Source organism: Heptranchias perlo, chromosome 1 (genome assembly GCF_035084215.1).
Source record: "Heptranchias perlo isolate sHepPer1 chromosome 1, sHepPer1.hap1, whole genome shotgun sequence".
Taxonomy (NCBI): domain Eukaryota; kingdom Metazoa; phylum Chordata; class Chondrichthyes; order Hexanchiformes; family Hexanchidae; genus Heptranchias; species Heptranchias perlo.
The window spans coordinates 194,606,139-194,869,061 of NC_090325.1; the positions used below are offsets into that span (position 1 = coordinate 194,606,139).

General features: G+C 46.2%; 7 protein-coding genes across 19 annotated transcripts; 3 read left to right on the forward strand and 4 right to left on the reverse strand.

Annotated features, from left to right (window-relative positions):
- Nucleotides 1–12,588: 12,588 nt before the first annotated feature.
- On the reverse strand, nt 12,589–20,934 carry LOC137330746 (deoxycytidine kinase 1-like). The gene is made up of 7 exons (XM_067994519.1): nt 20,546–20,934; nt 19,633–19,748; nt 17,072–17,265; nt 15,796–15,943; nt 14,569–14,684; nt 13,751–13,850; nt 12,589–12,905 (listed from the first exon to the last, which is right to left on the reverse strand). Exons 1-7 carry the CDS (start codon nt 20,625–20,627, stop codon nt 12,879–12,881), a joined length of 783 nt encoding a protein of 260 aa, XP_067850620.1. The 5' UTR covers nt 20,628–20,934; the 3' UTR covers nt 12,589–12,878.
- A 4,657-nt stretch (nt 20,935–25,591) lies between these two features.
- LOC137330762 (MOB kinase activator 1B) lies at nt 25,592–51,677 on the reverse strand. The gene is made up of 6 exons (XM_067994520.1): nt 51,487–51,677; nt 42,541–42,707; nt 40,412–40,505; nt 32,182–32,315; nt 31,219–31,382; nt 25,592–27,902 (listed from the first exon to the last, which is right to left on the reverse strand). Exons 1-6 carry the CDS (start codon nt 51,498–51,500, stop codon nt 27,825–27,827), a joined length of 651 nt encoding a protein of 216 aa, XP_067850621.1. The 5' UTR covers nt 51,501–51,677; the 3' UTR covers nt 25,592–27,824.
- A 2,557-nt stretch (nt 51,678–54,234) lies between these two features.
- On the reverse strand, nt 54,235–54,957 carry LOC137321867 (uncharacterized). The gene has a single exon (XM_067984714.1). The coding sequence runs from the start codon at nt 54,955–54,957 to the stop codon at nt 54,235–54,237; it is 723 nt and encodes a 240-aa protein (XP_067840815.1).
- A 704-nt stretch (nt 54,958–55,661) lies between these two features.
- On the forward strand, nt 55,662–83,443 carry LOC137330778 (G-rich sequence factor 1-like). 5 transcript variants are annotated; one of them, XM_067994523.1, is made up of 10 exons: nt 55,662–55,969; nt 58,639–58,792; nt 62,325–62,480; nt 67,757–67,900; nt 69,351–69,489; nt 74,700–74,878; nt 75,576–75,688; nt 79,238–79,421; nt 81,230–81,313; nt 82,717–83,443. In XM_067994523.1, the coding sequence occupies exons 1-10, from the start codon at nt 55,781–55,783 to the stop codon at nt 82,731–82,733; spliced, it is 1,359 nt and encodes a 452-aa protein (XP_067850624.1). In that variant the 5' UTR covers nt 55,662–55,780; the 3' UTR covers nt 82,734–83,443. The 5 variants fall into 5 exon arrangements, with proteins under 5 accessions (XP_067850624.1, XP_067850627.1, XP_067850623.1 ...); XM_067994522.1 differs by having other exon boundaries at nt 55,663–55,969; nt 75,573–75,688; XM_067994524.1 differs by having other exon boundaries at nt 55,664–55,969; nt 75,573–75,688; nt 79,238–79,373.
- A 4,781-nt stretch (nt 83,444–88,224) lies between these two features.
- Nucleotides 88,225–147,748, reverse strand: rufy3 (RUN and FYVE domain containing 3). 9 transcript variants are annotated; one of them, XM_067994530.1, is made up of 19 exons: nt 147,690–147,707; nt 136,259–136,415; nt 119,671–119,844; nt 118,436–118,553; nt 118,127–118,228; nt 115,901–116,024; nt 114,403–114,467; nt 113,562–113,627; nt 112,759–112,828; nt 111,163–111,264; nt 110,617–110,733; nt 106,640–106,807; nt 104,500–104,597; nt 96,748–96,867; nt 93,825–93,945; nt 91,856–91,941; nt 90,831–90,858; nt 90,646–90,729; nt 88,225–89,618 (listed from the first exon to the last, which is right to left on the reverse strand). In XM_067994530.1, exons 1-19 carry the CDS (start codon nt 147,690–147,692, stop codon nt 89,475–89,477), a joined length of 1,947 nt encoding a protein of 648 aa, XP_067850631.1. In that variant the 5' UTR covers nt 147,693–147,707; the 3' UTR covers nt 88,225–89,474. The 9 variants fall into 9 exon arrangements, with proteins under 9 accessions (XP_067850631.1, XP_067850629.1, XP_067850632.1 ...); XM_067994528.1 differs by lacking the exon at nt 147,690–147,707 and adding an exon at nt 143,530–143,604; XM_067994531.1 differs by lacking the exon at nt 136,259–136,415 and having other exon boundaries at nt 147,690–147,748.
- Nucleotides 147,749–162,315: 14,567 nt separating this feature from the next.
- LOC137321931 (bifunctional methylenetetrahydrofolate dehydrogenase/cyclohydrolase, mitochondrial-like) lies at nt 162,316–217,784 on the forward strand. Its single transcript, XM_067984851.1, has 9 exons — nt 162,316–162,428; nt 163,341–163,435; nt 165,294–165,500; nt 168,559–168,681; nt 172,127–172,279; nt 176,960–177,067; nt 185,639–185,731; nt 199,785–199,910; nt 217,669–217,784. Exons 1-9 carry the CDS (start codon nt 162,316–162,318, stop codon nt 217,782–217,784), a joined length of 1,134 nt encoding a protein of 377 aa, XP_067840952.1.
- A 19,478-nt stretch (nt 217,785–237,262) lies between these two features.
- On the forward strand, nt 237,263–253,734 carry LOC137305902 (epigen-like). Its single transcript, XM_067974878.1, has 5 exons — nt 237,263–237,378; nt 239,165–239,290; nt 241,556–241,685; nt 247,064–247,222; nt 251,245–253,734. Exons 1-5 carry the CDS (start codon nt 237,339–237,341, stop codon nt 251,297–251,299), a joined length of 510 nt encoding a protein of 169 aa, XP_067830979.1. The 5' UTR covers nt 237,263–237,338; the 3' UTR covers nt 251,300–253,734.
- Nucleotides 253,735–262,923: the final 9,189 nt, after the last annotated feature.

The window sequence follows — 262,923 nt, forward strand, 5'->3', positions numbered from 1 at the left end:
CGATTTGTGAACTTTTTTTTGGTATAATTTGTAAAAGGACTGAAGACAGATACAAAAAATCTTGTAAATCACTCATACATATGACTCACATTTTCCATTTTCTGTGTTTTCTGTCCACAACAAAGTTTTATTTCCTAGACAATTAATTAGAAATGTAATTTTAACAATATATCAGCAAAGTTCTGTACCTCCCTGTACTCCCAGGGCCCAGAAATAATTTCTCATTTATTCCCTGATTAACATGGTTATGCTGATAGGGTGAGATGAAGAGGGGAGGGAGGAGGCTCGTGTGGAGCATAAACACCAGCATAGACCAGTTGGGCCGAATGGCCTGTTTCTGTGCTGTAAATTTTGTGTAATTTTAAAAGTAAGTGAGTTACACCGAAAATCAACTTACGTTCGTATTTTCTGCCACCTTTTACACTGGTTTATGATTCAATTCGCCCGGATCAGGCCCCGTCCACAAAACTGGGCACGCCCGCCAGGTCAACGTTGCGAGATTCTGCTGGTTCGGGAAGCTCTTCAAGTTGAGCTCATTTTCCTGGGTGCGCGGGCACTAGTCGGCCCGTTTCAACAGTTTTTACATATCAAAAAAATATTTAATTTACTAAGAAACTGACTAGTGTACACCAATGAAACTATTAAATGGTCCAGTATAGGTTTTTAAAGTCATTTTCAGTGATTTTAAATCAGGTCACTCACAGGTGGAGGACTGGACACTTATTAAAAATGCTGATTTTTGCACTAAACCCATTTTCAGCTGTATTAATAAAACCACACCAGGTCACCGCTCTTAAATACATCAAGGAATACTTTTTAATGGAAAGAAAAAAAAAGGAACGATTCCGTTCTATTACACTGCCCGATTGTGTTGCTTCACGGAAGGCTTTACGTTTGTGATTATGCAAATACATTTTAGCGGAAACTTGAACTGTGACCCAACTGGTGCAATTTCAAGCGGATTTTGGGTGCAGTTCCTGATTGCGCCCAAAGTGGAAACTCTGCCCCTATATGAGGATTGCTGGACTGATTTATATATTTACACTGGTTTTTCTCTAATAGTTAGCTGAAGAGTGAAAGGGCAATGGTGTAATTAGTGAGAATGAAGAGGTCAGAGAGCAATCGTGTGCGCTTAACAGAGTGTGTATTAATAGAACAGGCTTCCTATAAAACCTATTAAAACCATTATACACATAACATGAGCTGACTTTTGAACATTCAGTACGAGAGTTTTCTACAGCAAATAATCAACAAGTTACATCCAAGGGTTTTCTTCAACTCGTTTAGAAATTAGAGCATTTTCCATTCTCAAATGTAATATGGCTTCCAAATGACAGTATTAAAGAAAGAACTTGCATTTATATAGTGCCTCTCACATCCTCTGGATGTCCCAAAATGCTTCACGCCCAATGAATTACTTTCAAAGCAGTCACTGTTGTTAGATAGGGAAACGCAGCAGCCAATTCGTGAACCAGCAAGCTCCCACAAACAATAAATGAGATGAATGACCAGATAATCTGTTTCTGGTAGTTTTGGTTGAGAAGGAGGAATGTTGGTCAAGATACTTCAAATAGTTACACAAAATTTACAGCACAGCAACAGGCCATTCGGCCCAACTGGTCCATGCCGGTGTTTATGCTCCACACGAGCCTCCTCCCTCCCTGCTACATCTCACCCTATCAGCATATCCTTCTATTCCTTTCTCCCTCATGTGTTTATCCAGCTTCCTCTTAAATGCATCTGTGCTATTCTCCTCAACTACGCCTTGTGGTAACGAGTTCCACATTCTCACCACTCTCTGAGTAAAGGAGTTTCTCCTGAATTCCTTATTGATGACGATCTTATATTTATGGCCTAGTTCTGGACTCCCTCACAAGTGGAAACATCTTCCCGACGTCTAAACAGTGTTACAGGATCCTTTGCGTTAACCTGAACAAGCAGACAGAGCCTGAGTTTAATGTCTCATCCGAAAGACGGCACCTCTGACAATGTGGCACTCCCTTCAGTATGCACCGAATGATCTTGGAATGAGGCTTAATCAGTCAGACTCTTGCTTATTTTGGATTCTGGCAGCCGTGAAAGCCTTGACTGCTAGAATTATTTGCTTTGGGACAGGCAAAAGCAGAATTATCTGGATCCACCTTCAGCGTGAGTCTGTCTAAATAGGACATAAGGTTCTCGAACTACTCTCCCACACAATATTTATATCAGAGACCACATCCTGAGAGGAATTCAGTCAGCATTTTCGCAATATCTCTCACCTCACACTAGCTATGATAAACTTGTATAGAACCTTGGGTTAGACCACAATTAGAGTACTGTGAACAGTTCTGGTCTCCATATTACAAAAAAAGGAGGCATTGGAGAAGGTGCAAAAAAAGATTTACTAGGATGATACCAGAACTGAGAGGTTCTAACTAGCAGGAAAGGCTGAACAGGCTGGGGCTCTTTTCTCTAGAAAAGAGAAGGCTGAGGGGTGACCTAACAGAGGTGTTTAAGATTATGAAAGGGTTTGATAGGTTAGTCGTAGAGAAGATGTTTCCACTTGTGGGGAAGTCCTAAACTAGGGGCCATAAATATAAGATAGTCACTATTATATCCATGGACCAGAGGGGCCAAATGGCCGGTCTCCGTGTTGTAAATTCTATGTGACTTCCATGCACGTGAAATTTTTAATCCTCTGTATCAGTCATTTGCCACTCTCTGTGTTAATATGTCCAGCCATCCCGTGCTAGGAAACACATCTGCAGCTTTGCTAAAATATTTCTTTTGAAAGAGAGAATAACAGATGTCTTGGAGTGATTTACGGAACTTAACACACTGAGGGGTTCAGACCACATCCTGAGATAGATGTTCCGGCCGTCTATGTACCTTGTTGACATCTCGAGTGAGCCACAATGGCCTGTAAACATATTTTTTGTTCAGATTCAGATGCAATCTGCTCTTTAGTTCTTTCAAAGAGCCGGCACAGGCACATAAGGCGAAATGGCCACCTCATGAGTTGTATCTACTATGAGTAGTGACTTTCAAAAGCAAGGAAGTTATGCTAAACCTTTACAAATCACTGGCTAGGCCTCAGCTAGACTATTGTGTCCAATTCTGGGCATCACACTTTATGAAGGATGCCAAGACCTTGGAGAGGGTGCAGAGGGGATTTATCAAAAAGATTCCTGGGGGAGGGACTTCAGTTTTTGTGGAGAGACTGGAGAAGCTGGAATTGTTCTCCTTAGAGCAGAGAAGGTTAAAGTGAGATTTAGTAGAGGCGTTCAAAATTATGAAGGGTTTTGAGAAATTAAATAAGGAGAAACTGTTTCCAGTGGCAGGAGGGTCGGTAACCAGAGGACACAGATTTAAGGTCATTGGCAAAAGAACCAGAGGGGAGATGAGGAGAAATTTTTTTACGTAGCGAGTTGTTATGATCTGGAATGCGCTGCCTGAAAGGGCGGTGGAAGCAGACCATAAGAGATAGGAGCAGGAGTAGGCCATTCGGCCCCTCGAGCCTGCTCCCACCATTCAATGAGATCATGGCTGATCTAATTTTTACCTCAAATCCACTTTCCCGCCCTTTCCCCATATCCCCTGCCTCCCTCGCTGATCAAAAATTTGTCTAACTCAGCCTTGAATGTATTCAATGACTCAGCCTCCACAGCTTTCTGGGGTAAAGAATTCCAAAGGTTCACGACCCTCTGGGAGAAGAAATTCCTCCTCATTGCCATCTTAAACAGGCGACCCCTTATTCTGAGATTATGCCCCCTAGTTTTAGATTCCCCCATGAGGGGTAACATACTCTCAGCATCTACCCTATCGAGTCCCCTCAGAATCTTGTATGTTTCAATAAGATTGTAACTTTCAAAAGGGAATTAGATAAATATTTGAAGGGGAAAAATTTACAGGGCTATGGGGAAAGAGCGGGGGGGGGGGGGGGGGGGCTAATTGGATAGCTCTTTCAAAGAGCCAGCCCGGTACGATGGGCCGATTGGCCTCCTCCTGCCCTATGATTCTATCTTGAAGTCTTCCATTATTTTCTTGAGCGAGGCAGTATCAGATTTCTATCTGTTGCCATCGGCAATTATCTTCCCCATTCGAGACACCGTGCTGTACATTGCAGCCTTACGTCATATGACAGGAAGAGGTTTTGGTTCCGACAACTTTGCGGTGCTGTAGCAGGGACTGCAGTAGCAACACACTGTCAACAAAAAAAGCAATACACGCTGATTTACAGGGTTGAACGTATTATAGGGGGACATTTTACGAATGCATGGCCTTGGCTCCGAGCCTCCTCTGTTAGTAGTGACCACTGGCAGTTCAGACGCAAAGCTGCATGTGAACCAGGGGCGGATAAAATGCACGGGCCTATGGGCCCCGTGGCCCGATATGGGGCTCACTGGTTAAACTCACCATTAATGCAGAAATACTGCCAACAACCTCTGGATCAGTTTCAGCTAGAAAGAAAGAAAGACTTGTATTTATATAGCACCCTTCACAACCTCAGGATGTCCCAAATTGCTTCACAGCCAATTAAGTACTTTTGAAGTGTAGTCACCATTGTAATGCAGGAAACACATTAGCTAATACATTGACCAGGACACCAGGGGGAACTCCCATAATCTTCTTTGAAATTATGCAATGGGATCTTTTACATCCACCTGAGAGGGCAGATAGGGCCTCAGTTTAATGTCTCATTTGAAAGACAGCACAGTACTCTCTCAGTACTGGCACAAAGAGGGTCAGCCTGGCATTTTGTACACAAATGGGACTTGAACCTACATCCTTCAGACTCAGAGGCAAGGGTGCTGTCTACTGAGCTATAGCTGGTCAAATGGCAGTGGAGTGCCCCGAGATTGGGAGGGAATTGTTCAGAGTGCTGGGGGAGGGTGAAAAGGACCGTTGCTAGGTGCTATTGAGATGGAGAAATAGAGAGCTGCACTCACCTTTGCTACTCTTGTCAGGTCATTGAAACATTTTCTGCATTGAACCAAGGTCCTGGGGGTGAAGCTCCTGGAAATGACTATCTCTGCCACCTCTCGCCAAGCCTGCTGTCTGTTGGTCTTGCCAGTCTTCTGCCCATTTCTGGCAGGCAGATGGACCCTCCTCGCCCTCACCACTTCCACTAAGATATCCTAGGAGGGGGTGGAGAGGGGGGTCATCTCTACTTTCCCGCAGTATCAACAGACCTAATCTGGCTGCAGTGGGAGCATCCTCCCTTTAAAATATGCATTCACGCTTTAATAATTCGCCTCTGGAGGCCCAAACCACCCTCTCAGTTACAATTCCTCCCCTCCTAGTGTGTGCGAACAATAGATTCTTAATCCGAATGCTTAGACTGTGGTGCCCTCTGGTGGTGTGGCTCACAAATAAGAAATGTTTTTCTTGGTTGCAATGGGTTGAAGTCTCGCCGTGTGATATCGGTGATTAATGCGTTTCTGTGCCTCTCAACAATGATTCATTTTAATCCTATTTATTTGAAAATAGCAAATGAGATTTCATACAGACGTTTTAATGCATTTGTTATTAACGTGAGATAGAGCCCAATTTCATCCAAAACACGCCTGTAACATGCGTGTCCATATTTTTAACCCCCTTATCTCCCTTCTAGTATGCTGATGACTGACAAGATTCTTGGTTCAGTGGTGACACTCTCCCCTCTACGGACATACAAAATTGACAGGCAGGGAAAGAACGGCTGGTCCATCAAGGGAGAAGATGCTGCCAAAGTCACAGTAAAAGAGGAGGCAGTTGAGACACTGTGAATGGGCTAAAAATTGATAGAGGAGGTACTAGAAAAGCTGCCTGTACTTCAAGTAGATAAGTCACCCAGTCCAGATGGGATGCATCCTAGGTTGCTGAGGGAAGTAAGGGTGGAAATTGCAGAGGAGCTGGTCATAATCTTCCAAACATCCGTAGATACGGGAGTGCTGCCAGAGGACTGGAGAATTGCAAATGTTACACCCCTGTTCAAAAAAGGGTGTAAGGATAAACCCAGCAACTACAGGCCAGTCAGTTTAACCTCAGTGGTGGGGAAACTTTTAGAAACGATAATCCGGGACAAAGTTAACAGTCACTTGGACAAGTGTGGATTAATTAAGGAAAGCCAGCATGGATTTGTTAAAGGCAAATCATGTTTAACTAACTTGATTGAGTTTTTTGATGAGCTAACAGAAGGGGTTGATGGGGGCAATGTGGTTGATGTTGTGTATATGGACTTTCAAAAGGTGGTTGATAAAGTGTCACATAATAGGCTTGTCAGCAAAATTGAAACCCATGGAATAAAAGTGGCAGTGGCAGCATGGATAAAAAATTAGCTAAACAGAGAGTAGTGGTGAACGGTTGTTTTTCGGACTGGAGGGAGGTGTACAGTGGTGTTCCCCAGGGGTCGGTGCTGGGACCACTGCTTTTCTTGATATATATTGATGACTTGGACTTGGGTATTAAGGGCACACTTTCAAAATTTGCAGATGACACAAAACTAGGAAATGTAGTGAACAGTGAGGAGGATAGTGATAGACTTCAAGAGGATATAGAAAGGTTGGTGGAATGGACGGACATGTGGCAGATGAAATTTAACGCGGAGAAGTGTGAAGTGATACATTTTGGCAGGTAGAATGAGAAGAGGCAATATAAACTAAATGGTACAATTCTAAAGGGGGTGCAGGAACAGAGAGACCTGGGGGTATGAGTGGACAAATCTTTGAAAGTGGCAGGACAGGTTAAGAAAGCAGTTAAAAAAGCGTATGGGATCTTGGGCTTTATAAATAGAGGCATAGAGTATAAAAGCAAGGAAATTATGTTGAACCGTCATAAAACTCTGGTTTGGCCACAACTGGAGTATTGTGTCCAATGCTGGGCACCGCACTTTATGAAGTATGTGAAGGCCTTAGAGAGGGTGCAGAAAAGATTTACTCAAATGGTACCAGGGATGAGGGACTTCAGTTACCTGGATAGACTGGAGAAGCTGGGGTTGTTCTCTTTAGAGCAGAGAAGGTTGAGAGGAGATTTGATAGAAGTGTTCAAAATTATGAAGGGTTTGAATAAATTAAATAAGGAGAAACTGTTCCCATTGGCGGAAGGGTCAAGAACCAGAGGACATAGATTTAAGGTGATTGGCAAAAGAGCCAAAGGCAACATGAGGAAAAACCTTTTTACGCTGCAAGTAGTTATGATCTGGAATGCGCTGCCTGAAAGGGTGATGGAAGCAGATTCAATCGTGGTTTTCAAAGAGGAACTGGATAATTACTTGAAGGGAAAATATTTGCAGGGCTACGGGGAACGAGCGGGGGAATGGGGCTACCGGCACGGGCTCGATGGGCTGACCGGCCTCCTTCTGAGCTGTAACCATTCTATGATTCTATGATCAAGTCTGCCCCACACAATGACAGCCGTACCAACATAACTGAATACTTCTTCCCCCCCTGTCTCCCCCCACCCCACCATGTAATCTTCTGGGGGAGGCAAAAAAACAGAAAAAACCCTGTCCCAATAAGAGAAAAAATATTCTGGAAAATTCCTCTCCGACCCTCTCTGGCGATCGAAACCAATCCAGGAGATCTCATGGACCAAGTGTTATCTATAAAGACACTTACATCAAGTCTACAGCACAGAAACAGGCCATTCGGCCCAACTGGTCTGTGCTGCCATTTATGCTCCATACAAGCCTCATCCCTCCCCTCTTCATCTCACCCTATCAGCATATCCTTCTATCCCTTTCTCCCTCATGTATTTATCCAGCTTCCCCTTAAATCCATCTATGTTATTTGCTTCAACCACTCCTTGTGGTAGCGAGTTCTAACCACTCTCTGGGTAAGGAAGTTTCTCCTGGATTCCCTATTGGATTTATTAGTGACTGTCTTGTATTTATCACTTTCTATACGATGTGATCTCTGCCCCAGTCAGGAACTGGTCCAGCTCCCTCTTGAAGGCCGAGAGTCAGCTCCCACCACACCAGCCAGATGATGTCACCCTCCATCAGCAAACCTCTGATTGAACCCGAGCTGTGATTTCCATGTAGCCTGGCCTCAGCTATCAGATGATCTATTGGAGTGTGTAAAGCAACAATTTGATATTGAACAACCACAAGCATTTATATAACGCCTTAAATTTAGCAAAACGTCCCCAGGTGCTTCACAGAAGCGTAATCAGGCAAAATTTGACACCGAGCTCCATAAGGAGATGGACAGGTGAGCACAAGCTAGGTCAAAGAGATAGGTTTTAAGGAGCATCTTAAAGGAAGAGAGATAGAGAAACAGACAGGTTTAGGAAGGGAATTCCAGAGCTTAGGGCCCAGGCAGCTGAAGGCACGGCCGCCAATGGTGGAGCGATGAAAATCGGGGGATGACCAAGAGGCCAGAATTGGAGGAGCGCAGAGATCTCGGAGGGTTGTAGGGCTGGAGGAGGTCACAGGGATAGGGAGGGGGCGAGGCCATGGAGGGATTTGAAAACAAGGATGAGAATTTTAAAATCAAGGTTGCTGGACTGGGAGCCAATGTAGGTCAGCGAGCACAGGGATGATAAGGAGAAATCAGGAAAATGACCGCACTGTGATACACCAAGGGCAGCAGACCTCAGGAATCAATCTCTTAATATTGTTTCTTTAACCTTAAAAAAAACCTGCGGCTTTGTCTGAAAACTTCCTTATGTAATGTTCATGAGATCATCCGGTGAGCTCATCCATGGCCACACTCAATGTATTGTTCATAGAATCGCACAACACAGAGGACGTGCCAGCTCTTTGAAGGAGCTGTCCAATTACTCCCACTCCCCTGCTCTTTCCCCATAGCCCCGTAAATTTTTCCTTTTCAAGTATTTATCCAATTCCTTTTTGAAAATTATTATTGAATCTGCTTCCACCGCCCTTTCAGGCAGCGCATTCCAGATCATAACGACTCGCTGCATAAAAATCTGTCTCCTCATTCCCCCTCTGGTTCTTTTGCCAATTACCTTAAATCTGTGTCCTCTGGTTACCGACCCTCCTGCCACTAGAAACAGTTTCTTCATATTTACTCTATCAAAACCCTTCATAATTTTGAACATCTCTATTAAATCTCTTCTTAACCTTCTCTGCTCCAATCCCAGCTTCTCCAGTCTCTCCACATAACTGAAGTCCCTCATCCCTGGTATCATTCTGGTAAATCACCTCTGTACCTTCTACAAGGCTTTGACATCCTTCCTAAAGTGTGGTGCCCAGAATAGGACACAGTGCTCCAGCTGAGGCCGAACCAGTGAGTTATAAAGGGTTTAGCGTAACTTTCTTGCTTTTGTTCACTATGCCTCTATTTATAAATTGTAAACAATTTTACAACACCAAGTTATAGTCCAGCAATTTTATTTTAAATTCACAAGCTTTCGGAGGCTTCCTCCTTCGTCAGGTGAACGATGTGAAAACTGTTCTATTTATAAAGCCAAGGATCCTGTATACTTTTTTAACAGCTTTATCAACTTGTCCTGCCACCTTCAAAGGTTTGTGTGTGTGAAATAGCTCTATTGTGTTATCGTGGTGACTCCTACCCCGCGCTCCAGCACACCTGGACCAGAGCTTTGCAAAATTTCCCAAGTGTATTACAACATAAAGCAAGATAATACTCAATGGGCTCAGTACTAAATTATGCAGAGTTTCAAATTACTTTGGCATCTGTGAGGGAACGGTGTTAAATGCTGTCTAATTTAATTCACAGCGTGAGTCTTAATTAGCAGATGGGAACAAACTGGCTGAGTTACAGTTGACTCCAGAGAAAGACTTACCTAATCTAAGAGTATTCTAGTCTATGGAAACAGCTCCAGTTCACTAAAAAACTGTTCCCAATCACTGCTGTATAATTTGTGATTAATGCATTCAAGTACAATGAATATAGATTTAGTTGAGGCATTTAGAAAAGCATTTATTGATTCAGCAAAGGAGAGGGGGTAAGAAAAGCTCGACCTCAAGGCAGGAGGGAAATTAAAATGATCATAATCTCAAACAAATCAAAAATGGGGAAAGAGCAGGGGAGAGGGACTAATGGGCTGAATGGCCTCCTTCTGCGCTGTATCATTCTATCCATGCAAGCCCTATACCCAAATGCCAATCGCACCACAAACATATCCTTTGACCAGAGGAGTTAACCAAGTCCCCAGGGTTTTATTCATAGCACTCAACTGAATAGATTCTTGAAGTGATTAACTTCCCTCATGGATTACCCATTAATCAAAAAGTCATTCAATAGACTTGAATCTATGTCTGCCCCGGCAATAAGAGTCTGGGGAACGAGAGATAGACTTCACGGTTTAAGTTTCATGAAAATGAAGATCGATTTCTGAATAAGAGCCACCTCATTGTGTCAGGAACACTCCCACCCCAGCTAAATGTGGTTGCATAGTTGAAGACACTGAAACTGATACACTGTACTAAACTACAAGAAAACACACGGGAGATACTGAAGAATTTTCAATGCATTCCACTATTCCTCAGCACAAATCTCGCTGTCCCTTCACAAGAAGAATTGAGACTTGATCCCATTTCCAGCATCTGCATCACTGATAGATGGCCCTATTACATCGTGTCAGCCTTGGCTCAGTGATAGCATGCTCTCCTCTTGAGTCATGAGTTCAAACCTCACTCCAGCAACTTGAGTATAGAAACTAGGTTGAATCTAGCTGAGAGGAATTTGATTCAAAACAAGCAATTTGTATGGTATCATTGCTGAATAAAACACACAGCTTTAAACAGGATTCCCTCAATTGCAAATTATTGTACCTATATAGGCATCAGGGGTCACCCTAGTAGAATCATACAATAACACAGCACAGAAAGAGCCCATTTGTCCCATCATGCCTGTGCTGGCTCTTTGAAAGAACTGTCCAATTAGCCCTGCTCTTTTCCCATAGCCCTGCAAAATTTTTCCCTTCAAGTATTTATCCAATTCCCTTTTGAAAGTTATTATTGAATCTGCTTCCACCGCCCTTTCAGGCAGCGCATTCCAGATCATAACAACTCACTGTGTAAAAAATTACTCCTCATCTCCCCCTCTGGTCCTTTTGCCAATTATCTTAAATCTGTGTCCTCTGGTTACCGACCCTCCTGCCAGTGGAAACAGTTTCTCGCTATTTACTCTTTCAAAACCCTTCATAATTTTGAACACCTCAATTAAATCTAGTGATCCCATGACTTTCATGAAGGGAAAGGATTTGCATTCAATTAAAGAAACACCAGACACATCCGTGGTCTTCATCTAGGAAGTTGCCTTAATATCTTCATTGTACAGCAGTCTGTATTATTTACATAGAATTACATCGAGTCTACTGCACAGAAACAGGCCATTCGGCCCAACTGGTCTATACCGGTCTTTATGCTCCACACGAGCCTCCTCCCACCCCTCTTCATCTCACCCTCTCAGCTAACTGTTGGTGATGATATCGTACAAGTTGCTTAATGTGGTCAAAATCAAATTCCTCTCTCCTAGATTCAAACTAGATTCTGCGCTCAGGGAGAAGAAGCATTGGATGGGTGGCTTTTAGGAGGTTGGTGCTATCTTCCGCGTCCATGTGTGCTGACTCCACGGAGAAACAGCAGAGAAACACCTCAGCCTGGACTCCTCAGCATCCGTTTGCTATTCTTTGGCTGCCACCCCCACCATCAAGAGAAGTGTGCCATACAGCTTTGGCACAATGTAAAGAGTATGTGCAAATAGGGCAATGGCTGTGCAGAATGCTTCAAATGGTATGTAGGAAGGTAGGAACACAGGAACAGAAGGAGGCCATTCAGACCCTCGAGCCTGTTCCGCCATTCAATCAGATCATGGCTGATCTGTATCCCAACTCCATTTACCCACCTTGGCTCCATATCCCTTAATACCCTTGACTAACAAAAATCTATCGATCTCAGATTTAAAATTATTAATTGAGCTAGCATCTACTGCTTTTTGTGGGAGAGAGTTCAACACTTCTACCACCCTTTGTGTGAAGAAGTGTTTCCTAACTTCTCTCCTGAATGGCCTGGCTCTGATTTTAAGGTTATTTCCCCGTGTCCTAGACTCCCCCACCAGCGGGAAACGTTTCTCTCTATCTACCCAATCAATTCCTTTCAAAATCCGAAACACCTCAATCAAATCACCCGTTAACCTTCTATATTCCAGGGAATACAAGCCCAGTTTATGTAATCTCTCCTCATAATCTAATCCTTGGAACCCTGGTAACTTTCTGGTGAGTCTGCGCTGCACTCCTTCCAAGACCAATATATCCTAAGGTGCGGTGCCCAGAACTGTACACAGTACTCCAGATGTGGTCTAACCAGGGCTTTTTATAACTGTAGCTAAACTTCCACCCTGAGGGCGTGACAGGTCCAACTTTGATTTGTCTCGTGCCTCACAGAGACGACTCTGGGACAGATAAATTGGGTCAGGACGAGGTCAAGTAGGTTACTGCTCAAGTTGGTTCCCTCACAGCTCAATGCATGCCCAGTCTGGCAGCTTCAGGATTCGGCCAGTGTGGTTCTACCAAGTCACTCTTGGTGGTGGCCACCAAAGATCCCACCCATCTAATTATCCCATGGTGCTCATCATCAGGCAAAACTTTACCTGGTGATACTGTTATACACAAAAATGTACAATTAATCACAAATTTAATCCACTGCGTGGAGACAGAACCCCTTGAAAGGAGGGTTATATTTATTCCGTTCCTTGTTTCTCCTCATTAAAAAATTAACAGAAAAAATAGCTATTTCCTAATATCTTTCACAGTTATCAAGATGTGATTCAGTTTGTAACTATAGAGAATACAAAACGCACACAGTTAAAAAAAAAACACAAGGTAAACAGAAATGTTAAAACGTTCTTATTTCAGCAGCTCTGTCATTCCCTCAGGTTTGTCCAACGGACGGCTGGTGTCTTGTTCCACAGAATTTACATACGTTATAAAGAGTGCAGAAATTCCTTGATCTGTAGAAGAAAAACATCAGCCTTTTTGAGAGCTTTTAAATGGGCATAGTATTCTACGGCTGATTCTGAGCCCCATTCATATATCTAGCAAGGCTCTGCGCTGGCAGTGACAGCTTACAACTTCTGCCCTACTTCATACATAGAAGTATCACGCTGCACCTTTGTAACATTGGTCGAGTTACATCGAAACTACAGCACAGAAACAGGCCACGTTTTTAAATACATCTTCCTGGTTTCATAAAGACAGCACTTGAATTTTCTTAGTCATCAGGGAAACTACTTTCTAAATGACACTGCGAACAATATAAATTTAACTGCACCCCCTCCAACTTTTGCAAAGGATATGAGGTTTTGGGACAGTTTATTTTGTAACTATTTCCAGATATAAATTAAAAGAGGGTATGTGAGGTTTATCCCTCAACCAACATCACTAAAACAGATTATCTGGTCATTATTTCATTGTTGTTTGTGGGAGCTTGCTGTGGGTAAATTGGCTGCCGTGTGTCATACATTACAACAGTGACTACACTTCAAAAGTATTTCATTGACTGTAAAAGTATTTTGGGATGTCCTGAGTTCGTGAAAGGCGCTATATAAATGCAAGTTCTTTCTTTCTAACCAGTGAACTAGAAAAGGGAGAGACTATTAAAGGGTAATGTACTCTTAAAAATAACTATAGGACAAATAAAAATGATTATCACACAATCTATTTAAAATTGACTTATTTCCTTCAATGTTATTGTGAATCTCCTTACGTTTTCTGAAGCATTCCAACATCCTCAACATGTAAACTTATCTTAAAAACAAATGGGTGAATTTTACGCTCATCAGCATGAAGCATGTACCTTTTCAATCAGATCTTCACACTTGGCTTCATTCCCCTTGAAGTCTTCATTAACATCTAATGTCAAAACCGGAACTTTATTCAGGTATTGAAAGTGAAGCCTGCAAGTTGTAAACCGTATTAAATTGAAAGTCAAACAAACCAATGCTTTCCCTTCCTAAATTGCCAATATCAATAAAGATATAAAACCAGCACCCCACAGAACCGTTGGTCTTCCAAGTGGGATTTTAACAGGAAGAACATCTGCACAACAGATGTCTGCCACAAACACTTCATAATGACTTCTGTGCGAGAATAACAAGTATTTTCTTTTTTAAATCAGAAATTCTTTAGCAAATAGTTAAAAGTTTTCTTCATCTTCACTGAAGTTTCTAAGTCATGTTTCACACCACAACTCTGTCCTATCTGACTCAATCTCCTCTACAACCTTACATAGGAACAAAGGAACAGGAGGAGGCCATTCAGCCCCTAGAGTCTGTTCCGCCATTCAATTAGATCATGGCTGATCTGTATCTTAACTCCATTTACCCACCTTGGTTCCGTAACCCTTAATAACCTTACCAAACAAAAATCTATCAATCTCAGTTTTGAAATTTTCAATTGACCCCCAGCCTCAACAGCATTTTGGGGGAGAGAGTTCCAGATTTCCACTACCCTTTGTGTGAAGAAGTGCTTCCTGACATCACCCCTGAACTTGTTAGGGCCTTGATTCTGTATTGAATGCAATTGTGATAGTGCTTTCAAATAATCGCTTCACGTTTGCACTTAGAAATTCGGACACTTAACAAAAATGAAAGAAATAAAGAAATGTTGTCTTACTGCATCGTCCTGTGTTGCAGCCAGCACTCATGTTTAGAGTGCAGCTTCTCCAGATACTCTATTGGAATTCCCTGCTCCTCCTGTCGTCCTCTCAGCGTCAGTCTTTTCATACAGGTCTGAAAAGCAAATATAAATAGATATCTAGCTTCTCTATTTCCAACAATCAATGTGCAAACTTTTTTTTTTAAGTTCTCCACTCCTCATTTTGAAAGTTTTCCTCTTCATAGTGTCAGCTGTGGCTCAGCGGGTAGTACACCTCCCCTCTGAGTCACGAAGGCTGTGGGTTCAAGTCCCACTCCAGAGACTTGAGCACCAAAGCAATGGGATCGCTGTGCGAGCATGTTCACACGTTTCAACGTTTTTCATTAGCTCAAATCAAACCTTCCACTCAAGGACCGAATCGTGCATCAGATTTGTGCCTTTAAACCTCTGAGAATTGGGTTAGATTTCAGACCAAACTAATGGGATTAAGCCATCTGTCTCTGTTGGCTGTAAGGTCTGATGTAGAATGGGTTTTGGCACTTTTAATCCAGTTCCCAGTAGATGGTTCCAAAAATGATTACAAAAGGGCATTCGGGAACCCTCCCCCACAAAATATGGCCCCCCCCAACCCAAGATGACAGCCGTAGCACACACTCGCCTCTGAGACAGAATGTTGTGGGTTCAAGAGAATTGAGCACAAAAATCTAGGCTGACACTCCCAGTGCGGTACTGAGGGAGTGCTGCACTGTCGGAGGTGCTGTCTTTCGGATGAGACATTAAACCGAGGCCCCGTATTTTTTCCCTTTTTAGCCCTGGGTTTTTTTTTTGCCTCTCCTTGGAAGTTACATAGCTGAGGCGGGGTTAGGAAGGGTCTAGTCAGGACGCTCCAGGCATGTTGAATGTGGGGCAGGCTTGATGGACCAGTTGGTCTTTTCCTGCCCGTCATTTTCATATGTTTGTATTTTGTGGGACTGGGGTTATGTGTGGACCGGGTAAGGACAGCAGGTTCCCTTCCCAGAAGGACATTAATGAACCAGTTGGGGTTTTCACAACAATCCAGGAACTTTGCATCGTCATTTTTCCAACGACAGCCCATAAATAACCAGATTTATTGACTTCAGTTTCGCCCCTTGCCATGTTGGGAGGGATTGAATTCATGACCACCTGGATGACCAGTCCAGTGCCATAACCGTTAGCCACCAGATTATCATCCGATCCCAATGGCGAAGATGCAGGTACTCTCACCTCAGGCGTCGCTCGAAGATAGATGATGCCATCGAGTTCAATCTTTTTACCAAAGCAGCTGTGTATCCAGCCATGCCAGTCTTGGTACAGGGTCCATTCAGTCTCACTGAAGCAATGGGATTCATGCAAGTTGGAGGCAAAGACGTATCTGTCATTTAAAAAAAAAATTCAGTGTAGTTTAGCATTAGTTTTCCCAATTGCTGTTATTGTTGATAGTGAATGGTTACATGCTTAAGTCAGAGATTGATACGACATCTATCACCTCACACAGCTGAAGGGAAAGCTTTGCTCATAGTCTATATCAATATACATTACATAGAATTACACAGAATGTTATAGCACAGAAAGAGGCCATTCGGCCCAACTGGTCTGTGCCGGTGTTTATGCTCCACACGAGTCTCCTCCCACCCCTTTTTATCTCACCCTATCAGCATATTCTTCTATTCCTTTCTTCCTTCATGTGTTTATCTAGTTTGCATTAAATGCATTAAATGCAGTAACTTGCCATTTTAGTCATTGAATTAAATCCTTTCTATTTTCCTGCTTCCAATTCTCTTCTTTCCTCTCCCTGAAGCTGCTCCCTAGCCCTCCCGCATCTCCCGCAGGTGGCCATTCCTCACACGTTACCCAGTATTGCACGGCCAATATTGGCTCGCACTGGTTTGAGCTCCCAAAGTGCACAGTACAAATTCAACCCTAAATTTGCTTAAGATACTGCCGTAAAGAAAGAAAGAACTTGCATTTATATAGCACCTTTCATGACCTCAGGACGTCCCAAAGGCTTCACAGCCAATGAAGTACTCCTGAAGTGTAGTCCCTGTTGTAATGTAGGAAACACGGCAGCCAATTTGCGGGCAGCAAGGTCCCGCAAACAGCAATGTGATAATGACCAGGTAATCTGTTTTAGTGATGTTGAGGGATAAATATTGGCCTGGACAGCAGGGAGAACTCTACTGCTCTTCTTCAAAATATTGCTGTGGGATCTTTTACATCCACCTGAGAGGGCAGACAAGGTCTACGGTTTAACATCTCATCTGAAAGACAGCACCTCCCAACAGTGCAGCAGTGGGTGTGTTAGCAGCATAGATTTTGTACTCAGGTCTCTAGGGTGGGACTTGAACCCATAAGCTTCTGACCCAGAGGTGAGAGTGCGACCCACTGAGCCAAGGCTGGCAGCTTATGTTACTTTACTAAGTCTGATGGGATACAGAGAAATTAGCCAACACTGGTAAACATTTCTCGAGTACACTTGTGAAATATTACAGGTGCCCCTTACCTGTCACTGTAAAGGGATCGCTCAAAGAACTGAACTGGGTGGGCAGCATCCTTCACCATGTCACCGAGAGCCTTCAGCTGCGACCTCACCCGGCTTAGACAGGCATAAGTCTGGAAGGTGTAAGACCAACGTTCCGGCTTGTTGTACATCATCTGCAGGAGGTTCCCGCCACTCTTCTGAGACGCCGTCAGCTCCTTCAATACACAAGCGCATGGACTTTGGTTTAAGCGAATCTTGCCATTAGTTGCAAAAAAAACACCAAATAAAGCAAAGCAAAGCGTTTCTGTAACATTCTTCAAAAAAGTATTCCACGCAGGTCCAGAACCAGCCGGTCCCCACTCAATCCCCATTAACAGATACCCACTTTTAAACAGGAATGGCTGGATCAAGAGATGGGAACTTTGGATAATTTTACTCCTCCTTAGCCCAATCGGAGGGGTCGTATTTCAGATGAGACGTTAAACCGAGGCCCCGTCTGCCCTCTCAGGTGGACGTAAAAGATCCCATAGCCACTATTTTGAAGAAGAGCAGGGGAGTTCTCCCCGGTGTCGTGGCCAATATTTATCCCTCAACCAACATTGTTAAAACAGGTTATCTGGTTATTCATTTCATTGCTATTTGTGGGATCTTGCTGTGCGTAAATTGGCTGCTGCGTTTCCTACATTACAAGAGCGACTACATCCAATTAAGTGCTTTTAAAGTGTGAAGCGCATTGGGACATCCTGAGATCACGAAAGGCGCTGCATAAATGCAAATCTTTCTTTCTTTCCCAGTGGGGAGCTACACTAGAAGGGCGGTCAGAACAGAGACAGGGCCGAGACACCGCAGCTCTGATTGCCCAAGTACGCTCCCTTCCCCTTCGAGGGAAGGAAGGGCAGAAGAGAGTACGATAGGATCGCAGAATTCACCCTTATATTGTGAAATGAATTACCGGTATGGAATGAAATTGCAAACTTCTCTGGTACGGGACCTAGTGACAAAGATTCAGCGCTATCGCACAGCCGCTAAGGCCAGACCACCTATTAAGCAGCCTTATAGATCCGACTTGACAAAGCACAGCTGCTGCTGATGTAAGACTAGCTGACAGATGGATTCCAACGTTCCAGGCAGTGGATTAGTCGCACTGTATATTAGCTGATGTCCCATGATATTACTCACGGGCAGTCTGGGACCCGGAGCATGGTTGTGCTGAATATAGCAATGAAACTGTCCTGTCCCTTCAAGGCCATTGCTTACATATTGCATAAACCCACGACCTCTACCACCTAGAAGGGCAAGGGCAGCAGGCACATGGGAACACCATCACCCGCACGTTCCCCTCCAAGTCACACACCATCCCGACTTGGAAATATATCGGCCGTTCCTTCATCGTCGCTGGGTCAAAATCCTGGAACTCCCTCCTTAACAGCACTGTGGGAGAACCGTCACCACACGGACTACAGCGGTTCAAGAAGGCGGCTCACCACCACCTTCTCAAGGGGCAATTAGGGATGGGCAATAAAATACTAGCCTTGCCAGTGATGCGCACATCTCGAAAAGGAATTTAATAAAATATATATATATATATTCCTGTTGGGGAATTAGTCTAACTAGGTCTTGAGGTCAGAGTTTAACTGCTGTTTGATAGAAGTTTTTGCAAATTTCCAGGTGCGTGTAAATTTCTGGCTACAGCTCAGGATACACCTGCCTGCCTTCCTTCCTTTTTTATTATATTTGATATTTTGAAGTGTGACATCTGAGTCTGTTGAATACTCTTAAAAATTTTTCTTTCCTGCTGAAAGTCTTGAGGCCAAAAGAGAATCCTCAGCCTCAACAGCGGACTTGTTGCTCCAGTCGGGCACAGGAGTCCTGCTGGAACATAGGAACAGGAAGAGGCCATTCAGCCCCTCGAGACTGTTCCGCCAGACAATTAGATCGTGGCTGATCTGTATCTTAACTCCATCTCCCTGCCTTGGTTCCGTAACCCTTAATACCCTTGCCCAATAAAAGTCTATCAATCTCAGTTTTAAAATTTTCAATTGACCCCCAGCCTCAACAGCTTTTTGGGGGAGAGAGTTCCAGATTTCCACTCCCCTTTGTGTGAAGAAGTGCTTCCTGACATCACTCCTGAATGGCCTAGCTCTAATTTTAAGGTTATGCCCCCTTGTTCTGGACTCTCCCACCAGAGGAAATAGTTTCTCTCTGTCTAGCAACTCCTTTTAACACCTCAATCAGATCACCCCTTAATCTTCTACACTCAAGGGAATACAAGCCTAGTCTATGCAACCTGTCCTCATAATTTAACACATCTAGCCCCATTTGAGGGATGTGATCATCACCTGCTGACGCTTATAGTTGCACAGCATCCAACGAAAGCCTATTTGAGTTCATTATTATTTGAAAGTGCTGTTTGGCTTTTGAAAAAGGATGCCAAGACTCTCTCCACAATACCACAATTGGCTAAAATGAACCCATTTTCACTGCGGTTCCCTGAATTATTCAACTGAAGGGAACATGCAGACTTTTGAACTGGAGAAAGCTTTTCAAGGTCAGTGGAAAGGTCACATGCAAAAACAACTCACCTCACAATCTTCTTTCTCCGTTTGTACATTACACCAACGGGCAATAGGCTCGGCTAAAACATCCCATTCCTCGTTGGCTTGTCCCAATATCTGAATCAATGTCGATTTGCCAGCAGCTGCAGTATATTTTAAAATAACAATCAATATAACAGCTCCTCATTTAAACAAACAATTGCAAGGTAAAATGTAATTCAATGGTGGAAGAGGCTCGAGGGGCTGAATGGCCTATTCCTATGTTGAAAAGGAGAAATTTGCAGGGCTATAGGGAAAGAGCAGGGGAGTGGGACTAATTGGACAGCTCTTTCAAAGTTCTGGAACAGGCATGATGGGCCGAATGGCCTCCTTCTGTGCTGCATGATTCAACGATCTCCCCAGAGACTTCAACCTTTTATTAAAAATTAATTTTAGAAAGTGCCAAGCTTAAGTAACTAGTGTGATCATAAAAAGAACAACTTGCATTTATATAGCGCCTTTAACGTAGTAAAATGTCCCAAGGTGTTTCACAGGAACGATTATCAAACAAAATTTGACACCGAGCCACATAAGGAGATATTAGGACAGGTGACCAAAAGCTTGGTCAAAGATATATATTTGAGGTTCTGCTCTTTTATTTAGTTTGGGTCACGAAAAATACCTTGTCCTTAATTTAGAAAAAACACAGGGGGTTTGTCCCTTTAAATGTGATGCAGATTAAACGTGCTGCTACCACGACTGATACGCGGCAAGATCGCAAACAAGAATTTCATGTTAACAACACCAGAGCTCTACGCAAACCAAACGCAAAGAGGAATTAGATGGGGCAAACGGCGGCTGGTGTCGACCGTGCTCCCCGGGGGCCGACTGCTGATCTGCGGCGTGTTGCAGGCAGTCCATTGCCTGGGCGGGGGGACGGGTAAACTATTCCATCACTCACCTATATTCCCCTCGATGGCAACCTTCTTGAGCGTGTTCTTGCAAGAGTGGGCACGGCTCCGTTTGCTCGGCGGGGCAGCCATGCTCCGGGTTCGGGGCTGGGGAGTAGAGTGTTGGAAGAGATGTTAAACCCCTTCTCTTCTCTCCTCGCTCTCCACTAAATCCAACCCAGCTGGGTGAGTGACAGTTAGTGACAGGATGCACTCTCCCTCGTTGATTCTGTACCAGCTGTGTGTGTGTGTGTGTGTGTGTGTGACTTCAGGAAATCATTTTTAACAGTTTTGCAAACACCACCTAATTTTCTCTTCTGAAATTACTGACAGCAGATGTCCCATTTCACGCTCGTTTCTGGAGAGTCCGCTGCACATGAGGTTTTTTTTTCTAAGACAAACCACATTGATAGCTGGGATTTTTTTTTTATTCGTTCATCGGATGTGGGCGTCGCTGGTAAGGCCGGCATTTATTGCCCATCCCTAATTGCCCTCGAGAAGGTGGTGGTGAGCCGCCTTCTTGAACCGCTGCAGTCCGTGTGGTGAAGGTTCTCCCACAGTGCTGTTAGGAAGGGAGTTCCAGGATTTTGACCCAGCGACGATGAAGGAACGGCCGATATATTTCCAAGTCAGGATGGTGTGTGACTTGGAGGGGAACGTGCAGGTTGTGGTGTTCCCATGTGCCTGTTGCCCTTGTCCTTCTAGGTGGTAGAGGTCGCGGGTTTGGGAGGTGCTGTCGAAGAAGCCTTGGCGAGTTGCTGCAGTGCATCCTGTGGATGGTACACACTGCAGCCACGGTGCGCCAGTGGTGAGGGGAGTGAACGTTTATGGTGGTGGATGGGGTACCAATCAAGCGGGCTGCTGTGTCCTGGATGGTGTCGAGCTTCTTGAGTGTTGTTGGAGCTGCACTCATTCAGGCAAGTGGAAAGTATTCCATCATGCTCCTGACTTGTGCCTTGTAGATGGTGGAAAGGCTTTGGGGAGTCAGGAGGTGAGTCACTCGCCGCAGAATATGCAGCCTCTGACTTGCTCTTGTAGCTACAGTTTTTATGTGGCTGGTCCAGTTAAGTTTCTGGTCAATGGTGACCCCAGGATGTTGATGGTGGGGGATTCAGCAATGGTAATGTCATTGAATGTCAAGGGGAGGTTGTTAGACTCTCTTGTTGGAGATGGTCATTGCCTGGCACTTGTCTGGCACAAATGTTACTTGCCACTTATCAGCCCAAGCCTGGATGCCTTGATAATACTTCAGCGTATTTACTCTGTAAACTTGAGCTCATCCAGAACTCTGCTGCTCTTATCCTAACTTGCACCAAGTCCTGTTCATCCAGCACTCCCGTGCTCGCTGTCCCACAGAGACTCCTGGTCCGGCATCGCCTCGATTTTAAAGTTCTCACCGTTGTTTTCAAATCGCTCCGTGGCCTCCCCCCTCCCTATCTCTGTAACCTCCTCCATCCCTACAACCCTCCGAGATCTCTGCGCTCCTCCATTTCTGGCATTTTGCACATCCCCGATTTTCATCACTCCACCATTGACGGCCGTGCCTTCAGCTGCCTGGGCCCTAAGCTCTGGAATTCGCTCCCTAAACCTCTCCGCCTCTCTCTCCTCCTTTAAGACACTCCTTAAAACCTACCTCTTTGACCCTCACCTGTCTTAATATCTCCTTATGTGGCTCGGTGTCAAATTTTGTTTGATAATCGCTCCCGTGAAGCGCCTTGGGACGTTTTACTATGTTAAAGGCGCTATATAAATGCAAGTCGTTAAGATTCCTGAACCTTCAGTGAGTGTATCCACATAGGGTGTGGTGAGACATTCAGTGGTGCAAAAAACTTAAGACAAAAAAGGTTCATTCTGATTAACTTTAATTTTCTTTATAAACGGCCTCACAACATAGATCCTTTAACTTTGAATATTTCAACAATTTTCAAACCCATCACATAACAACAAGCTGTACATGTTATTTACGTATCTGAAGAACACGTGAAATTAATGTTGGAAATAACTCTCGAAAAGGGCTATTGTTCGGATTGCAAAAAAAATTCCTCAAATCTGTGAAACAGGCAGTTTTCTTGGCACAAATAGAGTACATCACAAGTAGAGTACCCAATATCACTACACGGGAAAATTAATTTTCCAAAGGCAATATCCAGCTTTTGTAGCCTTTCCAAATCTTACTTCCACTTCTCTGGCCAACTCTCCTCCCAAGTTAACATTCATAAAATCATAGAATGATACATCACAGGAGGCCATTGTTCGGCCCATCATGCCTGCTCTTTGAAAGAGCTATCCAATTAGTCCCACTCCCCCTGCTCTTTCCCCATAGCCCTGCAAATTTTTCCCCTTCAAGTATTTTATTCAATTCCCTTTTGAAAGTTATTATTGAATCTGCTTCCACCGCCCTTTCAGGCAGCGCATTCCAGATCATAACAACTCGCTGCGTAAAAAAAAATTCTCCTCCTCTCCCCTCTGGTTCTTTTGCCAATTAACCTTAAATCTGTGTCCTCTGGTTACTGACCCTCCTGCCAGTGGAAACAGTTTCTCCTTATTTACTCTATCAAAACCATTCATGATTTTGAACACCTCCTATTAAATCTCCCCTTAACCTTCTCTGCTCGAAGGAGAACAACTTCCTTTCCCTTCCAGTGACCAGTAGGTTAAGAAAAGCATAAAATTCAAGATACTGCTTCAGCCGGTAACTTAGCCTGGAGTTTGCTTTCAGTTCTCTGCCCACTCTTGCTTCAAACGAGCTTACTTTGCTGCTCAGCTAATGACTAGGACTGTGCTCAAAGGCCTTGGATTTGAAAACCATTCTGCCTGGGAGATCTGGCTACAAATTATGAGTTGAGTAATTAGGTAAAATATTTTTTTTGTTTCAGGGGCCAGCTCAAAACTGAAGGCACATTGGTAGCTGCTTAGAGACTGGGTGTGAAAACGGAGTCCTGTAACACATCAGCGTCTCATTGTGTAAACTGCTGTTCTAGGCGGATGCTCCTCCCATTTGGACTGTGGCCAGGTGACAGACTAGAGGAGAGGTATTTAAAAATGCCAATGTTGCTCAATTAGTGGGACCGTGAAGAAGACGCACAGCATAACCACCATAAACTGAAAGACAAGAGGATGAATCATAACTGGTCTTTTAAGACTGTATCGTGAATTCATAGGAAGCACATTATTTAGAATTCACAGCACAGAAACAGGCCATTCGGCCCAACTGGTCTATGCCGGTGTTTATGCTCCACACGAGCCTCCTCCCACCCTACTTCATCTCACCCTATCAGCATATCCTTCTATTCCTTTCTCCCTCATGCGTTTATCTAGCTTCCCCTTAAATGCTAGTTGCCTCAACTACTCCTTGTGGGAGCGAGTTCCACATTCTCACCACTCTCTGGGTAAAGAAGTTTCTCCTGAATTCCCTATTGGATTTATTAGTGACTATCTTGTATTTATGGCCCCTCGTTCTGGTCTCCCCCACAAGTGGAAACATCTTCACTACGTTGACCCTATCAAACCCTTTCATAATCTTAAAGACCTCTATCAGGTCATCCCTCAGCCTTCTCTATTCTAGAGAAAAGAGCCCCAGCCTGTTCAGTCTTTCCCGATAGCATTTATATGGTCATAACTATCTGCCATGCAAGTCACATATTGCTTTTAATAGCAGTCAGAATACATTGGTCTACGCAGTTCTTTATAAATTTTTAGATCCCAAATGTCTTATCAGTGAGTCAAAATGTGAATTTCAATGAATACCGTTAACTGTACTACTGCTAAATTTCTCACTGTGCCGATCTTCTAAGTATTGCTGATTCTGCATAATTTGCATATTCCTAGGCAACAGTAGTTCCAAACTTCTCACTGTTTTCAGTTTATGGTCCAAATGACAATTCTTTTTCCTCTTCAAACTGAAAGTGACAATTGCATCTTTATTTTTTTGTTGAAATGCCACTCAAAGGAGTTCCATTTAAAATTTCAGAAACCTGCCCTCGGGAAAACAAAAAATCCATTCCTCACCGCAAAATAAATCATAACAGTAACGTGTAATATGATCGCCTCGGAAATGTTTTAAAATGTAACTCTTTGGAAACGAGAAGCCTTTTATCCAAGTCTCTTGTCCTTTCCCTCTGTTATTCTTGTTTTGTAGGAACTAAAAGGTAGTGAGGGAGCTTTCTACAAGCTGTGAAATAGACGGTATCCAAAGCATTTTGGCCGACTGATGGAATTTAACCATCAAACGCAACAAAACTCTTTTTTTTATAAAGTACGTTAGCCTTCTTGTAAATATCCCGTGAATTGGAACAACAGTAACCGGCCAACAATTCTGACATGGTTCATATTAAAAGTTATGCAGCATCAAACTCAATTTGTTTGCTTGAAAGTGGAGCTCAGTTTCAGAAGGTTAAATATTCAGGTATGGACATTGTTTACAGAGGAAAAAAAGAAATCTATTCAGGCCAATTAAGGGACCAAGGCTTAACAAATTGGGGGAACTCACACTTTAACATCCAGAGACTCGAGTACAAAATCCAGGCTATCACACCAGTGCAGTACTGAGGGAGCGCTGCACTGTCAGAGGTGCCGTCTTTCGGATGAAAGGTTAAACGGAGGCCCCATCTGCCCTCTCAGGTGGACGTAAAAGATCCCATGGCACTATTTCGAAGAAGAGCAGAGGAGTTCTCCCCGGTGTCCTGGTCAATATTTATCCCTCAACTAACATCACTAAAACAGATTATCTGGTCATTATCACGTTGCTGTTTGTGGGATCTTGCTGTGCAGAAGTTGGCTGCCCCGTTTCCTGCATTACAACAGTGACTACACTTCAAAAGTACTTCATTGGCCGTAAAGCGCTTTGGAATGTCCTGAGGTCGTGAACGGTGCTATATAAATGCAAGTCTTTCTTTTTATGAATATCTAGCACAATTTAAGAGGTGATTTGTTAGTTGTATAGTTAGCTACAGATTATCCGTGTTACAGATACAAGGAGGTTCATACACATTAAGGTTCGAGTTTGCTTAACTAATCACGACTTTGACTCGACTAAACACCGTCATTTTCATTCGCAATTCAGAAGCAAGTGTGTGTTTATTTATTTTACAAACCCTTTGGCAGTCTTACATATATTTGGCAGCAACACTTTCAGCATGGAGTTATCAGGCCCCAGAAAATCCATTACCCTGAAGAAAATCTTGTAAAGCAAGATTTGGGGAGGGGAAGAAAAAAAATACATTTCTTTACAGTGTGACAGAATTTTCCCTCCGATCTGCTGCTATGAATTTGAGGCCTGAGCTAATGGCTAGACAGCACGTTTCAACAGCCGAGTCTCGATATGAAACATGACGGGAGGAGCATGCTTGGAGGACCCGATGAAACCTATTCAGGAGCAGAGCTCACGTTCCCACTAGCTGGCAAACAGCCCATGAGGTTGGAAAATAAAAGTGCACTGGTGAAATTGCCAGTACTGAAAGTTAGCAACGTCCAGTCTGGGTCATCTTGTTTTCCATCCTCACTGGACGGTTAATACCGGCCCTTCCTATAAAATTTGGTCAGTGTCTTTATAGGTAACACATGGTCCATTTGATCTCCCGGACCGGTTTCACTCGTCGGAGGGGGGAGGTTGCAGAGAGATTTTCCAGAATATTTTTTCCCTGAATGGCCCTGGATTTTTTCTCGTTTCTTTTTTGTCTCTCCCAGGAGATTATATGACTGCTGTGGGGGAGTAAAGGAGGCAATGTTTAGTCACGCTGCTCCAGCCGTCATGGTGTGTGTGTGGGGCAGGCTTGATGGACTGGCTGGTCTTTTCCTGCCCGTCAATTTCGGATGTTCGTGTCTGTACTGTGGAAGTAGCGTACAAGTTTATTCTCTCCTGGCCAGAGTTTAGTTATCTTTTGCTCTGCCGATGATCTCTGCGTTGCCTATTATGGTAAAATAGGAAACTGCACCCTGGTACAGTGCCAGAATCATAGAATCATACAGCACAGAAGGAGGCCATTCGGCCCATCGTGCCTGCTCTTTGAAAGAGCGATCCAATTAGTCCCACTTCTCCTGCTCTTTCTCCATAACCCTGTGAATTATTTCCTTTTAAAGAATTTATCCAATTCCCTTTTGAAAGTTACTACTGAATCTGCTTCCACCGCCCTTTCAGGTCATAACAACTCGCTGCGTAAAAACATTTCTCCTCATCTCCCCTCTGGTTCTTTTACCAATTATCTTAAATCTGTGTCCTCTGGTTACCGACCCTTCTGTCAGTAGAAACAGTTCCTCCTTATTTACTCTATCAAAACCCTTCAAAATTTTGAACACCTCTATTAAATCTCCCTTAACCTTCTCTGCTCTAAGGAGATCAATCCTAGTCTCTCCACATAACTGAAGTCCCTCATCCCTGATACCATTCTGGTAAACCTCCTCTGCACCCTCTCCAAGGCATCGACATCCTTCCTAAAGTGTGGTGCCCAGAATTGAACACAATACTCCAGCTGAGACCTAACCAGTGATTTATAAAAGGTTTAGCATAACTTCCTTGCTTTTGTACTTTATGCCTCTATTTAAAAAGCCCAGAATCCCGTATAGTTTTTTTTTAAAAACAGCCTTATTGACTTGTTCTGCCACCTTCAATGATTTGTGTACGTGAATGCTAGCCATTATCACTAATGTGCACTGATGACGTATTCAGTCTCTAGATTCTTGTCGAAGAAATATAAAGCCTCACTTAACTACGCACAAAGTTACCAAAACACAAAACACCTTCAGTACCACAAAACTAATCAGCGTCTCAAAAGAACGTGCAAAGGCTGTGCTGTGTGAATCTCGAGAAACAACAGTGCTTTTCAGTGAAGATTTAAAAAACATATATAAAATAGAAAGAGTGTTTCTAACCAATGGCTTTCTTCCCTAGTTGAGCATCGGTTCGGAACATAATTTCACTTTGACAACATGTTAGAGAGAAGCAAAAATAAAAAGAGTACGCATTATGAACCAGTCCAGGCACTTGGATAAAAGTAACTTGTCTTCTAATGGGTGACAATAAATACCTCCCATGGATCACAGGAGGATCTTATGCTGTGAGTACAATAGCCACACTTCAACTGAAGCTGCCTGTGTATGTGGTGACCTGCTAAATAAACCTGGAAAGTGTATAATCATCCTGTTTGAAGCCTTCAAATCAGGGCTCAACATTTCATCAATGCTACCAAAGGGTGTTATCCTACAAAGCCCAGACCAGCAGTGTGCTAATTGTTGCGTTTTTTTCAAAAAAAAAGAAAAATGGATTGCGTTCATCTTCATCTGCTTATTTTTTTTTTATCTGTCTTTTGTGGTGAGTTTTTCAATCAGTTCCTGAAGTGGGGCCAATTCTCTCCTGTCCATGAGGTTAAACTCCTGAAAATGAAAGACATGTTGTATTATTGTATGGCTACCAAGTTTGTACATGATGTAGCTGCTCTTTGCAGGGGTACTATAGCAATGAATGGTTGACGTCACATGTAACATGATGAATACACATGACTTTGTATTTGCATTACAGTCCCCGCTGCTTATAGCGGTATAGAGTTTAACGTTTAATGTAGAACATTAGACGAACCTTCCCTATCTCTGTAACCTCCTCCAGCCCTACAACCCTCCGAGATCTCCGCACTCCTCCAACTCTGTTCCTCTTGCGCATCCCCCCCGATTTTCATCGCTCCACCATTGGCGGCCGTGCCTTCAGCTGTCCGGGCCCTAAGCTCTGGAATTCCCTCTCTAAACCTCTCAGTCTCTCTCTCCTCCTTTAAGACGCACCTTAAAACCTAACGCTCCTGTGACGCGCCTTGGGACATCTTGCCACGTTAAAGGCGCTATATAAATGCAAGTTGTTGTTGTTTTTGTACATTGCAAGGTGTACAATCGAGAAAAGAGAGAGAGCGAGAAATAAACTGAATCAAACCGCGGATCTGATACAATTTGTATCTCTCTCTCTCTCTCTCTCTCTCTCCCCCAGATATTACAGGAAACACTGAAAAAACTTCAGGTAATTATTTTCCAGTCACTGACAATGAACCTCACTCTGTTCCAATTCCTCATATTTCAGGGCTCACTCTATGTAAATACCAGGCCTGTGGCCCCAGGTCTTTGCAGTGTGTGTGTGTCTGTATCCCGGGATATAAACGGGCAATGGGAGGGGGGAGATTGGCACCGTTACAAAACCAGCAGATTTGAGCCTCTAAAACCCGTCTCTTTGTTTTGGGTGAATAGTTGAGAGACTTCTTTGCTGATACAATTTCCCAATTAGTATTACAGCTACAATGTGGGGATGGTAATATTATTTTAACATTCAGTGTGCCTTAACCGGGTCCGAACTGGTGAGTAAACACAGCCGTTTCTGCCCGAAATAAACTGAGCGTTTAAGACACTGTAACCGGCAACTTTGAAACTGATGTTAATGCAAATGGATAACGATTATCGCTTTTTGGCCAATATAAGCAACTGCCCATTTTAAGCACGAAGGTTTTTAGTGGTGGGGATAGTACTATATAAATGCATGTTTCTGGAGTATTAAAAAAAAAGGTCCAAACTCTGACATTAGCTTTCTGTGTAAAGAGCCCCCTCCCCAACAAGGAGGGCAGCGGATTCATGAGCAGAACTTTCTGCCAAGACCGCTGCACGATTTTCAGTTAGGCTGAGCAAATTTTATTCTTTCCCAAGCTCCCTATTTTTCCAGTCCTTCAGATAATTTTCAACTCCTCCTGTCCCCCCACTCCGCTCCCCCATACGAACCAGCGGAAAAGCAACTCCTTCCACAATGGGAAAAGGTTTGTGAATTCCCTCTCCCTTTCCTTGAAAAGATATTCTTAATGATCAAAATAAATCCAATTGTCATGTTTTGACTATTTGGTCTAGAAGGGATATTGGGTTAATTGATATTAAGACTTGCTATTAAATTAAATTCAGCACACAATGAGTTAAAGTCGCACGAGATACAAGCTCCTGGGAACGTGAGTTAGATTTTGACAAAGTGACTGTTCAGAATGGTGTTTGTCGCGTACCATGTCAGTTTGAGACAATGGGGTTTGACAATACATTTTAGTAACATTGATACATAATATTACTGGTACAGCTCTATTCATTCGAGCCCAGCTTGGGGGGGGGGGTGGGGGGAGTGGAGGAGAAGAGGAGGAGCCTGTTGGAGAGCCCACACCTAGGACGGCAGTAGTAGAATTGATTGATAGCTCAACTCGTCAATCTCAGACATGGAGAGCTGTGAAGCGATCAGAGGTCATGTTTTTGGTGTCCTGTCTAGCTGGAACTCGAGGTCCTTCTGCAGATCTGTCTTCCTAAGGTTGGAGCCGACTAGTTTCAGAGATTTGCTAGACTGTGAAAGTAAATTTAGCCCATTAACAGCGATGTGTTTTGTTAATTTCAATGTTACGAGGAGCGTTATGAAATAGATTAAAGTTCACTGATGACTATATTCTGCTCACGCTATTGTATGACGAGATAGTTGGCAGAAAAAGGCAAATTTTTATGGGCTAATTGATAATAAGACGTTGCTATTAAATTAAATTCAGCACACAATGAGTTAAAGCCCCATGAGATACAAGCTCCTGGGAATGTGAATTAAATTCTGACAAAGTGACTGTACAGAAAGGCGTTTATCGCGTACCATGTCAGTTTGAGACAATGGGGTTCGTCAATACATTTTAGTATCATTCGAATGAATGGAGCCAGTGCAGTGTATTGGGCCAGAATTTGCCGTCAATAAAACGGTGAGGTTAATGGCGCTTGCCGGTATTTATGTGTAAACATCAGGAGAGGGGCAGATGCGCGGTTAATTGCGGAAATCCAAAAGTCACCGTCCGAGATGCGTCGCTCCACCGTTAGCTTCGGGGAAATGGCATCGCGCCGTCTGCCTCACCGTTGACATGCGTTGAACGGCGTGAAGTTGCTGTATTTGCGCGGTAGATACGAACTAAACTCACCGCAGAAAGTTAAGTCATTTCAAGTGTAAGTGCCGTTTTGATGGCATGATGTGTGTTAATTACTGCCAATCAACATCAAGTGTGGATTCTCATTCCTTCAGCTTTTAATTGTTGTTGGAGATTTTAAAAATGTAAATTTAAAAAAAATTTAACTTTTCCTTTCTGTCTCATTTTTTCTCTCTCTCTCGCTCTCTCTCTCTCTCTCTCAATCCAGTCTTTCTTTCCCTCTCTATTTCTCTTTCTGTACCTGATTTGACATTGAATTCACCCACTCTAATTTACACTTCCTTCTCAATCCTTGTGCTGTTTATTTCCCAATCCTTCAGTCTGATTGATTAAGGAGATACCCGGTTACTTGCCCTGTTCACTCAGGTCCCAGATGCCCCGTTTCCCTCACTGAGACGTTACCAGCTCGCACTTTCAGCAACTTGACACGCAAAAAAATTTTAAAACCTAAACGTGCAGGGGCAATTCTAACTAACGGCAGAGGCTGTTAAGATGTCCTGCTACTGCAAAATTATGGCCCGTTATGTGTGAATGTTACACAAATGATTCTAAGGGTTGGGGGGGGTGGGGATTGGTCCCTTTATGGGAGGGACGGGTGACGCCAAACCCGAGATTATCGGGCGCAGACCCCAACTTTGTAACAACAGGACATACGATTCCTGTCAGAGTCTCTTACTGATTAATCCGCGTTTGAATTCTAGAACCTCTTGCAGGAATTTGTCAACTGGCCGTACCTGAACAAAGAAGATAAAGTGCTTGAAGGAAGTATTCAGATGGGCCTCCTCCTGCAGTTGGATCACGGAATCAAAGTGCTGATGGTAAATATGGGCGTACACTCGAAACAGGCGTTTCAGGATGGTTTTTGCCACAGACATGAAATTCCTTGGAAAAGGAACACCTAGTGAGAGAGAGTAGACTCGTTTTTCTACTGCACTGTGCTGGTGTTAACACTCATTAATCCAGAGCGACTCCTTGTCGAACAAGTAACGCTCCCCCCACCCCGTTCACTTCTCTTAATCATCATCCATGCAGTGCCTTTACTGCAGAAAACATCCTTAGGGCAACTTAGATTAGGAGGAAGAAGAAGAAGAAAAATAAGATAAATAGCTCTTTTAAAGAGCCGGCACAGGCATGATGGGCCGAACGGCCTCCTTCTGTGCTGTATCATTCTAACCAATAAGACCAAAAGAGAGATTAATTGTCAATTCACCTCACTGCCGCTTGTAGGATTGCACTGTGTGCAATATGATTGGTTGCTGCGTTTTCTTGCATAGCAACAGCCACAACACACTTAAAAATGAATGAATTATATGTGGAGTGCTCTGGGGCGTTTCAAAGAGGTGATCAGATGCAATAAATGTCTCTTTACAGAGATACCGAAAGGCAGGGAGGGGGACAAATTAAAACAATGTGATTGGAGTTGGCAAGGTTACGTGTACCACCACTTCAACGTGCGATATGTGAAGGGCATATTTACAAAGTCGTACAGTTTTTACAATGTTACAGGCATTGAAATATTGGATTATTGTCACAACAGCAACAAAAAACACCAAATATTGTGACTTTTATTAAATATGAATCCCTCAAAATTTACTACCTTTTTTTAAAAAAAAAATCTACAGAGGCATTGTGAAGTTTAAAAGAAAACACATCAGAGTGGTCAAAATCGAGCTTTTCCCCCTGGTTTAAACTTTTACCTATTTTGGACGGGAAGAGTGTCTCATCGTCCAGTTGCTCCTGTACCCAGGTCATCAGGTAATCAATGTATTTTGGTGCTGAACATTTAATCGGTTTCTTAATGTTTGTTCCATCAGCCCAGTGATACTCGTATCTGGAACGTGGCGAGGAAAGACAGACAGACAGACAGTCTCATTAATATACAAGATTATTACATAGAATTTACAGCACAGAGACAGGCCATTCGGCCCAACTGGTCTATGCTGGTGTTTATGCTCCACACGAGCCTCCTCCCTCCCTACTTCATCTCACTCTATCACCATAACCTTCTATTCCTTTCTCCCTCATGTGTTTATCCAGCTTCCCTTTAAATCCATCTATACTATTCATCTCAACTACTCCTTGTGGTAGCGAGTTCCACATTCTCACCACTCTCTGGGTAAAGAAGTTTCTCCTGAATTCCTCATTGGATTTATTGGTGACGATCTTATATTTATGGTCCCCAGTTTTGGTCTCCCCAACAAGTGGAATCATCTTCTCTGTGTCTACTCTATCGAACCCCTTCATAATTTTAAAGGCCTCTATTAGGTCACCCCTCAGCCTTCATTTTTTTGTAGAGGAGAGAGCCCCAGCCTGTTCAGTCTTTCCTGATATTTATAATCTCTCAGTTCTGGTATCATCCTTGTAAAGTATGTTTCTAAATCGTGCAATGTAACTTCTATATACCCAGAGGTATTATAACTGAATGGAAATATAACCACAAAAACATAAACTTCTTACTCACATTAGAAGGCAAAATCCAGCAATGGAAGAGATGAATTTCCAATACAGTGAAACTCATAAAATCATATATTATAATTCCATAAATCAAAATAACCCATTCAAAATCAGTGAATATCCGTGTGCACCCTGGGGAGTCATGTATTCTGGATTAGGACGACAATTAGCTTGCTGTGTTCTCAGATGCAATTGTACACTAATATCAGGGTTGTGCAACATCACTCAAGTACATCACAACAGCTCATACAATGGACGTAGCCTCTTGGGCATTGCAATACCACTGTCTTCTTGGGACAACTCTCAAGCAGGAGGTTGAAATATGTGATTGGGTTTCGTTGTGCTGCTCGCACTCTCGTCGAGTCACAGTCCAGTCTTTATCCCTCTTGTACCATCGGCTAAACTACAAAATAATCATCAGCTTAAAGCTAAGATGTAAAAACTATCTGCAGTCACTGAAACACTCGGACGCCACAAGGAGCCAAATCTCAGTCTACGAACCAAATCAATCAACTGCAACCATGACTCCATACGTCAATAGGAAGGATGGTCCGTTATTTCTTACAATGTTTTTATCTCGTAACTAAAGTCTTTACGTGACTAGAGTACTGCATGGGTCCTGATATGAAATCGTTAAAAACAACTCCACGGGCCCCACTGAACACAGCCCACTCCAAACCTTTGTGGCTTATGTGCTACGCAGTCAACGCATCAGTGAATGTGGTTCAGGAACTGGGACCATGATACCAATAGATCGCTGACCCTGGTATCTGCTATTCTCTGCACCGAGAGCGTCCAGGGTGTTTGCAGGCATGGGCCACGCGTGAAGTTTAAACGAGTGTCACAGTTATCGAGCTCGTGGATGCCAACAGCTCTTGGGGTTCTGATTTGGGATTTATGCACCAATGAGGCAACACCATGAAGAACAGTCTTTCCCAAATCTCAACAAAACTCAAACAGGACAAAACAGCGAATGAGAAATGTAAACCAGAAATAGGACGGAGTTGCCTGGTCATTACGGGTCAGAGTGAGGGGCCCATCTCACTGCAGTGCTAGTATACAACAAGTAAAATAGGATGACTGCAGTTTTAAAAGCACAAAAAGCCTATTAGCGACACAGTACTGTAAATGCCTCTTTTATGATTTGGGGTCCAATTTGCTTCAAACAAACAGTCATCACTGAAAGGTTTCAGTTTTGACAAAAAGCAGAACTAGTAAATTTTTTTTTGTTTTGTCACACGACTGCACACAGCAAGGTCAGCACAGTCATGCGGAGAATGGCACGCAACACCGTCAATCAGATCACTCCTTGAGAATTCAGAATTGTGCAAAATCCTGTTTCAGACACTGTTTCAAACCCTGGGCCCCAGTAAATAATTTCACTGCACTCTTTGCAAGTTATACAATTACTTTACAACAACTTGCATTCATACAGCACCTTTACTGTAGTAAAACGTCCCGAGGCGCTTCACAGGACCAATTATCAAACGAAATTTGACACCACGCCACGTAAAGAGATATTAGGACATGTGACCAAAAGCTTGGTCAAAGAGGTAGGTTTTAAGGAGTGTCTTCAAGGAGGAGAGAGAGGAGGAGGAGAGGCGGAGAGGGAATTTCAGAGCTTACGTCCAAGGCAGCTGAAGGCACAGCCGCCAATGGTGCAGCGATGAAAATCAGGGAGGAGCGCAGAGATCTCGGCAGGTTGTAGGGCTGGAGAAGGTTACAGAGATAGGGAGGGGTGAGGCCATGGACATAAGGATGAGAATTTTAAAATCGAGGCGTTCCCGGACCGGGAGCCAATGTAGGTCAGCGAGCACAGGGGGTGATGGGTGAACGGGACTTGATGTGAGTTAGGATACGGGGCAGCAGAGATTTGGATGAGCTGACGTTCACTAAACGTGGGTCATAAAGGAACTGAAGCCCAGAAATCACTGTTTGTACAAACATCTAACATGTTCCTATGACATTCCTCTCTCTCTGTGCGCTATGTTAACAGTGAGCCTAAACCCATTTTATTTTGAATAGGTTAATGCCTCTTTTAAAACAGCTGAGAGAGGAATGTCATAAGATGACGTCAAGCCATTGTACATTGATACTGCAAACAATAATTTCTCGGCTAAAATACACTGCAATTAAAAAGATAAATCTTTCAATGTTCAAACCCAAATTATTTCCTCCCAGGGCTACACATCATTCCAACAAAAAGGCAATTGAGGCATCAGTCGTGGGTATCACTCTCACCTCTGAGTCAGAAGGTGGTGAGTTCAAGTCCCACTCCAGAGACTTCAGCACATTGCGCAAGCTGACACTCCCAGTACAGTGCTGCGGGAGCGCTGCGCCGGCGGAGGGGCCGCGCCGCGGGAGCGCGGACTGGCGGAGGGGCCGTGCTGCGGGAGCGCGGACTGGCGGAGGGGCCGCGCTGCGGGAGCGCCGCGCCGGCGGAGGGGCCGCGCCGCGGGAGCGCTGACTGTCGGAGGCCCCGCGCCGGCGGAGGGGCTGCCTTTAGGATGAGGTGTTAAACCGAGGCCCCGTGATTACATTTCAAAAGTACGTCATTGACTGTAAAGTGCTTTGGGACGTCCTGAGATTGTGAAAGACGCTATCGAAATGGAAGTCCTTTTTCTCTATTGATATTTTACAAAAGGTACTTTAAATACCTCTTTATGGTTTTCTAATTTGCTTATGATAGTCATCATTTAAAGGTTTCAGTTTTAACAAATAAAGGGGAAAAAGCAGAACCAGTATTTTTTTGTTTGTTTGTCAGGTGACTGCACGGATCAGCAATAATCAGCAGATTTGTGCGGAGAAACACACGAGATACTGTCAATGAGATCATCGTTTGAGAATTCAGAATTGCGTAAAACCTTGTTTCCGATACTGTTTGACCCCTGAGCCGAAATAACTAGTTGGGCTGCATCCTTTGCAAGTATGCTATTAATTAACCTCATTAAATATAAGAACATAAGAACATAAGAAATAGGAGCAGGAGTAGGCCAATCGGCCCCTCGAGCCTGCTCCGCCATTCAATAAGATCATGGCTGATCTGGTCCTAACCTCAAATCTAAATTCATGTCCAATTTCCTGCCCGCTCCCCGTAACCCCTAATTCCCTTTACTTCTAGGAAACTGTCTATTTCTGTTTTAAATTTATTTAATGATGTAGCTTCCACAGCTTCCTGGGGCAGCAAATTCCACAGACCGACTACCCTCTGAGTGAAGAAGTTTCTCCTCATCTCAGTTTTGAAAGAGCAGCCCCTTATTCTAAGATTATGCCCCCTCGTTCTAGTTTCACCCATCCTTGGGAACATCCTTACCGCATCCACCCGATCAAGCCCCTTCACAATCTTATATGTTTCAATAAGATCGCCTCTCATTCTTCTGAACTCCAATGAGTAGAGTCCCAATCTACTCAACCTCTCCTCATATGTCCACCCCCTCATTCCTGGGATTAACCGAGTGGTTATACATGGAATGGTTATACATCTAGCAGGACCTCTTAAGAAAGGCACTGGCAGTGTCATGAGACCAAGAAAGAACTTGCATTTCTATAGCGCCTTTCACAACCTCAGGACGTCCTAAAGGGCTTTACAGCCAATGAATTACTTCTGAAGTGTGGACGCTTTTGTAATGTAGGAAACGCAGCAGCCAATTTGTGCACAGCAAGATCCCAAAAACAGCAATGTGATAATGAGCAGATAATCTGTTTTAGTGATGTCGGTTGTGGGTTAAATATTGGGCCCAGGACACTAGGGAGAACTCCCTTGCTCTTCTTCGAAATAGTGGCTGTGGGATCTTTTCCATCCACCTGAGGGGGCAGACGGGGCCTCGATTTAATGTTTCATCTGAAAGATGGCACCTCCGACAGTGCAGCACTCCCCTCAGTACTGCACTGGAGTGTCAGCTTCAATTTTGTGCTCAAGTCTCTGGAGTGGGGACTTGAACCCTCAAACTTCTGACTCAGAGGCGAGAGTGCTGCCCACTGAACCACAGCAGACACCTTATATGGTGTTGATCTCATACGAATTAAGGGCAGGAGTAGGCCATTCGGCCCCTCGAGCCTGCTCTGCCATTTGATAAGATATTGGCTGATCTGATTGTGACCTCAACCCTACTTTCCCGTCTACCTACAATAACCTTTGACTCCCTTGTTAATCAGGAATCGATCTAACTCAGCCTTAAAAATATTCAATGACCCTGCCTCCACCGCTCTCTGGGGAAGGGAGTTCCACAGACTCATGACCCTCAGAGAAAAAATTTCTCCTCATCTCCATCTTAAATGGGAGACCCCTTATTTTTAAACTGTGCCCCCTAGTTCTAGTCTCTCCCACAAGGAGAAACATCCTCTCAGCATCTACCCCTTCAAGTCCCCTCAGGATCTTATATGTTTCAATAAGATCACCTCTCATTCTTCTAAACTCCAGTGTACACAGGCCCAACTTGTCCAACCTTTCCTCATAAGATAACCCCCTCATCCCAGGAATCAGTCGAGTGAACCTTCTCTGAACCGCCTCTAAAGCGATTATGTCCTTTCTTAAATAAGGAGACCAAAACTGCACACAGTATTCTAGATGTGGTCTCACCAATGCCCTGTCCAACTGTAGCAAAACATCTCTACTTTTATATTCCATTCCCCTTGCAATAAATGGCAACATTCCATTTGCCTTCCTAATCACTTGCTGTACCTGCATACTAACTTTTTGTGATTCATGTACTAGGACACCCAGATCCCTCTGTACCTCAGAGTTCTACAATCTCTCTCCATTTAAATAATATACTGCTTTTCTATTCCTCCTGCTAAAGTGGACAAGTTCACATTTTCCCACATTATATTCCATCTGCCAAATTTTTGCCCACTCACTGAACCTATCTATATCCCTTTGCAGACTCCTTATGTCCTCTTCACAATTTACTTTCCTACCTACCTTTGTGTCATCAGCATCTTGTCCAAAGGACTCAAATCTTTTCAGGAGGTGAGATTTTAGTAGCTTAAAACCCCCAACATGTTTTTCTACCAAGTGCAGCGAAGCACAAGCTGCCAAGACGGAGAAATCCCCTTTTGGACTCTGGAAATTTCCACAGAATTTCAGATGATAAATTAAATTGACTGCTTTCTGAAGAGTGTTTCCATTTTCCTTCATAATTAACAAGAAATTGTAGCTTTTATAATATATTTCATTTGAAAGCCTGGGAGGAGGAAGGGGAAGGAAACGGTGGCAGGAGGGATGGGGAGGGGTGCTGGGTTGGGGGAACAGTGGCCAGGCGGGGGGCTCAGGAGGCCAGCACACACAGCACTGAAATCGTCGAGGCCAGAAGTAACAAGATTGTACCCAGAAGATATTGGGTGGGGAGGGCAGAAGCGTTGAGGTGGGTGCAAGTGATATTGGTGATGGATATGATTGGGGGGGGGCGAGGGAAAGGGAGGGCGAATCTAGAGCTCAGAATCAAACAGAACACCGACTTTGTGAACTGTCTGCCTCAACCGAGCGAGTAGCCACCGATTGGGAAAGGGATGGATTTTGTTGTGATCCAATGCCTATGGATAATTGTGACGACCAACATTTAGACAAGGAAAATAAAAGGACAAAGGATGGAACCTTTGTTGCCTCTAGACGCGTCTATTCCAACGCTCTCCTGGCCGGCCTCCCACCTTCCACCCTCCAGAAACTTGAGCTCATCCAAAACTCTGCTGCCCGTATCCTAACCTGCGCCAAGTCCCGTTCACCCGTCACCCCCCCTGTGCTCGCTGACCTACATTGGTTCCCGGTCTGGCAACACCTCAAATTTAAAATTCGCATCCTTGTGTTCAAATCCCTCCATGGCCTCGCCCCTCCCTATCTCTGTAACCTCCTCCAGCCCTACAACCCTCCGAGATCTTCTGCGCTCCTCCAATTCTGGCCTCTTGCGCATCCCCCATTTTCATTGCTCCACCATTGGCGGCCGTGCCTTCAACTGCCTGGGCCCTGAGCTCTGGAATTCCCTCCCTAAACCTCTCCACCTCTCTCACCTCCTTTCAGGCACTTCTTAAAACCTACCTCTTTGATCGTCACCTGTCCTAATATCTCCTTATGTGGCTCAGATTTTGTTTGATAATCGCTCCTGTGAAGCGCCTTGGGACATTTTACTACGTTAAAGGCGCTATATAAATGCAAGTTGTGGTTCTTGTTGTTGGGGTACAGAGACCCAGAGCTGAAAGGGAACTATTCGAACCCACTAGACCACCCAGTGAGCTCCCCATCACAAAAAATGTAAATTATATACTTTCAGAAAAATTACAAACCCAGTGGAAGTACACTGCAATTTCTAACCTTGCAGGAGATTGCACACCTGTTCACTGGTTTCCTGCCAAACACCCACACTCATCGAAAACTTGCAAATAAAATAGCTGCTACCAAAATAACATTGATTAGAACAGCTCCTGCAGTCCAAAGTCAGCACAGATGTGAACTGCACTTCAAAACGATTCACAGTGAAGCGAGTCGGGTCCTTTCTAAGAGACACGACCGGGCACTCTATGAATACAAAGTCTTCCTCATAGACAAAGCCGGCAGACGAGCAAGTACTGAAACGACATGTGACCAGAAGAGTCAGCGCGCATCTTAAACTAAACTGCTTTGGTTTCACAGCAGGTTAGAGCTGGTCAATTTGTTCAGTAATCTTGAAATGTTACATTGCAAACGATGCCAGGGTGTCCCTGGCTGTTGACGGTGCAATCCGGTGTACACTGTACCCGTCTACATTGAGGCGGCTGGAGCGGCAACCTGGTTTCTCCCATGGATTTTCTGCCAGCACATGGCACGCCCTTCACTGCTTCGTGAGTGCCCCGAGGAGGCTCAGCCCGCTCATACCACAACCCACCTAGTCCCGTTCACCCATCGCCCCCCTGTGCTCTCCGACCTACATTGGCTCCCGTTCCGGCAATGCCTCGGTTTTAAAATTCCCATCCTTGTTTTCAAATCCCTCCATGGCCTCGCCCCCCTCCCTATCTCTGTAACCTCCTCCAGCCCTGCAACCCTCCGAGATCTCTGCGCTCCTCCAATTCTGGCCTTTTACGCATCCTCTGATTTCCATCGCTCCACCATTGGCGGCCGTGCCTTCAGCTGCCTAGGCCCTAAACTCTGGAATTCCCTCCCTAAACCTCTCCGCCTCTCTCTCCTCCTTTAAGATGCTCCTTAAAACCTACCTCTTTGACCAAGCTTTTGGTCACCTGTCCTGATATCTCCTTATGTGGCTTGGTGTCAAATTTTGTCTGATAATCGCTCCTGTGAAGCGCCTTGGGACGTTTTCACATGTTAAAGGCGCTATATAAATGCAAGCTGTTGTTGGTGATAGTGTGTCATGCGCTGAGCTCACGATCTGCGCCTGAGGTAGGCGAGCAGGAAACAGCTGGCTAATAAAACGTCAGCAGTAACGACAGGATTAGCAAGGACCGCGGACAATACGTATCGGAGCACAAAGGGTTAAACCTGTGACGCACTTTGCTCCGGCAGACATGATGGCGCAGCTCTCCTCAGTGCAGAAGTCCGTTATTGTTCCGTACAGCATGTTGATCTGATTGAAGAAGTCCACAGCTTGCGGTGGGGTGGGTGGGGGTTTGGGAAAAAAGAACAATACAAGTTACAAAATTTACTACATTCACATTCAGTAAAACAAAAGCAAAATTCTGATGGAAAGTCATCGACCTGAAACATTAACCGTTTCTCTCTCTTCACCTGCCTGACCTGCTGAGTGTTTGTGAGCAATTTCTGTTTTCACATCCAGTACTTGTACTTAGAATCATACAGCACAGAAGGCGGCCATTCGGCCCATCGTGCCTGTGCCGTCTCTTTGAAAGAGCTGTCCAATTAGTCCCACTCCCTCCTGCTCTTTCCCCACAGCCCTGCAAAATTTTTCCTTTTCAAGTATTTATCCAATTCCCTTTTGAAAGTTACTATTGAATCTGCTTCCACCGCCCTTTCAGGCAGCGCGTTCCAGATCATAACAACTCGCTGCGTAAAAAAAATTCTCCTCCTCTCGCCTCTGGTTCTTTTGCCAGTCATCTAAAATCTGTGTCCTCTGGTTACCGACCCCTCCTGCCACTGGAAACAGTTTCTCCTTATTTACTCTATGGGAGAAGGCAGGAGGCGAGAAGTTCGGGATCTTCCAGTCTGACACACACACAAACTCATCACTGTGTTGAAGAATCTCCGAAACAAGTTGCTGAGAAATCCACTCGGGGGAGGGGTTCCCGTTTGCCCAATGTGAAGTGAACACTCTCTCTTGCTGGGGACACACTCCACTGACGCATGTCCAGAGAGCTTAGGCTCAGGTTGGCAAGGTCTAGATTCAGGGACAGCCAAATGCCCTGGAGTACCGCTGGAGTTTAACCAGCACAAAGCAGCAGTAATCTCCCCACTGCTTGTCCGACTAGGAATACCCGCCCTAGTAGGGCAGGCCAAGGCTGGCAGGACAACCTGGAATAGAATGGTGAGAAATCACCAGCGTCCATCGATACGCTCGTCCTGAAAAGGAGCAAATCGGCTGGTCAGTCATCGATGGGAATACCATGGACCTGCCTGGCCAAGTGGTCATTAGAAACTGAAAAGTGAAGGTTTCACTAGTCAGACAGCAGGTACCAAAAACTCCAGCTACTGCCTTCCGGGAGACGTCAAGTTTCAGTGTTTCCCCATCAGCGAAACGGCGCACATGTGCCACTCTGAGGTTCTAAATGTCCCAAGTTCAATGCTGCACAGCTTGCCCAGGTGTTAACCAAAGTTGCTTCATGTGCGTGGCCCTGACTGACGTCCGCCTCCGGTGCAGCTGATTATCCGTCCAGGGAGTTGAGTGGCGAGTGAGTTCGGGCCACCCTCCCTGAAACCGTTCCACAAAACCAGACTATTGCTTGGCCCTGCACCTTGGTCTAGAAGCTCTAAGAAGAGAATTCTGGATAGCTTTCCCCAGAAGACTGTGACGTGTTAGGTTTTGGTCACACAGGGTACCAGGCACGTGGCCAGTCTTCGTTTGCAAGTTTAGCGAGCATTAGCAAGCTACTCAACTATGGAGGAAAACACAACAACAACTTGCATTTATACAGCGCCTTTAATGTAGTAAAACATCCCAAGGCGCTTCACAGGAACGAAATAAGACAAAATTTGACACGGAGCCACATAAGGAGGTATTAGTACAGGTGACCAAAAGCTTGGTTAAAGAAGTAAGTTTTAAGGAGAGTCTTCAAAGGAGGAGAGAGAGGTAGAGAGGGGTGGAGAGGTTTAGGGAGGGAATTCCAGAGCTTAGGGCCTAGGCAGCTGAAGGCACGGCCAATGGGGGGATATCATGCTGAAACCCACAATCAACAGGTGCCTGTAGTCTCTATGTAGCACTGTACCCCGTACACCCTTTACTTTCACATTTTCCACAAGGGCACCCCCAATGGTCTTTCATGACCCCACACTGATCTAATGTAGCAATTATCAAATTGACCACTTTCAGCTAAACCACCCCTCCCCTCCCCCCCCACAAAAACAATTTTACGTTCTCTTCGATTCATTTTATTGAATGATAAATCAGAAGTCATAAGGAGAAGAATAAACTCATGAATGGGATTAAATGAGCAGTAGTTTCACTTACTATTGACTGCAATCCATTCATTCAAATCTTCACCGTCAGGCAACATGACAGCCATACGCAAATTACCACTGCCCAGAGTGGCCTCTGCATGTTTCAATAGCTCATATTGATGGGTCCCTTCTGGAATGTTCTTCTTTGGTTTAAAAGTCCTAGACGAACGGCTTCCACTGTAAAACAATGATTGGCCACGGTTAAAAGCACAACAATGTAAACTAGGAATAGACTTGACCTTTTAAGCCCTCTCTCTGTTTCCTCCTCCAGCCCTACAACCCTCCCAGATCTCTGCGCTCCTCCAATTGTGGCCTCTTGCGCATCCCCGATCTCCTTCGTCCCACCCAATGGTGGAAATGCCTTCAGCTGCCTAGGCCCCAAGCTCAGGAATTCCCTCCGCAAACCTCTCTCTCTCCTCCTTTAAGACGCTCCTTAAAACCTACCTCTTTGACCAAGCTTTTGGTCACCTGTCCTAATATCTCCTTATGGGGCTCGGTGTCAAACTTTGTTTGATAATCGCTCCTGTGAAGCACCTTGGGATGTTTTACTACGTTAAAGGCGCTGTATAAATGTAAGTAGTCGTTGAACAGATTATTCACTTGGAGTGACGTTCCTATTTTTTCTGAGGCATTGAAAACCGGAAAAAAAAACTACAAATAAAAATTGTTCAGATTTTCACACACCAACCTGAATGGCCAAAACGAATAACTAGGAACACTCGTCCAAAACCATCTTAAAAATTAATGGCCACAAATAAAAAGGATTTAAAATGACGATTGGTCTGTTGTCAGGAAACTTGCTGCTCTCCTTTTCCCCAGAGTGGAGTGAGCCTCTGGATTACGTTATCTCCAGTGCTGGTGTGGTGGGTGCCGACTCTCTGCACGTCAAGAGGGAGCTGGTCTACATGATCTCCTGGACTGATTTTCAATCGCCTGAGGGGATCGGAGAGGAATTTGCAGGACTATTTTTTCCCTTATTGGCCCTGGGTTTTTCCTCTGTTTTTTTCGTCTCTGCCAGGAGAAGGCTGCACACAGTGAGATCTCTATTCCAGGCCAGAATGGAGATGATCGGGGAGTTACCCAGTCAGTCACCCATGACTGGGATTGATTTTACGCACAGAATTTGTATTATGTAACTATCCTCCACTCGTTGCATTTTGCTGGAGAAATAATCCTGCTTTTATCGGGAGAAGTTGCTGTAGTTTTGGGTCATGAGTTTGGTTTGCTGTAGTTCATAGAGACTCTTTAAATAAACTCTATTTGATCTTTGCTGAGTAAATAGACTGTTTGCTGTGAGTCCTGCCGTAAGTCCCGCCCACCTCCAACTCATTGGCGTTAATAGACATGTGAGATTATATGGCTGTGTTGGGGGGGGCGGGAGGAAGTGTTTAGTCTCGATGCCCCGGCTGGTCTTTTCCTGCCCGTCAGTTTTGTACATTTCTAACATTAACACTGCTCAGCGACTATAATATCCCCTTTCTCAATTCCCTTTTATTAACAGAAAAAAAAACAAGTGTAACCAGCTAGATCATCAGGGCAACCTGCTGTGAACTGGAGAGGTACTTTCTCTTCCGTCTATTCATTATTGTAAACTGACAGAAATTTTCCACTCTTGCTTCTGTTCGATGTCCTTTCTCACCCATGACCCTCAGCAGAGGTAAAACACACTGAATAAACGCACTTATGGAGTTAGTAGTAAATAAATAAAGTGTGGGAGGGGGGGGACCACTGGACCCATCGGTCTGGCAAATGGTTATCAGTTAGACTACGGTGAACAGTTCTGGTCTCCATATTACAAAAAGGATATGGAGGCACTGGAGAAGGCGCAAAAAAGATTTACAAGGAGATACCAGAACTGAGGGATTATAACTATCAGGAAAGATTGAAAAGGCTGGGGCTCTTTTCTCTAGAAAACAGAAGACAGAGGGGCGACCTGACAGAGGTCTTTAAAATTATGAAGGGGTTTGATAGGGTAGACACAGAGAAGATTTTTCCACTTGTGGCCATAAATATAAGACAGTCATTAATAAATCCAATAGGGAATTCAGGAGAAACTTCTTTACCCAGAGAGTGGTGAGAATGTGGAACTTGCTACCATAGGAGAAGTTGAGGTGAATAGAATAGATGCATTTAAGGGGAAGCTGCATTAACACATGAGGGAGAAAGGAATAGAAGGATATGCTGATAGGGTGAGATGAAGAGGGGTGGGAGGAGGCTCGTGTGGAACATAAACACCGGCATAGACCAGTTGGGCCGAATGGCCTGTTTCTGTGCTGTAAATTCTATGCTGTTCTATGTTTGAGACACAGATGTTGACTTTGTGCAACTTGTGCTGTCTCTCTAATCATAAATAGTTAGCTTGATGTCTCATGTCCTACTCTGCGGAGAACCGAACTCCAAATATTTACCTGCATCAAGTACAACAATCCATCTCTCAACTGGGCAGATGAGGAGAACTTTTTCTAAACTCAGCGAGTTGTGATGATCTGGAATGCGCTGCCTGAAAAGGCGATGGAAGCAGATTCAATAATAATTTTCAAAAGGGAATTGGATGAATACTTGAAGGGAAAAAATTTGCAGGGCTCTGGGGTAAGAGCAGGGGAATGGGACTAATTGGATAGCTCTTTCAAAGAGCTGGCACAGGAACGATGGGCCGAATGGCCTCCTTCTGTGCTGTATGATTCTACGATTTATTTTTGAACAACAGTTGCTTTACTAACTCAGTTTCGTAACCAATGCTGAAATTGGCGTGTGCTCTCTACCCCAGCTAATGTGGTTTTTGTGCTGATTTGCAGTTTCCTTCTCCAAAAGATTGAGATTTGTTAACAAATTGTAGGGCTGCTGACAAGCAAGCTTCAGACACTCTTACAGGAACTAATTTACCGGCAAAATGCAAGTCAGCCTTTTGAGGCACTGCTTTACGCTCAGGGAGCATCTTAAAACGAGAGGGGAGATTTTCCTGGGTCTCTGCCCAAGGGCATCCGGGCGATGTAAATATCGGCCGATCAGGCACACTCGTGAAGGACGCCCTCTCCCCCTTAAATTAAGTGGAAGGAAAATCAGGTGCATTCCTTTACGGGGAGCTGTGTTTTAAGATAATCGGTAAAAGAACCAGAGGGGAGGAGACTTTTTTTTTAAAAAAACGCAGCGAGTTGTGATGATCTGGAATGCGCTGCCTGAAAGGGCGGTGGAAGCAGATTCAATAGTAACTTTCAAAAGGGGAATTGGATAAATACTTGAAGGGGAAAAAAAATTGCAGGGCTATGGGGAAAGAGCAGGGGAGTGGGTATAATTGGATAGCTCTTTCAAAGAGCCGGCATGACCAGGATGGACCGAATGGCCTCCTTCCGCGCTGTATGATTCTATGAGTGCGTTCCAACATGTCCAGTTTTCAAATTTTCACCGCACTCAAGCGATCCAATCAACTCGCGTGAAAACGTTTCCTTATTTGGTAGCACTGTGTCAGGCCCACGTCACTACCTTCAAATAAAAGTGTCAAATTCCACCCAGGTATTTCCGCTCACTGATTCTGGACACAAACGTTGCACGCAGGAAGACCTCGGATATCAACCATGCAGTTTAAAAAAAATGGCGACCTTCAGTCCTCAACCGGAGATTACAAATGGCTCTCTTATTGTACAGAGTTACCGCATGTATTAATACAGCGGCTTCTCGTCTCAAACCAACGGCCGCACAGCGTGCACGTCCGATCCCGTCCCCTCCAGCACCCACATACCCATTTCTTAAAAGGGATTCCTCAGCGCTGCCGTAGAAAGTGAAACCTGGAATCGCAGAGACACCCGCCAGAAATCATCAATCTCACAGTCGTTTGTCACAAATTAATAGGAACAGGAGGAGGCCGTTCAGCCCCTCGGGCCTGTTCCGCCATTCAATTAGATCGTGGCTGATCTATATCTTAACTCCATCTACCCGCCTTGGTTCCGTAACCCTTAATACCCTTACCCAACAAAAAATCTATCAATCTCAGTTTTGAAATTTTTCAATTGACCCCCAGCCTCAACAGCTTTTTGGGGGAGAGAGTTCCAGATTTCCACTCCCCTTTGTGTGAAGAAATGCTTCCTGACATCACCCCTGAACGGCCTAGCTCGACAACAACAACTTGCATTTATATAGCACTTTTAACGTAGCAAAATGTCCCAAGACGCTTCACAGGAGCGATTGCCAAACAAAATTTGACACCGAGCCGCATAAGCAGATATTAGGACAGGTGAACAAAAGCTTGGTCAAAGAGGTAGGTTTTAAGGAGCATCTTAAAGGAGGAGAGAGAGGCAGAGAGGATTAGGGAGGGAATTCCAGAGCTTAGGGTCCAGGCAGCTGAAGGCACGGCCACCAATGGAGCGATTAAAATCGGGGGATGCGCAAGAGGCCAGAATTGGAGGAGCGCAGAGATCTCGGAGGGTTGTAGGGCTGGAGGAGGTTACAGAGATAGGGAGGGGCGAGGCCATGGAGGGATTTGAACATAAGGAGGAGAATTTTAAATTCGATGCGTTGCCGGACCGGGAGCCAGTGTAGGTCAGCGAGTAAAGGAGTGATGGGTGAACGGGACTTGGTGCGAGTTTGGATACGGGCAGCAGAGTTTTGGATGAGTTCAAGTTTATGGAGCTCTAATTTTAAGGATACGACCCCTTGTTCTGGAATCCCCCCACACTCTCTCTTTCTCTCTACCCTTTCAAATCCTTTAAATCATCTTAAACACCTCAGTTGGATCATCCTTTAATCTTCTATATTCTTTACTGAACGACTAGTAAAGTGGTCAGCCTGCATTCTCTCACACCACAAAAACAACATGGTACATCTCCCATACAGCAACTGGCACTTCACGCTGAGTAACTCCAACCTTTGGGTTTATGCAAGTTTCCCACTGAATAACTGGTTTCAAACAAGTAGCGTGTGAATGAACGGTGGCTTCCACTCATAACCTTTGGTGCAGGTAGAATCGTACAGCACTGGAGGAGGCCATTCGGACCATCGTGCCTGTGCCGGCTCTTTGAAAGAGCTATCCAATTAATCCCACTCCCTCTGCTCTTTCCCCGTAGCCCGGCAAATGATACAGCTCAAACAATAATCAGCCCAGGGCAGTTGTAAGAATGAAATAATAAGTTGAGAGAAAGAAAAGGCCATTCGGCCCATCCCACTGTGCACCTGTACATTACTGTTCTGCCGAGCTATCCTAACATTTAATTTTCTTTATTTGCTTCTCCACATGGAAAGTGACAAATAAACCGAATTACTGTCACTCCCAGATCCTTTTCAAGTCTCTCTGTGCTTATTCGATTCCTTTTATTATTTGCATAAATAAATATATTTATATTTATTGCTCCTTTTCCTCCCAAAATGCAAAACTTCCCATTTTCCAGTATTAAATTAAATTTTCCATTTGTTTGCCCAATTGCAGAACAGATCAAAATCCTCTTGCAAAACATTAACTAAACACTAATATCCCCACTGAGCTCTCTTTTTAGTGCTGTTTATAAATTGTATTAGTTTTTAAATTAGCAAATTTAATATTTATCCCTCAACCCACATCACTGAAACAGATTATCTGGTCATTATCACATTGCTGTTTGTGGGATCTTGCTGTGCACAAATTGGCTGCCGCGTTTCCTACATTACAACAGTGACTGCACTTCAGAAAGTATTTAATTGGCTGTAAAGCGCTTTGGGACGTCCTGAGGTCGTGAAAGGCGCTATAGAAATGCAAGTTCTTTCCTTCAGTGACGAATGTATCGGACTTAGGCCACGCAGTGCTCGACCTGAGAAGTTACCCGAGAGACTAGAACAACAAACATAACAGGCACCGTCCAATGATGCAGAAAGAAATAAGGAGCAGGAGAAGGGGCTAATTACAAAACCTGATTGGACTAAGACAAAGTCTGCGAATCACAGAGACTGTAGTCAGAGGGGACTCTTTAAAATCAGGGAAATGGATAGACCATGTGTGTTGTAAAGATACATGGAGATGGGTTATCTCCCTGGTGGTAGAGCTGTAAATATGGAGGAGAAGATCAAAGGAAACCACGGCGATAGGAGGAGACCCAGGTCATTGGGCACATGGTGGTGGCAGGCGACACGGGGAGAAATAATGCAGCAGCCTTAAAAATCACTGAATCACCTCAAAACTCAAGCACAGGTGACGCAAAGTAGCGTCTGATGTTTCTGATGTTTAGTAAAGGAGAGCAGCTCACCGAGATACGTTGAGGGCCAGCTGGCCGAGATAACCGGGAAACAGTTTCAGAACAAAACGGACAGATAGAGGTGGGAGATGGGCTTCACCGAAACCGACCAGGAACAATGAGACTTGTGAGGCAGCAGCAATCGAGGAACCATTTAAATTCTATGGCCCAGAATTTGTCGTCAAAATAACAGGGGAGACTAATGGCGCTCAGCCGTTATTTCTGGGTAAACGGTACCGTGACTTCAGGCGAGGGGCAGATGCGCGATTAAACGCGGAAATCCAAAAGTCGCTGTCTGAGATGTGCCGCGAGCTTCGCGAAAACGGCATCTCGCCGTCTGCCTCACCAGTGAAAAGCGTTGAACGGTGTGAAGCTGCTGTATTTGTGCGTTAGTTACGAACTAAACTCGCCACAGAAAGTTACGTCTTGTCGATTTCAAGACTAAGTACCCTTTTATCAATGTGGTAAGTGTTAATTACTGCCAGTCAACCTCCCTGGCACTGAAAATTAACTATTACAAAAGAGTGGAGTCTCATTCCTTCAGGTTTTAATTGTTGCAGATTTCTAAAAAAAAATTTAAATACAATTTTTTTAAAAAACTTTTCCGTTCTGTCTTTTTTCTCTCCCTTAATCCAGTCTTTCTTTCCCTCTCTTTATTTCTCTTTCTGTACCTGATTTGACATTGAATTCACCCACTCTAATTTACACTTCCTTCTCAGTCCTTGTGCTGTTTATTTCCCAATCCTTCAGTCTGATTGATTAAGGAGATACCCGGTTACTTGCCCTGTTCACTCAGGTCCCGAATGCCCTGTTTCCCTCACTGTGACGTTACCAGCTCGCACTTTCAGCAACTTACCATGCAAACAATCATGGACAATCCCAGCTTCTCCAGTCTCTCCACATAACTGAAGTCCCTCATCCCTGGTACCATTCTAGTAAATCTCCTCTGCACCCTCTCCGAGGCCTTGACATCCTTCCTAAAGCGCGGTGCCCAGAATTGTGTCTGGAGAAGCTGGGATTGTTCTCCTCAGAGCAGAGAAGGTTAAGGGGAGATTTAACAGAGATGTTCAAAATTTAAGGGTTTTGATAAGAGTAAACAGAATCATAGAATGGTCACAGCACAGAAGGAGGCCATTCGGCCCGTCAAGCCCGTGCCGACTCTCTGCAAGAGCAAGCCAGCTAGTCTCGCTCCCCCGCCCTATCCCCGTAACCCTGCACATTTTTTCCCTTCAAGTACTTATCCAGTTCCCTTTTGAAGGCCATGATTGAATCTGCCTCCACCACCCCCTCGGGCAGTGCATTCCAGATCATAACCACTCGCTGTGTAAAAAAGTTTTTCCTCATGTCACCGTTGGTTCTTTTGCCAATCACCTTAAATCTATGACCTCTGGTTCTTGACCCTTCCGCCAATGGGAACAGTTTCTCTCTATCTACTCTGTCTAGACCCTTCATGATTTTGAATATCTCTATCAAATCTCCTCTCGACCTTCTCTGTTCCAAGGAGAACAACCCCAGCTTCTCCAGTCTATCCACGTAACTAAAGTCCCTCATCCCTGGAATCATTCTAGTAAATCTCTTCTGCACCCTCTCTAAGGCCTTCACATCTTTCCTAAAGTGCAGTGCCCAGAACTGGACACAATACTCCAGTTGTGGCCAAACCAGCGTTTTATAAAGGTTCAACATGACTTCCTTGCTTTTGTTCTCTATGCCTCTATTTATAAAGTCCAGGATCCCATATGCTTTTTTAACCTGCCCTGCCACGTTCAAAGATTTGTGTACATATACCCCCAGGTCTCTCTGTTCCTGTACCCCTTTTAGAGTTGTGCCCTATAGTTTATATTGCCTCTCCTCGTTCTTCCTACCGAAATGTATCACTTTACACTTTTCTACATTAAATTTCATCTGCCACGTGTCCGCCCATTCCACCAGCCTGTCTATATCCTCTTGAAGTCTATCACTATCCTCCTTCCTGTTCACTACCCTTCCAAGTTTTGAAATTGTGCCCTGTACACCCAAGTCCAAGTCATTAATATATATCAAGAAAAGCAGTGGTCCCAGCATTGACCCCCGGGAAACACCACTGTACACCTCCCCCCAGTCCGAAAAACAACCGTTCACCACTACTCTCTGTTTCCTGTTACTTAGCCAATTTTATATCCATGCTGCCACTGCCCCCTTTATTCCATGGGCTTCAATTTTGATGACAAGCCTATTATGTGGCACTTTATCAAACGCTTTTTGAATGTCTATATGCACCACATCAACTACACTGCCCTCATCGACGTTCTCTGTTACTTCATCAAAAAACTCAGTCAAGTTAGTTAAACATGATTTGTCTTTAACAAATAAAGAGAAACTATTTCCACTGGCAGAGGACACAGATTTAAGATAATTACCAGAGGGGGAGATGAGGAGAATTTTTTTTTAACGCAGTGAGTTGTTCTGATCTGGAATGCGCTGCCTGAAAGGGCGGTGGAAGCAGATTCAATAATAACTTTGAATTGGGCAGCTCGTTCAAAGAGCCGGCAGAGGCACGAATGGCCTCCTTCTGTGCTGCACCATTCTGTGTTTCTAAAGAGCAATCTGATACATCTGAGAATGTTTCCGAATGATACAAAGTGATGCAAATCTGATACATTGCAAATCTGATACATTGCAAATCTGATACATCAGTGACTGTATCAGGAGGGAGGGAGGGGAGCGCCTCCTCCTCCAACGGGGGGGGGGGGGGGGACATGCAGACAAGCAGCCGCCGCACTCACAATAAAAAGCTCATGGCCTCATCCGGGGGGACTTAGGACCCGGCGACAACCCGTGGAACGCGGCCCCGGGATGACGACACAATGGGGGGGGATTCTACCAGCCTGGAGCTCGTGCCGCTCCCGGTGCTCCCGGTCCCGGTCCTGGTGCCGCTCCTCTTCCTGCTCCTGCTCCTGGTGCTGCTGCTGCTGCTCCTCCTCCCGGTCCCGGTGCCGCTCCTCCTCCTCCCGGTTCTGGTGCCGTTCCTGCTCTTCCTGATGTGCGGATCCGCTCCACTCGCGAGATTGCCGCCGACCTTCCGCTCACCTCCAGTCAGGCAGCTCCTGCTGCAAAAAAAAACCCCTTCACCCGCACCACGCACTCAATTCAATGTTAATAACACAAAATGTACAGCGGGTCCCGGCACCTGGATCTGTACAGGAAGAAAACAGAGAGGGTCAATTACTGATCGAAATCTACCGCAAATCAAAATACAATGTGATGTAAGTTTCATTACATTCTGAATACAACTTTATTCAATCAGTTGATAAAACCATTTCTCAGTTTTGGGTGGACGCCCTTGTTCAGAACACGTTGTGTAATTTTATTATTCCCACTTTTACAGATGTAAACTGTTGGACTATAACCTGATGTAAGATTCCTTACATTGGTCCACCCCAGTCCATCACCGGCATCTCCACATCACCACTTTTACAGAGGTTGACTGACCTGCTGTGCAATTCCAGCATTTTGTGCGGTTATTTTCAGCTTTTTACATTTTTTTCTTTTATTATCCTGAATGAATGAAACCAGGGAACATGTAGTTCTTGCTATCGGACTAACATGATAATGTTTAATAAACAAAAGAGTTTGCATTTATAAAGCTTTTAAATCACGTCCTCGGGACATTCCAAAGCGGTTCATAACCCTTGGATTACTTTTGAGATACAATCACCGATGCCATGCAAGAAAACACAGCAGCAATTTGCACAAACATTAAATGAGATGTGTTAAGTTTTTTTTGGTGGTGTTGGTTGAGTGCACTCTCGGAGAACTCGCTGCCCTTTCAACAATACCATGGGATCGATTAGGTGCACCTATAAAGACGGACTTCCAGTTTCTCATTACTCTGACGATGCAGCACTCATTCCCATTACTGTGTCAGCCTAGATTGTGTGCTCGATTCCTGAAGAGGGGCTTGCATAAAGCAAGCAGGCAACTTTGCGACTCACAATTGCTTCGTAATATCAGAAGGTCTAAATTAACTTGTAAAATACTGACTGTAACGTTTATTCATTGAAACGTGGAATTTCCACAGTCCTGCAGGAGGACGTGAATGTTGAAACGTGTATTATCTCCATGCGCTGTGAGGTGGTGCTGTGCAGGTATGTCAGTGTGTACACTGCCAGCACCAGTTGGTGTCCGTCTCAGTGCGTCCCCGGGAACAGCCCGTAGAGCACAGAGTCCTGTGTTACGGAACTGCTCGGGACGAACCTGGACAGATACCACTGCATCTCTCTCCAGACCTTCTTTGCAAAGGCACATTCCAGAAGGAGATGGGTGACGGTCTCGTCTCCACCGCAGCCTCCTCGGGGACAGTGCGCGGTGGCGCTGAGACGCGGGGAGTGCATGAAGGATCTGACGGGAAGGGCCCTTCTCACCACCAGCCGAGCTATGTCTTGGTGCTTGTTTGAAAGCTCTGGCGATGAGGCGTTCTGCCAAATGACATTGAAAGTCTGCTCAGAGAACCAACCGCCAGGATCCACCATCTCCTTTTCCCGCAGGGTCTCGAGGACGTTACGTGCGAACCACTTACTGATCGCCTTGTGGTCAAAGGTGTTTTTCTGCACAAACTTTTCCCCGAAGGAAAGATGGGGCGGAACAGTCCAACTGGATGGAGCGTTCCGTGGCAGCATGGCCGGGCCCATCCTTCACAACACTAGGGACAGGTAGAACCTCAGCACGTAGTGACACTTTGTGTTTGCACACCGAGGGCCCATGCACAGCTTGATGCAGCCGCACACAAAGGTGGCCATCAGGATGAGGGCCACGTTGGGCATGCCTGGCCCCCTCTCTCTGGAGATTTGTACATCGTGTCCCTGCGGACACCATCCATTTTTGATCTCCAAACAAAGTGGAAGATGGCTCGGGTGACTGTCGCGGCGCAGGAGCGAGGTATGGGCCAGACCTGCGCCACGTACAGCAACACCGAGAGCACCTCGCACCTGATGACAACTCGGTGAAAGATGCCCTTTGGTCTGCCCGAAACTTGCTGGTCTTCCTGTAAAAGGAGCTGTCCTCGACCGAGTGTTGCAGACTGGAACTTTCTAAGGTCCAGGACTACGTGCTCAGGGACGCAATGAGACTGGATGCGGCCGCCGCAAAGGCTCTGTGGGGAAAGGCAACCATTTAGAGCCTTCCCGCCATTGTATACCGAGGGGATGCAATCAGGGAAAACCCCCCCGGGCAGAATGTAAAATTCAAACTGATATAATGAAATGTAATGCACCTGTAATGACTCTGTAATGAATCATCTGTATTGATTGTGATGCAATGAGGCACCCTAGAGTGTCGTGAACTGTAATTATGTACAATGTGTTCATTGAACTGTATTTGATGTAACCTGCAAATTGTATAATCTGTATTGTGTATGTTTGGACCTGACGAAGGAGATAATCTCCGAAAGCTTGTGATTTTCAAATAAAACTGTTGGACTATAACCTGGTGTTGTAAGATTCCTTAGAACTGTATTGTATGTATTGCTGCAAATTTTATGAATAAAGTATATTTTTTGAAAAAAAGTATGTCAGTGTGTGCATTGTCTCCAGTGCTGCAGGTGGCGCTGTGTGTGGAGGTCTGGGCATGGCCTCCAGTGCTGCAGATGGCGCTGTGGGCGGAGTTCTGGGCACGGCCTCCAGTGCTGTAGGTGGCGCTGTGTGTGGAGGTCTGGGCACGGCCTCCAGTGCTGCAGGTGGCGCTGTGTGTGGAGGTCTGGGCACGGCCTCCAGTGCTGCAGGTGGCGCTGTGGGCTGAGGTCTGGGCATGGCCTCCTGTGCTGCAGGTGGCGCTGTGTGTGGAGGTCTGGGCATGGCCTCCAGTGCTGCAGGTGGCGCTGTGTGTGGAGGTCTTGGCACGGCCTCCAGTGCTGCAGGTGGCGCTGTGTGTGGAGGTCTGGGCACGGCCTCCAGTGCTGCAGGTGGCGCTGTGTGTGGAGGTCTGGGCACGGCCTCCTGTGCTGCAGGTGGCGCTGTAGGCGGAGGTCTGGGCACGGCCTCCTGTGCTGCAGGTGGCGCTGTGAGTGGAGGTCTGGGCACGGCCTCCAGTGCTGCAGGTGGCGCTGTGTGTGGAGGTCTGGGCACGGCCTCCAGTGCTGCAGGTGGCGCTGTGTGTGGAGGTCTGGGCATGGCCTCCAGTGCTGCAGGTGGCGCTGTGTGTGGAGGTCTGGGCACGGCCTCCAGTGCTGCAGGTGGCGCTGTGTGTGGAGGTCTGGGCATGGCCTCCAGTGCTGCAGGTGGCGCTGTGTGTGTGGAGGTCTGGGCACGGCCTCCTGTGCTGCAGGTGGCGCTTTATTTGGAGGTCTGGGCACGGCCTCCAGTGCTGCAGGTGGCGCTGTGGGCGGAGTTCTGGGCACGGCCTCCAGTGCTGTAGGTGGCGCTGTGTGTGGAGGTCTGGGCACGTCCTCCAGTGCTGCAGGTGGCGCTGTGGGCGGAGGGTGGTGAGGCCTCTAGTGCTGCAGGTGGCGCTGTGGGCGGAGGTCTGGGCACGGCCTCCTGTGCTGCAGGTGGCGCTTTATTTGGAGGTCTGTGCACGGCCTCCTGTGCTGCAGGTGGCGCTGTGTGTGGAGGTCTGAGCACGGCCTCCAGTGCTGCAGGTGGCGCTGTGTGTGGAGGTCTGGGCACGGCCTCCAGTGCTGCAGGTGGCGCTGTGGGCGGAGTTCTGGGCATGGCCTCCAGTGCTGTAGGTGGCGCTGTGTGTGGAGGTCTGGCCACGTCCTCCAGTGCTGCAGGTGGCGCTGTGGGCGGAGGGTGGTGAGGCCTCCTGTGCTGCAGGTGGCGCTGTGGGCGGAGGTCTGGGCACGGCCTCCAGTGCTGCAGGTGGCGCTGTGGGCGGAGGTCTGTGCACGGCCTCCTGTGCTGCAGGTGGCGCTGTGTGTGGAGGTCTGGGTACGGCCTCCTGTGCTGCAGGTGGCGCTGTGGGCGGAGGGTGGTGAGTCCCCGGCTCGCCGGCTGCTGTGTGACCGTGTCGATGGGCTGTGTGTGAGGGGAGCTCGCTGCTGGCGGCGGTGAGCGATTCGGTCCGAGGTCTGATCCGGTCTCCATGGCCGTCAGCTGCAGGGTCGGGGTCTTTCTCAATCTCCGTGCCCTGTCCCGGGCCTACAGTTACTCGGCGGCCGGTAGCTTCAGGCCCTGCTTCCCCTTAGTGTCAGTGAAGGAGCCGCAGGCCCGGAGCTGGGCCTCGGCGTTGAGTAAAGTGAGGACGGTGCTTCATCCCCGTTATTCGCATCAGGTGAGAAGCTGCAAGCGCAAAAACTGAGTCTAAATCCAGACATTCAGACCGTGCATTGATCGCACGACCGAATAATGCAAATATATAAATACAGGAATATAAATACACATAAATACAAATAGTACATGTGTAGATACATATAAATACACATAATGTGTATCCTAAAATATATTCAGTTACTAATTATATATATAAATATACTGGCATTTCATATATAATTATATATAGTTATATGAGCCCTATATAATATATATACTGTATACATTTAATATAATATAGGCTGGGTATATAACTACAACCACTTGCCTTTATCCAGCACCTTTAACATTGTAAAATGTCCCAAGGCGCTTCACAGGAGCGATTATCAAACTAAATTTAATACCGAACCACATCAGGAGATATTCGGACAGGTAAAAGGAATGTCTTAAAGGAGGAGAGAGAGGTGGAGAGGTTTAGGGAGGGAATTCCAGAGCTTAGGGCCTAGGCAGCTGAAGGCACGGCCGCCAGTGGTGGAGCGATGGAAATCGGGGATGTGCAAGAGGCCAGAATTGGAGGAGCTCAGAGATCTCGGAGGGCCGTAGGGCTGGAGGAGGTTACAGAGATAGGGAGGGGCGAGGACATGGAGGGATTTGAAAATAAGGATGAGAATTTTAAATTGAGGCGTTCATCTATACATCGGTCAGCGAGCACAGGGTTGATAATTTAGTATATTGATGCTTATTGTCATAGAAACACTGGGGAATGATAATGGATCCTGCTCGCCGTTGACTTCTGTGGAGCGGCCTCTCAGGGCCCTTCGCCCATCTGACGAATTGTGGACATCATACCATCTCCAGAAGCATCTCCTCCCAGCCCACTTGATTGTATCGTGTGAACTCCAGGGCTCCCTCCATCCTTAGTCTTCTCTTCACCATTTGTACTCGTTCCCCTCGCCAATATCGTCTGCAGTCAACGTCCGTGTGTAACACGCAGTTCTGTCTTTCTGTCCTCCTTTGGTACCGTTGGCAATCTTTCCGATTACTTGCCTCCCACATTAAGACCCTGCGGGGATGATTCACGATTCCCTCCAGCTTAATGTTGGTCGAACCGAAAGCCACAAGCTCCAACGTAACTTCAACCCTCTTCATCAACTTCCCACCCTGTCACCTCAGCTTGAGCCCAGAGGTGTGGAATCTTGTTATAGTACATGATCCCTGAGCTCAGCTTCTACCCTGTTATCCACTCCCATTACCGAGATTGCCTTCGTCTACCTCCGAAACAGAGCCCCCGATTTCTCTCTCTCTCTGCTGTTAAAATCCTAATCCATGCCTTTAATACCTCAAAGCTAATTTTTTTTCCTCGTGCCTCCCCGCTTTCACCTTCCACCAACTACAACTCATTCAGAATGCCGCATTCAGTGTCTTCATCTGTACAAAGGTCCACGCCCCTCTGTCCACTGATGCCCGGCCCAGTGCTCCATGGAATCGACTTTAAGGTCCTTGTCTTTGCCTTCACATCCTTTCCTGATCTCACTCCACCCAACTTAGGGATCGTTCTCCACCCATGCACATCTGTGCGCAGGCTCAATTCCTCCGATAGCAGCTCACCAATCGCCCCCAGCTGCAGCAACAACAGTTGCCCCTTCCAAACTATGCCCATTAAAAAAAAGCATCCAATTATTTGCCTAACATGGAATAGACAGAATGCAAGAGGGAGAACTGTGAGTGGTGATCCACCTCCAACTCAACGTTGATGAAGAGAATTCATGCACAGTTTGATTGTTTGTGAGTTTTTGGGCCGGCCTAGTTGGAGAACAGGCCTGTCCATCGCAGCATTGCTCAGTAAGCTTGGCACTGTCTTTGACTCACATATCAGCCTCGAGCCCAACATTCTAGCCGTTACCCTGACTGCATATTTCTACCTCCATTATATTGCCCACTTCTGCCCCTACCTTACCCCACTGCTGCCCAAACACTTATTCATGCCTTCACCGCCTCCAGACTAAATTTCGCCAAAAGCCCTTCTGATCAGCCTTCTGCTGTCTGTAATCTCCAAATCGTCCAAATGTCTGCTCCCAGCATCCTGTTCTGCATTAAAGTCTTGTTTGAGCATTGTCATGGACCTCGCTGACCGACATTGACTCCCAGTTCCCAACAGATCAATTTAAAATCCTCCCCCCTCATCTGCAAGTCCCTCTGTAGCTTTATCCCCTCCCCCCCCCACACCCACCCGCCCGCCCACCCAACCTCCTTCACCCTAACGTGCCCGCCAGTCCTCTCACTCCCTTCTCACCATCCTCCCCTTGGTGTTTTTTCCAAAGAGTACAATTCATTCCTTACTAAGCTATCCATTGTAAGCTCAGTTCTGTTTCACTTGCTTTAATTTGATAGGAGGTGTTAAACAAAATGACTGAGATGTGAGGTACTTGAGAAATGAGTGAAATATTACTGCGCCCTTCAGAGTGTTACCAGGACCGAAACTGAACCCTGTTCGTCAAAAGGGACTAAGCTTCTGGGACAGCGTGCCGTTTTGTAATACACTTGGTTGGTTGGCTAACAGCCTGGCACGCCTTAGGCAGCGTTGCTATTTATTCCTCGTTTGATGCGCTAGAATTTGTTGTGTCGACAGTGACCGCTCACGGTGTTTTATTGTGCTCATTGTTCCTTGTTTTTTTTTAAAATCTCACGCAGGAGACGTCCCACCCTTTCCGAGACGAAGAATATCCCCCACTTCCTGACTATGACCCAACTCCATTAGAAATGGAGGGCAACACGGTGTTCGTTGTGAGGGCACGTGGCTTGCCTTGGTCCTGTTCTGCGGAAGACGTGCTGGGCTTTTTCTCGGGTATGGTATTTTCTAAAGTCTAGACGTGCTTTGGATTACTTCTTTCTCCCTCGAGACTGGTTTATGGAGGGAGGTGTTACAAAGCTGAGCTGAGAAGTGTGCGATGACCCTCTGTGCTCGCTGACCTACGTTGGCTCCTGGTCCACCAACGCCTCAGTTTCAAAATTCTGGCCTCGCCCCCCCCCCTCCCTACCTCCGTAACCTCCTCCAGCCCGACAACTCTCCGAGATCTTTGCGCTCCTCCAATTCTGGCCACTTGTCCATCCCCCACTTCCATCGTTCCACCATTGGCGGCCGTGCCTTCAACTGCCTAGGTCCTAAGCTCTGGAATTCCCTCCCTAAACCTCTCCACCTCTCTCTCCTCCTTTAAGATGCTGCTTAAAATTGCACTTCAAATATTTATCCACTGTTCCTTTAAAAGATGCAATGGTCTCTACTTCAACCACTTACCTTGGCAAAATATCCAAAATTCCCAAAGGGTAGTTGAGGCGAATAGCATAGATGCATTTAAGGGGAAGCTCGATAAACACATGAGGGAGAAAGGAATAGAAGGATATGCTGATAGGGTGAGATGAAGTAGGGAGGGAGGAGGCTCATGTGGAGCATAAACACCGGCCGAATGGCCTGTTTCTGTGCTGTAAATTCTATATAATTCTAATAAGACTTTACGTGAATAAATTTCTCCTAATCTTAGTCCTAGCGCTTCTTGAGACTATTTTGAAATGGTGATCTCATATCACCAAGAGCATCCCCATTATTGAGAATTTTATATATTTAAAGAAAACAAAACAAGATCAGGAGTCACTGAACAGACTAAGCACTTACGTAATACTTACCGGAGAACTCAATTAGACCTGTGTCCTGTCACTTAACCTCTTGCATGCTAATGTCCTCCAGTCATCAATGTGAATTTGCAAGTGATGTGCTGCTATCCATGCTAAATGTGAATCAGCTCGGTTAAATTATATAGACTTATTAATTTTTGATCTGATAATCAGAAGTTGTCCTGCCAACTTTCCTGTGGTCTTTGTTGAAGATTTCGATGAGTTGCTTCTATTTTACTTCAGTTTGCCGTGCGTGAATAATGTTGTGCAGAATGTGTACACTTGTCACATCAAACACATAGGAACAGGAGGAGGCCATTCAGCCCCTCGAGACTGTTCGGCCGTTCAGTTAGATCATAGCTGATCCGTATCTGATCTGACTCTCCCACCAGAGGAAATAGTTTCTCTCTCTCTCCCATATCAAATCCTTAAATTATCTTAAACAGCTCAACTAGGTCACACCGTAATCTTGTAAACTCAAGGGAATATAAGTCAAATAAGTGTCGCACCAAGTCCCGTTCTCCCATCACCCCCTGTGCTCGCTGACCTACACTGGCTCCCGGTCCGGGAACGCCTCGATTTTTAAAATTCTCATCCTTGTTTTCAAATCCCTCCATGGCCCTCGCCCCCTCCCTATCTCTGTAACCTCCTCCAGTCCTACAACCCTCCGAAATCTCTGAGCTCCTCCAATTCTGGCCTCTTATGCATCCCTGATTTTCATCGTTCCACCATTGGCGACCGTGCCTTCAGCTGCCTAGGCCCCAAGCTCAGGAATTCCCTCCCTAAACCTCTCCGCCTCTCTACCTCTCTCTCCTCCTTTAAGACACTCCTTAAAACCTACCTCTTTGACCAAGCTTTGGTCACCTGTCCTAATATCTCCTTTTGTGGCCCAATGTCAGATTTTCCTGTGAAGCGCCTTGGGACATTAAAGGCGAGTGACTCACCTCCTGACTCCCCAAAGCCTTTCCACCATCTACAAGGCACAAGTCAGGAGTGTGATGGAATACTCTCCACTTGCCTGGATGAGTGCAGCTCCAACAACACTCAAGAAGCTCGACACCATTCAGGACAAAGCAGCCCGCTTGATTGGCACCCCATCCACCACCCTAAACATTCACTCCCTTCACCACCGGCGCACTGTGGCTGCAGTGTGTACCATCCACAGGATGCACTGCAGCAACTCGCCAAGGCTTCTTTGACAGCACCTCCCAAACCTGTGACCTCTACCACCTAGAAGGACAAGAGCAGCAGGCGCATGGGAACACCACCATCTGCACATTCCCCTCCAAGTCACACACCATCCCGACTTGGAAATATATCGGCCGTTCCTTCGTCGTCGCTGGGTCAAAATCCTGGAACTCCCTTCCTAACAGCGCTGTGGGAGAACCGTCACCACATGGACTGCAGTGGTTCAAGAAGGCGGCTCACCACCACCTTCTCCAGGGCAATTAGGGATGGGCAATAAATGCTGGTCTCGCCAGCAATGCCCACATCCCAAGAACGAATAAAAAAAAAACATAAATGCAAGTTGTTGTTAGCAAACTGAGAACCTAATATGATGTGAACCTATCACGGTACACTTTTTAAGATGGCACAGAAATGTGTTGACCCTGAGATTGAAGAATTGCCATGTTACTCCCAACCAGTCATTAATGATACGCACATATACATTTTTATATATATATAATTTACCTGTGTTGTGTTGAATCCATTTTACTTGCTGTAGATTATTTTGAGAGGATGATCTAATGCCCTGTTCGATGTGGATCTAATGCCCTGTTCCATGTGGATCCAATGCCCTGTTCGATGTGGATCCAATGCCCTGTTCCATGTGGATCCAATGCCCTGTTCCATGTGGATCCAATGCCCTGTTCGATGTGGATCCAATGCCCTGTTCCATGTGGATCCAATGCCCTGTTCCATGTGGATCCAATGCCCTGTTCCATGTGGATCCAATGCCCTGTTCGATGTGGATCCAATGCCCTGTTCCATGTGGATCCAATGCCCTGTTCGATGTGGATCCAATGCCCTGTTCCATGTGGATCCAATGCCCTGTTCCATGTGGATCTAATGCCCTGTTCCATGTGGATCTAATGCCCTGTTCGATGTGGATCGAATGCCCTGTTCCATGTGGATCGAATGCCCTGTTCCATGTGGATCCAATGCCCTGTTCGATGTGGATCCAATGCCCTGTTCCATGTGGATCCAATGCCCTGTTCCATGTGGATCCAATGCCCTGTTCCATGTGGATCCAATGCCCTGTTCCATGTGGATCCAATGCCCTGTTCCATGTGGATCCAATGCCCCGTTCCATGTGGATCCAATGCCCTGTTCCATGTGGATCCAATGCCCTGTTCCATGTGGATCCAATGCCCTGTTCGATGTGGATCCAATGCCCTGTTCCATGTGCATCCAATGCCCTGTTCCATGTGCATCCAGTGCCCTGTTCCATGTGGATCCAGTGCCCTGTTCCATGTGGATCCAGTGCCCTGTTCCATGTGGATCCAGTGCCCTGTTCCATGTGGATCCAGTGCCCTGTTCCATGTGGATCCAGTGCCCTGTCGCATGTGGATCCAGTGCCCTGTCGCATGTGGATCCAGTGCCCTGTCCCATGTGGATCCAATGCCCTGTCCCATGTGGATCCAATGCCCTGTCACTTGGAATGGGGCCATGTTTTAAATTTGCATTTGTCCTTTTTCCTGTATTAGATTGCGGCGTTGTGAATGGTGTTAAAGGCGTGCACTTCCTATGCACAAGAGGTGGCAAGCCAAGCGGGGAAGCGATTATTGAACTCCAGTCTGCGGAGGATATTAAGAAAGCTCTAGAAAAGGACAGAAAATACATGGGGCAGCGTTACATCGAAGGTACATTGACAGTGAACTCCAAAATACCGCATCCCAAAAGCCTGCTGTTCTCCTGTAGAATCACTGAATGATACAGCACGTAAGGAGGCCATTTGGCCCATCGTGTCTGTGCCGGCTTTTTGAAAGAGCTATCCAATTAGTCCTACTTCCCCTCCCCCTCCCCTTCCTCTTAGCCCTGCAGATTTTTTCCCTTTAAGTATTTACATCTAATTCCCTTTTGAAAGTTATTATTGAATCTGCTTCCACCGCCCTTTCAGGCAGCGCATTCCAGATCATAACATCTCGCTGCGTAAAAAAAAAAATCTCCCATCTTGCCTCTGATTCTTTTGCCAGTTACCTTAAATCTGTATCCTCTTGTCACTGACTCGCTGGTAAAAACAACAACAATCTAATGTGTTCTGGAATTTTAAAGTTAACAGTCCCCAGACGGGCCCTAGTGCAGTCTAAAGCCTTTATAAAATGGGAAATACTATACTAAAGTTCAGAGGTGCACCCCTGTTATAGTGAGCTGTCATTAAGCGGTGGTGTACCAGTTCTGAACCCTGGTACGTGGCAGAGTCTCCATGTGTTGGCACTGGCCCCGGTGTTTGTTACTGTTTGTTGTCACAGTCCCGAGGGACTGAGTGCAGTTGTGCCTGTTCCCGTCCCTGGGGAAAGGAGGGGGGGGGGTGGTAAATAAGGTAAGATCCAGAAGGCTCTGTGAGGAGAGAGAGATGGGACGTAAAGAGTTTTGCAGTTGCTGACTTGTATAATTGTTTGACCTACATTGGATCCCGGTCTGGGAATGCCTCAATTTTAAAATTCTTGCTTTTATTTCCTGTGTTCTAATGGTCTCCCCTCTTGCGCATCCCCGATTTTAATCGCTGCACCATTGGCGGCCGTGCCTTCAGCTGCCTAGGCCCTAAGCTCTGGAATTCCCTCCCATACCTCTCCGACTCTCAACCCCTCTCTCCTCCTTTAAGACATTCCTTAAAACCTACCTCTTTGACCAAGCTTTTGGTCACCTGTCCTAATATCTCCTTATCTGACTCATTGTCACATTTTGTTTGACAGTCGCTCCTGTGAAGTGCCTTGGAAGGTTTTGCTACATTAAAGATGCGGTGTAAATGCAAGTTGTTATAAACACACACTGTCCTGATACATGTCCAGAAGACCCCCGTTACTTGATGCTTTTACATGGGTTTTCATGCTCAATAGGAACAAGCAAAAATTGTTTTTAAGAGCTTAATATTTAGCAACATCGGCAGCGGTAAGAAGACCTGTTTTCTGTTTTACGAGCTGACCTACTCTTCAGATATTGTTGGCTTTGTTCAATTTGCACTGAGATGCGAGCGAAAAATAAATCTTAGTGTCAGCCGTGGCTCGGTGGGTAGTACACTCGCCTCTGAGTCAGAAGGTTGTGGGTTCAAGTCCCCCTCCAGAGACTTGAGCTCCAAATCCAGGCTGACACTCCCAGAGCAGTACTGAGGGAGTGCTGCACTGTTGGAGGTGCTGTCTTTCAGATGAGACATTAAACCGAGGACCCGTCTGCCCCCTCGGGTGATGTAAAGATCCCACGGCCACTATTTCGAAGAAGAGCAGGGGAGTTCTCCCCGGTGTCCTGGGGCCAATATTTATCCCTCAATCAACTAAAAAACAGATTATCTGGTCATTATCACATTGCTGTTTGTGGGATCTTGCAGTGCGCAAATTGGCTGCCGTCTTTCGTACGTTACAACAGTGACTACGCTTCAAAAGTACTTCATTGGTTGTAAAGCGCTTTGGGACGTCCTGAGGTTGTGAAAGGTGCTGTAGAAATGCAAGTTCTTTTTCTAGCTTTAGAAACAGCTGAATAGAAGGACATGCTCTTCTCTCCTACCCTTAGGTTTCCAAGTGTCACTCACCTACCGATAGGTTGCATGTTCCACCGTCCCTGCTAATGGGCTGTTCGTCTGTCCATCAGCAGTGAAATGGAGAGGAAAAAAACGTATATTTATTCGGGCCTTTCGCAACCGTAGGACATCCCAGAGCGCTTTACAGCCAATGATGTGCATTTTTTTTTGAAGTGTAGTCACTGTTGTAATGCAGGAAATGCGGCAGCCAATTTGCGCACAGCAAGATCCCACAAACAGCAATGTGATAATGACCCAGATAATCTGTGTTTTTTATTGATGTTGGTTGAGGGATAAATATTGGCCAGGGCACCGGGGAGAACTCCCCCTGCTCTTCGAAATAGTGGCCGTGGGATCATTTATATCCACCTGAGGGGGCAGGTGGAGCCTCGGTTTAACGTCCGAAAGAGATAAACCAAAACTCCTTTACTCAGAGAGTGGTGAGAATGTGGAACTCGCTACCACAAGGAGTAGTTGAGGCGAATAGCATAGATGCACTTAAGGGGAAAGCTAGATAAACACATGAGGGAGAAAGGAATAGGAGGATATGCTGATAGGGTGAGATGAAGAGGGGAGGGAGGAGGCTCATGTGGAGCATAAATACCAGCATGGACCTATTAGGCTGAACAGTCTGTTTCTGTGCTGTGCATTCTATGTAATAGGTTTCAGTTATAACACCAGCCCAATTCTCACATCAGTATCAGTATCGAAATAAACTTCAGCTTCAAAGTAGCTCAGTCTCTGAGATAGAATAGAATCATAGAAGTTACAACATGGAAACAGGCCCTTAGGCCCAACATGTCCATGTCGCCCAGTTTATACCACTAAGCTAGTCCCAATTGCCTGCACTTGGCCCATATCCCTCTATACCCATCTTACCCATGTAACTGTCCAAATGCTTTTTAAAAGACAAAATTGTACCCGCCTCTACCACTGCCTCTGGCAGCTCGTTCCAGACACTCACCACCCTTTGAGTGAAAAAATTGCCCCTCTGGACCCTTTTGTATCTCTCCCCTCTCACCTTAAATCTATGTCCCCTCGTTATAGACTCCCCTACCTTTGGGAAAAGATTTTGACTATCTACCTTATCTATGCCCCTCATTATTTTATAGACTTCTATAAGATCACCCCTTAACCTCCTACTCTCCAGGGAAAAAAGTCCCAGTCTATCTAACCTCTCCCTATAAGTCAAACCATCAAGTCCCGGTAGCATCCTAGTAAATCTTTTCTGCACTCTTTCTAGTTTAATAATATCCTTTCTATAATAGGGTGACCAGAACTGTACACAGTATTCCAAGTGTGGCCTTACTACTGTCTTGTACAACTTCAACAAGACATCCCAACTCCTGTATTCAATGTTCTGACCAATGAAACCAAGCATGCCGAATGCCTTCTTCACCACCCTATCCACCTGTGACTCCACTTTCAAGGAGCTATGAACCTGTACTCCTAGATCTCTTTGTTCTATAACTCTCCCCAACGCCCTACCATTAACGGAGTAGGTCCTGGCCTGATTCGATCTACCAAAATGCATCACCTCACATTTATCTAAATTAAACTCCATCTGCCATTCATCAGCCCACTGGCCCAATTTATCAAGGTCCCGCTGCAATCCTAGATAACCTTCTTCACTGTCCACAATGCCACCAATCTTGGTGTCATCTGCAAACTTACTAACCATGCCTCCTAAATTCTCATCCAAATCATTAATATAAATAACAAATAACAGCGGACCCAGCACCGATCCCTGAGGCACACCGCTGGACACAGGCCTCCAGTTTGAAAAACAACCCTCTACAACCACCCTCTGTCTTCTGTCGTCAAGCCAATTTTGTATCCAATTGGCTACCTCACCTTGGATCCCATGAGATTTAACCTTATGTAACAACCTACCATGCGGTACCTTGTCAAATGCTTTGCTGAAGTCCATGTAGACCACGTCTACTGCACAGCCCTCATCTATCTTCTTGGTTACCCCTTCAAAAAACTCAATCAAATTCGTGAGACATGATTTTCCTCTCACAAAACCATGCTGACTGTTCCTAATCAGTCCCTGCTTCTCCAAATGCCTGTAGATCCTGTCCCTCAGAATACCCTCTAACAACTTACCCACTACAGATGTCAGGCTCACCGGTCTGTAGTTCCCAGGCTTTTCCCTGCCGCCCTTCTTAAACAAAGGCACAACATTTGCTACCCTCCAATCTTCAGGCACCTCACCTGTAGCTGTCGATGATTCAAATATCTCTGCTAGGGGACCCGCAATTTCCTCCCTAACCTCCCATAACGTCCTGGGATACATTTCATCAGGTCCCGGAGATTTATCTACCTTGATGCGCGTTAAGACTTCCAGCACCTCCCTCCCTGTAATATGTCCACTCCTCAAGGTTAACGCGGATATATCAGCGCTGAGCTGTATTGCTTTAACACTTTCCCACCTTCACTATTATTTCCCATTTCTCTTTTGTTATCCTCTTTCCCCATAGGAATTAAACTCTCTCCTTACATGTTGTGGTGGAGCAAACTGCTGTATTTCAGTGGGGATTTAAATTTTAAACCCCACGTGTCACCAAATGTGTATGAGCAGTGCAGTACCACTGGACTGATGATGTGCTTTGTTCTGAATGTGGGGAATAACAACAGCCAGCCTCTGATTTCCTTCCAAACTGTGACACGATGCCTGTTTGCTTTATTTTAGAAGCATTTGCAGGTTTTGTTGTGGTTATGTCAGGGTGTTCTGCACATATTTCCTTCGCTCCACCATTGACGGCCGCGCCTTCAGCTGCCTAGGCTCTACGCTCTGGGATTCCCTCTCTAAACCTCTCCGCCTCTCTACCCCTCTCTCCTCCTTAAAACCTACCTCTTTGACCAAGCTTTTGGTCACCTGTCCTAATATATCTCCTTATATGGCTCGGTGTCAAATTTTATTTGTTAATCGCTCCTGTGAAGCGCCTTGGGACGTTTTACTGCGTTAAAGGCGCTGTATAAATGCGAGTTGTTGTATAAAGCACTTCAACTGGTAGCACATATAAATGTTGGCCTTGCCAGCGACCCCACATCTCATGAACGAATGAAAAAAAAACATTAGAGCAACAGCACAAGAACCTTGTTTTCCGTGCCCCTGGTCTCCTCCTGAGCTCCTGATCTCTGCTGAGTGGATGCAGGGAAGCACTGAGCAGACCCGTTTCTGTACTGCTCTCCTTGTAACCAACCAACGGGGCGGTGTCTGGGGGAGCACGCTGCCTGTTTTCGGGGCGACATAGGGAAACCAAATTGATGAGAGAGAAAAGTAAGGGAAATAAAAAGAGCACGCAAAGTGGAGGCAATATATTTAAATAATTTTCTTTTAAGTATAACTCTCGCAAGAGAAAGTTAAAATAACCAAACTTTTTCTCTCTTTTGCCTTAGTGTTCGAGCTAAGTAGCAGTGATGTGGACACCCTTCTGAAGCGTCTCCATTCTAGTGAGAAGGAACTGACTGACGGCAGTGTTGTGCGTCTGAGGGGGCTGCCGTTTAGCTGCACCGCGGAGGAAATCAATCGTTTCTTTGAGGGTTTGTTGATATTTTCTGTGTACTCTTGTCGATTCTTGATGCATCATTCACTGCCTGCGTTCTTATAGCACAGAAGGAGGCCATTCGGTCCATCGTGCCTGTGCCGGCTCTTGGAAAGAGCTATCCGATTAGTCCCACGTCCCCCCCCTGCTCTTTCCCCCACAGCCCTGCAAATTTTTCCCCTTCAAGTATTTATCCAATTCCTCTTTTGAAAGTTATTATTGAATCTGCTTCCACCGCCCTTTCAGGCAGCGCATTCCAGATTGTATCAACTGTCGACGGATGATTTTTTTTGTGGTAGGATTATTCTGACTGCTGCGTGTTGGGCGTCACGAAGTGTCCTGTTTCAGGCTCATGTGGCCATTTTTCCCCCACAGAAAATATGAGTTAATTTATAATGTTTTTTTTTAAGTAAAAGTGTATTCTCACATGTTTGCAATCAAGATAAACCTCACACCCGTTGTGTTGGAAACCACTTTCATTTCTTGTCTGTGAAGAGAGAGATAAAACACGGAGTGGGGCGGGGGGGGGGGGGGAGAGCTTTTGAACACGAACTGCGTGGACAGATGACCCTTCCCTAGATGAGAGGGAATGGAGAGAGCTGTGAAAGCGGGCTCAGAAAGACAGGAGAATGAAGGGGAGTTAATTCTGTTTTGAGTAAGACGGATCACTGAGTTAACTGGAAGGGTGTAGGATTTTCATTGTTGCCCATTGTTATCATGTGAAGACAAGTTGGTATTGATTGAAATAAGTGAATCTGATCATAACGGTTGACCTGTGTGAAATGAAGCAGCTGAACAATTCGCATCGAGCCTCATCTCACCGAGTGTTCAGTCAGTCTGCTCTTGGGGAGATATATGAGCTATCGGGGTTGTTAATTCCGATATTTGTTTTACTATACAGCGAAATCCCGACCACCTTGCTGTACTTCCAGCCCAGTTAACGTTGTGCTTATCACGTGCTGGAGAACACGTTTCTAATTTTGGCTCCTGGTGTCATTGTCAACCAGTCCCAAATTGTGTGTATTATGGGTTAGATGTAGATTAAAGGACCCTCTACTGTGCCCAACAACACATTCTGGCTCAGTCTCGATACAGCTCCTCTAGTACACCCGTGAGAATCAGTCATCCATGTGGACACTCTGAGTGTGCTTCAGAATCCACTGCCAATTGAGTTGAATTATAGGCAGTTGTGTGTTGCGGGCCATGTTTCCACTAGGAAGTGGGTCGAGAGTGTCCAGGTCAACTTCACTTAAGTCCCTTACAGTCAGCAGAGGGGAGAGATCTTCAAACCCGTCAGTCTGGGCAGGTTCAAGCCAGGTTCCAGAGGTGGAAAGTCAGCATTGTAACCTTTTTGCATCAGCCATTCAGTCGTTTATGGATTATGACAATGTGCTATCTGCCAGTGATACTGAAGAGCATTTTGTTTTTCTGAACATTATTAACTGCAGGGCTGCAGATTGTAGAAGATGGCATCACAATAACAAAGGATCATCGTGGCAGAAATACAGGGGACGCTTTTGTGCAGTTTGCATCTCAGGAAATTGCAGAACAGGCTCTGGCAAAAGACCGGGAAATGATCGGGTCCAGGTACGCATTTGGTAAAAACGACCAAAAGACCTTGCATTTTAGGTAGAATCTTATCTTGTTCTCGGGGCGTGATAGAGTGTTTCACAACCAACGAGTTACTTTTTTTTTGTTTGAAGTGTGTAGTCGTTGTTTTGTAGATAAACACGGCAGCTGGTTTGCGAACAGCAAGGTCCCACAGGCAGCAAATCAATTGACTCAATGACGGTGTTGATTGATGGTAGAATGTTGGCTGGGACACTCTGGGTGATCACCCTGCGATGGGATCTTTTGCATCCAGGCAGACAGAGGCCTTAATTTAACATCTTATCCAAAAAAATGGCACTTCCGACAATGCTGCACTCCCACAGTACTGTGCTGAATTGTCAATGGTTCCTCTGTCCAGCAACACAAGTTAGAAATTTGGTCTGACTGATTTTACATTTGCCACAATCTGCATTCTGCTCTGGGACTGTTATTTTTATATATATAATATTTATATAAAACACAGTCCCAGAGCAGAATGCAGATTATAAATTTCCTATTTTAACTTGGTTATTTTTACCTACTGGTTTAAGTTATTTTCTTTCCTCTTTAGGTCCTCACTGACCTGCAATATTCCCTAGCCAAGAGAGCTGGCAGATAACCTACCCGTAGATCTTGTCAGTGATGCCCTGTAACCCCATTTAGAGTACTGCGTTCAGTTCTGGGCACCGCACCTCAGGAAGGATATATTGGCTTTGGAGGGTTGCAGTGCAGATTCACCAGGATGATACCTGGGGCTAAATTACGAGGACAGGTTGCCTAGACGAGGCTTGTATTCCGTCGAGTATAGAAGATTAAGGGGTGATCTAATTGAGGTGTTTAAGATGATTAAAGGATTTAATAGGGTAGAAGAGAAACTATTTCCTCTGGTGGGAGAGTCCAGAACAAGGGGGCACAACCTTAAAATTAGAGCTAGGCCGTTCAGGGGTGATGTCAGAAAACACTTCTTCACACAATGGGGAGTGGAAATCTGGAACTCTCTCCCCCAAAAAGCTGTTGAGGCTGGGGGTCAATTGAAAATGTCAAAACTGAGATTGATAGACTTGTTAGGCAAGGGTATTGAGGGTTACGGCAGGTAAGATGGAGTTATGGTACAGATCAGCCATGATCTAATTGAATGACTGAACAGGCTCGAGGGGCTGAATGGCCTCCTCCTGTTCCCTTATAACCAGCTACCGTGAGGTATCCAGCAGCAATGTGGGTACATCAAGTGCTATTTTACTTTTTAAAAAAGAACGTTTGTGTTGTTGGTGCTGTTGCACGAACGATCAGAGAATTTACACTCAGTGTTACAGAGCGCGGGTAGCAGTGGTTTGACTCCATCGATTCCTGACCAAATTAGCGATGGGCAGAGCCTGTGTTGCCTCCCCGTGGAGGAGGGGCAAAAGCCTGAGGAAGATTCGCACCTGGGTGCTGGCCAGTGTCTCCTGGCAGTTGGCTAGGCAATATTGAGAGTGTTTTGAGAGCAGATCAGACATCTACCCCTCGCAGCACTGGCTGCACAAGCCTAGATGGATCCGAAATAAAAACAGAAAATGCTGATGAACGCTCAGCAGTTCAGGCAGCATCTGTGAGCTTCCGTTGAGCTTCATTGGAACTGTGTAGGAGGCCGAGGACAGGGAGGGACAAAGAATTAAAATGGCCAGCGACCAGAAGCTCAGGGTCACGCTTGCCCTCTGAAATGGCCTAGCAAGCCACTCAGTTGTACAATCTCGCCACAGAAAGTCACAATAGGTATAAAACTGGACGGACCACCCGGCATCGGACCACTAGGCACCGGACACGACAAAGGCAAACCAAGCCCAGTCGACCCTGCAAAGTCGTCCTCACTAACATCTGGGGACTTGTGCCAAAATTGGGAGAGCTGTCCCACAGACTAGTCAAGCAACAGCCTGACATAGCCATACTCACAGAATCATACCTTTCAGCCAACGTCCCAAACTCTTCCATCACCATCCCTGGGTATGTCCTGACCCACCGGCAGGACAGACCAACCAGAGTTGGCGGTACAGTGATATACAGTCAGGAGAGAGTGGCCCTGGGGGCCCTCAACATTGGCTCCGGTCACCATGAAATCTCATGGCATCAGGTCAAACATGGGCAAGGAAACCTCCTGCTGATTACCACCTACCGCCCTCCCTCAGCTGATGAATCAGTCCTCCTCCATGTTGAGCACCACTTGGAGGAAGCACTGAGGGTAGCAAGGGCACAGAATGTACTCTGGGTGGGGGACTTCAATTTCCATCACCAAGAGTGGCTCGGTAGCACCACTACTGACCGAGCTGGCTGAGTCCTGAAGGACAGAGCTGCCAGACTGGGCCTGCGGCAGATGGTGAGCGAACCAACATGAAGGAAAAACCTACTTGACCTTGTCTTCACCAATCTATCTGTCACAGATGCATCTGTCCATGACAGTATTGGTAGGAGTGACCACTGCACAGTCCTTGTGGAGACGAAGTCCCGTCTTCGCACTGAGGACACCATCCAACGTGTTGTGTGGCACTACCACCATGCGAAATGGGATAGATTCAGAACAGATCTAGCAGCTCAAAACTGGGCATCCATGAGGTGCTGTGGGCCATCAGCAGCAGCAGAATTGTATTCCAGCACAACCTGTAACCTCATGGCCTGGCATATTCCTCACTCTACCATTACCAACAAGCCTGGTTCAATGAGGAGTGCAGAAGAGCATGCCAGGAGCAGCACCAGGCGTACCTAAAAATGAGGTGTAAACCTGGTGAAGCTACAACTCAGGACTACATGCATCCTTAACAGCGGAAGCAACATACTATAGACAGCTAAGCGATTCCACAACCAGTGGATCAGATCAAAGCTCTGCAGTCCTGCCACATCCGGTCGTGAATGGTGGTGGACAATTAAAGAACTAACGGGAGGAGGAAGCTCTGTGAACATCCCTATCCTCAATGATGGCAGAGTCCAGCACGTGAGTGCAAAAGACAAGGCTGAAGTGTTTGCAACCATCTTCAGCCAGAAGTGTCGAGTGGATAATCCATCTCGGCCTCCTCCCGATGTCCCCAACATCACAAAAGCCAGTCTTCAGCCAATTCAATTCACTCCATGTGATATCAAGAAACGGCTGAGTGCACTGGATACAACAAAGGCGATGGGCCCCTACAACATCCTGGCTGTAGTGCTGAAGACTTGTGCTCCAGAACTAGCCGCACCTCTAGCCAAACTGTTCCAGTACAGCTACAACACTGGCATCTATCCAACAATGTGGAAAATTGCCCAAGTATGTCCTGTCCACAAAAAGCAGGACAAATCCAATCTGGCCAATTACCGCCCCATCAGTCTACTCTCAATCATTAGCAAAGTGATGGAAGCTGTCGTCGACAGTGCTATCAAGCAGCACTTACTCACCAATAATCTGCTCACCGATGCTCAGTTTGGGTTCCGCCAGGACCACTAAGCTCCAGACCTCATTACAGCCTTGGCCCAAACATGGACAAAAGAGCTGAATTCCAGAGGTGAGGTGAGAGTGACTGCCCTTGACATCAAGGCAGCATTTGACCGAGTGTGGTACCGAGGAGTCCTAGCAAAATTGAAGTCAATGGGAATCAGGGGGAAAACTCTCCAGTGGCTGGAAGATGGTAGTAGTTGTTGGAGGTCAATCATCTCAGCCCAGGACATTGCTGCAGGAGTGCCTCAGGGCAGTGCCCTAGGCCCAACCATCTTCAGCTGCTTCATCAATGACCACCTCTACATCATAAGGTCAGAAATGGGGATGTTCGCTGCTGATTGCACAGTATTCAGTTCCATTTGCAACCCCTCAGATAATGAAGCAGTCCGAGCCCGCATGCAGCAGGACCTGGACAACATCCAGGTTTGGACTGATAAGTGGCAAGTAACATTCGCGCCAGGCAATGACCATCTCCAACAGGAGAGAATCTAACCACCTCCCCTTGACATTCAACAACATTACCATCGCCAAATCCCCCACCATCAACCAGAAACTTAATTGGACCAGCCACATAAATACTGTGGCTACAAGAGCAGGTCTGAGGCTGGGTATTCTGCGGCGAGTGTCTCACCTCCTGACTCCCCAAAGCCTTTCCACCATCCAGAAGGCACAAGTCAGGGGTGTGATGGAATACTGTCCACTTGCCTGGATGAGTGTAGCTCCAACAACACTCAAGAAGTTCGACACCATCCAAGACAAAGCAGCCTGCTTGATTGGCACCCCATCCACCACCCTAAACATTCATTTCCTTCACCGCGCACTGTGGCTGCAGTGTGTACCATCCACAGGATGCACTGCAGCAACTCGCCAAGGCTTCTTCGACAGCACCTCCCAAGTCCACACCTCTACCACCTAGAAGGACAAGGGCAGTAGGCACATGGGAACAACACCACCTGCACGTTCCCCTCCAAGTCACACACTATCCCGACTTGGAAATATATCGGCCGTTCATTTATCGTCGCTGGGTCAAAATCCTGGAACTCCCTTCCTAACAGCACTGTGGGAGAACCTTCACCACACGGACTGCAGCGGTTCAAGAAGGCGGCTCATCACCACCTTCTCAAGGGCAATTAGGGATGGGCAATAAATGCTGGCCTTGCCAGTGCTGCCCACATCCCACGAACGAATAAAGAAAAATTCTTCTATCTACCCTGTCCCATCCTATCATAACCTTAAACACTTCTATCATATTGTCCCATCACCTGTGCTCTAACGATAAAAGATCCAGTTTTTCAAGTCTTCATATTTGTATTTCCTCGTACCAGGCAGCACCCTAGTGAATCTGTGTTGTGCCCTCTCTAAAGCCTTGATATCCTTCCCATAGTGTGGAGCTCAGTACTGCACACAGTACTCCGATATAATTAAGGTTTTATATTAGCTCATCCTTACCTCCTAGCTTTTATATTCTATACCTCTTGAGACAAAACCTAGAATTTTATTAGCTTTTTTTAACAGCCTTTAATGTCCCTTGAACCTGCACCTCCCAATCCCTCTGCTCCCCCACAGCATCGAGCCTACTCACGTTCACGTTATGTAGCAGAAGTGTCGAGGATAGGTGGACAGAAGGTGATACCAGTAAAGATTACATCAAACGAAAGTAACAAATGGCCGTGACTGTAAATGACCAAATTACAAATAAAGCACGTGAGCATTTTGTGAGTACCACTGATTCTGAATTATATTTATGCTGTTTTGTTTTTGTGGTTAGGTACATTGAAATATTTCGGAGCACAAAGAATGACCTCCGTTTGTACATCCGCCCCTCAAAGAAGCTGCCTCGATGCCCCACAGTACAGGAAATTGTGACTGATGATGAAAGCTGCAATGTCGTGAACAGTAACAGTGATAATGGGGAAATGACAGAGGGAGAAGACAGAGTCCAGAGCGGTAAGGGATGTTAGTAAGCAGACTGGAAAAAAATAATATGCTGCAGTGATTGTGAGCCAGTGATTTAATTAAGGGGTTCAGATAAGCTCATAAACTGCAAAAAGCATAGTTTCTTGTCATCCGAACTCGGAGATTGGATTACAGCCTTGACATAACTCCCTGGCATCTGTTAATCTTAATATTTTAAACTTCAACGAGAGTTTTTATCCTGTTCTTGATCTGTTTGATCAGTAATGATGTCAACTGTTAATGTGAGACGCTTTGATGTTGGCACAAAATTAATTAATAGTGGTGCGTTTTAAAAAGAAAAGGTATCAGGAACTCTCTGCCCATATTCTATAACAAGCGTGTTTTGTTTGTACTTCTATCTTGGAATTATAAGGTAACCCAGGATACAAATCCAAACTTGGTTTTGTTTTACTGGGTTACTGAATGAACTGGACCTGGGTAAAAGTTCCCACATTTCTGCCATTTTGCATCAGATTGGAATGACTGAATTAGATTTCCCTGTCTTGGTGTTCCATCTTTATGACTTAACATATTCCCTACTCCTACCTCTAGCATGGCGCGCATGACTTGATGGGTATTTTTGTAGTGTAAAGCAGCTACATTTCTAAAATGTTTGGCATTTAAATGTTGAGGTTCAATTGGCAATTCCTTTTTTTTAACAGAATTGTGATTTCTTTTTTATTAGTAGTGCAGCTGTCTAAAAATGATTTGGAATCTAATCATTGTGTTCAGAGATTTGAAGTACACAATGTACATATGAGGGGCCTCCCGTTTCGTGTTAATGGACAGGATGTTGTGAAAGTAAGTGTTTGTCTTGTTTATTTAAAATATTTTTCAAAAAAAATTATGTGTCATTAACACTTGCCCCATCACACACTTCCAATTCACTGTGAGCAACGTATACTCACTACAGATCCGCACCATAAAAACATTTATCTCGGTTTAACTTTGAAGTAAACTGAGTGGTACAGTCCCCCCCACTCTCACCGTCCCCACTTATCCTGGACAGCCGCCTGTTTCGGGAAAATAGCGCTGACCATTTGCCATCACCATGGGCGTTAATTACAAAGGCGCCACTTAGACCGTATTGAGTGGGCCGGCCATTCGGGGCAGTTTGAACAGCTGTTTGCACCTCGCGATTACCTGTCATTAAGCCCTTAAACCCCCACCCCACCAGTGACCTCTGGACCTCCTGCCACTGCTACAAACCCTTCTTGCCGGTTGTAGAGCTGGACACCTGCTGGCTGTGTTTTTAAACTTTTGAAAGAGTTTTTTTCCTCATTGGGGTTAAGTATGATCCAACTTAAAGATAATAAAGAATTGAGGTGACATCTTTTTTAAGATGAGAGCGTGCGCATTGTTTAACTCGCGCTCCTACTGACACCTGACCCGTTCCAGGGCATCAGTCTCAGCAAAAAGTTGACAGATTCATCGGTTGTCAGTGCAGGCTTGTGAATCACCCTCTATATCAATTACTTGCCTTTATATAGCACCTTTAAGATAGTAAAACGTCCCAAGGCGCTTCACAGGAGCAATTATCAGACAAAATTTGACACCGAGCCACGTAAGGAAATATTAGGACAGATGACCAATAGCTTGGTCAAAGAGGTAGGTTTTAAGGAGTGTATTAAAGGAGGAGAGGTAGAGGGGTTAAGGGAGGGAATTCCAGAGCTTAGGGCCTAGGCAGCTGAAGGCCCGGCCGCCAATGGTGGAGCGATTAAAATCGGGGATGCACAAGAGGCCAGAATTGGAGGAGCGCAGAGATCTCGGAGGGTTGTAGGGCTGGAGGAGGTTACAGAGATAGGGAGGGGCGAGGCCATGGAGGGATTTGAAAACAAGGATGAGAATTTTAAAATTGAGGCGTTCCCGGACCAGGAGCCAATGTTAGTCAACAGAATTATCCTGAGTTCTTTTGTGCCTTCCGCTACTTCATACCATCATTTGTTTGTTCCACTGGCCACCGCATGTGGCGGGAAAATTGCGTTTGCACAAACGCGCCCGCTATAAGCGGCTGGGACAATGTACAACCATTTTCACAAGGGTCCAAAGCCTCTTCTGCTAAATTGGTTGTCGTTGCGCCTGTTTGAGGCCCATGAAACGGGCGCAGCGATGTTAAGTTTAGACCCCCTTTATGTGGACAATTCAAACTTCTGTTCAACCCATGGAGTTTTGAACTTTCTGCCAGAACATAAAGACTATGGGGAACTTCCCATGATTTAAACAGTCCAAAAGTCCCTTGTCAGATTTCTCGGTCACCCATATTTAAAGCACAGAATGCTGATCAGACAGGGCTCAGGCGTCATCTGGTTCCCGAGGACCTCGATAGAGTGCAATTTAATTAGCACCTATAAAAAATAATCCCCATAATGTGACTAATTTCTAGGTTTACACAGGCTTTCTGGGTTTTACAACTTAAGCAACATCTCTTCCCGCCCCCCGCCTGCCACCAGGCACCCATAGCGCAAATAACAAAAAAAAATGTGGGTGGGCCTATTGTACGTCACTTGCAGAAAATCAAAACAACGCTGAGCGAGCCCCCATCCTGTTTCCCAGCCTGTCACCCCAGATCTGCTGAACAATCGGGAGAGAGATGGTGAATCATCCCAGTCAGTAGATCTTCAAGCCTCCGTGTTGCAATTGGGAAAGTGAAGACAGTTTCCATTTTAACTATTTCAAAACTCTTCTAGCATCAAACAGCACAGAAGGAGGCCATTCGGCCCATTGTGCCTATGCCGGCTCTTAGAAAGAGCTGTCCAATTAGTCCTCCTGTTTCCCCATAGGTCTGCAAATTTTTATTTTTCAACTATTTATCCAATTCCCTTTTGAAAGTTACGATTGAATCTGCTTCCATCGCCTTTTCAGGCAGTGCATTCCAGATCATCGCAACTCACTGTGTAAAAAATTACTCCTCATCGCCCCTCTGGTTCTTTTACCAATTATCTGTGTCCTCTGATTTAGCTAAACTTCCTTCCTCGCTTTTTGCCTCTGTTTATAAAGCCTAGGATCACGTATGCTTTTTTAACAGCTGTCTCAACTTGCCCTGCCGCATTCAAAGATTTGTCTATGTGAACCCCCAGGTCTCGCTGTTCCTGCATCCCCTTTTAAAATTGCAACATTTGGTTTATATCTCCTTTCATTCTTCTGTTCAAAATGCATCTTAAGAAATAAAATACAGAAACCTGCCTATTCCGTCACAGAGGCCTTGGGGTTTTTGTGGATGGGTTAGTATAGAAGGACTGAGTGGCCCTTCTCATGTGAACTCTTAACAACAGCGGCTGGAAATGTTTTTGTTTTAAGTCCAGACAGACATTGTAAGTTGTCAGCAAAGTAGTCAGATCGGGAACTATTGGGAAGTCGTATTTATTCTATACCGTAAAAGAAAGAACTTGCATTTCTATAGGGCCTTTCACGGCCTCAGGACGTCCCAAAGAGCTTTACAGCCAATTTGCGCCACAGCAAGATCCCACAAGCTGCAAGGTGATAATGACCAGATAATCTTTTTTCAGTGATGTTGGTTGAGGAATAAATATTGGCCCAGGACACCGGGGAGAACTCCCCTGCTCTTCTTCGAAATAGTGCCATGGGATCTTTTACGTCCACCTGAGAGGGCAGACGGGGCCTCGGTTTAACGCCTCATTCAAAAGTCGACACCTCCGACAGTGCAGCACTCCCTCAGTACTGCACTGGGAGTGTCGGCCTAGATTTTGTGCTCAAGTCCCTGGACTTGAACCCACGACCTTCTGACTCAGAGGTGAGACTGATACCCACTGAGTCACGGCTGATTCCTAATAAGTTTGAGGAAATTAAAATAATTCTCCGTATTAGGTGTTGCTTCCAACATAAATTCATTATATTATTTTTATAAGGGTACTTGGAATGGTAATAGTGCAGGATTAATAAGGCAGTGTATAATGCAACAACAACAACTTGCATTTACTGTAGTAAAGCGTCCCGAGGAGCTTCACAGGAGCAATTATTAAACAAAATTTGACACCGAGTCACATAAGGAAATATTAGGACAGGTGACCAAAAGCTAGGTCAAAGAGGTAGGTTTTAAAGAGCGTCTTAAAGGAGGAGAGGGAGAGATAGAGAGGTGGAGAGGTTTAGGGCGGGAATTCCAGAGCATAAATGACAGAGGGTGAGATTGCATACACTGTGAGAGGCTGATGGTGTAAAGTCCCTACAGGGTTAGGGAAGTGCAGAGAGTCTGAAAAAGTGTTCATTTTATGTATCCGTTTTATTTTATTTTTAATGCATGATAAGGTGAAAGTCGCCTTTTCAGTCTTGGGGACGCATTATATTAAAAAGCCCCTCGAGAGATGGTACTGTGAAACTCTGCTTCCGTTCTAGTTCTTCCAGCCGTTGAGGCCAGTGAGGATTATCGTGGAGTATGGTCCTGATGGAAAAGCCACTGGAGAAGCAGACGTACATTTTGCTACACATGAAGATGCTGTTGCTGCCATGACAAAAGATAAATCACACATGCGTAAGCACATTACTCAATCCGGCAAATCTGAACTGCAATGCTTATGGGGTAAACCATTTTATTCTAAGCACTTTCCTTCATAGCAGATCCCATGATGAATGATATTAAATAAAATCCATAATTTCCCGTATGAAATCAAGCCTGCCCCACGCTCCACGGTGGCCGGGACACGTGACTAAACACTTCCTCCCCGCCCCTCCTCCCCCACTCTTACCTCCCCCCTCTCCCTTCGCCCCCCCCCCCCACCCATTCATTCCTCCCCTTCCCTGCTCCTATGTAATCTGGGAGAGGCAAAAAGGACAGAGAAAAAACCCAGGGCCAATAAGGGGAAAAAATAGTCTAGAAAATTTCCTCTCCACCCCTCCTCGAGCGAACGAAACCAGTCCAGGAGATCACTTGGACTCTGCCTTCTTGCAGTAATCGATTCCCCTCTTGACCACTGTGCTGTATATTTATTTAGAATGAAGAGCCTGAATTTGTACAACACCGTATCGTGATATTCCAAAGAGCTTCACGTCCAATAAGCTACTTTTGAAGTCTAGTAACCGTTATATATGTAAGCACGGCAGCCGATTTGTGCACAGCAAGGTCCCACAAACAGCAAATGAGATGATGAACCAGTGTATCGTTTTCTGGTGGGGTTGATTGAGGGAGGTATGCTCACCAGGACACTGGGAGATCTCCCCGCTCTGCTTCTGCAGACTATCTGAGCAGGGGGTGCATGTCATATGAAAGACTGAGACCTCCCCACAGTGCAGCACTCCCTCTGTGCTGCACTGATGTGTGACCACTTAGAATATTTGCTCAAGTCCCTGGAGCGGGGGCTGGAGGCCACGACTTTGAGGTCTCGGAGACATGTGGTATTAGCTGACCCCAGCTGACATCACCTCTTCGCTCTTCGGTGGAAATGACTCCCACCAGATGCTGGATTCCTTCAGATGGGGTGACCAGGTGGTCTAGACAGCAGACCTCCTTTAGTGGGAGGTGTCCATGATTAGTTCATGGAGCTAGCCTTGCAGTGGATAAATACCTTCCCCCCCCCCCCACATACCACCCTAACATCCAACAAAAGTACTCTATTTTTCGGCTGAGATCTGACCTGGTTTCCTCACAGAGATGAGCGGTGAATAGCACTGGGACTTGTCCCACGATGGTTAATGGTACTGGATGAGCAAGGCTTTAAAATTTCAATATAAAATATGACTAGAAGCATGCTACTCCGAATACAGATTCCTGTCCCTTCCTCAAGCCTCATTTTACAGTAGAATTTGATCTTGCTACCTTCTCGTAAAAATATTTAAATTTTTATATTGTAAATTTTTTTTTAAAAATCACAATTAGATTCTTATAGCATATTTCAACAACTTCTTGTGGTGTATGAGTGTTTCTGCATACAATATGGCACCTCAGCTACCTTATCAAATATTGGCTTGAATTTCAAACCAACGGCCCCTTCTGTTACCCAACTAGAAATAACGTATGGTGCCTCTTTTCCGTGGGGCCCAGCTCTTCATTAAAAGCCAAAATTAGGAAGGGCTTTGATAAGGTAAATGGAGAAAAGCTTCAATTATTTTGTCTGTTTATTATTTTATAAAGTTAGCGCAGTGGCCACTGAAAGGAGTTTGACATTTTTTTTCTCACTGATCTGGTTGATTGATTTTTTTTTGTGGTAATGAGATTTTTATTTGAGAGAGAGAGACAAACGTTTACAGGTTTTTTTTCTCATTATTTGCGATGAAATTTGAGCCAGCTAGCGTGCTCCGCGCACTTTGAGCCTGTCCAACATAGACTAGACGCAGGGCTTTCAACCAGTGTCAGATATGACAGCTGTTACTTCTGATTCTCCTTCGGTGCAGAACATCGCTACATAGAACTTTACCTGAATTCATCATGCTCTGGGATTACTGCTGGACATAATGACCAAGGAAGTCAAGAAAAGGGTAAGGGTTTCGATTATCTTAGTTTCCCATCAAACCGCTGGTACATGAAGAAATTGCAGAGGCCCATTGCTGTATTAATTTGCATGAATAAAGTTCAGACAAATGCTGCACTGTAGCGCAGGGTCTGACCTTTATCTGTGAGAACATTTGCTGCTGTAAATTATTTTTGCTTAAGTTTTTTATCCTCCTTTCCCCCCCCCCCAGTGTGTTTGAACCACCGAACAATGTTTCCCGACCAAAATGCTGAGGAACTCAGCAACTCGCAGGCCTCTGATGCTGTTTAATGGTGTACGAAAGTTGCTTGGGTCGACTTACCTTTATTCCCCTCCCACTATCTGGATGGTACCTTCAGATGACCAAGTTGATGTCAGGAACTCACGATATCTGGAGCATTAGGACACTGATGCAGCAGTGCATTAATGCACCAATGTATTGGCAAGGTGGAGCATTAAGACACTGATGCACCAGTGCATTGGTACAGTGGAGCATTAAGACACCGATGCACCAGTGCATTGGTACAGTGGAGTGTTAAGACACTGATGCATTAGTCCAGCAGTGCATTTGTACACCAATGCATTAGTGCAGCAATGCATGAGTCACTGAAAACTATAGTGCTGTGTTTTTCTCAAAACATGTTTTAATTTACACTAAGGACGAGTGATAATGTATGTCAAAACTGCTAAGGACAGTTACGGATTTGCAACTGCACTTCCAGAGCTTAGATTTTTAACGTGCCTCGTGACACCTTGGGTTTCAGGATGGGTTGTGAATGCATGTTCAAATGAAGGCTCACTGTATTAAAAAATTTAATTGAATTGTTCACCCCAGAAACGAGTGCCCCTTTACTATTGAGCGAAATGTACCAGCTGTTTTTTAAAGAAGCCCAGATTATCTTAACAAGGTGCAAACTGCCTAACACATGAAGCAGGGCCACATGGGAGACGGTTTCTGTTGCACTGTTCCCTAAGCAAGAGTCAGCAGTGGGGCGTAGGATTGAATGGGGAGAAAGAAACAATTCAGGTGAGAGCACCAATTGAGCGTTAATGTTGGTGGCACACCCACCTGATCTGTTTTAAAATGAAGCCCAGTCAACGGGCAGATTGAATATAGAGGGACTTTATTCAAACTCTGGGGCAGCGAGACTGGAAAATGCAGCTTTCTTGCGTCTTTTTTCATGTGCATAAAATCGGAAACTGCTTTGTGAGATAGAAGAGGTTATTAAACTTACCATTGTCTGGCTTCAGGTCAGCACTGCAGTTCAATTTGGTCCTTACAGGTTATGTAATTTTTGCAGCTAAGTTGGGTCTGAAACACCCAAATGCGATTCTTGTCTTCAAATCGCTCATGGCATCAAACTTTAGCGTTTAAACAGTTAATTAACTCACCAAATATTTTTGTTCTAGGTTCTGAAGAAAGTTAAATAATCACTGCTTTGGGAACGATGCTTGCCTTGGGTAAAGAAACTTCCCGGCCTGAGCAAATTATCCAAACACTAGGCAAACTAATGAGAAGTGACACAAGAGCTCGCTGCTGTATCAAAACCAGATATTAGAGCATTTGCGATGGACCCATTGACGGATGGATTGCATTGATATCATCACCATTAATGAAGGGGGAAATTGAGGTTTTTTTTTGCTACCCTAATGTAGCCTGTATTCTGAATTATGCGTCTTGTAACACGTTTTAATGTTACATTACCTGATAAAATAAATGCAGGTATTTTAACAAGTTTACATGCTTGACAACACCTTGAGTGCGTGACTGTATTGAGTGATAGCAGCAATGTTTAAAAAAAAAGGTAAAATTGTTAATTACTATACCCATATTATTGTGAACTAACACTTTTTAATGTATTGAAATATTATTTGGACAAACATGGTCTCGAGGGCTTATTACAGGCTTAAATCTCCTCCCTGTTTGATCAGAAAAGGAAAAATGGATTAGACGTGATTCCTTTGTGAAGTACATCACACTCTCTTCACCGGTAATTGTGAGGCGCATTGTCGTGACCAAAAAAACCCCAGCAGTGATTGTTTAACTGCAACTGAGTCTTTCAAAATCAACTGACCGCAAAAAGAAATTGAGTTTGTAAACTTAATAAAATGTTCAATGCGTTTGCATTTAAAACGAGATGGAGATGTTCACACTGGTCCTCTGGTTATGATTTTGAAATGGTTTTTCTCAACAGGCGTTAAGTTTGATTTTGTTAATGGAACAAATGGCAGTTTTTTCAGGGCCGGGCACTGTGCCAGTTACTGGCAGCAAATCTGCAGCATCAACCTGGGAGAGACCGGTCTCTGTTGGCTGTAGTCCCGGACTGCTCCGTATGATGCATCATGCATGCCCCAGACAACTCTCAGCCACAGCCCCGACAGGGGAATCAGCCATCTGAGATCTAATAAAACACTACACTTACATAAAATATAGCTTCTATTCTACAGTCAGGTCTGGGAACTGTAAGTTTAAGAACACAAGAAAAATAAAGGATGGGGGAAATGCCATTCGTCCCATCCAAGCTATTCTTTCCCCAACTCTCCCGTCTTGCTCTCACTATTTTGAGGGTCCCTTATGTTTCTTTTGACCAGCTGGATCACACTTTCTGCTAACTAAAATTCCAATTGTGCCATAGCCCCTTGTATTAATGCTCTAGTTTGTCTTTATTTACTCTGTATGGTCATCTAGCACACATTACATGCAACTTACAGCAGAGAAACAAGCCATTCGGCCCATCTGGTCTGTGCTGGTGTTTATGCTCCACACGAGCCTCCTCCCTCCCTACTTCATCTCACCCTATCAGCATATCCTTCTGTTCCTTTCTCCCTCATGTGTTTATCTAGCTTCCCCTTAAATGCATCTACACTATTCACCTCAACTACTCCTTGTGGTACCAAGTTCCACGTTCTCACCACACTCTGGGTAAAGAAGTTTCTCCTGAATTCCCCATTAGATTTATTAGTGACTATCTTATATTTATGACCCCTAGTTTTGGACTCCCCCACAAGTGGAAACATCTTCTCTACGTCTACCCTATTGAACCCTTTCATAATTTTAAAGACCTCTATCAGGTCACTCCCCAGCCTTCTCTTTTCCAGAGAAAAGTGCCCCAGGCCGTTCAGTCTTTCCTGATAGGTATAATCTTTCAGTTCTGGTACCATCCCAGTAAATCTTTTTCTTCTTTTTGTAATAGAGATCAGAACCCTTTACAGTAGCCGGTGTGGATTGGATGCAGGTATTATTTTATGACCTAAAGAGTGTAGCTGTATTTTTGTTGTCGAGCCTACGGTCAGGTGAACACTTGTTATTTTAGTTGCTCTTGTGCTCACCCCCCCCCCCCCCCCCTTGAGGACAGCCCGGTGTGGTGCGGTTTTCTTCATCGCATCGATGATAGCTTAAGAATATAGCTCCTTTTTAAAAGAAATGTTCAGTCATGGCAGTAAGCCTCTTGCCCTGTTCTGTGCCTCTTGTGTGAAGCTCAGTAGCTTGGCTCCAATCTCGTGTAAAGTTTATTGTTCGAAACCAAGGGGTTTCCACCAATCTTCTGCCAAAGTAACGCCGAATAATCAGGAGGACCCATGAGGACATTCTCCCCCTCAGACTCCAGCTCGAGGACACAATATAAATCCGCCTTCCTTGGCTGCACCTTTTTTGCCCCATTTGTGGTGTTGTCTTCAGATAATTGAAAACAAAATGGCATGGTATTATCTGTGTGACATCATAATTTCATTGTTCAGAACTAAACCCAGTAAGCAAGGTTCTTTTTTAAAAAAAATGTTCTCAATTTATTTTCCTAGGGGCCCCTAAATATGATAGTCACCAATAAATCTAGTAAGGAATTCAGGAGAAACAACTTTACCCAGAGTGGTTAGAATGTGGAACGCATGAGCACATGGAGGAGTTGAGGCGAATAGCATAGATGCGTTTAAGGGGAAGCTGGATAAACACAAGGGAGCAAGGAATTGGTTATGTTGATAGGGTGAGATGAAGTAGGGTGGGAGGAGGCTCGTGTGGAGCATAAACACCAGCATAGACCAGTTGGCCCGAATGGCCTGTTTGCGTGCTGTACGTTCTGTGTAATGTGGGCGATTTATTGCCCATCCCTAGTTATCCTGAGAAGGTGATTGATGGGGTTAGGCAGGGAATTTCAGGATATTGACACAGCAGCAATGAAGGAACAGTGATGGACGTCCAAATGCGGAATGTGTGCGACATGGAGGGAGCTTGGATGCGAATGTTCCCGTGGCAGGCTCCTCATCCTTTATGGTGACAGAGGTAATAGGGGTGGTGCTGTCGAAATAAGATTGGTGAGTTGCTGCACTGAATCCTGGAGTGAGTACGTACTGCAGCGATGGGGAATGTAGGAACAGGAGGAGGCCATTCAGCCCCTCGCACCTGTTCCGCCATTCAATTAAATCATGGCTGATCTGTTTTTTTTATTCGTTCATGGGATGTGGGTGTCGCTGGCAAGGCCACCATTCATTGCCATCACTAATTGTCCTTGAGAAGGTGGTGGTGAGCCGCCGCCTTGAACTGCTGCAGTCAGTGTGGTGAAGGTTCTCCCAGTGCTGTTAGCTACGGATTTCCAGGATTTTGACCCAGCAACGATAAAGGAACGATGATATAGTTCCAAGTCGGGATAGTGTGTGACTTGGAGGGGAACATGCAGGTGGTGTTGTTCCCATGTGCCTGCTGCCCTTGTCCTTCTAGGTGGTAGAGGTCGTGGGTTTGGGAGGTGCTGTCGAAGAAGCCTTGGCGAGATTCTGCCTTGTTGGAGATGGTCATTGCCTGGTACTTGTCTGGTGCGAATGTTACTTGTCACTTATCAGCCAAAGCCTGGATGTTGTCCAGGTCTTGCTGGATGCAGGAGTGGATTGCTTCATTATCTGAGGGGTTGCGAATAGAACTGAACACTGTGCAATCATCAGCGAACATCCCCTTTTCTGACCTGATGATGGCAGGAAGGTCATTGATGAAACAGCTGAAGATGGTTGGGCCTAGGACACTGCCCTGAGGAACTCCTGTATGCAATGACTTGGGGCTCAGATGATTGGCCTCCAACAACCACTACCATCTTCCTTTGTGCTAAGTATGACTCCAGTCACTGGAGATTTTTCCCTCAATTCCCATTGACTTCAATTTTACTTGGGCTCCTTGGTGTCACACTCGGTCAAATGCTGCCTGATGTCAACGGCAGTTACTCTCACCGCACCCCTGGAATTCCTCCCGTTAGTTGTTTAATTGTCCACCACCATTCACGACTGGATGTGGCAGGACTGCAGCGTTTTGATCTGATCTGTTGGTTGCAGAATCGCTTGGCTGGCTATAGCATGCTGCTTCCGCTGTTTAGCATGCACGTAGTCCTGTGTTGCAGCTTCACCAAGTTGGCACCTCATTTTTAGGTATGCCTGGTGCTGCTCCTGCTCCTGGCATGCTCTTCTACACTCCTCATTGAACCAGGGTTGATCCCCTGGCTTGTTGGTAATGGTAGAGTGAGGAATATGCCAGGCCATGAGGTTACAGATTGTGCTGGAATACAATTGTGCTGCTGCCGATGGCCCACAGCAACTCATGGATGCCCAGTTTTGAGCTGCTAGATCTGTTCTGAATCTATCCCATTCAGCACAATGGTAGTACCTTAACTTTTAACTCCATCTACCCACCTTGGTTCCGTAACCCCTACTACCCTTACCTGACAACAATCTATCAATCTCAGTTTTGACATTTTCAATTGACCCCCAGCCTCAACAGCTTTTTCGGGGAAGTGCGTTCCAGATTTCCACACGCCTTTGTGGGAAGAAGTATTCCCTGACATCACCCTTTTACAACCCTAGCTCTAATTTTAAGGTTATGCCCCCTTGTTCTGGACTACCCCACCAGAGAAAAGAGTTTCTCTCTATCCAGCCTATCAACTTCTTTAATTAACTTAAACACCTCAATTAGATCACCCCTTAATCTTCTGGTGTGAATATTGATTGCAATGACGGACGGTGTCGAGCTTCTCGAGTGCTATTTGTGTGTACCTCTACGAGTGTATACTCAGATAATGAAGCAGTCCGTGCCCACATGCAGCACGACATGGACAACATCCAGGCTTGGGCTGATAAGTGGCAAGTAACATTCGTGCCAGGCAATGACCATCTCCAACAAGAGAGAATCTAACCACCGCCCCTTGACATTCAGTATTACCATCACCGAATACCCCGCCATCAACGTCCTGGGGGTCACCAATACTGTGGCTACGAAAGCAGGTCAAAGTCTGGGTATTCTGCCGCGAGTGACTCACCACTTGACTCCCCAAAGCCCTTCCACCATCTACAAAGCACAAGTCAGGAGTGTGATGGAATACTCTCCACTTGCCTGGATGGAGTAAAGCTCCAACAACACTCAAGAAGCTCGAAACCATTCAGGACAAAGCAGCCCGCTTGATTGATACCCCATCCACCACCCTAAACATTCACTCCCTTCACCACCGGCACACTGTGACTGCAGTGTGTACCATCTACAGGATGCACTGCAGCAACTCCCAAACCCGTGACCTCTACCACTTAGAAGGACAAGGGCAGCAGGAACATGGGAACAACACCACCTGCACGTTCCCCTCCAAGTCACACACTATCCCGACTTGGAAATATATCGCCGTTCCTTCATCGTCGCTGGGTCAAAATCCTGGAACTCCCGAACAGCACTGTGGGAGAACCTTCACCACACGGACTGCAGCGGTTCAAGGCGGCGGCTCACCACCACCTTCTCAAGGGCAATAAATGGTGGCCTCACGGGCGACGCCCACATCCCATGAACAAATAAAAAAAATTACGATAAGCATGTTAAAGAGAATCGTTCTCATGCGCTGCTGATTTTGGGGTGGCAACGGAGGGGGGAAAAAAAAAGAGAAACTTTTCCTTGTCACACTGCAGTTGTGCTCAATGTAAACATTTATTCAAATACTGTAACACACAAAACATCGGGAAATCCAGTTGAACCCAGACAGTGAACAAGATCACATGGGAGCGCTCCGTCACAGAACAATACTCCCGACCCTGATACAGTGCAAGTGTCTTTTTGCGAGTTATGACAATGCAACAATTGTCCAATATTAAGTGAAGGAATTCAGCGAACAGTTTAAAGACAGTCCCGTGCTGTAGTGGAGTAAAAGTACAAACAAACGTCATTCTTAACGGTCAGTTAAAGGGTCGAAATCTAATCGACTGTAAATGCATCAAGTTGCAACTGATCACAAAATCAAGCACACAAAAAAGTGATCTAATTTAATTAAAGTTTAAACAAACTGTCCTGTGTACATTCAATTTTTAAAACACCGTGAATACCCTGTAAAATGGAGAAACATACTGGCCACGTAAATGCCTCGTCCCCTTCATCTTATTTGAACCACGGATTCCCAATACATCCAGTGTGGTAAATGTGGCCACGTCAGTTATAGATACAGCTTTGAAAGTGGGTCATCTGTATCTACAGTGATACAAGTCCCGTCCAATCAGTGACCTTACGGGAAAAAACCTGCTTCCTCCATCCCATAAGACTGGATCACGAAGTTCACAGAGAGAGAGAGAAACAAACCCACAAGAACCAAAACTAGTTAACACGAGGCAGTTCCAGCCTCCAACTTTTGGCACAGTGCAGCGTGTACTGAGTTTGGTAGTCGGACAATCTACGATGTGCAAAAATCATAAATGATACATATTAAGAGCCCTATTGAAATCGGAGTCGGGCAAAGGAACTAAACACCGATAAGAGCAGCTTGTCAAAATGCTGCTCATTTCCAAAGGGGCTGGTACAGCCACCGCAACAGACCAGCCTCACTGGCTATTAGACCGAAAATAGAAACATCTCTGTCAACTTTTCCTGCCCAGCACGTCAATGGCCCACACAAGGACTGCTGCAGTTTGCAGCGCACAAGTACCCAATCGGGATTGCCTCGCTAAAAGGAGGGAGTTTACAAAGAGCGTTAACAAATGCACGCACATCGCTCTGAACAATATATTAAAAGGGAGGTTTTTTTTGGGGGGGGAATGGGGGGGGGGAAAATGTGCCCCCCTGGAATGTTATGCGAATTTGTGCATTACTTCACGCACAAGAGAAAATCAAGAGGTATCCATTGGTTTCTCAGCGCACGCAATCAGCGGCTGTTGGTCCCAGTCTGTTGGCCTCAGGGAGGCGTCGTTGAGTACTGCTGTAACAGCATGGTGTGACAAGGGTTACACACACACATGGGCTCGATGGATGATGGAAGGGGTAATTCCTTCACAGCGCAGGTATTGCAGAAGATCTCCTGGCAACTGTTGCAGCGTTTCTGTAAGGAAAATGAAAAGCCACTGCTTAAAGCAATAGAAAAGATGCAGCGCATTACATAGAATTTACAGCACAGGAACAGGCCATTCGGCCCGACCGGTCCGTGCTGGTGTTTATGCTCCACTTGCGCCTCCTCCCACCCTACTTCATCTCACCCTATCAGCATATCCTTCTATTCCTTTCTCCCTCATGTGTTTATCCAGCTTCCCCTTAAAATCCATCTATGCTATTCGCCTCAACTACTCCTTGTGGTAGTGAGTTCCACATTCTAGAAGGATGAGGAGGTTACCACGGATGAGGCGTCACAGGAAGACAGACTCGAGGAGTTAGGGCATTTCTCCCCCCGCCCCCCGCCATAACTAAGCAGGTTAAATGCTGATCCGGGGTAACTAGTGACAGATTATTTCCATGGGTCAGCGAGATGGTAGCATGACAATACAAATTTTAGGTAACCATTTTGGGGGGGGGGGGGGGTTAGAAAATAAATTCTTTACACAGAGCGCAGTGCCCTACAACCCTCCGAGATCTCTGCGCTCCTCCAACTCTGGCCTCTTGCGCATCCCCGATTTTCATCGCTCCACCCAGCCACTTAAGGAGATATTAGGACAAGTGACCAAAATCTTGGTAAAAGAGGTAGGTTTTAAGGAGCATCTTAAAAGGAGAGAGAGGCGGAGGGGTTTAGGGAGGGAATTCCAGAGCTTAGGGCCCAGGCAGCTGAAGGCACGGCCGCCAACGGTGGAGCAATTTAAAAAAAAAAAAATCGGGGGATGTACAGAAGGCCAGAATTGGAGGAGCGCAGAGATCTCGGAGGGTTGTAGGGCTGGAGGAGGTTACAGAGATAGGGAGGGGGCGAGGCCAGGCCATGGAGGGGATTTAAGCAGCAGGATGAGAATTTTTAAAATCGAGGCGTTCCCGGACCGGGAGCCAATGTAGTTCAGCGAGCACAGGGGGTGATGGGTGAACGGGACTTGGTGCGAGTTAGGATACGGGCAGCAGATTTTTGGACGCAGCGGTAATTATTATTGTACCTTGGGCCTGGTTACGGAGGCTTCCTCTTGACAAAGTTTGCAAATTGCATTCGCCTCCCTTTCCAATATCGACCAGTCAGATCCCTGACAGACACAAAGCAGGACAGTTACAAATCCATCAACTTTGGAAAAAGTGTGTACAAAGGATTGTATGATGAGGGAAACAGGAAAAATGATTTACTAACTGTTTCTGCTTCTGTTCCTGCACTTGATCTGAAAAATATATAAAAGCAAATATTAGGTTAGTTCCTTTAGTATAATCCCCGAGCTTTGTGTGAATGAAGATCCACATCGAATTGAGCAAGCCCAATTTGGAGAGAAGGAAAGAGTGAGAGCAAAACAGAGTGGGGGGGGGGGGGGGGGGGGAGAGAGAAGAGAAGAGGAGAGAAAAAAAGAGGGAGGGGTAAGAAGAGAGGGAGAGAAAGAGACAGGGGAGAGAGAGAGTGAGACCATACAGGAGAGGAAAAGAAAAAAAAGACAAAATTCACATTGGTGCAGTGGGAGCTTTATTCTGGCACTGGGCGTCAGTGTAAAGGAGGGGGGGAGCTTTATTCTGGCACTGGACGTCAGTGTAAAGGAGGGGGGGAGCTTTATTCTGGCACTGGACGTCAGTGTAAAGGAGGGGGAGCTTTATTCTGGCACTGGGCGTCAGTGTAAAGGAGGGGGAGCTTTATTCTGGCACTGGACGTCAGTGTAAAGGAGGGGGAGCTTTATTCTGTATGCGGCCCCAATACACACGATTGAAGAGAGAGTGCTTGATGCCGACACTGGGCACCAACAAGTGAAAAATAAAGTCCCATTCCTAACATTCACTGGGTCTCACCGTGAGCAACATTAGAGGGGCCAATATCAGGGCACTCTTTTTTTTTTAAAAACAGTAAAGTAAACTTACGAACCATCTCACAACCTTTTTATTTATTTCCGACCATCTGTACATTTTGCTAAACATTTTGTTTTGATTTGATCGCTAATTGGGGATTGGCTGGAGTTACTAAGCAGGATAGTGCCAGTGAGCAGTCATTAATCTAGAGTGCTTCACCGCTCAGTAACTCCTACCAACAGGTTCCAATAAATTGGCCACATTATTAATAATCCAAGTTGTAAATCATATAACATGACAACGTGCGACTGTCTGAGGAATGAACCCGAATGGCGATCACAAAATAAATCCTGAACACTTTATGCTACAATAGATTGAATACTGAAATACCTCCTCGGCTCGTGGGCTCCAGGAGGAGGCTTGTCCTCTCCTGCCTGCCGTAGTCTACGGTTCTCTTCTTGAAGCTGTTGCAATTCCTGTCAAATTTCCCCCCGAAAACACAGAAAAAATAAGTTAGTAGACAGCAAACAATTTCATTGAATCCTGCGGTAAATTCCTCGCACGTAAAATAAACACACCCCTTGCAAATGCAGGATGGTTACAGGTCACAACTACAATACTGCAATCACATAACCAGGGATACCGGGGGGGGGGGTGCACAGGGATACCGGGGGTGCAGCTGCACAGGGATACCGGGGGTGCAGCTGCACAGGGATACCGGGGGTGCAGCTGCACAGGGATACCGGGGGTGCAGCTGCACAGGGATACCGGGGGTGCAGCTGCACAGGGATACCGGGGGTACTTTGACTGCTTCGGTTTTGGGTTTACCAAATATGCTCAGTTGCGGTGGACGATCAGAAGCGAATTCATTTAACCTTTAAACGGTGATCTTAATAGTTGTACCGCACTTCAAAACTTAACAGTCTCCCCAGATAAACACACACCATTGTACCAAACGGACGGCTAATATAGGCCACCCACCCAGTCTCTCGGTACTCATCACTCGCCTGGATGGGTGCCAGCTGCAACACTTTCCGGTAACGCAACGCCGTCCAGGATGAAGCAATCCACTGGATCGCTGCCCCTGCCACGGGACTCGATATTCACACCCTCCTCCGCTGCTGCCGTCCTGTGGCTCCAGTGTGAACCATCGACAGGATTCACTGCAGCAGCTCACCCAATTCCCCCGACCATCACCACCACCACCAAGAGGGTCAAGGGCAGCGATATCACAGCACTACCATCACCAAGCTGCTGACCATCCTGATTTGAGACATATATCAACAACAATTTGCATTTATAGAGCACTTTTAATGTAGTAAAACATCCAAAGGTGCTTCACAGGAGCGATTATCAAACTAAATTTGGCACCGAGCCACATAAGGAAACATTTGGACAGGTGACCAAAAGCTTGGTCAAGTTTTAAAGGAGCCTCTTAAAAAGGAGGAGAGAGGGGTAGAGAGGCGGGAGAGTCTTGGGGAGCGAATTCCAGAGCTTCGGGCCGTCCATTGGTGGAGCGATTAAAATCGGGGGATGCCCAAGAGGCCAGAATTGGAGGAGCGCAGAGATCTCAGAGGGTTGTGGGGCTGAAGGAGGTTACAGAGATAGGGGAGGGGCGAGGCAATGGAGGGATTTGAGCACGAGGTTGAGAATTTAAAAAATTGAGGCATTTCTGGATCAGCGAGCACAGGGGGGTGATGGGAAAATGGGACTTGATACGAGTAAGGACACAGGCAGCAGAGTTATGGGCGAGCTGAGGGTTTACGGAAGGTGGAAGACGGGAGGCCGGCCAGGGGAGCATTCATTCATTCATTGTCACTGGGTGAAAATCCTGGAACTCCCGACCCAACACCATTGTGGGGAGCGTCATCAGCACAAGATGTGCAGCTCCGGAAGGAGAAGGCCAACCTTTACTTTCTCCGGGCAACTGGAGATGGGCAATGAATGCCGGCCGTACCAGTGTCTCCAACGTGGAGCAAACGTTTGCCATCACAGTAAAACCAAACACAGGCAAATGTGAAATGTACGAGACGTGCTCCTGAATTTTAGTTGCCCCATCTGTCAGGTTGCTTTCAATTTTGACAACCAGTTCAAATACATTAAGAGAAAGGCATATTCCTAAAATGAGTCAGGGCCTGAAGTAGGATAAAGGCCTAGTGTTCAATAAAAATCCACAACCCTTCACGCCTCAGCACACATTTACATTGATAGACAATACCCGACTTCAACGGCTCTCACTTCACGTCACATCTAGGGAGGGTCAGTCATCACCGTCGAACCCAATGAATTCAAAGGTTCATTCCACTTCCCATTTTTGTCAATACATGAGCCCATTCAGTGTTGTCGTTTTATCAGTTACCTTCTTCATGTCTGCCACTTGTTGCTGACGGCCCTTAACTTGTGCTACTGAGCTGTTATCTCGATGGGGATCACCGGGCAAACTCTGCTTTTGCTCCTTTAAACCCATTTCCAACTGGGAACTAAAGACAGAGGAGTGTAATCAGGCAGAGCGACTGAGGTTATCTGGGTTACGACAACCGAAACTCGGTAAATGTACTTTGTCAAGAGTTGACAGTGCTGAGTTGGTATGGAATACGGATAAATATACAAACCAGCATTAGAGAAACTCAAAAGAATGTTACTTCCACTGGACAATAAACCAATTGGACCCCAATCAAAAAGTAATTAAATAGGCTAGTGGAATGTTGGCCTTTCACTCGAGACGGTTGGAACATAGAAGTGAAGAAGTTATGTTCCAGCTGGACAGAGCTCTGGTCAGACTCCATCTGGAGATACTGTGTTCAGTTCTGGGCACCGCACCCCAGGAAGGATATATTGGCCTTGGAGGGGGTGCAGCGCAGATTCACCAGAATATTATCGGGGCTTAAAGGGTTAAATTACGAGGACGGGTCGGCTCATATTCCCTCGAGTATAGACAGTCGGGGGAACGATCTAATCATGGTGTTTAAAGGGATTCGATAGGGGAAGTAGAGAGAAACTATTTCCTCCGGTGGGGGGAGTCCAGAACAAGGGGGCAGAACCTTAAAATTAGAGCCGGGCCGTTCAGGGGTGATGTCAGGAAGCACTTCTTCACACAAAAGGGGAGCGGAAATCTGGAACTCTCTTCCCCCCCCCCCAAAAAGCTGCTGAGGCTGGGGGTCAATTGAAAATTTCACGACCGAGATTGATCGATTTTTGTTAGGTCAGGGGTATTAAGGGTTACGGAGCTACAGCAGGTAGATGGAGCTGAGGTTTGGATCAGCCGTGATCTAACTGAACGGCCTCCCATTACTATGGTCCAAACACGGTAGAGGAAATGACACGGAGGCCAGCGGTCAAGACCGGGGGAGAGGCCACTGCCAGGGAGCCGCGGGAATGGTCTGCAGTCAAGTTAAGCGGACTGGGATTGGGGGGGGGAAAGTGGACAGACGCGATCATGGTCCGGGGGAGGTCCCCAGGAGGAGCACTCCTGCTCCTGCAAAAAAGACCTTAAATCTTAAAATTACAAAAATCACTGACCTCCTCCACCTTCTTCTGGGCCTTGGCACCCGGTGTTCTTAGCAAGTCCGGCACCGGACAGGCGACACACAGTAAAACAGCGCTGGCGTCTGATCACCACCAGGCACCCCGCCTTTCATATCTCTCCTGCCTCGGGAGGGGAGCCTCCCACGCTGTCCAAAACGCTCCCGTTAAAATGGCGCGAGATCGACGAGAAGACGGTGAGCAGCACGCTACCGCCATTTTAAAACCCCCCCCCACGCTGTGCCTGGCTAGAACGCGGGTTAAAATCGGGGCTAATAGCTTTTTTAAAAAAAAAAGTTCTGCTCTTGAAAATAGCTTTAAATGTTTAAGCACCCAGGAAAGCCATGGCTGAACCAAAGAAACAAAGAGAGATTTACAAGGGTGATATCAGAACTGAGAGGTTATAACTATCAGGAAAGATTGAACAGGCTGGGGCTCTTTTCTCTAGAAAAGAGAAATCTGAGGGATGTCCTGATAGAGATCTTTAAGATAATGAAAGGGTTTGATAGGGCAGACAGAGAGATGTTTCCACTTGTGGGGGAGACCAGAACTAGGGGCCATAAATATAAGATAGTCACTAATAAATCCAAAAAGGAATTCAGGAGAAACTTCTTTACCCAGAGAGTGGTGAGAATGTGGAACTCGCTACCACAAGGAGTAGTTGAGGCGAATAGCATAGATACATTTAAGGGGAAGCTGGATAAACACGAGGGAGAAAGGAATCGAAGGATATGCTGATAGAGTGAGATGAAGAGGGGTGGGGGGAGACTCAGGTGAAGCATAAACACCAGCATGGACCTGTTGGGCCGAATGGCCTGTTTTCGTGCTGTAAAATCGATGTTAAATGCCAACCTCAACCAGCTTTCATTGATTGGCCAGTGTGGTAGACAACAACTCCATTGGGAAGCAGAAATAGCCGATGTTGTTTGAACAGGCAGCAGTTATAATATCTGGACAAGTCCAAAGTCTAACAATTTAGGTAGTGGGATGCAGGGGTTATATATCAGGTTTCACATTTATGCACCCAGTCTGCTCTTAATTCGTAATTGCTTCATTCGAATTAGAGAATAATTCAAAAACATTTTAGCTCTGAATTCCCCACTTTGCTCGGTTATTTAAATTGCTTAACTGAAAGTATTGGATGATATTTAATTTTTTTTAGCGCAAAAGTGACTGGATTATCAAGCGTGGATTGTATTTTTTTTCTAGCCTATGTAAGACTAAAAGAAAGCACGTATTTCAAATTGTGAGGCTTTAGGCAGGTGAATGTTCAATTGCACGAGTTAAGATATCTGGTAATGTCGCTGTGGTTCTTCACTAAAATTGCTACAGCACACACTTGGTATATTCAATCAAAAAAAGGGGGTTTACATCTTCAAATTATGCTAAAATAGATGTAATACTGTGGCTGTGTCTCTTACACATTGAATTTTTACAGCACAGAAACAGGCCATTCGGCCCAACAGGTCTGTGCCGGTGTTTATGCTCCACACGAGCCTCCTCCCTCCCTACTTCATCTCACCCTATCCTTCTACCCCTTTCTCCCTCATGTGTTTATCTAGCTTCCCCTGTAAATGCGTCCTTGCTATTCGCCTCAACCACTCCTTGTGGCAGCAATCTCCTGGACGAGAAGCCCAACACTCTCGGGAGCAAGTGAACTGGCCTATACGGAAAACCGCACCAGAAGCCCATCTACTTGCGCTAAGCTCCGGCCGCCCCCCACCCCCCCCAATCGCCAGCGTTACTATGAAGAAACCTACCGTTGCCTGGTGAGAAGCTCCAGCTCTTGCTGCAGGCTCACGATCTTATCGCCAAACTCCTGCTTGAAGAGCCGATTGGCCTCTTCGGCCGACTGCCAGTTGTTCTGCACCTGTCGCAATCTGGATTTGAGCCAGATGAACTTGTGGTAAAATAAAAAGCCATGGTGGAGGTAGAGTTGGGTGGGTGGGTGGGTGGAAGAGGGGAAAAGATCAAGTTTAAACAAAAAAAAAAAACCACAACTCCCAACGATGGTTCGAAACAAAAAAAAAGGAAAAAAAAAATCAACGGTGGACTCGGTGAAGGAATGGGGATCCAGGCAGAGTGATGGGTTTTGTCTCCAAGTGCTTTATTTTGAGCTATTACTACACAGTTCACAATAACGATGGTTAATTAACAAAAAAAAAAAAAATCCACTTTCTTGACATTGTATTTTTCAGCGAAACGTACAGTGCACACTGGACGTAACTCCAGTGAAACGCCCAAAGATCTCAGCGTTAAAACATTCAAACTAGATTTTTTTTTCTTTTATTTTTTCTTAAAATAAAAAATAATTGCGGACAGCATAGTGCTAAAGCGGATATTGGCTGCACGATAAACTCCCGTATTCCTAATTAAATGACAAATGGTTTTGTCTCCGAAAGCCAACAGTTTAATCCTGTACGCTGCACAATTAATTCCCACATACACTACTTAGTTCTGGAAACCTGTGCGGGTAGATTAAAACCTGGTTACATTTTGGCATCAGTCCATCGCTAGTTTGCTTTAAAACAGGAGGTCAAGTTGGAACACCCGGGAATGTGTAATATATTTCACAGAGCAGTTTAGGCACCTCATCCTTTACAAAAAAAAAAGTTACCAGAAATGGGATTTTCCAGTTTGAGTACAGAGGGATAAAACATTACAAACTTTAAACATTTGCAAAAAAAAAACTCAAATTATTACAGTGAAATGTGCTTATCATCATACCGTTTTATATCCCAAACCAATTGCAGGACTCAAACACCAAACTATTTGATATGAATTTCTATACAATGTGAAACTGTTGCATGGCCCCGCCTATCACTGGTGCAGTCCCCTCAGTTGAATAACCTCATCCACTGACTATTCTACAAACCTAGTCTTGCTGTGAACGATAAATCCCATCGAAAATAAACTCGTCAACTGCTGTCTCCAGGGAATTATTCCTCTTCACCTAGAAGCATAGAAAATAGGAGCAAGAGTAGGCCATTCGGCCCTTCGGGCCTGTTCCGCCATTCAAAATGATCATGGCTGATCGTCTAACTCAGTACCCTGTTCCCGCTTTTTCCCCATATCCCTTGATCCCTTTAGCATTAAGAAATATATCCATCTCCTTCTTGAATACATCTAATGACTTGGCCTCCACTGCCTTCTGTGGTAGAGAATTCCAAAGGTTCACCACCCTCTGAGTGAAGAAATTTCTCCTCATCTCGGTTCTAAATGTCCTACCCCGTATCCTGAGACTGTGACCCCTGGTTCTGGACTCTCCAGCCATCGGGAACATCCTCCCTGCATCTAGTCTGTCTAGTCCTGTTAGAATTTTATATGTTTCGATGGGATCACCTCTCATTCTTCTAAACTCTAGTGAATATAGGCCTAGTCGACCCAATCTCTCCTCATACGTCAGTCCTGCCATCCCAGGAATCAGTCTGGTAAACCTTCGTTGCACTCCCTCCATGGCAAGGACATCCTTCCTCAGATAAGGAGACCAAAACTGCACACAATACTCCAGATGTGGTCTCACCAAGGCCCTGTATAACTGCAGTAAGACATCCCTGCTCCTGTACTCAAATCCTCTTGCAATGAAGGCCAACATACCACTCGCCTTCCTAACTGCTTGCTGCACCTGAATGCTCGCTTTCAGCGAATGGTGTACAAGGACACCCAGGTCTCGTTGCACCTCCCCTTTTCCCAATCTATCACCATTCAGATAATAATCTGTCTTTCTGTTTTTACAAGCAAAGTGGATAACCTCACATTTATCCACGTTATACTGCATCTGCCATGTTCTTGCCCACTCACCCAACTTGTCTAAATCATATTGGAGCCTCTTTGCATCCTCCTCACAGCTCATATTCCACCCCAGCTTTGTGTCGTCTGCAAACTTAGAAACGCTACATCTAGTTCCCTCATCCAAATCATTGATATATATTGTGAATAGCTGGGGCCCAAGCACTGATCCCTGCGGTACCCCACTAGTCACTGCCTGCCACCCTGAAAAAGACCCATTTATTCTCATTCTCTGTTCCCTGTCTGTCAACCAATTCTCAATCCATGCCAGTATATTCCCCCGAATCCCATGTGCTTTAATTTTGCACACTAACCTCTTGTGTGGGACCTTATCAAAAGCCTTCTGAAAATCCAAGTACACCACATCCACTGGTTCCCCCCTATCTATTCTACTAGTTACATCCTCAAAAAACTCCAGTAGGTTCGTTAAGCATGATTTCCCTTTCATAAACCCATGCTGACTTTGTCCAATCCCGTTAATGCCCTCCAAGTGTTCTGCAATCACATCTTTTATAATAGACTCTAGCATTTTCCCCACTACTGATGTTAGGCTAACTGGTCTGTAATTCCCTGTTTTTTCTCTCCCTCCTTTTTTAAAATAGTGGGGTTACATTTGCCACCCTGCAATCTGTAGGAACTGTTCCAGAGTCTATAGAATGTTGGAAGATGATCACCAATGCATCCACTATTTCCAGGGCCACTTCCTTTCGTACTCTGGGATGTAGATTATCAGGCCCTGGGGATTTGTCAGCCTTTAGCCCCATTAATTTCCCTAGCACTATTTTTTTTTTTCTAATACTGTCTTACAACATCCTTAAAACTCCTCTAATTTAACTTGCTTACCTGAACTTACAACCTCCATCATCTCCATTTGTTTTGAAAAGCTTCTTTTAATGAGCTATCCCTGCCACCTGCACAGTGTGTGTTACTGGTAGAATCCCTAATGTAGCAATTCTACTGGCTGTTAATTTACACTTTATAAAACGGCAAACAATAAAAAGTGGCAAAGTTGCTCCTCTTTCGGCGACCCTCATCGTAGGGAAGTGTCCGCAATATAATCAAACCCTCCACCACCCACACACGGACCTCAGTAAAAAGGAAAAGGACTTGCATTTCTACAGCGCCTTTCGTGACCTCAGGACGTCTCAAAGCGCTTCACAGCCAATGAAGTACTTTTTTTTTGAAGTGTAGTCACTGTTGCGATGTAGGGAAATGCGGCAGCCGATTTGCGCACAGCAAGATCCCACAAATAGCAACGCGATAACGACAAGATAATCTGTTTTTTTTAAAAAAAAGGTGATGTTGGTTGAGGGATTAAAAACTGGCCCAAGACACATGGCATTTGGCAAAAAGGAAGAGGGACGAAAACGTGGAACTGAGCTTTGGGCCAGTCCTTCGAAAAATATTCAGCGGGTCTCGATCAGTCTGCGTCTCCGAAGTCCAGAGCATCACAAACCCTAACTGTTGGGTGTTTTTGTGCTTCAACTCCCAAAGCTTAAGGCCAAAAGGCCCATCACTGCATCCAAACGCTGTACTTTATGGCAGTACAGGCACTCAACACTAGGAAACCATTCCCAACACAACTCCAAGGCAAAGAAAGCAACTCTTCATCTTCCAGATTTTAAAAAAAAATCAAGGATAACAGTAAACATGTATGATAATAAGAGGATTCCACTGTACACATGTATTTCTATAATCTTATTTCTTTTAAGATTCCATAATATGTTAAATTGACCACGGCCATGCAGGGTTAAGAACAATCAAACTCAGGCTGTGTCTTCAATGCGCCCATTTCAAATCGAACAAATTGACGACTCCTTTAAAAGGGGAAGCTTTGTGCTGAAGGCGGCAAAGTGTTCAGCGTGGAATTAAACATAAACACATCCTGCGGAAATCATGTCACTCGCGGCCAGTAGGAAAAAAAAACCGAAACCAACCCATGTAAATGGTGACAAAAAGGGGACTCAAGTGAAACGTGAATTATTCAAATACTATAATAGTAATCAACTCTTTTGTAGTTGACTTTTAATTGAATATTTAAAAAAAAAAAATGCTTCACTGCAAACTGTAACCACGACTTTTAAAGGTTTTCTGTTAATAAAACTGATGCCAGGCTAGGAGGTGATCTTGACTCTCGACGCCTAGTGTTTCTGCACTAGTTTCCCAGCTGCAATGTTTAGGTTCCTAGCTTGTTTCACCAAATCATTCTCACTATTTTTTTGTGAGACATGGAAGGGGGGGGGGGGGGGGTGGAAGAGAGAGGAGAGGAGGTGAAGACATTGCAAAAACCAAAAAGAGGAGGGAAGATGAAGACAATAAAAAAGGAAAGGAATAAGAAGATAAAAAAAAAAACAGTAAAACAGCACTTTCATTAATACATCAGACGATGCAGGTCGAAATTTTCTTTCCATTGTATTAAAGCACTCGTTTCTTTAAATTATCATCAAGTCCTGTACACCTCTGGGCCCCCAGACGTTTGCACGGGCACATCTGTCAAACAGGCTGACGCGGTCACTTTCCCCACCGCCTCCAGGCGTGTCCCCGAGTGCTTTCCCCCCCCCCTCCCCCACAAGAAGTCAGAGGTATAAAGAGTGGGAGGATCAAAAGGTCCAGAACCAACAGCGAGAAGATAATAATTCTACACCTTTTACAAGAGAAGCTGGGATTGTTCTCCTTAAGTGCAGAGAAGGTTATGGGGAGATTTGAGAGAGTTGTTCAAAATCATGAAGTGCTTTGATAGAATAAAAAAAGGAGAAACCGTTTCCACCGGCAAGGGGGGGGGGGGGGTCAGTAACCAGAGGACACCGATTTAAGATAATTGGCAAAAGACGATCTGGAATTCATTGTCTGAAAGGGCGGTGGAAACAGATTCAATAATAACTTTCAAAGGAGAGTTGGATAAATACTCGAAGGGGAAAAAATTTGCAGGGCTATGGGGAAAGAGCAGGGTGGGGGGAGGGGTTAGTGGGACTAATTGGAAAACTCTTTCAAAGAGGCGGCATAGCCACAATGGGCCGAATGGCCTCCTTCTGTGCTGTATGATTTACATTTCCAGGGTTCAAACATTCTGCGCTGTAACAGCAACACCTCTGGGAATGAATGCCACAGTCCCGCAAAGTATGAACACCTGGATATTAAGTCCAGTGTTTGCTATTACTGGAGGAAAAAGAAATGGAAACCAATCAAATACTAAATTGGATTCTAGCCCACGCTTTGGAAAACTGATGTGCACATACCAGTGTGTACTACTGTAACAGGAAGTGGTGTCTTGGATTTAATTCAATGGGAAAAGTGACGGTATAGCTGTGTCCATTCATTAAGATCGAGCGGGGGGGGGCTAACAGTTATGAAGATATGAAACTTGTTCAGTGCTTCCTACAAAGGCAAATGGACAAAAATAACGTTGAGCCCCATTTCTTATTAGAGAATTCCGCGCACACCACACAAAATCACTCCTTCATGGCTAAACCTCTAGCAAAGAGAGCCAGCATCAACACAGTGGGCTGAATGGCCCCCTTCTGTACAGTTCCGTTTCAACAGAATGTTTTCAGCCTGGTTCTACCCAGTGCGTGCCAGTCCGAGATGACCCAATTCCATTCCTGCAGCGTTCGAAGTATGAAATACGTGGACTGGTTTGGACAGCTTTCAACCTACAGCTTTGGTTTGCTACCACCAGACTGTAGTGGTCAGTGTAAGAGGGGACACAGCGAGTGCACTACTGTCAGAAAAATTTGCAGGGCTACAGGGAAACGGGGTGGGGGTGGTGGGGGGGATTGGGGCTGATTGTGGATCGCTCTTCCAAAGAGCTGGCACAGGCACAATGGGCCGAATGGCCTCCTTCTGCACTATATGATTCTATGCACACAAGAAAGGGTTAAAATCTAATTCCAGTACGTGGATCCCAGGGTTGGTAAATTTCACTTTTAAGTTAGTCTGGAGACACTGCGTTCAGTTCTGGGCACCGCACCTCAGGAAGGATATATTGGCCTTGGAGGGGGTGCAGCGCAGATTCACCAGAATGATACTGGGGCTAAAAGGGTTAAATTATGAGGACAGGTTGGATAGACTAGGCTTGTATTCCCTCGAGTATAGAAGATTAAGGGGTGATCTAATTGAGGTGTTTAAGATGAATAAAGGATTTGATAGGGTAGAGAGAGGGAAACTATTTCCTCTGGTGGGGGGAGTCCAGAACAAGGGGGCATAACCTTAAAATTAGAGCCAGGCCATTCAGGGGTGATGTCAGGAAGCACTTCTTCACACAAAGGGGAGTGGGAATCTGGAACCCTCTCCCCCAAAAAGCTGTTGAGGCTGGGGGTCAATTGGAAATTTCAAAACTGAGACTGATAGATTTTTGTTGGGTAAGGGGATTAAGGGTTACGGAACCAAGGCGGGTAGATGGAGTTAAGATCCAGATCAGCCATGATCAAATTGAATGGCGGAACAGGCTCGAGGGGCTGAATGGCCTCCTCCTGTTCATAGATCACTGCATTTAAGCGCCCGACATCCTTCGCTCCCAGTGCCCCTGTGGTTCATTAGTTCATTACTTTCAGTGGGGCAGCCGGGGGAAGCTAAACTGTCAGGTTTTACCAAGCAACCGTTAGAAATAGAGGCATCGAGTACAAAAGCAACAGAAGTTATGCTAAACCTTTATAAATCACTGGTTCGGCCCCAGCTGGAGTATTGCGTCCAACACTTTAGGAAGGATGTCAAGGCCTTGGAGAGGGTGCAGAGGAGATTTACTAGAATGGTACCAGGGATGAGGGACTTCAGTAATATAGAGAGACTGGAGAAGCTGGGTTTGTTCTCCTTAGAGCAGAGAAGGTTAAGAGGAGATTTAACAGAGGTGTTCAAAATCATGTAGGTTTTTGATAGAGTAAATACGGAGAAACTATTTCCACTGGCAGGAGGGTCGGTAACCAGAGGACACAGATTTAAGGTGATTGGCAAAAGAACCAGAGGGGGAGATAAGGAGAATTTTTTTTTTTTAAAAGTGAGTTGTTACGATGTGGAACGCACTGCCTGAAAGGGCGGTGGGAGCAGAATCTCACACACAATCTCACTCCCTTGTGGTCCCGTAAAGTCTCAGGAACATGTAGATTTTTGCTGCACGCCAACAATGGATATAAAAGATCCATCAACTTAGGGGAGTGATCTCCTGGATAAGGCAGCGCCATAACACAATGAGGCACTCTCACGTAGAGCCCGCGAGAGGTACGATGGGCTTGGACAGCCCAGGCAAGGCATCTAGTAGGCAGGTCTCTGCCTGTAAGGATGACGGAGATGGAGGGGGGTGGGAAAGATAAAATATTTTTAAAAAGGGCAAGTGAACCCATCCCACACCTCCTCTTGGTGCTGGCACACTTGTTGTCTCCCTTAGTTGGGGCTGTCATGGGGGTAAAGGGCCTGAGATAAATATCTATGCACGTATAGTACATTTGTTTATTTTTTTTTAAATTGTTCCAGTCCTGGTGACTTATTCCTCTTGGGATTATTTGCAATTTCTATTATTGATGCTAGCACACTCCCGAGGTGCAAACACCACAACTCCCACACTTTGCGTCCAAAGTTCACGTTTAGTCGCAGACAAGTTAGTTGCAACACGAAACCATGCAGTTAGTGCGTCGAGACACCCGGGGTTTGCAAAAGTGTAGGGTTAAAGGCCGCTCATCAGGCGCCCACTACGAGAAAGGCACTCTCCACACATGCACCTTTTAGTTATTTACCTTTGCTCCAGTTGCTTAATGGTAGAGCTCATTTGGTCAGTCTTCTCCTCCAAACGGGCAATGATTTCATTCTTCTGTCTGATCACATTATCGGAGCCCTGTGGCATTTAAAAAGAAACCACTGTTTGCAAAGGAAGAAACAAGCCCAGGATTTCCCTTAGCACATTAAATCGGCTTGTTGTTGGAACGAGTCTGTTAGTTACAGCGAGATCTACAGCTGATAATTCAGTCAGTTTTTTTTTTAAGGCTGCATATAATGACACCACTATTCCCGGCTAGAATGGCAATAATTGGGTAAGTCCCCTGTCAATCACGCCCGGAGACCACACTACCATTGGCGGCCGTGCCTTCAGCTGCCTCGGCCCTAAGCTCTGGAATTCCCTCCACCTCTAAGTGGCTGGGATTGATTTTACACACATAATTTGTATTATGTAACTATCCTCAACTCACTGCATTTTGCTGGAGAAATAATCCTGCTTTTATCGGGAGAAGCTGCTGTAGTTTCAGTCACGAGTTCTGTTTGCTGTAGTTCATAGACACTCTGTTTAAGTAAACTCTGTAGACCGTTTGCTGTTTAAATAGACTTTGTTTACTGTGAGTCCTGCCCTAAGTCCCGCCCCGCCTCCAACTCATTGGCTGACACAGTGGTGACACTCCGCTTTTTGTTTGCACTGAAAAAATTCAGGATGATTCAAGAATCTTGAATTAAACACCGTAAATAACTGCAAAGTGGGAATCTGGAGCTTAAAAGATCAACTTCTTATTGAATTAAGTGACTCCGAATTAGGACTAGACTGTAATGCTTCATCTAAAAGGAAATGTTTCACTAATCAAAATCAAGTTGGGGGGTGGTGGCAAAAAAAATATGAAAAGATGCTTCTTGTACTCCCCCAGCACACCTTTCAGCAGGGATCGAAGTATTACAGATATATCTGTGGAGATGTAAATTTTGATACACAACAGATGGGGAGAAACCGTTTCCACCGGTGGGAGAGTCAGTAACCAGAGGACACAGGTTTAAGGCAATTGGCAAAAAAGTCAGAGGGGAGGGGAGAAGTTTTTTTTTTAAAAACACAGCGAGTTGTGATGATCTGGAACGCGCTGCCTGAAAGGGCGGTGGAAGCAGATTCAATAACAACTTTCAAAAGGGAATCGGATAAATACTTGCAGGGCGGAGTGGGAGTAATTGGATAGCTTTTTCAAAGAGCCGGCACAGGCACGATGGGCCGAATGGCCTCCTTCTTTGCTGTATCATTCTATGATTCTATGTCCACCCAGCCATCCCAACCAAATCAAATGGAAAATTATAAAAGCACCCAAAAAAATCCCAAATGTCATTATAATATCTGCTCTACATTTTTGATTATGAAAACATGATTAACATCAGCTTAATGACTGTATAATAATTGCACCCTTTTGAAGTGTACATCGCAGTATCTCAATTCTTCTGCAAAATTTCTTTTTGGCCATCCAGGGTGTCCAAAGCAAGCGCAGAAACCCATCACTATGTTTGAAAGTCTCCAACCCAAGGTACTGAGATTCCAGACACACGACATTTATTTACACAATGCCTTTCACGACCTCAGGACGTCCCAAAGCGCTTTACAGCCAGTGACGTGCTGTTGTAATGTAGGAAACGCGGCAGCCAATTCACGCAAAGCAAGATCCCACAAACAGCAATAAGACAATGGCCAGATCATCTGTCTCTGGTGATGCTGGTTGAGCGATAAAAATTGGCCAGGACACCGGGGAGAACTCCCCTGCTCTTTTTGGTTTTAACACCTTACCTGAAAGGCGGCCCCTGCCGTCAGGGCGGCGCTCCCTCAGGGCCGCCCCGACAGGGCGGAGCTCCCTCAGGGCCTCCCCCCACCCCACCCCGACAGGGCGGAGCTCTCTCAGGGCCGTCCCCCACCCTCACCCCGACAAGGCGGCACTGCCTTGGTGCTGCACTGGGAGCGTCAGCCTGGATTTTGTGCTCAAGTCTCTGGAGTGGGACTTGAACCCACGACCTTCTGACTCGGAGGCGAGAGAGCCTCCCGCTGATGCCTAGTTGTTACGTGCCTGACAGACTCAATAGTTTCCTTTCATTGCACGGTTTCCTAGGATACCGCTAGACAAAGCGTCTCACTTCTTTTCTTACCTGAACCTTCTGGGAGAGATCATGGTTGAGGGTCTGGACATCATCCAGTTGCTGTCTAAATGTCACCAAGACATCTTGCTTGTCGCAGATGTCTTTCTCCAGCATTTTCATGGCCAGCTCCATCTCCTGTTTCATACCAATCTGCACCTCCAGCTCTTTCTCAACATCCTAAACCACACAGACACACAAAAACGTTAAATTCTTCCGCTAAAGTGACCGTCCCCCCAAATCAGATACCAATGGCTGGTCTGGAGCAGGTATCTAAACCCGCAATGGAATCATACAGCACAGGAGGCGGCCATTCGGCCCATCGTGCCTGTGCCGGCTCTTTGAAAGAGCTATCCAGTTAGTCCCACTCCCCCTGCTCTTACCCCATAGCCCTGCAATGTTTTCCTCCTTCAAGTGTTTATCCAACTCCCTTTTGAAAATTATTATTGAATCTGTTTCCACCGCCCTTTCAGGCAGCGCATTCCAGATCATCACAACTCACTGCGTAGAAGAAATTCTCCTCCTCTCCCCCTCTGGTTCTTTTGCCAATCACCTTAAATCTGTGTCCTCTGGTTACTGACCCTCCTGCCAGTGGAAACAGTTTCTCTTTATTTACTCTATCAAAACCCCTTTGTAATCAAATCCTTTCAAAATCAAATTGCTTATCAGCACGTTTCACTACACCAAGAAATTGCTGATTAACCATTTTGTGAAAATTACATTCTAAAAAAAAAAATCAAACTGTCAGCCTGAAAATTACAGGCAGGAAAGGATCGAGCGAGGGGTTAAAATCCTAAAAACCGCGTTCCTGCCTCCAACCTACCGTGTTATCAGCCGCTGGAATATTAATGGATACGAGACAGCAAACAGTCTATTTACTCAGCAAACAGAGGCTATTTAACCAGAGTCTTTATGAGCTACAGCAAACGGAACTCATGACCAAAACTACAGTAAAGTCTCCCGAAAAAAGCAGGATTATTTCAGCAGCAAAATTGCAGAGAGTGGAGGATAGTTACATAAGACAAGTTTACGTGCGTAAATTCAATCCCAGTCGCTTACAGCCATGATTGACAGGGGGAATTACCCAATTATCCCCATTCTGGCCTGGGAACAGTGGTGTCACTGTATGCAGCCCAGGATTATAAAGTTATCTCCATTTGGTATGGGGGTAAACACCAAAACCACCACAGGTAATTACACAAAAAGTACAAAACAGAAACAGGCCGTTCGACCCAACCAGTCCACATTGGTCAATATCCTCCATGAGCAAGAACCCCGATCTCAGACGCCTGCCCTGTTCACATATCCCTTTATTCCCCCTTTCCTTCAACCGCCCCTCTAACCCATTCTTAAATGCTGACATGGTCTCTGCTTCAATCACTAACTCTCTCAGCCTCACTATTCTGTGTAAAAAAAAAGTTTCTACTGCCCTCTGTCCTAAATCTTTTACATTTGATCTTATACCAGCGTCCTCTCGTTGGTAATCAGCGCACCTTAAGAGAATTTTTGGGTTTACATTTTACTTTTAAAAAAATATATATTTTTCTACATAATAGAATGATACCCGGACTTCAAGGGTTAAGTTACGAGGAGAGATTACACAAATTGGGGTTGTATTCTCTGGAGTTTCGAAGGTTAAGGGGTGATCTGATCGAAGTTTATAAGATATTAAGGGGAACAGATAGGGTGGATAGAGAGAAACTATTTCCGCTGGTTGGGGATTCTGGGAGTAGGGGGCACAGTCTAAAAATTAGACCCAGACCTTTCAGGAGTGAGATTAGAAAACATTTCTACACACAAAGGGTGGTAGAAGTTTGGAACTCTCTTCCGCAAACGGCAATTGATACTAGCTCAATTGCTGAAATTTAAATCTGAGAGAGATAGCTTTCTGGCAACCAAAGGTATTAAGGGATATTGGCCAAAGGCAGGTATATGGAGTTACATCACAGATCAGCCATGATCTTATCAAATGGTGGAGCAGGCAAGAGGGGCTGAATGGCCTACTCCTATTCCTATGTTCCTAATATTCCCACCATTTTGGAATCAAGTTATCTTTAATCAAACTCCTCCATTGAAAACCAAGCCATTGTTTTAGCCAGTCAGACAACTAAACATTAGTTTCATTTTGGATCTTTCTCATTTATTGGACGAAGGGGTGACTTGAATGAGGTTTTTAGGATTTTGAAAGGAATTGATAGGGTAGATAGAGAGAAACATTTTCCGCTGGTGAGGGAGTCCAGGACAAGGGGACGTAACCTTAAAATCAGAGCCAGGCCATTCAGGGGAGAAGTTAGGAAACACTTCTTCACACAAAGGGTGACAGAAGTGTGGAACTCTCTCCTGCAAAAAGCAGTAGATGTTAGCTCAATTAATAATTTTAAATTGGAGATTGATAGATTTTTGTGAGTCAAGGATATTAAGGGATATGGAGCTAGGATACAGGTCAGCCTTAAGAAATAGGAGCAGGAGTAGGCCATACGGCCCGAGTCTGCTCCACCATTCAATCAGATCATGGCTGATTTTTTTTAAAATTTGTTCATGGGATGTGGGCGTCGCTGGCAAGGCCGGCATTTATTGCCCATCCCTAATTGCCCCCGAGAAGGTGGTGGTGAGCCGCCTTCTTGAACCGATGTAGTCCGTGTGGTGACGGTTCTCCCACAGTGCTGTCAAGGAAGGGAGTTCCAGGATTTTGACCCAGCGACGATGAAGGAACGGCGATATATTTCCAAATCGGGATGGTGTGTGACTTGGAGGGGAACGTGCAGGTGGTGTTGTTCCCATGCGCCTGCTGCTCTTGTCCTTCTAGGTGGTAGAGGTCACGGGTTTGGGAGGTGCTGTCGAAGCCTTGGCGAGTTGTTGCAGTGCATCCTGTGGATGGTACACACTGCAGCCACAGTGCGCCGGTGGTGAAGGGAGTGAATGTTTAGGGTGGTGGATGGGGTGCCAATCAAGCGGGCTGCTTTGTCCTGGATGGTGTCGAGCTTCTCGAGCGTTGCTGGAGCTGCACTCATCCAGGCAAGTGGAGAGTATTCCATCACACTCCTGACTTGTGCCTTGTAGATGGTGGAAAGGCTTTGGGGAGTCAGGTGAGTCACTCACCACAGAATACCCAGCCTCTGACCTGCTCTTGTAGCCACAGTATTTATATGGCTGGTCCAGTTAAGTTTCTGGTCAATGGTGACCCGGCGATGGTAATGCCGTTGCATGTCAAGGGGAGGTGTTGGAGATGGTCATTGCCTGGCGCGAATGTTACCTGCCACTTATGAGCCCAAGCCTGGATGTTGTCCAGGTCTTGCTGCATGCGGGCTCGGACTGCTTCATTATTTGAGGGGTTGCGAATGGAACTGAACAGTGAGCAATCATCAGCGAACATCCCAGTTCTAACCTTATGATGGAGGGAAGGTCATTGATGAAGCAGCTGAAGATGGTTGGGCCAAGGACACTGCCCTGAGGAACTCCTGCAGCAATGTCCTGGGGCTGAGATGATTGGCCTCCAACAACCACTACCGTCTTCCTTTGTGCTAGGTACGACTCCAGCCACTGCAGAGTTTTCCCCGATTCCCATTGACTTCAATTTTACTAGGGCTCCTTGGTGCCACACTCAGTCAAATGCTGCCTTGATGTCAAGGGCAGCCACTCTCACCTCACCTCTGGAATTCAACTCTTTTGTCCATGTTTGGACCAAGGCTGCAATGAGGACTGGCTTATCCTGAGACTATGCTCCCTAGTTCTAGACTCTCCAGCCAGGGGAAGCAGCCTCTCAATATCTACCCCATCAAGCCCTCTCAGAGCCACGATCTCATTGAATGGCGGAGGCTAGAGGGTCTAAAAGGCCTGCTCCTGTTCCTGTTCCTATGAAGCAGACACTAAAATGCAACGAGTCAGCCTGCATGCGAACTCAGCACTAGCAGATAAGAACCAGCAGTGAAACTCATCCCATGACTGATTTAGCCTCGTGCCTTTCCCGAGATCACACTCAGGAGACCTACCAGCCTTAGTTGAGTTTCCTCCTTGAGCTGTTTCCAAGTCTCGCTGTGCACATCATCTACCCCCTGACGGGATTGTCTGTGTGCAGGTCCCTCAGCATTCCCGTCCTGCTTCGACACCTAGAAAGAAAAACAAATTTTACGTCAAGACATCTGAAATTCAGCAATTTCGCCTGCGGGCAAAGGATGAAAGTGCCATTTCTTCAGAAATTGAAACTTAAATACAGACAAATAAGTCCTTGTGGGGAAACATGGATATGGACTTCTTGCTCCAGCACTAGAGCTGGACCACATGAGGAGCAGATAATTGTAAGAACTGGGCCATCAGTGTGGTCCCACCTCACATGGGACAGTTACTGCCAGCACAACTCTTGCTCATTTAAGCGCCCTGGGACGTTTTACTACATTAAAGGCACGATATAAATGCAAGTTGTTGTTAGAAATTAATTTCCTTGCGTCTTAAAAAGATCTCAGTATCTCCAAACGCGAGACTGATACGAATGATAACTTTCACAGATGAGGCAGAGGTCCCCTCTCCCTTATACCTACTTCCATCTTTTTCCGAGTCGATTCCAAGTAGTAAGCGTTTTCTTGTTTTATTCTCTCTGTCTCTTCCTGCAGGGTGATGATCCTGTTGTTAGCTACTGCAAGCTGTGGAGGAGAAGGGGTGTTAGAAACTTTTATAAAGGAAACACCGCCACAAATTTGGAACAACAGACAAGTTCTACAAAATTTGAAATGAAAGCTGGAAATGAAGACCCTTCCCCTTTAAAGGAGGGAGCGAGCCTTTGGCTCAGGGGCAGCTTTCCCGCCTCTGAGTTCGAGCCCTGTTCTGGACAGTGCCGGTGACTGGAGACTAGAACACGGTCTCTAAAATACTGGGTTGATATCCAGCGGGGGACTTGCCGCCCGGACTGAGTGACCACTGGCTCAGGGAGAGCATTCCTGCCAAGTCAGGCGGTGAAAGGTGCGATCCCCGCTCTAGACAGGCCCAACGAGCGGGTTGACGCGGGGTGGGGGAAACTTGGGTCCTCGTCGCTGGCGAGGCCGGCATTTATTGCCCATCCCTAATTGCCCTGGAGAAGGTGGTGGTGAGCCGCCTTCTTGAACCGCTGCAGTCCGTGTGGTGAAGGTTCTCCCACAGTGCTGTTAGGAAGGGAGTTCCAGGATTTTGACCCAGCGACGATGAAGGAACTGCGATATATTTCCAAGTCAGGATGGTGTGTGACTTGGAGGGGAACGTGCAGGTGATGTTGTTCCCAAGCGCCTGCTGCCCTTGTCCTTCTAGGTGGTAGAGGTCGTGGGTTTGGGAGGTGCATCCTGTGGATGGTACACACTGCAGCCACGGTGCGCCGGTGGTGAAGGGAGTGAATGTTTAGGGTGGTGGATGGGGTGCCAATCAAGCGGGCTGCTTTGTCCTGGATGGTGTCGAGCTTCTTGAGTGTTGTTGGAGCTGCACTCATCCAGGCAAGTGGAGAGTATTCCATCACACTCCTAACTTGTGCCTTGTAGATGGTGGAAAGGCTTTGGGGAGTCAGGAGGTGAGTCACTCGCCGCAGAATACCCAGCCTCTGACCTGCTCTTGTAGCCACAGTATTTATGTGGCTGGTCCAGTTAAGTTTCTGGTCAAAGAGTTTAAGGGCATGAAATCTAAGACAAGGAGGGGGCAGAACAATCATTAAATCTGTTCAGTCGATCAGATTACATCGGAAAACACAGCAGCAAAACCCAGCCACCATCAAAAAAAAAGTAATAAATACTTGTTTTAAACTTGTTTCCATTAGACAAGGAGGATTGCGAATATTCCAACTTCTCCCCAAGACAACACAAAGATCAAATTCAACCGCAGATCGGAGTCAGGCTCCTGTGATCTCCCTTTCTACCCGGCGAGGCTCCGTCTGTATCTCGCACCGCTAAAGACTCTGGGTTCTGACACCATGTCAAAGTAACGGCAGCATCTGCTCGACGCGTTCAATCGGCGACACATATTACAGAAATCTACCTTGTCTGGTGAAAAGAAACCAAAGGCAAGGCAGCGCTGTCTATTTATTCAAATTCTCTCTCAAACGCCCATTTTTAGAATTCTTTGCAAAGCGGATCATGGACTGAGAAATGAGGCGGGACCTTGTACTAACTTTCACTCACCTCCTCAGTAAGCTTTGTATTTGATTTTTCCAAAGCATCCACTTTTGCTTGTAGATTATTTACAGTAGCACTGCAAGCAAATATATATAATAAGCACATATTTTACACACATAGAATTGTACAACACTGAAACAGGCCATTCCACTCAACTTATCCATGCCGGTGTTTATGCTCCACACGAGCCTCCTCCCTCCCTACTTCATCTCACCCTATCAGCATATCCTTCTATTCCTTTCTCCCTCATGTGTTTATCTAGTTTCCCCTTAAATGCATCTATGCTATTCGCCTCAACTACTCCTTGTGTTAGTGAGTTCCACATTCTCACCATTCTCTGGGTAAAGAAGTTTCTCCTGAATTCCCTATTGGATTTATTAGTGACTATCTTATATTTATGACCTCTAGTTTTGGTCTCCCCCACAAACAGAAACATCTTCTCTACATCTACCCTATCGAACATTTTCATAATCTTAAAGACCTCTATTAGGTCACCCCTCAGCCTTCTCTTTTCTAGGAAAAGAGCCCCAAGCCTGTTCAATATTTCCTGATAGGTTATAACCTCTCAGTTCTGTTATCATTCTTGTAAAATTTTTTTTGCACCTTCTCCAGTGCCTCCATATCCTTTTTACAATATGGAGACCAGAACTGTGCACAGTTAGAAACGTTAGCAGCTCTGGTGATCTGTTCAGTTTACTTTAAGAAAAATATTTTTTATAGGCAGAGGTCTGTGCGGTGAAGAGGGATTGGAGAAGGTTCTACACCTCGCTCTGCGGGACAGCTAATCTTGCACATTTAACACTTCGTACCTTAGGTGTCTGTTGAGTTCTTCTACGTAGTTTTTTTGGTCCAAAATGGCAGTAATTTGTCCATCTCTAAAAAGAAAAGAAGACGATTCCCGTTTTTAGCAGGGACATAAAGTAACAGTTAAACGGGAACACTGATGTGCAGCAAGTAGGCCTAGTTTTTTTCCCCCTCCATCATGAAAAAGCAGATTATCTGGTCATTATCACGCTGCTGTTTGTGGGAGCTTGCTGTGCGCAAATTGGCTGCCGCATTTCCTACATTACAACAGTGACTACACTTCAAAAAGTAATTAACAGGCTGTGAAGCACTTTGGGACGTCCTGAGGTTGTGAAAGGTGCTATACAAATGCAAGTTATAGAATTTTACAGCACAAACAGGGCATTCGGCCCGACTGGTCTGTGCTGGTGTTTATGCTCCTCACAAGCCTCCTCCCACCCCTCTTCATCTCACCCTATCAGCATATCCTTCTATTCCTTTCTCCCTCATGTGTTTATCCAGCTTCCCCTTAAATGTATCTATGCTATTCGCCTCAACTACTCCTTGTGGTGGCAAGTTTCACATTCTGACCACTCTTTGGGTGAAGAAGTTTCTCCTGAATTCCCTACTGGATTTATTAGTGACTATCTTATATTTGTGGCTCCTAGTTCAGTCTTTCCCGATAGGTATATCCTCTCAGTTCTGGCATCATCCTTGTGAATCTTTTTTTGCACCTTCTCCAATGCCTCTATATCCTTCTTGTAAAATGGAAACCAGAGCTGTGCACTGTACTCCAAGTGCGGTCTAACCAAGTTTCTATGCATCAGTGAGATTTAGCACAAAGCATCGTGACACAGGGATACTCACCCCTCGGAGCTTTTACTGCTGTGACCTCCATCTTTCAAATACAGCGAGAAATCAATCACACCGACCTACAAGACATACAGAACTTTCATTAGGATGGTGTTACATCACTTACAAAATAACACGGCAGGACGTGACAGGCGATGCGTCAACTAATGAGTAACATTAACTGGCACCAGAACTGCTATTAATGCACCATGTCAGCTGAAAGCCATGTCTCTATTTATGATACAAAAGTCTGCTGGCATTTCTAAACCGGCTTTAAAATTATAGAGGTCTTGAAAATTACGATGGGGTTTGATAGGGTAGACGTAGAAAAGATGCTGCCATTTGTTTGGGGGGGGGGTAGGAGGACTCCAAAACTGGGGGCCATTTACATAAGATAGTCACTAATAAATCCAATAGGGAATTCAGGAGAAACTTCTTTACCCAGAGAGTGGTGAGAATGTGGAACTCACTACCACAAGGAGTAGTTGAGGTGAATAATATAGATACATTTAAGGGGAAGCTCGATAAACACATGAGGGAGAAAGGAATAGAAGGACATGCTGATAGGGTGAGATGAAGCTCGTGTGGAGTTTCGTGAGAAACCTCTTTGGTTGATATTTAATTCTACTCATGATTGAAAACATTTTAAACCAACGCTGTTGTAATAGAAAACATAATGAAAACACCGGCATAGACCTGGTGGGCCGAATGCCGTGTTTCTGTGCTGTACGTTCTATGTAATATATTTATCTAGGTGCTCATTCACAAATTTTATGAAGCCATTGTATAGCTAAGGATATTCACATATCTATTTTGAGGTAATTGCACATTCAGGATATATATTCATACGCACTAGGCGAAGAGGAGATTTGATAGAAGTGTTCAAAATCATGAACGGTTTTGTGTTTTAAAAAAAAAATCCAGAAATGTGACACCCTGTCTGCATGGTTCCAATGGGAAGAACATGTGAACTCACCCAAGCTTCTAGGCGTGACTATACTTACACTGGGAGCTTTTATTAAAAAAAATAATTGTTTCATGTGATGCGGGCGTCGCTAGCAAGGCCAGCATTTATTACCCATCCATGACTTATGTGGGTCAATGGGGCTGAGGCAGCTTCTTTGGTTGATATTTAATTCTACTCAGGATTGAAAACATTTTAAACCAATGCTGTTGTAACAGAAAACAATGAAAATTGGCATTCAACTTGCCATCATCCTGTAAGATCTTACATTATATATTTGAAGACATATTGGGTATAATATGGGAGAATAAACACTTCTTCACGCAAAAGGGTGGTAGAAGTGTGGAAACTCTCTCCCACAGAAAACAGTAGAAGCTCAATTAATAATTTTAATTTCCGAGATCGACAGATTTTTGAGAGTCGGGGTATTAAGGGATATGGAGCCAAGGCGGGCGGATGGAGTTAGGATGCAGATCAGCCGTGATTTCATCGAATGGCGGAACAGGCTCGAGGGGCCGAATGGCCCACTCCTTTTCCCTACGGTCCTACCTGAGTATCTAGATCCTCTCCCTTCATACAAAGATTAACATCAATGACGTTGAGTCCAACCAGGAGGCCCGCAATGACTGCGCCTTCCTCTTCCATCATCAAAGCGTTCGGCTCATAGAATTCACTGGTGAGCGAGAAAAAACAGATCAACATCAGCACGACCTCCTGATATACTGTGACGCAAGTCAATCATTTTGCCCAGATATACGCGGAGATGCCTCATGAAAGCTTGTTTTTTGGGATCCCCGTACTATTTCACCCAGTTACCACCGAGTTGACGACACCAAGTTAGGTGGGCACAGTAAATAGTGTAGATGGGAGCAGGGTGTTGCAAAGGGACATGGAAAGATTAAATGAGTGGGCAGATGGGAGTTCAACGTGGGGAGGTGTGAGGTCATCTACTTTGGACCTACGAAAGATAGATCAGAGTATTTTTTCTAAATGGCGAGAAGCTCGGAACGGTGAAGGAGCAGAGAGATTTATGGGGTCCAGGCACATGAATCACTAAAAGCTAGTGGACGGGTTCAAAAAATAATTAAAAAGGATAATTATTAATTATTGGCCTTTATCTCAAGGGGGCTGGAATACAAAAGGGTGGAAGTTATGTTCCAGCTGTACAGAGCTCTGGTCAGACCCCATCTGGAGAGACTGCGTTCAGTTCTGGGCACCGCACCTCAGGAAGGATATATCGTCCTTGGAGGGGGTGCAGCGCAGATTCACCAGAATGATACCGGGGCTGAAAGGGTTAAATTATGAGGACAGGTTGCACAGATGAGGCTTGTATTCCCTCGAGTATAGAAGATGATTAAGGGGTGATCTAATTGAGGTGTTTATGATGATTAAAGGAGTTGATAGGGTAGATAGAGAGAAATTATTTCCTCTGGTGGGGGGAGTCTAGAACAAGGGGGCATAAACTTAAAATTAGAGTTAGTCCATTCAAGGGTGATGTCAGGAAGCACTTCTTCACACAAAGGGGAGTGGAAATCTGGAACTCTCTCCCCCAAAAAGCTGTTGAGGCTGGGGGGTCAATTGAAAATTTCAAAACTGAGATTGATAGATTTTTGTTGGGTGAGGGTATTGAGGGTTACGGAACCAAGGCGGGTAGATGGAGTTAAGATACAGATCAGCCATGATCTAAATGAATGGGGGAACAGGCTCGAGGGGCTCCTCCTGTTCCTATGTACCACACTTCCAGATTTAAGAACATGATGCGTTATGGTAGAGGTGGGTAATTCTGCAGCCACGTCCACCTCAGGACAGATGAGTAGCCATTAACGATCCAAAAAAGCGCAAGTTGGTGGAGTAACAAGGGTTGGAATGAAATCAGGGAGGTTCGAGGAATAACCAACAATTTCTGAACGTGGACGCAAAAGCATTGGGAAAGATTCCTCCTCAACTAATCCAACAATTCCCACTTGGAAACACTGGCTGGTACAGTCAATATTGTGATTAATATGCATTCATCACAAAATACACCAGCCAATACAAACAAACCATCACCGTATTAGAAATAAGTTGATAAAGGAAGTTAACATATTGGGAGGCCAGATTTTTAAAAGGTAAGTGCAAGTCCCAGAATTCTTAATTGAAGTTCAGCAGCAATACAATATTCCATTACTAAGAAAAGTTAACCACGTCACAGAGTGAAGCATTTCGAAGACGACCCAGTTAACAAGTGGCAGGTTCCTTTTCCCAGGAGAAGCAGTTAAAGACAAGAAGGATAGTGACACCCCCATCAAAAGCAAAATACTGCGGATGCTGGAAATCTGAAATAAAAACAGAAAATGCTGGAAATACTCCAAGTGAGGCAGCATCTGTGGAGAAAGAAACAGAGTTAACGTTACAGGTCGGTGACTTATCATCAGGACTGGGTCTCCACAGATGCTGCCTGACTCGCTGAGTATTTCCAGCATTTTCTGTTTTCATTATTAATGACACACTCCCCCTCCAAAAAAACAGGGTTAGCGATGAGGAGAATGAGCAGAGGGTGAATGCAGTCCTGTAGACCACCCTCTCTGGGGGGTTGGAAACACATATTAAATCCCCAAGTTTTGTTCACCATATTCTTCCTGTAAATCAACACGTATAGGAGGTGACTAAAATACAAAACTGGTTAAGGATGAGTTGTTAAAAAAATTTTAAAAATCAGGATCCACTTACCTGATGTACACAGTTTCAACTATAAATCTCTCAACGTAAGGAGGAAATATTTTTAAAAACGCTAACCTGAGGAGATCCTTTCGATTAATCAAGGCTTTCATATAATCTGACAGCTTCTTCTGCATCAGGGCCAGACGAAGCCATGCCCTCCCTCTCCCAACCGGTGTCCTGTAAACGTTCAAAAGGTCAACGTTGTAGCGATTAGTGCGACTAAAAATCTGCGAAGCGCCTCGGGGAGGGTGGGGGGTTTATTACGTTAAAAGGCGCTATATAAATGCAAGTTGTTGTAGGGGCAGTTACGGTTATGCATGTTGTGTACCCGAGCGTATAATGCAATTTGACACCTGGAGGTAACATCTGACTTCAAATACTCACTTAAGACCAGGGAGATCCTTAACACTGACTGTAATTTCACCCGCTTCAGGACACAGTTTCTCCACCAACTCTAACGCACCCCAAAAGGACTTGTTCTGTCCGAGGAATGTTTTCTTCACTGGTTTAAAAAAAATACTAAAACATTAGAGCAACATCAGGAAATTTTTTTTAAAAATCACATCAGTTCAGCTGAAGTCACGTACACCGATTGACAATTTAACCAGGACAAACTTCAAAAGCATTCGAGTGAATCAGTCATAACTGAGGATATGGATCCTTCCTAAAGTGCAGTGCCCACAATTGAACACAATACTCCAGATGAGGTTTAACCAGTGATTAATAAAGGTTTACCATAACTTCCTTGCTTTTGTACTCTACGCCTCTATTTATATCAGCATTCTCACCTTGTCCTGCCACTTCAAAGATTTGTGTATGTGAACCCCCAGGTGTCTCTGTTCCTGCACCCCCTTTTAACATTGTACCATTTAGTTTATATTGCCTCTCCTCATTCTTCCTTCCAAAATGCATCGCTTCACACTTCTAAATGCAACTCTCTAAAGGTGCTTACACATTAAAAGGAACGCAGCCAATGTAAAACGTCTGTGTCTCCCGCGTCAGGTGAGCTCCAGAGTACAAACAACTCAACATTCAGGGACTCAGAAAAATCTGGGTCTATGAATGTAGCACTGGGAGCAGGTTTCAGTCAACACAGAGTCAAAAAGTCACTCTCTGCGTTTACACTATTAAGCATTTATTTCACAATAATAATCTATATTACACAACAAAACCCAGCATGACCAGCACCTGACTGAAATGCAAGGGGGAGGGAAGGAGGCAAGACCTAGGCAGGAGTGTCATGTGGTCCAAGAGGGTTTGGGGAGAGGGATGTGGGTGCATTGGGGAGGGGGCAGAGATCGGCAGTGTTACTGGGTCTCGCAGCCTTAGGGGAGAGGAGCGCCCAGGAGAATGGGATCCTAAACACTCCTGATCTCTTTATGTAACATCAAGCATCACCTCCACGACACATTCCCAACCAACAGCCCCCTCTCCACACCTGTCTGCAATTCCCTCCCACCACTTCCCCCATTGGAAAACCTATCCTTTTTCTTAAAAAGATTACTTCTGATGTATTTTTTTTGTCTTATATTCGTTACGTGTCATTGAACTTAAGAGATGACCCTCGCATAAAATTACCCGTGAAGGCAGGGGAGATGGGAACCCAGTGCGGAACTCACCTTTAAGACCATGCTTGAGACAGTGTTCCATCACCACAAAGAACTGTTGGAGGGGCGCGTAGTCAGAGTCCAAAGACCTTCCCAAGTTCAAGGCAGACTCAATTAGACCCTTTATGCTCAGTTTTGCCATATTCATTAAATTGAGCCGTTCTATCGCAATGGGGTCCTTGGGATCTGAAAAAAAAATTCAAAAATTGCAAAAAGTTTACACCTTGAGCACAAGGCAAAAGATACCAAGTAATTCGCAAGATATTTTTATACTTAAAAACACAAAAATGCTGAAGAAAATTGAACATTAACATCAATTCTAACAACATAACATGATTATTAACCATGATGTAGAGATGCCGGTGATGGACTGGGGTGGACAAATGTAAGGAACCTTACAACACCAGGTTATAGTCCAACAGATTATTAACAGTTGCCAACTCTGGCTGGACGTATTCATCACATGATCTCCCACCTCCAAACACCCCCGTGCCCCCCCCAACCCAACCATTGGTCGGCCGATACGTCTATCATCACGGAGCACCGCCTTCCCACGGCCAATTGGAAAGCGAACAGACTATTATCTGATTGACTGACAGTCAAGAATTATCCAATCAGCCTCCCCCCCCCATCCCATCTCCGATACTGAAAGTATTCAAAGAAAATAGAAAAAAAAACAACTTTTTTTTTTAATAAAATGCCCCTATAATTTTTCTCCCTGGGTCCTGGAGATTAATCTTCAATTCCTGGAGACTCCAGGGCAATCCTGGAGGGTTGGCAACCCTCCAATCCCAGGACTGGGTGGATTTTTGTTACTATGACGTCAGGTGATCTGATAAACTAGCAGCAGACGTCTAAAAAGTAAAGTGGGCACAGTTACACTCTAGGGCGACTCCCCTCCGCATGGGTTTAAACGATGCAAGAGTGGGAATAGTCTGGATGTTGGGCAGTTCCTCTTTTCCCGGAGAGTAGTGAGCCTCTGGAATACGTTGCCAGCTGCTGTGGTGGGAGCCGACTCTCAGTATGGCTTCCGAGAGGGAGCTGGACTGGTTCCCGACTGGGGCAGAGATCGCATCATATAGAAGCTTTACAGATGACACTCGGTCCGTGTGATCTCCCAGACCGGTTTTTGATTGCCCGAGGGGGTCGGAAAGGAACTTTCCAGAGTATTTATCCCCTTATTGGCCCTGGGTTCCACCCCCCCCATTTTTGGCCTCTTCCAGGAGATTGCATGGCTGGGGGGAAGTGTGTGGGAGGGAGAAAGTATTTAGTCACAATGCCCTGGCCAGGTTTGATGGACCAGCTGGTCTTTCCCTGCCCGTCAATTTTGTACGTTCGTATGTATTCAGCTGAACTAACAGGAGATGAACACAACAGTATTCAAACAGAAACATCCGCTGCACTGACCAGGAAGGAAACACCAAGACATTTGGGTGGGATGAAAACAAAAAATAAACACAGCAAGTTCACAAAAACAAGAGCTGATGATTTAGCAGATCCCGCAGAAGTTTAGAACTTTCCAGAAACCACCAGCAAAATTCGATTCCAGAAACCAGCTAACTTCGGATCAAACCGAAACGTAATCACCGACGTGAAGGTCTCTCCTTCACGCCCTCTGCAATATTCCGTAGGAACTAGAACGCTCATGTCAGCCGTGGCTCAGTGGGAGTGCTGCACTGTCGGAGGTGCCGTCTTTCGCACGAGACGTTAAGCCGAGGGCCCCGTCTGCCCTCTCAGGTGGACGTAAAAGATCCCACGGCCACTATTCTGAAGAAGAGCGGGGGAGTTCTCCCCGGCGTCCTGGAGCCGATATTTATCGCTCAGCCAACATCACTAAAAAAAAATTATCTGGTCATTTATCTCATTGCTGTTTGTGGGATCTTGCTGTGCGCAAGTTGGCTGCCGCGTTTTCTACATTACAACAGTGACTACACTTCAAAAGTACTTCATTGGCTGTAAAGCACTTTGGGACGTCATGAGGCCGTGAAAGGCGCTATATAAATGCAAGTTCGTTCTTTCTTTGTTGCGCTTTACTGAATGGCGTCCAAAACATTATACCATGAGTAATCCCAGTGGACACTAAACCATAGCAATTGACTCCAGTCTGTGTTTCTGGAACTAGAGTTATGAAGAGGAGGGATTTTCCAGACGCGTTAACATTGTAACAGCAGAGGTGACGTTTTTTGGACTCTTTTCAAGGTGAACAAAGCCAAAAAAAACATTTCAAAAGAAAAAGAGAGGTGTTCACAATGCTCCACTGACTTTGGCCATCTCAGCTGGTGGGGAGGGAGTGGGGGAAAAAATATATTTTTAATGAAAATAATCAGGATGTAGTGATCCTTAAGGTGTTATCATATTTTAATCGATCATCGCTTAGTTACTCAATCTTCTGGGCCCATTTTCCCCCAGTAAGGTAAATTTCCCAGCTAATGTCCATGTTTACCTACCTGTGTTAAATGTGATCACATCTGCATTGAAACGCCAGTCATAAAACATCACACCTGTAAGGTCATGTGCCAACGCAATGGGCTTAACCAAGTTAGCCTTGCACAGAAGGACCTGACCTCAACTTATCTGAAGTGCCTTCTCACTATGGAAAGCAGCAAACCAGCTTACCCCTTGGACAGGCTGCTGCTCAAACCCTTGACTGGAATTGGGTCCAAGTGGTTTGTTTGAGGGAATCATCTTGTTTATTAAATTCGTAACAAAAACCCAATCCTTTTGAATTAGGCCTTAATGTCACTTTCTTTTTTCCATTTTAGAGAACTTGTCACAGCCTATAGATCAAGTTTATCTTGTTTAAATTTACCTCGTTTACTTCTTGTCTCTCTGTTTCCTACCAACAAATTTGGTTACTGTATTGCATCTCTTTCTGCTCTTTTACTTCACAGGCGACACCAAATTTTGACTCTTGCTTTCGAACAGTCTTTTCACTTGATGCAGACCAGCAGCTGTTAACAAACAAACATTCCTGCACTCACTGACCTACATTGGCTCCCAGTCCAGCACCACCTCGAAATTAAAATTCTCATCCTTGTGTTCAAATCCCTCCATGGCCTCGCCCTTCCCCATTCGCAGTAACTTCCTCCAGCCCTACAACCCTCCGAGATCTCTGCGTTCCTCCAATTCTGGGCTCTTTTGCATCCCTGATTTCCGTCGTCCCACCAGTGGCGGCCGCGTCTTCAGCTGCCCTAAGCTGATCTAAGCTCTGGAATTCCCTCCCTAAACCCCTCCGCGCCTCTCTCCTCCTTTACGACCCTCCTTAAAACCTACCCCTTCGACCAAGCCTGTCCTAACGTTTCCTTGTGCGGCTCAGTGTCAAATTTTGTCTGATTAACACTCCTGTGAAGCGTCTTGGGACGTTTTACTATGTTAAATGGCGCTATATAAATGCAAGTTGTTGTTCCAGCTCAAAACGTACTCTTCTGAATGTGTTAATCTCTGCTGAGCTACTCGGGGCTGAACCATTTTCTCATGCACGCTGACCTCACCGCCTGCCGTTTGATTTTCATTGGGGAAAACGGCCAGAAAATTAACTATGTTTTCGTCTCTCCGCTCTCTGGACGTCAGAAACTCCAGACTGCTCAGGGCTTTCCCCCCACATCCTGACACCGCTGTAAATGCTTGTTTGAGCAAGGCAGGTGACTAGACAGCAAGAGAATGAACTCGCTCTAAAATTAGCGATTGGGAGATTGTTCGGCTGAGGTTAATCCAGGTTAATAGGTCGTCATGAACCAAAACCATTTCCTTAGGCACACTACGCTGTACTATGTAAAACTTTTACACTTCTAAAACACCAGTGTAAAAACAAGATTTACTGCAAGCTGAGAGGAATAATGGCAGCAGAAGAATGGAATACAAAAAAAAGTGAAAACTGTGCTACAGCTGTTCAGAGCTCTGGTTAGACCCCATCTGGAGACTGCGTTCAGTTCTGGGCACCGCACCTCAGGAAGGATACACTGGCCTTGGAGGGGGTTCAGTGCAGATTCACCAGAATGATATCGGGGCTAAAAGGGTTAAATTATGGGGACAGATTGCACAGACTAAGCGGCTTCTCTTTTAAAAAAACGAACCCTTTTAACATTTGTACATAGAATTTACAGCACAGAAACAGGCCATTCGGCCCAACTGGTCTATGCCGGTGTTTATGCTCCACACGAGCCTCCTCCCTCCCCTCTTCATCTCACCCAATCAGCATAGCCTTCTATTCCTTTCTCCCTCATGTGTTTATCTAGCTTCCCCTTAAATGCATCTATGCTATTCGCCTCAACTACTCCTTGTGGTAGCGAGTTCCACATTCTCACCACTCTCTGGGTGAAGAAGTTTCTCCTGAATTCCCTATTAGATTTATTAGTGAAATTCTTGGCCCCTAGTTTTGGACTCCCCCCATAAGCGCAAACATCTTCTCTAGGTCAACCCTATCAAACCCTTTCATAATCTTAAGGACCTCTATAAGATCACCCCTTAATCTTCTATGCTCAAGAGAATACAAGCCAAGTTTATGGAACCTGCCCTCATAATTTGACCTTTCAAAAGCAAATTTAAGTGCGATTAAAACAGTCATGCAGTAAAGTCTGTATAGTTGACAATTCCAGCTCACACAACCTGAACGGTACCAGCCGTGGTTCAGTGGGCAGCTCTCTCGCCTCGAGTCAGAAGGTCGTGGGTTCAAGTCCCACTCCAGAGACTTGGGCACATAATCCAGGCTGACGCTCCCAGTGCATCACTGAGGGAGTGCTGCATTGTCAGAGGTGCTGTCCTTCGGCTGGAATGTTAAACCGAGGCCCCATCATCCCTCTCAGGTGGATGTAAAAGATCCCAAGCCGCTATTCGAAGAAGAGCGGGGAAGTTTGCCCCAGTGTCCTGGGCCCAATATTTATCCCTCAAGCAACATCACTTGAAGAAAAGATTATCTGGTCATTATCTCGATGCTGTTTGCGGGATCTTGCTGTGCGCAAATTGGCTGCCGCGTTTCCTACATTATATTACAACAGTGACTACACTGCAAAAAAGTACTCCATTGGCTGCAAAGCCTGAGGTTGTGACAGACTCTTATTTCTTGGTTTTTGACAGCCTTAACTTTAAACTGTGTCTTCAAGTCCCTTCTGACTCAGAGACAAGAGTGCTACCAACTGAGAGACAGATGACATCCAATCAATTCCTTTTAAGCAATTAGATTCAGCGCTTTAGCTCTAGAATCACCCTATGGAACCTCATGGAAGGGTAGGATAGGAAAGATGGACCAATGGTCTTTTCCTCCCCAAGACATTACTCCGATACTAAATTTTACCCATTAGGAAGATGCAGTTCTTGCGTACAGCCCAACGGAACTGGCTTAAAACGAGAAGGAAACTGCACATCAGCTAGAAGGAAAGACTACTTTCAATAAGCCCATCTGCTTCATGGTAGATTTGATAAGACTCACATCTTCAAGGTAAAACATGTCCCCCCCCCACCTCCCTCCTCCGCCTCCACTTCCAAACACAATTCAATTCTCGATCGTATGACCCCAGCATGGGATTCAGCTTATTGTAACCCCTATGGATTTCTCAAAAGGGATTTGCAAAAGCAGCACAATAGTCACAGTCAAGAGAATATCCTTAGAAGTACAGCTCAGTGTTGGATGAGTGATGCAGCTTGGTGCAGGCAGAAAAACCAGAGGGGATGGGGAGTCCAGAAAGATTGCGATACCACAAAGACTTGTAAGAAAGGTCAACCAAATGAATGCTATAAACACATCAAAGCATCAAGTGATGTACATCAGTTGAAAGCTACTGCTTCTCTACCTTCTTTACACTGATGTGGAGATGCCGGTGATGGACTGGGGTTGACAATTGTAAACAATTTTACAACACCAAGTTATAGTCCAGCAATTTTATTTTAAATTCACAAGCTTTCGGAGACTTCCTCCTTCCTCAGGTAAATGTTCGAATTTACCTGAGGAAGGAGGAAGTCTCCGAAAGCTTGTGAATTTAAAATAAAATTGCTGGACTATAACTTGGTGTTGTAAAATTGTTTACAATTCTTTACACTGAGCAAATAGGTCCCCTCATCTTTCTAGTTAGCTTCAGATGATACTTCCTTGTGAAGATGAACGAGCAGTTGGGGAAAAATGAGGCACTGCAAACATCTGCTGCATTATCGAAGGCTTTAACATACGAGTAGAACTGGTTATCAAGTGAAACACCCTGGAAATTAGATCCTAATGTTTGGGTCAGTGTTCCAAACACATGTTGGGTCAACAAGTTAATTCTGCCAAATCCAACGTCCGTTTCCAACGAAACAAGGGGGGCATAACCTTAAAGTTAGAACTAGGCCGTTCAGGGGTGATGTCAGGAAGCATTTCTTCACACAAAGGGGAGTGGAAATCGGGAACATTCTCCCCCCTGTTGAGGCTGGGGGTCAACTGAAAATGTCAAAACAGAGATTGATAGATTTTTGTTAGGCAAGGGTATCAAGGGTTAAGGAGCACAAGGCGGGTAGAATCATAGAATGATAGGAGGCCATTCGGCCCATGATGCCTGTGTCGGCTTTTTGAAAGAGCTATCCAATTAGCCCCACGCCCTTGCCCAGTGTTTTATCATTACTTCCTTGCTTTTGTACTCTTTGCCTCTGTTTATAAAGCCAAGGACCCCATATAATTTTTTTTTTTAAAAATAACCTTCTCAACTTGTCCTGCCACCTAGATGGAGTTAAGATACAGATCAGCCGTGATCTAATTGAATGGCCGGAACAGGCTCGAGGGGCTGAATGGCCTCCTCCTGTTCCTATATTCCAAGCCAAAATACTTTGTTTTGAGAACTGAATCAATTTTGTGTCATCAACCAAACGCTCACGAATTCCATTCCCAAATCACTAACTAGTAGTTTGCTGCCATTATCCCAACCTGCAGGCAGGACACACACTCCTACACAACCCTTCTTTGGCCAAAGAGTGGACCAGCCAGAGAGTGCCGACACAGAAAACCACCAGGCAGCAACGCAGGCATTTAACTGGTATGCAATTTATATAACAAATGGCAAATCTAGTACTGTGAATTATTCAGAGGTGCTCTTTTGACCTTTTTCTCTTGAAGGTCTTGCTAATAGATGCAGCTTGGAAAAATAAACCTTCCATTTCCCCAGGTCAATCATCCTTCGTCTCGCTCGCTCACACGGACTTCACAGAATCATACAGCACAGGAGGCCATTCAGCCCATCGTGTCTGTGCTGGTTCTTTGAAAGAGCTAACCAACTAGTCCCATTCCCTCCTGCCTTTTCTGCACGGCCCTGCAAATTTTCTTTTCTTTTCAAGTTTTTAATCCAATTCCCTTTTGAAAGTTATTATTGAATCTGCTGCCACCGCCCTTTCAGGCAGCGCATTCCAGATCATCACAACTCGCTGCGTTAAAAAAAAATTCTCATCTCCCCCTGTGGTTCTTTTGTCAATTACTGTAAATCTGTATCCTCTGGTTACCCATCCTTCTGCCAGTGGAAGCAGTTTCTCCTTAATTTACTCTATCAAAAACCTTCATAACTATTTTACATCACGATTAAATGTAATCTCCAGATTCCGAGTTTGAAATCCTCAAATTGTTTGAATCAATTTTTTGTACTCCCCTCCCTGTAGTTTCCATTCCAGGAATACTGCAAGGATCCAGAACTCCTGCTTGCTTCAGGCAAGTTCAAAGTCTGCTAATATCAGTGTTTCTAGGGAACCGTTGCCATGATAAGAGGTTTGAAGGGAATACTTATTACTTGAGCAACAAAAGAATTGTTACACCTTGTCAAATCAGTCAGTTCTGTACAACACTGACAGCAACAATAACTTGCATTTCTACAGCGCCTTTAACGTAGTAAAACGTCCCCAAGGCGCTTCACGGGAGCGTTAATAAAACTAAATTTGACATCGAGCCACATAAGGAGATTAGGACAGGTGACCAAAAGCTTGGTCAAAGAGGTAGGTTTTAAGAAGCATCGTAAAGGAAGAGAGAGAGAGAGAGAGAGGTGGAGAGACGGAGAGGTTTAAGGAGGGAATTCCAGAGCTTAGGGCCGAGGCAGCTGAAGGCACGGCCGCCAATGGTGGAGCGATTAAAATCGGGGGATGCGCAAGAGGTCAGAATTGAAGGAACTCATTCTCGGAGGGTTGTAGGGCTGGAGGAGGTTACAGAGATAGGGAGGGGAGAGGCCATGGAGGGATTTGAACGCCGGGATGAGAATTTTAAATTCAAAGTATTGCTGGACCAAAAGCCAATGTAGGTCAGTGCGCACAGTGGGTGATGGGTGAACGGGACTTAGTGCAAGTTGGGATATGGGCAACAGAGTTTTGGATGAGCTCAAGTTTGTGGAGGGTAGAAGATGGGAGGCCGGCCAGGGGAGCATTGGAGTAGTTAAGTCTAGAGGTAACAATAGCATGGATGAGGAATCCAACAGTAGATATTACGAAATGGTTCATTAACAGGTGCATTAAGCCATATTACAGAAAGACTCCCATTCTCCACACTGCTGAAAATCCAGACCCAGTCATTCAAGAATCTATGACAAGTTGGGGGAGGGGGGGGGGGGGGAAGGAGGAAGAGGAGAAGGTCAATGGAGAGCCAGGGTGGAGTTTGGCTTGTTTACCTGTTGGGGATCGGACAGTATTTATGCAACACTTACCATCAGCAGATTCGATAGGTTGCGTGGAGTCCATTATAGGGTAGGACGCATGCCCGTATCCTGAGCCGTGTCCCATTCACCCATCACCCCCTTGTGCTCGCTGACCTACAATGGCTCCTGGTCCGGCAAAGCCTCGATTTTAAAGTTATCGTCCGAATTCAAACCCCTTCATGGCCTCGCCCCTCCCTATCTCTGTAACCTCTTTCAGCCCTACAACCCTCCGAAATCTCCGCGCTCCTCAATTCTGGCCTCTTGCGCAGCCCCGATTTTCATCGCTCCACCATTGGCGACCGTGCCTTCAGCTGCCTAGGCCCTGAGCTCTCAAATTTCACCCCCTAATCCACTCCTCCTCTCTCTCTCTCTCTCTCTCCTTCTTTAAGACGCTCCTTAAAACCTACCTCTTTGGCCAAGATTTTGGTCACCTGTCCTAATATCTCCTTAGGTGGCTCGGTGTCAAATTTTGTTTGATAATCGCTCCTGTGAAGCACCTTGGGGGCGTTTTACTACGTTAAAGGCGCTGTATAAATGCGAGTCTGTGTTGTCGTTGACGCATGCAGACAGGGCGTGCTTGATGGCTCTCATTCCCTGAAGGGACGCTGAATGGAGTCAAGATCAGGAGGAGTTGTGGGAAATCCAAAGGGCAGAACGTAATTTTGGGCCCTTGAGTGTCGAGCGCTGGGAAAACAACTTGTAGTATTTGTTTTCTTGGTTATTCTGGTGAATGAGCAAGTTCTGAGGGTACATAAATCTGCCAGGATTATATAATTTTGTTGGCACTATATATATTATGTTGTGGTAATTTCCCTGCATCAGCACCACCCCAACCTCATTCCATTTTCCTCAAGACAACTTAGCACCTAATACAATTCCAAGCTAAAAATCCATGGCTTGAGATTGTAGCAAGAGGGTATAAATTTATTGTAAAAATAATTAAAATGGGGGCTGGGAAGCCATCTCTTCACAGATGGTGGTGATGATGCAGAACTCTCCGTCACAAAGTGCTGCTGGTGCAGAGGCCAATAAGTACCTTGAAAAGGAGAATTCGATAGTTGCTTGAATTGAAGATAATTGGCAAAAGAACCAGAGGGGGAGATGAGGAGAATTTTTTTTAAAATATATAAACGCAGCGAGTTGTTATGATCTGGAATGCGCTGCCTGAAAGGGCGGTGGAAGCAGATTCAATAGTAACTTTCAAAAGGGAATTGGACATAAATACTTGGAAGAGGAGAAATTTGCAGGGCCATGGAGGAAAGAGCAGGGGGAGTGGGACTAATTGGAAAGCTCTCTCAAAGAGCCAGCACAGGCATGATGGGCCGAGTGGCCTCCTTCTGTGCTGTATGAGTCTAGTAGTCTGCTCCTCTGATCGGCAAAGGATGGCCCAGGCTGTAACTATTATCAACACACCTGCCCTTGGCTGAAATACCCAGAGGCCCTCAAGGACAGAAGAAGTGATCTCCCCAGCGACTGATTCCATTCCTCCAGGTAGCACTGTTAAATGCTGCCTTCTTTTTCTGGGGTGGGGGGCTGCAGGAGTTTAATTTTATTTTAAAAATCTTAAAAGGCTGTAGGCTAAACGTAGAACTTACAGCACTGAAACAGGCCATTCGGCCCAACCGGTCTGTGCTGGTGTTTATGCTCCACACGAGCCTCCTCCCTCCCCTCTTCATCTCACCCTATCAGCATATCCTTCTATTCCTTTCTCCCTCATGTGTTTATCCAGCTTCCCCTTAAATGCATCTATATTATTCGCCTCAACTACTCCTTGTGGGAGCGAGTTCCACATTCTCACCACTCTCTGGGTAAAGAAGTTTCTCCTGAATTCCCGATTGGGTTTATTTGTGACTATCTTATGTTTATGGCCATGCACCCTCCAACACACACACAAAACTGGCTCTGGGATTTTTATTTCAAAAAGTAGAAGAAATTTTGGCATGAAGATTGATTTTGATTTTCATTTGTCGCAAGTCTTCTAATGCTTATGTGAAGGTAAATATAATTGGTTTGATTTAACAGTTCCTAGTAACTGCAAGGCTAATTCTGCAGTGTTAAGTGCCCAAGCACTACAGAACTGACAAAGTTAAGAGCGATGTTAAGCACACCAGCTGGTAATCTGTGCAACAGATGACGGGCTCTATTTAGATGTGGTTTTTTACCATCAAGGTTTCTCCCCACAAAAAACGGTGCAGATTTTTGTTGCCAATCTTAAGCTGACCTGAGTCGTTAAATTTAAAACGAGATATTTTAAGATAAAACAAGAAGTGCGAAAAAGGATAAAAGATCCCCCCCCAAGTATAACTTGCAAGCACTCACGCGTTAGATACGAAAAAAACATATTTGGCGTATGTTAAAAACGTGAAGTAGATAAAACTTACATAGATCAGAAACTGCCAGCGGTTCAAGAAGGCAGCGGCTCACCTGCTCAAGGGCAATTAGGGATGGGCAATAAATGCCGGCCTCGCCAGCGACGCCCACATCCCATGAACAAATTTTTTTTTAAAAACGAGCAGTGATCTAATTGAAACACAAGATTCTGAGGGGGCTTGACAAGGGTAGATGCTGAGAGCTTGTTTCCCCTGGCCGGAGAGTCTAGAACTAGGGGGGCATAGTCGCAGGATAAGGGGTTGGCCTTTTAAAACTGAGATGAGGAGGAATTTCTTCACTCAAGAGGGAGGCGAATCTTTAGAATTCTCTACCCCAGAGAGCTGTGGATGCGGAGTCATTGAGTATATTCAAGACTGAGATAGATTGATTTTTGGACTCTTGGGGAAATCAAGGGATATGGGGATCGGGCGGGAAAGTGGAGTTGAGGTCGAAGATCAGCCATGATCTTGTTGAATGTCGGAGCAGGCTCGAGGGGCCGAATGGCCTACTCCTATTTCTTATAAATCGTGTTGTACTGTGCACAGTTCTGGACTCCATATTACTAAAAGGATATAGAGGCACTGGATAAGGTGCAAAAAAGATTGATAAGGATGATACCAGAACAGAGAGGTTAAAACTATCAGGAACGACTGAACAGGCTGGGGCTGAGAAGTAACCTGATCAAGGTCTTTAAAATTATGAAGGGGTTTGATAGCATAGACATAGAGAAGATATTTCCACTTGTGGGAGACACAAAAACTAGGGACCATAAATATAAGATTGTCACTAATAAATCCAATAAGGAATTCAGGAGAAACTTCTTTAGTCAGAGTGGTTTAGAATACGGAACTCGCTACCACAAGGAGTAGTTGAGGCTAATAGCGTGGATGCATTTAAGAGGAAGCCAGATAAACACGAGGGAGAAAGGAATAGAAGGATATGCTGATGATAGGGTGAGATGACGTAGGGAGGGAGGAGGCTCGTGCGGAGCATAAACACCGGCACGGACCAGATGGGCCGAACGGCCTGTTTCTGTGCCGTAACTTCTATGTAGGTTGAACCTCATCCGTTCAATTGTGCAATCTTTAAAGGGATGCAACGGTCAGCCAACAAGGATTGCGTCTGTCATCGTTAGTGCACACACTGGGTCGGAGAGCATTGCAGCAGCCAGAACCCTTCCAAACAGTCAACGTACAACAGCTGATAAACAATCCTGATACGCACCTTCAGCGGCCTCAAGCACTTGCATTTCATCCACCCAAACTGTTAAATCCTCCCAAGAGCCTTTGTAAAGGGCAGCAAAAAGAAGAAAAAAAAGGACAAAATAAAACGACCACAAAAACAATTTGTTTTTTTAAATTAAAAAAAGGGAAAAATAAACGGGGGATGTTAATACTGCAAAATTACAGGTTGAGTCAACGTGGTAAGACTTGGAATGTCTCTCCGTGATTGCTTATGTGGAGCACAAACACTGGCATGGACCTGTTGGGCCGAATGGCCCGTTTCTTCGCTGTGACGTTTTATGGCATTCTATGTAATATTGCAGCATTAGGTTAACAAAAGGTCTCTCTCGGCAACTCAGGATTCAACTCAAACCCTTTTTTTGTTTTGTTATAAAAAGGGCAAGCTTCTATTTTTCCTCTTGCTTTTGAAAATATCTACAACCGATTTAGAAAAGGGTCGGAGGTGGTCAGAGCCCAATGGAATGGACGCAGAAAACCAAATCCTTGGTCTATGCACAGCTCAATCGTACAGATAGTTCACCAAGCATGTGCTTTTTTTTTTAGAAAAATAACATTCATCTACTTTGGATTTTCATCTGTGCCCCTAGGAAAGACTCCCAAGACGCAATTATGCAGAGAATTCAAAGCTGTTTATTGTAACAGCACTTAGGACCTAAGAGATACTCACTAGTCTTAATTTGAGCTAGGGAAGCATTGGGAATCCATGCTGACAGAAACAAAAATTTGGGGAGGGAGGTGGGAAAGAGAAACAAAATGTGGCGTCATCCTCCCGATGTTCTCCTCCTCCCCACTCCAAGGGGCCGTCTCCCACCGGCAACCTCGTCGAAAAGGCCGTCCTTCATATATCTGACCTTAGACAGTGAGGTTATTCATCTCCTGCACGTCCCCGATTCCCATCGCTCCGCTACTGACAGCCGTGCCTTCAGCTGCCTAGGCCTTAAGTTCTGGAATTCCCTCCCTACACCTCTCCGTCTCTCCATCCTCCTCAAAACCTACCTCTTTGACCAAGCTTTTGGTCACCTGTTCTAAAATCTCCTCAAGTGGCTCTGCGTCAAATTTTGTCTGGTAAATCGCTCCTGCGAAGCTCCTTGGGGACGTTTTGCTACGTTAAAGGCGCTATATAAATGCAAGTTGTTGTTGTTGGCGGCGAGTGTCACCGGATACCAATCAGAAGTAGGAACCCCAATTAATATACACCCCCACCTTAATGGGGGAAGAGGGGGCGCGGTTTAAGCCCAACTATGGGATCCCCTTGTGCCATGAAGCATTTTTAAATAGCAAACCCAGAATTTGAAAATGCACAAGTCCTATATTTTTTTTCCAAAATGCAAGTAATGATAATTGTATTGGCCAAGCCATGTTTTCTCAGAGCTATTTAGGTCACTGTTGTGACTATCTTTTGGTGACTGTCTTCATTTTGCCCAAAGAGTTGAAACACCAATGCTGAAGTATTGATGCTAAGCTATTACTGTAACGACTCTCAAGCGGCCTAAGAGATACTCACGATATTGAAACTATCTCCTCTGGTTTGGGGGGAGAAGTCCAGGACAAGGGGGCTCGACCGTCAAAATTAGAGCCAGGCCGGTCAGGGGTGACGTCAGGAAGCACTTCTTCACACAAAGGGGAGTGGAAATCTGGAACTCTCTTTTTTTCCCCCCCCCAAAAAGCTGGTGAGGCTGGGTCGGTCAATTGACAATTTCAAAACAGAGATTGATATATTTTTGTACGGTAAGGATATTAAGGGTTACGGAACCAAGGCAGGTAGATGGGGTTAAGATACAGGTCAGCTACAATCTAAGCAAATGGTGGAACAGGCTCGAGGGGCTGCCTATGTTCTTATGGTGCTCACATTTTAAAACACACAGAATTCCAAATACATTAAAAGAAAAATCTCCATTAGATATGCATTTGCATATAGATTGGCTAGAGACCTATAATGTGTAGGCAAGGTCAAATATTAACCTCAAACCATCAATTCAAATCAACCATCGGTACAGCGTTAAATGATCATAAACCTCTCCGTGACCGCATTAGGGCGATGACTGAAAAGCAGCGAGTCACACCCCAAATTGGGAAACGGACTGTAATTGTATTTTGACCTTCCGCTCTCCGCTGTTACTTCAACTAAAAAATAACGAAACCCTCTTAACATTGGGACTTCCCTTTTGCTCTGAATTAGGGAAGGAACAGTCGAGTTCTGTTTTAGCTTAATCTGGGACATTTTACAGTTCTGGAGAAAAAAAAAAACCAAACAATTTAATCTGAACAGAAATTGTGTGTGGGGTGGCTGGACGGAAACAGTGAAAGCTACGCAGAAAAACTGTAGAACGGAAATCATATGTAGACTGCTACTGCCACAAAACTGCCCAAAGCTTCAGTAAAAGATGGTCCAAGGAGATCAGCTAGGACGAAAACGTGCAACAGTGAATGCACTAAATTCATAGAACCCATAGAACGATACAGCACAGAAGGCAGCCATTCGGCCCATCGTGCTGAAAGAGCTACCCAATTAATCCCACTCCCCTGCCCTTTCGCCATTGCTCTTGAAAATCTTTTCCTCCCTTCAAGTATTTATCCATTTCCTCTTTGAAAGTTATTATTGAATCTGCTTCCACTGCCCTTTCAGGCAGCGCATTCCAGTACAAATTATAGATTACTGTACCGATTATTACAGAACTGTAATACTCTAGAAAAGAGAGAAGGCTGAGGGGTAACCTGAAAAGAGGTCTTGAAAATTATGAACGGGTTCGATAGGGTAGACGTAGAGAAGATGCGGGGGGAGACCAAAACAAGGAGCCATAAATATAAGACAGACAGTCACTAATAAATCCAATAAGGAACTCAGGAGAAACTTCTTTACCCAGAGAGTGGTGAGAATGTGGAACTCGCTACCACATGATGTAGTTAAGGTGAATAGTATCGATGCATTTAAGGGGAAGTTGGATAAACACATGAGGGAGAAGGGAATAGGTTATTTTGAGAGGGTTAGATGAAGAGGGGTGGGAGGAGGAGGCTCGTGTGGAGCACAGTCCAGTTGGGTTGTCCTGTAAAATTCTACGTAATTCTATGCAAACTGCCCACAGAGTCACATGCCTCCTTAAGGCAGCAAATCTTTCTTTTTTTAAAAAAGTATTTAATTCTGAACCACATTTAATAAATGACAGCAGGGAGGGGGGGGGAAACAAAGGGTGGGGGGTGCCTTTGTCACTACAGGGGTGCGACAGTAAAGCTTTCAGTGCATTCTGAATCTTTCCCCTTCAATTCCTGAAATCTCTGCTGCAGCAAGCAGCAGGGGAATGAAAGTGTTAACACTGGCGATGATGAGAACAGCCAGACTGAAATCAGACCATAGAGAACCCCCTGACTCTCTCAAATTAGGAGCAAATGCGTCTTTCCGCCCCTCCCTCCCTCCCCAAAAACAAAACATCAGCGGTGAGAAAATGTGTATCTTTGAATCGTCCAATTACCCCAAGGTCCACTGATTCAGTTCAAGGGTGAAGCACAGGGGTGGAGGGAGGATCAGACACCAGTAATGCTAACACAGGAGCAGTCATCACACGGATCAGCACATTCTTTTCAAGATGGCCTTGTGCATTTCTAATTTGCCTGCCATAGGAAATCTGATTTTTTTTTTGCATAATGCACAGCTTTTTTTAAAAAAAAAGAAGAGGGGGCTTTGCAATTTGACAATTGCAAAAGAAAGTTTTTTTTAAAAAAAAACACACGCAGTCCATTTTTTAAAAAAAACACACAAACCTTTCCCGATTCAAGCTCCATCTTTCTTTTTGCAGGAAGGGAGCAGCAAAAAAAAAAATCGGACGGATTTGCAATCTGCTTTTTGATGCAGTTGAGTTACAAACGAGGGGTAGGGGAAAGGATGTTTAACACTGCCAACTAAACACACAAAAAAAAAATCCCCCCAAACAAACAATGCATTCGGTCCCGTTCAGCATATAAACAAAGCGATTATACTGAATAGATGTGGCGGGTAATTGATCTAAGGGTTTTACAATTTGCACCAAGATTTAAAGCGAAATTTAAGAGAGAGAGAGGCAGGCAGGTTACACAGCAGCTGCAATTTGCACTGCGGGTTTCTGCCATGCCATATCCGCACCGTTAACATTACACATAACCAGTTTAAAATAAAAGTCAGCAGACTTTTCAGGGCGTTTATAATGAAAATAGATTTGCAATTAAAAATAAATTTGCAATTAATAAATTTGCAATTCAAAACAAATTTGCAATTAAAAACATCCCAGTTGCACTCACTTATTCAAAGCTGTAGCACTTTAAACCAGGATGAAGAAGAAGAAGAAAAAAAGCAGCATTTTTTTTTTGGTCTCTACAAATCATCGTTACCTTCGTGGGTCGGTTCTGGGTCAGGAGTGAGAGAGATGTCGTTGAGTTCCCGCAAGCAGAGCCATTCCCCATCGACAGAGACCCGAAAGTTGCAGAGGTAGATGGTCTCCCTGGCAGCCTGTGTGATCTTGTCTGTGGTGGGGGTTGGTGCATCACTCTGAGGAGTCAGGTCAGACATGATGACTCAGCTGCTTTTAATAAAAATTAAATTTTCTTTTTTTTTCCCCCCCAAAAAAAAAAGAAATCCCTTTTCTCTCTCTCCCCCTCCCCCTTGCGAGGGAATGGGATCACAGTGCAAACACACAACACAATAAAAAAAAAGAGATGCTTCTGGTGCAAAGACTGCAGAGGAGCACAGATCAACAAGCCTTGGAAACAGGGGGTAAAAACACACACACCCAGTAGCTCAGCAGGTAGCAGCAGTGACTCAGCGATACTGACTGTCTGCCTCTCTCTCTCTCTCTCCCCTCCCTCCCTCCCTCCTCTCAACCAGGCTGGTCTGGGGAAACAAGGAGGTCCAATCCTTTTTGCAAAATAAAATAAAATCTGAACAGCTTCTTCAGCAAAGATTAATCAGGTTTGGTTTTTTTTTGCCTCTTGCAAGGGAGATGCTCTGCAGCTGCTTCAAAAATTAAAACGACTCCTCTGCTAACTCCTTGTTGGAATCAGTCTGCACCACACTACAAAAAAAAAACACACTAAAGTGGGAGAGGAGGAGGGGGGAAAAAAAACACCAGCTCTGCGCAGATCAAAAATGGCTGGCGGAATGAGCTCTGCGTTGAAAATTCAGCATTCACATGACTTCGATCCTTATGCATAAACAATTCCCGAGATGCTCCATAGATGCTGCAGCAGAAAAGCACAATTGTCTTCTGCCCACAGCCCCAGCTCAGGCGGAATTAACCACACACACACACACAACACACACACACATCCATCCATCCACGATTAGGGACAAATGCAATGCACAGTCATCAGTTTGACCAGGCAAAACACAAGTCTGGCTGATGCATTCTCAACCGAAGAATTATGCAATTTTAAAACGAAAATGACAACCAGAAAGAATATTTTTTTTGTTAAATTAAAAAGAATGTACATTAATGATCTGGATATAGAGGGGTATGATTTCAAAGTTTGCAAATGTAGTAAACAGTGAGGGGGATAGCAACAGACTTCATGAGGGTACAGACAGACTGGTGAAATGGGCAAGACACAGGGCAGGTGAAGTTTAAACGCAGAGAAGGGTGGAGTGATTCATTTTGGTTGGAAGAACGAGACAATATAAACTAAATAGTACAATTTTAACGGGAGGTGCAGGAGCAGAGAGACCTGGGGGCGTACGTACGTACACAAATCTTTGAAGGTAGCAGGACAAGTTGAGAAGACAGTTAAAAAGCATACGGGATCCCGGGCTTTATAAATAGAGGCACAGAGTACAAAAGCAAGGAAGTTATGCTAGACCTTTATAAATCACTGGTTTGGCCCCAGCTGGAGTATTGTGTTCAATTCTGGGCACCGCACTTTAGGAAGGATGTCAAGGCCTTGGAGAGGGTGCAGAGGAGATTTACTAGAATGGTTCCAGGGATGAGGGACTTCAGTTATGTGGAGAGACTGGAGAATCTGGGATTGTTCTCCTTACAGCAGAGAAGGTTAAGAGGAGATTTAATAGAGGTGTTCAAAATTATGAAGGGTTTTGATAGAGTAAATAAGGAGAAACTGTTTCCAGAAGGGTCAGTAACCAGAGAACACAGATTTAAGGTAAATGGCAAAAAAGCCAGGGGGGAGAGATGAGAATTTTTTTTTTTAAAAACTCAGCAAGTTGTTATGATCTGGAACGCACTGCCTGAAAGGGCGGTGGAAGCAGATTCAATAATAACTTTCAAAAGAAAATTGGATAAATACTTGAAAAGGAAAAATTTGCAGGGCTATGGGGAGGCAGGAGGGGAGTAGGACTAATTGGATTGCTCTTTTGAAGAGCCAGCACAGGCATGATGGGCCGAATGGCCTCCTTCTGGTGTGCTGTGATTCAATAACACAATTTACACACAGGCTGTTTTGAAAAAGATCGAACCCTGTACAGATATTACAAATCAGTTGAAGTTAAAAATCACAACTAGAATGATTTTAAACCTCACAGGCCTTCATGAAGATGTAAAATTTTGAAACTATCACCGGTAACTCTTCAGGTGAAGAGGAAGGTCGTAGCTTCAAATTAAATGTACATGAAACACAGTTAGCATGCAGGTACAGCAGGCAATTAGGAAAGCAAATGGTACGTTGGCTTTTATTGCAAGGGGGTTGGAGTACAAGAGTAAGGAAGTCTTGCTGCAATTGTATAGGACTTTGGTGAGACCTCACCTGGAGTACTGTGTACAGTTTTGGTTTCCTTATCTAAGGAAGGATATACTTTCCTTAGAGGCGGTGCAACGAAGGTTCACCAGATTGATTCCTGGGATGAGAGGGTTGTCCTATGAGGAAAGATCGAGTAGCATGGGCCTATCTTCTCTGGAGTCTAGAAGAATGAGAGGTGATCTCATTGAAACATCCAAGAGTCTGAGGGGGCTTGACAGGGTAGATGCTGAGAGGACGTTTCCCCTGGCTGGAGAGTCTAGAACTAGAGGACATCGTCTCAGGATAAGGGGTCGGCCATTTAGGTCAGAGATGAAGAGGAATTTCTTCACTCAGAGGGTTGTGAATCTTTGGAATTCTCTACGCCAGAGGGATGTGGATGCTGAGTCATTGAGTATCTTCAAGGCTGAAATCGATAGATTTTTGGACTCTGGGGGAAATCGAGGGGATACGGGGATCGGGAGGGAAAAGTGGAGTTGAGGTCGAAGATCAGCCATGATCTTACTGAATGGCGGAGCAGGCTCGAGGGGCTGAATGGCCTACTCCGGCTCCTATTTATGTTAGACTCAGAAGATTTTGCCCAATTTAAAAAAAAATGCAAAAAAAGTTCACTCAGGTTGAAAAATTCAGAACAGTTATAAACTACTTTTCTTAAATAAATTGCCAGAAAGTTGCACAATTTAAAAAAAAAACAAACACAAATAAGGTGAAAGGACTCCTTTAATCTTTTCATACTAAGCCTGGGTTTTAATCTAGCGTTTCGATACCAAGCAAGCAAGCAAACGAAAACTGGCAGTCTTATTCTGCATCTTCCACGGAAGGCAGGAGCATATTAAAAAAGTAGCACAAATTTAGGACAGGGAGGCCTCTGCACAGGAGCCAGACACTAGCTATCAGGACCAATCTGCCAAAAGTGCCACATGCTTCAGTTAATTCTAAAGATAGCGATCTCTCTACACAATTAAAAGTCTTAACTGTGTCTATTGCATCACACCTTTTAAGGGTGTCACAGCCTCAGTGGGGAAAGGGTTAACAATTGTTGACTTGACAGTCGTGTCTTCATTTAAGCCAAGTATCCGATTTACCAGAATGCGATTGAATCAAAAGTAGTCGGCTCAGCAAGTACGAAATTACAATAAAAAAGGAAAAATTTGCAGGGCTATGGGAAGAGCAAGGGGGAGTGGGACTAATTGGATAGCTCTTTCAAAGAGCCAGCACAGGCACGATGGGCTGAATGGCCTCTTTCTGTGCTGTATCATTTTAAATGAAATAGCAATAAGAGAAAAATTCAATTAAATCACTCCCTTTTTTTGTATAAAGCTACCAATCCCCAACTGTCAAATGCAGGCAGTAATCAAACAAGCAGAATTTTGAGTAGGAGACGCCACCTTGAATTTTTCACCTAACTTTCAGGGTTTGTACCTGAAACACCAACTGACTCATGTTTTCTCAATGGGTGCTGCCTGACCTGCAGTGTCTCCAAATTTTCCTGTTTTTCAGGTTCCCAGTATCTGCACTATTTTGTTCATCTGCGGCTGAAACCCTCATCCATGCTTGTGTTACCTCCAGACGTAATTATTCCAATGCTCTCCTGGCCGGCCTCCCATCTTCCACCCTCCATAAACTTGAGCTCATCCAAAACTCTGCTGCCCGTGTCCTAACTCGCACCAAGTCCTGTTTACCCATCACCCGCCTGTGCTCGCTGACCTACAGTGGCTCCCAGTCCGGCAACGCCTCGATTTTAAAATTCTCATCCTGGTTTTCAAATCCCTCCATGGCCTCTCCCCTCCCTATCTCTGTAACCTCCTCCTGCCCTAAAACCCTCCAATTCTGGCCTCTTGCGCATCCCTGATTTACATCGCTCCACCATTGGCGGCCGTGCCTTCAGCTGCCTGGGCCCTAAGCTCTGGAATTCCCTCCCTAACTCTCTACCTCTCTCTCCTCCTTTAAAAGCTACCTCTTTGACCAAGCTTTTGATCACCTGTCCTAATACCTCCTTATGTGGCTCAGTATCAAATTTTATCTGATAACATTCACGTGAAACACCTTGGGACTTCTCATTACATAAAAGGCGTTATATTAATGGAAGTTGCTGTTGTTTATATTGTTTAATTCACTGCCACTTCTCTTTCAGGAATACCCATCTTGAAGTTCTGCTACTCTCCTACATTTACAAAAAAAAATCATTTACGGGATGTGGGCGTCGCTGGCAAGGCCGGCATTTATTGCCCATCCCCTAATTGCCCTTGAGAAGGTGGTGGTGAGCCGCCTTCTTGAACCGCTGCAGTCCGTGTGGTGAAGGTTCTCCCACAGTGCTGTTAGGAAGGGAATTCCAGGATTTTGACCCAGCGACGATGAAGGAACGGCGATATATTTCCAAGTCGGGATGGTGTGTGACTTGGAGGGGAACGTGCAGGTGGTGTTGTTCTCATGTGCCTGCTGCCCTTGTCCTTCTAGGTGGTAGAGGTCGCAGGTTTGGGAGATGCTGTCGAAGAAGCCTTGGCGAGTTGCTGCAGTGCATCCTGTGGATGGTGCACACTGCAGCCGCTGTGCGCCGGTGGTGGAGGGAGTGAATGTTTAGGGTGGTGGATGGGGTGCCAATCAAGCGGCCTGCTTTGTCCTGGATGGTGTCGAGCTTCTCGAGTGTTGTTGGAGCTGCACTCGTCCAGGCAAGTGGAGAGTATTCCATCACACTCCTGACTTGTGCCTTGTAGACGGTGGAAAGGCTTTGGTGGGTCAGGAGGTGAGTCACTCGCCGCAGAATACCCAGCCTCTGACCTGCTCTCGTAGCCACGGCATTTATGTAGCTGGTCCAGTTGAGTTTCTGGTCAATGGTGACCCATTTGTCTCTTTTACCCTGTTAGTCATTGCTATCCCTTTCCCTTCTTCTCCTGTTTCCAGAGCAATATCTCTTTTCTCAGCAGCTGGCTCCAGTTCCCACTCATCCCACATGGCTTAAAATTTCAAACTTCCCGTTTTGGATCCACCCATGATCACCGATATCTCCGCAATATTCAACATTCCTCAAACCACTGCTCTCGTCGCTTCACAGGATCTGCCCTCTCCTCCACGTGCTAGCCCTATACAGATTTACTCTCCATCAACACCAACTCACTTTATTCCAGCGCTGCCCTGGACCCCCAGTTCCACTTCACCCTTCGTCTGGACTGCCTAACCTGTCCCCCATCACCAGCATATGCTGCTACAAGGAGAGGAATGGGAGGGTCCACGTGTCACAGAGCGACAGACGCCATGATATACAAAAGAAGAGAGCACGCCGCAAGAGGCTGCGAAAGAGGACACCGCACAATAGTGCGAGGGAGAGGAGCGTGCGCACAAGAGTGCTCGAGTGTGAAGACAGCGAGGAAGAGAGACGGACACAGAGAAAGGAGGAGAGACAACCACAAAGAGTTATTTGTCTATGAACAATACAACAGGCGATTAACTAGAATACATTGTGTGTTGCATTATATAAAAGACTCCTGTAGTTATAAAATAGCACAACCTCTGACTCACAACGGAGACACACAGGACATCCATAATGTGTACCCTCAACCAATACCCATTTATTGGGCATTTATCCCATTGCTGTTTGTGGGATCTTGCTATGGGCAAATTGGCTGCCACGTTTCCTACATTACAACAGTGATCACACTTCAAAAAAAAAAGTACTTCATTGGCTGTAAAGTGCTTTGGGTTGTCCTAAGGTCATGACAGGCGCTGTATAAATGCAAGTCCTTCTTTCATTCATGTACCAACTTGGCTCACTTCCAATTCAGAAGGTTTTAGGTTGAAAACTCACTGCAGGAACTAAGCACGTTGTTGGAGGTGCCGTCTTTCAGATGAGGAGTTAAACTGAGGCCCCGTCTACCTTTTCAGACGGTCTTTAAACGATCCAATGAGCCGAGGTGTCTCCCAGTGTTCCAGTCAGCATCCCCTCCCTCAAATCACCAAAAACATCATCAACTGGTCATTTACTGTTTCTGTAGCCTTGCTGTGCACAAACTGGCTGCCTCATTTCCTTACACTCAAAATTATACATCGGCTGTGAGGCATTTTAGAACATTTTGGGATATGACATGTAATTGTAAGTTCTTTCATAGCAACAGGAGGAGGCCATTCAGCCCCTCAAGCCTGTTCCACCATTCAATTAGATCATGGCTGATCTATATCTTAACTCCATCTACCCGCCTTGGTTCCGTAACCCTTAATACCCTTACCCAACAAAAACCTATCAATCTCAGTTTTGAAATTTTCAATTGACCCCCAGCCCCTTTTTGGGGGAAGAGAGTTCCAGATTTCCACTCCCCTTTGTGTGAAGAAATGCTTCCTGACATCACCCCTGAACGGCCTAGCTCTAATTTTAAGGTTATGCCCCCTTGTTCTGGACTCTCCCAGAGACAGTAGTTTCTCTCTATCTACCCTATCAAATCCCTTAATAACCTTAAACACCTCAATTAGATCACCCCTTAATCTTCTATACTCAAGCCTTGTCCGTGCCACCTATCCTTGTAATTTAACCCTTTTAGCCCCGGTATCATTCTGGTGAATCTGCGCTGCACCCCCTCCAAGGCCAATATATCCTTCCTGAGGTGCGGTGCCCAGAACTGAACGCAGTGTCTCCAGATGGGGTCTAACCAGAGCTCTGTACTTATTAATACAGACTATTACAACTGTATGCTTCAAACCTTATTTGCAGAAGTATTATTAATCTATAATTGCATATTATAAAATCTCCATAGTGCAGAAATATATCCCATGGTATTTCACAGATTTACTTCCTGTAACAGCTACCCCATCCATTTGATGTTAGATAACCGAACAAAATACAGTCATTGTAAAATCAGTGGCCAAAATATAATTGCGAGTAACATGACACAACATCTCTATTAGACATAAAGACAATAAACAATCCAACTCACCATGAGCAACATCACAGGAGACCAACATGACAGGCGGGAAAAGACCAGGTGGTCCATCAAGCCTGCCCCACACCCCCTGACGGCCACAGCATCGTGACCAAACACTCCCTCCCTCCCTCCCTCCCTGCAATCTCCTGGGAGAGGCAAAGAGAGAGAGAAAAACCCAGGGCCAATAAAGGGAAAAAAAAACACTCTGGAAAATTCCTCTCCGACCCCACCCACCCACCCACCCACCCCTCAGTTGGTCGAAACCAGTCCAGGAGATCACACGGACAGAGTGTTATCTGTAAAAGACACTGTCCTTCTATATGACGCATAATAATAATCAGCGTTATGACTGTGTGTATTTCCTGCTCTTCACACTTCAGCCATCTCATTTTCTCATATGCAAATTTCCTCAAATTGATCTTGTTTTTGTGAATACAAAATATGAGCAACAAAATGGAATTCAATTCCATTCCCCACCGCTTGCACCGTCCGCACTGATTCACTGGACAGCCGCCTGTAAAATCGGGGAAACTGGGAGATCCGTTTGCCGTCACCACAGGAGTCAATTACAAAAGGCGCGGCTTATAACGTATTAAGCGCAACGACTATTTTGTGGATACTTTGAGACGTCCAGACAGGCGCTGCATCAATGCAAGTCTGTCTTCCTTTCTTTTTTATGGCGTCCTTCTTTAAAAGAGATTTTCCTGCTTCAATCGCTGCAGGTTTTCGTCCCTCATTCATTTCTCGTCTTGCGGCAACGGCTCAAGAGTTCGTTTTTCCTTCCGTTCTTCCCGCTTTCCTTCCTTTCCGAGCCACTTCGGTCCTCCCCCCCCCGTTCGGTTGGCTAATAGGGTCGGCGCTACAGCCCCGCGGCTGCCTCCTGTCCACCGCCTATAGCGGGCAAATCACGCCAACACCCGACACCCCGTTATAAACGGCGGGGACCCTTTAATAGGGGATGAGCCAATCAGAAAGCAGCAATGGGAAATAAAAACCATCAATAATTTCAACCAAAAATCAGCAGTCAGCAACTCACGTTTATACAGCGTCTTTAACGTAGTAAAACGTCCCAAGGCGCTTCACAGGAACGATCATCAAACAAAATTCGACACCGAGCCACATAAGGAGGTATTAGGACAGGTGACCAAAAGCTTGGTCAAAGAGGTAGATTTTAAAAGGAGCGTCTTAAAGGAGGAGAGAGAGGCGGAGCGGTTTAGGGAGGGATTGCCAGAGCTTAGAGCCCAGGCAGCTGAAGGCACAGCCGCCAATGGTGGGGCGATGGGAAATCAGGGATGCGCAAGAGTCCAGAATTGGAGGAGCGCAGAGATCTCGGAGGGTTGTAGGGCTGGAGGAGGCTACAGAGATAGGGAGGGGGTGAGGCCGTGGCTACCAATAGCACAGCGCTGAAGTGGAACCACTCGATGTATATATTTTTAATATTCCTTACAACCACCATCTCGGATTCAACACAATTCCAATGCACTTATCTTTGAAATTAAAGTTTGTAATGAAACTTCGGAATATTTCTTGAAGTAGGTTTTTAAACAGGAAAACTACTTTTAAGAAGTTTCAACACAGAGACAAGGGACAAATTTTCTCCAAATTTTTATCCTCAAACAATGCCACGGAAGATCAACACTAATTAGGGCAAGTGGGATTTTTTGTATGCCACAAATTGCTTGGAGCGGTTGCAGGAAAATTAGCTACTATCTCAGCTAAATCTATTGTCGCTTCAATTTTAAATCAGCAGCACTTTTTAAATGTCTGCAAGGGTGATACCGGAACTGAGAGGGTACTATCAATTATCTGGAGTGGAGTTGCTGCCTAGCTAATGGAGTACATCAGCCCTATTATAGCAACTCTCCTGAAATTTAGACGGTTTAGTCCAAAGTTCAGGCTAACTCAAGGAACCTGAGATTTTCTACAGAATTTATTCACTAGTTGTTTTCCTGTGTGTTGATGAAACGGGAAGATCCAGTATTATATAGTAATAGCTGTCAGCTGTGGCTCAGTGGGTAAGCTCTCTCTCGCCTCTGAGTCAGAAAGTTGTGGCTTCAAGTCCCACTTCAGAGGCTTGGGCACATAATCTAGGCCGACGCTCCCAGTGCAGGGCTGAGGGAGTGCTGCACCGTCAGAGGCACGGTCTTTCGCAAGCGACGTTAAACCGAGGCACCATCTGCCCTCGCGGGCGGATAACCAGGGCGGTATTTCGAAGAGGAGCAGGGGGGTTCTGGCCAACGTTTATCCCTCAACCACGTGGTCTGGTCATTTTGCCGTTCCGTGGGATCTTGCTGTGCACAAACTGGCTGCCACGTTTTCCTCCGAAGCACTTTTCAGCGTCATTAGCTGAAAAGTGCTTCGGGTCGTCCTGAGGACGTGAAAAGGTGCCGGACTGAACACAGCAAGCTCCCACAAACAGCAACGTGATAAATTACCAGATCTAGTAAAATATTTTTTTTGCTGATATTGCTTGAGGGGGTAAATATTGAGGTGGGGGAGGGGGTGGGGGGGGGGGGGGGAGAACTCCCCTGCTCTTCTTCCAAATAGTGCCATGGGATCTTTTACATCCACTTTAAGAGGGCAGACTCGGTACAGTGGAGCCCTGCCGACCAAGATAAGAAGTACTGCAGCACCATCTTTGTTTACTTGCACAAAAACACCAGTTGAAAGCGCTGGCTGTTTTGTTACCCAACTGACGTTAGGACCCAGAGACCCTGTGTGTCAAGGGCAAGGGAGAAAGAATGCAATAGTTTAATTCCAAATGGATTTTACTTAATTAAATCACTTCTTCTTCCCCCCCACAAACACCCGTGGTTACAGTCCAGCCACAGGTTTCTAACAAGTCTGACCCATTTTGCAAAAGCTGATGTTTTTTTTAAAAAGCACACACTTGCAATGCCGCAGGAACCCAGTGCAGCTCCAGAGTTTGCTCAACTCTTCCCAAACTCAACTCTTTCCCCCCCCCCCGCTATTAATGCAAATCGGGTCCCATGCAACGATTCGACCCCCTCACCTCACCGCTACAAAAAAAAAACTTACTTTTCCCCGGCCTGTCACCGGGCATTTTGGTCGGGGAAGCGGGAGGAGACGAGATTTCGACCTGCAGCTCCACCTCGTCGCAGTCGTCCGGCTGCAGCGGGTGCCCCGCGGCGGAAGGCGATGCTTTCTTCACGAAGTAAATGACCGGGTCTCGCTCGGCCGATGCCGGGCCCCGTGCGCAGGCCTCGCCGTTCCTTGCCTGCGCCGGGGCGGCGGCGGCGTGCGGGCTTACCGCTCCCGCTTCCAAAACTTGCTGCAACCCCGCAGGTGCTGCAAACTCCTCCGCCATGTTCGGCGCTGCAAACCGCACCGCCTGCCCTGGAGCGCGTGACTGGGGACGCGGCCCCCTCGTGCGGCCCAGGGCCGGATTTCCCCGGGAATGGAACGTGGGCCCGGGGGAATGGAACGTGGGCCCGGGGAAATGGAACGTTGCCCGGGGGAGAAATGGAACGTTGCCCGGGGGGCGGGGGGAGAAATGGAACGTCGCCCGGAGCTCGAGCGCTCCCAGCTCCAGTTGCAGCTGTTTTCGCACCAGTCTCGCTCAAGTGCTACACTTCATTCTTTTAAAAAAAACAGGGTTTTCTTTTTTTTTTTGCATACCTGATGACTTGTTATTGTTGTAGAAATATATTGCCCACTGACGTCAGTTTATTAACATAACTCCCACCTCCTTCCTGTTTTTTTCCCCCCCCTCCTCCTCCCGGTACGGTTATTTTTTTTAGATTTATAAAATGAGGGCCGCTGACATCTGCGTTGAATGTATAAAAAAAGTGAGCTTTAGACGTCATAATTTTTTCATGCAAATACCTTGGTATTGAAGCATGGTTTGCGAGAATCAGTGCAATTCTCACAATTGCATTTGTTGTGAAATACAAATTGGGGGGAGAAGTAAACTGAGTAAAATACGGTTTGCAACGCTGACGGATGGACAGGTGTTTTATTATTATCATCAATAACAAGTGCTTGAGCGGGGTTTGCAGTGCAACAGGATTGGGACACCCAGATCTGCCCAAGTGTTGCACGTTTTAATTTAAGCATACAACCCGATTGCAAAAACATAAACACAGATCCATATTGTTTTTAATTGGTTTGCAACCTGTATCACTCTTGTTGATCATAAATCTTGCTCTTACCATTTCCCCCAGCGTTGACAGTCCAGTGCATCATTCTCCGTATCCTCCCGGGGGTGGGTAAACCTGGTGGATTGGTTAATACGGAGCATTAATTTGTCAAAAGCACATACCCTTGCAATATTTCAACCCCTACCCTTTTCTGTTCAATAAATTGTGAGTTCCCTGTAACCGAATGCAGCATGGTATGAGGAGTAAATGGAAGGGCTTTTTATTTACTAGATTCCTAATGTTTTTAACTATTTAATGACTGCCTTGGTGCCCTGTGCCATTGCGATGAAATGTGCTTTTGCTACTTAGTATTTGCTCTGTAAGGTTATGACAGACCAAAAGATTATAACTAACTGTAAGAAATGATTTATTTTATATTAATTTGGGGTTTTTTTGCCTGCTAAGTGAGTTTCTGTTGGAAGACTGGAAATGTCAGTTTCGTTTCCAGTGAAACAAGAAGCAAGGATCGGGACATATAGCTGATAAAGAGTTCAGCAGAGGCAAAAACAGACTTCCTTTGTTGGAGAGCGAGCTGCATCGACCTCCATAAGTCCTGCAGCTGTGAGATAATTGACAGGTCAATGGTGCCCTCTGCTCCAGAGCTGGGATGTCCACCTCCTCCCAGAACATTGCTGAGGAATTTGGTCAAGTGAGGTCTAAAACCGTCTCCAGTGGAATGATTTGATTGACAACTCAGTCAAGGTTAAAGCCTCCATGGGGAGTGGTTCTTGTTAAAACTGTTAAGTTACTGCAGCTAATCGGGCGAGGTAATATGTGGAAACATGCGGGTTCTGACATTGCCAGAGTGAAAAAGGTTTAACAGGTGGGTGTCGGAGTAGATACTTAAGAATTCGGCAAGGTTTTGGCAAGCTGATCCCCTCAAGCTCGAGAACTGTAATGTATGAATTCTCCCGTAACTTGTACTGTAAGTGTGACCTTAAATATATGTGTAATTATTAATAGTTGTAATTGTATATGTTTAATTATTGGTAATAATAGTTATACTTATTTCCTATGAATGCCAATAAATGCCTTTGAACCCCATTAACTTGTGAAATAACTTACAAACTTCTAAGTAAGAACATCCATTCCCGAACGCTATCTGTTTCCTTTAAAGTCTTGCATCTGTCACATTATACCTGAAAGCATCACACTTCAGGGTGTCGCACCTCAAGGCGTCACACTCCCTCACAGCAAAAATTAGTGATTAGCCAAAATGAGGACTTGAGCTGTTAACTCGTCAACCGAATATTCAATTCAAGCATGAGAACCTTCGATCAGTAAGTATCAATGGGGAATGAGTAAAGCTTCTGAAAACTGAGCAACCAAATCATAGAATCATACAGCACAGAAGGAGGCCATTCAGCCCATTGTGCCTTACCATCTCTTCGAAAGAGCTATCCAATTAATCCTATTCCTCTGTTCTTTCCCCATAGCCCTGCAGAGTTTTCCTTTTCAAGTATTTATCCAATTCCCCTTTTGAAAGTTACTATTGAATCTGCTTCCACCGCCCTTTCAGGCAGCGCATTCCAGATCATAACAACTCGCTGCATTAAAAAATTCTCATCTCCTCACACCAGCTTTTTTTTTTACCAATTATCTTAAATCTGTGTCCTCTGGTTACCAATCTGCCTGCCAGTGGAAACAATTTCTCCCTGTCTACCCTATCAAAACCCTTCATGATTTTTGAACACCTCTATTAAATCTCCCCTTAAGCTTCTCTGCTCGAAGGAGAACAATCCCAGCTTCTCCAGTCTCTCCACTGAAGTCCCTCATCCCTGGTACCTTTCTGGTAAACCTCCTCTGCACCCTCTCCGAGGCCTTGACATCCTTCCTAAAGTGCGGTGCCCAGAATTGGAAAAAATCCTCCAGCTGAGGCCTAACCAGTGATTTATAAAGGTTTACCACCACTTCCTTTCATATTTTTTGAAAGCTACCAATTCTGAATTGGCAAGGAAGCAATCAATCCAGAAATCAGTATGTGCCATCTTCTTGAATGTTTCCCCCAACTGAACCTTTTGAGGTAAAATAACATTTATAAAATAAGAAATCCAGAAAAATTAATCAATTTTGATTGAAATGCTTATTCTTACTCAAGAGTTCACTGTAGGGTTCAGTAAATTACTGGAAAACATTTTCTCAACAAGGCTTACTCTTGTTTTTTGTAAACCTCCTGCTCAAAGCAGAGTATTCAAATTTAAAATTCTCATCCTTGTGTTCAAATCCCTCCATGGCCTCGCCCCCTCCCTATCTCTGTGACCTCCTCCAGCCCCTACAGCCCTCCGAGATCTCTGCGCTCCTCCAATTCTGGCCTCTTGCGCATCCCCCGATTTTCATCACTCCACCATTGGCGGCCGTGCCTTCAGCTGCCTAGGCCCTAAATTCTGGAATTCCCTCCCTAAACCTCTACGGCTCTCTCTCCTCCTTTAAGACACTCCTTAAAACCTACTTCTTTGTCCAAGTTTTTGGTCACCTGTCCTAATATCTCCTTACGTGGCTCGGTGTCAAATTTTGTTTGATAATCGCTCCTGCGAAGCACCTTGGTGCGTTTTACTACATTAAAGACGCTGTATAAATGCAAGTTGTTACTCATTACCTGCCAAACCTCAGGACCTCCTCCCAATGCTGCTAGACTCCTGGGACTTCCTCCCTTGGTGCTTCCGAGATCCACATTCCTACCAAAGCCCACGTTCACAACCCCCTCCATTCTCCCAAACGTGAGGCGCCTCCCCCAGTTGTTCCAGAGCTAACAAGCGATTCCCGGTGCTGAAAAATGCCAGTCACCTGCTCCCAAGGACCCTTCTACAGCCCTGCCGAACTCGAGGACCCCTCCCACCCTCCCCCCGTGCTTCCAAACCCCCCCCCCTCCCAGAGTGGTGACGAACTTCAGAACCACCGACACTGATCGGAAATATTCCCCAGTGCTTCCAAACCCTTTGCAGTACTTGTAAATACCCAGGACTCTCCATTTCCAGTGCGACCAAACCTCTGCTGCCCCCCCAACCTCCACCCCCCTCCCCCCCCCCCCTCCAATGCTCCTACATCCCCCTGCTGAGGGCTCCCAGACATTAGGCCACTCTAGAGTAGGAAATACTTCTTCACACAAAGAAAGGGCGGTTGAAGTGTGGAACTCTCACAAAAAGCAGTAGATGCTAGCTCAATTAATCATTTTAAATCTGAGACCACCCCCCCCCATAGATTTTTTTTTTTGGCGAGCCGAGGGTATTGAACGATATGGAGCCGAGGCGGGTAAATGGAGTTAGGGAAGAGATCAGCCACGATCTCGTTTGAGTGACGGAACAGGCTTGAGGGGGGCTGAATGGCCTCCTGCTGTTCCTATGTTCCAGGCGCCCTTGCATGACGTACTCACAGACTTCACACGCCAAGCTCCTCCATCTCACCCGCTGATAATAACCTGGTGCTCCCTCACCCCATGCTCACAAGACCCCGAGTAAGAAAGAAACACAGACTTGCATTGATATAGCGCCTTTCCCGACCTCAGGGCATCTCAAAGAGCTTTACAGCCAATTAAGTACTTTTTATTTCTTCAAGTGCAGTCACTGTTGCGATGTAGGAGATGCGGCAGCCAATTTGCGCACAGCAAGATCCCACAAACAGCAACGTGATAATGACCAGATAATCTGTTTTAGTGATGTTGGTTGAGGGATAAATATTGGCCCACGACACCGGGGAGAACTCCCCCCTGCTCTTTTTCGAAAAAGCAGCTCCGGGATCTTTTCCGTCCACCTGAGAGGGCAGACGGGCGGGGAGGGGGGGCCTCGGTTTAACGTCTCGTATGAGGCACGGCACCTCTGACAGTGCAGCGCTCCCTCAGCGCTGTATTCGGAGTGTCAGCGGCCTGGATTACGTGCTCGAGTCTCTGGAGTGGGAATTGAACCCCCGACCCTCTGATTCGAGAGGCGAGAGTGCTGCCCCACTGACATCCCCGTGAGTACACTCCGACGACAACTGCTCCTAATGCCCTTCCAGCCCATGGAAGTCCATACTACCGCTTCCTACACACAAATCCCCAAGCCCAACACCTTTCACTCCCGCCTAGTCCCTGCCCACCCCACCCCACCCCGTCCCAGGCTGAGCCCCCCTCCCTCCCCACACCTCCTGTTCCCCATATTCTTTCTTGCTTGCATGTGTTCCATCAACCCCCCAGACAGCGACTGACCCCAATACCTACCTCCAACCTGGTACATGTTTGACTTGTTCTCCTCTTGAAGAAGGTGAGGATTAAAACTGAGGACGCAAGTAAAGGAACATAAGTGCGAGACGTGCCGTAAATAATTGACACAAAGACTCCCGAGCGAACAGCAAAGTGCCAACAGAAGAGAGAAAAAAATCAGTCACGAGACGGTTAACGTATGCACTCTTTTATATTGCTGTGTCCTTTCTGTGACCTCTAGGGTACTTACCGTGACTTAGCAGTCCCGCTTAAAGGGGACATTCTTTACGTTTGGTGTCCTTCGTGCCGAAACGACGGGCCGAAACGGTGCGCAGGACAGAGACGCCCCAGCAAATTAATATTAAAATGAAGCGGCCGCACATTTGAAGCAGGATACTTTCATTGCCGCTGGTCGCACCCCATCGGAAAACATGCCCCACAGCACATCTCTGACCCGATCGAGACTTCCACCCGTTTTCCGATGCCAGGAAACTTCGCGGTGACGTCAAGGAAAATCCCGGCTTTCCGCCCAAGATGAGGGGAAATTTGTTTTTTTTAACGCAGAGAGTCGTTACGACCTGGAACGCGCTGCCTGAAAGGGCGGTGGAAGCAGATTCAATAGTAACTTTCAAAAGGGGAATTAGATAAATACTTGAAGAGGAGAAAATTTGCAGGGCTGTGGGGAAAGAGCGGGGGGGGGGAGTGGGACTAATTGGACAGCTCTTTCAAAGAGCCGGCACAGGCACGATGGGCCGAACGGCCTCCTTCTGGGCTGTATGATTCTATGTTTTGGGGAGGGGGGGGGGGGGTTGGAAATTATAACCAGACACGGGAAAAGATGTTGCCACCCACGAGAACAGTTTCAGTCAAAACCGTGATCTCAATGCAGTCATCCGCGATAAGGTCATGCCTGGGAAGGGCCTCCTACATGAGTCAACGGAGATTCCGAAGGGAAATGCGGAGAGGTGCGGTGATTGATGCGTTGGTGGGGTCCAAGGGGGTAGCGGTGGGTTGGGGGGGGTGAGCAGGATGGGAAGGAGCTCGGCAAGAAGGGAGGATGGGATGGAGTTAATTGCCACTCGTAAAGCGGCAGTGACGGGTATCTCGAGGGACCCTCGGGGGAATACCGATTGACGCACAGAGGGGTAGCTGGTGGGCTTATTAAAGGGGGGGGGGGGGGAATTCAAGCTTGGGGAGAGTAGGAAGGCAGCGGAGCAGCAATGGGTCGGGGAGGGCGGTGGAGGGCGCGCGGGTCGTCCAAGTACCCAAGAGGGGCGAAATGAAAGAGGTGCCATGACTAGGTGAGAGGAAGACGAGGAGAATGGAGAAAAGGACCACGGAGAAGTCAAGAGAAAAGAAAACAGGGAGCTAGAAGGTATTGGACTTGGGAGAACGTGAATGAAACACAGGGAATTCGAGTTACATAAGCACAGCAGCGATTGGAAGAGGCGTTTCCTGGTCATGAGGAGGAACTTTCTCCAGGTGTGTTCTATCAGTTGGATCAGAAATTGTCACATTCCGCACACTCTGTACCTTAAAGTTAGAAGAAAACGTTACAGTATTTAATTAGCCAACTGTCAGCCCACAGCTGCAAATATTTCTCTAGATCAACAACTGCGCCAAACGCTAACGCACTCCGCAAAGCAGAGCTCACAAATTCAACGGAAGTTGTCCTTTTTTTTTAAAGTGAGTCTCCCACTACACGTTCGATGGGTTGTAAGATTCTCAAAATTCACAGATCCCCCAAAAACTCAGAGAAAAACCCTAAAGAAATTCACCTTTTCCCTGAGTATGGAAAAACTGTGGACCCTGACTAAAATCCTAAGATGGAAGGATAGGTGAGAGGTCACCAGACGAAATCAACAACACACACACCGGGGAGCTTCATACATGTCTCTGTTTTAATGCAAAACGGACAGCAGGGGGTCGACAATCACCCCCATTGAAAGAGGTAACTGTTCCAGACATCGTGGGGCCATGCCTTTGCTTTTAAAGCAAAACCACCAACACCTAGGACGTTGGATACAAAAGGAAGCCTTGTGTGACAAGCTCTAAATCAGAATTAAAACAATGGCCCATTGGGAGAAGCAATTTGCAATATGATTGGGACCATCAAAAAGCCATCAAAGGGCTTTGTAAGAACTGTTTTAAACAGACCTTTGTAAGAGAGACATCCACAAGGCAAAAGCTCTCTCTCTCTCTCTCTCTCTGGCTTGCTGGCTCTGGTGGGCTGCTTGTCTTGGTTCTGCCTGTGTCTGGAAGTCATGATGTGGAGATGCCGGTGATGGACTGGGGTTGACAATTGTAAACAATTTTACAACACCAAGTTATAGTCCAGCAATTTTATTTTAAATTCACAAGCTTTCAGAGGCTTCCTCCTTCCTCAGGTAAATGTTTCTGGAAAGAAGAGCAGTTTCCAGCAGACAACAAGGAAAGCAGGTGGACAGGGAAGGTCAGCAGCTCTAGAAGCAGGCCGACACACAAGAAGAAACCAGAGCAACAGTCCCAGTGACCATCAGACACCTCGCGGCAACAAGGGCCTTACGAAACAACCAACCGAATATTGCCACCAACCAACCGGGTAATATTGAGCCACCGCGACCAAAGAAAAACCAACTCGGGAGAAAACCGAAGATCCGCAAAGTTTCCACTCTACAATCTATTTCTGACTTACCTCTGGGTGAATTACTGTCAAGGTTTCGTTTGGTGAGCATTATCCCTGGTCCTTTAGAGTCCAACCTAGCTCGTACAGTGGGATTTGGGAGGGGTGAGGTATCTTTCTACTGTAATTTCCCTCGCGTGTACTGAAGTGTTCCCCATTTTATTAGAGTGTTAAGATTGTTGTGTTGTGTTTCCTCTCTTGAATAAAGGTCAAAGTTTCTTGCACCAAAACCAGTTGTCTGCTGCACTTTTTGTCACAACCCCCAAATAAGTCCAAGGTCTAGAACCCAGGGAGTGGGAGCGATTCGGACCGCTCAGAAGTCAGAGGTGAAGCTGACACACACGACCACCCCCTACAGGGTAAAGGCTCCGTCCGATCCCTGGTCTCTGCTGATTCCTTCATGGTTTGAGTTTCAGCAACAACAACTTGCATTTATAGGAACATAAGAAATGGGAACAGGAGTCGGCCACACGGCCCCTCGAGCCTGCTCCGCCATTCAATCAGATCATGGCTGATCTTCCACCTCAACTCCTCTTTCCCGCCCGATCCCCATATCCCTTGATTTCCCCAAGAGTCCAAAAATCTATCGATCTCAGCCTTAATATACTCAAAGACTCAGCATCCACAGCCCTCTGGGGTAGAGAATTCCAAAGATTCACAACCCTCTGAGTGAAGAAATTCCTCCTCATCTCAGTCTTGAATGGCCGACCCCTTATCCTGAGACTATGTCCCCTGTTTTTCGAAATAGTGGCCGTGGGATCTTTTACATCCACCTGAGAGGGCAGACGGGGCCTTGGTTTAACATCTCATCTGAAAGACAGCACCTCCCTCAATACTGTACTGGGACTGCTAAGGCACCGCCTCCAAGGCAGGTATATCCTTCCTTAGATAAGGAGTCTAAAACTGTATGTAATATATAGCGCCTTTAATGCATTAAAACTTCCCAAGGCGCTTCACAGCAGCGTTATCAAACACCGAGCCACATAAGGACAAGTGACAAAAAGTTTGATCAAAGAGGTAGGTTTTAAAGGAGCGAGAGGAGGAGGGGTTTAGGGAGGGAATTCCAGAGCTTGGGGCCCAGGAAGCTGCAGGCACGGCCGCCAATGGTCGAGCAAAGAAAATCGGGGATTCGCAAGAGGCCAGAATCGGAGGAACACAGAGATCTCGGAGGGTTGTAGGGCTGGAGGAGGTTACAGAGATAGGGAGAACAATCCCAGCTTCTGCAGTCTCTCCACATAACTGAAGTCCCTCATCCCTGGTACAATTCTGGTAAATCTCCTCTGCACCCTCTCCGAGGTCTTGACATCCTTCCTAAACTGTGACATCCTTCCTATTGCCCAGAATTGGACACAAAATTTCAGCTGAAGCGTAACCAGTGATTTATAAAGGTTTAGCATAACTTCCTTGCTTTTGTACTCTATGCCTCCTTTCATAAAGCCCAAGATCCCGTATGCTTTTTTTAACAGCCTTGTTGACTCGTCCTGCCACCTTGGAAGATTTGTGTGCGTACACCCCCAGGTCTCTCTGTTCCCGTATCCCCTCCAGTAATAACTGAGGTTGGGGGGGTGGGGAGACAAGATGAAGAGGAGGAGCGCCAACATTAACTGGGCGGGGAGGGAAATGGGGTCAAGGGAGCGTGAGGTGGGTCTCATGGACAAGATGAGCTCGGAGAAGACTTGAGGAGAAATTGGGAGCGAAAACGGAGAGGGACACGGGCTCAGCAACACATTCCTTGCCAGACTGTGCCAATTGTGAACAGAAGAGTGCCTTCTATTCCATCTTACAGCGTGTAACAGTTGTGTTCAATCACCCTTATGTAAAATGATTATGGATAATGGCATTGTGTGAATCCCTGGCAGTTGCATGGTACTGCCCCTACACACAATCTTGGTCGTCTGCCTTCACCATCTGTCTGTTGATTTTGGTCTCCGCGGGATGTGAGAAAATAGTAGATCTTCCTCGGGCTTCCCGCCCCTCCCCCCGTGAAATCCAAAGAGCCCATTCTCTTACTTCAGGTTATCCTTCGCTGGTTACCTTTGTGGTTGTGTTACCCACACTCTAGCGTCATTAACCATAGTCTTAGTATGTAGCTATTGCCACCTGGCAGAGATCGGATTGCTTTAATTGAAAAGGACGCGCACGCACACTGAGGCGATGATCTGTAGATTTACATCTTATCCGGCAGCTAAAGCCACCAGCCAATTCGATAAACCCCCTCCGACCCCCTCCCACCTCAGCAAGAGTTTACAAGGATAAATGAGTCACATGCACTGCCAGAGAATCTGATACGCTTATTTGTGATTATATTCTCGCCAGCTCATATTGCCCTTACACGGATAGAAAGGAGGAAAGAACTTGCATTTCTACAGCACCTTTCACGACCTCAGGACGTCCCAAAGCGCTTTACAGCCAATGACTTTTGAAGTGTAGTCACTGTTGTAATGTAGGGAACGCGGCAGCCAATTTGCGCACAGCAAGATCCCACAAACAGCAAAGCGATAATGACCAGATAGTCTGTTTTTTTAGTGATGTTGGTTGAGGGATAAATATTGGCCCCAGGAAGCACTCCCCCCTGCTCTTCTTTGAAATGGTGGCCGTGGGATCTTTTACGTCCACCTGAGAGGGGCAGACGGGGCCTTGGTTTAACGTCTCATCCGAAAGACGGCCCCTCCGACAGTGCAGCGCTCCCCCCAGTACTGGACTGGAGTGACAGCCTTAGATTACGTGCCTCTGGAGTGGGACTTGAACCCACAACCTACTGACTCAGAGGCGAGAGAGAGAGCTAACCACTGAGCCACGGCTGACACCCAACGGAAGCCTTTTTCTTCATAGTTCTTGACCGCCATATAACAACAACTTGCATTTATATAGCGCCTATAACATAGTAAAACGTCCCAAGGTGCTTCACAGGAGCGATTATCAAACAAAATTTGACACTGAGCCACATAAGGAGATATTAGGACAGGTGACCAAAAGCTTGGTCAAAGACGTAGGTTTTAAGGAGAGAGAAGTGGAGAGGTTTAGAGGGAATTCCAGAGGTTAGGGCCCAGGCAGCTGAAGGCACGGCCGCCAATGGTGGAGCGATTAAAATCGGGGATGCGCAAGAGGCAAGACTTGGAGGGGCGCAGAGATCTCGGAGTGTTGTAGGGCTGGAGGAGGTTACAGAGATAGGGAGGGGGCGAGGCCACGGAGGGATTTGAAAACAAGGACGAGAATTTTAAAATCGAGGCATTCCCGGACCGGGAGCCAATGTAGGTCAGCGAGCACAGGGAGTGATGGGTGAATGGGACTTGGTGCGAGTTAGGATACGGGGCAGCAGAGTTTTAGATGAGCTGCAGTTTATGGAGGGTGGAAGATGGGAGAGCATTGGAATAGTCTAGTCTAGAGGTAACAAAGGCATAGATAGATGAGGATTTCAGCAGCAGATGAGCTGAGGCAGAGGCGGAGACGGGCGATGTTACGGAGGTGGAAGTAGGCGGTCTTGGTGATGGAGCGGACATTTGGTTGGAAGCTCATCTCAGGGTCAAATAGGACGCCATGGTTGCGAACAGTCTGGTTCAGCCTCAGACAGTGGCCAGGGAGAGGGATGGAGTTGGCGGCTAGGGAACGGCGTTTGTAGCAGGGACCAAAGACAATTTGGCCTTCGGTCTTCTCAATATTTAGTTGGACAAATGCAGAAATTGTTACGTGATTGAAACAAAAGTGTTGGGGAAACCCCACAATCGCAGTCTAAGCATCCTTGGGGGTCCTCTCTTGCTGGTGGGACATTGGAAAGCTGACACTGTTGGACATTTTTGACAGTTGCTGTGGGAGGGGGAGCTCTGAAAGGTGGCAGTACCACAAAATAAGGGCGGTGGTCGCCTTCACTGGCACCAGTAGAGTGTCAGTCATGAAAAGCGCTGAAATCATTGCTGAGTAACCACAATTCCAGAGTCGGAGACTCTAAGCTACTGGTATGGATGGATGGACATTATCTCCTTGGCTTGCCCTAGAGCAGAGATGGACAATCCGTGGACTGTGCGCTCAGGACCTTTTCATCTGGCTGATACTGATATATTCAATTTACCACCTCATCAGTTGAACTGTTTGTCAGTGTTATTGATGTAAATTGAGTATTTCTGTCCATGGTTTATTCTTTTTGTTACGGTATCATAAAACCTCTCTACCAATCTCTCCTCCTTCAAAAACACTCCTTAAAACCTACCTCTTTGACTAAGCTTTTGGTCACCCTGTCCTAACATGTCCTTCGGTAGCTCGGTGTCCAACGCTCCTGTGAACATCTCAAAGGTGCTATATAAATGCAAGTTGTTGTTGTTGGTATTTCTGACCTTAAATTATCACATTCCGGAAGCTACACACTTTATTAAGCCAGCGTATTTGTTCTTGGAGTGAAACTGATAACATTTTGCTGCAATGGGACAAAGTGTCCTTATGTTTCAATTACAAAGATTACTAGTGCTGTAGGGCCATAATTTTGCAGTAGCAGGACACCTAACGGCCTCTGCCGTTAGTTAGACTTGCCCCTGCACGTTTAGGTTTTAAAATTTTTTGCATGGCACGTTGCTGAAAGTGCGAGCTGAGAAGCGGAGTGAACAGGGCAAGTAACCGGGGGTGTCTCCTTCACCGATCAGATTGAAGGATTGAGAAATAAACTGCGGAAGGACTGAGAAGGAAACGTCAATTGGAGTGGGTGAATTCAATGTCAAATCAGGTACAGAAAGGGAAATAAAGAGAGGGAAAGAAAGATTGGATTAAGAGAGAGAAAAAAGACGGAAAGAAAAAGTTTTTAAAAAATAATTTATTTGAATTTTTTTTAACAAATCTCCATTAAAACCTGAAGGAATGAGACTCTACTCTTTTGTAATAGTTAATTTTCAGTGCCAGAGACATTGACTGGCAGTAATTAACACTTACCACGTTGATAAAAGGGTACTTAGACTGAAATGGGTAAGATTTAACTTTCTGCGGCGAGTTTAGTTCGTATCTACCGCACGAGTTCAGCAACTTCACGCCGTTCAATGCATTTCAACGGTGAGGCAGATGGCGCGATGCTGTTTCCGCAAAGCTAATGGCTGAGCAGCGCATCAAAGGCAGCGACTCTTGGATGTCCCTGTTTAACCGTGCATCTGCCCCTCGCCTGAAGTCGCTGTATCGTTTGCGCATAAATAACGGCGGGCGCCATTAGCCGCACCGTTATACCGACAGCAAAATCTGGCCCAATGTTTCACCAAAGCACTTCCTGATAACAAACTACATAGCTATCCATCGATGTAACCTGGTACATTGTGAACTTGTCACCTTGTTTGGCTGATTTGCAAGAAGTGTGTAATCGCCCCACGGTCTCATCAGTTTCTCACAGCTCATTTTTGACCTAAAACTGGGTGGGATTTGTGGGAGAAGTTCTGGGAGACCAGCAGTATGTTTTTGAACCCGACTGCAAATGACAATCCATAGAATCGTACAGCACAGAAGGAAGCCATTCGGCCCATCGTGCCTCTGCTGGCTCTTTGAAAGAGCTATCCAACCAGCCCCACTCCCCCTGCTCTTTTCCCCACAGCCCTGCAAATTTTTTCCCTTCAAGTATTTACCCAATTCCCCCTTTTGAAAGTTACTATTGAATCTGCTTCCACCGTCCTTTCAGGCAGCGCATTCCAGATCATCACAACTCGCTGCGTAAAAAGAATTCTCATCTCTCCCCTCTCGAAACAGTGGAGGTCCAAAGAGACTGAGGGGTCCATGTACATAGATCATTGGACAGGTACAGAAAATAATCAAAAAGGCTAATAGATTGCTGGCCTTTATATCTAGAGGACTAGAGTACAAGGGGTTAGAAGTTATGCTACAGCTATACAAAACCCTGGTTAGACCACACCTGGAGTACTGTGAGCAGTTCTGGGCACCGTACCTTAGGAAGGACATATTGGCCTTGGAGGGAGTGCAGCATAGGTTTACTAGAATGATACCTGGACTCCAAGGGTTAAATTACGAGGAGTGATTACACAGGGTTGTATTCCCTGGAATTTAGAAGATTAAGGGGTGATTTGATCAAAGTTTTCAAGATAATAAGGGGAACTGATAGGATAGATAGAGAGAAACTATTTCCGCTGGTTGGGGAGTCTAGGAGTAGGGGACACAGTCTAAAAATTAGAGCCGGGACTTTCAGGAGTGAAGTTAAGAAACACTTCTACACACAAAGGGTGGTAGAAGTTTGGAACTCTCTTCCACAAATGGCAGTCGATGCTAGCTCAATTGTTAACTTTAAATCTGAGATTGATAGATTTTTGTTAACCAAAGGTATTAAGGGATGTGGGGCTAAGGCGGGTATATGGAGTTAGGTCACAGATCAGCCATTGAATGGCGGAACAGGCTCGAGGGGCTAAATGGCCAACTCCTGTTCCAATGTTCTGATTCTTTTGCCAATTACCTTAAATCTGTGTCCTCTGGTTACCGACCCTCCTGCCAGTGAAAATAGTTTCTCCTTGTTTACTCTATCAAAACCCCTCATAATTTTGAACACCTCTATTAAAACTTGTATTTACCTTTTTGGTTTTCTTTTAGTTCCAGTTTGAACTTCAAAGGACAGAAGAGATATATGTGATCTTAGTTGGCAGTGGTTTTCTAGTGGTTCACTGTTTGTTAGGCTGTTAAATGAATTGGGGCTCGTGCAAAATCGTTCTGTGAACATACAAGTTCACCTAAAGGACTTTACGTGGTGGACATTTGAACTAAAGCAACTGCACTACTTCTGAAATCTATTGGGAGTTTAAAAATGTCTATTTGTTATGTATCAGATTCAGTGACGTTTTGTAATCCAATGAAATTTTCTGTGTTGATTTTTTTGCTGTGGTTCAGCTTTCACTTTTGATAAACCCTTTTACGGAGTCAATCTGATTCCTAGATTATTGCCATAGTCGCGCGGTCTGATAAAATGATTATTCTCCCATTACCTCAAGACTAGGAGAACACAAAAGGGCTCGTGACTTTTACAGTGAGTAAATCGAAGTAACGAGGGTGTTCTGTTCGAACCTGAGGCAACACAGCATTGCCAGACATTGTGTGTATAAGGTCACACTTCAGTTCTGAAGAGAGAGTTTACTTACAGGAGTCCCTCAGTGCTGAGCATTAAAGAAAGAACGAATTTGCATTTATATAGCGCTGTTCACAACCTCAGGACGTCCTAAAGTGCTTTACAGCCAATGAAACACTTTTGAAGTGTAGTCACTGTTGTAATGTAGGAAACGCAGCAGCCAAATGGCGCACAGCAAGATCCCACAAACATCAATGTGATAATGACCAGGTAATCTGTTTTTTAGTGATGTTGGTTGAGAGATAAATATTTTCCAGGACACCGGGGAGAACTGCTCTTCTTCAAAATAGTGCCGTGGGATCTTTTACATCCACCTGAGAGGGCAGACGGGGCCTTGGTTTAACATCTCATCTGAAAGACAGCACCTCCCTCAATACTGTACTGTACTGGGACTGCTAAGGCTCAAGACACCTTCTCCAATTGCCCTAAATAAAGTCATCCTGTTAATTTTGAGGAGTCTGAAAACTCCAAAATGCCCCTTGTAAAAACCACCTGCTGGTGATTTTTTTTTTGTAATTCAATTGCTTCAGCCATCTGCTTCTTCTCTGGTGCCAGGTTCCCAAATTTTCGCCAAATGCTAATGCAAAAGCTGGAGTCACCTCTGCAAACTGTGCTGTGTCCAATCCACACAGTTGCTGCTCCTCCCCTTCTCTCTCTCTTTTTCCTCTTCTCTCCAGGGTTGCTAGTTTTGGCATTTTTTTTTTCTTTGCACATCATGGCTTCTCTCTGCATCTTCTCCCTCGCTCTCCGACCCGCGGTGCTCAAGCTGGCGTCCGGGGGTCGCCGTGTGCCGCTGCCGGGCAGGCGGCTGCACACCAGCGGCTGCAGGTAACAAAAAAACAGGGGGTGGGAATTGAATGGATTGAATGATGAATGAATGAATGGAAACGGCAAGTTGCACCGCCGCGTGTCCCCAGGTGAGCGGCGCGAGCCGTCCCCCCCTCCCCGGGGAACGTTCCAAATCCCCCCGGTCCCCGGAGCGCGAGCCGTTCCTCCCCCCGGGGAACGTTCCAAATCTCCCCGGAGCGCGAGCCGTTCTCCTCCCGGGGAACGTTCCAAATCCCCCCGGGGAACGTTCCAAACCATCCCCACTCCCCGGAGCGCGCGCGTCCCAGGATTTATGACTGCGGACAAATCCTGCAGAAAAGATGCAGCTGCGGCAATAGCAGCTTCTCCTGCTAGCTCCGCTGTGCAAATTTTAAACGGGCTTGTTTGACTACTAGTTCAGCGGATTGCCTTTCAGGCAAAAGTGACTCTTCTTGCAAAAAAAAAAGCAAAAAAGGACGGGATTTGATTTTGACTGCAAAGATCTCTGGTTTAGTGTGTGTGTGTGTGTGGGGGGGTTTCTTGCAAGTGTTATTGCAAAGGCGAAAGCAAAATACTGCGGATGCTGGAAATCTGAAATAAGAACAGAAAATGCTGGAGAAGCTCAGCAAGTGAGGCAGCGTCTGTGGAGAGAGAAACTGATGAAAGATCTCGGACCTGAAACATTAACCCAGTTTCTTTCTCCACAGACGCTGCCTCACTTGCTGAGCTTCTCCAACATTTTCTGTTGTCATGCAAAAGCGTTCGGTCCTTGGGATGGAAGAGCACGACATCTGGCGGAGGGTTTGCACACCTGGACATCTGGGAGTCCAGAGGTGGAAATGAGTCAGTTCACACTGTCCCTGCAGCTCCTGGGAATCTCAGCGTCCCTGGGGCAATCACTTTTCTTTTAACTAACTCTAACGTTACAAAAAGTGTCTTCAAAGTTAGGGACAACTTCATCCACAGACTATTAACCCTGAGTCAAAAGAAATGCTTCGGAATTCAAAATTCTGAGGGGTTTAAAAAAGGTAAATGTGGGGTGAGAGGGGAGAGAGGAACTATTTCCCACTGGTTGGTGAATTGGTAGCTCGAGGGCATCAATTTAAGCTCAACGCGGAAAAATGAAGGGCGAGCCAGGGAGAAATTTTTTTTAAGCAGAGGGCTGTTAGGACATGAAATGTCCCGAGCAGAAATAGTGGGGGGAAGCAGAAACCGTAATCGCTTTTAAAAGGGAAGATGGTAAATATTTGACAAAGAACCATTTTAAAGGCTGCAGGGCAAGAGCAAAGGAACGGGATGAGGTGGATCGCTCTTTCAAAGAGCCGGCACAGGCACGACGGGCCGAATGGCCTCCTTCTGTGCTGTGAAATTCTGCAAGTGAGGGCTTGTTTGCTACAGGGTAGCTCATACGAACACACAAGCCTTCCCCCACGCACCATGATGGCCAGAGCATAAATTTTAGCAGAAACTTGACGCGTAACCAAACTGGCTCATTTTATGCGCAATTCCCCGATTGCGCCCAAAGAAAAAACTCTACCCCAATATATCCATCAAAGTAGGTCACAGAAATGAGTGACTTCTAGAAGGTTAAGTGTCTTTACAGATAACTCTTGGTCCATGTGATCTCCTGGACTGGTTTCCATCGCCTGAGGAGGCGGGGGGGGGGGTCAGAGAGGAATTTTCCAGTGTGTTTTTTCACCTTATTGGCCCTGGGTTTTTTCTCTGTTTTTTGCCTCCCCCAAGAGATTGCAAGGCTGTGGGAGTGGGGGGGTGAGGGGGGGGGTGGTGAGGGTGGTGAGGGGGGGAGGAAGTGTTTAGTCACGGTGCTCCGGCCACCATGGTGTGGGTCTTGATGGACCAGCTGGACTTTTCCTGCCCATCAGTTTTGTATGCTCGTAAAAAGAAAGGAATTGAGGTGCAGTGGTGAAGGGGAATCGGTACTTCAGAGAGCGACGAGAAGGAAATCAGTGCCCTTTTTGCCAATAAATGCATTGAGCTGTTTTTACAAGCGCTTTTCTCTAGGTGCGAAAATCGGCTAGTAACCAATTCCAGGGATGTTTCAGAGTCTTTCTCACCACATCATTTCACCTAGAAGGACAAGGGCAGCAGGCGCATGGGAACAACACCACCTGCACGTTCCCCTCCAAGTCACACACCATCCCGACTTGGACGTATATCGGCCGTTCCTTCATCATCACTGGGTCAAAATCCTGGAACTCCCTTCCTAACAGCACTGCGGGAGAACCTTCACCACACGGACTGCAGTGGTTCAAGAAGGCGTCCTAATATCTCAAGGGCAATTAGGGATGGGCAATAAATGCCGGCCTCGCCAGCGACGCCCAAATCCCAAGAACGAAAAACAAAATCCAGTTTTTCCATTGTTAGCTTCTTGCCAAATTTGATACAACAGTTAAAACAGATAAAAGAATAGAATGGTTAAGTGAATAAAATTACCCGGCAAAATTATTTTTTTAATTCAGATTTCAAATCCCTCCATGGCCTCGCACCCTCCCTATCTCTGTAACCTTCTCCAGCCTCTACAACCCTCCGAGATCTCTGCGCTCCTCCAATTCTGGTCTCTTGCGCATCTCCAATTTTCATCGCTGCACCATTGGCGGCCGTGCCTTCAGCTGCCTGGGCCCCAGGCTCTGGAATTCTCTCCCTAAACCTCTCCACCTCTCTCTCCTCCTTAAAACCTACCTCGTTGACCAAGCATTTGGTCACCTGTCCTAATATCTCCTTCTGTGGCTCGGTGTCAAATTTTGTTTGATAATCGCTCCTGTGAAGCGCCTTGGGACGTTTTACTACGTTACAGGCGCTGTATAAATGCAAGTTGTTGTGGTTGATTATTAACTTGTCTGAATTTTCTCATGACACTTGTGATAGACTTATTCCTCTCTGTTCCCAGGCAAGAGGCCACTGTCATCTCGGGGACGGAACTGGCCAAGCAGATTTATAAAGAGGTTCGGCGAGACGTGGAGCAATGGGTGGCCCTTGGCAACACACGACCGCAGCTCAGTGTTGTCCTGGTGGGAAATGACCCTGGCAGCCACTCGTACGTCAAGAATAAGTCCAAAGCTGCTGCCTCAGTGGGTGAGGACAGATATCGTACTGTATGCCTCGAGACTCCGGTCACCAGTAAATGTCACCACCGTTCGGAACATCTCACACCTGGGGGGGTAGATTGTGACTTTGTGTGCGATAGTGTAAAGCGGATGATGGCGAATTGGTAATCACTTTTACATCTCTCCCCCCATTTTTTATTTCCATTAAGGTGGGTAGCACTCTCTCGCCTCTGACTCAGAGGTTTGTGGGTACGAGGCCCACTCCAGAGACTTGGCTGGAGGGGCAGTACCGAGGGATCGCTGCACTGTCGGAGGGTCATTGGCGAAGGAGTGCTGCACTGTCAGAGGAGCCGCACTGAGGGATCGCTGCACTTTCGGAGGTGCCGTCTTTCGGATGAGACGTTAAACCGAGGGCCCCGTCTGCCCTCTCAGGCGGACATAAAAGATCCCGCGGCCACTATTTCAAAGAAGAGCAGGGGAGTTCTCCCCGGTGTCCTGGGCCAATATTTATCACTCAACCAACATCATTAAAACAGATTATATGGTCATTATCACATTGCTGATTGTGGGATCTTGCTGTGTGCAAATTGGTTGCCACATTTCATACGTTACAACAGTGACATGGGGGAATCTAAAACTAGGGGGCACAGTCTCAGAATAAGGGGTCGCCCGTTTAAGACGGAAATGAGGAGGAATTTCTTCTCCCAGAGGGTCGTGAATCTTTGGAATTCTTTACCCCAAAAAGCTGTGGAGGCTGAGTCATTGAATACATTCAAGGCTGAGTTAGACAAATTTTTGATCAGCAAGGGAGGCAAAGGATATGGGGAAAGGGCGGGAAAGTGGAGTTGAGGTAAAATTCAGATCAGCCATGATCTCATTGAATGGCGGAGCAGGCTCGAGGGGCCGAATGGCCTACTCTTGCTCCTACCTCTTATGGTCTAATGGACTACACTTCAAAAGTACTTTGGGACGTCCTGAGGTTGTGAAAGGCGCTATATAAATGCAAGTTCTTTCTTTTTGAAGTCAGTGGAAATAAAAATCGGGGAGAGATGTAAAATGGGCGGCCAATCCGATCTCACTTGTTTTACACTGTCACACAAGGTCACAATTACCCCTCTGGAATGAATAGTGTTGACACACAATTCTATCATGATTCAAAACTAATTACAGGGGAAGACTGAAAAATTCTAAAAATATTTTTTGTAATCCAAGAATTGTATAATCTTTGCAATAGCAATGAGCTGGCATAGATTCCTTCTGTGCTGTGAACTTCGAAAACCTACTATTTGTATACCCACTGGTATTTACACCTCTCCGTGTACAGTGAAACCTGTAAATTACAGACACCTTAGGGACTGGCACCAGCCTTCCTGTTTTTACAAGTGTCCTTATTTTTAAAACGGTCTTTGGATGGAAACCCCTCTATCCCGGGACAGAGCCGAGCGAGCATTCGATCCCAGAGAAACCGCCCTATCCCCGGGACAGAGCCGAGCGAGCATTCAATCCCAGAGAAACCGCCCTATCCCGGGACAGAGCCGAGCGAGCATTCAATCCCAGAGAAACCGCCCTATCCCGGGACAGAGCCGAGCGAGCATTCAATCCCAGAGAAACCCCTCTATCCCCGGGACAGAGCCGAGCGAGCATTCAATCCCAGAGAAACCGCCCTATCCCGGGACAGAGCCGAGCGAGCATTCAATCCCAGAGAAACCCCTCTATCCCCGGGACAGAGCCGAGCGAGCATTCAATCCCAGAGAAACCGCTCTATCCCGGGACAGAGCCGAGCGAGCATTCGATCCCAGAGAAACCCCTCTATCCCGGGACAGAGCCGAGCGAGCATTCAATCCCAGAGAAACCCCTCTATCCCGGGACAGAGCCGAGCGAGCATTCAATCCCAGAGATAGAGCGGTTTCTCTGCCGCTATACACGCTGGGTAAAGAGCTCCCCATTCCACAAAAGCCTTTCCTGTCACAAAACCCGCTGTCGCCTCGCGCTGACCTCCATACACTGACCTCACGGGAATTTGGGGGCAGAGAGGAAGCACATTGCAAAGAGGAAACGCCAGTGATCCCGATTCAGTGAAAGCTCCAGACAGAGCAGCTTTGCAGCAGGCTGTGTGTCCCGTGCTTTAAGTTGTAAAAGGTACTTGGTGCATTGAAGGCTGTCCGTAGTTTGTAATTTGTGAGTGTTTGTGTTTGCACGTTTTACCACGTAAATTGTTTGCGTCTCTCCATAAGTGTCCCTTTTTTTGGGAGTGTCCGTTTATACAGGTTTCACTGTATACGTTTTCATCTTCTTCCCTTGAAGCACACTGTCCTTTTATCACAGAGCTGAGTTCCAATCCAGCCTTTGCTGGCTTTAAGGGACCTACATGAAATGAGTCTGTGCACTTGCAACACAGTTCCAAGAGGATACAGACCCACAGCGTAAAACTGCCCACAGTCCAGCACAGGTCAGCATTAAACAGTCACTCTTACGCAGAAAGGTCACAGTGACTGGTTTGGCAGATGCCTAATTGTTTTTGACTTAAAAGTATATATTTTTGTTACAGTTTTGTCGGCTCCTCTGCTCTCCCGAAGGTGTTCACTCTGCTGTGGGCTACACTTCCACAAGGTGCTGGCCACCTTCCAGTATCTTCTCCAGGTGATCCCGTTCTTTGTGCGGGACCCACAGATGTGAGTGATTGCAGGCTGTCCGAGAGTGCGGGGTGTCGGGGCTCAGCCTGATCCCGTGCTCGCCTGATGTGTACGCACACGCACAACGCACCCACACACACGCACACGCCCACCCATGCGCACACCAACACACACGCACGCAGACACAGACCCACACACATCTCCACAAATACACACACACATGCAGATACACACACATGTACACACACGGGCGCAAGGTGTACTCACTCGCGCACATATGTGCACGATGTGTCCACACATACACACGTGTGCGAGAAATTTCTCCTGAATTCTTTATTGGATTTATTAGTGACTATCTTATATTGATGGCCCCCTAGTTTTAATCTCCCCCCACAAGTGGAAACATCTCCTCTACGTCTAAAATCTGATTAATGACATCGCTTTTGTCTTTAGGCATCGTCAGTGAGACAATTCTGCGACCAGATAGCATTTCGCAGGAAGAGCTCATGAAACTAATTGATAAACTAAACAGGGATCCAAAGGTCACTGGGTTACTGGTCCAGCTCCCTCTGCCAGGTAAGACTCTGGAAAAGTGGGAATGGGAAGGTGAATGCTTCAACAGGAGTGATTACAGCCGCCACTGTTTTGCCCCATCTAATTTCTTACATGTCCCAAAATGTCCTAGTGTCATGAAATAAAAACAGAAAAAAAAGTCCTGGGACACCCTCAGCAGGTCAGGCAGCGTCCGTGGAGCGAGAGAAACAGAGTTAAACGTTTCAGGTCGATGAAAATGGGAGCAGTGGTTGTGATCTGAAGTTGTTGAAATCAATGTTGAGGCCGGAAGGTTGTAAAGTGCTTAATCGAAAGATGAGGGTGCTGTTCCTCGAGCTTACATTGAGCAGTGTTCGATGGCCTCACCCCTCCCTATCTCTGTAACCTCCTCCAGCCCTACAACCCTCCGAGATCTCTGCTCCCCGATTTCCATCGCTCCACCATTGGCGGCCGTGCCTTCAGCTGCCTAGGACCTAAACTCTGGAATTCCCTCCCTAAAACCTCTCCGCCTCTCTCTCCTCCTTTAAGACGCTCCTTAAAACCTACCTCTTTGACCGAGCTTTTGGTCACCTGTCCTAATATCTCCTTATGTGGCTCAGTGTCAAATTTTGTCTGATTAACGTTCCTGTGAAGCACCTTGGGACGTTTTTACTACATTAAAGGCGCTATATAAATGCAAGTTGCTGTTGTTGTTTAGAAAAGGTTCAAGATACAGGAATGCTTTTTATTTTAACATCGTTCCCATGGCTCCACAGATATAAACAATGATCCCTGCGAAACGATTTTCAATAAATGCCCTGTAAGTGTTTGCAGTAGACCTCCATCGTCTTTTAGCTTCACCGTTAATGTGCGTGGGAAGTTTTTATTCAGTTATGTCGATGCATATGCAGCCCCGCTTCAGAATTTCTAATACATCATCAGGAGCAACTTTTAATCAGCCCCTAAAGCTAGGGAACCAAATATCAGATGGTGTCATACCTCGATCGCCTAAGGGCGGAGGGGGGGGGGTGGGGGTCGGAGAGGAATTTCCCAGATTTTTCCCCCCCCCCAAATTGGCCTGGGTTTTTACCTGGTTTCTCGCCTCCCCTGGGAGATCACGTGATTTTGGGTAGGGTGGGGAGTGTATGTATCGTGATGCAGAAGGTATGAGTGGGACAGGCTGGACAGACCAGAGGGTCTTGTCCTGTCCGTCATTGCTCGTATGCTTGTAACCTTTACAGAGGTTGGGCTTTTTAAAAACAAACATTTTTTGAGGCAGCATGTCAAGGTAAAGGGCACGAACATTATTAATATTTTTTCAAAAACTATTTTGCCCCAGGGAAGCTCATGGTCAGCTGAAAACATCATGGCATTGCAGGTAGTCCTGGAAGATTCCTGTCCTTTGCCTACCCCTTGAGTTTGGCTTGTGGTGATTTTACAATCCTAGCCCCTTCGGGACTATCCCAGATCAGGCGCACTTCTCAGGCGTTCACTCTCAACCTGAGGTCGAGGTAGCCAAATCCTAAAGGCACTGACTGGGTCTGAAGGTCTGGTCTATCTCTCGCCAAGGGAAAGGGACCGCCCGAGAATATTACCGTCCTCCAGATAGCGTTTTCAGCAGGTTCCGGCCAGATTGTAATATCCCGGATATTGTGAGGCTCCCCACTGATGTACCTCTTCACCAAAAGAGTGTCCGGAGATGGGGTTCACGAGTTGTTGACACAGAAGACTATGCGAGACAATCTAAAAACTGTACAGAGGTTTATTGATGAAACAATTTGCAATCCACAGCTGGTGAGACCGGTCAATCGCAACATTAACAGGTTCTTAAAAAGGTAAAAATTATAAAGTAATTAAGACAGGATATCCATCAATTATCAAGGTAGCTTTTACCTTAAATCCCCAAGTAGTAAAGGACTGTAGACTCACCTTACTCTGATAGTCGAGAGACCCTTCAGCCCTTCGAAACGAACCTAAAAACTTGAGCTGAGCTCTCAGAATTTATACCATTTTTCCCGATTACTTCTTGGCTGTGAGCATTCTCGTTGACGGGGCTCTTGTTGATTAACTTGGTTTCAATTCTTACTTATTAATGTTACTCAGAACGAGTTACATTTTAGCTGACCGTTGTTTCTCTTCAGCCGATGTTCATTGTAAAGAGTTATTTCAAGTCCTGGTTAAAAGTGGGTGTCCTTGACCATAGCTGCTGTCTCCATCGTGTGCTTATCTGTGTCCCATTGTGTAGGGTGTTTCCTCTACTTGTCAAAGGTATGTCCCCTCGATGAAATTAATCATCCATGATCTAGCTGACTGGTGTTTTCAGCATTTCCATTTACTGCAAAGTATTTTCAAATGATTATTTAAAAAAGTTAAAAGTTTGCTGTAGAAGGTCTTCAGGTCATTATTAAAAGTAGGTGCCCCTTGTCCCTAAAATTCCTTCACGGGCTAATGTAGGAGAACCTCGAGGAAAATCGTTCAAATATAAGGCTGGGGGGGGAGGGGGGTGGACATGGGGACAGGTGAAGAGAGGAGAGAAGTTGAAGGAAAGAAAAGCAGAAGTGGATCGAGAGGGAAAGAGAGCGTTGGGTGGCCGCGTTCTCCAGCGAATAGCCCCCCGCAGCCATCGGGCTGGATTTCCCTGGCTCTTGAGGTTCTTGTGTCCTCTTGGACCGCTCTCCAAAATGGTTGAACATGGGACATAAAAAGAAAAGAAAGAACCTGCGTTTGCACGATGCCCTCCAAGACCTCAGGACGTCCCAAAAGCGCTTTACAGCCAATGAAGTACTTTTGAAAGTGTAGTCGCTGTTGTAATGTCGGAAACGCGGCAGCCAATTTGCGCCCAGCAAGATCCCACAAACAGCAAATGACCAGACAATCTGCTTTTTAGTGATCAAAAAGCAAAATACCACGAATGCTGGAAATCTGAAGTAAAAACAGAAAATGCTGGAAATCCTCAGCAAGTGGGGCAGCATCTGCGGAGAAAGAGACAGTTAATGTTACAGGTCGGTGACCTTTCGCCAATTCTGATGATAGGTCACCGACCTGTGAGGTTAACTCTGTTTCTTTCTCCACAGATGTGCTGCCTGACCTGCTGAGTATTTCCAGCATTTTCTGTTGCTTTTTTAATGACGGTGGTTGAGGGATAAATATTGGCCCCAGGCCACCAGGGAGAACTCCCCTGCTCTTCTTCAAAATAGTGGCCACGGGATCTTTTACATCCCCCTGAGAGGTTTAACGTCTCATCTGAAAAATGGCACCTCCGACTGTGCGGCACTCCCTCAGTGCTGTACTGGTAGCCGAACATTATGTGCTCAAGTCTCTGGAATGGGACTCGAACCCACAACCTTCTGACTCAGAGGCGAGACTGCTGCCCACTGAGCCACGGCAGAGACTTATTCATGAGCCGACCAAGGGTGGGGAATCAAAGCCGTGAATCTCAGTGCTCGTCACTACGGGTTACAAAGACCTTTATTTTTGTTTTGCCGTGCAGATCACATTGACGAGCGCTCAATCTGCAACGCTGTTGCCCCAGAGAAGGACGTGGATGGATTCCACGTCATTAATGTCGGAAGACTGTGCTTGGATCAGTGCGCTATCCTCCCCGCTACTCCCGCGGGCGTCTGGGAAATGATCAGAAGAACAGGTAACCGAGTGGGAAGAGAAACACTGCTCTAAATGCTGCTTTAAATGTCACGGATCAAAAGTGAAGGCAGCTCGATCCCGGTGGCAAGATTAGAGTCACAGAAAGGTTGCAGCACGGATGGAGGCCATTCGGCCCATCGAGTCCGCGCCGGCTCTATGCAACAGCAATCCAGCTAGTCCCACTCCCCCGCCCTTTCCCCTATAGCCCTGCACATTTTTTCCTTTCAAGTACTCATCCAGTTCACTTTTGAAGGCCATGATTGAATCTGCCTCCACCACCCCCTCGGGCAGTGCATTCCAGATCCTAACCACTCGCTGGGTAAAAAAAAGTTTTTCCTCATGTCACCTTTGGTTCTTTTGCCAATCACCTTAAATCTATGACCTCTGGTTCTTGACCCTTCCGCCAATGCGAACAGTTTCTCTCTATCTACTCTGTCTAGACCCTTCATGATTTTGAATACCTCCATCAAATCTCCTCGCAACCGTCTCTGTTCCAAGGGGAACAACCCCAGCCTCTCCAGTCTATCCACGTAACTAAAGTCCCTCATCCCTGGAATCATTCCAGTAAATCTCTTCTGCACCCTCTCTAAGGCCTTCACATCTTTTCTAAAGTGCGGTGCCCAGAACTGGACACAATACTCCAGTTGTGGCCGAACCAGTGTTTTATAAAGGTTCATCATGACTTCCTTGCTTTAGTGAAATTAGTGAAAGAAACACTTTATAAGCAGTGAGTTGTTAAGTGGAGAGACTAGAGGAGCTGGGACTGTTCTTCTCAGAGCAGAGAAGGTTAAGGGGAGAATCAATCGAGGTCTTCAAAATTATGAAGTAAATAAGGAGAAACTGTTTCCAGTGGCGGGAGGGGTCGGTAACCAGAGGACACAGATTTAAGGGAATTGGCAAAAGATCCAGGGGGGAGATGAGGAGAATTTTTTTACGCAGCGAGTTGTGATGATCTGGAACGCGCTGCCTGAAAGGGCGGTGGAAGCAGATTCAATAATAACTTTCAAAAAGAGAATTGGATAAATACTTGAAAAGGAAAAATTTGCAGGGCTGTGAGGAAAGAGCAGGGGAGGGAGCGGGACTAATTGGACAGCTCTTTCAAAGAGCCGGCACAGGCACGATGGGCCGATCGGCCTCCTTCTGTGCTGTCAGATTCTATGAAATGTTCACAAACGTGCGTGGTGATGCCGAGTTCCCCCTGGTGGCGCTGTTGAGCTTACCAGAATCGCACGACGGTTTTGTGCGTCTGGCGTTAACCCAGAAGTTAGACTCGAAAATGCGCTTGAGTGTCGTGCCCATTTTGCCGACGTCAAAAAACGCCGAAATATCCTCCCGACCTCATTAGAATTCGCCCGATCTTAAAACGGGCCCAAGGAAACGCTGAACCCACACCAGAACATTTCTTCTTTTGCGTCTTAAAATTTAATCTAATTCACCCGTCATTCATGCACGTCAGGTAGCGGCGTGTTTACGGACCTGCAATCGGGGAAAGCCTTTCGATTTTTAATGTGACTCGTACTTGTGCCATAAAAATGCACTTAGAAGAAACAGAAAATACAGAGCTGGTCTCAAGTGAGGATAAATTAAAAAAAGAAATCGCAATTAAAGGAACCGACGAATGGCTTTGTTTCCCGCTGCATCTGAAAATTGGGTCGTAAAGTTAAGAGACGCCCGAGCAATCGCAGTCGGAGGATCCTCGCATTCGAGAGCCGGGTTGGGGGAGGGGGCCTGGGGGCAGTTTTGTGGGCGGAGACTCATTCGGACGAAGGGTTTGACGGACGGACGTAAAAGATGGAGCAGACTTGGGCGTATCGTAGTTACGGGCGTAACTTACCTACGTCCAAAATTACACCATCTTTTAAGCCGTGTAATTGGCGCCCAGATCACAAGCGTATCTGGGCCGACGTGTCCAATTCAGATATGGCACGACTGAACGGTAGGAAGGAGCGGAAGGATATATCGGCCTTGGAGGGGGTGCAGCGCAGATTCACCAGAATGATACCGGGGCTAAAAGGGTTAAATTATGGGGACGGGTTGCAAAGGCCAGGCTCGTATTCCCTTGAGTATAGAAGATTAAAGGGTGATCTAATTATCGTAGAACCATAGAAAGGTTACAGCACGGAAGGAGGCCATTCGGCCCATCGAGTCCGCGCCGGCTCTATGCAAGAGCAATCCAGCTAGTCCCACTCCCCCGCCCTATCCCTGTAGCCCTGCACATTTTTTCCTTTCAAGTACTTATCCAGTTCCCTTTTGAAGGCCATGATTGAATCTGCCTCCACCACTCCCTCGGGCAGTGCATTCCAGATCCTAACCACTCGCTGTGTAAAGAAGTTTTTCCTCATGTCACCGTTGGTTCTTTTGCCAATTACCTTAAATCTATGACCTCTGGTCCTTGACCCTTCCACCAATTGGAACAGTTTCTCTCTATCTACTCTGTCTAGACCCTTCATGATTTTGAACACCTCTATCAAATCACCTCGCAGCTGTCTCTGTTCCAAGGAGAGCAACCCCAGCTTCTCCAGTCTATCCATGTAACTGAAGTCCCTCATCCCTGGAATCATTCTAGTAAATCTCCTCTGCACCCCCTCTAAGGCCTTCACATCCTTCCTAAAGTGCGGAGCCCAGAATTGGACACAATACTCCAGTTGTGGCCGAACCAGTGTTTTATAAAGGTTCATCATGACTTCCTTGCTTTTGTACTCTATGCCTCTATTTATAAAGTCCAGGACCCCGTATGCTTTTTTAACCGCTTTCTCAACCTGCCCTGCCACCTTCAACGATTTGTGTACATACACCCCCAGATCCCTCTGTTCCTCCACCCCTTTTAGAATTGTGCCCTCTAGTTTATATTGCCTCTCCTCATTTTTCCTACCAAAATGCATCATCTCGCATTTTTCCGCGTTAAACTTCATCTGCCACCCATGCCACCAGCCTGTCTATATCCTCTTGAAGTCTATCACTATCCTCCTCACTGTTCACTGCCCTTCCAAGTTTTGTGTCATCTGCAAATTTGGAAATTGTGCCCTGTACACCCAAGTCCAAGTCATTAATATATATCAAGAAAAGCAGTGGTCCTAGCACCGACCCCTGGGGAACACCACTGTACACCTCCCTCCAGTCCGAAAAACCACCATTCACCACTACTGTCTGTTTTCTGTCTCTTAGCCAATTCTGTATCCATGTTGCTATTGCCCCCTTTATTCCATGGGCCGCAATCTTAATAGCAAGCCTACCATGCGGCACTTATCAAATGCTTTTTGAAAGTCCATATACACCACATCAACTGCATTGCCCTCATCTGCACTCTCTGTTACCTCATCAAAAAACTCTATCAAGTTGGTTAAACACGATTTGCCTTTAATAAATCCGTGCTGACTTTCCCTAATCAATCCACATTCGGCCAAGTGACTATTCATTCTGTCCTGGATTATCGTTTCTAAAAGTTTCCCCACCACTGAGGTTAAACTGACTGGCCTGCAGTTGCTGGGTTTATCCTTACACCCTTTTTTGAACAAGGGTGTAACATTTGCAATTCTCCAGTCCTCTGGCACCACCCCTGTATCTACAGATGTTTGAAAGATTATGGCCAGTACCTCCACAATTTCCACCCTTACTTCCCTCAGCAACCTCGGATGCATCCCCTCCGGACCGGGTGATTTATCTACTTTGAGTACAGCCAGCCTTTCTAGTACCTCTTCTTTCTCAATTTTTAGCCCATCCAGTATCTTAACTGCATCTTCCTTTACCGAGGGGTTTAAAGATGATTAAAGGAGTTGATAGGGTAGATAGAGAGAAACTATTTCCTCTGGTGGGGAACAAGGGGGCATAACCTTAAAATTAGAGCTAGGCCGTTCAGGGGTGATGTCAGGAAGCACTTCTTCGCACAAAGGGGAGTGGAAATCTGGAACTCTCTCCCCCAAAAAAGCTGTTGAGGCTGGGGGTCAATTGAAAATTTCAAAACTCAGATTGATAGATTTTTGTTGGGTAAGGGGATTAAGGGAACCAAGGCGGGTAGATGGAGTTAAGATACAGATCTGCCATGATCTAATTGAATAGCGGAACAGTCTCGAGGGGCTGAATGGCCTCCTCCTGTTCCTCTGGTCCAATGAATTTATCTGTCTTCATTCCAGCCCCCACACCATCTACCCACTGGCACTTGGCCAAGAGTTTTCAACCCAATTGGAGATTTGTCTGCTCTCTTTAAGGTGATTGGCAAAAGAACCAAAGGTGACATGAGGAAAAACTTTTTTTTTAACGCAGCGAGTGGTTATGATCTGGAATGCACTGCCCGAGGGGGTGGTGGAGGCAGATTCAATCATGGCCTTCAAAAGGGAACTGGATAAGTACTTGAAAAGAAAACATTTGCGGGGCTACGGGGATAGGGCGGGGGAGTGGGACTAGCTGGATTGCTCTTGCGTAGAGCCGGCGCGGACTCGATGGGCCGAATGGCCTCCTTCCGTGCTGTAACCTTTCTATGATTCTATGATTCTTCCTCCCCTCCCCTCCCATTATGCTGCTTCAACAAGGAGTGGATTCTCCACTCCCTGTGTTTCTCTCCCCACCCACCCCCCCCCGAGCAGTTATTGTAACCTGACAGCTTTATTCAGCCGTCAGCTTTTATTTCAGTTTGATAAGAACGTACAATGTTTGCAAGACTCTAATTGCATGCTCCTTCCCTCAGGGATCGAGACATTTGGGAAAAATGTAGTGGTGGTCGGAAGGTCGAAAAATGTAGGAATGCCAATTGCAATCCTACTGCACACTGATGGAAGGCATGAAAGACCTGGTGGTAAGAGACAGAGAGAGAGAGAGAACTAACCTGCATTGATATCACACCTTTCATGACGTCCCAAAGCACTTTACAGCCAATGAAATACTTTTGAAGCGCAGTCACTGTTGTAATGTAGGAAATGCAGCAGCCAATTTGCGCACAGCAAGATCCCACAAACAGCAATGAGGTAATCTGTTGGTGGAGGGACAAATACTGGCCCAGGACAGCAGGGAAAAACTGCACTGCCCTTCTTCGAAAGAGTGCCGTGGGATCCGACAGGGCGGCTCTCCCTCGGTACTGGCACTGGGAGTGTCAGCCTGGATTATGCGCTCGAGTCCCTGGAGTGGGATTTCCACCCGCAACCTCCCGAACCAGTGGCGAGAGGTGCTACCCACTGAGCCACTGCTGACAATATGACAATAGGAACCTAATTCTAATGAACCGGGGGGGGCGGGGAGCGCAGACAAATGTTGGGTAACCTGTGCAGTGAAATGCCACGGTTGCAAATTCCTCTTCTATGGGACCCATGGAGCCCAAGAGTCATTTCTAGATGATCTTTATACACCCCATGGCCAACCGGCAGTGCAGTTGGTATTACTGATGTTTTTGTAACTAATGCCAGCGTTCAGTTCCGATGAATTCAGGCAGACGGTGTCTTAAACGTGGAGTTTTAACCTCTGTAACACCTTCCAGCCCAACAACCCTCCGAGATCTCTGCGTTCCTCCAATTCTGGCCTCTTGCGCATCCCTGATTTCCATCGCTCCACCATTGGCCGTGCCTTCAGCTGCCTGGGCCCTAAGCTCTGGAATTCCCTCCTTAAACCTCTCCGCCTCTCTCTCCTCCTTTAAGACGCTCCTTAAAACCTGCCTTTTTGACCAAGCTTTTGGTCACCTGTCCTAGTATCTCCTTATATGGCTCGGTGTCAAATTTTGTTTGATAATCGCTCCTGTGAAGCGCCTTGGGACGTTTTACTACGTTAAAGGCACTGTATAATTGCAGGTTGTTGTTGTTGTAATTGGAGTGCCCAGTATTTGTAACCATGTAACCTGGTCACATCTACCACCACTGGAATCCTGTCTATCGGCCTGATGGGTTGAGTCACGCTAACAGGCAACTGTCAGAATGTTATTTTGGCTTCTCTTGTTATACTGGAGACAACACAACACAACGGGATTGAAATTCCTCTTGCTGGCTATTTTTAGCACACTGGCTAACATGTTCACATCAGATTCCAGAGCTAACTTAGTGAGTTCGCCAACCGGTTTAAAATAAATGGATCTCATTGAGCGAGCACAGACGGTAGTTTGATTTGTTTTCAGATCCCTCCGTGGCCTCGCCCCCCTCCCTATCTCTGTAACTCCCTCCAGCCCTACAACCCTCCGAGATCTCTGCGCTCCTCCAATTCTGGCCTCTTGCACATCCCCCATTTTAATCGCTCCATCATTGGCGGCCGTGCCTTCAGCTGCCTGGGTCCTAAGCTTTGGAATTCCCTCCCTAAACCTCTCCGCTTCTCTCCCCTCTTTTAAGATGCTCCTTAAAACCTACCTCTTTGACCAAGCTTTTGGTCACCTGTCCTAATATCTCCTTATGTGGCTCGGTGTCTAATTTGGTTTGATAATCGCTTCTGTGAAGCGCCTTGTGATGTTTTACTACGTTAACGGTGCTATATAAATGCAACTTGTTGTTGATAGGAATGGGTGAACCAGTGTGCTAAAGATAGTACATAGAAGAATCTCATCCCAATGTTGCTCTGTAGACAGCTTGCAAACCTGTGTGGTTCTTGGTGGAGATGGCGCAGGTGAAGTAGCATGAATTATTGGCGTAAGTTTGACATGAAAATCATTGTACGAGTGTGTAAATACAATGCGGTGGTACGAGTGTGCAAATATAATAAGGAATGAGGTGGGCCAAGTGGAGCAAGTGTCAGTGGGGGAGCATTTAGGGAGCAGCGAGCATAGTATCATAAGTTTTAGATTAGCTATGGAAAAGGACACGGACCACTCTAAAGTAAAAATACTCAATTGGAGGAGGGCCAATTTCAATGGGATGAGAACAGATCTGGCCCGGGTAAACTGGAATCAATGATTGGCAGGCAAAACTGTAATTGATCAATGGGCGGCCTTTAAAGAGGAGATGGTTTGGGTACAGTCTGGGTACATTCCCACGAGGCAGAAATGTAGGGCAACTAAAGCCAGAGCTCCCTGGATGACAAAAGAGATATAGAGTAAGATGAAGCGGAAAAAAGGGGCATGTGAAAGATGTCAGGTTGATAACACAAGTGAGAACCAGGCAGAATATAGAAAGCTCAGAGGGGAAGTGAAAAAGGAAATAAGAGGGGCAAAGAGAGAGTATGAGAATAGACTGGCGGCCAACATAAAAAGGAATCCAAAAGTCTTCTACAGGCATGTAAACAGTGAACAGGTAGTAAGAGGAGGGGTGGGGCTGATTAGGTACCATAATGGAGATGTACTCATGGAGGCAGAGGGGATGGCCGAGTTACTAAATGAGTACTTTGCATCTGTCTTTACCAAGGAAGAGGATGCTGCCAGAATCACAGTAAAGGAAGATATAGTTGCGATACTGGATGGGCTAGAAATTGATAAAGAGGAGGTACTAGAAAGGCTAGTTGTACTTAAAGTAGATAAGTCACCCGGTCCAGAGGGGATGCATCCTAGGTTGCTGAGGGAAGTAAGGGTGGAAATTGCGGAGGTACTGGCCATAATCTTCCAAACATCCTTAGAGACGGAGGTGGTACCAGAGGACTGGAGAATTGCAAATGCTACACCCTTGTTCAAAAAAGGGTGTAAGGATAAACCCAGCAACTATAGGCCAGTCAGTTTAACTTCAGTGGTGGGGAAACTTTTAGAAACAATAATCCGGGACAGAATTAACAGTCACTTGGACGAGGGTGGATTGATTAGGGAAAGCCAGCATGGATTTGTTAAAGGTAAATCGTGTTTAACTAACCTGATAGAGTTTTTTGATGAGGTAACAGAGAGGGTCGATGAGGGCAATGCAGTTGATGTGGTGTATATGGATTTTCAAAAGACGTTTGATAAAGTGCCGCATGGTAAGCTTATCATCAGGATTGAAGCCCATGGAATAAAAGGGGCAGTGGCAGCATGGTTACAGAATTGGCTAAGAGACAGGAAACAGAGAGTAGTGGTGAACGGTTGTTTTTCGGATTGGAGGGAGGTGTACAGTGGTGTTCCCCAGGGGTCGGTGCTGGGATCACTGCTTTTCTTGATATATATTAATGACTTGGACTTGGGTGTACAGGGCACAATTTCCAAATTTGCGGATGACACAAAACTTGGAAGGGTAGTAAACAGTGAGGAGGATAGTGATAGACTTCAAGAGGATATAGACAAGCTGGTGGAATGGGCGGACACGTGGCAGATGAAATTTAATGCAGAAAAATGCGAAGTGATACATTTCGGTAGGAAGAACGAGGAGAGGCAATATAAACTAGAGGGCATGACTCTAAAAGGGGTACAGGAACAGAGAGATCTGGGGGTGAATGTGCACAAATTGCTGATGGTGGCAGGGCAGGTTGAGAAGGTGGTTAAAAAAGCATGCGGGATCCTGGGCTTTATAAATAGAGGCATAGAGTACAAAAGTATGGAAGTCATGATGAACCTTTATAAAACACTGGTTTGGCCACAACTGGAGTATTGTGTCCAGTTCTGGGCACCGCACTTCAGGAAAGATGTGAAGGCCTTAGAGAGGGTGCAGAAGAGATTTACTAGAATGATTCCAGGGTTGAAGGACTTTAGTTACGTGGATAGACTGGAGAAGCTGGGGTTGTTCTCCTTGGAACAGAGAAGGTTGAGAGGAGATTTGATAGAGGTATTCAAAATCATGTAGGGTCTAGACAGAGTAGATAGAGAGAAACTGTTCCCATTGGCGGAAGGGTCAAGAAACCAGAGGACATAGGTTTAAGGTGATTGGCAAAAGACCCAAAGGTGACATGAGGAAAAACATTTTTACCCAGCGAGTGGTTAGGATCTGGAATGCACTGCCCGAGGGGGTGGTGGAGGCAGATTCAATCATGGTCTTCAAAAGGGAACTGGATAAGTAATTGAAAGGAAAAGATTTGCAGGGCTACGGGGATAGGGCGGGGGAGTGGGACTAGCTGGATTGCTTTTGCATCGAGCCGACACAGACTCGATGGGCCGAATGGCCTCCTTCCGTGCTGTAACCTTTCTATGATTCTGTAATGCCAACGGTGACAGAGTAACTATACATCACACCCGCCTTCCTGTGTTTCCTGCCCAACTGAGGGTTAACTCAAGGACACTTCCTGCTACACCAGCTGTGCCAAGAGACACCCACAGGAAGCCTGCACAGGCACAGGTCCTGTCTCAGTTGGGTTTTCATCAGTGACATTCACATAGAATTACATAGAATGTACAGCACAGAAACATTCATCCCAACAGGCCCATGCTTCAAACAAGCCTCCTCCCACCCCTCTTCATCTCACCCTATCAGCATAACCTTCCATTCCTTTCTCCCTCATGTGTTTATCCAGCTTCCCCTTAAATCCATCTATGATATTCGCCTCAACTACTCCTTCTGGTAGCAAGTTCCACATTCTCACCACTCTCTGGATAAAGAGGTTTCTCTCCATTTGTATAAGTGTTGTTGCTGCGTGTTAGGTTTTTTTTTTAAATGAAAGATTCTGTCACCTAATCCTATTTATCCGTTAATTTCTTGTCATATGTTACCTCGTTTGTCACTGAATACGTTTGTACTTTCAAAAAAAAATTGACAAAGTTTCCACTCGGAACGAAGCACTGCTGAGTCCTGAAATAGTTTGACTCCAGGAGCAAGTGTGGAGCCAATTTCTTTGCCTAATCTGATACGATTTGACTTAACTCAATGATAGTTGATCCAAGTCTTGAAAGAATGTCCATTTCAGATTTCTAGTTAAGCAATGTTCCAGAGAAAGTTCAGAAAAATCATATTTGTGAACTTCACACCCAGACTGGAGTGTGATGGAATACTCTCCACTCGCCTGGATGAGTGCAGCTCCAACAACACTCAAGAAGCTCAACACCATCCAGGACACAGCAGCCCACTTGATTGGCACCCCATCCACCACCCTAAACATTCACTCCCTTCACCACCGGCGCACAGTGGCTGCAGTGTGTACCATCCACAGGATGCACTGCAGCAACTCGCCAAGGCTTCTTCGACAGCACCTCCCAAACCCACGACCTCTACCACCTAGAAGGACAAGGGCAGCAGGCGCATGGGAACAACACCACCTGCATGTTCCCCTCCAAGTCACACACCATCCCGACTTGGAAATATATCGGCCGTTCCTTCATCGTCGCTGGGTCAAAATCCTGGAACTCCCTTCCTAACAGCACTGTGGGAGAACCTTCACCACACGGACTGCAGCGGTTCAAGAAGGCGGCTCACCACCACCTTCTCAAGGGCAATTAGAGATGGGCAATAAATGCCGGCCTCGCCAGCGACGCCCACATCCCACGAACGAATAATAAAAAAGACTCTTGCCAGTTGCAAGAGATAAAATAAAAATGTGCAATGCTTTTGATGTTCATTACTTTTTGTAACATCTCGAAAGACCCACACCAATGTACTGGGCTGATTCAACAACAACTTGCATTTATATAGCGCCTTTAACGTAGTAAAAACGTCCCAAGGCGCTTCGCAGGAGCGATTATCAAACAAAATTTAACACCGAGATACATAAGGAGATATTAGGACAGGGGCTTGGTCAAAGAAGTCGGTTTTAAGGAGCATCTTAAAGAAGGCGAGAGAGGGAGAGGTTTAGGGAGGGGATTCCAGAACTTTGGGCCCAGGCAGCAGAAAGCACGGCCGCCAATGGTGGAGCGATGGAAATCGGGGTTGCTCCAGAGGCCAGAATTGGAGGAACGCAGAGATCTCGGAGGGTTGCAGGGCTGGAGGAGGTTACAGAGATAGGGAGGTGGGTTAACTATTAACCCATAGTTAATGGATTGGTATTAGACCCAGTGAAATTTGACTCCCCCATCTTGCTTGTACTCCCCAAGGTATTGGGGCAGTCAGTAATTGCCTTCTCATTGAAACATACAAAATTCTTACAGGGCTCGACAGGGTGGATGCAGGGAGGATGTTTCCCCTGGCTGGGGAGTCTAGAACCAGGGATCACAGTCTCAGAATAAGGGGTAGGCCATTTAGGACTGAGATGAGGAGAAATTTCTTCACTCAGAGGGTGGTGATTCTTTGGAATTCTCTACCCCAGAGGGCTGTGGAGGCTCAGTCATTGATCCCTTTAAAACAGAGATCAATAGATTTCTAGATATTAAAGGCATCGAGGAATATGGGGATGGTGCAGGAAAATGGCATTGAGGTAGAAGATCAGCCATGATCTTGTTGAATGGCGGAGCAGGCTCGAGGGGCCGGATGGCCTACTCCTGCTCCTATTTCTTATGTTCTTATGTTCTCCTGTAGTTTCATTGCCCCATTTAGAGACACTCCCTTGTAACTTTCTTTCACCTAATCCTCCCCAACATTAATAATAACCCTTATATCCTAGCACCCTTCTTACCCCTCCCTAATCTAAGAAATACACTCCCTTATGCCCCATTAATATGTCCGGAGCATCAGTGAGTGGGAAACAAAACTTGGGCCTGGATGAAAATTGGTTGTCATGCCTGAATTCGCTCTCTCATTGTGGTCACCCAGTCCAGTATAACTGCTAAAATGATGCAAATGTGTCTTAAAAAAAACTATTGCCAAAGTCAGTTTTATAGACAGGTAGCCCAGGGGAGTAAAACCCACGTGAGTTACTGCCAATGAACAGAAATGGTTGTAAAGTATTTACAGTTGTAACTCTGCTGTCCCCGTATCCTAACTCGCACCAAGTCCCGTTCACCCATCACCCCGCTGTGCTCGCTGACCTACATTGGCTCCCGGTCCGGCAACACCTTGATTTTAAAATTCTCATCCTCGTTTTCAAATCCCACGATGGCCTCGCCCCCCCTCCCTATCTCTGTAACCTCCTCCAGCCCTACAACCCTCCAAGATTTCTGCGTTCCTCCGATTCTGGCCTCTTGCGCATCCCCGATTTTAATCGCACCACCACTGGCGGCCGTGCCTTCAACGACCTAAGCCCTAAGCTCTGGAATTCCCTCACTAAACCTCTCTGCCTTTCTACCTCTCTCTCCTCCTTTACTTGGATTTCCAGAAGGCTTTTGACAAGGTGCCACACCAAAGGCTACTACACAAAATAAGAGCTCATGGTGTAGGGGGTAACATATCAGCATGGATAAAGGATTGGTTAGCTAACAGGAAACAGAGAGTAGGCATAAATGGGTCATTTTCAGGTTGGCAAGATGTAACGAGTGGAGTGCCACAGGGATCAGTGCTTGGGCCTCAACTATTTACAATCTATATCAATGACTTGGATGAAGGGACCGAATGTATGGTTTGCTAAATTTGCTGATGACACAAAGGTAGGAAGGAAAGTAAGTTGTGAAGAGGACATAAGGAGTCTGCAAAGGGATATAGATAGGTTAAGTGAGTGGGCAAAAATTTGGCAGATGGAATATAATGTGGGAAAATGTGAACTTAATCCACTTTGGCAGGAGGAATAGAAAAGCAGTATATTATTTAAATGGAGAGAGATTGCAGAACTCTGAGGTACAGAGGGATCTGGGTATCCTGGTACATGAATCACAAAAAGTTAGTATGCGGGTACAGCAAGTGATTAGGAAGGCAAATGGAATATTGTCATTTATTGCAAGGGGAATGGAATATAAAAGTAGAGATGTTTTGCCACAGTTGTACAGGGCATTGGTGAGACCACATCTAGAATACTGTGTGCAGTTTTGGTCTCCTTATTTAAGAAAGGACATAATCGCTTTGGAGGCGGTTCAGAGAAGGTTCACTCGACTGATTCCTGGGATGAGGGGGTTATCTTATGAGGAAAGGTTGGACAAGTTGGGCCTGTATACACTGGAGTTTAGAAGAATGAGAGGTGATCTTATTGAAACATATAAGATCCTGAGGGGACTTGAAGGGGTAGATGCTGAGAGGGTGTTTCCCCTTGTGGGAGAGACTGGAACTAGGGGCCACAGTTTAAAAAAAGGGGTCTCCCATTTAAGCCGGAGATGAGGAGAAATTTTTTCTCTGAGGATCGTGAGTCTGTGGAACTCCCTTCCCCAGAGAGCGGTGGAGGCAGGGTCATTGAATATTTTTAAGGCTGAGTTAGATCGATTCCTGATTAACAAGGGAGTCAAAGGTTATAGTAGGTAGACGGGAAAGTAGGGTTGAGGTCACAATCAGATCGGCCATGATCTTATCAAATGGCAGAGCAGGCTCGAGGGGCCGAAAGGCCCACTCCTTTTCTTAACTCGTATGTATGTTTGTGTGTATGTTTAAGACGCTCCTTAAAATCCACCTCTTTGACCAAGCTTTTTGGCCACCTGTCCTAATAACTCCCTGTGTGGCTTGGTATCAAATTTTTGTTTGATAATTGCTCCTGTGAAATGCCTTGGGATGTTTCACTACGTTAAAGGCGCTATATAAATGCAAGTTGTTATTGTTATGTAATGACTTCTTCTTGTAATTTGTAGGTGATGCCACAGTGACTATCGCACACAGGTATACCCCCAAGGAGCAACTCACGGCCCACACTCAGCTTGCAGATATTGTGATTGTGGGCGCAGGTGAGTTCTTCTCTCACCAGAATCAAGATGATGTGGTCGATTATCTATTATCGTAGCCACCTGTTAAATAATCTGACCTCTTGGAAGCTTTAGCTTTTATTTTACATAGAATTACATGGACTATACAGCACAGAAACAGGCCATTCGGCCCAAATGGTCCATGCCGGCGTTTATGCTCCACACGAGCCTCCTCCCTCCCCTCTTCATCTCACCCTATCAGCATATCCTTCTATTCCTTTCTCCCTCACGTGTTTATCCAGCTTCCCCTTAAATACGTCTACGCTATTCGTCTCAACTAGTCCTGATGGTAGCGAATTCCACATTCTCACCACTCTCTGGGTAAAAAAGATTCTCCTGAATTCCCGATTGGATTTATTAGTAACGATCTTATATTTATGACCCCTAGTTTTGGGACACTCCCCCACAAGTGGAAACATCTTCTCTATGTCTACCCTATCATACCCTTTCATAACCATAAAGACCTTACTCAGGTCACCCCTCTCTTTTCGTTTCTAGAGAAAAGAGCCCCAGTCTGTTCAGTCTTTCCTGATGGCTTTCACCTCTCAGTTCAGGTGTGACCCTTGTAAATGGATGTATCTGTGTGCATTTTGCTTCCATACCCTGAGTTAGACATTGCTCCCTTCATGTGCAGCGCAAGAAACTCATACTCTTATAGGAAGAAAGTTTATTTCTTATATTGTCTTTATGGAAAGGCATGGTTACATGGCTATTGAGTGAAGAGAATGAGAAGATGCAGGGCTTCCAGATACCACTAACAAATACCATGCACACTGGAAAATGTCATCTAAAATTTGGTGTTGCCGCAGTACAAGCCTTGCAGAATGTCTGGAGATGTCACAAATATCTGGCATTCCTTTCTGTTAATAAACACCACAGGATGTTCCAAAGGTGCCTCATAACCACATGCACACAGTTGATAGTACCTTGTACACTGGAATGCCATATCCCTTGAAGAAACCTGTTATAGCCTCTCATGCTGCTGGCTGCCCCTGTGCTCGCTGACCTACACTGGCTCCCAGTCCGGCAATGCCTTGATTTTAAAATTCTCATCCTTGTTTTCAAATCCCTCCATGGCCTCGCCCCCCTCCCTATCTCTGTAACCTCCGCCAGCCTCTACGACCCTCCGAGATCTCTGCGCTCCTCCAACTCTGGCCTCTTGTGCGTCCCTGATTTCTATAGCCCCACTATTGGCGGCCGTGCCTTCAGCTGCCCAGGCCCTAAGCTCTGAAATTCCCTCCCTGAACCTCTCCGTCTCTCCACCTCTCTCTCCCCCCCCCCCCCCCCCCCCCTTTAAGACGCTCCTTAAAACCTACCTCTTTGACCAAGCTTTTGGTCACCTGTCCTAATATCTCCTTATGTAGCTCGGTGTCAAATTTTCTTTGATAATCGCTCCTGTGAGGCGCCTTAGGACGTTTTTACTATGTTAAAGGCGCTGTATAAATGCAAGTTGTTGTTGTTGCTGAAAGGTGATGTTAGTCTATTCATGGCATGTTGAAACTGCAACTGTGACCTAGTTAATGTTGGTGGTGAACCACTAATTAACCGATCCTTGCCAAGACTCTTGACATCTCCTGGAAGGAGTCTGTAATGAAAAGATATTGAGTGTCGTTATTACTTTTACCAATACTGGCAGGAAGATGGCCCCAGAGTTGGTCACGGGTTCTATTCCAGGGTATGGCGCAGGATGGTTTCCTTGGTGAGGTGTGGTCTTTTCACACATCACTCCTGGACACAGTCCTTGGTGAGGTCAAGGTAGCACCGTCACCAGTAGCAGACCTCCTCCAATGGTATCCAATCTCCCTGAACCTTCCCTACTGCCCGTCCTCCTTCTCCAACAACAACAAGTTGCGTTTATATACTGCATCTAACGTAGTAAAACGCCCCAAGGCGCTTCACAGGGGTGATTATCAAACAAAATTTGACGCCGAACCACATACGGAGATATTAGAACAGTTGGTCAAAGAGGTAGGTTTTCGGGAGCGTCTTAAAGGAGGAGAGAGGGGCGGAGAGCTTCATGGAGGGAATTCCAGAGCTTAGGGCCCAGGCAGCTGAAGGCACGGCCGCCAGTGGTACAGCGAATAAAATCGGGGACACGCAAGAGACCAGAATCGGAGGAGCGCAGAGACCTCGGAGGGGTTGTAGAGCTGGTGGAGGTCACAGAGATAGGGAGGGGAGAGGCCATGGAGGGATTTTAAAACAAGGATGAAAGTTTTAAAATCGAGGCGTTGGCGGACCGGGAGCCAGTGTAGGTCAGCGAGGTATTTTCGCTATTTATCGGTCATATTGCAGAACATTCTAATTGGGAGTTCAATATTATTAGTATTTAATCCTCAGTACTACACGTTGTTGCTGTTTACATGAGATAACGTGCTATAAATTGGTTATATTTAAAATTTTGGGTTAGACTTTGTCATCTAACTAACAAATTTAGAGATTTTTCTACATGCGTTCCAAGCAGTGTTGGGAGTTTAAAAAAGCCTGTTTTAATAGCCGGGGCAGAAATTCCTGCTGATTGAAACATCCATCCCATTGCTTACAACATCGGTCGAACATTGTTATAGCACGTTGGAGATTTGAGGAGGAAGTGGGCTTCAGTCCGTTTATTTACTGGTGCGGCACTGTGATGGCAAGACACATTCCAGGGAGGGGAGGGAGTCACTCTTGTTCTTGTCGAGACTGGTCTGTCGGAATTCTCTCGCGTGCTGCTTTCTCCAGATACTCGTGAATAAAATGTACTTCATCCACATCACAAGTATGAAGCCCTTATATCATCAGCACTGCATTAAAAAAAAGAAGGACCTGCATTTCTATTGCGCCTTTCACAACCTCAGGACGTCCCAAAGAGCTTTATGGCCATTGAAGTACTTTTTTTTTTGAAGTGTAGTCACTGTTGTAATGTAGGAAACGCAGCAGCCAATTTGCGCACAGCAAGATCCCACAAACAACATTGAGGATCAGATAATCTGTTTAAGTTGTTGGTTGAAGGAATAAATATTGGGCCCAAGACACCGGGGAGAACTCCCCTGCTCTTCTTCGAAATGGTGCCATGGGATCTTTTATGTCTACCTGAGAGGGCAGAGTGATTTTATAATGTTCTTTATCAACAGTTAGAAAAATCTTTTATCTTAAACTAGAGATGAAATAAGATTTACATATATGTTCTTTTTAAATTATGAAAATTGTAGAAGGCTTTGATTTTTCTCTGCAAGAAGCTACACAGGTATCTATAATAAACTACAATTTTTGAATATAGTATTCACTTACTTTAAGAGTCACACTCACCTCCTCTAAACTTTCCCTCACATTTTATTGATATTCGTTGTAGAACAGCATGCCCTCAGACTCGAGTATTGTGTCCAATTCTGGGCACCGCACTTTAGGAAGGATGTCAAGGCCTTGGAGAGGATGCAGAGGAGATTTACTAGAATGGTTCCAGGGATGAGGGAGTTCAGTTACGTGGAGAGACTGGAGAAGCTGGGATTGTTCCCCTTAGAGCATAGGAACATAGGAACAGGAGTAGGCCATTCAGCCCCTCGTGCCTGCTCCGCCATTTGATAAGATCATGGCTGATCTGCGATCTAACTCCATATACCTGCCTTTGGCCCATATCCCTTAATACCTTTGGTTGCCAAAAAGCTATCTATCTCAGATTTAAATTTAGCAATTGAGCTAGTATCAATTGCCGTTTGCGGAAGAGAGTTCCAAACTTCTACCACCCTTTGTGTATAGAAATGTTTTCTAATCTCGCTCCTGAAAGGTCTGGCTCTAATTTTTAGACTGTGCCCCCTACTCCTAGAATCCCCAACCAGCGGAAATAGTTTCTCTCTATCCAACCTATCCGTTCCCCTTAATATCTAAAAAAGCAGAGAAGGTTAAAGGGAGATTTAATAGTCATTCAAAATTATATGGGGTTTTGATAGAGTAGATGGAGAGAAACTGTTTCCAGTGGCAGGAGGGTCGGTAATCAGAGGACACAGATTTACGGTAATTGGCAAAAGAACCAGAGGGGAGATGAGGAGAAATTTTTAAGCAGCGAGTTGCGCTGCCTGAAAGGGCGGTGGAAGTAGATTCAATAGTAACTTTCAAAAGGGAATTGGATAAATACTTGAAAAGGAAAAATTTGCAGGGCTATGGGGAGAGAGCAGGGGAGTGGGACTAATAGGATAGCTCTTTCAAAGAGCCAGCACAGGCACGATGGGCCGAATAGCCTCCTTCTGTGCTGTATGATTCTATGACTCACTGGGGGTAAAATTGGTCGTCAGCAGTAACGCAAAACGGGCGACATCGAAGCGTCAGTCCGTGTTACACCTCACTCCATTTTCTTTTCCATTGCTGTTTAATCTTTAAAGTCAGGAACTCCCTCCCTAAACCTCTCCGCCTCTCTCTCCTCCTTTAAGACGCTCCTTAAAACCTACCTCTGACCAAGCTTTTGGTCACCTGTCCTAACATCTCCTTACGTGGCTCGGTGTCAAATTTTGTCTGATAATCGCTCCTGTGAAGCGTTTTGGGACGTTTTACTACATTAAAGACGCTGTATAAATGCAAGTTGTTGTTAACTTCAGTGCCCCTCCACTCGGGATTACTTGATCTACTTGCGGCCTGACTATCAATACCGTGTTAACATTTGGCGGGACTCCCCAGAAGTGTGTTAACATTTGGCGGGACTCCCCAGAAGTGTGTTAATATTTGCTGGGAATCCCCAGGAGTGTGTTAATATTTGGCGGGACTCCCCAGGAGTGTGTTAATATTTGGCGGGACTCCCCAGGAGGGTGTTAATATTTGCAGGAATCCCCAGGAGTGTGTTAATATTTGGCGGGACTCCCCAGGAGTGTGTTAACATTTGCAGGAATCCCCAGAAGTGTGTTAACATTTGCTGGAATCCCCAGGAGTGTGTTAATATTTGGCGGGACTCCCCAGGATTGTGTTAACATTTGCTGGAATCCCCAGGAGTGTGTTAACATTTGCTGGGAATCCCCAGGAGGGTGTTAATATTTGCAGGAATCCCCAGGAGTGTGTTAATATTTGGCGGGACTCCCCAGGAGTGTGTTAACATTTGCAGGAATCCCCAGAAGTGTGTTAATATTTGCTGGGAATCCCCAGGAGTGCGTTAACATTTGGCGGGACTCCCCAGGAGTGTGTTAATATTTGCTGGGAATCCCCAGGAGTGTGTTAATATTTGCTGGAATCCCCAGGAGTGTGTTAATATTTGCTGGGAATCCCCAGGAGTGTGTTAACATTTGGCGGGACTCCCCAGAAGTGTGTTAATATTTGCAGGAATCCCCAGGAGTGTGTTAATATTTGCAGGAATTCCCAGGAGTGTGTTAATATTTGCAGGAATCCCCAGGAGTGTGTTAATATTTGCTGGGAATCTCCAGGAGTGTGTTAATATTTGCAGGAATCCCCAAGAGTGTGTTAATATTTGCTGGGAATCTCCAGGAGTGTGTTAATATTTGCTGGGAATCCCCAGGAGTGTGTTAACATTTGGCGGGACTCCCCAGGAGTGTGTTAATATTTGCAGGAATCCCCAGGAGTGTGTTAATATTTGCAGGAATTCCCAGGAGTGTGTTAATATTTGCTGGGAATCTCCAGGAGTGTGTTAATATTTGCAGGAATCCCCAGGAGTGTGTTAATATTTGCTGGGAATCTCCAGGAGTGTGTTAATATTTGCAGGAATCCCCAGGAGTGTGTTAATATTTGCTGGGAATCTCCAGGAGTGTGTTAATATTTGCAGGAATCCCCAGGAGTGTGTTAATATTTGCTGGGAATCTCCAGGAGTGTGTTAATATTTGCTGGGAATCCCCAGGAGTGTGTTAATATTTGCTGGAATCCCCAGGAGTGTGTTAATATTTGCTGGGAATCCCCAGGAGTGTGTTAATATTTGCTGGGAATCCCCAGGAGTGTGTTAACATTTGGCGGGACTCCCCAGGAGTGTGTTAATATTTGCAGGAATCCCCAGGAGTGTGTTAATATTTGCAGGAATCCCCAGGAGTGTGTTAATATTTGCTGGGAATCTCCAGGAGTGTGTTAATATTTGCTGGGAATCTCCAGGAGTGTGTTAATATTTGCTGGGAATCTCCAGGAGTGTGTTAATATTTGCTGGGAATCCCCAGGAGTGTGTTAATATTTGCTGGAATCCCCAGGAGTGTGTTAATATTTGCTGGGAATCCCCAGGAGTGTGTTAATATTTGGCGGGACTCCCCAGGAGTGTGTTAATATTTGCAGGAATCCCCAGGAGTGTGTTAATATTTGCAGGAATCCCCAGGAGTGTGTTAATATTTGCAGGAATCCCCAGGAGTGTGTTAACATTTGGCGGGACTCCCCAGGAGTGTGTTAATATTTGCAGGAATCCCCAGGAGTGTGTTAATATTTGCAGGAATTCCCAGGAGTGTGTTAATATTTGCAGGAATCCCCAGGAGTGTGTTAATATTTGCTGGGAATCTCCAGGAGTGTGTTAATATTTGCAGGAATCCCCAGGAGTGTGTTAATATTTGCTGGGAATCTCCAGGAGTGTGTTAATATTTGCAGGAATCCCCAGGAGTGTGTTAATATTTGCTGGGAATCTCCAGGAGTGTGTTAATATTTGCAGGAATCCCCAGGAGTGTGTTAATATTTGCTGGGAATCTCCAGGAGTGTGTTAATATTTGCTGGGAATCCCCAGGAGTGTGTTAATATTTGCTGGAATCCCCAGGAGTGTGTTAATATTTGCTGGGAATCCCCAGGAGTGTGTTAATATTTGCTGGGAATCCCCAGGAGTGTGTTAACATTTGGCGGGACTCCCCAGGAGTGTGTTAATATTTGCAGGAATCCCCAGGAGTGTGTTAATATTTGCAGGAATCCCCAGGAGTGTGTTAATATTTGCTGGGAATCTCCAGGAGTGTGTTAATATTTGCTGGGAATCCCCAGGAGTGTGTTAATATTTGCTGGAATCACCAGGAGTGTGTTAATATTTGCTGGGAATCCCCAGGAGTGTGTTAATATTTGGCGGGACTCCCCAGGAGTGTGTTAATATTTGCAGGAATCCCCAGGAGTGTGTTAATATTTGCAGGAATCCCCAGGAGTGTGTTAATATTTGCAGGAATCCCCAGGAGTGTGTTAACATTTGGCGGGACTCCCCAGGAGTGTGTTAATATTTGCAGGAATCCCCAGGAGTGTGTTAATATTTGCAGGAATCCCCAGGAGTGTGTTAACATTTGGCGGGACTCCCCAGGAGTGTGTTAACATTTGGCGGGACTCTCCAGGAGTGTGTTAATATTTGCAGGAATCCCCAGGAGTGTGTTAATATTTGCAGGAATTCCCAGGAGTGTGTTAATATTTGCAGGAATCCCCAGGAGTGTGTTAACATTTGGCGGGACTCTCCAGGAGTGTGTTAATATTTGCAGGAATCCCCAGGAGTGTGTTAATATTTGCAGGAATTCCCAGGAGTGTGTTAATATTTGCAGGAATCCCCAGGAGTGTGTTAATATTTGCTGGGAATCTCCAGGAGTGTGTTAATATTTGCAGGAATTCCCAGGAGTGTGTTAATATTTGCAGGAATTCCCAGGAGTGTGTTAATATTTGCAGGAATTCCCAGGAGTGTGTTAATATTTGCTGGGAATCTCCAGGAGTGTGTTAATATTTGCTGGGAATCCCCAGGAGTGTGTTAATATTTGCTGGGAATCTCCAGGAGTGTGTTAATATTTGCTGGGAATCCCCAGGAGTGTGTTAATATTTGCTGGGAATCCCCAGGAGTGTGTTAATATTTGCTGGGAATCTCCAGGAGTGTGTTAATATTTGCAGGAATTCCCAGGAGTGTGTTAATATTTGCTGGGAATCTCCAGGAGTGTGTTAATATTTGCTGGGAATCCCCAGGAGTGTGTTAATATTTGCTGGGAATCTCCAGGAGTGAACCAGTTTTAGCTTCACATTGACATAAATCACTGGATCGAGCGCCGACAAGCAGTGTGAGACCACTTTTAGAAAGTACTGTCACACTATTTAGTCTTTGCATTCGCTACTGTTTCCAGATGACCACAATGGTACCTTTGGAATTACCCTGTGGGATGAGGGAGTACATTCCCTTAATACTTGAGTATGAAATTCCTCTCTCTGCTATCTTAATTGAGGGTCATAAAGAAGGAGAGAGAGGTGGAGAGGTTTAAGGAGGGAATTCCAGGGCATGGGGCCTAGACAGCTGAAGGCACGGACGCCAATGGTGGAGCGAAGGGAATGAGGGGATTGCGCAAGAGGCCAGAGTCTGGAGGAACGCAGAGTTCTGGAGGGGGTGCGGTGGGGACGGAGCAGGCAATTCATCCCAGGTCAGTTCTCACTGAGAATTGTTAAGGTTTAATGGCAATAAAAGTGAGTGAGGCAAAAAGTAAAGAGATGGGCAGCAGGAAGAGGGGAGGGTGTGTGGTGGGCCCTACTTGTTTCACCAAACTGTGCAGTAAAGAAAAAAGAAAGAAAGTCTTGCATTTATATAGCAACTTTCACAACCTTAGGACGTCCCAAAGAGCTTTACAGCCAATGAAGTACTCTTGAAGTGTAGTCACTGCTGTAATGTAGGAAACGCGGCAGCCAATTTGCGCACAGCAAGCTCCCTCGAACAGCAATGAGATAATGACCAGATAACGGGTGAGAAATTGGGCCGTGTAGCCCAATTTCTCGCGGCCTCCCAAACATCCAAGATGGCGTCATGGCTGCACATGCACGTTTCCAGCGTGACGTGCGCCGGACGCCATCTTGGTATAGGTATCAGCAGATGCGCAAGTAACGAACGTCGACAGCATGTAAAGTAAGGAGAAAATGGATACAATCAGTGTGCAACGCTGATTTAAAGTGGTAAGTCCCAAAATGGTGTCTAACACTCAACTCAATGCACAGTCTTAACCACGACCATCTGAACGTGTCTTAGAGTGCCTGGAGGACCCACCCACCAGCGTTATTTAAAGGGACCATGCAGGATTTACAGGGTAGTGGCTGGATTATTGCTTCTGGCTGCCGATACACTTGTACCTGTTTTTGGAGGTCTCCAAGACTTGAATACTAGGACACGGGGACATAGCCCAACATTTAGAGCCAGGATGTGCAGGAGTGAAGTTAGGAAATGCTTCTAACCGCAAAGGGTGGGAGACGTTTGGAATGCTCTTCTGCAAACGGCAGCTGATGATAGCTCACTTGTGAATGTAAATCTGAGATTGATAGATTTCTGTGAACGAAGGGTATTAAGGGTTATGGGGCTAAGGTGGGTATATGGAGTTAGGTCACAGGTCCACCATGAGACCATTGAATGGCGGAACAGGCTCTTGGAGCTAAATGCCACTGCCACTTTCTGCCTCTTGATATGCGCCACCTTCTCCTGCAAGAAAGCAGGACGCGTGTCTGGGTGACGTGCCTGTCATGGTTGAATAGCTGCCAGTGTGTGTGACCTGTGAATTGTGGGTGGGCGGCTTGCAACAGGGGTAATGTGTGAGGGTGAGAGGAAGCATCTGATTGGAAGAGTTGAGCACTGATGGAAAGAGTTTGTTGGTATGTGGGTGATGGGGGTGTAGTGTGTGGAGCAGTTGGTAGGAGACACCACTTGACAGTTGACCTCACTCACCTTGACCACTCGTGTCAAAGCATTGAGCTTCTTCCTGCACTGCATCCATGTTCATGGTGCTATGAGCCTGGCATTGACTTCGTCCCCCACTGCCTCTTGAGCATATGTCTGGAGGCCTCTTGCCCCCCTGCTGTTGTAGGATGCCCCTCCTTTTGTCCACCTCTTGCACCAAGGCCTCTAGTGAGAACCTTGGTGCACGCACTCTCCTGGTACAAACTCAAATCGGCAGATTGGTGAGGTCTGACGTGCAGATTGGAGGGTGTGGGATTTAGTAGTGCGCAACCTTTATTCAATGTTTTAACACAACTCATCAGTTTGTAAACATAGGGATGGGACCCGCATCTGTGTTTTTACGTGTGCGATGCCTGATCTCCGTTCAGACTCTGTGCAAACAGCAGACTGTTATTTTTAGCAAATAACAGCTACCTTTAAGAGGTTTTTAAGAGACATCCTCCCTTTAAGGAATTGCTGATGGAAAGCGCGAATTGCATTGTATCCTCAATGTCCACACTAATTTCCAATGCCGCTTGCAGGTAAGTCCTCAGGCCAGATGAAAGTCTCATCCTGCCTCCATGGGGTAATAGCAGATCGCGCTACCCACGCCCGAAAATAGGCCCTATCCAATTTTGCCCCCAAACTGTCTTAGTGATGTTGGTTGAGGGATAAATATTGGCCCAGGACACCAGGGAGAACTCCCCTGCTCTTCTTCGAAATAGCGGCCGTGGGATCTTTTACATCCATCTGAGAGGGCAGACGTGGGCCTCGGTTTAACGTCTCATCCGAAAGACGCACCTCCGAGAGGGCAGCACTCCCTCAGTACTGCACTGGGAGTGTCATCTTAGATTTTGTGCTTAAATCTCTGGAGTGGGACTTGAACCCACGACCTTCTGCCTCAGAGGCGAGAGTGCTGCCCCACTGAGTCACGGCCAACATGCAAACCTGCCGTGCAGGTTCAAAATTGGGGAATGATCCACCCAGTAAAAATTGGCCCTCGGACCAGATCACAAGTGCCCACAGCAAAAAAGACAAGAGCGAGCTTGATAACTGGGAAAAAAAAAGCACGCAGGCATCTGAACTAGTTCAAGTCTTCATTATAATTCTTGTCGCAAGCATGGAATTTGCAATCCAATGAAATTTTTTTTTAAATGCTTAATAAACAAGCTCAGATTACATCAAAAAGATGATGTTGATTGGCAGAATTTATCATAGCCAATAAATATTTGCATTTATTGACCAACTAGCATTTTCAAAAGTACGTTCCTACCATTCCTTACATACTTGGACATGTTCTAAATCCAAATCTTTGTTACAAAAAACGTTTTATAATCATTCATTCCTTACTTACAGTTTCGAAAGTGAATTTTTCAGGGGGGGGGTAGAGTTGGTTTATAAAGGGGGTTCCATGGCAGAAACTGAGATGGAGTTCAGTGTGGGGAAGTGTGAGGTCACCCACTCTGGAGTTCAGAAACAACAGACCAGCGTATTTTGTAAATGGAAAGAACCCAGGAACTGTGGAGGAGCTGAGAGATTATGGGGTCCAAGTACAGAAATCACTAAAAGCTAGTGGACAGGTACAAAAAAATAATTTAAAAGGCTGATGGAATGTTGGTCTTTATCTCAAGAGAACTGGAATACAAAGGGGTGGAAGTTATGTTCCAGCTGTACAGAGCTCTGGTTAGACCCCATCTGGAGACACTGCGTTCAGTTCTGGGCACCGCACCTCAGGAAGGACATATCGGCCTTGGAGGGGGTGCAGCGCAGATTCACCAGAATGATGTCGGGGCTAAAAGGGTTAAATTATGAGGACAGGTTGCGTCGACTAGGCTCATATTCCCTCGAGTATATAAGATTAAGGGGTGATCTAATTTAAGATAATTAAAGGATTTGCTAGGGTGGCCAGAGAGAAACTATTTCCTCTGGTGGGAGAGTCCAGAACAAGGGGGCATAACCTTAAAATTAGAGCCGGGCCGTTCAGGGGTGATGTCAGGAAGCACTTCTTCACACAAAGGGGAGTGGGAATCTGGAACTCTCTCCCCCAAAAAGCTGTTGAGGCCGGGGATCAAATGAAAATTTCAAAACTGAGATTGATAGATTTTTGTTGGGTGAGGGTATTAAGGGTTATGGAACCAAGGCGGGTAGATGGAGTTAAGATACAGATCAGCCACGATCAAATTGAATGGCGGAACAGGCTCGAGGGGCTGAATGGCCTCCTCCTGTTCCTATGTCCCTAAAAGTGTGAGGCCCTGACTGTTTGAGCCTTGTCCTGAAGAAAGACAGTTTGGAGTACAGAAAGAAGACCGATAATGTGCTGTAAAATTAATTTTAAAAAATAAACATGTTTGCAAGTTCTGTCCTTTCATTCGTACACTTTGGTGTAACAATTGGACATTCACCCAGTCATTGAAAATACATTTTTTTATAGCAGTGCCCACTGTCGATGTGTTGCACAAACGGGGATCCTTTGATTGTTAGATTTTGCGAACGTGCATTTTCAGATCTCAGCAAATGCAGCTTACCACGTGCTGAAATAAGTATTTAGAGTTCAAATCGGAAACTTTTCATCCAAAGGCACGCGTTTCACAAGTAGGAACGTGTCACTGACTCCAAAGGAAACTATAGGAAGTTTCTATTCAAATCAAATTGTTTCAATTCCTGGAGGAATGAAAGACTAGTTTTGCAAGTATAATGAGCATATAAGTTCACGGAGTTCTTGTATTTGTAGTTTCACATCCGGTATGTGTTTGTAGCCAATATTGGATGGGGGTGTGAGAGGACAGTTGGTAAAAACAATATAATTCATAATATCCTCCTGGATCAGCCATTTAAATGAATCTGTACTGCTCCTTTGCTAAATCATATGGTGCATGCGCGGTCAAGATTCATATTCCAGTTTATCTCCAGTTTTTAATGGTAATGGAAGATGATAAGAAATCTTCCATGTTTTTGTTACCTCCAGACTCGACCATTCCAATGCTCTCCTGGCTGGCCTCCCACTCATCTTCCACCCTCCGTAATTTTCAGTTCATCGAAAACTCTGCTGCCCGTACCCTAACATGCACCAAATCCCACTCACCCATCACCCCTGTGCTCGCTGACCTACATTGGCTCCCGGTCCAACAATGCCTCGATTTTAAAATTCTCACCCTCGTGTTCAAAATCCTCCATGGCCTCGCCCCCTCCCTATCTCTGTAACCTCCTCCAGTCCTACAAACCTCCGAGATCTCTGCGCTCCTCCAATTGTGGCCTCTTATGCGTCACCCACTCCCTTTGCCCCACCATTGGCGGCCGTGCCTTCAGCTGCCTGGGCCCTAAGCTCTGGAATTCCCTCCCTAAACCTCTCCGCCTCTCTCTCCTCCTTCAAGATGCTCCTTAAAACCTACCTCTTTGACCAAGCTTGTGCTCTCCTGTCCTAATATCTCCTTATGTGGCTCGGTTTCATATTTTGTCTGATAATCGCTCCTGTGAAGCGCCTCGGGATGTTTTCTATGTTAAAGGTGCTATATAAATGCAAGTTGTTGTTGGTGTAAGGCAGGGTTTTAAGCGAACATTTGATAGTATCAAATTGCATTCAGGTGCAGCAAGCAGTTAGGAAGGCGAATGGTATGTTGACCTTCATTGTAAGAGGATTTGAGTACAGGAACAGGGATGTCTTACTGCAGTTATACAGGGCCTTGGTGAGACCACACCTGGAGTATTGTGTGCAGTTTTGGTCTCCATATCTGAGGAAGGATGTTCTTGCCATGGAGGGAGTGCAACGAAGGTTTACCAGACTGATTCCTGGGATGGCAGGACTGACGTATGAGGAGAGATTGGGTCGACTAGGCCTATATTCACTAGAGTTTAGAAGAATGAGAGGTGATCTCATTGAAACATAAAATTCTAACAGGACTAGACAGACTAGATGCAGGGAGGATGTTCCCGATGGCTGGGGAGTCCAGAACCAGGGCTCACAGTCTCAGGATACGGGGTATACCATTTAGAACAGAGATGAGGAGAAATTTCTTCACTCAGAGGGTGGTGAACCTGTGGAATTCTCTACCACGGAAGGCAGTGGAGGCCAAGTCATTAGATGTATTCAAGAAGGAGATAGATATATTTCTTAATGCTAAAGGGATCAAGGGATATGGGGAAAAAGCAGGAACAGGATACTGAGTTAGACGATCAGCCATGATCATTTTGAATGGCGGAGAAGGGCCGAATGGCCTACTCTTGCTCCTATTTTCTATGTTTCTATGTATCACACTGTCTCACAATTACCACCGCACGATGATTCTTGTGTACATTTGTAAATTATCCGATACGTCTGAATTTATATTTTTAAAAAATCTTTTAAATTCAAAAGTCAGTGGGGAAAATTCCAGTCTCCCCATTCCATGTCTGTAAACAGTAAGTGCCTCGCTTTGAGATTGTAGGACCGAGAATTCGCAGTGACATTGGATTGTTGCCTTCTTCCAGGGATTCCAAAGCTGATCACCGCGGACATGATAAAAGATGGAACGGTTATAATTGACGTTGGGATTAACCGCGTTCGGGATCCTGTAACGGGGAAGACCAAGTTGGTCGGAGATGCGGATTTTGAAGGTAACCTACACCCTGTAAATTGCTGGATCCGAGCAAACGAGCTTTTTATCGGTCGGTAAGGCCGATCCACCATCTAGTGAAGAAGATCTTTTGCTGGGTTTTTTTGAGTTGTCCTACAGGCTGAATCCTCCACAGGGTGTTAACGTGCTCGGGAGGAATAAGCTGACACTGCACCAATGGTTCCCAAAGCTCTCCACCACTGGGGGTTTACCTCGCCTCACGTCTGGGTCTGTTGTTGACTAATTGATAGAGATTGATTGCTATGATTAATCAAAGACTCCATTACTGCCGTATCGTGCGATTACCAGGATGGTAGAAGGCGAACTAGATGGACCTTAGTCTTTTTTTTTGAGTCTAGCAGTTCCTATGTTCCTTAAGCAAAGCCTTTCCTGGTTCGTGCAATTGTATGACACAGTAATAAAACGCACACCTCAACTTAGGGTTGCCATCTCCGGTTGGACGTATTCCTGGAGGTGTCATCACATGACCTCCTGCCTCCAACCACCCCGCCCCCACATTCCCGCCATTGGTTGCCCAACACGTCCATCCTCACAGTGCCCGCCTTCCCATGGCCAATGGGAAAGCGAATAGACTCTTCATTGCCCAATTGGATGATTCTTGACTGTCAGTCCAACAGCCTTTTTTCCCATGTCCGATATTTTAATAACTAGTAAACAAAGACATTTTTTTTTTAAAAGCACAATTCTTTTATGCCCCAATGATTTTTCACCCTGGGTTTTTGCTGGTAAACAGTGTCCTGGCAATTTGTCTTTAACTCCTGGAGACTCCAGTCCAATCCTGGAGAGTTGGCTACAGCTCACATGGCGTCAGTTCTCAGCCACTTGCTTGTTGAGATTTTCTCACTGAGTTAAAGCGATGTTTTGGGATAGATCTGACTAATAATGAGGCCTGAAGTCGAACTCAACATCATATATTCTTTATAAGTATATGCCTTAAGCATTTTAAAATGCTATTTTTAAAGTTTCAGGAGAAACCTCTTTACCCAGAGAGTGGTGAGAATGTGGAACTCGCTCCCACAAGGAGTAGTTGAGGCAAATAGTGTAGATGGATTTAAGGGGAAGCTGGATAAACACATGAGGGAGAAAGGAATAGAAGGATATGCTGATAGGGTGAGATGAAGTAGGGAGGGAGGAGGCTCGTGTGGAGCATAAACACCGGCACAGACCAGTTGGGCCGAATGGCCTGTTTCTGTGGAGTAAATTCAATGCCATTCTACATAAATTATCCACATAGCAATATAAAAAAAGTGAAGAAGTACATCATTAACGTGCAGACTGTGAAGGATAATGTCAGTGATATATGGGGCTCAATTTTCAAACGGAGACAGGACAGGGGTCAATTTGAGGTCGGGAAACCCATTAGCACGGGTCGGACGGGAGACCAGCCAGGGAGAGGACGTCTTTGTTTACATGGTTGGTTGGGGGGAACATGGAGGGGAATGGGTGGGCAAGGAGCACAGGTGGGCATGGGTGGGCACGGGGGTCACGAGATATAGGGGATGGGATCGGGGGTCAGTTCCGGTGGGGGGGGGGGATCGGGGGTCATTGCGGGGTTCCGCGATCGTTGAGGAGGAGGGTCGGAGGATCGGGCTCGGAGGATCGGGCTCGGGGGTCAGATGATTGGGGTGGGGGTCGGAGGGGGGGATTGGGGTCGGAGGATCGGGGTCGGAGGATTGGGATTGGGATCGGGGTCGGGGGGGATTGGGGTCGGGGGATCGGGGTCGGGTCGGGGTCGGGAGTCCGTGATCGGTGAGGGGGTCGGTGCAGATAGGCTTGTTGGGCCTGGGGGAAGCACTCCTGCTCCTCGGGGCCCACAAGCTCTGCCTTTCTAGGCACCTACCTGTTAGTCTCGGGCCTTCTCGCCTCCTTTCACGAGGCGTTAAACAGAAGGTCCGGGAATCCCAGCCCCCCCGAGGTTGAAATGGGGAATTAGTTAAAAATGGAGGCCTGAAGCCTCCTTGAAAGGATTTAAGGCCCGACCCGCCTCCTGGGAGCGGGTTAGCCGCCTGCCCCTCGTCCCACCCCCGTGAAAACCGGAAGTGGGCGGGTTGGAGGTAGGTCTGAAATGGTGGCAATTTTCAATGCCCCCCGCCGGCCCCCAACCCACCTGTTTTTTACTTTGAAAATCGTGTTGCGCAGGCTGTAATTTTAAAAGATAGGAAATCACTGACTGCACGCTCGCAGGGCCCCAAGCTGCGCTCCCTGTGATTGGCGCTCCCCGCCCTTTGATTTCTACATGTGTGGCAACCCATAATAAGCAAACACTGACCAGCAACCTCAAAACACAAAAACTGACACAGCTGCAAAAAGGCCGAACAACGTATAAACAGCCTTGAAAATTCACCGCAGACTGAAAGTGCAATGGAGCAGAGGCTTATCATAACTGAAGTTCAAGCTGCACACAGCATTCGGTGACCTGAATAGCTCAGGACCATGGCAACAATCGCAGGGATTTTCCCTTGTTTCTTGCAGATAAATTGTGGCAGACTGTGGATCCTCACTGTTGCTAAATTTGATTGTTAATCTGTTTTAAAATTGCTTATGGACTTGTCATAGTAATATGGAAGTACTCTCCTCCCCGTCCTCCCAGTTCCACGAGGCTCTCTTCTACTCTCCTCCCCATCCTCCCAGTTCAATGAGGCTCTCTTCTCCTCTCCTCCCCGTCCTCCCAGTTCAACGAGGCTCTCTTCTCCTCTCCTCCCCGTCCTCCCAGTTCAACGAGGCTCTCTTCTCCTCTCCTCCCCGTCCTCCCAGTTCAATGAGGCTCTCTTCTCCTCTCCTCCCCGTCCTCCCAGTTCAATGAGGCTCTCTTCTCCTCTCCTCCCCGTCCTCCCAGTGCAACGAGGCTCTCTTCTCCTCTCCTCCCCATCCTCCCAGTTCAATGAGGCTCTCTTCTACTCCCCTCCCCGTCCTCCCAGTTCACTGAGGCTCTCTTCTCCTCTCCTCCCCGTCCTCCCAGTTCAATGAGGCTCTCTTCTCCTCTCCTCCCCGTCCTCCCAGTTCAATGAGGCTCTCTTCTCCTCTCCTCCCCATCCTCCCAGTTCAACGAGGCTCTCTTCTCCTCATCCTCCCAGTTCAATGTTGCTCTCTTCTCCTCTCCTCCCCATCCTCCCAGTTCAACGAGGCTCTCTCCTCCCCATCCTCCCAGTTCAATGAGGCTCTCTTTTCCTCTTCTCCCCATCCTCCCAGTTCAACGAGGCTCTCTTCTCCTCTTCTCCCCATCCTCCCAGTTCAACGAGGCTCTCTTCTCCTCTCCTCCCCATCCTCCCAGTTCAACGAGGCTCTCTTCTCCTCTTCTCCCCATCCTCCCAGTTCAACGAGGCTCTCTTCTCCTCTCCTCCCCATCCTCCCAGTTCAATGAGGCTCTCTTCTCCTCTCCTCCCCATCCTCCCAGTTCAATGAAGCTTCTACATTCTATTTTTCCCTACGCACTGTGTACAAGCTACATTATCATGCCCCCTGTCCAGTCTATTTCATCTCATGATGAAATGTTCCGCATGAATACTCCCTGATACCCAAAGGTGATGGAGCAAATTCCACAATATTTATCCCAGCCCTCCAGCGTCCAACCCTGGCTCTTCGACTTTCACAAATGTCCTTCCTTTCTGACACAATTCCTTATCGGTTCACAGGCGAATCACTCAAGGGTTCTTTAATCAATGCAGAGAAAAGGGGAGTTGAGGGGAGCTCTTTTCCTGAGTTTCCTGGATACATCGAAGCTCAAGGGAAGTATCCTGTCAGTACCCGCCAAGCGTTGTGAGTTGGAACATACCAGGAAACTAGCCTGGTGAACGGCACCAAATCCCAGCTTCTCCTGTATTGACCAATATGATCAGGTGCAGCGTTGTCCATCGATCCACTGCCATTGAAATTAAACAGAGAATGAGCAGGGCCATGGGGAAAGAGCAGGGGGAAGTGGGACTAATTGGATAGCTCTTTCAGAGAGTCGGCACAGGGCACGATGACCCAATTTTGGATACTTTGGTACATTGGCGGGGTTGTCTGTGATAAATGAGAATGAGGAAAGTAATAAGGCATCCCATCCCTTGCCAGAATTAGACTTGGAGAATTAGATCTAACAATGGTAGCAACAAATCTGATTCTAATTCCTTCCAAAAGCCGATGGGGGTCTCCATCTGGGATCAGGCTTTGGCCGAATTCACAGAACCTGTTGCTTGCAGCCGTTTTTGTGAAGATTTGAAAACGTAGGAAAGCATGGAACCAAAAACGACTACTGACCCATTAACAAAAGAAAGAACTCACAATTAATTAGTGTCTTTTCATTTCCTCAGGATGCCCTTAAGTGCTCCACTGCCAATCAATTAGTATTTTAAGTGTTTTTATGTAAGTAAACACAGCAGCTAATTTGTGCACAGCAAAGTTCCACAAACATCAAATGAATGACCAGATAATAGGGCTGTTTCTGTGCCGTAAATTCTATGTAATAATCCGTTCTTGGTGGTGTAGCTTAAGGAACAAATGTTGCCTCGGTCGCCAGGAGATTTCCCTACTCTTTTTTTAAGTGCTGACACTGGATCTTTTACATCCACCTGAACAGGCAGACATCTTGGTTTCACATTTTATTCATGAGGTGGCACCAACAATGTAGCACACCTTTAGTACTGCACTGGAGCGTCAGCCTTAGATTATGTGCTCAAGTCCTGGAGTGAAGCCATCACCATCATCAAGACCGCCCACTTCCACCTCCATAACATCGCCCGTCTCCGCCCCTGCCTCAGCCCATCTGCTGCTGAAACCCTCATCCATGCCTTTGTTACCTCCAGACTCGACTATTCCAATGTTCTCCTGGCCGGCCTCCCATCTTCCGCCCTCTGTAAATTTTAGCTCATCCAAAACTCCGTATCCTAACTCGCACCAAGTCCCGTTCACCCATCACCCCCTGTGCTCGCTGACCTACACTGGCTCCCGGTCCGGGAACGCCTCGATTTTAAAATTCTCACCCTTGTTTTCAAATCCCTCCCTGTCTCTGTAACCTCCTCCAGCCCTTCAACCCTCCGAGAACTCTGCGCTCCTCCAATTCTGGCCTTTTGCGCATCCCCGATTTTAAACGCTCCCCCATTGGCGGCCGTGCCTTCAGCTGCCTGGGCCCGAAGCTCTGGAATTCCCTCCCTCCTAATGTGGGAAAATGTGAACTTGTCCACTTTGGCAGGAGGAATAGAAAAGCAGTATATTATTTAAATGGAGAGAGATTGGAGAACTCTGAGGTACAGAGGGATCTGGGTGTCCTAGTACATGAATCACAAAAAGTTAGTATGCGGGTACAGCAAGTGATTAGGAAGGCAAATGGAATGTTGTCATTTATTGCAAGGGGAATGGAATATAAAAGTAGAGATGTTTTGCTACAGTTGTACAGGGCATTGGTGAGACCACATCTAGAATACTGTGTGCAGTTTTGGTTTCCTTATTTAAGAAAGGACATAATCGCTTTGGAGGCGGTTCAGAGAAGGTTCACTCGACTGATTCCTGGGATGAGGGGGTTATCTTATGAGGAAAGGTTGGACAAGTTGGGCCTGTGTACACTGGAGTTTAGAAGAATGAGAGGTGATCTTATTGAAACATATATGATCCTGAGGGGACTTGAAGGGGTAGATGCTGAGAGGATGTTTCCCCTTGTGGGAGAGACTAGAACTAGGGGCCACAGTTTAAAAATAAGGGGTCTCCCATTTAAGATGGAGATGAGGAGAAATTTTTTCTCTCAGAGGGTCGTGAGTCTGTGGAACTCCCTTCCCCAGAGAGAGGTGGAGGCAGGGTCATTGAATATTTTTAAGGCTGAGTTCGATAGATTCCTGATTAACGAGGGAGTCAAAGGTTATTGTAGGTAGACGGGAAAGTAGGGTTGAGGTCACAATCAGATCAGCCATGATCTTATCAAATGGCAGAACAGGCTCGAGGGGCCGAATGGCCTACTCCTGCTCTTAATTCGTATGTTCGTATGAATGGGCCTATATTCTCTGGAGTTTAGAAGAATGAGAGGTGATCTCATTGAAACATAAGATTCTGAGGGAGCTTGACAGGATAGATGCTGAGAGGCTGTTTCCCCTGGCTGGAGAGTCTAGAACTAGGGGTCATAGTCACATGATAAGGGGTCAGACATTTAGGACCGAGATGAGGAGGAATTTCTTCACTCAAAGGATTGTGAATCTCTGGAATTTTCTACCCCAGAGGGCTGTGGATGCTGAGTCTTTGAGTATATTCAAGACTGAGATCGATAGATTTTTGGACTCTAAGGGAATCAAGGGATATGGGGATCGGGCGGGAAAGTGGAGTTGAGGTCGAAGAGCAGCCTTGATCTTATTGAATGGCGGAGCAGGCTCGAGGGGCCGTATAGACTTACTCCTGCTCCTATTTCTTATGTTCTTATATATTTTTGTTATAGATTCTGGCATTTATTGTTTATTATTATCTTCACTGTTAAGGTTGGTTTGTAAAAAGAAAGAAAAGGACTTGCATTTTATACAGAGCCTTCCACAACCGTACGACGTCCCAAAGAGCTTTACAGCCGATGAAGTACTTTTTTGAAGTGTAGTCGCTGTTGTATTGTAGGGAAACGCGGCAGCCAATTTGCGCACGGCAAGATCCCACAAACAGCAATGTGATAATGACCAGATTGTCTGTGTTTTTTAGTGATGTTGGTTGAGGGATAAATATTGGCCCCAGGACACCGGGGAGAACTCCCCCTGCTCCTTTTTGAAATAGTGTTGAGGCTAGCTGAATGGTGGAGCACCATATGAAGTATATAGTTCACAAAAAGTAATTTGTCTGCAGATATAGCGTTTCACATCTGTGGTAGTGGGGGAGGTTTGCACTGCCTAATGTGATTTACACTGAAATTGTTAACAGTGAGAATGAGGTGCAGTGAAAGATAAACACATTTTGTAGGAATTTCGTACAAGAAATGGATGAAAGAAACTTTTAAATAAACCTGTTCAAACAGGAAGAACCTATGCAGGGCAGATTGCGAAAAAAAAATGCCAATAGTTTTATTCATGTAAATAAAATATTTATTACGCAGCTAAGGACTAGCATCTGCTTTCCTGTGAAGCAATAAATGATTCCTTTTTTTGACTGAATGACAAGTCCAAAAATCCAAGTGGGGAAAAATTGTTTCAGGCGCGAGCCCCAACAATATGGTGGATGGCAAACTTCCAGTTCATAATATTGGGGGAGCAAACCCTGTTTCACCTCCAGTCCCTCCCTGACTCTTCAGACAGTATGATTGTCACACTATTAAACCACAGGGATTTCTAGCTCTTATGTTATAGGGGTTCTTTCTATTGTGTGTTTGTTTGACGGGTTTGTGTAAACTTGCCTAAGGTTTCACCCTGCCTAGGAATTGAACTCAGGGCCCCTCTCTTGCAAGGTAAGCGCACCATCTGTTATGCTACAGGAGTCTCACGGATGCAATGGAGCAAGAGGTTGGGGGGGGGGGAGGGAGGAGGGAGGAGGCAGAGAACGCCCCCAAACTCACGGCTTTAGTATCCATTGCTTTTCATGCCTTACCTCCCTATTCACACACACACACACACTCACACACTCACACACACTCACACACTCACACACACACACTCACACTCACACACACACTCACACTCACACACACTCACTCACTCACACAGGCATACATTACGGTAATACAGCACAACACACTGCAATACCACGTGAAACTGGGCGTCAAAGACTGGCTTACAGCCAGCGTTCTAAAATATGTCCTTGTTCTGTTGAGGAGGTGGAGTTACCCACTGACCAGCCACAACCAAGCACTGTACAGTGTCCAGTGCCACCCACTCTTACTGTGGCAAGCAGCAGGGCAGAAATGTCCGCTTCAGTGGGGGGTGGGGGTTGAGGGCTAGTTAGTTTCAGAAGGACGCACTTGGTGAAGCGCAGACTACAATCTAATTTTAGCACCAGTGGTGACCCATCTTATTTTAAATAGGTTACCACTGACATTAAAACAACACCGATCAGGAAATTTAGGATTCACTGTCACGTTGCACACATAAAGAATGAGAAAATAGGAAATGCTAGACCAAAAAAAAAAGAACAAAGTCCTTCTAAGTTGGCCTTCTAACATCCTGCTAGTCACATGATACAATTGGAGTTGGATTATTGTGAACCGTTCTGGTCTCCATATTATAAAAAGGATATAGAGGCACTGGAGAAGATGCAAAACAGATTTACTAGGATGATACCAGAACTGAGAGGTTTATACTTATCAGGAAAGATTGAACAGACTGGGGCTCTTTTCTGTGGAAAAGAGAAGGCTGAGGGGTGACCTGATAGAGGTCTTTAAGATTATGAAAGGGTTTGATAGGGTAGATGTAGAGAAGATGTTTCCACTTGTGGGGGAGGCCAGAACTAGGGGCCATAAATATAAGGTAGTCACTAATAAATCCAATAGGGAATTCAGGAGAAACTTCTTTACCCAGAGAGTGGTGAGAATGTGGAACTCGCTCCCACAAGGAGCAGTTGAGGCGAATAGCATAGACGCATTTAAGGGGAAGCTGGATAAACACATGAGGGAGAAAGGAATAGAAGGATATGCTGATAGGGTGCGATGGAGTAGGGAGGGAGGAGGCTCGTGTGGAGCATAAACACCAGCATAGACCTGTTGGGCCGAATGGCCTGTTTCTGTGCTGTACATTCTGTGTAATTGTTGACTAGTAGCTACTTTGGCAAAGTATCAGAAGGCTGTCCGTGCCCGTGGAGCCAAACTCCCAGTACCAACAGGAGAGAAGGGGAGAAAACTGGGAGGGGGGAACAAAAGAGCCCTGAATTAAACCATGGGCAAGTAAGGAATGTAAACTGATCGCTCTCGGGGGGCACGAGTAGTTTTTTTTTAATGATCCTGGAAACATTCACGAAAGCGCACGAAAACAAACATATTATTCTGAAGTGATCAGGTCACTTTTCAGAGTTCAAGCGGCCGTGCCTTCAGCTGCCTGGGTCCCAATCTCTGGAATCCCCTCCCTAAACCTCTCCGCCTCTCTCTCCTCCTTTAAAACGCTCCTTAAAAACTACCTCTTTGACCAAGCTTTTGCTCACCTGTCCTAATATCTCCTTATGTGGCTCGGTGTCAAATTTTGTTTGATAATCGCTCCTGTGAAGATCCTTGGGACGTTTTACTACGTTAAAGACGCTGTATAAATGCAAGTTGTTGTTGCTTATTATATTTTGAAGCTAATTGTTTAGCAGTTTTAGTGTTACTTCTTATTTCAGGTATAGAATGGCATAGAATCAGAGAAAGTTATGGCACAGGAGGAGGCCATTCGGCCCATTGTGTCCGTGCCGACCAAAAAAGGACTCTCTAGCTTAATCCCACTTTCCAGCACTCGGTCCGTAGCCCTGTAGGTTACGGCACTTCAGGTGCACATCCAAGTACTTTTTAAATGAATTGAGGGTTTCTGCCTCTCCCGCCCTCTCAGGCAGAGAGTTCCAGACCCCCACTGGGTGAAAAAATTTCTCCTCAGCTCCCCTCCAATGCTTCTACCAATCACTTTAAACCCATGCCCCCTGATCACTGACCCCTCCGCCAAGGCATCAGATGAGACATTCTTAAAGCAAAAATGTAGTTAGCATTTAAACCTAAGATCAGGAGCGGGCCGTTCAGCCCAGTGAGAACGCTCTGCTATTTTGTTAGCAAAGGCGGCACTTTATTTAATCCCATTTCCCTGCCCTTTTCTCCATTCTTCCTCCTAAGGGAGAATCCATCAAAATACCGCGTTAAATTCTGCATCTAAGGTCTTCTGGGCAGGTCGTTTCACAATCCGCACAAGCCACTGGATTTGGTCTTAACCGACTTAGTTGTAATTTTAAGAATACGCTCCCATGTCCCGGAATACCCGGCCAGAGTTATTCCCTACCTACTTTGTCAATGTTGTAGCCCTCTCCCCGATCCACGCTCTCTTCAGAGCGCAGCTTCCCCGACGAGAACGTGGGATCGAGAATTAGCCTTAATCGCCCATCACAGTGAAGTTCCTTCAATCTAATGAATCATTGCAGGAGTCTCCCCACAACCAGGAGACCCTTCCTAAAATGGGGAGCTCAAAAAACGGAACACGCTTTGGTCCAAACAGAAATAAAAAGTAAGTTTGCTGAAACCAGAATATGAATTTATGCTGGTAAAAGAATTAATACCCCATATCATAGAGCATAGAAGGAGGCCATTCGACCCATCGTGCCTGTGCCGGCTCTTTGAAAGAGCTGTCCAATTAGTCCCACTCCCCCAGCTCTTTCCCTGTAGCCCTGCAATTTTTTCCCCTTCAAGTATTTATCCAATTCCCTTTTGAAAGTTATTATTGAATCTGCTTCCACCGCCCTTTCAGGCAGCGCATTCCAGATCATCACAACTCGCTTCGTAAAATAATTTCTCCTCATCTCCCCCTCTGGTTCTTTTGCCGATTACCTTAAATCTGTGTCCTCTGGTTCCCGACCCTCCTGTCGGTAAAAAGAGTTTCTCCCTATTTAATCTATCAAAACCCTTCATGATTTTGAATACCTCGATTAAATCACCCCTTAACCTCCTCTGCTCTAAAGGGAACAATCCCAGCTTCTCCAGTCTCTCCACAATATTGAAGTCCCATTAACATTAACATTTTGAATTGCCCAAGTGCAGACATGCAAATTATTTAGCAACATTATTATATTGTGTAATCCACTGCAAATACATATTTACAACAATACAATCTGCCTTTCAAACTAGTTGCTTTTGCAATCATTCTGGTATTCCCAGAAGTTTCCAGGAACTAAACCATGATTTGATTGTTACTTTTGCGAGTTTTATTTTGGTTTTTACCTTGTTTTTACATTGACTGGAGGAGATTTACTAGAATGGTACCAGGGATGAGGAACTTCAGTTATGTGGAGAGACTGGAGAAGCTGGGGTTGTTCTCCTTAGAGCAGAGAAGGTTAAAGGGGAGATTTAATAGAGGTGTTCAAAATAATGAAGGGTTTTGATAGAGTAGATGGGGAGAAACTGTTTCCAGTGGCAGGAGGGTCGGTAACCAGAGGACACAGATTTAAGATAATTGGCAAAAGAACCAGAGGGGGAGATGAGGAGAATTTTTTTTACTCAGCGAGTTGTTATGATCTGGAATACGCTGCCTGAAAGGGTGGTGGAAGCAGATTCAATAATAACTTTCAAAAGGGAATTGGATAAATGCTTGAAGGGGAAAAATTTGCAGGGCTGTGGGGAAAGAGCAGGGGAGTGGGACTAACTGGATAGCTCTTTCAAAGAGCCGGCACAGGCACGATGGGCCAAATGGCCTCCTTCTGTGCTGTATCATTCTATTATTCCATGACGGAGCCCCCTTTAACAAACTACAAGTTATGCGAAGGCCAGGTTTTAGCCATCCGTCTTTTGAGCTTATGGTTGAGATAGTGAAATTTCAGATTGGAAAATTATTTATTGTAACTTGTTTCAATTTGCCACAGCACGCGAGAGAGCTGACAACACCATGGGGTCAATTTTAAAATTAAACTTCGGGGGGAGGGGGGGGGCTCCGAAAATCACGGAACCTGGCTCCGACCCGCAGACTTCCGGATTCCCCGTTGACGTGTCTGGGTGCGCGCACGCCTCCCAAATGCGGAAGTCCCGACGGCAATTAAAGCCGGCGGGATGATATTTAAAACACTTAAAGTACTTAAAGTACTTAATTTTGTCCAAATGAAGGCAGGAATCCGATTTTGAAACATCCTCAGCGTGTTTCCCGTGGGAAACACTCCATGTTCTGCCAGATGTGTTTCAGCCAGCAGCCGGTGGGACATCAAATGCTTGTTTGACAGATGGGGAGAAAAGGTGAGTTCTTGCTGCAGGGCACTCAGTTCTTTCACACAAACTTTTGGCTGCGAGATCTTTGTGTTTTCATTGAAAATTCTTATTTCCCACTCACAATTCTTCTGTTCACACATATTTGACATCTTTTCGGACCCCCTCAAACTCACACCATCAGGATGGGGTGGGGTGGGGGGGGCGCCATGGATGCATTCACCACTACATCACCAGCCTCGCCAGGCATGGCGTGCACTTCCGCCACTTGGAGCTCCGCAACACGGTGCTGCACAACGGGCACCTGCACAAGAGGGCAACAACGGAGAGGGGTACCACTCGAGGAGGCCCCATCCAAATCTGCCACCCACAAGGAGGAGGAGGAGGAGGAACCCATGGGCAGAGCAGCGGCTCACCTGGCTGCTCGTGAGGCCAGGGAGTCACTGATATGTGAACGGTTCTCCTAACATCAGAAAGTGTGAGGAGTCCAGTCGTCACACCACCTGGACAGAGCAGCGCCCACGCCAGGCCGCCCACCCCTCCCTGCACAAAAACAGTCCTGCAACTACACATATACCCACTGTAAAGTGACCCGATGGGTGGCATCAAGTGTGGGCGTTCATGGTGAACAAAAGCCAGTCAAGAATGGGCAAGTTGTGGCAGTTGTGAGAATCATAAAATTTAATGTCACTTTAAAAAAAACTAAATATCAATGAAAATCATGACAGTCTGTCAAACACCCTTGTGCATCCCCTTCGTGATCACAAAACCTTCGCCTTTCTCTTCCGACTACTCCTACGTGGTGCATCCCCTGTGGCTGCAGCAGAGGTAGTGGCAGGTTGCTCTTGTCCATGCCCTGACCGATGAGATGCTTTGGGCCGACGCCCTCTGGGTTTTGGTGCCCGTGAGGGCCCCTCCAAAGACTGGTCCACCCGCACCTGTGCAGGGGCAGACTCGGTCACCTGGAGAGGAGGCAGCATTGCGGGTACTGGCTGAGAGAGGGGCAACGGGTGAGACATGGGAGCGCTTTGAGTGGCGTCCCCACTTCTATGTCTCCTATCGCCATCATCCCTCTCCTGGACCAGACACACATCACTCCTGTTATCCTGCTGGAGAACAGTTTGGAGGACATGTATGATGCCTTGTAAGCCCAGTTGTAAAGTTTCTGTCTGCCTGTTTAAGGCGGCAGAATGTTGTTCACCCTGAGTCCGAACGGCTGTTGTCAGGGTCTGAATGGACTCATTTGTGAGCCGTGCTTGAAGCTCAACGGAGGCTAGCCTTCTCTCCATCGCAGACATTCCCGTACTTACCTGTATCACTATCTCAAAGAGTTGCTCACGTCCCTGTGACAGTATCTCAGAGATTCCCTCCTGTACCTGTGCCTCCATTCCACTCATGCAGGAGTTGGACTCCTCCATCCTCTGCGCGATTGTGGAGAGTGCGCGTGGCACCTGTTCCAGCACCTCGCAAATGTGCTGCTGTCCCTCGATCGTTCTCCTTTTAAAGGATGGCCCCCAGGGTTCAGCATCTGTGTCCAGATGAGCAGAGCCTGGAGAGGAGTGCTCCCACCGACGTGGACTCTCCCCAGCTGCCCCTGCCACCAGCATCTGCTCGTGCTCATTTGTGTGTGGTGACTCACCAGGTGCCAACCCAACTGACTGACTAATAGGACCCACCGAGGTGTGAGTATCTGCGCTGGTGGATGGCTCACTCAGATGTGACGGTGCCCCCTCGGAGGCCAGCCTCTGAGGAATCACCCTCTGCCGTCACTGCGGTCGCTGAAGGCCCCGTAAGAGAACAGAAGGCAATGTTAAGCATCATCACAGATGTGTCATGTTGTGATGAGCACACTGAGGTGCTGAAGGTGGCAAGGCATGTTAACATCAATTCATATTGTGTGTGATGAATGTTAAAGTTGTGTCACCAGATGTTTGTGGGGTGCCAGTCTCGCCATCCCCGACGGACAGGCACTCGAGGGTGTGGCTCAGCTCCAGCGCCTCCTGCTCCGCGTCTTTGAGGACCAGTGTTTGTGGAGGCCCCTCCCCCTCCTCCAGTCCTCGCCCTCTCCTGTGCATTTTGCGCTCTCTTCTAGAAGGGGAGAAAGAACAGACGTGTGAGTGAGTGATGGTGAAGTGGCCAACCGATGAATGCATTGGTTTGGGTGCGGCTGACTGTGAAAGAGATGCATCAGAGGGTGAGTATGAGACATCACATTGTATGGGGATTGGGGTGAGAGGTATTGGTGGGGTGACTAATGGGGAGGTGAGGAAGTGCAGGTAAGTTGAGGATGAGCCTTAAGTGGGTGTGAGGAGTGATGTGATGGAGTAGTCTTGGCAGTGCAGAATGAGTCGATGGGGGGGATGCAGTGATGTGCAACAAAGAATGTAGGAGGATCAGTAAGTGTACTCACTTTGACTGACCTGGTTAGGTCATTGAAGCGCTTCCTGCACTGGATCCATGTGCGGGAGACGTTGCTGCTGCTGGTGACCTCCTCTGCCACCTCGAGCCAGGCCTTCTTGGTGGCAGAGGCAGGCCACTTCCTCCCGTCCGCCTGGTAAAACACATCCCTCCTCCTCCACACCCCATCCAGTAGCACCTGGAGTGAGGCATCGTTGAACCTCGGAGCAGCCTTGCCCCTCTGCTGCTCCATATTGTGGTGTCTTTGCTCCAGCAAAAGCCTTTGGAGCAATGGCCCTTTAAGTGGAGCTCCTCCCGCTGATGGCCCGTGATGCGGGTGCGCAGTCCGCCCGCTGCGCAGCTTTCGGACGGCAAACCCGGAAGCCACGTTAAGTGGCACCAAGCGAATCGCGATCGCGTGCGAAACGGACATTTTTTATTGGGCGGGTTACCCACGCGCCCAATCACCTCCCCCCCCCCCCCCCCCCCCCTCCATTCTAACATCGGGGCCCATCTGTTTGTTTGTACTCACAGGCAACGGATTGGTTGTTTCTGTTAATGGTTTTCTTTGTAGATGAGTCATTACTGTTAATAGCACTTGCTTCACTAACCTGTGGTTTGTGTGGACAGCGAGAGGCAGGTTATTGTTGGATCTTTAAGGTCATGAGGTTGCGTTAATAACACAGGATCCATGACACCCGTAGCAAAAGGTACACCTTAGATACGATTATGTTTGATACGGTCAGAGAATCAACATGCCAAGGACCTGTGCCAAAGTTAAACAGTTTTAGAAATATCAACTTCAAAGATTTGAGGAGGAACTTGACACAGATTGACTGGGGGGAGGGGGGAATTGTCCGTTACTATCTCAGCAGGGACAATTGGAAAACCGTCAAAGGCACACGGAGGAGCACGGAGGATAAACACATATCGTAAATTAGCAAGCACAGATTTGAGAAAAATATGGGACCCTAAAGGCCAAACTATTGGCGGCCTGGGCCCTAAGCTCTGGAATTCCCTCCCTAAACCTCTCCGCCTCTCCGCCCCTCTCTCCTCCTTTAAGACGCTCCTTAAAACCTACCTCTTTGACCGAGCTTTTGGTCGCCTGCCCTAATATCTCCTCATGTGGCTCGGTGTCGAAATTTTATTTGATAATCGCTCCTGTGATGAGCCTTGGGGACGTTTTACTACGTTAAAGGTGATATAGAAATGCAAGTCATTGTTGATTGTTCATCTGCTTTCTGACCTCAGTACCCGAGACTACAATTTGTAGGAGCCTGGTGCAGGAAGACTAATGTAAGATAAGACAGGATAGACGTAGAGAAGATGTTTCCACTTGTTGGGGGGGTGGGAGTCCAAAACTAGGGGCCATAAATATAAGATAGTCACTAATAAATCCAATAGGGAATTCAGGAGAAACTTCTTCACCCAGAGAGTGGTGAGAATGTGGAACTCGCTCCCACAAGGAGTGTTTGAGGCGTAGATACATTTAAGGGGAAGCTGGATAAACACATGAGGGAGAAAGGAATAGAAGGATATGCTGATAGGGTGAGATGAAGTAGGGAGGGAGGAGGCTCGTGTGGAGCATAAATGCTGGCATGGACCAGTTGGGCCGAATGGCCTGCTTCTGTGCTGTAAAGTTCTGTGTAATTCTATGTAATGTGGCTCACTTCTTCCTGATCTCTACAAGCTTTTCATCATGCCTCTCACCCCCAATGACCTCTCTGTGCTCTGTCCCTCCCTCTCCCCTTGTGGCTGTGTGAAATGGAGGGGATGAGGGTGGGTTGCAGAAACAAAGAGGAGAAAAATAAGAAAGGGATAACAAATGGAAAGTGAAAAGCGAAAAATAAAGGATTCGGGAGAGGAAAAGAGAAACGGCCCAGGCGCAGGAGTCTGTCAGCAATCCAGGTTCCAAATTTATTTATTGTAATGCTGCGGTGCAGGCAATGGAGAAAAAGAGAGGCAGGCACTGTTTGGGAGGAGGGAAGACACCTCCTTCAGGACCCAGTTTAGAGGGGGACATGGAGAGAGAGAGACCTCCTCGTGCCCTTTTTATGGGCGTAAAACGGGTGCAACGAGCCCCAATTTTGGGGACCAACTCAAAGGACCCAAGAGGCATCCGACTCGATATTGGGCTGGGCCGTTTTTCAGGCATCCCCTGGCAGCCGCCTAAAACAGGCACTAAGCTCCTCACATATGTAAATGAGGGGGTCCCAAGGCCTGTTTTAGGCTCCCATGCCGAAATTGGAGTGCAATGAGCGGATCCGAGCCAGGCCTGCACCGCTTGGGGTTCCTTAGCAGCCACTGCGACCTGAGCAGCGACCAGGAGGAGCAGGACTGCGGCCCCTGACTCTGCAGTACTCGTGTTTCTTCCCCCTCCCGCCCCCCCGTTCCCTCCCCCCACCGTCTTCCAGGACTCACCATCGGGCTGCTGCCAGCGAACCCAGCGTTCATCTTTGTGAAAAGGGCGAGCTGGCCCAGATACTGTTAATGAGGCCTGAGGACCAATTTTGGGCTGACCTCAGGCTTCCCGGTTGGGTTGTGCCCATTTCAGGCCCAAAGATATCGTAAAGGAATATTCCCCCAGAGACTCCATTTGGGGATAGAAGGGAAAGAACCCCCTTTTGATCTTGGGAGAGGAGAGAGAGCAGCGTCTACCCTTTGTTGGAGTCGGGAGGGAACCTGTTGTTGAAAGGGTGAGAGTGAGACACCCTATTGAGCAGGTAGGGGGAATTCAGGAGGAGGGTGGGGGGAGAAGCCCTCTTGTAAGGCAGGGGGATGTGCGACTGTCCGAGGAACGAGAGGGACAGTTTCTGTTAGGAATTAGTGGGCTCAAGTTATAAAATCATCCTCCAATTCACTGTAACCAACAACACTGACTTTGTTACAAAGAATGTACAGCACAGAAACAGGCCATTCGGCCCATCTAGTCCATGCCAGTGTTTATGCTCCACACGAGCCTCCTCCCTCCCTACTTCATCTCACCCTATCAGCATAGCCTTCTATTCCTTTCTTCCTCATGTGTTTATCCAGCTTCCCCTTAAATGTATTTATGCTATTCGCCTCAACTACTCCTTGTGGGAGTGAGTTCCACATTCTCACCACTCTCTGGGTAAAGAAGTTTCTCCTGAATTCCCTATTGGATTTATTAGTGACTGTCTTATATTTATGACCTCTAGTTCTGGTCTCCTCCGCAAGTGGAAACATCTTCACTACGTCTACCCGATCAAACCCTTTCATAATCTTAAAGACCTCTATCAGGTCACCCCTCAGTCTTCTCTTTTCTAGAGACAAGAGCCCCAGCCTGTTCAATCTTTCCTGATGGTTATAACCTCTCAGTTCTGGTATCATCATCCCTGTAAATCTTTCTTGCACCTTCTCCAGTGCCTCTATATCCTTTCTATAATATGGAGACCAGAACAGTGCACAGTGCTCCAAGTGTGGTCTAACCAAGGGTTCTACACGAGTTTAACATAAAACAAGCGGAAACGCGACCCCCCCACCCCATGTGTTAAAGGACTGTTAAAATAGTTGTCTGTATGTTTTGTCCCGACAGAGGTTAAGAAGAAGGCTAGCTACATCACTCCTGTCCCTGGAGGGGTGGGACCCATGACTGTTGCAATGCTCATGAAAAACACCCTAATTGCTGCCAAAAAGTCTGTTACCTACTGAAGACGCTGTCACTTTGACGGAAATTGAAGGAGCCGTTCTCCACCTGTAAAGTACAGATTAAGTTATTATATAAAAATTATTTTTGTTAACTATATTTATTTATATTTGCTGTAAAGCGTTACATGAGCAATGTTTACTTTATGTTGCGGTTTGGAATGGCATCTAGTATGTTCACAGATATCGCAAGGCTCTGCTTCCCAGGCTGCTGTACCTTGCTGCATGTTAAGGCAAAGGGCTACGGGCCAGTCCTGCAAATCATTTGTAGACCACATAAGTAGTGGTTACCCATCGAGACTGTTATCATCTTTTATTATTCACTGGAGGAGCATGTAGTAAATCTTGAAGGCAGGTAAGTTTTTTTGGCAAGGTTGCTAAGTGCTGATAAGAAAACAGAAATTATCTTTGGGATGTTCCACACCTGCAGCTCCCTTCACACCTTATGCATATTGTTTGGGTCTCTAGTGATTTATGAGACATCTCGAACGCATTCAGGTTCAGTTATGTTTACTTCCCAGGTATCGTGACCACCCTGTGTTAAACAGCTAATATCTCACTCTTGCTTTCACACCTCATAATAGCAGTGCGAGAGTTACGTGGAGAGACTGGGAGAAGCTGGGATTGTTCTCCTTACAGCAGAGAAGGTTAAGGGGAGATTTAATAGAGGCGTTCAAAATCATGAAAGGTTTTGATAGAGTAAATAAGGAGAAACTGTTTCCACTGGCAGGAGGGTCGGTAACCAGAGGACACAGATTTAAGGTGATTGGCAAAAGAACCAGAGGGGGAGATGAGGAGAATTTTTTTACGCAGCGAGTTGTTATGATCTGGAATGCGCTGCCTGAAAGGGCGGTGGAAGCAGATTCAATAATAACTTTCAAAAGGGAACTGGATTAAATACTTGAAGGGGAAAAATTTGCAGGGCTGTGGGGAGAGAACAAGGGGGAGTGGGACTAATTGGATAGCTCTTTCAAAGAGCCGGTACAGGCTGTCTGCAGTCAGGCCTTTAAAAGTTCACATTTTTATGAATGCACAGACCAGCCCTAACAAGTTGTCTGGTGCCCATCAGGTCAGATGCTTCTTTGTCCCGTCCTTCAGCGCACAATATTATTTTTACATTCTGCTATTTCGCCATGATTTTGTTTGGATTCCTGCCTGACTTTTTCCCAATGTATGTGCATTTGCAATGACTGTTCTTGATCATTTCACCCAATTGTGACACACACAAAAAAAAATCATTTAAAAAAAAAACCCAAAGAGAACTGTAAAAAAAACGCAATGATATTTTATGCCAAAACAAAAGCAACGATTAATAAAGTGCTGCTAAACGCCGGTGAAGTTCTTGTCTTCCAAGTTGTCAGCATTTTCTCTCGGATCTGCTCAGCGGAAGTCTCACGGTTGTCTTTTTGTGGAATTAGATCCCAAGAAAAGGCCATGAAATGTGAGTTGAACCTCCAGTATGCAGAACACCCCAAGTTAAAATCTCGGCACCTGTGATACAACGGGCACGAAGGGCTGAATGGCCTCCTCGTGCACTGTATCATTCTATGAAAAGGTGGGCTGGTGGGATAAGACCTCATGCCGGACAGGCCAGTTCAAATTTCAAGCTCTACACACATGCTTAATGTGGCTGACACAACGAGCACATTTAAACCACCTGTTGCCTGGGATATTAGATGGAATCCCGATGGTTGTGAAGTCCTCCATCTTGGGTGAGGTTGGGGAAATAACCTTTTAGAGGAACTGGTGTTGCTCTTCCCAAATCTGGGATAACTGGAAAAGGATGGATGGAGATGGGGATATATAACTTTACGAAGAGCTACATAGAATTTACAGCACAGAAACAGGCCATTCGGCCCAACTGGTCTGTGCCGGTGTTTATGCTCCACACAAGCCTCCTCCCTCCCTACTTCATCTCACCCTATCAGCATATCCTTCTGATCCTTTCTCCCTCATGTGTTTATCTAAATGCATCTACACTATTCGCCTCAACTACTCCTTGTGGTAGCGAGTTACACATTCTCACCATTCTCTGGGTAAAGAAGTTTCTCCTGAATTCCTTATTGGATTTATTAGTGACGATCTTATATTTATGACCTCTAGTTTTGGACTCCCCCACAAGTGGAAACATCTTCTCTCCGTCTATCCTTATCGAACCCCTTCATAATTCTCTATTAGATCACCCCTCAGCCTTCTCTTCCCAAGAGACAAGCAGTGGAAGTTTTAAAGACAGCATGACATCTTTGTCACAATGTTTTATTTTACTAACATTGTTCTTAATAGCAGTGAGAAGCCTGCAGTGCTTTAAACCCCAAAAAGACAAGGCCAACAAAAAAACTCCTCACGAATCAGATTAATACTGGAAACTTGGTTCTCGTTAACCAACAGTGAAAATTCGTAAAATGCTTGCAAGGAGAAAGTTTCCTTTTGTTTTTCCAGATCTGTGTTGAACACCTTTCTAGAGACTATTAGTGAAAAAATTCTTCGCACCTCTTTTTTTAGGGCAAGGTTCTTTTAAAATAATCAGTTTAGATTGCTAGTGTGGCGCTACACTACAGGGAATTAGAACATAAGAAATAGGAGCAGCAGTAGACCATACGGCCTCTCGAGCCTGCTCTGCAATTATAGGCAATCATATTCAATTATATGCAATCACTATTAGCAAATGCAGTGATTACGTAGAGTAGAATTACATAGAATTTACAGCACAGAAACAGGCCATTCGGCCCGACTGGGTCTGTGCCATGAGCCGCCTCTCTCCCTCAACCTATCAGCATAACCTCCTATTCCCTTCTCCCTCGTGTGTTTATCCAGCTGCCCCTTAAATGCATCTACGTTATCCACCTCAACCGCTCCTCGAGCTGGCGAGTTCCACATTCTCACCACCCATTTTCCATCTCATTTTCGTATTGGTCCATCTGGGGGGAAAGGAAACTTGCCAAAAAAAAAAAAATCCCATTTTGAGAAAAACTTGTACACGAGTAATTTTAGAAAGTTTTATTTTTAAAAAGTTTAGCCTCTAGAAAACATTGCAGCTATTGAGGTTGCTGCAAAGATTAAATGAAAAGAAAAAAAAAAATCAAAAGCTACAATATCACATCAATTAGTAAAACATCATGTCAATTCTATCAGTTAAGTGTTTGATTCACCGTAATTATCCAATATTGGGTTCTGGTTCTAATTAACTCATGAGACATCAGTTCAACATATTACTCTCTTAGTGAAAAGTCCATGCGAACTTAATTAGACACTACATTAATAGACAGTTTAACGAGTCTATTAGACCTATTCCAATACAAGCCATAATTAAGTTGACTGTATACTCATGCTCGGGTCACTAGGCTGCGTTCAGATGCTTCCTGAAGTGACAGATTTCAAGAGCTTTTTCCTTTTCTTTATACCCATTTCACTGGAACGTAGGAAAAACACAGGAACAGGGAGGAGGCCATTCAGCCCCTCGAGCCTGTTCCGCCATTCAATTAGATCATGGCCGATCTGTATCTTAACTCCATCTACCCGCCTTGGATCCATGACCCTTAATCCCTTTACCCAACAAAAATTTATCAATCTCCGTTTTGAAATTTTCAATTGACCCCCAGCCTCTACAGCTTTTTGGGGGAGAGAGTTCCAGATTCCCACTCCCCTTTGTGTGAAGAAGTGCTTCCTGACATCACCCCTGAACGGCCTGGCTCTAATTTTAAGGTTATGCCCCCTTGTTCTGGAGTCTCCCACCAGAGGAAATAGTTTCTCTCTATTTACACTATCGAATCCCTTAATCATCCTAAACACCATATATGGTCACAATTGTCACTGTTACAATTCACTTAAGCCATCAAGTTTTAGCTTGTGACCCTTAGGTCATTGAGTTTAACTTTGTTGGACGTTTTATGACAGACAGGCCATCGAACAGATTGCTGAACACAAGCAACCGTAAGGTTTTATCTTCATCAGAATCTTGCTCCATGATCTAAAGTTATCATCCTTTTGGACAGTGGGCAACTATCTTTCATTACACATCTCTCTGCTGGAAATGCCTTCTTAGCAGCTAGTAAAGTACGAAACTTCTGCTTTCTGTATGCACGCTTAAGATGGTTTTTATCCCGAGTCAAGGATTTCAGAGAGGCGAACTTTACTTACCCATGTTACTGCATTTTATCCTACCCATAATTCTTGCATTGGCCTTTCTGCTTTGGTTTCATTAAAAAAAAAACTACAAAAGCAAATATATCACAGTAGGTGCAACACAGGAGGAGGCCATTCAGCCCATCGTGTCTGTGCCGGCACTTTGAAAGAGCTTTGCAATTAATCCCATTTCCCTGCTCTATATATATATATAATCTCGAGTAACTGATGCAAGGTGTTCACACTCACCTACAGGTAGGGGAAAATAGCAAAACCAAGTGGAAAAAGTACTGACTAGAGAGGCTGCATCATTTCAGGGGGTTTTTGTATCACTCTTCATGCACTGACCTCCAACTGAGAAATTATGCATTTAAAAAGTAATTAAAGGATCAAAATAATATTTATGCAACGTTAAAACTGGAGCACAAAATGTTGATGTCATATGAATATAATGTCACGGATCTGTGCGTTACATACTCGTGTCCTGTACAATGTGCTATTGCAAAGGGTATTTCTGTCTACATTTGCAGTGTTGCAAACGTTTAAATGTAACATAAATTCACCTCTTTTTTCTGTGATGGGTCTTTACGTTGTCTAACTCAACATTTGTAGAAAGGAGTAATGCATTACACTTCTTATTTGTCAAACAGACTGAGTATTGACACCACTATGTCAGCCAATGAGTTGGGGGCGGGGCAGGATTTACAACAGGACTCACAGAAAACAGTCTATTTTACAGCAAACAAAGTCTATTTTCTCCACAAACACCGAACAGAGCACTACAGCTAACAGATTCTATTTAAACAGCGCACTACAGCAAACAGAATTTATTTACTCAGCACACAGAGTCTATTTAAACAGTGTCTCTAGGAACTAGAGCAAACAGAACTCATGACCGAAACTACAGCAGTCTCCCGATAAAAGCAGGATTATTTCTCCAGTAAAATGCAGTGAGTAGTTACATAATACAAATTATGTGCATAAAATCAATCCCAGTCACTTACAGCAGTGTGGTCTCCAGGTGTGATTGACGGGGGAATTACCCAATCATCTTCGTTCTGGCCGGGACTTGTGGTGTCATTATATGGAACCAATTATTAAAATGTGGCACAAAAACAGAAAATGCTGGAAATACTCAGCTGGTCGGGCAGCATCTGTGGAGAAAGAAACAAGAGTTAATGTTTCAGGTCGATGACCTTTCGTCAGAACTGGAAGAAGTGAAAGATTTAACAGTTTTTAAGCAAGTACAGAGCCAGGGAAAGGGCGGGGGAGAGGGGAAGAAAGAACAAAAGGGAAGGTCTGTGATAGAGTGGAGAGTTGGAGTGATTAAATAACAAAAGGGATGGTGCAAGGCAAAGGGGGGTGGTAATGGGACAAGTAAAGAAACAAAAGATGGGCCTAGAGGAGCTGATTACAGCAGAACCATTACCAGCATCTGCTGTCCGAAAAAATGGGAGCAGTGGTTATGATCTGAAGTTATTGAAATCATTGTTGAGTCCGGAAGGTTGTAAAGTGCCCAGACGAAAGATGAGGGGCTGTTCCTCGAGCTTCCGTTGAGCTTCATTGGAACAGTGTAAGAGGCCGAGGACAGAGAGGTCAGAGGGGGAGCGGGACGGGGAATTAAAATGGCGAGTGACTGGCAGGTCAGGGTCACGTTTGTGGACAGAGCGGAGGTGTTCGGCAAAGCGATCACCCAATCTGCGTTTGGTCTCCCCGATGTAGAGACCGCATCGTGAGCAGCTGTTACAGTATACTAAATTATATCTTCCCATGCGAACGCAGGAGATGCAACACCTGCCCTTTCACCTCCTCCCTTCCCACCGTTCGGGGCTCCAAACACTCCTTCCAGGTGAAACAGCGATTTACTTGTACTTGTTTCAACTTACAATACTGTATTCACTGCCTGACTGATGAATCATTTATAATGACGTAACTTAAACAAGATTGCAATCTTATTTGATCCTGATCTTCCGGTTGCTTTTAATTCCCCGACTCAAAAAATGTAACAGTTTTCTGTCTTGTCATAAAGCCGGGCGAGTCTCCATTATTTTTGGTATTCACTGTCTAACATGGTGTTCACTGTGTAATATGTACTCAAAACCTTCCAGACCCTGTACGTACCATTAATGAATAATCATCCATTTCTCATTGCCAATAAAACTGAACAATTATACCAAGTAACCTTGGTGTATTCATAGAACTATCTTGGTCCTGGCACATTGGCCTCTCCTGTGTACACGTGTCTTAGTAAGGAACTCCAGCCCTCTACACCCATAAGTCTTGAACGCTGAAGAATGCTCAGATTTCAGTATAATGTCCCACTATTACCTTTTATTTGTTCATGGGATGTGGGCGTCACTGGCAAGGCCAGCATTTATTGCCCATCCCTAATTGCCCTTGAGAAGGTGGTGGTGAGCTGCCTCCTTGAACAACTGAGTGGCTTGCTAGGCCATTTCAGAGGTCGATTGAGAATCAACCACATTGCTGTGGGTCTGGAGTCACATATAGGCCAGACCGGGTAAGGACGGCAGGTTTCCTTCCCTAAAGGGCATTAGTGAACCAGAGAGGTTTGTCTGACAATCTGGTGATTTCATGGCCACCATTACTGGTACTAGTTTTTTTTAATTCCAGATTTTATTTAATTAATTGAATTTAAATTCCCCAGCTGCCATGGCAGGATTTGAACTCATGACTCTGGCATTACTAGTCCAGTAACATAACCACTATGCTACCGTACCCATGTTATAGGGAAAGCCTCCTGGGCTTTTGAAGACGATTGTTCTTGTGAGAGCCCAATTATGTCACAATCTCTCAACAATTAAAGTCCGATTGGAGTAAATGTGAAATCGCTCCCCTCTCTCTCTCTTGTCAATCACACTGACACCGAGGCCAGTGACAAGGTCTCCTACAGCTCTGACGTACTGCAATATTTACACCAAACACATGCTAGTCGCAGTGTGAAAATCATAATGTGGGACAAGTGAATTGCTCTTCAAATCAGTGAAGGAGTAATGTTGCATTGATTTCACCGGAGTTAACAAAATGAAACAGAATTCAGTGTCCGCCTTGGCATGAAAATGTCCACCCAACCTACATTATGTCTATTTACCGGTGTGAGTTTAATTTTTCAGATTAAAAGTCTCATTTCAGTACAGTCCTCACCACCCATAACGGGAGCATTGGTGTTAATGTGATTTGCCTGCTATAAGAAGTCATAGAATCATAGAAAGGTTACAGCACGGAAGGAGGCCATTCGGCCCATCGAGTCCGCGCCGGCTCTACGCAAGAGCAATCCAGCTAGTCCCACTCTCCCGCCCCATCCCCGTAGCCCCGCAAATCTTTTCCCTTCAAGTACTTATCCGGTTCCCTTTTGAAGGCCACGATTGAATCTGCCTCCACCACCCCCTCGGGCAGTGCATTCCAGATCCTAACCACTCGCTGTGTAAAAAAGAAAGAAAGGACTTGCATTTATACTGCTCCTTTCACGACCTCAGTGATGTCCCAAGGCCTTTAACGTCTCATCCAAAAGACGGCACTTCCAACAGTGTCGCACTCTCTCGGTACTGACACCGGGAGTGTCGGCCTGGATAATGGGCTCAAGGCTCCGGAGTGGGGCTCGAACCCTCGACCTTCCAATTCAGAGGCAAGACAGTGCTACCCACTGATCCACTGTATTTACATACCCTGAGATCTAGGTAAGTTTAATGGCATATTACCCAGGATACTAAACAGAAAACTTTCCTTTAGAATTCTTTAGCTACTGGAATCTACCCTGTACCTTCACAGGACACTTCTCACAGCTTTAAGGTGGAGCATAATGTTACAACATAAGGCCTTGCTTTATGTTTTAAGTGCTAAACAAATTTATTGAACAATAGGAACAGGAGTAGGCCATTCAGCCCCTCGTGCCTGCTCCGCCATTTGATAAGATCATGGCTGATCTGTGATCTAACTCCATATACCTGCCTTTGGCCCATATCCCTCAATACCTTTGGTTGCCAAAAAGCTATCTATCTCAGATTTAAATTTAGCAATTGAGCTAGTAGCAATTGCCGTTTGCGGAAAAGAGTTCCAAACTTCTACCACCCTTTGTGTGTAGAAATGTTTTCTGATCTCGCTCCTGAAAGGTCTGGCTCTAATTTTTAGACTGTGCCCCCTACTCCTAGAATCCCCAACCAGTGGAAATAGTTTCTCTCTATCCACCCTATCTGTTCCCCTTAATATCTTATAAACTTCGATCAGATCACCCCTTAACCTTCGAAACTCCAGAGAATACAACCCCAATTTGTATAATCTCTCCTCGTAACTTAACCCTTGAAGTCCGCGTATCATTCTAGTAAACCTACGCTGCACTCCCTCCAAGGCCAATATGTCCTTCCGAAGGTGCGGTGCCCAGAACTGCTCACAGTACTCCAGGTGCGGTCTAACCAGGGTTTTGTATAGCTGCAGCATAACTTCTGCCCCCTTGTACTCTAGTCCTCCAGATATAAAGGCCAGCATTCCATTAGCCTTCTTGATTATTTTCTGCACCTGTTCATGACACTTCAATGATCTATGTACCTGAACCCCTAAGTCCCTTTGGGCATCCACTGTTTTTAACTTTTTACCATTTAGAAAGTACCCTGTTCTATCCTTTTTTGATCCAGAGTGGATGACCTCACATTTGTCTACATTGAATTCCATTTGCCACAGTTTTGCCCATTCACCTAATCTATCAATATCGCTTTGTAATTTTATGTTTTCATCTACACTGCTTACAATGTCACCAATCTTTGTATTATCGGCAAACTTAGATATGAGACTTTCTATGCCTTCATCTAAGTTGTTAATAAATATTGTGAATAAATGAGGCCCCAAGACAGATCCCTGCGGGACTCCACTAGTCACATCCTGCCAATGTGACTACCTACCCATTATCCCTACTCTCTGTCGCCTTTCGCTCAGCCAACTTCCTAACCAAGTCCATACTTTTCCCTCGATTCCATGGGCTTCTATCTTAGCTAATAGTCTCTTATGTGGGACCTTATCAAATGCCTTCTGGAAGTCCATATAAATAACATCCATTGACATTCCCCTGTCCACTACTTTAGTCACCGCTTCAAAACATTCAATCAGGTTTGTCAGGCACGACCTACCTTTCACAAATCCATGCTGGCTCTCTCTGATTAACTGAAAATTCTCGAGGTGTTCAGTCACCCTATCCTTAATTATAGACTCCAGCATTTTCCCCACAACAGATGTTCGGCTAACTGGTCTATAATTCCCTGGTTTCCCTCTCTCTCCTTTCTTAAAAAGCGGAGTGACATGTGCAATTTTCCAATCTAGAGGGACAGTTCCTGAATCAATAGATGAATAATTATATACATACCTATAGTAGTTGATAGATTATGCTAAATTCTTGTATAAGGAAAATAATAAATGATTTGCAAAGTAATTTCCTTGTCTTTGAAAGAGCTATCCATTCGTCCCAGTCCCCTCCTCTTTCCTCATATCCCTGCAAATTTCCTTATGCAGTGGTTCTTTTTATATTCTCACCAACTATGGGAGCTATCTGGTCTGATCTGGTATCTTTGAAGGTTTTAAACCAACCCCTGAAAAGACTGGGTAGGTGTCAGCCATGGCTCAGTGGGCAGCATCTCTCATCTCTGAGCCCAAAGGCTGTGGGTTCAAGTCCTACTCCAGAGATTTGAGCACAAAATCCAGGCTGATGTTTCAGTGCAGTGCTGTCTTTCGGATGAGGTGTTAAACCTTTCAATCATGTGATAGAGTCGATACCAATGTCTCTCTTTTTAACACCAAGGGACAGCAAAGCAGAGGGGAAATTCACCACGGCGAGAGCAATGAAGGAGAGGGGGAGCAGTGGCCCAAGTTAAGTGCGGACAGATTTCTTGTAGCTGACCGGCTCCAAGTTATTGGACACCGACCCCTGTCAGAAGCAGATTTCACCCTGGTGGATGAGGCAGGTTGAGGAAGAGAGAAAATTCCAGTGACAGAGGGGAATTGGATTGGTATTTAAGCTGTGAGATGAGCTGAGTTCTATCAGACTGAACGTGCCTCCAAAATCCAGTGGTTGAATTTACACTTGCCTTTCTTTGGCTGCAGGTGGATTGTCTCCTCAGGTCAAGTTAGAGGCGACCGTGATAACCTTGATAAAGCCAATCATTATCTCTCATCGTGCCTACTTATGACAAAATTGAAGGAATAAATTGGGGGATGTAATTACTTTATGAACGTTGCTGAACTAGCTGGACGGAAAGAGATCTGGGAGTGGTGATAGCTTCAACTCTGACCAAGTCCGGTCATCATAGAGGAGCATTAAACAAAACGGAATTCTGAGCTCTGCGGTCAAATCAGTAGAGCTTCAGTCGGAGGCAGCCATGCTGAAACTGTACGGTGCTCTGGTCAGGCAGCACCTTCAACACTGCATTCAGTTCTGATCACCATAATTGCCGAGCCCTCACGTTCAGTGGGAACTCAATTTTTCAATCCCCGTCTGCTCTGCTCGCGAGGTGCCTCTACAAATAGCGTTCCTGTTATTTTTTTTTAAATTCACTTCTCGGGATGTGGGCGTCACCGGCAAGGCCGGCATTTATTGCCCATCCCTAGTTGTCCTTAAGAGAATCAACCACATTAATGTGGGACTGGACTCACAGATAGGCCCAGACCCGGGTAAGGACGGCAGGTTTCCTTCCCCGAAGGACATTAGTGAACCAGTTGGACAATCCGACAGCTTCACTTTTTTTTTAACTGATACCAGCTTCTTAATTTCCAGATTTGGTTTTACTACAAAGCTTCGATTTTAAAATTCTCATCCTTGTGTTCAAATCCCTCCATGGCCTCGCCCCCTCCCTATCTCTATAAACCTCCTCCAGCCTCTGCAACCCTCCGAGATCTCTGCGCTCCTCCAATTCTGGCCTCCTGCGCATCCCCGATTTTCATCGCTCCACCACTGGCGGCCGTGCCTTCAGCTGCCTGGGCCCTAAGCTCTGGAATTCCCTCCCCAACCCTCTCCACCTCTCTCTCCTTTAAAACCTACCTCTTTGACCAAGCTTTTGGTCACCTGTCCTAATATCTCCTTATGTGGCTCGGTGTCAAATTTTGTCTGATAATCGCTCCTGTGAAACGCCTTGGGACGTTTTACTACGTTAAAGGCGCTGTATAAATGCAAGTTGTTCTCAAACTGCCATGGGATTTATAAAGGAAAAGAGGAAAGATTAGCTCAGATAGTTCTGATGCACTACAGCTCATGGTGCCGATTACTCTTTCCACCATCTCTTCTCAGCGCCCAAACCAACTTACTTTCCAATTCAGGCCCCTCTCCTTTTGCATCATTTACAGTCAGTCTTCTGGATGCACTTAACAATTTGGTTCTGCTTTTCCCCAGAGTCTTAAGTCATCAGAAGCTGTAGGCTCAACAAGTCAGCAGTGAATCAAAGAACCATACAGCGCAGAAGGAGGCCATTCGGCCCATTGTACCCTATGCCGGCTCTTTTGAATGAGCTACCCAATTAGTCCCACTCCCCCCTGCTCTTTGCCCACAGCCCTGCAATTTTTTTTTGAAAGTTTCCTTCTATTGCAAAATTACCTCCTCTACCTTTTCGTTAGGTGGTACCAGCCTGCGATGATCCACCTGACTTACCGAGAGGCCAGGGAGCAGGAATTCCCGCTGTTAATTGTTGCCAATTCCTCCTATGGCGATGGCCTCGTTTGGGATGAGCGGAGGTTCTGCCCCCCCCCCCCCAACAATGGCCTGAGGAAACTCCGGGGGGGCTAAAGTTCGGGACCTGGTGTAGGCGGGTCCTGACTGACCTTGTGACTTTTCCAATGCCTTCACACAGGAGGTACGACGGGAGAGCGCTGAAAGGCCGACTGATTTTCAGCTTCCCGCTGTTGCCCAGCGTAAAAAAAAAATGCTCTGGAAGTCAAAATTCAGATACAGATCAATAAGAGGAACAGGAGGAGGCCATTCAGCCCCTCGAGTCTGTTCCGCCATTCAATTAGATCATGGCTGATCTGTATCTTAACTCTATCTACCTGCCTTGTTTCCATAACCCTTAATCCCCTTACCCAACAAAAATCTATCCATCTCAGCTTTGAAATTTTCAATTGACCCCCAGCCTCGACAGCTTTTTGGGGGGAGAGAGTTCCAGATTTCCACTCCCCTTTGTGTGAAGAAGTGCTTCCTGACATCACCCCTGAACGGCCCGAGCTCTAATTTTAAGGTTCTGCCCCCTTGTTCTGGACTCCCCCCCCCCCCACCAGAGGAAATAGTTTCTCTCTATCATATCCTTTAATCATCTTAAACACCTCAATCAGATCAGCCCTTTAATCTTCTAACGGGAATACAGGCCTCGTCTATGCAACCTGTCCTCATAATTTAAGTCAGTGAGTGTCATTGTGAGAACCCATCTCCCTCTTTGATCTGCAGTCTTCGGAATAAATTCAGGTGCCCCTTGTGTTAATTATGGAGTGGCCTCAACTCCAATCCGACACAGGTGCTCTAACCTCATCAGAGAAAGGAAGGGTAACGCTCATAAGAGAAAGAATCTGGATTGCAATGAATTCAGGTACACTAAGTGCATATAGTAATGTGACTATTGTGAACAGGGGGAGTACGACCACAGGCGTGATGGCACCTACATATAACCAACTAGATCTCCCCAAGACCCCACAAAAAACAGCAAACTGTGCATGTTATGAAGTGAGGTGCGATATAAAAGAAAGAAAGAACTTGCATTTGTATAGCGCCTTTCACGACCTCAGGACGTCCCAAAGCGCTTTACAGCCGATGAAGCACTTTTCGAAGCGTAGGAAACGCGGCAGTCAATTTGCGCACAGCAAGATCCCACAAACAGCGATGAGATAATGACCGGGGTAAACTGGCATTTTTCTAAGTGATGTCGGTTGAGGGATAAATATTGGCCCCAGGACACCGGGGAGAACTCCCCCCCTCCCCGCTCTTCTTCAAAATAGCAGCCCCAGGATCTTTTACGTCTGTCTGAGAGGGCAGACGTCATTTACAGTTCACCATTTCAAACTCGTAGCTTTAAAATTAATGATATTGGAAAGCTGCTTAGCAGGTTGCTACACATGGGAGTGACCTGCCATGTTCAAGGGTGTCACTCAACTTTTGGAAGATTAAACCATCTGATGTGTTTAAAGCCAGACGCGATGGGGGATGTGCGGGAGTCCTTGCATCCTCGCTTGGCCTCGGGCCAAGGTTCGTTCAGGCCTCCTCCCCTCTCCCCCGCCCCCCCCCCCCCAACACCAGACAGGCAATTTTCCTCACTGAAATTCAATTTAGGGGTTGCCAACCCTCCAGGATTGCCCTGGAGTCTCCAGGAATTGGGGATTAATCTCCTGGACACAGTCACCAGCAAAAACCCAGGAAGAAAAACCACAGGGGCATGAAAAAATAAATTTCTTCATTTTCTTGTGCTGCGTTTCCTACATTACAACAGTGACTATGCGTCAAAAGTACTTCATTGGCTGTAAAGCGCTTTGGGACGTCCTGAGGTCATGAAAGGTGCTGTAGGAATACAAGTTCTTTCTTTTCTTTTTTTCACAGCCAATCAAGTAGTATTTGAAGTCTGGTCACTGCTGTAATGTAAGGAAATGCGGCAACCAATTTGCACACAGCAAGATCCCGCAGACAGATTCTCAGTACCTCGCTGTGTCTTGTTCAACCTGTTAATAAATCTGAGGCAGGATATACAAACCCCCAGCACGTGCGAGAGAGCAGGGGTGCGATTCGTAGGACTGTTGTCCTGCTTAGGGGAAGTTTCTTCTTGCCGAGAGCACAACGACGGTGGGAGAAAAGCCCAGATTGTAACGGCGACCGAGGAGCACCTTGTAGAGTTGCGTTGGATGGTTCACAGGATACAGGAGGTAAATCCAGAACATTACTTCGAGTCAAACAACAGAACACAGGTTCCAACTGGTGAAAGGCAAGTCTGGGACCGATCGTCCGGGAGGCCTTGACCAATTCGACAGCACCTCCCAAACCCGCGACCTCCGCCGCCTGCAAGGTCAAGGGGCAGCAGGCCCATGGGGACCAACACCACCTCCAAGTTCCCCTCCAAGTCGCACACACCATCCCGCCTTGGAAATATATCGCCGTTCCTTCATCGTCCCGGGGGTCAAAATCCTGGAACTCCCTTCCTAACAGCACAGCGGGAGAACCTTCACCACCCGGACTGCAGCGGTTCAAGAAGGCGGCTCACCGCCACCTTCTCAGGGGGCAACTAGGGGACGGGCAATAAATGCCGGCCTCGCCAGCGAGGCCCACATCCCCAGAATGAATTAAAAACAAGATAATTCATCAGGACAATAAACAGAGGAAAGTTTAGATCAGCGAATACAAGCTGTGCAATGTGAGAGAACAATATTGTTTAAAAGGCGCCCTCTTGTGTTAACTGCTAGTATCCCAGAGAGAAATGTGGGCGATTTGTGCGGGAACTAAACATTTTTTTGCCACTTAGAATGAAATAAGTTCCCCTCACCTCACCTCTGGCAAAAGTACGAGAGGGGAGCGATGAGGAGAATTTTTTTTTACGCAGCGAGTTGTTACGATCTGGAATGCGCTGCCTGAAAGGGCGGTGGGAGCAGATTCAATAGTAACTCTGATAAATAAAAAATGAATAAATTACGAGCTGAATGGTGCCGAGTAATTTTCATCATGAACTCATCATCAACCGTGAATTCACTTGAACCGATGCCTGAAGCAGCATGTGGATAACCTCCTGTGTTGATTTAATTTTTATAAATCAGCTCCGTGAGGTGTTAAGATGATAAGTGAACATCAACAAGTCACATTTATCCCAAGGCGCTTCACAGGAGCGATTATCAGACAAAATTTGAGACTGAGCCACATAAGGAGATATCAGGGCAGGTGACCAAAATGTTTGGTCAAAGAGGTAGGTTTTAAGGAGCGTCCTAAAAGAGGAGAGAGAGGGGGAGAGGTTTAGGGAGGGAATTCCAGAGCTTAGGGCCCAGGCAGCTGAAGGCACGGCCGCCAATGGTGGAGGTGCAAGAGGCAAGAATTGGAGGAGCGCAGAGATCTCGGAGGGTTGTAGGGGCTGGAGGAGGTTACAGAGATTAGGGAGGGGGGGCGAGGGCCATGGAGGGATGTGAAAACAAGAATGAGAATTTTAAAATCGAGGCCTTCCCAGACCGAGCCAGTGTAGGTCAGCGAGCACAGGGGGTGATGAGTGAACGGGTCACAGAGGATACGGGTAACAGGGTTTTGGATGATCTCAAGTTTATGGAGGGTGGAAAGTGGGAGGCCGGCCAGGGGAGCGTTGGAATAGTTGAGTCTGGGGTAACGAAGGTCTGGAAATTTAAGGTTATTTAAAATGAACTTCATGTTGACTGGGAACATAAAAATTAACAACGGAATTGTTTATGAATAAACATGGCAATGACCACCGACATCCCATAGTAACAGCCACTGGTTTCTGATGTCACAATTGTGCTAAATTACTCAACTGTGTGTCTTAAAATTATGACTACATTCAAGGAAGAGCAGGGGGCAGTTCTCCCCGGTGTCCTGGGGCCACTATTTATCCCTCAACCGACATTACTAAAAACAGATCATCTGGTCATTTTCCTCATTGTTGATTGTGGGATCTTGCTGTGCGCAAGTTGGCAGCCGCGTTTCCCTACATTACAACGGTGACAACACTTCAAAAGCACTTAATTGGCTGTGAAGCATTTTGGGACGTCCTGAGGTTGTGAAAGGTGCTGTATAAATGCAAGTTCTTTCTTTTAAAAGGCACCGTCTAGGTTCAGTGCAAGGTTTACATTTCCCAGGAATTGAGATCTCAGGATGTGGCCCTTTAATGGTTCTACTCCTTGTACTTGAGAGTATGAAGCAAAACAAGAATGCTGTAGGTCTCTTTACAAACTCTGCAAGAGCTTGTGCCCTTGGTGTCTACAGTCTGAACAAATTGAGATTCAGTAAAATAAAACCTTCGCCTGCTTTTGATCAAGTTTGAAATTGGCTTAAAACGTGAAAAACTTGTTGACTGTAAATGTCCCTTAAAGAGGCCTTTGGTATCAGCAGAATATTAACCCTGGTCTCATTTTTGGACTGAGGGTAGGTCACATATAAAAAGACCATGAGTCCTGAGCTCCTTTTAGGATATAGTCAAACATTTTTCAAAACTGAGATCGATCAGTTTTTGTTGGGTAAGGTTATTAAGGGTTACGGAACCAAGGCGGGTAGATGGAGTTAAGATACAGATCAGCCGTGATCTAATTGAATGGCGGAACAGGCTCGAGGGGCTGAATGGCCTCCTCCTGTTCCTATGTATTTCATTTTTAATGTAATATAAACTGTCAAATGTTTGTAATGAAATGGCGATTTATAATTTTTTTTTAGCTGTTAAGCATTTGGCCAGAAACCCCTTCTTTCAATTAAAAGACTAGTTTGTGATGATCGATCACAGTGACACTTTCCTACTGAAAACCAGTAAGCACCACCTGTTAATGTTTTTCATCCCTACGTTAGCAGCTCCTGGAGGAAATGTGTTAAACAACTCTTTGCTCATCCTGAATCGCGTGAGATGCCCCCTCTGATCGTCTAGTGCTTTGGTTTGGGAGTTACATGCAGTCCACAGCACAGAAACAGGCCATTCGGCCCAACTGGTCTATGCCAGCTTTTATGCTCCACATGAGCCTCTTCCTCATCTCACCCTATCAGGATACCCCCCTATTCCTTTCTCCCTCGTGTTTATCTAGTTTCCCCTTAAGTGCATCTATGCTATTCACCTCAACTGTTCCCTGTGGTAGCGAGTTCCACATTCTCACCACTCTCTGGGTAAAGAAGTTTCTCCTCAATTCCCTATTGGATTTATTAGTGACTCTCTTATATTTATGACCTCTAGTTTTGGACTCCCCCACAAGTGGAAACATCTTCTCTACGTCTACCCTATCAAACCTTTTCATAATCTTAAAGACCTCTATCAGGTCACCCCTCAGCCTTCTCTTTTCTAGAGAAAAGAGCCCCCGGCCTGTTCAGTCTTTCCCGTTAAGTATATCCTCTCAGTTCTGGTATCATCCTTGTGAATCTTTTTTGCACCTTCTCCAATGCCTCTGTATCCATTTTATAAGATGGAGACGAGTACTGTTCACAGTGCTCCAAGTGTGGTCCAACCAAGGTTCTGTACAAGTTTAACATAACTTCTCCGCTTTTCAATTTTGTCCCTCTAGAAATGAACCCCAGTGCTTGGTTTGCTTTTTTTATGGCCTTATTAACCTGCGTCGCTACTTTTAGTGACTTGTTTATCTGTACCCCTTTGCTCCTCTATCCCAATTAGACTCCTAGGGTGTAATTTTAACCCCCAAGAATGGGTGTGTTGGGGGTGGGTGGGAGATTAAAGTAGCAGCTTTTTGGAGCGGGACCGCATCCTGGCTCCAACGTTCCCACCTCCGGGTTTAACCCAGGTGCGTTAGGATGCGCGCGCACAACAGAAACCCGGAAGTCCCGTCCCCACTTAAAGCCGGCGGGACGATATTTAAATTGCCAATTCCGGTAGTTGAAACCCTTCAGGTTGTTAACTTTTTGCGGATTCTGCAACGGAATCAAATTTAACTTCTCCTCAACGCGTCTCCCGTGGCTTCTGAAACACGCCACTGAAACGGAGGCGAGTTGCAGCCGAATCTCATTTGGCCTTTAAACCAGTGATTGACGCATCTCAATAAAAGGTGAGGCATTACTGGGCACTCGGATCTCTCAGGGAAACCATTGGCCGGGAGCTCTTTGTGTTTAGACTGAGATTTCTTTGTTGAGACTGAGGATTCTTGCGTTCAGACAAACTTACCTACATTTTGGAGCCCCTCAAACTGACGAGATCGGGATGGGGGTGGGCAACTGAGGAGGAGGAAGGTGAAGATGGGGAACCCTTTGCCAGAGCAGCCGCGCACATTGCTGCCCATGATACCAGGGATTCCCTCACCGCCAACAGGTTCTCATAATGAGACGAGCAAATCGAAAACTTTGAAGTACTCAGGCCGCCTGGGACAAACCCCACCACCAGCAACCCCCCAACTCCGTTTGCACAAAAAAGTCCTTCAACCACGAATACACCCATTGCACACGCACCCAATGGGTGGCATCAGGTCTTGGCGATCACGATGAAGCACATGAAAGGGTGAATTCACAAAAGGGACTCAATAACGGCCAAGACGTGGCAATGGTGATAATGATTAAAATTTAACGTGCCAGATCAAAAAAAAAATGTAGAAATTAACACCATGACAGCTCGTCAAACCCCCTCGTGCACACCCCTGGCGAATTACAATTGCTTCGCCTTTCTCTTCCTACTGCTTCTACGTGCTGCATCCCCTGCGGCTTCAGCAGAGGCAGTGGCAGGTCGCTCGGGTCCCTACTCTGACTGTTGAGATGCTCTCGGCCTACGTCCTCTGGGTTTTGGAGCCCCGTGAGGGCCCCTGCCAAAGACTGCTCCACCTGCACCTGCGCAGGGGCAGACTCGGCCATCGGGAGATGAGGCAGCATTGCGGTTGAGGGCGAGGTGGGGGGGGGGACAAGGGGGTGAGACGTGGGAGCGCTGGACAGCAGGCTGGTGAGGAGGTGTGCCCCGTGGTAAGGCCACGGCTAAAGGATCTTGTCATATTGGCATCCAGAGTCCACACAGCCGTTGTCATGGCCTGAATGGACTCGCTTGAGAGCCTTGCTTGGAGCTCAGCGGAGGCCACCACTCTCTTCATCACAGGCATTCTCGCACTTACCCGTGCCACCAATCCACTCGCGATGGAGTTGGACTCCTCCATCCTTTCCGTCATTGTGGAGAGTGTGCGTGGCACTTTTTCCCATCACCTCGCAAAAGTTGCTGCTGCACCTCTATCACTCTCCTTCTCAACGATGGCCCCCCACCCCGGGTTCAGCGTCTGCGTCCAGCTGGGCAGAGCTTGGGGAGGAGTGTGTCCCCACCGACGCGGACTCTCCGCAGCTGCCTCTTTATTCCTCCTACCAAAATGTAGCGCCCGATACTTACCTATACTGAAATTCAAGTTGCCCGAGGAATTAATTCTACTGATGAAATGAGCTGCCAGACTTTACTGTGCAAACGCACACAGCCCACTTAGTACATTCTGCCTCAGGCTGACTGTCATTTAATGCAGAACACTGGCATTGCACAAACGCAGAGGCTCAGCCTACTTTGAAGTAGGTGTCAGGCATCGCCTCCGGGTCTGGATTTGAGCCATGTGGTACACCAAAAGTTTCTATTGGTGCTCCGAGAGGGCCGGCCTTTTTTTTTCCCCCCCTTGCTATTGTGGACACGCTGGCCCGACAGGTGTATAAATACAAGCAAAGGCAACGAGTATCGACACAGCAGAGAGGCCAGAAACATTCCACAGACTGAGTGAAAGTGGGTTGGCAACTTGCTGCGCTAAGCCCGTCGACAGGTCCCGAGAATGGAATCCGCCACTGCAGGACGTGTCTTCATGATAAGTGGTGAGGCTGTTTTATTTTTACAGTTCGACAGATCGCTCCTGATTCCGATCAGCCCTTCAATGCCTCGGTGACTTTGAAAAGGCGGACGTTTTCATACAGAATTAGTGACTCTGATTTTCCAGTGAATCTGACGTCAATGCTCCAAAACTGTAAAGGAGAATTGCAATGAATGCAGGGCTGTGGAACCTTGTGCCTTTTGTCTGCGTGCCATGTCCTCAGAGCAAACAGAGGTATTTGATGGAGAAGCTCAGCGAGTGAGGCAGCATCTGTGGGGAAAGAAACAGAGTTAACGTTTCAGACCTGAGACGTTTAACTCTGTTTCTTTCCCCACAGACGCTGCCTCACTCGCTGAGCTTCTCCAGCATTTTCTGTTTTTATTTCAGATTTTCCAGCATCCGTGGTATTTTGCTTTTGAAGGTATTTGATGCCAGGTTTGTATTTTAAGGCAGAGAGGGTGCCTATGGTGTGAGGCTGGGTTTCTGTATCAAGAATCACGTCATAATACTCTTAGCCCTGCGGGAACTGTGATCCGAGAGCTATTAGTCAGCACAGTGTTTGACAGCAAAGAATTCCATGTACCGGGGATGAGCAACTTCAGTTATGTGGAGAGACTGGAGAAGCTGGGATTGTTCTCCTTAAAGCAGAGAAGGTTAAGGGGAGATTTAATAGAGGTGTTCAAAATTATGAAGGGTTTTGATAGAGTAAATAAGGAGAAACTGTTTCCAGTGGCAGGAGGGTCGGTAACCAGAGGACACAGATTTAAGGTGATTGGCAAAAGAACCAGAGGGGGAGATGAGGAGAATTTTTTTTACGCAGCGAGTTGTTATGATCTGGAACGCGCTGCCTGAAAGGGCGGTGGAAGCAGATTCAATAATAACTTTCAAAAGGGAATTGGATATAAATACTTGAAAAGGGTAGAACTGCAGGGCTATGGGGAAAGAGCAGGGGGAGTGGGATTAATTGGACAGCTCTTTGAAAGAGCCGGCACAGGCAAAATGGGCCGAATGGCCTCCTTCTGTGCTGTATGATTCTATGATTCCATGAATTCAATTCCGCTCTTGGAGCTTCTTGATTGGGAGATCCTGTAGATTCCAGTTATTAGGTGGTCCAGATTAAGCAAGGTCATTCGTTGTACTTTAATACAACCGATATCAAGGGACGCTGGAATTAATGTACCCAGTAAAGGAATGCTCCTATTGTTGCTGCCAAGTATCTGGGAAGGCCAGAGTATCCTCAAGTAAATCATAGAATCATAAGGAGATATTAGGATAGCTTGGCCAAAGAGGTAGGTTTTAAGGAGTGTCTTAAAGGAAGAGAGAGTGGCTGAGAGGTTTGGGGAGAGAATTCCAGAGCTTAGGGGCAGCTGAAGGCACGGCCGCCAATGGTGGAGCGATGGAAATCGAGGATGAGCAAGAGGCCAGAATCGGAGGAGCGCAGAGATCTCGGAGGGTTGCAGGGCTGGAGGAGGTTACAGAGTTGGGATGGGCGAGGCCACGGAGGGACTTGAACACGAGGACGAGAATCTTAAAATCGTGACGTTGCCGGACCGGGAGCCAATGTAGGTCAGCGAGCGCGGGGGGAGGTGATGGGAGAACGGGACTTGGTGCGAGTTAGGAGACGGGGCAGCAGAGCTTTGGATGAGCTGAGGTTTACAGAGGGTGGAAAATGGGAGGCCGGCCAGGAGAGCATTGGAACGGACAGCCCTCTCACCAGTACAGGTGCCCCTCCTGCTGCCAAGAGAGTCCTTGTCCTGTGTTACTTATACGGTCATTTTGCTTTATTCTAGCAATTCTTGCTCTGACTGCAGCTGCGAGTGGAGTGACTCATACACCTGTGACTGACTCTCTGCGGACTTCAAAAGTGTCTCAGAATGAATCGAGCGCCCCGGAAACAATCGCGCCAGCACAGAGAGGTAGGGCGGGAAATAAGTTTCGAGTTTTACGCTGGACGACGCCAACTTTTCTTTAGTGGGCAGAGTCTGGTGCAAACAGTTTGAAAATTCATAACTTCTGCATTCCACGTGTACAATTTTCTTTGAAAAGCTGCCTGTACTGTATTACATAGAATTACCTAGAATGTACAGCACAGAAACAGGCCATTCGGCCCAACAGGTCCATGCCGGTGTTTATGCTCCACACGAGCCTCCTCCCTCCCTACTTCATCTCACCCTATCAGCATATCCTTCTATTCCTTTCTCCCTCATGTGTTTATCTAGCTTCCCCTTAAATGCATCTATGCTATTCGCCTCAACTATTCCTTGTGGTTCCGAGTTCCACATTCTCACCATTCTCTGGGTAAAGAAGTTTCTCCTGAATTCTTTATTGGATTTATTGGTGATGATCTCATGTTTATGGCCCCTAGTTCTGGTCTCCCCTACAAGTGGACACTGTAAAGCTACATAAATCAGAAATACCGGTTATAGTTCGGGCACGGTTCAGAACATTTCAACTTAAATCAAAGGTCCCCTTTCATTCAATGTTAATTGGCTCTCTGACCTGCCACAGGTGAATCATCAGGTCCTGCACAGGCTGACATCATCAACACTTTGATTCTATCAAGTAGGAAAAAATGTGAGATAGGTGCTCTGATGTCAGCCGTGAGTCAGAAGGTCATGGTTTCGAGAGAGACTTGAGCACATAATCCAGGCTGATGCTCCCAGTGCAGTACTGAGGGAGTGCTACAATGTCAGAGGCGCCGTCTTTCAGATGGAATGTTAAACTGAGGCCCCGTCTGCCCTCTCAGGTGAACGTAAAAGCTCCCATGGCACTATTTTGAAAAAGAGCCGGGGAGTTCTCCCCGGTGTCCTGGGGCCAATATTCATCCCTCAACCAAGATCACTAAAAACAGATTATCTGGGTCATTATCACATTGCTGTTTGTGGGATCTTGCTGTGTGGAAATTGGCTGCCTCGTTTCCCTACATTACAACAGTGACTACACTTCAAAAAGTACTTCATTGGCTGTAAAGCGTTTTGGGACGTCTTGAGGTCGTGAAAGGCACTTTATTCCTTGATCGGGAGCTCCCAGTAAGGTCCAGCACTCACAGGGAGCGTTGGTCAGTAAATGGTGGGCTATTGAATTAAGTGGACAGAAAATCATGGAGTGCGGGTCCAGGATTTCCAGACTGGCGTTCCCTACAAGCGTCGCCCCTTGCTTAGAGTCCCCGCTCTGCCAATCCTCCCTAGACTTTATCTTTAAGAAATATAATGTGCCGCATGAAATTTTTTTATGCCCAAGTAGTTCTCGCTGTTGCATTGTGTCATTCTGACAGTGCAGGTGTGTAATTAAGATGATGGAGCATTCCTGAAACATGACGCGGCAAAGAGAACCCTTTAACATCTGCCAAAGTGTTATGTCACTCATTTAAAGCAGTAAACAGCTGTAATTGCACTTTGAAATCACCACCACGTTCAGATTAGGGGCACAGTATTCCAGTGACGTTTACTGAACAGCCAGCTCCCTCAAAGAAGGAGTTTGATTCTGTCCCAATAAACGGTGGACACTTTTAAAATCAGAAACATCTGGGACGGATTTTGGTCTTTCTAACCGCCCCCCCCGCCCCCCCCCACCTCCCCCATTTCTTGGCCGAGATCAGGGGACTAAATCGCATTATAAATCGTATCTTCGTCCTCGCCCACCTTCCCTTTTCTTAAATACCTGGCTTTTTCTAGTCAGCTGTTTTAAAACACGAAATATTGCTACCTCGGGTGACTGAGGGATACCTACAGATGCCTTCCTTATAGAATAAATAAGGAGAAACTGTTTCCACTGGCAGAAGGGTCGGTAACCAGAGGGGAGAGGAGGACACATTTTTTTTTATGCAGCGAGTTGTGATGATCTGGAATGCGCTGCCTGAAAGGGCGGTGGAAGCAGATTCAATAATAACTTTCAAAAGGGAATTGGATAAATACTTGAAAACAAAAAAATTTGCAGGGCTACGGGGAAAGAGCAGGGGGGAGTGGGACTAATTGGATAGCTCTTTCAAAGGGCCGGCACAGGCACGATGGGTCGAATGGCCTCCTTCTGTGCTGCATGATTCTACCATTATAAACTTGATGGATCATTGGGGGAAATCAATCCTTCTTCGTCAATGTGAACTCCTGAAGTGTCTCTGAAAGTAGAGTTTAAGTCCACAAAGATGTATCTGATTCCTGAACTTAATTTTGTCCATTTGACAGAAAATCCCGAGCTGCCATTAGCTCTAAAAATTAAACATTCTTGTCACGAGAGCGGCCAAAGCTACTGTATGAACGGCATCTGCAAGTACCACGAAGACCAGGATCAGGTCACCAAACACCGCATCTGCGTGTAAGTTCTGCGAGAATTTTATTGTCTTTTTAAACCACCTTAAGTGCTCAGCATGCGTGCAAAATCAATGTTCAGTCCCACTCCGGGGTGCTGGGCATGTCCCTGATCACTCTGAGCATTGGGTAGTGAACAACTGTGAGTGTTGAGCTGTGGCAGGCAGACAAACCCTGCTTCTACCCTGCATTAATGATCGGTCTCTCAGCCAAGAGTAGGGTTGCCAACCCTTCAGGATTCTCCAGGAGTTGAAGATTAATTTCCAGGATACTGCCCGCCAGCAAAAACCCAGCGAGAAAAATCATAAGAGGGGTTAAAAATGGTGGGTTTTTAAAAAAAAATGTTCTCTGAACAATTTTGTTTACTAGGTATAAAAATATTGGATATGGGGAATAAAGGACTGTTTGACTGACAGTCAAGAATCGTCCAATCGGATAATGAAGAGTCTATTCGCTTTCCGATTGGCCGCGGGAAGGCTGGGCACCGCGAGGATGGATGTGTTGGGCGACCAACGGCGGGAGTGTGGGGGTGGGACGGTCGGAGGCAGGAACGTCAGGTGACGAAACCTCCAGGAATACTCCCAACCAGGGTTGGCAACCCTAACGGCAACTGAAGTCCTCAAGTGTAACGTCCAGGTGGGTCAGAGGTCAAACCTAACTCTGATTTAGTGTTGGTGACGCAGGTACAGGGCCCGTAATCTGCTTTTACTTTGAATCCGCGAGGTCCAGATCACTTTTTACTTTGGGCAACAACAAAATTTCTGGGGCATGTTGGGGGACAATTTTAACCTAACTCGCCCGGTATTAGCCTCTGTTGACTTCAATGGAGAGTCACTTCAGGCAGGGTGTAAAAACCAGCACTGCACCCGATCAGGTCAGTTTGCTGACGGGCGGGTCGGGTTAAAGGTGCCCACATTACGTTTCTTAAAACTGAGGTAGATTTTACTGAATTGGTTCGTGCTCCCCAGACACAAGCTCCCAAACAGCTGGGCAGAAATAAAGCAGCTTCATAAATGACGTTGATTCTAGAGGTCGGAAGGAATTGAGATCTCCCAAAGGGGAAGACCCAGAGGTGACCTGATAGAGGTCTCCAAAATCATGAAGGGGTTTTGATAGAGTAAATAAGGAGAAACCGTTTCCAACGGCAGGAGGGTCGGTAACCAGAGGACGCAGATTTAAGGTGATCGGCAGAAGAACCAGAGGGGGAGATGAAAAGAATTTTTTTACGCAGCGAGTTGTTCTGATCTGGAACGCGCTGCCTGAAAGGGCGGTGGAAGCAGATTCGATAGTGACTTTCAAAAGGGGAATTGGATGAATACTTGAAAAGGAAAACACTTGGGGAAAGAGCAGGGGCGGGGAGCGGGACTAATCGGATAGCTCTTCCAAAGAGCCGACTCAGGCACGATGGGCCGAATGGCCTCCTTCTGCGGTGTAGGATTCCATGATCTCATCTGAAGGACAAGGCAGCAATCCTTTCATCACTGCACTAGCATGTCAGCCTAGATTATGTACACAAGTGGGGTTTGGAGCCACAATCTGATTCAGAGGCAAGCATGCGCTACTGACTGAGCAAAATTCATCACTCTAATTTGGAATGCTGTGATGTCATGAGAAGCATCTTAACCTCGTGCCTCTGGAGATGAAATGCATAAGTAAGAGTGTTGGGCCGTGAGTCATAAAAATGATCAAAGCTGTTGAGCAAATGGAGTATAGTACAGGCCATCAGTACGGTTTCCCCAATACCGTTCAACGACAACAACAACTTGCATTTATATAGCGCCTTTAATGTAGTAAAATGTCCCAAGGCGCTTCACAGGAGCGATTATCAAACAAAATTTGACACCGAGCCGCGTAAGGAGATATTAGGACAGGTGGACGAAAAAGCTTGGTCAAAGAAGTAGGTTTTAAGGAGCGTCTTAAAGGAGAAGAGAGAGGCGGAGAGGTTTAGGGAGGGAATTCCAGAGCTTAGGGCCTAGGCAGCTGAAGGCACGGCCCCCAATGGTGGAGCCATTAAAATCGGGGATGCGCAAGAGGCCAGAATTGGAGGAGCGCAGGGATCTCGGGGGGGTTGCAGGGGCTGGAGGGGGTTACAGAGATAGGGAGGGGGGCGAGGGCCATGGAGGGATTTGAAAACAAAGATGAGAATTTTAAAATTGAAGGCCAGCGAGCGCAGGGGGGGTGACGGGCGAACGGGACTTGGTGCGAGTTAGGATGCAGGCAGCAGAGTCTCGGATGAGCTCAAGTTTGCGGCAGGTGGGAGCTGGGAGGCCGGCCAGGACAGCAACTGGATGTGCCCACCGCCACTATAACAGGACCCTTTCTAGACATTTCTTCCCATGACCTGACAGTGGGAATATTCGTTTACCATTAGTTTGGGGTAGTTGGATGCTGTGGTTCTCTGCATACTTGGTTTTGGATATAGCCACAGTATAAATGATCTACAATATTCATTATCGGAATGAGATCTCCATTCTGTCTGACAGAGGTGCCATCTTTCGGATGAGACATTAAACCAAGGCCTCCTCTACCTTCACAGGTGGACTTAAATGATCCCATGGCCACTATTTTGAAGAAGAGCAGGGGGAGTTCTCCCTGGTGTCCTGGGGCCAATATTTATTCCTCAATCAACATCACTAAGACATATTATCTGATCATTTATCTCATTGCTGTTTGTGGGATCCTGCTGTGCGCAAATAGGCTGCCGCGTTTCCCCACATTACAACAGTGACTACGCTTCAAAAAAGTACTTAATTGGCTGTAAAATGCTTTGGGACGTCCTGAGGTCGTGAAAGGTGCTATAGAAATGCAAGTTCTTTCTTTTCCTTTTCTTTATCTGGACTGAATTTGGAACCAGGTCTCGGAGCGAAGGGACTGAAGGAGCGAATCGAGTGATTCCGATCATGCCTGCCCTCTCAGTGGGGTGCGGTGTTCACCGGGAGCACCTCTCGGGGAAATTAGCCTGTGATTTCCCGCCCGAGAAAATGCCCTCCCCATTATGTCGCTCGACATTCTGTGGGACCCAGCCTTAGCCACGAGCATCATTTTACCGAACTTTAAAGGTTAGGTTCAGGTGAGGCGTTTGAAGTGAAATATGCAATTACAAAATCCAAATGCAGCAGATCAAGTGTGAAATACCGACAAGCCCACAAAGGAGGCTGGCTGGCAGGGGAGCGATACTTCCCTGCTAGGGAAAGTACCGATCGGCTAACTCAGGTCACGTTTCGGGGTGTCACGCGATGGTTTAGCCGATCGGGTTTTGAAGCCATTTTCTTCTTTGTGTCTCATTTTGCGAAGCTATCCTTTCTGTTCTTAACAAAGTGACTTTCACCACACCTCGTCTCCCTGTATACGCTTCAAAGGGGCAGCTGGTCTTCTCCCAGGGATCCATCAGGGGAGGTATGAAGAAGCAGCCAGTGATGGAACTTCCTTCCAGTCTCCCCCCTATCCCCCTCTCCCCCTTCTTCTTTATAGAGAAGTATTAGACCTCTGTCTTGAAGGTGGCAGGACAAGTTGATCAGACTGTTGAAAAAGCATACTGGGCTTTATAAATTGAGGCATAGAGTACAAAAGCAAGGAAGTTATGCTAAACTTTTATAAATCACTGGTTAGGCCTCAGCTGGAGTTTTGTGTCCAATTTTGGGCCCCACACTTTAGGAAGGATGTCAAGGCCTTGCAGAGGGTGCAGAGGAGATTTACTAGAATGGTACCAGGGATGAGGGACTTCGGTCACATGAAGAGACTGCAGAAGCTGGGATTGTTCTCCTTAGAGCAGAGAAGGTTAAGAAGAAATTTAATAGAGGTGTTCAAAATCATGAGAGGGTTTTGATAGAGTAAATAAGGAGAAACTGTTTCCACTGGCAGGACAATTGTCAAAAGAACCAGGAGGGGAGAGGAGGAGAAATTTTTTTTACGCAGCGAGTTGTGATGATCTGGAATGCGCTGCCTGAAAGGGCGGTGGAAGCAGATTCAATAATAACTTTCAAAAGGGGAATGGGATAAATACTTGAAAAGGGAAAATTTGCAGGGCTACAGGGAAAGAGCAGGGGTGGGGGGGGGGGGGGAGTGGGACTAATTGGATGGCTCTTTCAAAGAGCCGGCACAGGCACGATGGGCCGAATGGCCTCTTTCTGTGCTGTGTGAGTCTATGACTCTCGGATCGTACACTATGATTGGCACCAGCTCCCCCGCGGCAGCACGACCGAGATTGGGAACTCAGTGACATGGAGGGATCACGAGCCACAACCAATAACCTGTCACTCTGCGACACCACCCGGTGGTGAATTAGAAAAACTGCACCTGCACGCTGTTTTGGGTATTTTCAAACATCACTGTGAAACTAAAATATTTTTTTTTGACCCTTTGCAGTTGAAATTCCTGTTATTGAGTAGTGCACTAGTTTGTGTCAAATTCCCGTGCTGATAGATTATCAACGCGTATCAAGCACATTAACCTCTGCGCTAAAACGTGGGACACCCAGGAATTTCAACCCCTTTTGAGTACTGAGTTTGTTTGGGCCTTTTGCCTGACATTTCGCCATCTAACATCTGCAAAGATGCTGTGTATCACACGGGTCTAACATTGCAAATAACCAGGGGTGGCTTGACGTGTGGGGAATAATTGAATCCCCCTTTTTATACAGTTGTATAAAGCTCTGGTTAGACCCCATCTGGAGGAGGCAGCTCACCATCACCTTCTCAAGGGCAATTAGGGATTAGCAATAAATGCCGGCCTCGCCAGCGACGCCCACATCCCACGAACGCATAAAAAAAATACTGCATTCAGTTCTGGGCACCGCACCTCAGGAAGGATATATTGGCCTTGGAGGGGGTGCAGATTCACCAGAATGATACCGGTGCTAAAAGGGTTAAATTATGAGGACAGGTTGCATAGACTGGGCTTGTATTCCCTCGAGTATAGAAGATTAAGGGGTGATAATAATCGAGGTGTTTAAGATGATTAAAGGAGTCGATGAAATAGATAGAGAGAGAAACTATTTCCTCTGGTGGGGGGAGTCCAGAACATGGGGGCATAATCTTAAAAATTAGAGCCAGGCCGTTCAGGGGTGATGTCAGGAAGCACTTCCTCACACAAAGGGGAGTGGAAATCTGGAACTCTCTCCCCCAAAAAGCTGTTGAGGCTGGGGGTCAATTGGAAATTTCAAAACTGAGACTGATAGATTTTTGTTGGGTGAGGGTATTAAGGGTTACGGAACCAAGGCAGGTAGATGGAGTTAAGATACAGATCAGCCATGATCTAATTAAATGGTGGAACAAACTCGAAGGGCTGAATGGCCTACTGCTGTTACGATGCTCTTTATGTTTTGCACCGAACAATACCTGCAAAATGAAATTGAATTAATTATGAATTTTTTGGGTTTTTTTTCAGTTGTAAACCAGGATACACAGGAGAAAGATGCCAGCACATGACACTAACATCACACACAACAGAAGAGCCTGCACGGTATTTGTACATGGCAGTGGGGATTGGGATTGGTTTGCTGCTCAGTGCGTTAGCTGTCGTTCTCTTCTACTGCATTCAAAAAAGGTAAGGACAGTGACAACTTAAAGCTTACTTTAAAGGAGCTGACAGTTTTGAAAAATAAAAGAAAGAACTTGCATTTATATAGCGCCTTTCACAACCTCAGGACGTCCCAAAGCGCTTTACAGGCAATTAAATACTTTTTGAAGTCTGGTCACTGTTGTAATGTAGGAAACACAGCAGCCAATTTGTGCACAGCAAGATCCCACAAACAGCAATGTGATAATGACCAGATAATCTGCTTTTTAGTGATGTTGGTTGAGGGATAAATATTGGCCAGGACACCAGGAGAACTTACCTGCTCTTCATCCAATAGTGGCCCTGGGATCTCCTACCTCCACCTCAGAGGGCAGACGGGGCCTCGGTTTAACATCTCATCCAAAAGATGGCACCTCCGACAGTGCAGCGCTCTCCTCAGTGCTGGCACTCGGAGTGTTGGCCTGGATTATGTGCTCAAGTCTCTAGAGTGGGACTTGAACCCACTAACTCAGAGGCAAGAATGCTACCCACTGAGCCATGTCTGACTACCAAACAAAAGCTTGCCCGGAAAAAGGGGGCCAGGTTCTCGACTGCTACAAATCTGAAACAAATCCACTGGGGTACGGGAGTGTAGCGGTTTTTGTTACTAGGCTAATAATCCCAGAGAACATGAATGTAAATCCCACCAATATGAATTCAATTAACAAGAAATCTGGAAATCAAAAGCTGGAATCAGTAAAAGTGACCATGAAGCTGTCGGATTGTCATAAAAACCATACTGGTTCACTAATGTCCTTTAGGGAAGGAAACCTGCCGTCCTTACCCGGTCTGGTCTATACGTGACTCCAGTCCCACATCAATGTTGTTGACTCTTAACTGCCCTCTGAAGTGGCCTAGCAAGACACTCAGTTATATATATAAAGGATTTACAGCACAGAAGCAGGCCATCTGGTCCAACAGGCCAATGCTGGTGTTTATGCTCCACACGAGCCTCCTCCTCTCTCCCTACGTCATCTCACCCTATCAGCATATCCTTCTATTCCTTTCTCCCTCATGTGTTTATCCAGCTTCCCCTTAAATGCATCTATGCTATTTGCCTCAACTACTCCATGTGGTCGCGAGTTCCACATTCTCACCACTCTCTGGGTAAAGAAGTTTCTCCAGAATTCCCTATTGGATTTATTAGTGACTGTCTTATATTTATGGTCCCCTAGTTTTGGATTCCCCCACAAGTGGAAACATCTCCTCTACGTCTACCCTATCAAATCCTTTCATAATTTTAAAGACCTCGATCAGGTCACCCCTCAGCCTTCAATTTTGTAGAGAAAAGAGCCCCAGCCTGTTCAGCCTTTCCTGATAGTTATATCCCTCTCAGTTCTGGTGTGATCCTTGTAAATCTTTTATTTTTTAGTTAATCACGAGAATTAATTTTTTAAAAAGTTAGTTTGTAAACAGCGCCCAAGATTAAGGGGACCCGAAACTGCTGAAAGCCGGCAGACTCTGCCCTGCGAGATTGTCTTTGAAACATTCAGGAAAACTGAAAGTCACGACTGCTGCTGTGAGATACGTGTTACTGAGACACTGAGGAGAAAGTGCCAAATATAACAGTGTCTGTGCAAAACAGTTCAGATAATTAACAGGGAAAATTCTAGCTGTGCACAAGTGGTATTTAATACTCAACACTCATGTAATACACATCCACTTGTTGCTAGAATCACTGTAATTGATCCTTCTCCCACTTACATTGTGAAAAGTAGTTTCAAACTTGTATTTTTTTTCATTTAGCGCTGAGCCCTGATTGTCCTGCACAGGTTGTTAGCAGCTTTTTTTGTTGGGTGAGGGTTTTAAGGGTTACGGAACCAAGGTGGGTAGATGGAGCTGAGGGGCAGATCAGCCATGATCTAACTGAATGGCGGAACAGGCTCGAGGGGCTGAATGGCCTCCTCCTGTTCCTATGCTCTTGTCACCAGACGGTCATTACGGTGTTGCCACTGACGACGGCCACTGATGGGAGTGCCGCACATACAATTGTCTCTCCGTTGCTTCCAAAGCCTCTATTGGAATTATCGGCCGTCGCTCGGTGGGCAGCTCTCTTGCCTCTGGGTCAGAAAGTCGTGGGTTCGTAGTCCCATCCCAGAGACTTGAGCATATAATCCAGGCTGACACTCCTGGTGCCAGTAGTGGGGGAGTGTTGCACTATCGGAGGTGCTCTATTCAAATGAGACGTTAAACCGAGGCCCCGTCTACCCTCTCGGGCGGACGTAAACGATCCCATGGCACTATTGGAAGAAGAGCAGGAGGAGTTCTCCCCGGTGTCCTGGGACAATATTTATCCCACAACCAACATCACTAAAAAAAAAACAAATTATCTGGTCATTTATCACATTGCTAGTTTGTGGGATCTTGCTGTGCGCAAATTGGCTGCTGCGTTTCCCTCTACTACAACAGTGGCTACACTTCAAAATTACTTCATTGGCTGTAAAGCGCTTTGGGACGACCTGAGGTTGAGAAAGGCGCTATATAAATGCATGTTCTTTGTTTATATTCCACTTAAATGGGATGGAGTGTACATCACCAGGGCTCACAGCACGCTGCAGAACCACTTCATGTAGGAGCGTATATTTACAGTGCAGTGACGAACCGTCACAGTGGGCGGTTTTCCACTGTCAATGGCGACTTTCTTGCCTCCCATCTCCCCCCACCCTCCGTGACTCATGCCACGTATAACTGCCCTCTGGTAACTCACTCAAGAGCTCATATTTATAAGTTACTGTCTTCGGTCCCCGTCACAAATTCCGTTCCCTGGCCACCGATTCCATCCCGCTCCCTCGCCACTGTCTGAGGCTGAACCAGACCGTTCACAACCTCAGCGTCCTGTTTGACCCCGAGCTGAACTTCCAATCCCGTATCCGCTCCATCATCAAGACCGCCCACTTCCACCTCCGTAACATCGCCCGTCTCCGCCCCTGCCTCAGCTCGTCTGCTGCTGAAACCCTCATCCGTGCCTTTTGTTACCTCCAGACTGGACTATTCCAACGCTCTCCTGGCCGGCCTCCCATCTTCCACCCTCTGTAAACTTCAGCTCATCCAAAACTCTGCTGCCCCGTATCCTAACTCGCACCGAGTCCCGTTCTCCCATCACCCCCTGTGCTCGCTGACCTACACTGGATCCCGGTCCGGGAACACCTCGATTTTAAAATTCTCACCCTTGCTTTCAAATTTCTCCATGGCCTCGACCCCCCTCCCTATCTCTGTATCTTCCTCCAGCCCCTACAACCCTCCGAGATCTCTGCGCTCCTCCAATTCTGGCCTCTTGCGCGTCCCCGATTTTCGTCACTCCACCATTGGCGGCCGTGCCTCCAGCTGCCTGGGCCCTAAGCTCTGGAATTCACTCCCTAAAACTCTCTACCTCTTTTTCCCCCTTTAAGATGCTCCTTAAAACCTACCTCCCTGTCCTAATATCTTCTTATATGGCTCAGTGTCAAATTTTGTTTGATAATCGCTCCTGTGAAGCACCTTGGGGACGTTTTACTACGTTAAAGGCGCTGTATAAATGCAAGTTGTTGTTGTTGTATATGATCCATATACTCATTCAATAAACTACGTGACCCATCGGGGGAGGGGCGTGTACTGGGCAGGTTTTAATAGTTTGCCTTATATGCAGTTCAATTTCCATTCTTATTTTTTTTGCTCATGTCTGATTGATGTGTGGAGTGGGTCATTATTTTAAAATGACCCACTAAGAGGCTGAGGGGAGAGGAGAAGAGACTGAAGTTTTATAACTCAGAGGGGACTAGGAACACTTTGCCATCAGGAATGGTTGAGGCCAAAACAGTTGCTGCCTTTGAAGGAAAAAAAAAATTGGATAAATATTCAAAGCAGGGGCAGATACCTGGTGTCCGGGGAGGGAGCGGGATAGTGGAATTAGTTTTGGGATTGCACGAGCGAAGAGCCGGCACGGACACGATGGGCCGAGCGGCCTCCTCCGTGCGGCAAACTTCTTTTTGCTTCACGTCGAGCGCTCTGACAGCGATCGTATTTGTTTTCAGACGCCAGCGATCGAAAACGACGTACAGCAAGTGCTCCGTAGTGGCGAGAGTCTGAGCTCCGTCTGTGACTCACGCCGATGTCAACGGCAAAATAATTCACGGCGTCGTTATTACCACACAGCGTTACATTTTGGTGAAACGAAACTGGCACCAAGAACTGACCTGGGAGTGAACTCGGGACACCAGCATCAGCGCTAAAACCCAGTGTATTTTTCATAACTATGGAAGAATGTAACACATTACTGAACCTACCCCTGTAATTCAATGCAGCGGCGTTTAATAAGCTAATATTTAAATAGTAATGGGCCCGATTACACTCTCCGCATCCCACACGCAGAAATCTGCACCCCCCCCCCCGCCCCCCCCCCCCCCCAGATCAGAGGTCTCCCAGGTGTGTTCCCGCTCTGTGCTAGTGGGGGCCCCTCAGCATTTCTGGCCTCTGAGGGGAAAAAAAAATCAACCACTCCAATAAGGGGTTGCCAACCCTCCAGGATTGTCCTGGAGTCTCCAGGATTGTCCTGGAGTCTCCAGCAATTGAAGACTGATCTCCCGGACTCTGCTGCCAGCACAAACCCAGGGAGAAAAATCATAGGGGCATTAAATAAAAGCGTGTTTTTTTTTTCATTTTCTTTAAACACTTTTGTTTGTTGTTTGTAAAAATATCGGACATAGGGATAAAAAGGCCGTTTGACTGACAGTCAAGAATCATCCAATCGGGTAACGAAGAGTCTCTTCGCTTTCCGATTGGCCGTGGGAAGGCGGGGCACAGCAGGGATGGACGTGTTGGGTGACCAATGACGGGAGTGTGGGGGGGCGGGGGGCGGGGGTGGCGGGAGGTCACGTCATGAAACCTCCAGAAAAAAGTCCAACCAGAGTTGGCAACCCCACACACCAGACCGGAACCCACTCCCGATCACTGTCCGGTGATTCTGCTAGAAACTACCCGCGTGGGGCATGACGGGTGAAGATGGCACGAGGCTTGGTCGCGAGGTCCCAGTTTAGATTCCCAGGTCTGCACTGAGTTTAGCTGATCTCTGCCATGGGGCTTCGGTTGACCCCTGTCCTGGGCTCGGGGGCAGAGTGCAGAAGAACCAAAAAAAAAACCACCCAAGGCTCTTGATACTGAAAGCTGGAAAGGGTGAACGAAATGTAGAACTCCACCCTCTCTGGACATCAGCCCAGGAACACTGAGGGTTTGGGTGAACCCCTCGAGCCTGTTCCGCCACTCAATTAGATCATGGCTGATCTACACCTTAACTCCATCTACCCGCCTTGGTTCTGTGACCCTTAATGCCCTTACCCAACAAAAATCTATCAAATTCAGTTTTGAAATTTTCAATTGACCCCCAGCCTCAAGAGCTTTTTGGGGGGGGAGAGAGTTCCAGATTTCCACTCCCCTTTGTGTGAAGAAGTGCTTCCTGACATCACCCCTGAACGGCCCTAGCTCTAATTTTAAGGTTATGACCCCTTGTTCCGGACTCCCTTCACCCGAGGAAATTGTTTCTCTCTATCGACCCTATCAAATCCTTTAATCACCTTCAACACCTCGATCAGATCACCCCTTAATCTTCTGGACTCGGGGGGTCTACGGAGTCCACCCATGTCCCTGACGCTCATGGGTGGAAAATCCGTGATCGTCCCCCGCTCCCGTAACAAAAGGCGGATTGGGACTTATGCGCGACACAGTTACGTGCCAGTCAGAATTCCCGGGGTCGGGTTATTTAAGTAAAGCGGGTGGACCTGTGGCATCAGAAGCAGCACAGCAGGAACGCCTGGCCGGTGGGGCTTGGCGGGGGGGGGGGGAGTTGAAATATCAGCATTGGCAGAAGTAGAGCAGGACCGGCAAACAACTTGCATTTATATAGCGCCTTTAATGTAGTAAAACATCCCAAGGCGCTTCACAGGAGCGATTATCAAACAAAGCACCGGGAGGTGGGACCTGTTGGGGGTCCCGGCGGGCGATGTTACCCGCGCCCCCCCCCCCATCAGTCCAGCCTCCATCTTTGACGTCAAGTTCAACTCCCACCTCCGCCCTCGTGCTCCGGATCCCTCAAACACATTGTGGGTTTTCAGGGAGTCTCGACTCACACCTGCGATGATGGTACCCCAGTTACGAGTTCACACCTTCTGGAGAAGAGGGGAGAGAACAAAATCTGCTCTCTGGTTTAAGTGATTAGCTCGGTCAATGAATTACTCTGTAATCCCCCCACCCTCCTGTGTCTCTATTACTCACAGTCTCAGAATCTGCTGCATCGCCGCAGTGAAATGAAACTGAAGCCCATGGTAACTTTTAAAAAAAAACACAATTTGACTGTGCAACAAACATTATACACTGTAGGTATTTATTCTTAATTCCTCAATACAAATAAATTATTTTTTATCCTAATGTATAATCCACTATGAATCAGGTTAAGCATAATGCTGTAAAACCATGTTTCATATAGTTCTAATAACATTTTTGCTAAGGTGATTCTGTTTGAATGAACACTATTTATATCCATGAAACGTGTATTGATTTCTAGTTTTTGGGCTCTGTCCTGTTTTGAAAGAATTACAGATCTGCAACTAAATATTTTAATTCATTCCCGGGATGTGGGCATTGCTGGCATTTATTGCCCATCCCTAGTTTCCCCTTGAGAAGGTGGTGGTGAGCCGCCTTCTTGAACCGCTGCAGTCCGTGTGGTGAAGGTTCTCCCACAGTGCTGTTAGGAAGGGACTTCCATGATTTTGACCCAGCGATGATGAAGGAACGGCGATATATTTCCAAGTTGGGATGGTGTGTGACTTGGAGGGACCATAAGACCATAAGAGATAAGAGCAGGAGTAGGCCATTCGGCCCCTCGAGCCTGCTCCGCCATTCAATGAGATCATGGCTGATCTGATTTTTATCTCAACTCCACTTTCCCGCCTTTTCCCCATATCTTTTGACTCCCTTGCTGATCAAAAATGTGTCTAACTCAGCCTTGAATGTATTCAATAACTCAGCCTCCACAGCTTTTTGGGGTAAAGAATTCCAAAGATTCACGACCCTCTGGGAGAAGAAATTCCTCCTCATTCCCGTCTTAAACGGGCGACCCCTTATTCTGAGCCTATGCCCCCTAGTTTCAGATCCCCCCATGAGGGGTAACATCCTCTCAGCATCTACCCTATCGAGTCCCCTCAGAATCTTGTATCTTTCAATAAGATCTCCTCTCATTCTTTTAAACTCCAATGAGTATAGACCCAACCTGTTCAATCTTTCCACATGGTGCATGGGAACGTGCAGGTGGTCTTATTCCCATGTGCCTGCTGCCCTTGTCCTTCTAGGTGGTAGAGGTCACGGGTTTGGGAGGTGCTGTCGAAGAAGCCTTGCTGCAGTGCGTCCTGTGGATGGTACACACTGCAGCCACAGTGCGCCGGTGGTGAAGGGAGTGAATGTTTAGGGTGGTGGATGGGGTGCCAATCAAGCGGGCTGCTTTGTCCTGGATGGTGTTGAGCTTCTTGAGTGTTGTTGCAACTGCCCTCATCCAGGCAAATGGAGAGTATTCCATCACACTCCTGACTTGTAGGTGGTGGAAAGGCTTTGGGGGGTCAGGAGGTTAGTCACTTGCTCACACTTTATCACAGCTCTCAGAAATATGTCAAACAGTCTCTTTACATATCAAACAAACTACTCTGTAGTACAGTAACTAGTTATGTCGGCAAACAGTGCAGACAGCTAGACGGCAATGAGATGAAGGGCTGGATTTGGGCAATAAAAATAGTGCAATGGAATGGACACAGCCACACTCTCACTCCAAAAAAATACTCACCGGGATTTACCTTGTGAAAATTGTCCATCACCCCTTTGTGTGTAAGTGGGGTGGGGGTGGAGAGGGAGGGGTGTGATGTCGGTCTTCACGCCATTCCCCTCAATGAGTACCCCCAAATTTGACCTCTGAGAACATCGCAATATAGGTGGAGGTATGAGAAGCATAGTGGGTATCACTGGGACAGAGACGGCATTAAGGAGGCCATCTTGGTTATGATATCTAAGATAATTGGCAAAAAAGCCAGAGGGAGAGATGAGGAGAATTTTCTCCACTCAGCGAGTTGTTCTGATCTGGAATGTGCTGCCTGAAAGGGCGGTGGAAGCAGATTCAATAATGACTTTCAAAAGGGAATTGGATAAATACTTGGAGGGGAGAAAATTTGGAGGGATTTGGGAAAAGAGCAGGGGAATGGGACCAATCCCATCATATCAGCCGGACTGACTCCAAACCGTGTGTCAGGATGGTTGCTTGGTGATCATGGATATTCCCTGCAGTCATGACTCCTGTAGGAACATAGGAACAGGAGGAGGCCATTCAGCCCCTCAAGCCTGTTCCGCCATTCAGTTAGATCATGGCTGGTCTGTATCTTAACCCCATCTACCTGCCTTGGTTCCCTAACCTTTAATACCCTTGCCTAACAAAAATCTATCAATCTCAGTTTTGAAATTTGCAATTGACCCCCAGCCTCAGCAGCTTTTTGGGGGGAGAGAGTTCCAGATTTCCACTCCCCTTTGTGTGAAGAAGTGCTTCCTGACATCACCCCTGAATGGCCCAGCTCTAATTTTAAGGTTATGCCCCCTTGTTCTGGACTCCCTCCACCAGAGGAAATAGTTTCTCTCTATCTACCCTATCAAATCCTTTCATCATCTTAAATACTTCAATTAGATCACCCCTTAATCTTCTAAACTCGAGGGAATACAAGCCTAGTCTATGCAACCTGTCCCTATAATTTAACCCTTTTAGCCCCAGTATCATTCTGGTGAATCTGCGCTGCACCCCCTCCAAGGCTTTCCTGTGGTGCGGTTCCCAGAACTGAACACAGCGGGCGCTACACGGCCTCTCCGACATCCAAGATGGCGTCTTGGATACACACGCACGTTTCCTGCGTGACGTGCGCCAGACGCCATCTTGGTATTGGAGTTAGCGCAGGCGCAGATAACGAACGCTGGAATCATGTAACGTAGGGAGAAAATGGCTTCAATCAGTGTGCAACGCTGATTTAAAGTGATGGACATCATTTCGGGTCTTAACACTCAACTCAACGCACAGTCTTAACCCCGACCATCTGAACGTGTCTTCGAGTGCCTGGAGGACCCCCCCACCAGCGCTGTTTAAAGGGACCATGCAGGATTTACAGGTTAGTGGCTGGATTATAGCTTCTGGCTGCCGATACATTTGTAACTGTTTTTGGAGGTCTCCGAGACTTCAATACTAGGACGCGGGGACATAGCCTAACATTTACAGCCAGGACGTGCAGGAGTGAAGTTATCAGCTCGCACTTCCAGTAAGTTAGGACGCAAAACAATCTTAAGCAGGAAAAAGTCCAACTTAAGCTGCGAGATGCCCCGCTCCAGCCAGATCCGGCCCCACCAACAACATCTGCTAAATTCATGTCCAGCTGTAATTATGTCCAGCTGCTGCCAGATGTCACTCCATGTCAAAAGAATCAAAAAGTGTTTATTCGAGGTTATAATTAGTCAATCTGGGAAGATCTGTTTATTCTGCTTGTTTACCAGAGAAGCAGAAATTCTGAATTGCGTCAACGTTGACCAAAACTGCGTCAAACAGCCAAATGAATGAGGAAAGCCCACCCACTCACAGATTGCAATGGATGTCAATATTTGACCCGACTCTGCTAAACATCCGTACCAACAAACTTTACAATGGGGTAACTTGGTCACTGTTTCCAGGAGGGAATTCAGGAGAAACTTCTTTACCCAGAGGGTGGTCAGAATGTGGAACTCGGCTACCACAAGGAGTAGTTGAGACGAATAACACAGATGCATTTAAGGGAAAGCCAGATAAACACATGAGGGTCTGATCCAGAGTGGGTGAGACACACAGAAATAGAGAGAGACAGAGAGAGCGATAGAGAGACAGATAGAAAGAGAGCAAGACAGACAGACACAGAGATAGAGACAGAGAGAAAGACAGTGACAGACATAGAGATAGAGACAGAGAAAGAGAGAGAGATAAAAGGATATGCTGATAGGTTGAGATGAAGTAGGGAGGGAGGAGGCTCGTGTGGAGCATAAACTAGAGATTTACTGGAATGGTACCAGGGATGAGGGACTTCAGTTACATGGAGGGACTGGAGAAACTGGGATTGTTTTCCTTACAGCAGTGAAGGGAGGGAGGGAGCAATGGAGCAGCAGAGGGGGGGGGGGAATGGAGCTGGGGGAGGGAGCGGGGGAGGGTGGGGGAAGGAATGGGGAGAGAGGGGGAGGGAGTGGGGCTAGGAGGGGGGATGGAGCGGGAGAGGGAACGGGAGGGAGTGGGGCTAGGAGGGGGGATGGAGCCGGATGGAGTTGAGGAAGGAGGAGGAGGGAGCGGGTTGGGGGAAGGAGGGGCGGAGGGAGCGGGGTGGGGGGAGGGAGGGGGAGGAGTGTGGGATGGAACGGGGTGTGGGGGCACGGGGAGGGAGGGAGGGAGGGGGAGGGAGTGGGGGAAGGAGGGGGAGGGAGCGGGGATGGAGCAAGGGAGGGGGCGGGGTGGGGGGAGAGAGGGGGAGGAGAGTGGGATGGAGTGGGGGAGGGAGGGGGTGGGGGGGAGGGAGGGGGAGGAGTGTGGGATGGAACGGGGTGTGGGGGTGCGGGGAGAGAGGGGGAGGGGAGGGAGGGGGAGGGAGCAGGGAGGGAGTGGGTTTGGGGGAAAGAGGGACAGAGGGAGCGGGGATGGAGCAAGGAATGGAGCGGGGTGGGGGAGGGAGGGGGAGGAGTGTGGGATGGAGTGGGGGAGGGAAGGGGTGGGGGGAGGGGGAGGAGTGGGGGAGGGAGCGGGGTGGGGGAGGGAGGGGGTGAGTCCATTTTTTTACTCTGTTTCCCGCCAGGCAGCCGGTCAGATTGAGAGGCTCGCTGTGTTGCCGGGCGGGAATGCCAGTGGGAGAAGGCCACAACCGGGGACCACTGGGGACGGTCAACGGCAATGGAGAAGATCGGGGGTTGGTGGGGGGAGGGCTTGGAGCAAGGAGGGAGGGAGAGATCGCGGGGAGGGGAGGGGTCGCGGGGACGGAGGGGTCGCGGGGACGGAGGGGTCGTGGGGACGGAGGGGTTGGGGGGAGGGGAGGGGTCGCGGGGACGGAGGGGTCGCGGGGACGGAGAGGTCGCGGGGACGGAGGGGTCAGGGGGAGGGGAGGGGTCGCGGGGACGGAGGGGTCGTGGGGACGGAGGGGTCGGGGGAGGGGAGGGGTCGCGGGGACGGAGGGGTCGCGGGGACGGAGGGGTCGCGGGGACGGAGGGGTCGTGGGGACAGATAGATTGAGGGGCTGGGTAGGTGGGGGAGACACTCCTGGGCCACAAACAGTGCTGGAAAAACACTTACCTACAGATCCGTGTCTCCTGCCTCCCTTTAGCTGACAGGTTTCCCGAGCTCTTGGAAACCTGGTCCACCGCCGTGAAATTCAAATGGCTCCCAAAATCTGAGGAACGGAGCCTCATTTAAATACTACAATCACGGACCTGCCTCTCGGAGTGGGTTACTCGGACGCCCTCAATCCCGCCACGGTTACACCAGACGTAGGCGCGTTCCCAACGAGTCGGGGTCGCGCTTCACATATTTATCAATTTAACCCACCCCCCCCCCCCCGACCCTCTCCCGCTCACATTGGGGGCTTTAAATTCCCCCCTAAGAGTCTAAATGGGGTAGAGAAGCAAAGGGATCTGGGGGTACAGACACACAAATCACTAAAAGTAGTGATGCAGGTTAATAAGGTCATAAAAAGTGCAAACAAAGCACTGGGGTTCATTTCTAGAGGGACAGAATTCAAAAGCAGAGAGATTATGTTAAACTTGTATAGAACCTTGGTTAGACCACACTTGAAATACTGTGAACAGTTCTGGTCTCCATATTATAAAAAGGATCTGGAGGAACTGGAGAAGGTGCAAAAAGGATTTACAAGGGTGATGATACCAGAACTGAGAGGTTAAAACTATCAGGAAAGACTGAACAGGCTGGGGCTCTTTTCTTTAGAAAAGAGAAGGCTGAGAGGTGACCTGAGAGAGGTCTTTAAGATTATGAAGGGGTTTGATAGGGTAGACGCAGAGAAGATGTTTCCACTTGTGGGGGGAGACCAGAACTGGGAGCCATAAATATAAGACAGTCACTAATAAATCCAATAGGGAATTGAGGAGAAACTTCTTTACCCAGAGAGTGGTGAGAATGTGGAACTCGCTCCCACATGGAGTAGTTGAGGCGAATAGTATAGATGCATTTAAGGGGAAGCTGGATAAACACATGAGGGAGAAAGGAATAGAAGGATATGCTGATAGGGTGAGATGAAATTGAGAGGGAGGAGGCTCGTGTGGAGCATAAACACCAGTTGGGCTGTTTCTGTGCTGTACATTCTATGTAGTCAGAATGGCCGCTCAGATTGAGGTCATGAAGATTCTCTCGTTCCACGATAACCATACCCCAAGAAAAAGTCAAATGTCTTCTGCTGAGAAGGTGAAAGAAAATGGCTGAAGATTTCCATCCTGGTGCAGTATTCCCTGTTTTTAGGAACTGTATTAATCATAACGGTACCAGGGATGAGAGAATTCAGTTACGTGGAGAGACTGGAGAAGCTGGGATCGTTCGCCTTAGAGCAGAGAAGGTTAAGGGGAGATTTAATAGAGGCGTTCAAAAGTATGAAGAGTTTTGATAGAATAGATAGAGAGAAACTGCTTCCATTGGCAGGCGAGTCGGTGACCAAAGGACACAGATTTAAGGTAATTGGCAAAAGAACCACAGGGGAGATGAGGAGACTTCTTTTTTTTAAACGCAGCGAGTTGTTATGATCTGGAATGCGCTGCCTGAAAGGGCGGTGGAAGCAGATTCAATAATAACTTTCAAAAGGGAATTGGATAAAAACTTGAAAAAGGGGCTATTGGGAAAGGGCAGGAGGAGTGGGACTAATTGGACAGCTCTTTCAGGGAGGCGGCACAGGCATGTCAGGCTGAATGGCCTGCATCTGTGCTGTATGCTTCTGTGAATCTACAATACACGCAGGATATGATCTCTTTCAACTGAATGAACAGTCCTGTTGCGTAGTTACTTCGCTGTGCAACATTCGACCTTACACGCCCCATGATAGGATGTTCGAGCTCAGCCAATGGCTTGGCTTAAAGCTGCGAGTTATGCTTTGCAATGTAGTGACTCACTAATAATTAAGCTCCTTTCTAGCATGACACTGAGAACTGATCCGGGCTAGAGGCACAGGCCAGCAGACAGAAGTCTTGAGACTAATAACTGTTTGTGCTCACCTTTATTCCCTTTGATCCCTTACTACGTTACAGGAGGGTTGGCTGCTACAAGCATAGAATCTCACAGCGCAGAAGGAGGCCATTCGGCCCATCGTGCTGATGCCAGCTCTTTGAAAGAGCTACCCAATTAGTCCCACACTTCCCCACCCTGCCCTTTCTCCATAGCTCTGCAAAATTTTCCCCTTCAAGTATTTATCCAATTCCCTTTTGAAAGTTACTATTGAATTTGCTTCCACCTCCTTATCAGGCAGAGCATTTCAGGTCATTAAAACCCGCTGCGTAAAAAGACTTCTCATCTCCCCCTCTTGTTCTTTTGCCAATTACCTTAAATCTGTGTCCTCTGGTTACCGACCCTCCTGCCACTGGAAACAGTTTCTCCTTATTTACCCCTCATGATTTTGAACACCTCCATTAAATCTCCCCTTAACCTTCTCTGCCCTAACGAGAACAATCCCAGCTTCTCCAGTCTCTCCTAGTTTGTAAACCTCCTCTGCACCCTCTCCAAGGCCTTGACATCCTTCCTAAAATGTGGCACCCAGAATTGGACACAATACTCGTCCACAAGCCCTGCTCTGAGGGCTGTTGTACAACACAGCACAGACCCTATACATCCTCCGTCCATGTTAGAATTAGGAAGAAACATTAGACACTGGAGTTTGTTAACTCAGTGAACTCATGTGTTTTTTGAATGTCATTTCGTTGTATATACGTTAGAACGCCATACTGATATTTCCTGATGAGAATAAGCAGACTGTGGAAAAGTTGAATTACTCTATAAAGAAACGAAACCTTCACTCAGACAGCTACCCTCCGCTCCTGGTGCCTCTGTTCACCGCTGTAATTTGAGTTTTGCTTAGGACAGATCTGCAAGTGGAGGGAGCTGGAAGGGGAGCACGACTCATTCTATCTTCACTTACAACACGCTGATCGAGAAGGAAGCATTCCCCTTTGGGCGTTTGATGACTCTGAGACCTGTGATCGTCTGCACATAATTGTCTGTCATATTTTGGCACTGGGATACGTACTGATGGCCTCCCTCCATCGTAGAATCATAGAATCTTACAGCACAGAAGAAGGTCATTCGGCCCATCGTGTCTGTGCCGGCTCTTTGAAAGAACTATCTAATTAGTCTCACTCCCCCCTGCTCTTTCCCCATAGCCCTGCAATTTTTTCCCCTTCAAGTATTTATCCAATTCCCTATTGAATCTGCTTCCACCGCCCTTTCAGGCAGCGCATTCCAGATCATCATAACTCGCTGCGTAAAAAAAAAACGTCTCCTCATCTCCCCTTCCAGTTCTTTTGCCAATTATCTTAAATCTGTGTCCTCTGGTTATTGCCCCACCTGCCAGTGGAAGCAGTTTCTCCTTATTCACTCTATCAAAACCGGTCATGATTTTGAACACCTCGATTAAATCCCCCCCTTAACCTTCTCTGCTCGAAGGAGAACAATCCCAGCTTCTCCAGTCAGATCCCCTTCTTCCTCCTTCCCCTCCTACAGCCTTTGGGTGATTGATGAGGCCATTCACCAGACTGAATTAAACCTGCTGTAGACAATGATACACTAGGCTTTGATGGTCAGGAAACTCTCTAGCACCCGCTAACCCCCATCCCCCCACCCTCCCTCCCAGGGACCAGGGCTCTATAAATGAACCCCTTTTATTTGCATTTCTTGTTCGGCACTTATGTTGCAAGAATATGTATTAAAAAAACAAGCAAACACATGGGCAGTGACACCTCCATAGCATCTTATACGCCTTCCAGACCCATCCTAGGAACATAGGAACAGGAGGAGGCCATTCAGCCCCTCGAGCCTGTTCCGCCATTCAATTAGATCATGGCTGATCTGTATCTTAACTCCATCTACCCGCCTTGGTTCCGTAACCCTTAATACCCTTACCCAACAAAATTCTATCAATCTCAGTTTTGACATTTTCAATTGACCCCCAGCCTCAACAGCTTTTTGGGGGAGAGAGTTCCAGATTTCCACTCCCCTTTGTGTGAAGAAGTGCTTCCTGACATCACCCCTGAACGGCCTAGCTCTAATTTTAAGGTTATGCCCCCTTGTTCTGGATTCCCCCCACCAGAGGAAATAGTTTCTCTCTATCCACCCTATCAAGTCCTTTAATCATCTTAAACATCTCGATTAGATCACCCCTTAATCTTCTATATTCGAGGGAATACAAGCCCAGTCTATGCAACCTGTCCTCATAATTTAACCCTTTCAGCCCCAGTATCATTCTGGTGAATCTGCGCTGCACCCCCTCCAAGGCCAGTATATCCTTCCTGAGGTGCAGTGCCCAGAACTGAACACAGGGCTCCAAGTGGGGTCTGACCAGAGCTTTATATAAACTGTAATATAACTTCCTTCTCTTTTTTTATTCTAGCCCCCTTGAGATAAAGGCCAACATTCCATTAGCCTTTTTATTTAT

Excerpts from the sequence above, each read along its gene's own strand:
- LOC137330746 (XM_067994519.1), bottom strand. The coding sequence starts at position 20,627 with ATGGCTGCCCCGCCGAGCAAACGGAGCCGTGCCCACTCTTGCAAGAAC. Across the intron at positions 15,944-17,071 it reads CGATCCCTTTACAGTGACAG|ATACGTCTTTGCCTCCAACT; the intron begins GTAAGGGGCACC and ends TTTAAATGACAG. Across the intron at positions 14,685-15,795 it reads ATCTTCGAGCGACGCCTGAG|ACCTGTATGAAAAGACTGAC; the intron begins GTGAGAGTACCT and ends TTTGCTTTTCAG.
- LOC137330762 (XM_067994520.1), bottom strand. Across the intron at positions 32,316-40,411 it reads ATCATGTCTGCCGGAGCAAA|ATACGAGTATCACTGGGCTG; the intron begins GTGCGTCACAGG and ends GCCACGTTCCAG. Across the intron at positions 31,383-32,181 it reads ACTCTTCCCGTCCAAAATAG|GTGTTCCTTTTCCAAGGAAT; the intron begins GTAAAAGTTTAA and ends CTCTCTCACTAG.
- LOC137321867 (XM_067984714.1), bottom strand. The coding sequence starts at position 54,957 with ATGCCCAGACCTCCACACACAGCGCCACCTGCAGCACTGGAGGCCGTG.
- LOC137330778 (XM_067994522.1), top strand. The coding sequence starts at position 55,781 with ATGGCCGTCAGCTGCAGGGTCGGGGTCTTTCTCAATCTCCGTGCCCTG. Across the intron at positions 58,793-62,324 it reads CGTGCTGGGCTTTTTCTCGG|ATTGCGGCGTTGTGAATGGT; the intron begins GTATGGTATTTT and ends TTCCTGTATTAG. Across the intron at positions 69,490-74,699 it reads CGGGAAATGATCGGGTCCAG|GTACATTGAAATATTTCGGA; the intron begins GTACGCATTTGG and ends TTTTGTGGTTAG.
- rufy3 (XM_067994527.1), bottom strand. The coding sequence starts at position 146,845 with ATGGCGGAGGAGTTTGCAGCACCTGCGGGGTTGCAGCAAGTTTTGGAA. Across the intron at positions 96,868-104,499 it reads ATTAAGCAACTGGAGCAAAG|ATTGCGACAGGTGCAGAACA; the intron begins GTAAATAACTAA and ends GCTCAAATCCAG. Across the intron at positions 93,946-96,747 it reads GAGCTTCTCACCAGGCAACG|TTCCCAGTTGGAAATGGGTT; the intron begins GTAGGTTTCTTC and ends CTCTGTCTTTAG.
- LOC137321931 (XM_067984851.1), top strand. The coding sequence starts at position 162,316 with ATGGCTTCTCTCTGCATCTTCTCCCTCGCTCTCCGACCCGCGGTGCTC. Across the intron at positions 172,280-176,959 it reads GGAAATGATCAGAAGAACAG|GGATCGAGACATTTGGGAAA; the intron begins GTAACCGAGTGG and ends TCCTTCCCTCAG. Across the intron at positions 185,732-199,784 it reads TATTGTGATTGTGGGCGCAG|GGATTCCAAAGCTGATCACC; the intron begins GTGAGTTCTTCT and ends GCCTTCTTCCAG.
- LOC137305902 (XM_067974878.1), top strand. The coding sequence starts at position 237,339 with ATGGAATCCGCCACTGCAGGACGTGTCTTCATGATAAGTG. Across the intron at positions 237,379-239,164 it reads ACGTGTCTTCATGATAAGTG|CAATTCTTGCTCTGACTGCA; the intron begins GTGAGGCTGTTT and ends GCTTTATTCTAG. Across the intron at positions 247,223-251,244 it reads TTCTACTGCATTCAAAAAAG|ACGCCAGCGATCGAAAACGA; the intron begins GTAAGGACAGTG and ends ATTTGTTTTCAG.